The 256,617-nt window shown below is 49.0% G+C and overlaps 4 protein-coding genes, 1 long non-coding RNA gene and 1 pseudogene across 10 annotated transcripts; 2 read left to right on the top strand and 4 right to left on the bottom strand.

Moving 5' to 3' along the window:
• Window positions 1–23,276: 23,276 nt before the first annotated feature.
• TRIM71 (tripartite motif containing 71) lies at window positions 23,277–91,730 on the top strand. The gene is made up of 4 exons (XM_058729281.1): window positions 23,277–24,735; window positions 67,452–67,619; window positions 82,810–82,944; window positions 86,127–91,730. The coding sequence occupies exons 1-4, from the start codon at window positions 23,851–23,853 to the stop codon at window positions 87,576–87,578; spliced, it is 2,640 nt and encodes an 879-aa protein (XP_058585264.1). The 5' UTR covers window positions 23,277–23,850; the 3' UTR covers window positions 87,579–91,730.
• Window positions 91,731–116,512: 24,782 nt separating this feature from the next.
• On the top strand, window positions 116,513–137,707 carry CCR4 (C-C motif chemokine receptor 4). 3 transcript variants are annotated; one of them, XR_009261578.1, is made up of 3 exons: window positions 116,513–116,712; window positions 125,377–125,450; window positions 125,784–126,117. XR_009261578.1 is itself a non-coding variant. In XM_058729289.1 (2 exons), the coding sequence occupies exon 2, from the start codon at window positions 135,935–135,937 to the stop codon at window positions 137,015–137,017; it is 1,083 nt and encodes a 360-aa protein (XP_058585272.1). In that variant the 5' UTR covers window positions 116,650–116,712; window positions 135,861–135,934; the 3' UTR covers window positions 137,018–137,707. The 3 variants fall into 3 exon arrangements, 2 of the variants coding, with proteins under 2 accessions (XP_058585272.1, XP_058585271.1); XM_058729289.1 differs by lacking the exons at window positions 125,377–125,450; window positions 125,784–126,117 and adding an exon at window positions 135,861–137,707 and having other exon boundaries at window positions 116,650–116,712; XM_058729288.1 differs by lacking the exons at window positions 116,513–116,712; window positions 125,377–125,450; window positions 125,784–126,117 and adding exons at window positions 133,102–133,629; window positions 135,861–137,707.
• An 11,781-nt stretch (window positions 137,708–149,488) lies between these two features.
• On the bottom strand, window positions 149,489–151,444 carry LOC131513027 (E3 ubiquitin-protein ligase RNF138-like; annotated as a pseudogene).
• On the bottom strand, window positions 151,354–255,971 carry GLB1 (galactosidase beta 1). Of its 3 annotated transcripts, XM_058729285.1 has the most exons (17): window positions 255,838–255,971; window positions 231,774–231,943; window positions 228,724–228,874; window positions 228,125–228,185; window positions 226,970–227,064; window positions 223,216–223,396; window positions 219,972–220,030; window positions 218,590–218,711; window positions 218,464–218,504; window positions 213,452–213,564; window positions 196,866–196,940; window positions 194,367–194,456; window positions 190,585–190,698; window positions 188,612–188,743; window positions 186,696–186,950; window positions 167,760–167,863; window positions 151,354–151,872 (listed from the first exon to the last, which is right to left on the bottom strand). In XM_058729285.1, the coding sequence occupies exons 1-16, from the start codon at window positions 255,913–255,915 to the stop codon at window positions 167,771–167,773; spliced, it is 1,830 nt and encodes a 609-aa protein (XP_058585268.1). In that variant the 5' UTR covers window positions 255,916–255,971; the 3' UTR covers window positions 151,354–151,872; window positions 167,760–167,770. The 3 variants fall into 3 exon arrangements, with proteins under 3 accessions (XP_058585268.1, XP_058585265.1, XP_058585266.1); XM_058729282.1 differs by lacking the exons at window positions 151,354–151,872; window positions 167,760–167,863 and adding an exon at window positions 169,191–169,764; XM_058729283.1 differs by lacking the exons at window positions 151,354–151,872; window positions 167,760–167,863 and adding an exon at window positions 169,808–170,731.
• Window positions 200,205–204,704, bottom strand: LOC131511559 (uncharacterized). The gene is made up of 2 exons (XR_009261579.1): window positions 204,406–204,704; window positions 200,205–203,712 (listed from the first exon to the last, which is right to left on the bottom strand). It is a non-coding gene; the product is annotated as an uncharacterized LOC131511559 (long non-coding RNA).
• TMPPE (transmembrane protein with metallophosphoesterase domain) lies at window positions 252,312–255,967 on the bottom strand. Of its 2 annotated transcripts, none has more exons than XM_058729286.1 (2): window positions 255,838–255,967; window positions 252,312–253,816 (listed from the first exon to the last, which is right to left on the bottom strand). In XM_058729286.1, the coding sequence occupies exon 2, from the start codon at window positions 253,705–253,707 to the stop codon at window positions 252,364–252,366; it is 1,344 nt and encodes a 447-aa protein (XP_058585269.1). In that variant the 5' UTR covers window positions 253,708–253,816; window positions 255,838–255,967; the 3' UTR covers window positions 252,312–252,363. The 2 variants fall into 2 exon arrangements, with proteins under 2 accessions (XP_058585269.1, XP_058585270.1); XM_058729287.1 differs by lacking the exon at window positions 255,838–255,967 and adding an exon at window positions 255,254–255,818.
• Window positions 255,972–256,617: the final 646 nt, after the last annotated feature.

The following is a 256,617-nucleotide window of genomic DNA, read 5'->3' as shown; positions in this document are numbered from 1 at the left end:
CACCCTCAGGCAGAGGCCCTGCTTCTGGAGGCTGTCAGCAGGGAGCCCCAGGTTCATGGCTAAGCCCCATGCAGGTGCAAACGAAAAGTTAAAAAATTGCATCTTTCTGGGGCGCCTGGCTGGCTCAGTCGTAGAGCATGTGACTCTTGATCTCGGGTTATAAGTTTGACCCCTATGTTGGGTGTAGACATTACTTAAAAGAATAATTTTTTAGGGGCGCCTGGGTGGCGCAGTCGGTTAAGCGTCCGACTTCAGCCAGGTCACGATCTCGCGGTCCGTGGGTTCGAGCCCCGCGTCGGGCTCTGGGCCGATGGCTCGGAGCCTGGAGCCTGTTTCCGATTCTGTGTCTCCCTCTCTCTCTGACCCTCCCCCGTTCATGCTCTGTCTCTCTCTGTCCCAAAAATTAAAAAAAAAAAAGAATAATTTAAAAAAAAAAAGTTTTTTAATGTTTACTTTTGAGAGCAAGAGAGAGAGTGTGAGTGGGGAAGGGGCAGGGAGAGAGGGGGAGACACAATCCAAAGCAGGCTCCAGGCTCTGAGCTGTCAGTACAGAGCCCGACGCGGGGCTCAAACCCACAGACTGTGAGAACATGACCTGAGCCTAAGTCAGACGCTCAACTGACCGAGCCACCCAGGTGCCCCGAAAGAATAATTTTTTTAAAAATTGCATCTTTTCAAGAGACAGGTATATGCTATGGGATTGACATGACCAAAATTTGTCCATAAGGTCAACACATTAACTTTGGGATAAAAAAGCCGTAATACAGACTTGTTTAGAAAAATTGGGTGAGGAGCACCTGGCTGGCTCAGTCAAAGGAGCATGCAACTCTTCATCCTTAGCGTTGTGAGTTCAAGTCCCACATTGGGTGTGAAGGTTACTTAAAATCTTTAAAAAAAAAAAAAAAAAAAAAAAAAAAACTGGGTGACCTTCTGGTTGAGACCGTGTTTCGTAGGTTCATCCAAGCTTGCTTTTAGAAGTGTCCCTTGCTGTCTACACCTCTTCAGTTCCCCAGTTTGGAGACCACGTTCAGACAGGGAAGTATGACACCCCAGCTGATCTCTGTACTTCCCCATTTTCACACCTGGAGAGGAAAGTGTTTGGATAACAGCACATCATTTACTCAACACTTGATGTGACTTACTCTGTTGCTGAACTCACTTCAGATAGGGATATCTACCAGAACAAGGTATTTGTGGAGGTAACTAGACATTGCCCACAAAGGACTCAGAGCGGGGGGGGGGGGGGGGGGGGTCTTTCTCCACTTTTTATGTTCATTATTTGGGGCAGAGAGAATCCCAAGCAGACTCCGTGCTGTCAGCCCCAGATCAGCAGCAGCTCTGGGGGACCCACTCGTGCTGCAGGAGGGTGGCGGAACTGTTAGGCCTGGGCATTTCTGGAGAGTGAGTCCACAGAACTTATAAATTGGTAAACTGTAGAGGATCATGGTTGTGTGAAATGGGAAGAGGCCTGTTCATTGTACTTGAGGACAATACATCTTTGCATAAATCTCAAGAAATGAGAACTTTCCTTGCTTGCCGCTTGGTTTGTGGGAAAGCAGGAACAGCTGTGAGCAGGTGAGGCCCCATATTGCTGTGTTAAGTAGAGAATACATTGGGCTGTTAGTACACAATAGGTTAATATTTTTTTTTAATTTTTTTTCTACATTTATTTATTTTTGAGAGACAGAGACAGCGTGAGCAGGAGAGAGGGGCAGAGAGAGAGGGAGTCAGAATCCGAAGCAGGCTCCAGGCCCTGAGCCGTCAGCACAGAGCCCGACGCGGGGCTCGAACCCACGAACCGTGAGATCATGACCTGAGGCGAAGTCGAACGCGCAACCGATGGAGCCGCCCAGGCGCCCCAATAGGCTAATAATTTCAACAAAGCCTTTTTCTCTCGCTTGAGAAGTGGATACATAGGCAGCTGTCGGCCTTGGTTCTAGTGCTCAGTGATGCCCTCGGGGACTCCGCTCCAGTTTTCCCTGCCGTTGGCCTTAGCATCTGGGCTTTTGTCCCCGGTCACAAGATGTTCCATCATTATGTCTGCGTTGAAGGCAAGAAGAGGAGGGCTAAGGCAACCTGTCCTCACAGGAGACTCTCAGGAACACACTTTCCCAGAATCCCCCAGTAGACCTCAGTTTCACATCTCCTTTGTCCGGTCAAGTCAGGTAGCCACCTTAGCTGCAGGGAAGGCCGGGAAAGAGATCCCATTGTCGTTGCCAGGATCTCCCTGCACACCCTAAGGCCTGCACACCCTAAGGGGAGGCCAGGTCGGTGAGTTTCCAGCCTGAGCACTCTTCCTGACGCCTTGTCGGCCCAGCCGTGCCTTCCAGAGTCCACCCTGCGCAGATGCCAGCACATTCCACAGAAGCTCTTAGCTTGCGTGGCTGGCTGTACTTGCGTGGCTGTTGGCGTCAGCCAGGAAGCCCTCCAGATCCTTCCTGTCCCAGTTTGTGACCGCCACCTTTCTTACGTGAGGTAATCCTAATACGCTAAAAGATTTTAAATGCCATTTCCCTGAAGTCTGTCCTAGGTGTCCCCGGTTTCTTCCCCCTTTGGCTCTCTTGTGACACGTACCTCTTCTTCTGTGGCATATGGTTTTCTGTAAGCAGATATGGGTGTTGTAGGCATCAATCTTAAGCCTTACTTCCGAGGGTTGTGACTTTTTTTTAAGATCTTATTTTTGGGGCGCCTGGGTGGCTCAGTCGGTTAAGCGTCCGACTTCGGCTCGGGTCATGACCTCACAGTTCGTGAGTTCGAGCCCCGCATCGGGCTCTGTGCTGACAGCTCAGAGCCTGGAGCCTGCTTCGGATTCTGTGTCTCCCTTTCTCTCTGCCCCCTTCCCTGCTCGTGCTGTGTCTCTCTCAGTCTCAAAAATAAATACACATTTAAAAAAAAAAAAAAAAAAGATCTTATTTTTAAGTAATCTCTCCACCCAACGCGGGGCTCGAACTCACAGCCCCAGGGTCAAGAATCGCAGGCTCGACTGACTGAGCCAGCCGGGCGCCCCTGAGGTGAATGCTGAGAAGAGGCTCGTTAGCTTCTCTTCAGGCTCCGCTACCTACTCGGCTTTGAAAAGGGCAAACAGACCGGCGAGAACGGGAACGCCAGTGTCCCCGAGCCGTAAGGTGTGAACCCTCAGAAGGGCTGGCACCGTCGTCCGTTACACCCCCGGCCCTCGCATCCGAGGCTGGCTCCCCGCAAGCCCCACTCCGCGGAGTCCCCCCCCCCCCCCCCGGCGTCCTGGCCCGCCACCTGCCTGCGCGGGGACACCACTCACCCTCCGCCAGCGTGTCCTGTCGTGACCGCGCACCCTGACGTGTCCGGCACGCGTGTGCCACTCTCTGACCGCTCATTCAGCCCGAGCGGCCGGGCGGATGACTTCCTCTCTCTCTCGGGTTCTTACCCGCTTGGCCGAACGAGGGTGCCTTTCCCCAGGATCCGGCGACGATTCAAACGGGGCGAAGAACGCAAAGCGCGGCCGGCTGGCGGGCATCCACCATCAGGGAGTTCACTTGCCCCTCCTCTGAGCCTCCGACCCGCTCGGCCCAGGCCTTGTCCACACTTCCTTCGCCTGAGTGTTCCCTCTCTCAGCCTCCAGTCCGTTCCCCTCGGGGAGGGGAGGCCTTGGGGAGAAAAGTGACCGATGCCTTCGTGGACTGGCTTCGTGGGGCGTGTGAGCCGGAGCAAGTCCTGCTGCTTCGCCCCTCAGTTTCTCCATCTGTAAAATGAGGGCGCTAATAGTCACCTCCCCGCTGGGTTGGCCCTCGTTGTAGCTGGAAGTGCCTGGGCCCCGAATGGGAACGCCACCGTCTTCACGGGGTGACCTAAAGGATATCAGAGCAGAGACCGCTTCCTGCTTCGTTAGGGAAACGGCACACGTTGAGGCAGGCCCACAGACGGGTGGTAGGAGCAGGGGCTCCGTAGGTAAACTACCTTCTTTCTTCACTTCGGATGTGTCCAATGTTAAAAGATAAACTGAGGCGTATCAAAAAGTTGAAGAGTTTGAGCAGAAACCGATTCCAATCGGGCAGCATTCAGTCTAACGGAAAGGGGCTCTGAGGACCTGTACAAAATAATAGACAGGGGGCGCCAGGGTGGCTCCGTCGGTTAAGCATCTGACTTTAGCTCAGGTCATGATCCTGCAGTTCATGAGTTCGAGCCCCGAGTGGGGCTCTGTGCTCACGGCTCGGAGCCTGGATCCTTGGCTTCAGATTCTGTCTCCCCCTCTCTCTGCCTCTCCCCTGCCTGTGCTCTGTCTCTCTCAAAACTAAACATTAAGAAAGAAGAAGGAAGGAAGGAAGGAAGGAAGCAAGAAAAAAGAAAGATGGCAGAAGGGAATGGAAGATGGAAGTTACGCTGGCCAAGAGGGTTGGTTACTGCAGAGTTACCCACAGGTGGCAGGGCTATCAGGCAGATGCCCTCACTGGTGCTGATCTGATGGACTGGATTCAGATTCCGTTTCTGGGAGACCCCACACTGTAAGTTGAGGCTCAGTTTGGCGAGGAGGGGCTCAGCATCAGCGGTTCTATTTGGAGCCTCGTGTTTTTCATACCAGGATCGGGGGCCTAGTAGTTGCTCAGTAAACACTGGCCTCCTGTGTTCTCATCCCATTCTACCCACCCCGCCCAGGTCCTCACCTTCTGTGACGCCAGGTCACAAGTCTCCCTGCCTCGACCCCACAGGTCACTGCCTACAGCACAGTGCTGAATCCGCCCAGGGGTTCCTTCCGGAAGGCCTGAAGGCGCTCTTCATGGTACCTCCTCCGCTCCACTGAGCCTCCATTGACCCCTCCTTTATGTCCCACGCGTTACCCAAACTGGGTTCCCTGCCATCTCCCCAAAGGAGTCGGCACTTCCCACCTCCCGGGCTCTGCTGTCCTTCCACGCCCTAGAAATCTCTCTCCTCCGGTTCCAACATCCCAACATCCAAGCCATCCCACACTGCCTCTCGGTGGCCCTAACCCCCGAGGAGATTCATTTCTCTTAAACTCCCAAGTCTTCATTGACTCCAGACATGCTCACCACGGGTATGTTCTGGGCTGGTGAGCTTTGTCGTTGAGCCCCACCGTGGAACTTGGCACGTCTTCAGGCACGGTCTATGTTGTCTCTTGTCAGCTGTTGTCTTCCCCCTCTGGGGTTGCAAGTACTTTGAAGACATCGTTCTAGACCTACAAGGTCCACTGAGCGGAATTTTGGGTGACTTTTTTTTCTTTCTAGGCCTGGCAGTGTCCCAGGACCCACTTCTTTCCAGGTGGAGGCGGCCTATTAACTTAACACAAGGTTTGCCGGGCCTCCGCATCCTTGACCTCCTGAGCCTTATCAAGTGAGTTAAATAGTGGCCCGGGATGGATGGGTTACTGGTCCAACTCGGCTGGTCCAGCCTGAAGTAACGAAACCCGGATACACACAAAGCAAGCAATTGACACATTCAGCCTCTTTCTCCCTGGGAAGAAGAAGGCAGAGGCGCAGGCTCCGAGGTAGGAGTGGGGGTGCCACGGGGGGGGCGGGGGGGGGAGGCAGCCGAGTTCATTAGCCCCCTCATTTGGGGCAAAGGGGATCCGTGTGGTGACAAACAATTGTCCTGGGGGATTTAGGAGGATTTGGCCAAGTGTCCCTGTGGGCCCCAAGCCTCCTCCTAATCCCGTCCACATTTCAGACTACTTAGGATCGCATTAAATGTCAAAGCCGGCGTTTAGGGAAATATCTACATTTCGTATGCATCGCTCGGGTCAAAAGAAAAGCTGAAACGAACCTTCGAGCATTTGGCGCGAGAGGCTCTCTGTGTGGTCCGGAGTGTGAATGCGGAGGGGGGCCGGCGCCCTCGCGGCCTCCCCGCCCAGGAATGCGGGCTTTTCACATATAGAAAATGCTAATTCTTTGTTCCAGCCTGGCCTCCCGGAGGCGCGGAGGCGCCCGGCCGGATTGTCACAGCTGCATTTGCATGTGAGCGGCCCCTGGTCCCCATCCCCACCCCCACCCCCACCCCCACCCTCACCCTCCCCCCGCACGGCGGGCCGAGGACTTCTGGGACTTCTGGAAAGGCCGCTTGCAAACGTCCTCTGCCATCACTGAATCCCCGGGAAAGCCACAGGTAGCTACTCTGGAACTTTCTGAACGGATATCGTTTCCCTTTGTGCCACTGGGCAGCTTCTTCCCCGCCCCCCGCCTCCAACCCCCACTTTATTTAGCGCCTTCAATTATTTTATATAAAACAACTCGTTCCATCGAGGAGGAGGAGGAGGAAGGCATTGGGTGACCCACTCGCATCTGTGCCCTGGCGGCAGGAACCCCGAGCTCCACGTGACGCTTTGCAGGCGCTCAGAGCGAGCAGCCGCGGGTGTGCGCGCGGGTGTGCGTGTGCGCGTGTGCGCGTGCGCTTCTACCGAAGGGGACACAGCCCTCAGGTTGTAGAGTCGCCCGAGGTCCCGCAGCAAAGGCGCACCGAGCGCGCACGCCGCCCCGAGGCCCCGGCCGCGCCAGGCCGACTGGATGCTCAGGGCCCAGGGCGCCACCTGTCGGCGGCGAGCGAGCCCCGCGGGGCGCGGGCGCAGCCGAGGGGACCCCGCGTTTCCCAGGCCGGAGCTTTAGCTCTGGGCGACGCCGGGGGCCTGCCTAACCGTCTCCTTCCATGATTACGATGGTTTCCTGATTCACTTCATGCGTTTCATCTTGTTTCTTCTTCCTGTTTGTTTTTGTCATTTAGTTTTTTTTTATTGAGTTGTATTTATTTTACCTTTTATTTCTTTTCTCTTATTTCGTGTGTTCTGTTTCCTTACTTTGTTTGGCTTATTGTTTCATGCATGTTCATTTCACGTGGCCAAGTTCATTTCATTAATTAATTTCGTTTATTTTATTTAAACGTCTCTAGTCCGTTATTTAATTTCATTTCAATACCCTCTTATACGTCTTATGTCGTTTAACCTCATTGGTTTCGCTTTTCTTTTACTTTATTTGTGGGTGAACGGAAGAGGCGGATACCTTCTTCACCCTATGCTGAGGCTCATGTATTCTGCCTCGGAGTTTGGAAAAATAGAAAAACAAATCGTACCTTAGCTCCTCTCCGCAAGCGAATCTGAAACACCTAAAAGTGGGAGGCAAGGTTTGATATCACAGTCTGTCCAGGAAACTGTGGTCAGTGACTGAAAGTCATTCATAGATCAGTCTCCACTTGACACGGTGTAAAACACCCCCGCCCTGGCAATCAGATCTGTACCCTCCGAGGCACACTGCCCAAGTTGAGTTCGGAGCACGCGGCCTGAGCCTCCAGAGGCCCAAGCCAAATTGAGGGCCGAGACAAGGACCCAAGAATTCAAAGAAGGCTTCCTGGAGGAAGGCTCATTTCAGGTGGGCCGGACAGAGAGGGGCTGGGGACTGCTGCAGGTCACCGGGCCATCGGGGGCACATTGCAGACAAAAAAAAACCGGGAAAGGTCTCTGTCACACTGCAGTGTCTGCTGCTGGGGGGACAGCGGTTTGAAACCGGAGGCAAAGGGTCGTTTGTCAGGGACGCGTCTCAGTTCTCAGACCCTGTGATTCTGGGGGGGGCATAGAGGGCCTCAGGGCCTGTGACTCCCCTGAAAGACCGTGGACATCAGGGTGTGTGTCCTGTGTTATTTCGGGGAAGGAGAGAATAAGTCACTACTTGCTGTTGGTTCTCTGGAAGGTTCTATGAATTGCATTTTGGAATTTTCACCTGTCTTCCTCCCTTTTGAGAAAGATGAAATATTTATGTTGAAAAAAGTGCAAAAGTGTAATCAACTTTTTTTTTTTTTTTTAATTTTTTTCAACATTTTTTATTTATTTTTGGGACAGAGAGACAGAGCATGAACGGGGGAGGGGCAGAGAGAGAGGGAGACACAGAATCGGAAACAGGCTCCAGGCTCCGAGCCATCAGCCCAGAGCCTGACGCGGGGCTCAAACTCACGGACTGCAAGATCGTGACCTGGCTGAAGTCGGACGCCTAACCGACTGCGCCACCCAGGCGCCCCGTAATCAACTTTTACTAGTGAACACCTTTATGTCCTAGATCCACCTGTTAACACTTTACTAACATTTGCTTCAGCCTGCCTCTCTCTCTCCTACACGCACACACCCCTGCGTTCACTTATTTACTCAACTAGCTAGTGAACTTTTAATTTTTTTTTTTTCAACGTTTTTAATTTATTTTTGGGACAGAGAGAGACAGAGCATGAACGGGGGAGGGTCAGAGAGAGAGGGAGACACAGAATTGGAAACAGGCTCCAGGCTCCGAGCCATCAGCCCAGAGCCCGACGCGGGGCTCGAACTCACGGACCGCGAGATCGTGACCTGGCTGAAGTCGGACGCTTAACCGACTGCGCCACCCAGGCGCCCCGAGTGAACTTTTGAGAGTAAGATGCTGGACACAACGATACTGTATCTCTCAGAACAGGGCCATTGTCTACGTAAGCAAACGCAATTATAGCTCCCAAGACGTTTATAATTTTATTTAGCAGGACACAATCCACATTTAGATTTTCTCAGTTGCCCCCACCGTGCCCTCTTCCGTCATTTTACCCCTTCGTCCAGAGTCCGCTTCAGGATCCTGCGGAGCATTTGGATGTCGTGGGCCCTCTTTAATTCAGAACATTCCGCAAGCCTTTATGGTCACTCAGGACATTGATAGTTTTCAGGACTCCAGGCCAGTGGTCTTGGAGAGGTTTCCTCTACCTGGATTTATCCGATTATTATTACTTTTTGTTTCTTTTAATGTTTATTTTTGAGAGAGACAGACAGACCAAGTGCCAGCGGGGGAGGGACAGAGAGAGAGCACAGGAGGGGAGGGGCAGAGAGAGAGGGAGACACAGAATCCGAAACAGGCTCCAGGCTCCGAGCTGTCAGCACAGAGCCCCAGGCGGGGCTCGAACTCACAGACTGCGAAATCATGACCTGAGCCCAAGTCGGATGCTCAACAGACGGATCCCCCAGGTGCCCCTCTCTGATTATTCCTTATGATTGGACACACATTTTTATGAGTTGGAGGCTCATTGTTTTCATTCCTGACACCCCTTTCCCAAGCTGATGTACCCCCAGAAGCCAGAACTGTGGTTTCTGACAAGGCTTTCAGCTCTTCCTTTCCTGTCTGTTTAGATTCCAACATCCCAATTTCCACATCATGCTCAAAACAACCAATAGGAAAGCACCAAGACATGCAAATTTCCCTGCCTTAAACTGGCACATCTTCCAGGTTGAGAAACTCAATTTTTTTCTTTCCTTTCTCTTTTCTTTTCCTTTCTTTTCTTTTTTCTTTTCTTCCCTTTTTTCTTTCTTCTCTTGTTTTCTTTTCTTCTCTTTTCTTTTTTCTTGTCTTTTTTTTTCTTTTTTCTTCTCTTTTCCTTTTCTTTTTTCTTTTCGTTTTTCTCTCTTTTCTTTCCTTTTTTAATTTCTTTTCTCTCTTCTTTTCTTTTCTTTTCCTTTTTTTTTTTTTTTTCTAAGTAGGCTTCACACCCAGCACAGAGCCCAACATGGGGCTTGAACTCAGAACCATGAAATCAAGACCTGAGCTGAGATCAAGATTAGGCCACTGAACCAACTGAGCCACCTGGTAGCCCTCGTAGCCCCAGGAAACTCTGTTTTCTGCTGCCATGTAATTACTGTGGCTTTCTTTAGCAGCAAACACAGGCCAGGGAAAGACCTGGGAGATCTGGGGAGCAGACCCAGGCAGTGGCCAAAATGTTGGTTGGAGGAGACCTGCTAGGATCAGAGAAGGGCCACAGAGGTGAGAGACGACTGGCCCGTAGCGGTTCATGCTTGACCCACATCTGGTGAGATGCAGGGTGGATAGGAGTTTTGAGTTGGGGTTGTCCCATGTGCAGTTGAGGGGAGATCTCGGGGAGCTCCTAACTCATCTCAGGGCTAAATGAATCTGCAGATGGGCAGGGATGGGAGGGGATACAAAGATAGAAGCCTCCTCCCAATTCTTGGACCCCATGGCTCCTGTTGCCACAGTCATCAGTAGGACCGAGGAGCCTGTTGGACAAGATTCCTGCTGTCCCCGTGGAGAGGGCTCCCCGGGGAGGGCGGGGTTGGCGAAGGGCCCAGTGAAGACACTGCCCAGGCATGACACCCAATGAAACTCTCAAACTGGGCAAAAGATGGGTTTCCTTTGGGAAGAGACCCACTTTGCTTTCTTTCTAGTTTGTTGGTGATGCATCCACTTGGATGCCCTCTCTTCCTGGAGCTGGCTTCAGGGAAGGTGGGAAACACACAGACTCTAGAGCCTAATCGCCTGGGTGCGAGTCTCAGGGGCACTCCTTCCTGTGTGACCTCGGGCAACTTACCTCTCTTGCTAGAGTTTCCTCATCTGCAGAATGGGAGTGTAATACTATGAACCTCGGAGGCCTGTTATGAAGCTTCTATGAGGTCATATTTGTAAAGCTCTGGTAACAGTGCCTGGCTCTTATTAAGTACCAGATCGGTGAAGATTAAATAAGTAAAAGAGAGAGAGAATCCCCAGCAGGCTCTGCACTGACAGTGCAGAACCTGATTCGGTGCTCAAACTCCTAAACCGGGAGATCAAGACCTACCTCTCAAGAGACAGAGTAAGGCGCTCAACTGACTGAGCCACCCAGCTGCCCCAAAGGTTTTTTCTTTTTCTAATGTTTACCCATTTTTAGAGAGAGACGAGACAGAGCGTGAGCGGGGGAGGGGCAGAGAGAGAGGGAGACACAGAATCAGAAGCAGGCTCCAGGCTCTGAGCCATCCACACAGAGCCTGACACGGGGCTCGAACTCGTAGACCTTGAAATCATGACCTGAGCTGAAGTCGGATGCTTAACTGAGCCACCCAGGCACGCCTCCCCAAAGGTTTTTTAAAATCAAAATGAAAAGGTTTTGTTTGTTTATTGTAAATGAGAATAGAGTTCTGAAAGGGTCAGGACAAATGGGGGAACATGAAGGTAACCCGAGGGTGACCTGGGCCACAGGAGCCATTTAGGCCTATACCTCCCCCCCCCCCCCCCCACCAGAGGGTACCTGGATGATGCTGGAGAATGCTACGGGGCGGGGGGGGGGGGGGCGGCTTTCCTTTCATAGCCCATTGGGCTTTCCTTTCCCAGAAGGAAAAGGGGATTCTTTTCTTTTTCAATTTTTGTTTATATTTATTCATTTTTGAAAGATAGAGACAGAGCACAAGCAGGGGAGGGGCGGAGAGAAAGAGGGACACAGAATCCGAAACAGGCTCCAGGCTCTGAGCTGTCAGCACCAGAGCCCGATGCAGGGCTCGAACTCACGAACAGCAAGATCATGACCTGAGCCGAAGTCGGATGCTCAACCAACTGAGCCACCCAGGCGCCCCTGGGATTCTTTTCATTACAACCCAAAGTAGAGGTGAGTTTAGGTGGCTGCATGCCTGGATTTTCCACCCTTCAGACATCCCAGTCTGCTGGAGAAGGTCTTAATTAGGTCTCGTGGCCTTAACTAGAGCCGCAAAGCCCGCGTTTCTTTTTTTAGAGGGTGATCCCACCGAATTAAAATTCAATTAATCCAACTTTAGGGGCAAGAAAAACTATTCGCGAAAAATCATTAAACGGCACGTAAAACCCTTTGAGGAGCAGCAAAGACCAGGACAACCTGGCTTTTGTTAAGGTCCTTTGGGCCCAAAGAGTTCACTTTTTTAAGGAATTTTAACAAGATAGTGGTCACATTGGAATTTGTTCATGTCGCTTATTTAAGGTTTTACGAGGCCCTGAAAAGAGCCCCCCTCCCCTGGGTCTGCACGACAAGATTTGGTAACAGCAGCACGGTGAGAGGTAAAATCCTGGGGGGTGTTTGAACCCTGGGAGGGGACAAGTTGCCTGGATGCTTCAACAGTGTCACAAAGGGGGGGGGGGGGTTCCGTGCCAGGTTAAAGGGGACAGGAGACGCAGGGCCCTGGGAAGGCAAAACCAGACATAGCCAGAAAGGACATTATTAGGACAGTCTGCGGATTAGATAACGGCATTGTATCAATGTGACATGTCCGGATTTCGGTAAGCGTACTTGGGTTCTGTAAAATAACGTTTGTATTCTTAGGAAATGCACAAGGAACTGATTACAAGTAGAAAGGTATCATATCTCCTTCCAAATGGTTCAGAAAAACAATTAGATACATAAAGTTATATGTGACGCGTGGGTGGCTCAGTTGGTTAAGCGTCCGACTTGGGCTCAGGTCATGAACCTGTGGTTCATGGGTTCAAGCCCTGTGTCAGGCTCTGTGCTGACAGCTCAGAGCCTGGAGCCTGTTTCAGATTCTGTGTCTCCCTCTCTCTCTCTGCCCCTCCCCTGTTCATGCTCTGTCTCTCTCAAAAATAAATAAACGTTAAAAAAAGTTTTTTTAAGAAAAAATTTAAAAAACATAGATTATGTACTTTTATAATAGTATCAAAACTTGTGAAGAATTTTGTATTCTTTTTTCTTCATAAATGCTTTATCACAAGTGGTCTTCCATATTTTCACATAGAATTCATTTACATTGCTTTTAGTTGACTACGTAACATTTCTTTTAACTGAGTATCCCATACTTAACAATTTCACCATTGTTGGGGAACATCTATTGGGATTGTTTTTCTTCTTCTGTTACCAAGTATATTTGCCTTTGTTTACTCTAGATTACTTTAATGGTTTAAAACTGGGTCCCTGGGTGGCTCAGCTGGTTGGGCGTCCAACTTCAGCTCGGGTCATGATCTCACGGTTTGTGGGTTCGAGCCCCGCGTCAGGCTGCGTGCTGAAGGCTCAGGGCCTGCAGCCTGCTTCTGATTCTGTGTCTCCCTCTTTCTCTGTCCCTCCCGCGCTCATGCTCTGTCTCTCTCTGTTTCAAAAATAAAAAAGTTTTTTAAAGTTATATTTATAGAATTATGTACACACACACACACACACACACGGCCCTTGAACACCAGGAGTTTGAACGGCACTGGCTCCACTCATGTGCGGATTTTTTTCCATTAATTCAGTACAGTTCTGCACATGTATTTTCTCAGTAACGTTTCCTTTTCTCTAGCTTCCTTTATGGTAAGAATGCAGTTTATAATCCATGTAACATACAAAATATGTGTTAATTGACTGTTGATGTTATTGGTAAGGCTTCCGGTCATCGTTTTGGGGGAGTCAAATGTTATCCACGGATTTTCAACGTCACGGGGGTCGGTGCCCCTAACCCCATGGTGTTCAAGGCTAACTGTGTATAATACATCCATTTGTACATGGAATACATATGTATTAATGTGTAATCATATTACAGGCATAACGGGCACCTGACGGGTTAAGTGGGTGCAGCACGTGACTTTTGATCTTGGGGCTGTGAGTTCCAATCCCATGGTGGCACTTGGAGTTTCCTTAAAAAAATAATAGGAGGGGTGCTTGGGTGGTTCAGTCAGTTAAATGTCCAACTCTTGATCTTGGCTCGGGTCACGATCTCAGCTCAGGTCTGTGCTGACGTCATGGAACCTGCTTGGGATTTTCTCTCTCTACCCTTCCCCCCATTCTTGTGCTCCCTCTCTCTCTCTCTCTCTCTCTCTCTCTCTCCCTCTCCTCCCCCCAGCCCCTTCCCCTTGCTTGCACGTGTGCACACATGCGCTCTCTCCCAACATAAAAAAATCAAATGATTTCAAAATACAACGTAAACAAAAATAAAAACGAGAAAAACTAAATAAGCCTAAGAAGAGACAAACGCTAACAAAAAAGAAAGAGAGAAAGGAGGTGCCGTGGGGGGAGGTGAACAGCATGCTCACGTCTGACGACCACACTTCCTGGGTTCCTCCTGCCTGATAACACCCTCAGGTGGGTTCCAGCAGACCGCTCGAGGGGTCCCCCTAAGACGCTCGTAACCAGACGGGGAGACCTAAGGCCCTTGCCTGCGGTCGTCGGAAACCCGGGGCCATCGTGCGACGAAGAGTCACGGAGGGTCACTGGTGCCCGCGGCGCGCGACTGGCCCCCACCTCCGGGGAGCCGGCGGTTTGGAACGGGGGACGAGCACGGACGACGGATCCGCGGGGTGTGGTCCGGTCCGGCAGAACCCGAGTGGCAGCAGCGACGCGGGCGTTCGGGCCCGGGTCTGGGGAGGGAACCCGCCGGAAGCGCCCCCCGCGCCGGCCGGGACCGCGGAAGCAGGAGGTTTCGAAGGCCGAGGAGAAGCCTCCCAGGAAAACGGGGTGAGCGCTGAGCGGGACGGCGGGCCCGGCCCGGCCCGGAGGTGGGACGCGGTCGGCGCGGCCGCGATCCTCGGCAGGGGCACGTCGGGCAAAGGCGGCGGGCTGGGCGGCCGAGGCGCCGCCGAGCGGCTTCGGGGAGGCTGCGTGCGGCTCGGGGCCGGGCCCTGAAGGGGGAGCCCGCGCGCGGCGCGAAAAGCCCTCCACGCGGGCGGCGGGCGCGTCTGGCCCGGAAGCGCGGCGGTCGGAGCGGGCGAAGCCCGAGGTGAGCGCCCGGGGCCCGTGGGGCCGCCCGGGGCGGGTCGCGCGCGGTGTCTGTCTGCTTCCCAGCCGGGCCCGCGAGCCCCCTCGCGGGGCCGAGCCGGGAGGACAGGACGACCCGACGTGTTGGTAACAGCCGGAGTCGAGGGGACGGATTTGGCGGAAGACGCGGTGCCGGAGCCGCGGAAGAGAGGCGGCCGCCGCGCGACAGCAGCCGGGCCGCCCCGGGCGGAGAGGGACGACGGGGGCAAGGGCCCGGTGCCTCCCTCCTCCCCACGTCCCCGTCCGCCGGCCGGACCCCTTCGGAAGCCGACCGACCCCGGAACCCGGGCCGTGCCGGTGCCAGGCCGCCTCTGGGAGCCGGGACCGAGCAGGGCAGGGCGGGGAACGGGGGCTGGGGGCACACGGGCCCCCGAGGAGCGCCGGCACGATCTCCCCGGGCACCGCGTTGGTCCTTCCCGGGAACCGCACGATCCGTTTGGTATTGATTCCGCCATAAACCCGCTCGAGCTCCCAGTGTCACCATTTATCCAACCGCTCAGGCCAAAAACCTTGGAGTCACCCCCTCTTCTGCTTCCTGACTTCAGTCTTTCTATTTTCTATTTTCTTTTCCTTTCCTTTCCTTTCCTTTCCTTTCCTTTCCTTTCCTTTCCTTTCCTTTCCATCCTTTCTTTTCCTTTCCATCCTTTCCTTTTTTCTGTCTTTTCGTTTTTCTTTCCTTTCCTTTCCATCTTTTCTTTTCCTTTCCATCCTTTTTTCTGTTCTCTTTTCTTTCTCTTTTCTCTTTTCTTTTTCTTTCTCTTTTCTCTCTTTTCTTTTCCTTTCCTTTCCATCTTTTCCTTTCCTGTCCTTTTTTCTTTTCTGTCCTCTTTTCTTTTTTCTTTTCTTTTCTGTCCTCTTTTCCTTTCCTCCTTTCCATCCTTTCCTTTTTTCTTTTCTGTCCTCTTTTCTTTCCTTTCCTTTCCATCCTTTTCCTTTCCATCCTTTCCTTTTTTCCTTTCTGTCCTCTTTTCTTTTTTTCTGTTCTCTTTTTCTTTCACTTTTTTCTTTTTCTTTCTCTTCTCTCTTTTCCTTTCCTTTCCATCTTTTCCTTTCCTTTCCTGTCCTTTTTTCTTTTCTTTTCTGTCCTCTTTTCTTTTCCTTTCCATCCTTTCTTTTCCTTTCCATTCCTTTTTTCTTTTTCTTTTCTGTTCTCTTCTTTTTCTTTCTCTTTTCTCTCATCTTTTTTCTTTCTCTTTTCTCTTTCCTTTTCTTTTTTCTTTTCTTTTCTCTTTTCTTTTCTTTTCTTTCTTTTCGAGAGAGAATCCCAAGCAGGCCCTGCACAGGTCAGTGCAGAGGCCAACATGGGGCTCAAGCTCAGGAATCCTGAGATCATGACCTGAGGTGAAATCAAGAGTCAGATGCTTAACCCACCGAGCCACCCAGGTGCCCGTCTTTCTCTCATTCAACCCATTAGGAAATCCACACCCTTTCATCTCAGTTCCGACCCGGCTGGGACTTGCACTCCACATTCCACATTCGTTCATGTGTACACCATCTGTCTCCTCCTTCACGGTGAATTCCCAAAGTCTGGCACATAGTAGGTGCTCAGGAAACACTCGTCGAGTGACGTCACCTATTGCCTCATTGTCTCACTGCATTGACTTGGGTAAGTCCCCCCCTCCCATCAGTTGGCAGGTAGGCTGGAGGCTGGCTGTCCTGCACAGCCTCATTCACATGTGTGTTAGTTGGCCAGGCATCGGGGTGGGGAGAAGGTGTACCTGGGCTCCGTGTCTCTCATCCTCCCAACAGGTTGGCCCAGGCGATCACAGGGGTTCAAGAGCAACAAGAGGGCTGAGCTTCATTTTTTAAAAATATTTATTTATTTTTGAGAGAGAGCGCGCGTGCGAGAAGGGGAGGGGCAGAGAGAGAGGGAGACACAGAATCCGAAGTAGGCTCCGGGCTCTGAGCCGTCAGCACAGAGCTCGACGCGGGGCTCGAACCCACAAACCACGAGATCGTGACCTGAGCCGAAGTCGGAAGCTTAACCAGCTTAACCGACTGAGCCACCGTGGTGCCGCAGAGGGCTGAGCGTCACTCAAAGACTTGCAGGTTTCTGCTTTTGTCACATTTACTACCGTCCCATTAATCAAAGCAAATCACATGGCTATGCCAGGGCCCTTGTGAGAGGACACTACTAAAAACCGAGGACACAGGGAAGCATGAACAACTTGGGGATCACAGTTCCTACAAACTCCTCCCACAGGCAAACGTGGCAGATTTCACAACGGAGGTAACCGCTGACGTGCAGTGAGGGTGGGAGGGGAGGGAGGAGAAAGGACTTCAGACGCTGGGTTGTGAGTCAGGATGGGTGGGTTTAGATGGATGAGGTGGAGGGTAATGACATTGCAGGTGCTACAGCATCAAAGTGCCTGGGGCAGGGGGGGGGGAGTGTAATTAGTAATAATAATAGCATACATCACCATCGTTTTCTGAGCTTTCCCATGTACCCGGTTCTGAGCTGAATACTTTAAAGCATTATCTCATTTAATCCTCATAATCATCCAGAAAGCCAGGATCTCTCTATCTTTATCCCAATTTTACAGAAGAGGAAAACAAGGCCTAGAGGAGGATTTTTTAGATCATCAAAGCACAACCCATAAAAGAATAAATCAATAAATTGAATAAGTTGGACTTCATCAAAATTTTAAAAAGTTTTTTTATGTTTATTTTTGAGAGACAGAGGGCAGAGTGTGAGCAGGGGAGGGGCAGAGAGAGAGGGAGACACAGAACATGAAGCGGGTTCTAAGCTCTGAGCTGTCAGCACAGAGCCCAACGTGGGCCTCGAACTCACAAACCGTGAGATCATGACCCGAGCCAAAGTCGGACACTTAACCGACTAAGCCACCCAGGCACCCCTCAAAATTTTAAGTTAACACAAAAGAGAATGCAAACATAAGCAATAGTCTGGGAGAAAAATCTTTGCAAAGCAGGCATCTGATAAAGGATTTATATCCAAAAATATATAAAGAACTCTCAAATAATAATAAAACAGTCAATAATAAAAGAACCCCCTCAAAAGAGGCTGAAGCTGTGAACGCTTCCATCATTTACAAATAAACACACGAAAAGCAGCTCAATATCATTAGATATTAGGGAAATGCAAATAAAATCACAATGAGGGCCCCTGGGTGACTAGGTCAAGCGTCCGACTTCGGCTCAGGTCGTGATCTTTCGGTTCGTGGGTTCGAGCCCCGCGTCGGGCTCTGTGCTGACAGCTCAGGGCCTGGAGCTGCTTCGGATTCTGTGTCTCCCTCTCTCTCTGCCCCTCCCTCCCTCTCCTTCTCTCTCTCTCCCAAAATAAATGCATTAAACCTCACAATAAAAAAAAAAAAAAGATTGGGCTCAGAAGAGGCATAGCGTCACTCCTGCCATATTCCGTTGGCCCAAGCCAGACTCTAGGAGAGAGGCAATAGACCGCAGCTTTCAGTAAAAGCTCTGGAAGTCCGGGAGACACAGAGTGAGAACAGCCGGGGCAGAAAACAGACAGTGAGTCTGAAGCAGTGTTAGCTGTCCATTGATAGGTGTTGGAAAGGGGCTTACGTGGAAGGGTGGTGGAAAGGGAGGTCTGGGACAGAGCACAGAGATCTTTGGCCATCAGGCTAAGCAATTTGAGTTAACTTTTAGGTAAGAGGGACCACTTGAAATCGGGAGCAGGTGGAATGAGTGAGGGTCAGGGTTGCGCTGAAAAAAGGAAAACTTAAATGGCATAGAGACCTTCAGCTACAAAATCAGAGAGCGTTTGCAATGAGAAGCTGCACAGGCTTAACAGTATGTACTGATTTATACGTATTTTGATTTTCTGCTATATTTGTCTTTAAAACAACCTTTGTCGTTCTTTGCCCCCTTATGAAAGGTACACATTTCATTTTAGAAAATCTAGGCTGGGAGCTCAGCTTAAAAACGGCGGGCCACAGTGGGCGCCGGAGGGGAGAGTGACAGGAGGAGAGATGGCCACTGTGTTAGAGGGGAAGGAGGACGCAATTGGTTGTATGAGACGTGGAGGGCCAGCGGAAGGTAGTGATGAAGCAATGATAGATTTAAGTGGCAGGCACTCACCGAATAATGATGATAAAAAGCTAATGTTCAAGGGGCGCCTGGGTTGCTCAGTCGGTTGAGCACCAACTTTGGCTCAGGTCACGATCTCACGGTCTGCGAGTTCGAGCCCGGCATCGGGCTCTGTGCTGACCGCTTGGAGCCCGCTTCGGATTCTGTGTCTCCCTGTCTCTCTGCCCCTCTGCCATTCATGCTCTGTCTCTCTCCATCTCTCCATCTCTCCATCTCTGAAAAATGAATAAAGCTTTAGAAAATAAACATTAAAAAAAAAAAAAGCTATTATTTAAATATGTGCTTGGGCATTTATGTGTCATTGGTGCTATACTAAAAATCGTACACTTAGTAGCTCACTTATCCCTGACGAGCTACGTGTTTGCACCAGTCGCATTACAAGCATGAGAAATCTGAGACAGGGAGGTTAACTAACTTGGTCAAAGTCATACAGCAGAGTGGTGGAGATGGGAGGTAAGCCTAGCTGAGTTCTGAACTACTTTGAACTACTAAAGCTACCTAGCGATTTTTACTTTTCCTGTGTACGATTCAAGTGTCTCTACCATAGTCTCGTCAATTTCTGGGTAACTAGAGTTTATATCCCCTCCCTTGCTGCTATTCTGAACTCAGGGTTGTTGAGAGCAGCTGATGCGCTTCTGCCAAATGATCTCAAGGCCAGAGTCAGGGTGTGGAGTCAAGACTTGGCCAGGTGTGCAGAGCTCCCCCCGCCACCTCAACTGGCAGGAGGCAGGCAATGAATGACTCAACAGCTGTCTGTTAAGCTGGTACACCCCCCCCCCCCCCAGCATGGCTCAAAATAGTAATTGTGATGTAATATTTGTTTAATGTCTGAAAAGAATACTCTGGTGATTTATGTACTTCAAAATTATGTAAATGTACCCTCAGGATGCTGAGTGAAAGGTGCAATTTTGACATCAGAACCGGCGGATGCATCAAATATTTAATTAAAGGACCAGATGAAAAAAGCAGATGATGGAAATGTGGTCTCGCCACTCCCCCCGCCCCCGGGTCTGAGACAGCAGCAAGGTCCTGTGTCACCCTTGAAAACAAAACAGGACTACAGATGAATTCGAGAAAAAATGCACATTTACCATCTACCTATTTTTAGGGCGGGTTTCTTTTTAAAAGCGGCTGTTAAAATACAAACGATGTATTTTCAGGACTCAGGAAAGAACATGTACTCCCTTTCTGATGTTAACCAGTGGAGGGAAAGCTGGAAGGCTGCTTGCTTAGGAAGGGTGTTTATTAGCTAGGATGGCAGTGAAAAATTTAATACTCGTTTATAGCAGGGGACCGTCTTGGGCCCTTCGTCTGGGTACGTGGCTCTCCTTCCTCTCATGAGTAAGCAATAGCCTTAGGAAGTCTCGTCCCAATTTGTCCTTTATCGCTATACCGTATTTCAAAACCTCAACTGTATTTCCATAGCAGTGGGGTTAATTACTTGCTGCAAAGATTCCCCGATTTCCTACAAGTTGTCTTAAGGGAAACTCGGAATGTGCTGCATGAACCATTTACACCGCAGCCCTGTTTCCTGGCAGTGTCCTGCCAATTCAAGAAAGGAAAGAAAGGGAAGGTACTTCACCATAAGGAAGCAAGACCTTTTTTCTCCCTGCTTGCTTTCTCCTTTCTTTTCTTTTTGGTTTATTGTGGGGAATCGTCTCCAGGAAACTAGCCCGCCAACCGCGGTCAGGTGTGATTCCTGTTCCTGGAGTTACACCTTCCTCTTCCACCGGGGTGTCTCAACTGGCTTTTCGTCTGGGCCATCCGCTAGCAAACTGGCTCAGAGCCGTAGGACCTGGAGGACAGATGAGTCTTTCCCCCTTGGCATCTTTTTCTTTTTTTTTTTTTTTTAAACTTTTTAGCTGCTTGAGGGTGAGGCTATCCAACAGGGCGTCCAGGGGGCTGGTGGCCCATCCCTTTTCTGACCCTCTGGGGCCATCTTCCTTCTGGCAGTTCTCTTCCCCCATCTGTTTTCCTCTTGTTTTTGTTTAAAACAAAACCAAAAAAAAAAAAAAAAAAGGAATTAAAAACAACCAGAGAAAGGAAAAGAAACAAACCCAGAAATACACACAACACGTCTGGAGCAAGGCCAGCATGGCAGAAAATTCTGTAGCAGTGTGGAGATTCATGTGTGAGCATGTACATGTTTACACGTACGTCTCAAATTATGAAAGAAACTCAGATTGGCAGTAGATGGGACCAAGAGGGGCCCCTCCCTCATCTTTAAAGTATAAAATGTTTACTTCTATTTCATGGTAAAAAAAAAAAGGCGGGGCTCTGTTTTGTTGTTTTCCAGTTTATTGACATACAACGAACATATGTTATGGTTTCCTCTGATGATGATTTTTCCACTCCTCACACATCCCAGTGAGTGTGCACTGAGCCCGGATTCACTCCAGGGGCTGAGGTGAGCGCTCCTAAGAGCAGCTGAGGACCCGGGCCTTTCCTGTGGGGCTGTGAGGCTCTTCTACCTTGAAGCTCCTTCCATCTCAGGACAGTACTTGGGCCGCAGGAAGAATCTGTCCTGTAAGTACGGAGCTGTTTCTGCAGCCTGAGGCCTTCAAGCACATTTGTTCAGCTGGGATGATTGGAGAGCTCTTTCCAGGTTGATTTTTCCCTGGAAAACTACCTGAATTCTGATGAACCAACTCAGAGGAGCTGGGGATGTTTACATAGTTGTGTTTTTTTTTTTTCCTTCATCGTTTTGGTTATTGAGGCTGAACACCAAGTTATTTTTTTCCTTCTTATTGAAGTACAATTTACAAACAGTGAAATCTTGAACAGATCTTAAATGGCAGACTGACAAGTTTGGACCAATGTATACACCAGTATATTTCTATTTCCTTACTGCAGAAGGTTCCATCCTCCCCCTTTCCCAGTCCAAATCCCTTACCCCCAAGGGTACTGGTCCTATCCCCACGGCTTAGTTTTGCACGTTCTAGAATTTCCTGTGAATGGACTCGCACAGTATGAACTCTTTTGTGTTTGGCTTCCTTCTCCTAACATGATGTTTTCGAGATTCATCCAGGTAGTTGTCCATACCGGTAGGGCCCAAGATGTCACTAACGTGACGTGTTAAGATGGGGACAGTTGTTCACCCGTTGGCCTTCAGACCAGACGCCCTCTAGACCCTGGTATGTGGCCTTCTGTGCTCTTCTAAGCCAGCCTCTCTCCAGGGCCGGGCAAGTTCCTCTCCCAGAACTGCCCAGGCAGCCGGAGGAACCACCCAGATGGCCGCGGGGCCGTCCCCGGGCAGCCTCCCCTGAACCGCTGCCCTCTGCCCCCCACCCCCCATTAAACTCAAAGGAAACTGGCTCGTCTGCAGATCAGAATTCAAGATTCGTTAAATTCCACGCATCCAGTAGTACACACAAGTGTGTGTTTGGGGATCATACGCAGAGTCCTTGAGAAAACGTAAAAGGAAAAAAAAAAAAAAAGTGTGTGTGTGTGTGTGTGTGTGTGTGTGTGTGTGTGTGTGTGTGTGTGTGTCTCGGGGCGGGCGGGCGGGGGAGAACCCAGACCTCGCTGGCAGTGGATCTCGGCCTCGGTAGAACCAGGATTCAAAATGAAATCTTTTCTTTTTTAAATAAACGGAAGAGTCGCTCTCCGCTCCTCGCTCGGAAGGTTTCAAAGGTCGTCACACCGAAGCCCGGGGGCGTTCATCTCCCCAGCGGCCTGGAGAAGGGAGGAGGTCGGAGGGAGGAGGGAGGGAGCACACAAAAGCGAGCCGTGCCGAGAGGGCTAATGTTTCCTGTTTGCCTGGAACCCCCTCCCCTGTGTCCCCTCCCCCAGCCCCCTCCCAGCACTCGGGCGGAAGTGAGTTTGCTCCTTTGGAGATTAAAAGGATTCCGAATTCCGATCAGTCCCAATAACCGGCGTACCGAGAGCGGAGGAGAAGGAGGAGGAAGAGGCGGCAAAGCAGAGAAAGGGGGCACGCGCGCGCGTGCACGCACTCAGGCCGAATTGGGGAGGGGAGTTGTGCACAGCCCCGGGAGGCCAGGGCGCACGGCGCGAGCAAGGGCCAGTAGGCGCGGCGCGGCCGAGGCCACCCGAGTCCCGCTCGGGGACTCCGAGAGAAGATGACGCGGGCCGGCGGCGTGGGCCACGCGGCTCCCGAGCTCACCGCGCCGGGCTGCTGCCGGCTCCACTGATTCCTGCGCGCCCCGGAGGAAGCTGCGTCCCCGCGGCTCGAGATCGGAGGGGGGACCAAGGCGAGGGCGAAATGGCCCGATGACAAAGGAAATGTGATCCCCCTTCGCTGCCAAGGTTTCAGAGAGGACGGACGTGAGGAGGAGGGGCGCGGGGCGCGCGCGGAGCTCGGATAGCATTGCACGACGGCTCGCGCGGAGCGGGCAGCGGGTACATCTAATATCTTCCTGCCGATGAATAATTCAGGCCGGCCCGCGGGGACCTGCGGCCCCGCGCTGCAGCGCGGCTAACCCGGAGGGGAAGGAGCGCGCGCGGGAGGCGCCAAGGCCCGGCGAGGCGAGGGCCCCGGGCCGCGTGGGGCGCGCGTGCGTGTTAAGCGCCGGCAGCCGCGGCCGGGCCAGGCGGGCGCGCGGGAGAACCGAGGCGCGTGGGGCGCGCGTGCGTACTACCCGCGTGCGGCCGCGGCCGGGCCCCCACTAGCTGCAGCTGCGGCGGGGCCGACCGCCCGGCAGGGGAGGCCGCGCCCGGCCGTGCGCCGGCCCCGAGCGCCGCACGCCGGGCCACCCAGGAGCCCCGGGCCGCCGCGTCATGCGGCGGGGCGGCCGGCGTCGCGCGGGGGCACACGGGCTGGCCGTCGCGCCGCTGCCGCCTTGGCTAGGGTGGGGGGCTTTCCTCTCCCGGGAAGAGACGAACTAAATCTGTTGGAGGAAAAGCAACGCACCAAACGCTCGCGGAGCCGAACGCCGCTTCACCCCGTCGGGACCCGGATTGCACAGCGGACTCCACCTTGGGGGGGGGGGCCTCTCCCCGGGGCTGGCGAGAACCGCGCTTCGGCTGCTCCAGCGAGCCCTCTGACCTCCCCGCCCCCGCTCGCCCCTCGCGTGTCGGGACTTGTTCGGCGCTCCCGCTCCTGAAGGCAACGCAGCCTCGCGTCCTCCGGCAGGAATCCGTGTCGCCTCCGGGCAGCGGCATTTGATGCCCGCAGCGTCGGGGCCGGCGGCGCGCGGGCGGGACGCGGCGAAGCGGGGCGCGCCGAGCCGCCCCGGGGCCGGCTCCTGGCTCGCAGGCCCGCTCGATGCGTGTTTCTGAGTGAGTCGGCGGCTCCCCCCCCACCCGCCTCGGCGGTGCTCTCCTCCCCTCCTCCTCCTCCTCCTCTTCCTCTCCGGCCTCCTCCCGCCTCCGAGCCGGCCTGCAAATGGCTTCGTTCCCCGAGACCGACTTCCAGATCTGCCTACTGTGCAAGGAGATGTGCGGCTCGCCGGCGCCGCTCTCCTCCGGCTCGTCCGCGTCGTCGTCGTCCTCGCAGACGTCCACGTCGTCGGGCGGCGGCGGCGGGGGCCCGGGGGCCGCGGCGCGCCGCCTGCACGTCCTGCCCTGCCTGCACGCCTTCTGCCGCCCGTGCCTCGAGGCGCACCGGCTGCCGGCGGCCGGCGGCGGCGGCGGCGGCGGCGCGCCCGGGGAGCCCCTCAAGCTGCGCTGCCCGGTGTGCGACCAGAAAGTCGTGCTGGCCGAGGCGGCGGGCATGGACGCGCTGCCCTCGTCCGCCTTCCTCCTCAGCAACCTGCTCGACGCCGTGGTGGCCACGGCCGACGAGCCGCAGCCCAAGAACGGGCGCGCCGGGGCCCCGGCGGGTGCGGGCGGCCACAGCAACCACCGGCACCACGCGCACCACGCGCATCCGCGCGCGCCCGCCTCGGCCCCGCCGCCGCTCCCGCCCGCGCCGCCGCCGCCCGCGCCGCCCCGCGCCGCGCCCGGCGCCCCGGCCGCCTCCCCGTCCGCGCTGCTGCTGCGCCGGCCGCACGGCTGCAGCTCGTGCGACGAGGGCAACGCGGCCTCGTCGCGCTGCCTGGACTGCCAGGAGCACCTGTGCGACAACTGCGTCCGCGCGCACCAGCGCGTGCGCCTCACCAAGGACCACTACATCGAGCGCGGCCCGCCGGGTCCCGCCGCCGCCGCCGCCGCCGCCGCCGCCGCTGCCGCGCAGCAGCTCGGGCTCGGGCCGCCCTTCCCCGGCGCGCCCTTCTCCATCCTGTCCGTGTTTCCGGAGCGCCTGGGCTTCTGCCAGCACCACGACGACGAGGTGAGTGCGCGGGGGGCGGCGGCGGGGGGGGGGCGGGGGCTCGCGCCCCCCCCCAGGACCTCCGCCCCCGGTCCCCACGCGAAGGGAGCGGGGTGGGGGTGGGGGTCCTCTCCGGCTCCCGTGTCTTTCCCCTGACGACGCGGCGGTCGTCGGCGCCGAGGAGGTCGTTCCCCGGGAAGCGTGTGTGGCGAGGTCTGGCCTCGGCGTGCTTGCTGCGAGGGACCCCGGAGGGCGCGGAGTCCCCTCTTCTCCGTGTCTCGTTTCGTGCAGTGGCAGGTCGTAGCCGCCGTAGCCTCCGTGTGTGTGTGTGTGTGTGTGTGTGTGTGTGTGCGCGCGCGCGTGTATACAGCTGGCTTGCGTGTGCGAACCCCCCCCCCCCCCGCCCCCTTACCTGTATGGTCCCCGAGGTTTGAGAACACTCCCCCCTTAGGGGCTTTGATTTCCTCTTTTCTGTTTGACAACACGTGTGTGCTGTTAAGACGCGGGATGGAAGGTGTGTGTGTGTGTGACTGTGTAGACGCGGTCTCTGGTGCAGGCACAGCACAGCACCCCCCCGGGTCGTGAGGCCCCTCCGTCAGCGCGTTTTCGCGTCCCTGCTTGTCGGACTCGCAGACTGGCCTTGGACTGGGGTGTGAGCCCGGACACGCACGGCTGTGAGTTGGCAGCGCGTGTGCCCGCGGGGACCCGGTTTGCACGTGCGCGCCTGTGAGTGGGGGGAGTCGGGGGGCCTTGCCCGCGGGCCTCACCGAGCTGGCACGACAGCCCCTCGGGCCGCCCCCGCCTGCCCCGACCGCGATCCGTGTGGGAATTGGTTTCCCGGAGGGGGGAGGCGCCCCCACCCCGCTGCGCCGCGGGCTGGACTTCCCTTCGAGAAAAACCGGAGCCCTCCGCCGCTCGGCGCAGAGTCCGAGGGCTGCGGTGCAGGCTTTGGGTTTGATTTCGCTCGTTTGGCCGTCGACTAAACCTCGCTCGCTTACTTTCCGCACCGTGTGAGGCCTTCCGCTTACACCTTGGCCCGTCAGAGGAAGGGACTAAAGTCTTTGAGGAGCGGGCCCCGCCAGGAGGGTCGGTAACTTAAGCCGCCGTCCGCCCGCAAACCCGTGAGATGTGGTGTGTGCGGTGGCGAGGGTCCTGCCTGGCAGGGGAAGCAAGCGGGAGATGGCGGAGGCTTTGGAGACCGGGAGCGCGTGTGCCGGGACCGAGCGGGGCCGAGGCTTGCGCAGTGTGCCGCCTCCTCCACTCCTAACCTGTTATTTGGGGACGAGGGCGGAGCTATTGCTTGATGGCCTTAAGCCGGCGTCTCCTATTGGAAAAAAGCCGAAATTCTAATCTACTGGTTGTAGGCGCCGCATTTTAAGTTTCCTTCCAGATATTAAGCTAGGGGGCATTCTTTTCCTTCATTTTTGAGCCTCGGGGAGGCACCTTAGAAGTTTGCACATTCGGGGAATGCTCTTCCACTTTTAGAAAAATGAATGGTTGAGCTAAATACCGATCTTGAAGCCCAGGAATGAAAAGATGGAGTCAAATCACTTGAAGATTAGGGTCAATGGGGGGGGGGGGGGAGTGAAGGGAGGGAAAGAGCGTCTCGAATCTGCCACAGTCTCCCTCCTGGGGGTTGGGGGGCGCTGGTTGAATTCTGCCTCCCAGCAGCTGAGTTCAGACGTCAGGTTTTGTTTATGTTCCCAGTTAAAGATCTACACTCGTTTTACTTAGGCCAAGGCAGAAAGATGCTCCGTGTGGGCAGACTTGTAAAAGGTTTATACACTTTTAAAATTATACCACTGTTCAAACGGTGTGGGCGGGTGTGAGGTGTCCCCTCGCCCTGGTGGTTCTCCGGGATGCCCTGAAGATTCGCTCTATAAGTTGTGCAACTCTAGGCTCAAGTTTGGCAAAGCATTAATGGATTCCCTCGTCAAACTGCTCTTCAGAAGCAGGAAGCTTTCTCCGTTTGGGGAGTTGTGTCCCCTCCGGTTTCATTTAGAGAAGGTATCTTGGACAGGAATGCTTAGAACTTCGGTCGTGGTCGTCTCTGCGTTTAGGATGCTGGGAAGTGTGGGTTTAAAGGTGACACACCAGTGCTGTGAACGGCGGGCCAGAGTGTTAGGAGAGAAAGCACCAGGCTCGTGCAGGGGTCTGACCCTCGAGTTCTTGCCCATTGCCCTCTGTGTCAGGCCCGGTCAAACAGTCCAGGGAGCCCCCTGCCTTCCAGTGGTGCTGCCTGGCCTCGGGAAGGAGGCTGGGACCCCGGCCTCTCCCGGCTTTAATATCCGGGAAGGTGCTTTGGGCGCCCGGGGACGTGGAGGCGGCCAGTAGGGTCTGGCCCGCGGGGCTTTCCTTAAGCACCCTCCACTCCACCCCCCTCCAGGGTACCCTCCTTAGGGTAGGCAAGGTTTCCAGAACTTGGCTTAAAATGTGCCTGTAAAACCTCAAAGAAGATAATTGGATTTAACAACAAGACGATAAAGGAATTGTGGCTCCTTTAACACCGTAGCTTGGTGTCCCAGTGGTGAGTTCAGAGGCCTGCAGGCGCCAGGCCCACGGGGCGGCGGCCAGGCCCGGCCGAGAGGTCAGCACGGCGGGAGCCCTGGAGGCGGCGGCGCAGCGGCCGCTTCTCTCCCCGCGGGCACCGAGAAGGCGGCCTGGAGAGTCGGGGCGCGCGCATTTTGGGCACAGCGTGTAGGAGTCGGGCGCGCCCCGCGGTTGCCCTGGTCGTGGTGCTGTCGTGTGGGAGATGAGCCCTTGGCGGCTGCAGGCCACGCGGGCGGCTCTGAGCTCGGGGGCGGGGGCGGCGGCGGCGGCGGCTGGGGCGCGTCGGCACCCGGTAACTGGCGGGAAGCAGCGTGGGATCCGAGCGTGTTCGTCCCCAGGAGAGGCCCTGTCACTGGCGGGGTGGGGACGTGGCGGGGACGCGGTTGCCATCTTGAGCCACGGGAGGCATTGCAGCTCAGCCAACCGACCAGGGCAGTGTTGTTCCCAGTTAGGCCGGGCGGGTGGGTGTCGATCTTCCTGTCTCCGGCATGGAAGATGGGGTGCAGGTGCTGATACAGTTGGCCTTGGCCCTAAAACAGCCAAGCGAACAACAACGACAAAAAACCCCGACAGCTTCCTATCAGTATAAATTCTAGAATTCCAATCCAATAGGATCCTGTATGGGGACCCATCCATCCTAGGCTGGGGGAGCTCTTTTTCTCCCCAGGAAACTACTCTCCAGAAGTCAGCCTCATTCCACTTTGAGGAAGATGGCTGCCTCAAATAACTGGTTGAGGAATGAATTCTTGTCTTGTATCTTACTTTGACTGAGTCATGGTGAACGGGGATATTACCAGTGCTGGTCCCAATATACCCTGCATTCCCGGAGCCTAAGCTCCTTCAGGCATGCATCCCTGAAACTGTATGTGCGAGCTGTGTAAGTGATGAAATGTATATCTGGGACACTTTGTTCAGGGCAGGAGGAAAACCGCGAAAAGAAATGTGCATTCTAGTGTTTGTGCACCCATCTTCCACCTGCTCTGCGGGATTTGGTGGATGTGTGTCTGCTTAATGCACGAATCTCCCCCATTTGCCAAAACAACCTAGCTTTCCATACATTCCCTGGAAATGATTGGAACTTGCCAGTTTGAATCCAGTTCACCAGGTAGATTCCTGAAGGTTGAGGTCTCTCGAATTAAACAGACAAACAGAAAAATGCTTGACGAAAATATATGGGCGAGAAATGCTCATTATTGATCTCTTAATTCCTTAGCCTCGAATGTAACCTTGGGCTTTTTAAAAAGTCACAGGACGAATGGAGCCGAGGAATGTGCCGGGCCTTCCATCAAAGTGCCTGGGGATGGATTTTAGCAACTTGGATCCCGGGGACCTGGGCCATGGCTGGTTTGGCAAGCCTGTGCTCCTGAGATGGCCTTACAGGCATAGCCTCGTGTCAAGTGTACCAGTAATCGTGGAGGCTGTGATGGCATGGGCAGTCTAGAGGTCTTCTGTGACTGACTTTTCTTCCTACGGAGCAAACGACACTGGGTTTAGGGTGACAGGCTTGTTTCGGTCTGCAAAACTTTTCCTTCCAATGCTAGGAAATACGTATTTTGGAAGCCTGGAGATGCTTGAGGAGGAAGACGAGCTCTCTGCCTCCCTGCAGTTCTCAAGTGGATGCTAGTAAACACTCTTTGCTTCAGTTGTTTCCCAGTTAATTACTAAGGACGTGGAATAAAGAAATGTGGAGAGTGTTGGAGGCGTAGAATTTCCCTTTTTCCACCCTGATTCTCCCTCCTGTTTTAGCTACTTATAAATGCTCTTTTTAGGGAGCTCTGTTAAATTGGAGGACACTAAAACCAACATGGATGCGCAGTGCCTCAAAGCACTCCTTAAAATGGGAACCACTCTGTCCTCGCATGTCAAGTTTTGAGCATTTTTTTTGGCTTTTTGTTTTTTTATTTTATCAACATCGTACATACAGACGTGAGATGGCTGAAGTGCTTTTGTTGGTTGAGGTACTTTGCCAGGAGAGAAAAGGATTCGTAAGTTCCTGATTGAAGCGAAATTTGACAGTTCTGATCCTCTAAAATGTCACCCTTCCCTCCCCAATTTGCCTTCCTCTGGTGCCACCTCTGCTTAGTCTTGCCATGTCCCTATCTCTGTTCCTCACGCAGGGCGGGGTTTGTTTCAGATGTATTCATTCGTGGTGAATAAAGGACCATTTTGGTGTCCTTCTTCGTGACAGGCAAAGGTTGGGAAGTGTCCTGCCATGCAGGCGGTTTAGTGTTCCCTCCCCCCAAACACTAACAAAGAGCTAGAGGCTTGGCCCAGCCAGGGACGCGGTCGCTGCCAGCCTTCTCCCACTTGGGAAGAAGGCAAGATACTGGTGGAGAATTTCAGTTGCTGAGAGGGAGCAAGATGGCCGCCCAGCGCAGGCCCCCGTCCCCCTTCGCCTGACCTGTCACGCACCGTGATTTGCAAGAGGAAGCTTGGTCCATCTTTCCTCTTCAGTCCGTGTGACCTCATGCTTGTTCAGTACTAAATTACTCCTTTCCCTTTGAGGTCTTGTCTATACCCACAAACTGAGCTGACTGAAACCAGATTGACTATTTTGACTGACGAGACTCCGGAAAAATCAGGAGGGATGGGGGGTTGAATGCCCGTGGCTGTTTACGTCGGAAACTGTTTGACTCAAACCTTGTTCCACTGTAATTCCTTCCTTCATATACCATCCCCAGCTTCCCTCATTTAAAAAAAATTTTTTTAATGTTTTTATTTACTTTTGAGACAGAGAGAGACAGAGCATGAACGGGGGAGGGTCAAAGAGAGAGGGAGACACAGAATCCGAAGCGGGCTCCAGGCTCTGAGCTGTCAGCACAGAGCCCCACGCGGGGCTCGAACCCATGAACCGTGAGATCGTGACCTGAGCCGAAGTCGGACGCTTAACCGATTGAGCCACCCAGGCGCCCCGCTTCCCTCATTTTTTTAAAAAAAGTTTTGATGTATGTTGAGAGAGCGAGCGAGTAGGGGAGGGGCAGAGAGAGGGGGAGACCCAGAATCCGAAGCGGGCTCCAGGCTCTGGGCTGTCAGCCCAGAGCCTGACGCAGGACTTGAACTCAGACCACGATATTGGGACCCGAGTGGAAGCCGGACGCTGTAACCATCTGAGCCGCCCAGGCACCCGCCCCCACTCCCCTCTACGCGTCACATAGTTTGCTTGTCGTTGGGTCTGAAGGCAGAGTGAAATGCTTGAAGACCCCAACTCCTGGGTTTCCTTTCCCATTCTAACCTGGGTGCGATTTGGGGAGATCCATGTGTAATCTGCAGACTTCTGGCCGGTATTTTACTTTGTCCTCCAAAATGTGGAGTTTCTACTGATCTCCGTTCCTTACCAGAACGTCAGATCCTACCACATGAGTTCTTTTTTAAATAAATCTGTGTCGTGACCTGGCTGAAGTCGGCCGCTTAACCGACTGCGCCACCCAGGCGCCCCTATGAGTTCTTTTTTAAATAAATCTGTGTCATCCCAGTTTAATGACCAACAGGCCCCAACATTGGCAGCCAGTCGTAATTTGTTCAGAAACATTTTTTCTTCCGCACAGATGCCCTAAGGAGGTGTGGTAGTCTTTGGCGATAAAGTTATTGCTCGCAGTGGTAGATTAACAAATGAAGTTCTAAATCCTGGGCTTGGTCACGAAAAAGGGGATGGTTCTCGACTGTGATTTCTCCAGACACGCTTCTGCAGAGTAGCATACACTGTCAACGTTAATGGAATATGAACGAAGCAGAGCCGTGCACACACGAGAGAGTAAGCGGGCCGGGGTCAGTTGTGAAGCCTGAAGGCGTTGTCTTGTGGCTCCGATACCTTGCGAAGTTTGAGGGGCCCCAAGCTGGTGAGAAACCCAGGGAACGAGACAGACGCTCCCTTGCCTTCCCGAACCTGGGTCCGCAACTGTATCCTTTAGTTGTTACTTCGGGGAAGTTAAGTTTGGCCAGCCTTTTCCTTGTGGACTGAACCATTTGCAGTTAAAAAAGTTTTTCTTGAAATGTCCGTGGGTTGGGGGAACTTCTTTCGTACTCTTTGACCAATTAGGATAATTATGAAAACGGTGTGTATTGAAAAGTTGACATGGGGCGGCTGGGTGGCTCAGGTCGTGATCTCACGGTTCTGTGACTTCTAGCCCCACGTCGGGCTCAATGCTGTCAGCACAGAGTCCGCTTCAGATCCTCTGTCCCCCTCTCTCTGCCCTTCTCCCACTCATTCATCATCATCTCTCTGTCTCTCAACATAAAATAAAATTAAAAACATTAAAAAAAAATGGACACACCTAGGGGGCGCTAGGCTGACTCAGGAGCATGTGACTAAAGGATTGTGAGCTTGAGCCCCACGTTGGGTGTGGAGATTACTTTAAAATCCTTATTTTTTGAAACTTCATTTAGGTAATCTCTGTACCTAACTTGGGACTCAACTCATGACACAAAGATCAAGAGCCTCAAAAGTAGAAGGAAAACTCTCCGCGCTCAGATTTTGCGGCTCAGGATGCTTCTGACGCCTGCTTCACAGGTGTAGACAGGTGGCAACAGCAGTCCGCATTCAGACCCTCCACACGCTTGGGTCTGGGCCCTCTGCCTCTTTGGGAGATACTTGTCTCTTAGGATCATCTGTGGCCTGCAGCCACGAGAACGTGTGGACAAGTGTGGAGCAAAAACACGGACGTCTTAGTCGTAGGTCCCCACGGGGGGGTGGGGGGGGGGTCTTTCGGGCCGGGATGGTTGGTGCGGCTGTTCCCTCCACTGTTACGAAACTGCAGGCTGGAGGGGGCGCCTGGGTGGCTCGGTCGGTTGAGCGCCCGACTTCGGCTCAGGTCACGATCTCGCGTGATCTCGCGTGAGTTCGAGCCCCGCGTCGGGCTCTGTGCTGACCGCTCAGAGCCTGGAGCCTGTTTCGGATTCTGTGTCTCCCTCTCTCTGACCCTCCCCCGTTCATGCTCTGTCTCTCTCTGTCTCAAAAATAAATAAACGTTAAAAAAAATTTTTTTTTTAATAAAAAAAAAAAAAAAAGAAACTGCAGGCGGTGGGAGGTGCTGCTCCGGTGCCTTCTGGGGCCAAGAAGTCCAAAGTCTGACGCTGTTAACCAGAAGCAGACAGTCCCGTCCTTTCTCCCTCGGTTTCCCCCGTTGTCGGAGTCCCGCCGGGACCCAGGTGTGGTTTGCTCAGTCCCCCCCGCTTCCCTCCTCGCCCCAAAAGTCACGGCGGGGGGGGGGGCACCCGGAGTTTGGTGTGAGGCCGGAGACAACAGCGACTCAGCCGGAAAGCTGGCATCCCACGCGGGCCGTGGCCTGTGGTGGCTGCAGCCGACTGCTTCCGTTGAAACCTTCCTTGAAAGTCCGGGGCGGCCCTGTGCTGGTGAGAACCAGAATGGGCTCCAGGTTAGCTGCTGTCCTGCGGGGAGTGTTCTGTCCACCCAGCCGCTGACTCCCGCCAGCAGGCGGCCCCCGCCCGGCCGGCCTCCGGCTCTCCCACTGGTGTTGTGCCCGTCAGGAGACACTGCTGGTGTTGCTCCCACACCCGGACGGGCCGTCGCACTCGGTGTCATCGCACAGCTTAAATAGAAGTGAAATGCGCGCAGAGAACTTCTGTGATTTGGGAAGGTAGGAGGCCCTGGAGAAGCAGCAAAATAGCCCCCAGTCCCCTTCCTCACGGGGTTGATGGCAGCTAGTTTGGCAATGAGGGATTCCCGGCCTTCCCCCGGGGCCTTGCCTTGGTTCTGGCCCCAAAGTGGGGCTGCTCCTGGTACACAGACAGGGCACCCGTGGATGGCTCCTGGGTGTCTCCCCAGTGTGAACCAGACTACTCAGCCCATCGCGGTGATTGATTGATTGATTGATTGATTGGCTTTTTAGCCCGTCGCGGTTATAATCTTGACCGAGGGGGGAGGCTCAGTACAGGCTGTGGGAAGGATCTCCCCCTTTCCCGGAGCCTCCTCCCTGTCCTCAGCCTTCAAGATGTCCTTCCACCCCCCCCCCCCCCCCCCCCTTTGTCTGCAGTTCACGCCGAATCTGTGCAGAGTTTGTGCCCGGTCACCTTTGAGTGAAGGCAAAGGAAGGAACGCCTCACTTCTAGGCTGGTGATTTTCTGGTTATGTTTTTCGGTATTTGTTTTTGTTCACTGACATCATTCACATATTGCAGAATTCACCTTTTGTTGGTGTACATTTCTTTCCCATTTTGATGATGATGTAGCGTGTAAACATTAGGAAGAAAAAAACGATTACACAGTGTGTGAAAACTACCACAGTCAACATACAGAATGGTTTCATCACTTCCAGAATGCCTCCTCCCTCCAGCCTCAGACGACACAGGCCCGTGGTTTTGTCTCTCTTGTCAGAAAACAGAGTGACGCGGAGTCGAAGACTTTCTCCAGCACGCCGTTTGCACTTGGCACAGTGCGGACTGTCCACGTGCTGCGGTTCCCCGGGTTCCTCCCTCTTTATGGCTGAGCACTTTTCCCCTGTAGGGTAGCAGGCGCACTGCATGCTGTCCAGCCGAGGGGCTCTCGGTTTCCTGTTTTCGGACATTTCCTGCCTGGAACACGTGCGGCGCTACCTTGACTGGTGGAGGTCCATCTGGCCCTGGTCTCCCGTTGTTGTTGTTGTTGTTGTTTTGGGTTAAAATTTTTCGTAATGTTTATTTATTCTTAAGAGACAGAGCGTGAGTGGGGGAGGGGCAGAAAGAGACCGGGAGACCCAGAATCCAGAGCAGGTTCCAGGCTCTGAGCTGTCGGCACGGAGCCCGACATGGGCTCGAACCCACCAGCTGTGAGATGGGGACCTGAGCCCAGCCGACTGAGCCACCCACCCAGTGCCCCTTCTGATCCAGCCGGTTTGTCAGTGACCTTGGGTGCCTTCGAGCCTCAGTTTCCCCATTGCTCTGCAGGGCTGGTGACTTAGGGCTGACCTCTTTGAGAATCAAATGAAGTATCTTCTGGTGAAAAATCAGAGTGTGGGGGCGCCTGGGTGGCGCAGTCGGTTAAGCGTCCGACTTCAGCCAGGTCACGATCTCGCGGTCCGTGAGTTCGAGCCCCGCGTCGGGCTCTGGGCTGGTGGCTCAGAGCCTGGAGCCTGTTTCCGACTCTGTGTCTCCCTCTCTCTCTGCCCCTCCCCCGTTCATGCTCTGTCTCTCTCTGTCCCAAAAATAAAAATTAAAAAAAAATTAAAAAAAAAAAAAAAAAAAAAAAAAAAAAAAAAAAAAAAAAAGAAAAATCAGAGTGTGGCTTGAACATACAAGGTGAAGATGTTTGGAAGCATAAGTACAGTGGGCACAACGTTCCGTGAGTTTCAGGAGGACAGCATAGCAATTGGACGTGTGTGCGTCCTCGTGCTCCTGGAAAGTGTAGCTGCCGTCTGGCACCACGGGACACGGCCACGTACCACGGGCTGAGCTCTGGTGCTGTACCCTCCCTCCCCGTGATGGCCTTCATCCCACAACTGGAAGCCAGTACTCCCGTCCCCCCTGGTTTTTATTTCCTGTGGTTTTCGTTGGCTTTATCAGAGCTTTCGGGGATTCAGAGGAATACTCTAAAAGGAACATTTATTTTACCAATGTAATTGGAATGTTTTAAGAAGCCACATGGGAGCAAATAAGAAAATCCTAGCTCTAGTCGGCTATGAACCAACTTCAGTATCCGGAGCTTTGAGGGAATCTTGGGGCGAATCCCCATGTCGTATGGAAGAAGTAAGTTTTAGGAATCCCCACTTTCAAACTGAAGGTTAGTTAGGGGGAAAAAGGGTTTTTTGTGTTAGGGTTTATTCTTGTTGGTAACTGGAAACCAATCCTGAAGGGACAACAATATCTGTCTTAACAAGAGATGGTGCTTAATTCTAGACAACGTTTGGGACTTGCCACGACAGCTACTGATTTGTGACGGTTCGTCCCTAAGTGTTACAGCGCGATAAATACACGGGGCGCTTCTGTGCTTTACTGTTGGTTGTTTGCTAACTAAGGCAATTGTACATTAACATTGCGAATTATATATGTCAGTGTTGGAAACCTACAAATACGTGGGAAGAAAGGCAGTACGAATATTTGGGCATGTCAGCCTGAACGTTCCGCTTCAGGTTTGAAGTTTGAAAGCAGGATTCCTCTCAAGGAAGGGTGGCGTTCATATTTGCTGTTTCTAGCCTTCCTGTCGGTGCTGAACCCACTGTCGACTGTGTAAGATCTGCTGCAAAACCAAGCAGAAAATTTGAATTTAGTGACAGTCTGCCCAGTTCATCGGGCCTGTTGGTTCCAGCCCCATGGAGTTTGTTTTCAAGGGTGTGTGTGTGTGTGTGTGTGAGTGACAGGATGCAAAACCAGTTCTCCCCCCCCACCAAAAGTATGAAAAGCAACAAATAAATAAGTGGGAATAAACTTAAGAAACCATGTGCAAAGATCCAATTATGAAGATGGGGGGGCGGATGTTCGACCCTGGTTTGGGAAGAGATTGGGTTTCAGGCTCTTGGGTCCCCATTGGGGGCCTGTGACAGTTTTCTCCTGTGCCTCACGGTGGAGAGGAGAGGGGTGTTGTGTGTGGGGTCCCAGGATGTCTGAGGTAAAGCCCTGGGGGGGGGTGGGCAGCAGATTAAGAAAACAAAAGTCTACAAAGCCAGCCTGTAGGTCCCTGTCCTGCCCGCCAGGCCCTTCTCAGTTCAGTTCCAGGCAGTGCTGGAAGGGTCCTCACTGCGTGAGCTCCTCCCCAGCTCCTGGTGCTGGCGGCAGACCCGGTTTGCCCCCAGTGAACGAAAACCAGGAACCAAGTGAACGCGTGCGTATTAATAAAAACCGTGGAACATTTGCAGACCCTTGATGGGTTACAAGGGAAGAGGGGAGATAACAGGTTTTTTAAAATTTGTTTTTTTTTTTTTAAACAACATTGACTTTTTTAAAATTTAAAAACCAATGTGTTTTAAATGCTTTATGTATATTTGAGAGAGCAGGAGCGGGGGAGGGGCGGGGGGGGGACGGAAGATCCTAAGTGTGGGCTCTGGGCTGACAGCAGGGAGCCTGACTCCAGGACTCCAACTCACAAACCCGTGAGATCGTGACCTGAGACGAAGCCGGACGCTTAACCCACGGGGTTAAGGCACTGGGTTTCAGGCACCCCTGAAAAACAAAATTTGTTTTTTGGTTTTTTGAGTTTTTTTTTTTAACTTCACAGCACTTGTCACTTGAGGCTGTAATTTTTCCGAATATGGATATGCCTGTGAGACTGTATGTGACCTTTTCATTCCTTCCTCCTTTACCATCCACAGCTTGTAGTTGCTGGATGAATGGAAAATTGAGATTTGAAGTTTTCCTCGGGGCTACCTTGTATTCTGTTCCCAGGAACAGTCTGGACTGGTCAACTCTAATTCTGATATAACTGTAGAAGAACATAAATACCTTTGTGATTTATGTGTAAAAATTGTTTTAGGTGTGTGCCCACTCCTACTTCTTAAGTGTATGACCTGGATTTCTGTGCATTTTCTTCCAAACTTTTGAACACACACACACACACACACACACGCCTATAGGAATGTAGTCTTAAAAAACTTGTGCACGTTTTCCTGTACTGACTAGCGGTCATCAGTGCTCTGAACTTGGTGTTCATGGTGTGGAACTTATGTAGCTGTCCTCTTACTTGGATTTTTCTCTACATTTGGCCATTGCATTCAACGGGAACATCCTCCAGTCCCTGTGGCTTCTAAAGGGAAGACCCCCTCCGCCCCCTGCCTAGGAATTGCTCCCACCACGAGAGGTGTATTTGAAATGTTAATATGCTCCTGAGATCCTGCCTCCCACCAGTCCCATTTCCTTCCCACCCCACCGTCCAAGGCCATCAATCTAACGGGAGAGAAATGGCCCCTCCTCATGTACTTTGCATTTCCGCGATTACCGAGAGGCGAGCGGCTTTTCATATGCTTATTGGCCATTTGTGTTTCCTCTTTGGATTGCCTTGGGTCCGGGGCCTATCTCTCCTGGGTTTCAAGAAAATCAATTTGTTGGCATTTTGGATAAATACTGAGTATTAGCTGTATGCAGAGGATTTCTCCGAGTCCCTGAGTCCCTGTTTATTTAGCTCGGTAGACATTTTACATTTTTGTGTGGTTGGGGATAGTCTTTTACTTTGTTTGCATTTGGTGTCTCTAATCTCACTCTAGGACGCATTCTTGGTGTATCCTATGAGGTGGGATCTACACCCATGAGCTTCATATCCTGTTAGCAAATGGTCTTATGTCCCATTTCTTTTGCGAACCTCACATTTGTGGAAAACCTTTCTGAGAGTAGCTGTTGGCTAAGTGGGAAGAGGGTATCCGAAGGCCGTTGCCCTGTGAAAGCCAACTGGCTCGCAGTTTGTATTGGTTGAGTGGTGGTGCTTTGGGCTCCTATACCGGTGATCTCTTCAAGATGTCTTTAATGGACTCTGTTGTTCCTCCTAAGTGGCTAAAAAAAATATAACTTGTTAATTCCACCCCTCAGATGTCCCTGCTGCTTAACACTTTGGATTGTATCACTGGTTGCATCATGCCTGTGCAGCATTATCTTTAGGACTCTATCATTTAGTTAACAGAATCACACAAATGATGCAGGTGTTTTGAGGTGTCATTTATTTGTATACTGTAGTTATGGTTCCACATTCTGCTTTGGTTTTTATGTCTAATAGTAAACCCGACATGTCCTTGTAGAACAAACACAGTACAAGTCATTTACTCCTCTTCACTGAGGTACAGTTTAGGCACAAACGCATTCATTGTCAGCACACGTTTTGATGAGTCTTGACAGATTTATATACCCCACCACCACCACCATTAAGATAGAACATTTCTACCGTCCCAGAAAGTTCCCCTGCTGCAGTAGCTTTCAGTGCTAATCTTTGGACAATTTGGCCTGCTACTTTGGTCATGGATGTTGATGATTTACCGAAACTAGAGGAAGGCATAGGACTTTGGATGTGAATGAATCTCCAGGGATGGAAGGTTGCAGTGTCTGATGCCCTGCCCTATTGCTGATGCCCGATAGCCGCAAAACTCCCTAAAATCCTCACCCTGAAGCATTTTAGCCTCCGAAGGCCCATAGTCCCTCCTTTTCTCTTTCAAACCTTTGCTGTTTCAGGGCCACAATGCAAATGGTCAGGGCACATTGTTTTCCAAGGAGCAGATGCCTGCTGGGAGGCAGATTCCTCAAGGATTGCTTGGAAAATGTGGAAGTGAATTCCATCCAATCAGCACATTTCTCTTTGAGCGGCTGCCATGTGCCTGGCTCTCTCCGGGTGTTTGAGGACACAAAGGACCAGAACAGAGGTTGCCTTCTGGGGACCCTTACATTACTATAAAGGGAGGTAGAATTGCTGGGGACTCGGGGTATCATGGTGAATAAGGTACATGGTAAAAGTGCTCAAGTGTTTTTGGTTAGGTGTTGTGCTTGAAAAGTTTTTTTTATTCGATTTGATTTTTAAACTCAGGGACTCCAAAAGGGTATGCAGTGGAGTGAATTCTTAATGACACAGCGGCGGCTTCCTGTGTTCTTCCAGAGGGGGTGGTTATGGGGGGATGACTGCTGTCTTGTCCTTGGAGTCTAGGCCCTTGGTAGTGAACACTTCCAGAAAGTTCATGGCTTTTCCAGGGCCTGCCAGGTCAGTTGGAGGTTGACAGTTGCTGGCTTCCATTCCCAAAGACTCTTCCTTTGAGGAAAAAAAATTGGTTTTGAGCTTCCTGGAAAATTTAATTTTACAGGGCAGTTCATGGACCCGTTGTAAATACCATTCAGAACTGCCTTTCGCTGGAGGACATGTTCTCCAAAAGCTTGGCGGTAGGTTTTAGGCAGTTTCCTTTGTGCAGAGTTATTCAGTCTTCAGTTTAGAAAGCTGATTATTTGCGCTTTGTACCGGGGAGGGGTCCCTAATGGCCTGACCCCATCCCACGTTCCTCTACTTGTCGTGTCTAGCTCACACACCTGCATGGTCTCTGGTGGCCCCCAGTGAGAACTGGGTCTGTGGAAGGAGGTAGTTTTGATCTGGAGTTGAACTGAGTAAGGGCTGGATACCGGGAAGACGGGTGGCAAGGCCGCAAGGCGTGAAAGCACACTGCCCCTCCCCACCGTGGGCTTGGGGGGGTTTCGGGTGGGCGGTCCCCAGGTACAGGAGGGCCGCTTCAGGAAGAAAGACCCAGGGGCCTTTGAGGAGTGAGGTGGGCGTTTGGAAAGCTTGGAAGCACTTTGCTGAGGAATCCATTGGTGATTAGAACTTTATCTGCAAAGCAAATGTTCAACCAGTGTTTACCAGAGTTCGTTCAGACAGGCTCCAGGGAGCTGCAGGGCCCCATTTAAAACCTGCGGTTGGGATGGTGAAAGGGGACTTTCATGGGAACACAGTCACCCTTGGAACCACCTCTACCCTTAGAGCGAAAGAGAATCTTCAGTTGTCTCAGGCTCTCCCAGAGCTGCTCTGAAAGCCCCATCGAGGCCATCGGGAGGTCCTGTCCACCGTGCCTCTAGAAGTGGGTGCATCAGCGTGCAGAGGGAGGAGAGGCTGCTCCCCTCTGGTCCTGTTCCCCACGTGCTCTGTGCTGGGGACCCCTGATTGGAATCTGCCTGGAATCCTCATCTATGGTGAGGCCGGAGCTGTAGTTTAAGAAACAAGCCAACAAAACCCGCCTCCTGTGTTTTGAAGGACGGTAAACTGTTTGCATTGGTTACAGTAAAACGCCAGTGTGGAGCACGAATACAAAGACCCTGAAGATAAAGTTAATGATTACATTCGGAGGTTTCGGCCTGTTTCCTTTAGAGATTTCTCTCTCTTGACCTTTACTCCATCGTGGCTCAAGACTCAGCCCCCAAATCGCATTCCCTGTTTTTATAGGGTCCAGTCTTAATACTTGCCCCGCAGCTTTTACTTGGGCCTTATCTCTGGCAGGAGTGGGCTTCCTAGAGCCCCTTGCTGGGGGCGCTTTTCTCTTCCCAGGTTTGTTTGGATACCACCCCACCCCCCAGGCTGGGGCAGCCGGAATTCTTCCCGGTTCTTTGTTCCTCCTGAAGGGCGGGAATGGCCGCCTCCTGGAATGTGGATCGCCCAGGCTTGAGTGGAGTGCCATCGAAGCCTTGTGTGTCTGCTCCTGGGGACTTCTCTGGGGTCAAGTGGGCGTGGGGACAGGGGAGCACCTCCTGGTTCAGTCACCCCTGGTTGATTAAACGAACCAGTTTTTGTCCTAACCGTAAACTGAAGAATCCCCCTCACCCCCATTAAAACAACAAAACAAAACCCCACGCGAAGCCAATGAGAAACTCCCAGCGAAGCTCCCAGCTCCAGGTTTGCCCCATCTCACCGGGACCCTCAGGACTCACCGGGAAGCCTCCTGACCCGGATTGCCAGCTTTAGCTCTGGCCCAGCCCCCCAGAATGCCCAATTCGTAAACAGTAAATAAAATTTTAGTATGAGTCTATCCCATGCGATACTTGGAACATACTTACACTAAATATTGCTGTCTGTCTGAAATTAAGTGAGCAGTGCTGTATTTTACACGGCAGCTCGACTTCTGACAACCCTTTGAAAGCTGTCGGGAAGGACTGAAAGGCTCATACAGGATCCCTTCCTCTCTGCGCTTGGGTCCTTATAAATCCTTGTCACAGGGTTCCTCCTAGGTGACAGCAGCTTGTCGCAGGCACACACACAACACCCAGAACAGAATCTCTGATTCCCGCACCCCCAATCCCTGTAGGTCCTAGCCCAGAAGGGGGTGGGGAGATGAATGCCAAGTCTCATCAGTGGAAACCACATGCCAGCCCTGGAGACGGGAGGAAGCTCTTCCTTTCTACTGACGCAAACACTGAGGTCTCAGTGCCCCCCATAGGCCGGTGTGTTGGTGAGGGTTCACAGTGAGATGCCTCCCAACCCCAGCTCCCCATTACCATCCTCAGGGGGTTGGGCAACAATAGAGGAAGAGTGGTTCCTTGGTTTTCTAGAAGAGGAGTTTTGGGTACAGTTTTGGGGAATTTGGCCACACACAGACACCATGGAGACCTCTGACTTCGTTGTGGGCACCTGTGTCTATGTACTTTGCTCCAGCACAAGAAGGAAGGATTTTCAGTGATTTCCACAGCTCGGGAAGAAGGGAAGGTCGGAGAGCAGGTTCTGTGTGTTGGTAGCTCTTTACTTGGGGCTGCCGGGGAGGGGAGAATTTATAGGTTCCTCTACTGTGTCTGGATTTGCTGCCAGGAATGTTGTTGGCCCTCTCAAACTGATGGCTGGACAATGACATAATTGCATAGTGTTGCTCATTTTGCTTTGACTGCCAGGAAGCTCAGAGCCAAACTCCATCCAGGAAGTCTCATTGACATGCTTCTCCCTTCTTGACCTAAACTTGTTTCTGCATGTTATTGGCTTTCTTTGCAAGCTACTCTTCTTAGATCTGGGTAAGAGTTGCTGAAATGAATTTCAGTATAAATTTTGAGTGACTGATGAGGGGGTTGTAAAGTGCCCAGGGTAGGGACAGTGTTTGATTCAATAAATCTCGCTGATGAGTATGTAAAAGAATTAAGCCATTGTATCAGTATAGTACTTGTCAGACAAACACATAATCCTCGTGCGTGCCCTGTCCCTCCCTGGACAGAGTTCAGACCCGTGCCCAGGAGTTGAGAGGCTTGCACAGCTAGGATGTGCCTGAGAGCTGCTGGGGCAGCAGGATGACAAAGCCCTCATCTGTAAAAATCAAAGCAATTTGAGAAACCCCAGAGTTAGTCCTGTCACCGGGCAGAGGCCATGGCTGGGTGTAGGGTCTTCTGACCCAAGTCTCCGTCCCCGCCGCCCCCCACCCCCAATCACTCGCAATTTGGTAGAGCTTGAAACCCCTTCTAGAGGGGGCAGGAGGAAGTGGTTAATCCCCACTTCCTTCCCTGGGAGTTTTATGGGCCTCTGGGAGCCTGCCTTCCTCTGGCCTTAATGGTCACAAATGACCCTCTCCCAGGGCAGGGGCCAGGCCCCTATGAATCTTTACCCAGATTCTAGGCATTTGGGTGGTTAATAAATGCTTTTTGAAGGTGATGCCTTGGTCTTCTGTAATTGGGAGGTGGGGCGGGAAGTTGTGTGGGATTGCTGGGCTGTGGTGGCTTAAGTTAGGCATTGTGAATAAGCACGCAGTCCTGGGTGCTGGAGCTGGGTTGGACTGAGGGGCCTAGAGGGCAGGGCCTCACTCTCCTTGAGGCACTCTAGCTGCTGTGTGCGCCCCCCAGATCTGGCCTGCCCCAGGATGGGGGTAGGGAGAGGTGTGCTGCTGACCCTCTTTGAGGGCCGAGTGATGTCGCCCTACCCTGTTTCCTGTGTTTCATTCACCAGAGTCTTTGCATAGCGGTAAGCTTAATTTTTATTTCGTTGGCTTAATTTTTGATGAAGAGCAACAACAAAAAAACATCTGAGGTTGCCCAGCCCTTGGGATGGGCTTGCAGAGTGGCCTTTAAGTAAGGAATACTGGGGTGCCCGTCAGCATGGAAGGGAGGCTGGGGTATACAGCGCATTTAGTCCTGATTGGCTGCAAAACAGCTCCGGGAAGGAAATCTCTGGGCAGGCATCACCTCTCCTGCTAGCAGGCCCCTCTTTTCCCTTCCCTCCTAATCCCCTGCCTCCCGTTCTGCAGGGTTTTAATTAACTGTGTTTAATCTTCCCCGGGAAGCTTCCCGCCTGCCTGCTTGTCCCCGTTACCTGCTGGGTTTTCTGTTCCAGTCCAGCCTAGGACAAGGAGTGTTCCGAGAAGGGCTCTTCTTGGCCCAAGGGCCACTGGAACCTCCCTGAACTCTCTCTCTCTGCTGTCTTGCTTGCTAGGACGTTGCAGAGCCAACCCGGAAATCAACTAGAAGGCAACCAGGACTTAGGCAGGGGTTAACCTGGGCCCTCCTGCCCGTGAAACACAGCACTGGCCCTCCTTTGTGGAGGGTCTCCATAAATCCACCTAGATTTAATGGTACACAGATAATTGCAGATAATGCACTTTTTCTGTTAAGAACTCAAGGTGCCTGGAAGCAAAATAAGGAAAAAACAAAACAAACATCTATTAGAGTCCCGGTGTTTTTTTTGAAGTATTTCATGCAAAAAGCATTTTTAGTCAAGGCCCACTGCTCGTTTTATTTCTTCGTTTCATTCTCTGTTTTGTGTTTAAATCAGCCTTTCGCTATTTAACGGTGACAGAGGAGTTGCTTAACCCTGGGGCTCCCTACCCCATAGAGATTCTGATTATTTAAAACTAGGGCGGGGCTCGGATTTGCATTTTAAACCAGTGCCTCAGGGTTCTAATGCTGGTGGCCCCTTGGAGAAAAAGGTTTAAAAGACGGCCCAGGAGAGGGAATTTAAGGTCACGGGAGTCCCTGAGCACACTGTTTTGTGTTTGTATCGGCACTGGAATCCTCAGTTGTCAATCATAAATTATGTGATTGGGGCATGTGGGTGGCTCGGTGGGCTAAGCGTCCGACTTCATCTCAGGTCTTGATCTCTCGGCTCCTGAGTTCGAGCCCCACATCGGGCTCTGTGCTGAGCTCTCAGAGCCTAGAGCCTGCTTCAGATTCTGCGTCTCCCTCTCTCCGCCCCTCCCCTGCTTGTACTCTGTCGCTGTCTCTCTCTCTCAAAAATAAATAAACATTAAAAATCTTTTTTTAAAGGAGGCATATGATGAGGGGCACCTGGGTGGCTCAGTCAGTTAAATATACAACTTTGGCTCAGGTCATGATCTTGTAGTCTGTGCGATTGAGCCCCACATCGGGCTCTGTGCTGGCTGCTCAGAGCCCGAAGCCTGCTTCGGATTCTGTGTCTCCCTCTCTCTGCCCTTCCTCTCCCCTCCGCCTCTCAAAAATAAACATCAGAATTAAAAAAAATAAAGTGGCCCTTGATTGTAGTGACGCTTTAACTTCGTATTTGGTGTATATTCAACTTCAGGCCGTAGTATCACCCCTTCCTCTGAGCTGCCTTTGTAAAAGAGCGTCAAGGAGAACATTCTAAGAAGTGACTTTATATTTCCAGAGTTCTCCAGTCTCCATGACATTGGGGAGAAAATCCAGCTTAGACGCATTGATGAAGACAGTGACTTTGGGGGGGCCTGAGTTGGAGTGGAACCCCCACAGTCCTCGCGTAGGGAAACTGTCGCCACAGACAAAGCTGCTGGAACTAGGTTAGCCGCTCTGGGACCGGATCCGGCACCACATCCCGGTGTCCACACAGCTGACGAGTGTCAGGCTCCGTCCCTGGCCAGGTCTTGGGTGCTGGTCCTGCTGCCAGTTGGCATGTCCTCCGTGTAGAGAGCCCTGCGGGAGCCGCCTGGGGACTCTCCAGGCACCTGTGTGCAGAGCCCGGGCGCACCGGGCCTGCTCGGGCACTTAAGGGGCTGCTGGGAGGCCATGGGGGTCTCGGGGCGGCTCCGAGGAGAGAGGAAGGGTGCCTTCTCTCTGCCGAGGCGGAAATGACTGTCCCCCTTCCGAGAAAGCAGCCCGGCCTTCCTCTCGCTGTGTGGCTAAGTGTAGATGCCGCGCACGCCCAGGTCTCATTTGGGGTTCGGAAATAATCCTTCCGGAGCTACACTGTCCTTTTTAAAAACATCAGCCACTTTTGGTAAGTGTTTATTTTTGAGAGAGAGAGAGAGTGCGCAAGCAGTGGAGGGGCCGAGGGAGAAGGGGGAACAGAGCAGCGCTGACAGCAGAGAGCCTGTGCGGGGCTCAATTACGTCCTCAGCCGAAGTCGGACGCTTAACCGCTGAGCCACCCAGGGGCCCCCAGAGATACGCTGTTGTCTTTTTTTCTCTCTCCCTTGGAAAATTGATCTTGTGAATATCGTGCTGTATTTGTTTCTCATCTCCGTGTTTCTTTGATAGACTGAGTCTGTACATAAGGTCCCTCCCCCTGAAGTCCAGTGGTTTCATACGAATGCTTTACCGTGGCAAAGGCCGTCTTGAATCAATCTACTTCCCCTCCCCCACAGCCGCCTTTGACAAGTGCAGGGAGGTAGGTTCACATGGGACACATCTTTCCCCAGCGTCCCCTTTTCATTTGACGACCATAGTAAAACAGCTGCCACCGGGCTGCGGAGGGGGAACACGGCAACGCTAAGATCAAGCTGGGATGTTGGGCTCGCGGCTGCTTCCCGAGACCCAGCCAGCCAGGGCTGCTCTCCACCGCCCAGGGCGAATTCTGTTTGGGTAGAGACGCGGCAGGCCAGACCCCCAAAAGCCCTGCAAAGATGTGGGGAAGCTGGTTCTGTGCTGTCCCCACCTCCTCCTGCTACCACACTGGGGTGCCCGCTTTCCCCCCACCTCCCTCCTTTCTTTTTAAGTAAGTCTTGCCCGCAAAGCAGTTAGCTCTCTCACCAGTCAGCATTTGTGGCTTTGGCCTTTTCTTCACGAGGGTGTAGGGGAGTCGTTCAGGGCTACTCACGGGGACAAACCTTTCCTTACAGCAGTGGGCGTTCTGTGAGGTCATACGCCGGTTGGGTGGACCGTGAGGGAACAAAGCACCTCGGGGTCTTTCCGTGAGGTTTCTGGGTCTGTCGCCCGCCAGCCGTGGGACCTCCGCGCAACCTCGGCCTTCACCGTCTGTAAAATGAAGGTGGGACTGTGGCTCGATGAGTTGTGCTTTTGACACGTGGTGATCCGGGGATGCCCTGGGCCCGGTGCCCGACTCGCTGTATCCGTGCATTTGGCAAGCGTGCACCGAGGCTCCGACGTGAGCCCCGCGCGGCCCCTTCCTCCTGTGACAAATGAGAGTGCTGACAACCAAACAGATTTGCTTGGGGTCTGCCCCCTCCCACACTGGCCTCTGAGTCTCTCAGGCTCAGGTTGCTCTCTGTATGGGCTCTGTCTTTCCCTTCGCACTCGTGATAGGACGCATCGCAGAGGTGTTTGGGTGTACGCACGAGTGGCAGAGAGCAAGGTGCCGCTCACTTGATTCTGTGACCCTGAGCACGCTGGTCCGTCTGTGCGTTGGCTTCCCTCTTTGCCGAACAGTGACAGCGGTGATAGGTTCCTGGGTGCACAGATCTGAGATGCCGGAGTTCTGACAGACGGGCGCCTCAGGGTGGGGTGCCCTCGGGGTGGGGTGCGGTCCTCTGCCCTCTTGGCTCTAAGGACGCAGGAATCCTGCCAAGGGAGTTCTGTCAGGTCAGGCCCATAAACTTTATCATCCTTCCTCCAGAAGTCAGCTGGTCTGCTCACTTCTGTCCCTGATAACCACTCCTCTTCCCTGGAGGGATGGGGGCCAGAGGCTTGGGGGAGGGCGTCTCCAAAGAAACTAGGAGATGTTTTTTGCTGATTCCTTGCCCCTTCTTCATCACTGCGTATTTTTAAATAATTTGCTTCTTTCATCGCTCCTTTTGGGAAGGGAGGCTCCAGAATTACACTTGACTTCATCCGTGAGCAGGAGCCCAGGGTCACTTTTCCCTTGCCGGGCAGTTTCTTAAATACCGGTATCCGCCTCCTTTCTGCCCCTTAGTCCTGGTAGGCGGAATGAAGCCTTGGGGCCCTGGCCAGACCGAGGTGTGCGGTGGAGGAAAAGCTGGGACTCAAGGCTGCAGGAAAACCCAGAGCCAGCTTGCCGCCCTGCCCCTGCTGGCTATACCAAGCCCCGCTGGAGCTGCCGGGGCCCTGCTTAACCTAGGATGCACAAGCCCGTCTCCAGTCAGCAAGCTCCCCCTCCAGCTACAGTCTGGGTTTGGGGAAGGGTTAAGATGCTTTTTACAATTTTTCGAGCGGAGGTGGGGGCACCTGGGTGGCTCAGTCTGTTGTGCATCCGACTTCGGGCTCAGGTTATGATCTCGCGGTTTGTAGGTTTGAACCCCACGTCAGACTCATTGCTGTCAGCGCTAAGTCCCCTTCGGATCCTCTGTCCCCGGCTCTTTGCCCCTGCCCCACTTGTGTGCTCTCTCTCTCTCTCTCTCTCAAATAGAACCTTAAAAAAATGTTTTTTCAAGGTGGCGCCTGGGTGGCTCAGTCATTGAGCGTGAATTTAAAAAAAAAAAAAAAATCTAAAAGTTTTCGAGAACTCCTGTTTTAGGAATTGGTATTCTGGTGATCCTGGCCCAGGGAGGTCAGAGGGGCCTTATGCAGAGAGCTGGGGCAGGAAGGGAGGGAGGATGAGCCTTCTGTGTGCATTTATTTATTTTTTTAACATTTATTTATTTTTTTGAGGGAGACAGAGCATGAACGGGGGAGGGTCAGAGAGGGAGGGAGACACAGAATCCGAAGCAGGCTCCAGGCTCTGAGCGGTCAGCACAGAGCCCGACGCGGGGCCCGAACTCACGCGAGATCACGCGAGATCACGCGAGATCATGACCTGAGCCGAAGTGGGCCGCTTAACCGACTGAGCCACCCAGGCACTCCGTATGTGCATTTACATTTAAAAGCTATCCACTAGAAAATGAACCTCAGTTTGGATAGACGAGGTCAAAAGAACCAGATCTTGTGGGGCTGCCGCAAAGTCTTGATGGTTAAACCTGTTTTTATAGGGAAGGCAGAGGGGACTCAGTCCTCTTCCCTGTCTTAGATTGTAAACTTGGCATTGTGATCTCCTTCCCCTCCACCACTGATTTGTAAACAGCGTGGTTAGAGGCAGGAGCCTGGAGAGATCTGGAGAGCCGAGTCCTAACCCTTTTTCCTCCATTAAACCTGTGCCTGTTTTAGCTAGATAAGCAGACGTCCTCCTCCCCTTTTTGCCTGCTGGAATTAGCAGTTCAGTGTATTGCCTGCCGATTCTTTACCTTTTTTTTTTTTTTTTTTTAAGAAGTTAGAGATTCCTTTGAGAATCTGACGTGTTCACCTTCTTCCCAGAAAGATGTGCACATTCAGTTTTGCAACAAATTGAGGGTTGCTCCCATCTAGTTAAGATTTTGTGGCTCAAAACATCTGGGGGGATGTCTCCAGTGCCTTTCAAAAGCAAGATAGTCTATCTGCTATTACGAATTTTAAAAAACAGAGCAAGACCACCCCTAGCATGGATGGTTTGAGAATTGAGTCCCTGTGGCCCTGAGGCCTGTGGTGGTGAAGCTGTTCTACTCTGTATTTGTGCTGCTCTGGGGGGGGTGAGGTACATAATGGGGCAGAAAGGTGTTGAGGCAGTTCTGAGCTTGTTTAAAATGCCAACCCTGTGGCAGGTGGGGGGGGGGGGCGGGGATTGTGTAGTACAAAGCGATGAGTATAGAGGGAAATTTGTATCATTGATTAGGAATGCAAATTTTTGCACGTAATTCTCTGAAAGCAAGTAGGCATTGGGAAGGAGAAAAGCTAAGAGGAAAATTGTCTCCCAGAGGATTTTTGTAAGGCATTTCTCTTCCCCCTCCTCTTGTGTTTGACCTATTTATGTACTTTCAGAGTGTTGATGTCATAGCATTTCAAAGGGATATTGTATGTCTTGAGTGGTAACTTCTTTTAAGTAGGCCTAAAATATCCCCTTCTCCATTAATGATCAGCATGGTTCCCTGTAGTAATGGAAATTGTCATAGAATGTACTACTCATCCAGATGCCTGGGGTCATTCCCTCCCCCCTCCCCTGCCTTGCACTCACTCGCGCTGGCTCGCGCGCGCTCTCGCTCTCTCTCTCTCTCTCTCTCTCTCTCTCTCTCTCTCAGTTCTGGGTCCCCTTTGGCAATAACTGCAGTGTAGCCAGCAAATAAAAATAACCTCTAAAGAAAACTAGCTTGTGTAGCTTTTCTTTGGAGTTTTAAAAGGATGTGTTTTAGCAGGAGATACTGAGTACATACATGTTGGGAGAAAACTTTGCTAACCAGAGTATCTTTTGACCTGTTTATAAGGATTTTGTAGGGAAGCCAGTCCCTGTTTCTCTTGTGGGATTAATCATTTCCTTTTGACCTTGTGCTCTGCCCCTAACATGTTGCATTGATCAAATCCCGAAATCTCAAGTTCTTTTCTCCACCCCCCACCCACGGCCCCATTTGGGTCAGAAAAACCTGAGGTGCAGGAAACGTTATTTATCCATTTCAAATTATTTTCAAAAACAGTTGCCTCCACTTTCCTGTTTTGTTTTTTCTTTAATAGGACTTTTGTGAAACAGACCTTTAAACTCCCCAAATTGTGATTGGAAATGTCACTAGTTCAGCTCAATACATTTGAAAACCTTTGATTGACAGTGTTTCTTGGGGGCAACAGGAAAAAGTTCTTTTGGATTCCGTTTGTTTCATTTCCCTCCCCACCCCATTCCAACTCGGAATGGGACACAGTTGATAATAGAGTTGATGCAGTTAGCAAAAGAGCTGAGTCAGTAACAAACATGTGCAGAATTGACTTTGTAGGTCTTCCTCCTCAACTGAAGTCCCTCAGCTACAGCATAAAGTTGTTGGAAGCCTCTTAGCCGGTTGTCATCCACACCTTTTCTTCTGGTTAGTTTTACTAATGATAATAGAGCTGGCTGGTTTGGGAACGATGGAGTTTAAAGTAATACCTCTTGTGCGCCAGTTACAGAAAATTTATTTTTTGGAATTTAAGGATTACAGGATAGCAACATTGGTATGTGGTTGTGTGCACGTGAGAGAGACGGGGAGGGAGGGGGAGAGAAGAGTGTATGAAAGTTGCAAACAAGAGAAAGGAAGGCTCATTTGACCGTCATCCACAGCTGATTTGTTTGGGAGTGGGTGAGGAATATTCTGCCCACTTCCCCACTTGCAAGAAGCTATTCAGCAGGAGAGAGGATGCCTGGAACCTTCCTGCTGGAGTGTGCCTGAGGGACCTGTAACAACAAAGCCTCTGTATTGGACCAGCTGCCATCTTGGACCCGGTTCTTTGACAATTGGCCCTCACTCTTGGACTAAATTGATCACAGATCCCCTGGGGGTAGCCTTTGGATTGTGGGGCCATGAGTGAAATTAGGGACAGGGACAGTGTTGTGGCCTACACTGGAGCCCCTGGGGGCACATCCTGGAGAAGGACACCGAGAGCTGTGTTCCTTCCCTCTGAGGGGGGGCAGGAGGGGGAGTTGGGAGATAAATAGGTTTTCTCCAGCCTTGCCAAGTGTCCACTTCTGGGTTATGCCTGGTGGGGTTGTACAGAAATGCGAGGTATTAGGGGCCAGGAAGAATGGTTGGAATAAATGCAGTGAAGAGGGTAAGAGTTTCCATAAGAGCCAGGAGGAGGGTGGAGCCCTCAGAGGTGAGCACTTAGGAGCATTTGGCTAGAGGGTTCAACATACTAGGTTCATCTTCGGGTCCCTTGGGAATTGCTATAAAGTCCAGTATGTTAAACTTGAGGGATTTATTCTTGACTCTCAGGCAATGGGGAGCCACTGAGGGTCGTTGAGTTAGGGAGTCATGAAAAAAATCAATTAAAGGATTGATTTTTTTGGCAGTGGTTGTTGGCACACAGATAAAAATCCCCATGCCGTATGCTTATGAGACCCCAGCAGTCTAGGTGGAAGTTGATAGAGGTGAGCTTTTCAAAACAATAGGGGAGGGAGTGTTGTTACTGTTGACAGAGGCAGCAAGCACAGAGCCCTGCTGGTTTCTACCTTGGCTCTGAAGCCAGGCTCTCTCACTTTCTGCTTGTGTTCTTGGGCAGGTTACTAACTACGCCTTCGTTTCTTCATCTGGAAAAAGAGGCTGATGACATAGCTACCCCATGTGTTCAGGACAAATTAATGTATGTAAAGCACCTGTCATAGGGCCGGACGCTAATGCACAGCTAGGAAAACATTTGCCATTATTAACTCTGGGTCCGACAAAGCTTGGGTAAATGAACCTCAGGGGAGGGAGCCCTCTGCTTCGTTGAAGCCTCCTATATATGCCCTGTGTGGAGACTTCGAACATATAGAGAATTGCTAGTCATCCTAATCCAGAGATAACTATCAACATGTTAATATATGTCATTCTTGTTAATATGGCTCAAAAGAAAAGTCCGCGCGTGCCTTCATTTTCCATTAAGATCATACTGGTCTACGGCCACACCACCTTGAACGCGCCCAATCTCGTCCATTGAGCTCATACTGTGAATATTGACTTGTATTCTGTCTGTTCTTTTCCATTTCACATTATACTATGTAAATATAGGGTAGTATTTGTTACTAACATAAGTAGTAAACTAAATCTGTAGCTTGTCTTAGCAATTAGTTTAGGGATGTGAGGGGAATGGCAAAAAGTACTTCGATTTCATTGAGTCTAAGTAGCTACCCAAACATGCTGCAGTCTGGCGTGGGATGAAAAATACACAGTAGTATTCAGTGATGTCCAGGCACATTCAGGCACTCCTCACTACAGATTCGATTAGCAAGGAATACTCGCACCTAGTTTTCTTCCTTTAGACAAAGAGTACAGTACTATGTATGTTACTCCTTCCTTATTTTTTCTGTAGCTTTAGAGGTCATTCCGTGGGTGTAGAGCATCTCATTCTTTTTCGTGGTTGCCCAGTAATCAATCTGCTTAACAATTCTTTAACCAGTCTTAGTGATGGACATTTAGTTTGTTTCCCATCTCAAAGATGGTGCCATAAATCATCTGTCTTTTTTTCTTTTTTAATGTTTGTTTATTTTTGAAACAATGTGAGAGACAGAGTGCAAGCGGTAGAGGGGGGCAGAGAGAGGGAGACACAATCTGAAGCAGGCTCCAGGCTCTGAGCTGTCAGCACAGACCCGACGTGGGGCTCGAACTCACACACCGTGAGATCATGACCTGAGCTGAAGTCGGACACTCAACCAACCGACTGAGCCACCCAGGCGCCCCAGGCATCCGTCTTTTCAAAGAAATGTCTCATTCCTAGCTGGATGGCTTGAACATAGAAAGATACAGCTTAGACCTTGTGAAGGTTCTTATTTACTGGAGAAGAGATCCCTCGCCCCCCCCCCCCTGCTCCTCCTCCCCCCCCCCCCCCCCACCCCCCAAGAAATGGAGGTTAAAGCTTTTCCTGAGATCACATTGGGCCAGTGGTGAGAAATAAGATGATACGCTCTGGACCACAAGCACGTCAGGTCTGGAGTTTTGCTTTGTTTCTTTTAAGGGTTTTTTAAGTGTATTGATTTATTTTTGAGAGGGGGTTTCAGCTAGAGAATCCCAAGCAAGCTCCGTACTACAAGAGCAGAGCCTGAGGCGAGTTCGAACTCCCGTAACCATGAGATCACATGACCTGAGCTGAAATCAGGAGTTCAGACAGTTAACTGATCGAGCCACCCAGGAGCCCCTGGAGTTCTGTCAAAAGTGTAGGAGAGGCTTTGGGCTTAGGGAGGACCCAGGGAAAGATGTCTGAGCTTTGGCCCCTTTGGAAACCTACTGGAGGTTTTGCATTCTCCCCTTCCCATTTTAATGGTTTTATTTTCCACCACATTCTCCTGGATAGTTACTTCTGGAGGACCGCCGGGTTCAGAGACACCGTCTCTGACATGGAAAAATGCTTCTGGACGTGCTTGCTTCATTGAGGCCCTGAGAGACTGTGACTAGCTCTTGGGGTTTGGGGAATCCTCATTTTTATTTAGCTCTCCCTGTGTGGCTGCTGCCTGACCATGACTTTGCTATGGAACCCGTGGATTCAATTTTGATGGAATCAGCTATGGGCAGAGTGAGGAAGGAAAGTTGAATGTCCTATTATTCAATCCCCTAGGCCTTAGTCAAGGAGGAAAGAAGGTATTGAGTAGCTGAAGGTATTGAAGTAACTGTCTAGCCATCAGCTCTTAACTAATTGAAAAGTTGTCTCATCTTTGTTAATAGATAGAATAAAAATGGTGTTTTGATGGGACACCTGGGTGGCTCAGTCGGATAAGTGTCATGATCCCGGGGGTTCGTGGGTTCGAGCCCCACGTCGGGCTCTGCGCTGACAGCTCGGAGCCTGGAGCCTGCTTCGGATTCCGTGTTTCCCTATGTCTCTACACCTCCCCCACTTGTGCATGGGCTCTCTCTCGCTCTCAAAAATAAACATCAAAAAAAAATTTTTAATGGTATTTTGATGATCGGTTGTTCCTCACTGTTCTGTAGGTACTGTACTCTGTGGAGCAAGTCTTTTCATCCTATTTGTCACTGGAGGTTGGCTAGCCAAGGTGGCTTGCTCACCGGTGGTGATCCAGTGGGGGTTGTCAGCCAAAGGGCCTGCGCTTCTCACAGTGCGGCTGCTGGTTCTGAGGGGGTGTTCTAGGCCCTTGGAAACATCGGCTCTTCTCCCCTCCCCGCCGCTCCCCTCCCCGTTTCATAGCCTGACTTGGCAATAGCACAGGTTCAGCCCAGACTCAAGCCAGAGGGGAAACAGACTCCATATTTTCATGAGAAAAATAGCAAACTGAGGGGTAGGCAGGGGTGGGGTGAGGGCATCGTTCTCAGGCAGAGGCATAGCTTGTGTCCGAGGAGCGCGGAGGAGTCTGGAGGATGGCCCCGCCAGACGCGGTGGGTGAGGGGAGCTCCTACAGGGCTTCACAGAGGGGCGGCTGTGATCGTCTCTGACTTTTATGAAAGGTGCTCCCTGCCTGGGGAGAAACCCGTTTCAAGCCTGCTGGTTACTCGGGAAAGTGGCGGCAGGCCACGCGCAGGAAAATCTGCGAGAAAGGATTCTGCGGCAGGCCCTGTCCCAGAGTGAAGGTTCGGGTTCAGGGATGATGGTGTTGGGGAACACAGCAGAGAGGCCCCTGACGAGAGATTTACCAGGAGAGGGAAGGGATGCTGAGTGGCACGGGCCGGTCCAGTTGGGGCTCAGTGCTGACTTCTTGCCTTGGCATTAACCACCCCTCCCGCCGCGCAGTACAGGCTGCACACAGGTGGAGGACCCAAGTGTAAAGGTTGGGGTAACTGGCACTCCCTAGAGGCCCCGTCCCGGGCGGGGCCTGCAGTTCTTGGCTTTGGAAGGTAGAGTGAGAAGGTATCTCGCTTTCTCCTGTGATAGCATTCTTTGTCTGGAACTTTTCCCCCACCCATTCCTATTATTACACTTTTAGACTAAAGTCTCAGACTTCCCTTCCTTCAGGAAGTCTGCTGGGATTATATGCCAGGCCCAGTGTTTCCTGGTTTTCTTCCCCCAGTCCTGTCATTGCTGACCTCTTACTCACTCCCCCCTCCTACTGGACTGTAACCTCTTTGAGGACAAGGGCACAGTGCGAGGGCTGGGAGTTCACGTGAAATGTAGAATGACATCTGCTGATGGGGTTGAAAGAGGTTCATCTGACCGGCTGTCCGGCCTTGTGGCCAGGCCACAGGAAGTTGGGGATCTCTACAGGTCCCAGTTAATTGTCCAGAACACTTTTTTCCAGTCTCCAGTTCCAAGAGAATGGAATCTCTCACATTCTTTCCAGCAGGCAGAGATGTTTGAGTGGCTTTAAGGCATTAACAGCCCTGCCTTGCAAACCTGTTGCTGGAGTTTGATTTAACCTGCCCTGTCGCTTGCCAGGCCAGAACCCTTACACCGGGCTGCCTTCCCTGTCGTCTGTGTTACAACTTGTATCTCATGCACTTTCTCTTACGGGTTCTGAACCACCAGCTGTGAGATTGTGTGATCCCCATTTTGTGGGCAGAGGTAGAGCTCAGTGAGCCAGCTTAAAACCAAAAGAGTTGAAGAAGGAAGGACCACTTTGACATTTGAGCTCCTCGACATGAGGCCCTGGGCTCCTTCCGTGTCTGGATGGATGCCTGGACAGTCACCGTAGCCTGTGTCCCTGGCTCCCCGTCTCTTCCTCCTCTGACCCATGAGCCTCCAGCTAGCATTCCCCTCCCGTCTCCTCCGGACTCTTCCCTGGGTGCGGGCCAAGAGCAGCCGTGCTTCTTTGCTAAAGCTGTTCCTTTTCGTTGGATTTGTGAATCTTCTGTCTCTGTCCTCCTGTCCCGTTCTTTCCCAGAAGCCTTTTCAGGTGTACCTGCCCCACCTCCAAGGCCACGCAACCACAATAGATCCCGCGAAGGGAGTCATTTTGTACAACTTCTCTGGATGGCAGTTTTTCCAAACTGCCCCCCAAGTATCACGTAATCTCGTTAATTCCTTATTTGTTGTACTGATCCTTTCTAGTGGGTTTCCAAACTGAGCCACGTTGGAGATTTACAGGGGGTGCCTGGACACGTGCACGTTGGCCCCGCCCAGATTGGCCCAAGCAAGATTTGTAGGAGACTGGAAGCTTCTTCAGCTTTTTCCCTCTGTCTTAATCTCCCAAGGCTCTTAGCCCAGAGCCTTAAATCCAGTGTACATAGTAAAAAAGAGCAGTAAACACAGCACACATCATAAGGGTATTGTGGACTCAGACTTGAGTCTGCAGCCTGAGTGCAGGCTTCCTCTGGAGACCAGGAGGGAAGTGTTGGGAGACCAGGAGGCTCTCCGCAGCTGACAGGAAGGACAGTCCAGCCCGAGCGAGACTCCGGGCGGTGCCTCACGCAGAGTTTTCAGTGCGGTGGGGTTACTGTGGTAGAACAGAAAAGGAATAATAGCCCACCCGGGCCAGAACCTGACAGCACATCGCAGCCAGTTACAGTCAGCCCTTGCACAACACGAAACTGTACGGGCTCCCCCCCAGTAAATACAGTACAGTACTGTAAATATTTTCCCTTCCTTATGATTTTTTAAAAAAGGTTATTTATTTTGAGAGAGAGAGAGAAAGGGAGTGGGAGAGGGACAGAGAGAGAATCCCAAGCAGACCTCACTGTCCGTGTGGAGCCCGACGCAGGGCTCGAACCCACAGACTGTGAGATCACGACCTGAGCTGAAATCAAGAGTCAGATAGATGCTTAACTCACTGAGCCACCCAGGTTGCCCCTTCCTTACGATTTTCTCGATACCGATTTTTCCCTCTACCTTTGTTGTAAGAACACAGTATATAATACTTGTATGTACAAAATATGTGTTAATCCACTGGAAGGCTTCTGGTCAATAGTAGGCTATATTAATAGTTAAGCTTTTGGGGAGTCCGAAGTTAGAGGTGGATTTTCAACCGTGTGAGTCATCAGTGCCCCTGAGCCCCGTTATTGTTCAAGGGTCAACTGTTTTTAGATTTCTCCTGCCTCAAAGCTCACAGTTTCCCGGTGTAGGTGCTAGCCAGAATATGAGTGACTTTAAAGAACAACAACAAGAAAAAAGCAACCCAAAACGCAACAACACCAGGCCAGACAAGCGAGTCAGGAATTTCAGGACCCAAGTAGAGACCAATTGAAGGGCTACTCTTTCCTTTTATTTTCCTCCTGAAACTTTAGGTCACATAACCGATACCCCCTGGTGCTTTGTCTCAGTGTTAGAGCTTGCAGATTTTCTTTTTTCCCTTTTCCCTCATCCGTGCAGGCCTGGCTTTCCCCCATCTGCTGAACTCGAGAGTGTCTGCTTGGGCGGCGGGCCCGTCGGGGCGTTCTGTCTCTCACTACTGTGTAGGGCAGGAGGTGGGGGCCCCCCGATTGCGTTACCTGCCGAGTCAGGGTCGGCTCGCTGCCCAGAGGTTGTGCTAACAGCACACAGGTACAGCGTGAAGAGCTGCCTCATTCCCACAAGATTCCTTTATTGGAGTAAAGTGGGATTTCTGAGGGAGTTCCGTATTTGAGACTTGAGAAAATGATGGTAATGAGAAATTGTTCCATCAGGGGAAGGGACAAAACAAAAACACCAGGCTTCTAAAGCGGAGCTTGACTCCGGTGGTGTTCTTCCTAGTTAGTTGGTATTTCTCTGCCCCAGATCCTACTGGCCCAGTGGTTCCTTGACCAAGGATCCCCAAATCCTGCTGTGATGAGTGCTTCTTTAAGAGCACAGCTGTTGGAAGAGCTCTGCACACTTGTGGGAAAGAGGACTGGGTGATTTTCCAAGGGACTAGGGCTTTGTTGGTCTAGGGGCCGGTCCTGGTTTGGCAGCCGAAGCAGTCCTTAAGGTTTATCCCTGTCTGTCCTTGTGGTTCCAGCACAGGCTGGGCCCTTCTTACTCAAGATAGGAATCCGGCCTTCCTGTTCTTCTCCCTGTTGGACCAGTTTCTACTGGTTTGTCTAGGCTCCTGGTCCCACCCTTTGCTGCCTTTGGTTTCTGTTCCCCACACCCTTCTTTTATAAGGCCTTATATTTGTCAGTGGTCTCAATCGGAGATTTCTGCTTCACCTTGTTTCAGTAGCTCTCGTGCCCTACCCAGGGCCCCTACATCATTGATAGAAAGTCTCCAAGAGAAGGCCTGCCCTTTAAACTGGGAATCACAGAACCATCCCTGGTTCCTTGGGTGACTCCCAGCCCACATGGCAGGAGGCTGTCTATAGGGTTTTTTGTTTTGTTTTATTTTTAAATGTTTATTTTTGAGAGAGAGAGAGAGAGAGAGCACGGAGCTGGGGACAGGTCGGAGAAAGGATCCAAAGCTGGCTGTGGCCTGACCGCCGAGAGCCAGACGTGGGGCTCAAACTCATGAACCACAGGATCCGTGAGCCGAGCTGAAGTCAGACGGTCTCTCCCCAGAACCACCTAGGTGTCCTGGCAGGAGGCTCGTTAAAGTTGGTCTCCTAGCTTGGCCCGGCTCTGGCCAGCCCAGGGCCCCTTTGGCCTTTTGGGGGTGTCCTTGGGACCAAGTTTCCTATTGTTGGAGAAGAAGGAATGGATGGCTTAAATTAATTACCTAACAAACTGCTACCTTGAAAAGGGTTTAAAAAGGAAATCCAGGGGCGCCTGGGTGGCGCAGTCGGTTAAGCGTCCGACTTCAGCCAGGTCACGATCTCGCGGTCCGTGAGTTCGAGCCCCACGTCGGGCTCTGGGCTGATGGCTCGGAGCCTGGAGCCTGTTTCCGAGTCTGTGTCTCCCTCTCTCTCTGCCCCTCCCCCGTTCATCCTCTGTCTCTCTCTGTCCCAAAAATAAATAAAAAACGTTGAAAAAATAAAATAAAATAAAATAAAATAGACCTGACTTTAAAAAAAAAAAAAGGAAATCCATTTCCTGGCAAGACTAACCCTTCCCCCTTGCCCCCTGCTGTTCCACTAGAGACCTGGCTTGCACCCCCTCTGCTCATGCTCATGCTCTCTTTTTGCCTTTTACTCAGAGGAAACCGTGGAGAAAGGTTCTGGTGACTCCTGCGGTGGTGGGGGGAGAAGAGGTGCTGCGAGTTGTTGTCTGTTTTAACGGGGATGGTTTGGAGCACTGTGGAAAAGCCCACGCTTGTGCCTGGAGACACATCCCCATGCTTCACAGACATGCACACCTTAGCCACTGTTGCCCTGGGCACTTGCATTGACAATTCAGAAGCCATCGGCTGCCTTCTTCTTTGGTCTCTTCCCAATTTAGATGACACCTGCCTGCAAACAAGTCTGGATTAAAACGGAGTTTCTACAGTGATTAAATACTTGGTTAACCTTTCGATTTGGAGGCAGTGCCTGGTTAGCGAAACCCCGCTCTTAAAATTGTCAGTGATCTTGACCCTGTAACCTTGGGCCATCAGGAAAAGTGAGAGTTGGGCCTCTCTTACCCAGGGCAGAGTAATCAATGTGTTCGTCCAGCTACTCAGGAATATGGAACTTGATGGAATGGAGAGAGAATGGGAAATTTTTATTTTGTTGTGTTGGAGGGAGAAAATATGACTGGTAATATTTAAAAACCTTTTTTGTTATTATCTGAATCTTTATTTCTGCTTCCTTCCCTGGGATAATTTTCCCCAGCTGATGAGTGACTTTCCTGGCTTTAAATTCACCTGTCCACATGATCTCAGCCACAGAGGCAATTGAAACCCCTTCTGCTACTTGAGGGAGTGAAAAGGTTTCAGGTGCACAATGTTGCCCACTGTTTAAGAGGTGAGGACTGAGTTACATGACCACCTACAGAGTCTGGCCATTTTATTAAGTCGGCCTCCCAAGCACTACCTACTTGGGTCCAGAACACAACAGATTAAAATTGTGCCTTGCTTTTGTGACCTTGGAGGCAACCAAATCTATCTTTTCATGTCTGGTTTAAAAATCTATAATTTACGTGGGCAGTGATCTCAGTGTTGGCACAAATCTCTTTTATTTGCTGCTGGAAGCTGTGTGGGCCACTCATTAGTACATCAGAGGTCAGATGCATGCCGGGGCAGCAGCTGGGACACTGATGATTTCATATGGCTTTGCATGACCGCTGGCCGCCTGTGGTGCTGTAAATCGGGCTCAGAGTTCTAATTTTTTCAAAACCTCTGGGGGAGTTACTCCAACACTTGCCTCTTGCTAGATAGAACTTAAGAAAACAATACCTAACGGGAACATTGTGGGAAGAATGGTAGTAACCTATTAGAAGTCAATTTTGTGGGGGGCCATTGGAGTGCCTCATTGATGGGGCTGCACGAGATTTTGTTAGGTTCTCAGCTATGGGCACCTCACCACCAAGTCTAGGCTGCAAACCCCACCCCAGGGATACTAGGTGGTCAGTGGGAGGGTTCCCCCCCTTTTTTGGGGGGGGGGTGTAACTTACATAAAATGAACATAATTGTACATTGTGAATTTTGACAGTTCTATATCTATGTAACCACCCCTTTCCTCAAGATAATAGAACAACTTTCACCTGCAGCTTAGCTTCTCTTCTGGTTTTTTTGACCTTAGTTTTGCCTTGTATAAATGAAATTATGCAGTATATTCTTTCTATTTTTTAACACTTTTGATTTTATTAAAGTTTTAGAAACGTACTCGAACATTTCTAAATGCTTCATAAAACATTTCTAATGTCTTAAATGCTTAATAAACATTTTGAAAGCTTAATAAAAAGATCACCGAAATTCTCTGTATCACCCTCTTTCCCCCAAAAACGTGGTTTTATCTATAAATTTATTTTAATGTTTATTTTTGAGAGATAAAGTCGGGGGGGGGGGTGGGGGAGGCACAGAATCTGAAGCAGGCTCCAGGCTCTGAGCTGTCAGCACAGACCTCACTGTGAGGCTCAAATTCCGTGAACCGCAAGATCATGACCTGAGCTGAAGTTGGGTGCTCAACCGACTGAGCCTCCCAGGCACCCCATCACCCTTTAATACCTAGTTTGTCCCCCCCCTTTTTTTTTTTTCCTTAAGTGTGTTTTTTTCTTTCAAGTTTTTATTTTAACTCCAGTACTGTGAACATACAGTGTGTAATGTTAGTTTCAGGTGTGCAATTTGGTGATTTAACAATGCCATACAATGCCCTGTGCTCATCACAACAAGTGTATTCCTTAAATGATATGTACATTTTTTTATTTTGATTCTGGCGTGCTCTGAAGTGTTCCTCAGTGCCATGTCACGCAACTTGGATCTGTTGGAGGACCCCCCCCAAGCACAGGTGTGTCCCTTGGCAGTGTGAAGATACTCCTTGCCTGCGGGCCCTTGTTAAAGCCTTCGGGAAGTGTGGGAGACTGGGCTGTGGGCAGTGAAGCCTGTGGTCTTGGTGAGCATGGTCAGCCGGGAATGTGCCTCAGGCCGCATGGGTTGGGCAGAGATAACAAGGCTCCAGCCTGCCAGCCGGAGCCCGACCTGGAGACGTGTGTAGTCCAGGAGTGCAGGTTGGGTTCCCCAGGGGCGGACGCTGACGACTGAGTTTATGAGCAGCTCCCTGGGTAAGGAAGCAGGATGGAGGCAGGCCCAGCAAGGGCATGTCTGTCACTGGCACCTGAGGCAGAGCCTGACTATCTGTGTGCAGCATGAGGGATAGAGCCCGGAGAGGGAAGATACTCCAGGCAACAGAAGTGGGGCGAACAGAAGCACCGCCACATTCTCTCCTCATCCTCACCCCCAGAATTGCCGTGTATGTTTTCTCACACAGTGTGATATCACGATTAAACAATTGGGGGTGCCTGGCAGGCTCCGTCAGAAGAGCACGTGACTCTTGACATCGGGGTTGTGGGTTCGAGCCCCGCATCAGGGGTAGAGAGCACTTTAAAACAAATGGGGAAAGGAACCTTTATGTGGCTTGGGGGGTGGCGCAGAAAGCTCAGCTGAGCTGCACACGGCTCGTCCTGATCTTCAAACTAATTTGTGTGGTGGCACCAGCATCAGCATTGAGTCTGAAGCTGTTAGAGCCTGATGGCCTTCCTCTGTTTTCAGCGCTCCCTTTCCAAATTTGCCTTGTCCGCGGAGTTTACAAACTTTGGTCTGGAGCTGAGCAGGCCGCTCTGACCCCAGTTTGGGCTGTTCTTGGATACCTGCCCCACCACCAGGCATAGTCTTGACTCATTCTGTTGCTGATTTCACTTGGAAATGGATTTCATTCGCCTCGTTGGCCAGACAGGCACTAAAATGTGTCCAGATCGTGCACCCTAACCCGTGCGATCAGATGTGCCTCAACATTTAAAATTTCCGAGTTTAGAAAGTAAATATTGTACAACAACACAAGATAATGGGCATTCGCATTTCTCCAGCCAAGTGCTTCAACTCATACTAAATGGTACAGGTTAAAATCATAAATCATTTGCGTGCCTGTTTGGGCTTTGCTGACAAATAGCTTATGTAACAACAGTTTTGAGAGCCTGTTGGATTTTGGAATTGCAGGAAGGGCATCGTGGGTTTGTACGGGACCCCCAGTGTCTGTTTCACTGAGTGCTTGAATGATAACCCCTGAGACTACTGAGTGCCGTTTTTATTCCTAACGCCTCTCTGTCTGTACATCGCCCATCGCCCGAGACCCCTCACTGCCCCCCTCTAGAGGTGTCTCCAGCGAGCAGCCCCACTCCCCCCATCCATGCCCTTGTGTTTAGGACAATCTCCTTAGCAGCCGTTACTGAGGATGCAGAATTCTCTGGGCTTTTCAGTCTCAGTGTCCACTGAAGTCTTCCAGCCAAGCAGAAGTGGAATCTTAACTCCCAGTCCCAACACGGACCGTCTCATCTGGTGTTCCCCTGCTGGCTTTTTGTGTACGTTTGGTCTCATCGGGAACAGAAACTGGTACTCGACAGCCTTTCTCTCTTCACTTGACTTAACAGTTAGCAAGTTGGAGAATCCTTACTATCCACACTCGCAAGCACATTTGCCTTCCTGTACATCAAGTGATGTAGCAATTGTACGTATTACCAAATTGAAGAAATTGAGGTATATAAAGAACAAGAAAGTGCAACACTGAGTTGCTCGGGATTTTTTTTTTTTTTTTTTAAATCAGGAAATGGCTTTAAAATTGTATCAGCAGGTACTAATTGAATAAGCCTGTGGTATATCCACAGGCAACATACCATGCAGGCATTTATAAAATGGGCAGCCTGAGCCAGAACATTCTCCAACTTAATACAGCTTAAGAGAAAAAAAGCTAGCATAACATGCTTCTGTTTGTCTTTTAAAACAATTCACCTATGCACAGAATGTAACGTTTTTGGATGGTTACATAAAGTAGAAACATTGAGAAATGGGGGAGATTTAAAAAAATGATTTGCACTTGCATATTTTTTGCAGTAAAATGGCATATATGTTCCCTAAAATTTCTTCATGCTAGATTTTATTTTTAAGGAATCTCTACACCCATCGTGGGGCTCAAACTCAACCCAAGATCGAGAGTCACATGCTCTATGGACTGAGCCAGCCAGGAGACCCCCCCTCCCCCAGTTTTTTGTTTTTTGTTTTTTGTTGTTTTTTTTTTAAATGCTTCATGCCTCTCCTCCTCCCTCCCTCCCTGGCCACCTTAGCTTATCCTCAGCTGGGTTCTGCTGACCGGAGCTGGTAGTGATTGTGCATGAAAATCGGTCCAGATTCCTTTCTTTCCCCTCTTCCAGGGCCCCTGGGGCCCCCAGATTGCAGCACGCGGCCAGGGTGCAGGAGGGACTTCTTCCTCAGGTTTGGATTGTGGGTTTTGGAGCACTGGCATTCTGCATAATTTTCCCTGCATCAAGTAAAACTTGGTTCTGATGCTTCGTTTCAGAATAGCTGGACTCTGCTCCTTGAACTTGATTTAATGTTTTGCCTTTTTTTAATTGGCATGCACACACAGGTAAGGCTTGTGGGCCAGCCATCCTCCCCTTGATTTCTATGCTGGGAAACTTGGAAACCCTCATGGGTGGTTGGTGTGACCTCCTTTTGTCCAGGCCTGAGTTTGTGGGAGGCCAGAGGTCCCCAGTCGTTCTAAGGGATGTGAAAAAATCTCAGAAAACGTCAGCATACAGCAGTTCTGTATTTCGGTTGGGGCGTTTTGATGACATCCTTTCAGTTTCCATTCTTCAGTGATCTGGGTCGTTGCATTTTAAACTGGAATCTCCTTTCAGATGCGTGGTGCTCTAATAGGAGTCGCATGTGGGGGGTGTGTTTGTGTGTGTGTGTGTGTGTGTGTGTGTGTGTGTGTGTGTGTGTATGTTCGTCCCGTTCCTTCGTTTCTTGTTGGATCACACAGGTGATATAAAAAGTAGATTCTAGAAGTGCACACCCAGTCTTGTTCATTAACGCAGCACTTTATTTTAGTGCCGGCTAAGGCCGACCTGCCTACTGAGTATTTTTATTTATTTATTTTTTCCTTAACCTCTCTCCTTCCTCTCCCGCTGGGCCCACATTCCTAGGTCTTTGTCTCTGCCTGGTATTTTAGAAATTATGGGAGAGGAAGGCAGTGGGTGGGGCGTTCTGGAAGCTGGGGGCAGGGAAGAGGGTGGTCACTTGCAAGGTCAGAGGTCGAGCCTGCTCCATTCAGCTGGGGCAGCCAGATTGTCGCCATGCGAGGAGGGGGAGGGGTGGGAGGGGCCGAGGAGGGGGAGGGGTGGGAGGGGCCGTGTCGTACATCTGCCCGGGAAACCCCTAACAGGCAGCTCCAGGCCCTGGAATTCCTGCCGCCAGAGGACCACTCCTTCTCCCCCTCGTGGCCTCTGCCACTCTTCTGGTCCTTTGGAAGACGTGGGTTCCGGTTTATTCTTTTAAAACAATCTTCGAGCTGTCTCAGAGAGAATTGCACCCATGTGCACGCTTGCCTGTTGCTCCAAAATTGCGGGTTTTCGACCTTCGAAGCTTCTAAATGGAGCATGAAATCCTCCCAGAGTTTTATGCCGAACTTCAGCTAGACAGTTGATAAAAATCGACCAGATTTCCAGTTTTTGGATACCGTTCTTTGAAAAATCAATAGCTCATGAATTATAAGCACCAATGGAGCTAAGCTGTTCTACTGGCCCTTAGCTTTTTTTTTTTTTAATTTTTATTTTTTTTATTTATTTTTGGGACAGAGAGAGACAGAGCATGAACGGGGGAGGGGCAGAGAGAGAGGGAGACACAGAAGCGGAAACAGGCTCCAGGCTCCGAGCCGTCAGCCCAGAGCCTGACGCGGGGCTCGAACTCACGGACCGCGAGATCGTGACCTGGCTGAAGTCGGACGCTTCACCGACTGCGCCACCCAGGCGCCCCCTTAGCTTTTTTATTATCAACAAGCCGGGTGTCCCCCAGGGCCAGCCCCACCGCTGTGCTGGTCCTACGGTCCAGGACCGAAATCAGGTGTGTTCTGGGCACAGTCCCGGGGAACCGATGCCAGGCAGGATTGCATCAAGAGGGGCCCAGAGAATGCTTTAAAGCCTACCATTTGCAAGGTATCTCCTATACGCATTATCCAGGCTGTGGATTTAAATTTAATGTTTATTTATTTTGAGAGAGAGCGAGAGAGCCATTGAGCACGCCCTCACGTGCGCTCAGGCAAGCAGGGGAGGGGCAGAGAGAGAGAGAGACGAGAGAGAGAGAATCCCAAGCAGGTTCCGCACTGTCAGCACAGAGCCCAGCTTGGGGCTCCATCCCACAAACTGAGATCATGACCTGAGCTGAAACCAAGAGTCGGACGCTTAACGGACTGCAGGCTCTGGATTTAAAAAACCCGGAAGAACCACCTTGGTTTCTTGCAGTCACACAATTGGCACCTGGAGCCTGGCTTCCTTGCTCAGCCCAGAGTTACTTCAAAGGACTTTGGGTTTCTGGTGTTCAGTCCCTGAGGTAGGGTTCCCGGGATTTCAGGGATGGAAGCGGTCTCTGGAGGCACCTCGCCGGACTGCTTGTGTTTCACAGACGAGGCCAGCCTGGTCAGGTGACTGGATAGACGTCCACGGCCAGATGGTGCCGGGCTCGGGCTAACAGCCTCAGGTTCTTTCCTACTCACTGCGAGTGAAAGCCGTTCTGTTCACACAGCCTGAAGAAAGCCAGGGGACCCTGGTCAGTCCACACAGCTGTCCAGAGAAGGGGTGAAGGGGGCATTGCTTACTGTTTGGCAGGGGCACAGAGGACAGAAGGTTCAGAGACATGTCCCACTCGAATTTCAAAGGAGCCTACAGATGGAAGGTTTTCACACTTCGCACGAGCATAGGAGTGACCCCTTTATTCCCGTGACAAATGGAGGGAGCCAACTGGAAGGCAGGAGGTTGCGTTGTTGAAACGGGGTGGGGGAGGGTGCTTTAGCCCCACATCATAAAAAGAGACTGTCCAGGAATTTCCTCCAAGTTTATCCGCTTTGGCATCTTTTGGTTAGCATTTAAGGTCAGCTTGAAAATTTTAGCTTTATCAGATTAGACAGGTGATCATTTCTAAAATGGTGAACCCGCTTTAAAAAGCGATTGGTCTTGGAGGCAGATTACGGTCACCAAATTTCAGTCGCCCTCGGTCGCTGGGAAAGTACTGCACTGGCCCTCGTCTAGTCACAAAGCTGATCCCATTTCTCCCCTATAAAATGGGGCCCGTAAACTTACCACATCGGAACCATTTCTTAGAAATAAGAAGTGGGTGGCTCAGTCGGTTAAGCGTCTGACCTCGACTCAGGTCGCGATCTCGAGCCCCACATCGGGCTCTGCTGACAGCTCAGAGCCTGGAGGCTGCTTGAGATTCTGTCTTCCTCTCTCTGCCCCTCCCCCGCTCGTGCGCGTGCGTGCTCGCCGGCTGTCTGTCTGTCTGTCTCTGTCTCTCTCAAAAATAAATAAACATTAAAGAATTTTTTGGAAGAAAAAAAAAAAAAAGAAACATAATCTAAGCCTTTCCCCGGTTTCTGAGTCCAGCGGTCCCTAGAGAAGCAGCCTAAACCACGCAGGACCACCCGGCCCCCTTCTGACTGCCTGCACCCTCAGCAGAGTCGACCTGTTGCCCTGAGCTTGTCTGGGGACTCCCATCTCCCAGCGGATGTGCTCAGAGCAGCGTCTGGTTAGTTAACAAAACAACCTGAAGAGCAGACAGTCAGCATCCCTACTTTCGCCCGGGCTCCTTTCTGCGAGGGTCTTTCTCCTGGGAACGTCGCGGCCCTCCCTGCCCACCTGTGAGTCGGGTAACGCTCTGCCTGCTCTGGGCCGGGCTTCTGCGCAGAATCGCCCGGCCTCGGGTCTCCCACCCTGGACGCCACGAGACCTCGCAAGGTGCTCGGTGCTCTGGTGAAGAGCCAGCGTCTGGCGGGTCTTCCAGAAGGCTCGAGTTGGCCGCCCTGTTCTGCCCTTGCTTGCTGTGTGGCCCTAAGACGCCTCGACCTCTGGTCTTCATCTGGGGATTAAGCGTATCGTGTGCGGAAAAGCAGCCCTCGGACACCGCTTCCCTGCCTGTTGTGTGTCGGCTGGCTTTTCCCCAAGCCCAGGTATGCCGGCGGCGAATGGAAGCCCTGCTCTCAACAGCCATCCAGCAGATGTTGACAGAGAGCGTTGCGAAGTGCCCTGCTCCGTGGAAGGGTACAGCTCGACTGGCCCAGTTTCGGTGCCAAGGAGCTTCCGCTCTTGAGAGCTCCTCATTTATCAGCAGGTGAAGGTTGTGCCAAGCCGTGTCTCCCTCCCGGCAGGCTGGGCCCCAGGGAGATACAGACCATCACAAAGCAGTTCTGTCAGCGCAAGCTGCCTCTCGGGGTCAACTCCTTGGAACAACTTGGCAGGAAGAAGAAAGACAAGAAGCTGGCTGACCTTACCACTAGCTTTTGCCTTCGTTCCAGAAGCTTAAGCCCAGAGCTTGCCCGCGTGCCTGGGAGAACCATGCTTTGCACTTTGCGCTAATCTCCTTGATGCGGGGGGGGGGGGGGGGGGGGGGGACTGTGGCTGCGAGCTGCCCTGTGAGGGTGATTAATACTGGCTCCTAACTGTGCTTCACACACCCAGAGGGTGGGGTGGCAAGACACATTTTTCTGGTACATTCTTTCATTGGGCCACCAATCTCAGACCAGGGAGATACAGTCTTAGAACTTTTCTGGGCAATTAATCTGAGACCTAGGGAAAATCTCATGCCAGGAGGATTGTTTTGTGTCGTCTTTGCCTTTGGAGTCTCAGTTAAAGTTCTGAATGAAACCGGAGTGGAAAGAGGGAATTGGTTGTTTTCTCCTTGAGGGGGTAAGAAGGGAGGACACGCTGCCCGCGGTTGGCTGCGGGGGTGTGCTTGCTAAGTGGGAAGGGGGTGTCTGGGGTCTGGCATCCACAGAGCACCCCTGAGGCTGCCTCCCTCCCCGCTAGTCCCAAATCTCATTAATGCTTGTCCCCTCCCTGGTCCCCAGGTGCTGCACCTGTACTGTGACACCTGCTCGGTGCCCATCTGTCGCGAGTGCACGATGGGCCGGCACGGCGGCCACAGCTTCATCTACCTGCAGGAGGCGCTGCAGGACTCCAGGGCACTTACCATCCAGCTGCTGGCCGACGCACAGCAGGGCCGCCAGGCCATCCAGGTCAGTCCCCCCCTTTCCCTTGCTCTTTCTTGCACGTGAAACCGGTCCCACTCCCTTTCAGATGGCATGTGTAGGCTACCGGGCAGGCTCCAGGCTCCGGTGTGTGGGGGCCTGGGAACAATGACCCACCGAGCTCCTGTGACCTCCATGCAGCAGTAATCCCTTGGGGCGGGGGAGGGTTTGCCAAGAGGGATGTGGCCAAAGTTGACTAGCCAGTCAGGGCTTGTTGCACACACTTAAGCTCCCTCCCCTCCTCTGCCCTCCCCATCATCTGCCTGTTTCTCATGCAGCCCCCTCCCCAAGTACAAGTGGGCGTTAGCATACCTCAGCTGGGACTGCAGAAAGACTGGGCGCGTAATGCTTTCCAGGCAGATCTCTCCGCTGCTCAGATTTATTTATTTATAGGTGAGACAGAGGTGAGCAACAGAAGTTTAAGATAAGGTTCAGAATCTCAGAGTCTTTCCCAAGCAATAAAAAGTCACTTCCTGGTAACTGAGACCCTTGTGTCTGTTGAGTCCCCATCCCTTTGGGTTTAGGAAGGGACACATGTAACTTTGGGGCATAGAAAAGTTCTCTTACCATTGAGTGGTAGCCTACCTGAATTGACTTAAAATCTTATTGCCTGGTCCAGACGACAAGGTTTTAAGAAAAAATCATGAGATGTTTTCCTTGTAGGAAAAGCTTGAAAGTCAAGGAAACATTGCTAATCATTGAGCAGAAATTGAATGGAAAGTTCACATTCTTAGAGAATGTGAATAAGTGAATTGTGTAAAAAATAAGACCTTTTTTGGAAGTGGTAAGGAATTGATCATGTGCTGTAAAGAAAGGGCAGAAGGGGGCGCCTGCCTGGCTCAGTCGATTCAGCATCCAACTCTTGATTTCTGCTCAGGTCATGAGCTCGCTGTTTGGGAGTTCGAGCCCCACGTTGGGGCTCTGTGCTGACAGTGCAGAGCCTGCTTGGGATTTTCTGTCTCTCTCTCTCTCTCTCTCTCTCTCTCTCTCTCTGCTCCTCCCCTCCTGTTCACATTCATTCATTCATTCATATTCCCTCCCTCTCTCCCCCCCCCCCCCACCCCCTCAAAATAAATAAATAAAGTTAAAATCAGGAAGGGGCAGAAGGATAGTTCTGGGTTTTAATAAGTTTCTCAGCAGCTATCCTGTTCCTATGCATGATACTGAAGTGGTCTTTCTGAAGAGTCAGATTGTCTGTTATTCAAGCCCTGTGATTAGAGGTTTGAGCGTCTGTTTCTGCGGTGACTACTTCTGGCATATTCTAACGCCAGAGCGGGCTGCTTCCTTCTCTACGCCTTCAGAGTGGTTCTTGGTTGTCAGCATCCCCTTTAGCGCATAGTTGTATTTTATTTCTGTTCCGTTTTGGTGAGCTTGTGTCCCCGAGGATGCAGTGGTTGGTGGCTCCCCTTTTTACGGCAGTGGGGACTTCGTCCGTTGCCTTACCCCGCTGGTGTCTCCTGGACCTGGCTGCTGTCAGCGTCACCTGGGGAGCCCCAAGACCTGCTGCGTTTGGGTCCTGCCCCTCCCCCCCGACTGTGACTTCACCTTATTAACCCCTTTCTGTCCTTGGAGATTGAGAACACTCTGGGGTCCTTGAGACACGATTCACAGAATTGCTGGTGCCCTCCACTTTCTGGGATCAGCCACTCTGGAAAGAAAAATGAGTTGTCATGATTCGCTAGAGACGTAAAGAGAGATCTGCGATCTGTGGTTGCAATGATGAAATCTCAAGGAACTGGGAATTTGAGAATTTGACGGAGAGGAGAGAGAAGCAGTCGGACAGAAGATTTTGTCTGCCATGCTTAACTTCTGCAGCGAATACAGTCACTGTGAGCAGACAGTCTGCTGTGAGTAATAAGAAGAACCTAGGGGTGAGATTTAAATATCAGCAGTACTGCTGAGCTCAATGGGGCATTTTGGGGAGGAGCGAAGTGGCAGGAATGAGATGGGAAGCTCAGATTGTTAATCATCTGCATGGCCACATCCAGGTACACCTGCTGAACATCATCTGCATAGGTTGTGAATTGACTGCTTCAAGGTCCTGTGTAACTGGGAGTGGGGGGCGGGGAAGGCACCCTTCTGGGGGTCTTGGTTGCAATTCTTCAGAACCTACTCTCAGCCAGTGATCCAAAGATTGGGGTATGATTGGACAACCATTTCTGTCTGAGTGTTCTTATCAGGTTCTCAGTACATTGACTATTCCTAAAACTATCTCGTGGTCCTCTAATGAGAGTAGAGAGGTTCATACCTGCTAAGAAGTCTCCTGAGTGTTAGAAAACACGGCCCTTCTTTTCCCTCTGAGTTAACTCTGTGATGCTTTTGGGGGAGGGAGGGGGGACTGAGGTAAAGATGGAGAACAAGTTAGTTTTGCTCAAATCATTTGGTGAAGGGTCAGTTTGTTCCCATGTGAGCCTTAGAAACAAACCGTCTCCAAGGTCAGAAGACTGGTAGGGACCCACTCTTCATTGTGAACAAATGTTTTGCAAATGGGCTCCTTCTAGGAGGTCAGGACATCATTGAAACTGATTTAGTGAGAACAAGGAGGAGTTTGCTTTTAACTGAGCCCCTGCTTTTGTATTTAAGGAAGAACACAGTTCTGAAAGCTTCAGGTAGAGTTCCCGTCTCAGTGATGAATCTAAAAACCATTTATAAAGTACGCCTGGAAGACGGTGGAAAAATCCATCACTGGCTAGCACAGGGTAGGCTTTGGTTTATTTTCATAAAGACATAATTAAGACTTGTGTGCAAGTATACAAGTGTTTTTTCCTTTGTTGGTCACTAAGCAGTGGAAAGAATGTCGGATACTGAGAGGTTCCCCACAGGGTAAAGAAGCGACCTTGGAATGCCAGGAAAGAACACTACTTTGGGTGCATGGTGCTTCAGGCACTTGGTTTCTTGCCTTGGTCAATGTTCATGAAATAAATGGCCTCACCACATAATTCATACACTGCCATTTAATAGCGTTTCTATTAAAGAATACAGCAGATAGTATGAAGGCTGTTTTGTTTTGTTTTGTTGTTAAGTGGGAAGGGGCAGAGAGAAGTAGAGGGAGAATCCCAAGCAGGCTCTGTGCTGTCAGCTTGGAGCCCGATGCCGGTCTCACACTCAGGAATCATGACCTGAACTGAGATCAAGAGTTGGAACATAACCAACTGAGTCACCCAGATGCCCCTGACTTTTGTTATTAATATGAACACTGGAGAAGGACGGAGGAACATAATTAACATAAAATTTGGGGGGGAGCGGTAAGCTATTTTAAAATACACATCTAACTGGTGCCACACACACACCCTTTTATACATCCCTTAACTCCATTTAAACTAAAATACAGAATGATTCCGGTCACAGGGTAAGAGATTCTCATTTCTTTTGCAAGGACATTTAAATCGCAAGTTTGAGGGGCAACTGAGTGGCTTAGTTAAGTATCTGATTCCTCTCAGGTCATGATCTCACGATTTATGAGTTTGGGTCCATAAGGCTCATGAATGAACATAGGGCTCTCTGCTCTCAGCACAGAGCCTGCTTCAGATCCTCTGTCTCCCTCTCTGTCTGCCCCTCCCCTGCTCGTGCATGCACTCTCCCTCTCAAAAATAAACATTTAAAAAATAAAGAAGGGGGTGACTTGGGCCTAGATCATGATCTCCTGGTTCGTGAGTTCGAGCCCAACATCAGGCTCTGTGCTAAGAGCTCAGAGCCTGGAGCCTCTTCCGATTCTATGTCTCCCTCTGTCTACCCTACCCCACTTGTGCTCCGTCTCTCTCTCAAAAAGAAGTAAGTGTTTAAAATATTTTTTAAAATAAAAAAACAAATTAAGTTTCTAAGTTTGATTTGGACATCGTTGGTCTAAGAAACTGTCCTCAACTTGTTCATTTACCCTTCCTTTGTTCTTTTGTTGTTGTTCATTTACTCATGATATTATTGAATAAATGCATCATTTGGGAGCTTTTAAATACTTCTTGTGTGTACTGGCAAGTCAGGTTCAAGAAGCAGGAGATATTCTGGAAGTAGGCTTTATTTTTGCCAATAACTTAAGGCCTCAAACTGAGTAAGAAGTTGTAAGGAATAGTTGTAAGAGATTTAAATTATGACAGCAGACACCAAAATAAAATCCTAGTAAGGGTTATTACATGGAAACGAAGGGGACAAGTATTAAAAAAAAAAAAAAAAAGAAAACGCAAACTGGAGGTAGATATATTAGAAGTGATACGAGGAGGGTGCGTGAGTGGCTCAGTCGGTAAAGCGTCCAACTCTTGATTTCAGCTCAGGCTGTATCTGTCTCACGGTTCAAGATTGAGCCCTGTGCCCGGCTCTGCACTGATAGCATGGAGCCTGCTTGGGATTTTGTCTACCTCTCTCTGCCCCTGCCCTGCTGGCTGGCATTCTCTCTCTCTCTCTCTCTCTCTCTCTCTCTCACTCTCTCTCTCTCTCACTCTCAAAAATACACTTAAAAGAAGCAATACAAGAAACTTATGCATAATGTTAAAGTTTTTATTTTTTGTAAGTAATCTCTACACCCAACATGGGGCTTGAACTCACGACCCTGAGATCAAGAGTCACATGCTCTTCTGACTGAGCCAGCCAGGTGCCCCCAAAATGCATGCATGTTAATAGGAGAACAGCAAACTGGCAAATGGGGCAGAGAAATAGTTACTCTGAAAAGATCATAATCAGTAGGCACAACTTGTAGGAAGGAAGAGACAACACAGGTGAAGGAATGAAAGGGCTGCAGACACCTTGCAAAGACACAGTCTGACCACTTCATATAAAGTACAGAAGTGTATTCAGCCTGAGCAGCAGCCAGTTATAATGACACCGGAGCACTATTTTGGATAAGTGACGGAGTAAGTACACCACACGTGATCTTTGTGAGTGGGAGAGCATGTTTTGAGAAAATATCCAGAGCTTTAAATACAGAAGGAACTCCGTCCTCTTAATAGGAATCTCCAAGGCCGTGTCCTACATCCTGAAGGTGCAGCTTGTACCGGTAGGAAAGGTCAACAATAGGAATTAAGGTTTTTCAGCCCCTTACATTCATAGAGTTTGGGATCACATTATAATACAGTGTTAACTAAAACTAGGAAACCCTGGGGCACCTGGGTGGCGCAGTCGGTTGGGCGTCCGACTTCAGCCAGGTCACGATCTCGCGGTCCGTGGGTTCGAGCCCCGCGTCAGGCTCTGGGTTGATGGCTCAGAGCCTGGAGCCTGTTTCCGATTCTGTGTCTCCCTCTCTCTCTGCCCCTCCCCTGTTCATGCTCTGTCTCTCTCTGTCCCAAAAATAAATAAATGTTGAAAAAAAAAATTTAAAAAAAAAAATAAATAAATAAAACTAGGAAACCCTGAAATTGGTCCAGGAAAAATTATGCAAAACGAGTAAAGATGCATAAAAAAAATTATTATGGGAGGAAGTAGAAATAAGCCAAAATAAGAATAGTGGCGTTTTGCTGATTATGGTGGGACTGAGGCAGTTTTCTTTCCCCCAGTTTTATTGAGGGAAATGGATATTCAATGAACTGTACGTATTTAAAGCATATGAACACATATATATTCAACGTGTATTTCACCCTTGAAAACACAACTGTGTCAAGGTTAGGAACATGTTTATCACCGTCAAGTGTTTTCTTAAATTCTTGTGATAGTACCTGCTTTCCAGGTCCCAAGCAATTTATTCATCCCCATTCTGTCATAGTTTAGGATTTTGTTTGTTTTAATCTGGGAGGAAATGAATTTAGCCATGAGTAACAGGCCTTCACTCTGCTCCCAAATGTGGTAGCTTAAATATGCAAGGTGTTAATTTCTCCTGTTTCAAAAAGTTATTCTAGAGGTACAGATAGTCACTGGGGAGTCCTTCAGCTTTGCTTCGCCATGCCGAGGTGTTGACATTCATACCTTTGGCTACAAATGGCTGCTGGAACTCACGGTATAGCGTCTATATTCTGGACAATTGAAAGGAAACAGGCATGCTCCCGCCTTTTGTAGAGATTTCCTAGAAGGCTGCATGGCACTTCTCAATTGGTCAAAATCCAGTCTTTTGACTGCTTCATTCGCCAGGGCGTTTTTCCTTCCAGGTGTTTAAGTTCCAGTTAGTTAACATACAGTGTAATATTAGTTTCAGGTTTAGGATTTAGTGATTCGTCACTTAACATACAACATCCAGTGCTCATCACAAGTGCCCTTCTTAATACCCATCACCCATTTAATCTAGCCTCCCCCCCCAGCTTCCCCCCAGCAAACCTCAGTTCTCTATAATTCAGAGTCTGTTTTATGGTTGGCTTCTCTTTCCCCCCGCCACATGTTCACCTGTTTTGTTCCTTAAATTCCACACATGAGTGAAATCATATAGTATTTGCCTTTCTGTGACTTATTTCACTTAGCATAATAGACTCTACCTCCATCCATGGCAAGATTTCATTCTTTATGGCTGAGTACTATATGTATATGTATATATACTATATGTGTATATATGTGTGTGTGTGTGTATATATATATATATACACACACACACCCCACATCTTCTTTATTCGTTCATCGGTCGATGGACATTTGGACTCTTCATAGCTTGGCTATCATTGATAATGCTGCTACGTATAACAGCAGGGTGCATAGATTTCCTTGAATCAGTGTCTCTGTGTCCTTTGGGTAAATTCCTAGCAGTGCAATTGCTGGATCACAGGGTAGTTCTGTTTTTAATTTTTTTCAGGAACCTCCACACTTTCCAGAGCGGCTGCACCAGTTTGCGTTCCCACCAAACAGTGCAAGAGGGTTTCCCTTTCTCTGCATCCTTGCCAACATCTGTTATTTCCTGTGCTGTTAATTTTAGCCATTTGCAGGGGCGTTTTGATTCAAGTTCGCTAGAGCTTCTGTTACTCTTCATCTGATAACTAGTATTAGTGAGTAGTAGTGATAAGAGTAAAGTGGGTGTTGTGCACACTGGCTATCGTTGCCCTACCCTTTTCCTGACTTCCTTTATTGGACTTGAGTTGCCTACCTGGTTGAAAGGGTAAACGCTCTTCAGGTTAAACTACAGTGATAAATACCGCGCCATTTAGCACAAAAATTAGAAGGACTGAGCTTGATGACTAAGCATGACTTTCTTAAATTGCATAAGTGAAGATAAATGTAAGTTAATCCAGACTCTCTGGACTACCTTGGTTCCCTGACTTCTGTTTGTTTGATCACTTTAATAGACCATGCACCCTGCGGCATTGGAAAGTCTATCCCAAGGAATATCTGCCGCTGTGGAAAGTCTATCCCAAGGAATGCTGAGGGTGGCTACTGTTTTATGTGAATTTCTACAAACCAATGCAGAAAGTAGATGAAAGAAACATTTTTTCTGTTACAGATCTGGAAATGGAAGAACAAAATTTAGTCGTTATGCTTAAGATCCCAGATCTCCTCAGCCATAGGCCTTGTCTTTTCACCAGTAAGAATGAACAGTCCTGGGGCGCCTGGGTGGCTCAGTCGGTTAAGTGTTCGGCTTCAGCGCAGGTCATGATCTCATGGTTACTGAGTTCAAGCCCCGTGTCGGGCTCTGTGCTGACAGTTCAGAGCCTGGTGTTGGCTTACGATTCTGTGTCTCCCTGTCTCTGCCCCTCCCCAGCTTGCACTCTGTCTCTCTCAAAAACAAATAGACATTAAAAAAAACATTTCAAGTGAACCGTCCCTGTTTCCTGAGCTCTACTCTGTTTTAGGCACTGGAACAGGCACTTTCTCCAGTATGCGAGGTTTGGGTGTTCGTTCCATTTGGCAGAGAGAAAATTGTGCTTGAAAGCGACTAAGCAACCCCCCAGAAGTCCCACTGGCAATGAGTGGGGGGATTGCAGTTTGAGTCCAAAACTGATGGTCACCTCTCATTGGGGAGGCAGCTGTGCCCCCGCCTTCCCTTCTTGTGCGTATGCACACAGTGTACACAAATGTGAGGGACTCGAGTGCACCGTGACCTAATTGACATTTTTCCCAGGCGGTCTTCATGAGGATCCTTGGTTGCAGTTGAATGAAAGGAGAGGAATAGTCTCAAGGGACCGGGTAGAACACGGATGGATCGGGCTTCAGGTGTCCAGGGACTCAGACCTTGGTGCCAGCACTCGGTCTCTTAGCTCTGCCTCTCTCCATGGTGGCCTCGTTCTTGCTGTTGAACGTGGTGGCCATACACGGAGATGCCTTCCACTCTTGCAGTATTGCAGCAAGCTATCCTCAGGGGAAGAGTTTTCCTTTTCCTCTCTTCTCCCTGTTGGGGAGAGGTTGGAACCTCCATTTGTAAAATTGCAGGGAAGGGCCTTGATCGACCTGGCATCCTTCATTCCTCCTTGGGGACTGCACCTGGAGGCACTATGATTGGAAACTTCCTTTGGACTAAATGAATGAGCACGAACACATCCCATAAGTAAAGGATACTACAGCCAAATCTGCAGTCAGATTTAAGTTCTTACCAGCCTTACCTTTGCATGAGTATCCATGACCGTTCACAATATATCTGAACTCCGTACAACTTGGGACTTGTGTGTTTTCATTTCCTTCTTACCAGCTTTTGTTTATAAAAGACTTTTAAGAGCTCCATTTCCTTTCTTCAAACAGGCACATTTATCCATTATTAAATTACAAGTGTTGGATGTACAGTTGACTGAACCACGGTTCCTGAGATATAACTCTGAGAGACTCACTACTTGTTTTTATTTAGCTTGAGACACTTAGTTCCAGAAAAAAAAAAAAACAACACCCAGAAGCAAATCCTTCAATTAATTCTATTTAATCCTGTATAGAGAATTAACTCTGACAAAGGGTCTAGAGTTATCTACAATGAAGGAAGCATGAAAGATGGTCTGTAGTGTACCTCATCGATGTTTTAAGACTGATCACTCGATTTTTATGGCTTTTTAAAACCTTTTATTACTTCAACTTTGACTCTTCCTGGAAGTAAAACTTTTTGGTCACTTATGTAATTAGAGGATTTCATAAGGTGCACTGATTCCCCTGGGTTGGGAGAGATGTCTATAATCAGGATCAAGACACAAGTTGCTCTCGTAAAGGGAGCCTTGATTTTTCAATTAATGTATTTATCGCACTTAAGATGCCATTGGTTGTAATATGCACATTTATTTTAGATGTACCTCACAAAGGGAAAGCCCCACTGACAGTTTTAAGATGAGTCTTAGTTGTTTTTTTTTTTAACTTTAATTTTTTTTTTTTAACGTTTATTTATTTTTGGGACAGAGAGAGAGAGAGAGAGCATGAACGGGGGAGGGGCAGAGAGAGAGGGAGACACAGAATCGGAAGCAGGCTCCAGGCTCCGAGCCAACAGCCCAGAACCCGACGCGGGGCTCGAACTCACGGACTGCGAGATCGTGACCTGAGCTGAAGTCGGACACTTAACCGACTGAGCCACCCAGGCGCCCCAAGATGAGTCTTAGTTTCAAAGTATTAAATGTGATAAAATTACATTTTAGAGTGAACTACAGTATCTCCCATGTCCAGTTTTGTGCTCTGTGAGTTTGCAGGTGACATTGGCATTCTCTGGTATTCTTCTGCCTGTTGGGACACCAGTGATACCAGTCACCTGGCCACCCCTGTTTCCCCTAACAGATATCATTAATCGCTTTCTGTACTCTTCCCTCGGAAACCCAGTTGGCCTCCACACTGACTGACCAGCACTCGGCTGGCACACTGATTTGCCTACCCAGATGGAGACCCTCAGCTTTCAGATGTTAGACTGGACCTGCCAGCTCTAAATGACAACATTGGGGTGCCTGCGTGGCTCAGTCAGTTACACATCTGGCTCAGGTCCCATGAGATCAAGCCTGGTTGGGATTGTCTCTCCCTCTCTTTGCCCCTCCTTCGCTCACACATGGTTCTGAGCACTCATTCTCTCCCCCTCTGTCTGTCTCTCTCTCTCTCTCTCTCTCTCTCTCTCTCTCTCTGTCTCTCAAAATAAAGGTTTAAGAGATAACGAGGGGCACCTGGGCAGCTCTGTCAGTTGAGCATCCAACTTTGGCTTAGGTCGTTACTTCATCGTTCATTGGTTCGAGCCCTGCATTAGGCTCTGTGCTGACAGCTCAGTGCTTGAAGCCTACTTTGGATTCTGTGTCTCCTTCCCTGCCTCTCTCTCTCTCTCTCTCTCTCTCTGTCTCTCTGTCTCTCTGTCTCTCTCTCAAAAACGAATAAACATTTGAAAAAATTAAAAAGGATAACATTTTTCTGGGGTGCCTGGGTGGCTCGGCTGGTTGAGCGTGCAACTTCAGGTCAGGTCATGATCTCATGGTTGGTGAGTTTGAGCCCCACGTCAGGCTCTCTGCTGTCTGCTCAGAGCCTGCTTCAGATCCTCTGTCTCCCTCTCTCTGCCCCTCCCCTGCTTGTGCACGCGCTGTTCTCTTTCTTTCAAAAATAAATCGAAAAAAAAAAAAAGAAAAAAATAACATTCTTCTCTAGCTGCATGCTTGTTGGGTAATTTTTGTTTTCCCTTCTTTAATGTAAATTGAATGTTTCTGCTTTTGAAATTTACCTAGCCCTTTTACCCACTGTCATTTCCCCCCTCCCACCTGCTCCTTGTTTCCTTCAAATGCCCTGTTTAGATAATGGAAACTAGTTCAGCAGGTCCTGGTCTGCACATCTTGGAATGCAGTGCTTGACCGGACTTTATATGATTAGGAAAAGGACGCTATATTTTGTCTCTGCACGTAGGACTTTTATGACTCTCAACCCAGGGAATGAGCCTATCCTTGCGCACTTGGGGATCGCTCAAGTTACAGTAAGAGCTTTGTACCCCTTCTACCTGATTGAAAAATAGAAGAAACCATCCTCGTCATAGAAGGGAAATCGAGGGGCGCCTGGGTGGCGCAGTCGGTTAAGCGTCCGACTTCAGCCAGGTCACGATCTCGCGGTCCGTGAGTTCGAGCCCCGCGTCAGGCTCTGGGCTGATGGCTCGGAGCCTGGAGCCTGTTTCCGATTCTGTGTCTCCCTCTCTCTCTGCCCCTCCCCCGTTCATGCTCTGTCTCTCTCTGTCCCAAAAATAAAAAAAATAAAAAAATAAAAAAAAAAACGTTGAAAAAGAAGGGAAATCGAGACCCGAGGGCCTGCTAGGGACCTGGCAGGGAGCAGGCCTGGCTAGGAGACAGTAGGGAGAGAGGCAAATAGACACTCGTAGGCAAAGAGGGTGGTCCTTGCTCTGTCCTGCAGGAGGTTCTTGTCCTGTGGGAACGTAAGCCCGTTACTTCCATTTCCTGTGGTTTTCATGGAGAATCAGTCGGTATATGATACGGCGTTGGTGTACATAGCAGTTTGCCGCCTCTGCTTTCCGTTGAGGAAGCTAAGAAATCTATGGGCAAAGGCTTGGTTGCCTCCTCGGTCACGTATTGACTGGGACGCCAGCTAATGCATCTGAAAACAGGGTGTGTGGGTTACTAAGGTATACTCTGCACGGAATCTGACCCCTTCGCACTTGTGCCGCGTGGTGCTGGGCTGCGGCCCTGCAAACAGCGTGTCCGCAAGTCGGGAAAAGGGACTTCCTTCTTCCATTTGCCTTCCTGCTCGTAGCAGCATTTCTTCGCCCTGGCAGCAGAGGTTAGTTCAGTTTCCAGCTTTTGCCACTCCCAGAATGAGCTGGGCATGGCCCCTGGTCCCTGCTTGTAACCGCGTCTCTTCTCTGTGTCCTCCTGGCCCAAGGGTGGTGGCTGCTTACCTGTTACGGTCTGCCTCTCGGCCTCCATATGCCCTTTGCCCTGACAGTTCTCCACTTCCTGTTTAACCAGATTCTCACACTAAATCATCTCTGTTTAAAAAAGTCTGTTGAGGTTTCCCATTTTCTGAATCCATCCTGACCGCCTGAGACCTTTGAAATCGACCTCGCGCATTTAGGATACCTGTATATATGCATTCAGTGATTGATCGGTCTAAATTTTGATTGTTGGGTAATTTGGATATTTCCATCTGCTTCAGTTTGTTGGCTGCTGTTTCCTAGGGCTGCTATAAGAAATTACCATAAACTGGTGACTTAAAATAGGAATTTATTCGTGCGTGATTCTGGGGGCTAGGAGTCCGAAATCAAGGTGTCAACATGGCTGTGCTCTGAAGGCTTTAGGGAAGAACCACTCCTTGCCTTCTCCAAGCTTCTGGTAGTCACCAGCACTGCTTGGTTTTCCTTGGCTTGTACCTGCACGGCTCCTAATTCCTGTCCCTGTTGTCATGTGGTCTTTCTCTGCGTGTCTGTGTCTTTTAAATTTTTTTTTTTTTTCAAAGTTTTTTATTTTTATTTTTGGGACAGAGAGAGACAGAGCATGAACGGGGGAGGGGCAGAGAGAGAGGGAGACACAGAATCGGAAACAGGCTCCAGGCTCCGAGCCATCAGCCCAGAGCCTGACGCGGGGCTCGAACTCACGGACCGCGAGATCGTGACCTGGCTGAAGTCGGACGCTCAACCGACTGCGCCACCCAGGCGCCCCTGCGTGTCTGTGTCTTTACGTGGCCTTATGTGATGATCCCTCATTGGATTTGGGACTCCTTCTAGTCCAACATGACCACATCGTAACTCGTCAGCCTGAAATTAGGGGACGCAATATATTTTTTTAAATATTGATTTATATTTTTTAAACCTTTTTTGATCTTTCACATTTACTTATTATTGAGAGACAGAGAGACATAGAGTGTGAGCAGGAGAGGGACAGAGAGAGGGGGAGACACAGAATCTGAAGCAGGCTCCAGGCTCTGAGCTGTCAGCATAGATCCTCGAACTCAGGAGCCATGAAATTCATGACCTGAGCTGAAGTCAGCCTTAACCAACTCAGCCACCCGGGCTCCCTGAGAGAGAGGGAGGGAGGGAGGGAGGGAGGGAGGGAGGGAGGGAGGGAGGGAGGGAGGGAGAGAAAGAGAGGGAGAGAGCGAGCGAGCGAGCAGGGAAGGGGCAGAGAGAAAGGGAGACAGAGAATCCGAAGCAGGCTGCAGGCACAGAGCCGGACACGGGGCTCGAACTCACAAACTGCGAGGTCATGACCTGAGCCTAAGTCGGATCCTTAACCAACTGAGCTGCCCAGGCGCCCCTAATAGTGATTTATTTTTGAGAGCGAGAGAGAGCATGCAAGCAGGTGTGGGGCACAGGGGGTGGGGTAGAGGATCCAAGGTGGACTTCACACTGACAGCAGAGAGCCTGACCTCAGGCTTGAACTCACAAACCATGAGATCATGACCTGAGCCGAAGTTGGATGCTTAACCAACTGAGCGCCCAGGTGCCCCTGGGGGAGACAGTATTTAACCCAATATACTTACCTAGTGCTTTGTTAAAATAATGGCCATGGCCGTAGACATTAGCACGGGTAAAACATATCATGGACTGTGTAACTAGCCCCGCATTTCGTTTGATATGCAATGCAATGACACTTAGGTAGGAAAGGTGGAACAGAAACACGGGAAGGGGTCGTTCACTGCCAGTTTCAGGAAGGAAGTGGCATCTGAGCTGAGTTGTAAAATGTAGGCTGAATTTGGAAGAGACTGCATTCCAAGCCAGGGATAGTCACTGAGCATTCCAGATCTGCCCAAGTGCCACCTCTGATCAGCTCAGTGGATTGTTAGGCCTCACAGGGATTGGGGCAGAGGATGCCATGAGCAGTCAGCCACGTCAAGCAAGGGTGCTTTGGAGGCAGTTGTGACGTGAGTGTGACTTTCATGCCATTGCACGTCACCTAGACTGAGAGCATTAACGGGGGGATTCCCTGTTGTAAGCGACTGTTTAAAAGGAAGCATAGTCCTACAAATGAGGGTGCTCATATGTGTTGTTGGGTTCCATTTATGTGAACCATCCAGAAGAGACAGTGGTGTGGAGACAGAAGGGTATGGGCGCCGTGGGGAGAAGGGAGGTGGAAGACTGCCTAGTGGGTGTGGAAGTGTGCGGGGCTAGATGGCTGTGATGCTTACATAACTCATAAGGTGCTAAATACCACTGCATTTTATGGCCTACGTCTATTACCACAATTTAAAAACAAAATTGGGCAGGAAGTGTGCGTGGGCCTAGGTGCAGGACTGTGCCTGTAAGCCGGGAGGTCCATGGGATGAAGGGGAAGCATGCTTGAGGTTCCCCTGCAGGTGTTGATCTGCTGAGCGCTGTTGATAAGGTAAACACGATGTCCTACTCGGCCAGGTGCTGTGCTGAGCTCCCTCTGTGGATTATCCTGCCTTTCCCTCCCCTTCGCCCAGGCTGCAGAAGGCCTGGCCCTTGTCCGAGGCCTTGCAACTACTGGAACGTGGAACTGGGGTCTGAAACTGGGGTACCCGACTCCTAGGATGACTCCAGCCTGCTTTGCCCAAGACTGCCTCAGTTGTATCCTCCACGTGCTGGAAACCCTTGGTCCAGGGTGTGCCCGTGGTTGGTTCCTGAGCCCAGACCAGGCTCCAAACCCTTGGTGCTCCTCTAGGCCCCTCCTAATATGGGACACCCACCCTAGGACCTGTTGAGCACCGTCAGCGGTTTGGAATCCCTGATTTCATACCTCAGTATCTCAAAGAAATCCTTGTGGCTTTTCAAGACACATCATGTAATATTAATGAAAACACTGGGCCTTCTGTCTTGATTAATTTTTTATGAACAATAATACGTCTGATTAAACTGGCTGCTTTACTAGGGCTGCTGGTCCAGGGTGGGGCACACGGTGGTGAGGAGATGGTCTGGCGAGCTGGCTTGACCACAGGGCGCGCACGGTTTCTCTGGCAGAGCAGACGGTCCCCTGGGTCACTGGGGGCTGGTGCTGGCTGGAATGAGCTGAGCTGCTAATGCTTTGACAGCAACGGGAGGCCTGCAGCTCCCCCACACCTTCGCCTGAGGGCTGTGCCGGCCTGCGGGGTCTTCCCTGGTGGCCAGTAAGGCCAGAAAGTCTGTGGGGGAGTGGCACATTTCACATCCGATCCTCCTTCCCGGTTTGGGGCCGGGGCCCCGCTACCCTGGACTCCCGGTGTCAGAGTAGCTCTTAACGGGCCTGCTGTTCGCTGTGTAGGTGCCGTTTCCCAAACGAGGAAATCCGGCGCTTGCCCGCATGTCCCTCGGTTCCATGTCGGACAGGTGCACTCTCTCCCTGCGTGCCTGCTTTCTTTCCAGGGAAGCGGGCCAAGTGGTCCCGGGGCCCAGGCTGTGAGCTTTTCAGGTCTCTGACCTGCACGGAGCAGCGGAGGTCCTCCTAACGCCGTGAGCTTGTTCTTGGTTTTCCAGCTGAGCATCGAGCAGGCCCAGACGGTGGCAGAACAGGTGGAGATGAAGGCCAAGGTGGTACAGTCGGAGGTCAAAGCCGTGACTGCGCGGCACAAGAAGGCCCTGGAGGAACGGGAGTGTGAGCTGCTGTGGAAGGTAAGGGGAGCTCGTGCACCCCTGCCCCGGCCTCCGCGGCCGTTGGGTTTTCCGTGAGCTGCAGGGAACCCATGAGGACTTGAGCGTCTGCTCGCTTCCAGACCCCAGCTGGAAGCCGGGAGGTTCTCCATGAAGGTGGTTGGGTATCCTCAAAAGGGGACCGAGAGAAGGGGGCACGGTCGAGAATGTTACAAAAGCAAGCAGGTGGGAAGCATCCTTGATTTGGGTGTCCTGCCCGGTTGTCCCGACTGACCCCCCCGTTTCCCACTTGGGAGGGCAACACGCGTGTGCCCGCTCTTTAGATGGAATCAGCTGGAAGGAGCCGTCTCCCCACCGAACTCTTCATGCCCACATTTTTCTTCTCCTCGGAAGAGGAGAGAATCTGTTGCCTGTGAATGGGTCTGAACTTCAAGGCAGTTCAGCTGTAATCACGCTCTCTTAACACATGAATGAGACCATACACGTTGCTGAGTAAAAAGGGTGCACTTAGGTGTGTGCGTGCTCGTTTTAACCATCTAAACTATGTGAAGGGACAGATGGGATCTCAGTTTCTGAAAGTGATCCTCACCAATCACTATGCCCTAAAATGTTCTGGAAGGCTGCGTTGGAGTTGTGCATGGCATTTTCCGTTTAGTTAGCTCACAGCCAATTGCTTTCTTGCCTCTGCTGGCTTCTCAGGAAATAGGACTCAGTTGCCTTTTGAGGAGAAGTGAAGAATCCTTGGGCAGAAGAAGTCTCAAGATTTTATTCAGCACATATTTTGTGGAGGCACCTTTGTGGGCCTGACATGGTTTTCAGACACTCACGTGCCCCCATGGTCTGCCAGGCTCATGCCACCCACGACTGTTAATTATAACTGAAAGGGGCCCGCTTTGCGCAACCTGAGAGCTCTCTGGGGAACTCTGCCACAAACTCGCTCTTCAGGATTTGCTGATGAAAAGGCCTTTGTGCGAAAGAGTTTCTCTGCGCATCTCACCTTAGGTGCCCTCCCTCCTGTGAGGCCGACTCCTGCCCTCTCCCTCAAGGCAGTTCTCTTTCAGGGGGCTTGGAAAGCAAGTTTTTAGTCTTAGAGAAGCAAATTTGGAAGAAGGGTCAGTCTCTTTTTGCAATATACTTTGTTTCTACCTCATTTCTAAAAACTCATTCTCCGATAAGCTCTGAAACAAGCTCGCTCGTTCGGAACACAGGTACCTAAGTGCCATTTGTCTTTACTTTTTATTATTATGCCTCGCCCTCCAAATTTTGTGGGAGTCCCACTCTCGTACTAATTACTGCCTTTCCGCCCCTCCCAGCAAAGCTTCCCTGCCTGTCTCTGCTCGGATACTTCTTTGTTATACAACATCTAATTTTCTTGCATCACGCATTACTGAAGGGATTTGAGTGCCAGGTGACCCGGTTTTGTGTATCTAGATGTTTTTTCATGCCTGTGGCTTACACATTTCCAGGGGATTCGGCTACCTTGTGGGATTAGCTGCAGCCACCTCCTTGAGAGATCCAAACCAAAGGCCAGAGGTTTGGCCCAGCGCAAAAACAAAGGAGAAAGCTGCTCTTTGATCTGTTCCCACACGTGTCCTGCTCCCAGAGCCGACAGATGGAAAATCATGAATGGGTCAAAAATCACATCATTGCCCCCACCAAGGGAAGATCGGACTGAAATCCAGGCCCCCCCCCCCCCCCCAGCAGTAGACCCTTATTCTGAAATAGTCTTTCTGTGGTATTGTCATCAGCAGAGCTCTCAGAAGTCGTGATTCTGTCTGCAGAATGGCACGAGTCAGCTGGGTGGCACCTTTATTCCCATCACAGGGGAAATCACTTTAAATTGGAGGACTTTTACTGATCTGATGCAGAAACATGGAGGAGTGGCTCTCTTTCATTGGTCAGAGTGAACCCCACGCTCCCAAGTAGAGTGGCTTGAGACCCTCAGAAGCAGGGATTATTTGGGGCAGGTCTGATTTCAGGTTTGTAGATCACAGCAATTTAGATTTAAAGGGCTCCTTTGGAAATACAGGCCAGTGGTTTCCAAAGACTGATCTCCAAATTTGGGGTGTGTGGGGCCTTTCTGTGGAGGCAGAAAACCGTGGAGACGGGATGTGTGGCCGGGCAAGGGGGTACAGGCTGTAATCTTGAATTAGGTTCTCAACAAATCCCTTCACTCCCTCCACATACAGTCCTTCTTCCTCTCAGGGGCGGGGGCCGTAGAGAGAGGGAGAAATCTTTGAAGAGATTGCAGGCTCTGTGGCTGCACTGAAAATTCAGCCCTTCGGGAGTGCAAGACTGGCCTTGCGTCCACTGGGAGGTCCTGCTGCTGAGGACAAAGACCTTCCTCTCTGTTGGTCATTATGCACCCCCAGTGCCTGGCACAAAGCAGGTGCTCCGTAAGCATTTGTTTTGTGGCTCTTCTTCGCTTTTGATTTTGATTTTATTATTCCAGGAATAATGAGAGAACTCCATATGTCCTTTTCCCAGATTTACTGATCATTTTACATTTTGACCCGTTCTCGCCATTCTACGCGTGCACTCTGTATGTGCTTCGAGCGAGAGTCAGTTGGCACGTTGTGGACAGGATGCCTCTTTACCCTCAAACGCTTCTGTGTTTATTTCCTCTGAGCAAGGGCGTTCTCTTACATCATCACAGTTACTCAAATTCAGGAAGTTCAGCCTTGGAACCATGCTAATATCTGACCCCTCGGTCCCTGCTCCGTGTGCAGCAGCACTGTTCTGTGGGGTCTTTTCGTTTTTGTTTGAGAGAGAGAGCACATGGGTGGAGGAGGGGTGGAGGGAGCCGGGCGGGACAGGGGAAGGGAGCGAGGATCTCGAGCAGGCTCCATGCCTAGCCTGAGCCCTCAAGCCCCAGCTTGGTCCCACGACCCCTGAGATCACGGCCTGAGCCAAAATCGAGAGTCGGATGTTTAAGGGACTAAGCCACCCGGGTGCGTGCCCCCCCCCCCCCCCCCCCCCGGTCCAGGATCCTGCACTGCAAGCCGTAGTCCCGTTTTCAGTCCTCTCTCGTGATCTGGGACAGTTCCTCGGCCTCCCTCCGTCCTGGGAGTGTGGCCGTTTCTGAAGAGCACAGGCCGGCCGTCCTCGTGCGCCCACACGAGGTGTGGGTCTGAGTGACCGGTGCCGGGCCGTGCGTCGCTCCCTTGCCTGCCTCAAATGGCCTCCGTGCTCTGTCCCTGCAGGTGGAGAAGATCCGCCAGGTGAAAGCCAAGTCCCTGTACCTGCAGGTGGAGAAGCTGCGACAGAGCCTCAACAAGCTGGAGAGCACCATCAGCGCTGTGCAGCAGGTCCTGGAGGAGGGGCGGGCGCTGGACGTCCTGCTGGCCCGGGACCGCATGCTGGCCCAGGTGCAGGAGCTGAAGACCGTGCGTGGCTTCCTGCAGCCCCAGGAAGACGACCGGGTCATGTTCACACCCCCGGACCAGGCCCTGTACCTGGCCATCAAGTCCTTCGGCTTCGTCAGCAGCGGGGCCTTCGCGCCGCTCACCAAGGCCACGGGCGACGGCCTCAAGAGAGCGCTCCAGGGCAAGGTGGCCTCCTTCACCGTCGTCGGCTACGACCACGACGGGGAGCCTCGCCTCTCGGGGGGCGACCTGATGTCGGCGGTGGTCCTGGGCCCCGACGGCAACCTGTTCGGTGCCGAGGTGAGTGACCAGCAGAACGGGACGTACGTGGTGAGCTACCGGCCGCAGCTGGAGGGCGAGCACCTCGTGTCGGTCACCATGTGCAACCAGCACATCGAGAACAGCCCCTTCAAGGTGGTGGTCAAGTCGGGCCGCAGCTACGTGGGCATCGGGCTCCCGGGCCTGAGCTTCGGCAGCGAGGGCGACGGCGACGGCAAGCTGTGCCGCCCCTGGGGCGTGAGCGTGGACAAGGAGGGCTACATCGTCGTGGCCGACCGCAGCAACAACCGCATCCAGGTGTTCAAGCCGTGCGGGGCCTTCCACCACAAGTTCGGCACCCTGGGCTCCCGGCCCGGGCAGTTCGACCGGCCGGCTGGCGTGGCCTGCGACGCCTCCCGCAGGATCGTGGTGGCCGACAAGGACAATCATCGCATTCAGGTCTTCACGTTCGAGGGCCAGTTCCTGCTCAAGTTCGGCGAGAAGGGAACCAAAAACGGGCAGTTCAACTACCCTTGGGACGTGGCGGTGAACGCGGAGGGCAAGATCCTGGTCTCGGACACCCGGAACCACCGCATCCAGCTGTTCGGGCCCGACGGCGTCTTCCTGAATAAGTACGGCTTCGAGGGGGCTCTCTGGAAGCACTTTGACTCCCCCCGGGGCGTGGCCTTCAACCACGAGGGCCACTTGGTGGTGACCGACTTCAACAACCACCGGCTCCTGGTCATCCACCCCGACTGCCAGTCCGCGCGCTTCCTGGGCTCCGAGGGCACTGGCAACGGGCAGTTCCTGCGCCCGCAGGGTGTGGCCGTGGACCAGGAGGGGCGCATCATCGTGGCCGACTCCAGGAACCACCGGGTGCAGATGTTCGAGTCCAACGGCAGCTTCCTGTGCAAGTTTGGCGCCCAGGGCAGCGGCTTCGGGCAGATGGACCGCCCCTCCGGCATCGCCGTCACCCCCGACGGGATGATCGTGGTGGTGGACTTCGGCAACAATCGGATCCTCATCTTCTGATCCCGCTCTCTGGGCTTCTGTGTTGGGGTGTGCGCGTCTCCCTCTGTCTCCGTTGGAATTTCAAAGAAGAAACAGTCTCAGGGAAATTTCTTTTTTTCTTTTGTTGAAAGAGAACAAGAAGAGTACAACATTGCTTAAGTCCTACCTCATCTTTATTTTTTTTACAGATGAATGTACTTCTCTTTTCTGCAGGGATTGAGCCTGTGACGTGATAATTTCTATCTACCTCATGAATCTTTGCATTTCCTTCCCCAGCAGGCCCTCTGCCCTCCTCCCCACCCTCACTCAGTGGAGTTCACGTTTCCCTCTGACCCTCCGTGGGGCGTGATATGCACAAGCCTGGCGTCTCTGTGGCTGGGTGGGGGGCACTGGATGTGTGTGGTGGGGGTGTATTCTGTAGATTGAGCCAAGGAAACATGAAAAAACTAAGTAAAAAAAAAAGAAAAACTATAAAACGTGGAAAAATAAGATTTAAAAATGCTTAATTATAGAGTATTTGTGTTCTGGAGAATACTGTGTTTTGGGGATTAGATGGTGTTGTGTGATCTTGATCTTTTTGGGGAACTTTTTTTTTTGATTTTTTTTTTTTTTTTTTTTTTTTAAATGCTGCAACAGAGAACTTTTCTGTGTTCTCCTTTTATACCTCAGTGTGTTTATCATCCTGTTCAGCATCTTTTCTTATTCCTAGAAAATGTGGCTGTGTCTGTGGCTTGCTAGCCAAGAAAAGCAGACTGTCGTATTCATATTTTAGGATATGTGATCCTTGTTTCCTTTAAGGGACGTTGGGTACACCTGCGTGTTTGTGGGTCCGAGTCATCTTACACCAGAATAGTAAAGCTGCGGGTGATATACCACCACCCGAAGAAACTTTTCTTCTCACGCTTTGGTTTCTAAAAAATAGATGTAGCTTAGGATTTTGGATTAAAAGTATTCTCAAAAGTTAAGTACTCTTAGTTTGCTGTTGGTTATCAAGTTCAGTGGAAGGAAGAAGAAAATCAACCCCGTTCTCAGAAAAGAGGGTATCCGGCCTGCCGGACCGGCTGACTTGTGTGCGGGCGGGTGGGCGAGTGCCGAGGTAGTCCACGTAGAGCATGAGAAAGAAACAGGCTACCCCGGCACTCTGAGGGAGGGTGGAGGTCAGTCCCCGACCCCGGCTTGAATGTCGTTCTGTTAACGCTAGGTGTTTCTTTTCCTAAGAAGAGTAGGCAAAGAAACGACCTTTTACTTTAAAAGCACAATTTTTTTCCTGCTTTGGAAGTTCAGGGAAATAGAATGTTTGAAAGTCAGACGGGAACAGCTCACCCCCGCACCCTCTGCCCGGGTCGCTTTTGCAGAGCGGTCTGCTTCTGAGCCACGCAGTAGGACCTCGTGGTTCACGTGGATTTTTTTTCCCCCCCAAAGGCCTTTGAATGTAAAGGATTTGTAAACCAAATTGCCCCAACCCAACATGTAGGATGTAATGCCTTTTGTGAAACCTCTCTCTCGGTACCAAAGAATGAACACTTAAGCCAGGCTCCCGCTGCAGAACTGTGGGATGGCGTCCGTCACTTTACAGGGTTGGATTGTTGTCAGCCGGACTCGGGTACAGAGCCTTGTGCGTCTGGGCATTATCTGTCTTTCAGGTGGGAAGTAGGTATAGCTGACGTTCTGCTTGTGAGGACCTACGTGGGCCCCTGCATTCCCTCAAATACTGAGTAGGAACCGAATTCCAGAGTGGCGCACCTCGGGAGGAAGAGGTGGTCTCTGACGATGGGCTTACGGGGACACCTCTTGTCGAAACAGAAGGACTGACGGGTCAGTGTCTGTCCCTGTATGTACGAGAAAATTACCCTTGCAATATGGACGTAGTTCTAAACGAACAGGAAGAGCTAACGTGCAGAAATGTGTTTTCTTCCTCCCGGAGGAAGAAAGGGTGCCGGGGGCAGCGTAGCGAGCCAATCATTGGTCTCCTGGACATGTGCCACTTTCAGGGGACCCATGGTCTTCCCCGTCGCGTTAGAGCAGGGTTTCTGAATGACCAATGTGGGGAAAAACTCATAAAGGAGAACCGCATGCAATAAAGGATCCAAAAATTGGAAAGTAGCTTCCAACTGCTACCTCCCGGCTGCTGTGTTTCAGGGGGAGGAGGCGTCAGGAAATGCTGTTTTGGAAAACCGCCTTTTACTGAAGCATTTGGTATTGAGTCCTTCCCTAGTTCCTATTCAGTTGCCTCTTATTTGCCCCTAGGTTCTAAGTTCTTTGGTAAAGGGTTTGTATAATTAAACATTTTTGTTTTTTATTTTGGAATAACTTGGTGCTGACCCTCCTCCCTTCGCCCTCTCCCCCCAACCACCCAACAAACCACCCTTTAAACACCAAAGACAACTGGTTTTAAATGCTTACGAAACTTTATTTTGAAGAAATGGGTCTTGGAAATTCTTAGAAATGTTCTCGGAAACCTGGGATGAGTTACTTCAGGTAGTCACTACCTTTGAGTCTCCCATCTGTGTTCTGATCTGCCCTTCCCGGGGCACCCGTAAGTGGGGGGCTCGCGGGACCCGAGTGAGAACTTCTCTTGGTGAGTGGCGGTAACGTGAAACTGCTAAGTTAGCATTTCTCTGTGGATTTGGTTGTAAAGCCAGGGTTTCCACACGGGACCGAAATGATCGGGTCTTAGTTAATAGACTGACCAGTTTGCAGGCTCAAAGCTAGTAGGTCCCCCCTCCGGAATCAGTGTGGAGGTACGAGGTGCTGCCTCTTGCCCTCGGGGGCGGGACACCTCCTTACCTTCCTGCACCCCGAACTGGGCGTCGCTGCCATTTGAGAAGCATGGTCACACTTGGGAAGCTTTTGTTTCTAAAACACTGGCCATCTGTGGCTGCCCATGATTGACTCCTGACCCACAGGGATCAGTGCGAAGCACTTTGGAGTGTGTTTGTTGTACAAGGTGGAATGCTCCAAATCAAAGAGCGAGGAGAAGAGCCAACATTTGGAACTCTGGTGTGAGTGAGGCCGCTCAAAATAAGGGTTTTTAACTGGATATCTCCTACCCGTTTATGAGGTGATGCTAGGGTAGGTAGGAATTGGGTCGAGGAGAGGAGTCTTGAACTTGAACATGGTGAAAAGATAAGGTCGTGGGTGCTGCGAAGGAGGAAGGAGTATAAACTGTTTCTAATGAGTAAATGTGCTGTTCAGACAATAATCCCCATGTTTGTCTGATCTGGTCAGGTGGCAGGGTGGCATGGGGCGCAAGGTCGGTTTATGCTTGGACAAGATCCCAATTGCATTTGGGTATGTAAGTTTGGGTATCGAGATGGCTAAATAAACCGTGGATAAAAACCACTTTTGGTTGACAGAGTTGACATTTCAGAAGTGTTAGTCTTTTAAAAAAAAAAAAAAAAAAAAAGTCTTCTCTCTGTAAACTTGGTCACGAGAAGCAGTGCTGTCTGGAAAACCTGTGCTCTAGTGTGGCCGGCAGGTGGCAGGTGATTTCGCCGGAGCCGGTGGTCCCGGGTGGTCCCCAAGTGCACGCGAGCTCCTTGATTGACGGATGCCCTTAAGTCTAACTTATTTGGGGAAACACCTACAAGGGTACCATAAACAATCTAAATTGTGTGTTGGGCCAAAAGAGTCGCCAGATTTGAGGCACTTTGATGGAGTTCTGAGAGAATGGCTTGAGATCGGCCCGTCCGGTTTCGTTCTAGTTAAGCCAAAGTTTAATGATTTCAGGAGGGAAGTCTTTTTAGGCTTGAAGCAGCAGAATACTGTTTGTGTATGTGTTGTCTTCCCTTTTGGAAGATTCTACAATTGTTGTGTTCTGGTAGATAGCGAAAGATACGCCAAAGTTCTACACTTGTTTTTCTGTTTCAAGACAAAAATCCAGTGGTGCCAAAAAGTACTTAGGGTATTTATTGAAAACATCACTCTCCTTGATTTTCCCACAGTCTGGGGCTGTATAAAAGTCAAGCGCTCGTGCTCCGTGCGAGGATGCCCTAAAGCCAGGCCCTCCTGGAACTCGAGCTCTCTCTGGCTTCCTGCAGGCCAACGGCACGGGACGCGCATCCCCTTCCACACCACACCATTTGCTCGTGTTTAGTTTCTACCTCACTGTTGGCGAAAGTCATCTACCTCGTGTTCGCATCTAGCGGGTCTCTGAAAGGCACAGTGTTAGTCCCTGGGAGGGTGGGGGGAGGGGGAGGCGGTGGGAAGCTGCCTGAACCCAGATATTCCCGTGCTCAGGCCAACGTAGTCCTCAATCCCAAGTATTACTTAACGACCTGGCCTCTCCACCCCAGGAGAAAGTACGCACGCCATTACCTGCTCGCTCAGTATTATGAAGCTACTGGTTCGCCTGACCTGTGTGAGGACCTAACTACAAATAAAGACCTTGAGGTCTCTTTCTCTCTTCAAGAGAAAACCATTCTGCCTCTAGTTTGAATGTCTGCAAATGGACCCTTTTAGGAGCAATTCTAAGGATCTAGTTGTTGCAAACCTCAGATATTCGAAGGGAACGGGAATCCTTTAGCCTTCATGATTGTATGTGTACCTTTTCTGGACCCAGCACGGTGTTCATCACCATGACCTTGCGGCAGCCACTGCTTTACTGAACAGTGACTGGGTGAAGTGTGTGTCGCTCTTTTGTTTTGTGTTTAATGGTTTTTTTCCCCACCAAAGGTAACATGTTGACGGGTTGTTCTTCCCTTTGTTCTTTTTTTTGTTTATTAAATACTTGATGAAGTCGAAGCACACTACCATGATATGCTGTGTTGTGTCTCCACCTCTCTCCTGCCCCTAGTCCATTTTTGTTTTGGTTGGAAGAGAGGGTCCTAAGACCACTGTGATTGCTACGAATTGGGCTTAAAAATGTCATGGTGAAGAAATACCTCAGTGATGTCTATTTTTAAAACCGATCTTACGGGTTCACAAGCCAGCCTGGTGGGATGTTTTCCATCATCACTTAACCAGTAATGGTTCTAAAAGTTTTGTGTATCCACACGGTCTTAGACCTCCTTTTAATGATTGTATTAACTCCCAAGCTCAGGTAGTATTTTCCTTAAGGCTCTGTCTCGGAGCACACTGACTGAATGTTAACGTGTGTAGCAAAGCGTTTACTTTCTTTAAGTAACCAGCTCTGTCTCAGTCCTTTATGTGTCTAGCAGTCTGTGTAGTTGGTTTTCTTCAGAGGAAGGTTTTTCACGTTTCTGGGATGTTCTTGTTTCTAGGGTGGTAAGGTTTCTTTCCTCCCCCCGGCCCCCCATTCTTTTCCCTTAAAATCAATGCAGGTGAGAGGGTGGGCGGTGGGTACGGGACGTTGCTTTTAAACTAGCATGTTAGTTATAATTGGGTGGGTGGGAGGGTAGTGTTTTTTTGTTTTTTTTTTTAATGAATCTTGCTTAATACTGTCCATTAGCTGTCATGCCCAGTCAGCAAAATAAGTGTAGAACACGTGACTTTTTTTGGTTTTGTTTTGTTTTTTTGTGAAAAAGGTTGAATGCGGAATTGGAGACATTAATATGGGCGTGTTGCCAGATGTTAGAATGACTAAGTTAAAACCTTTTGATTTTTTTTTTTTTTTTTTTTTTTCCTTTTAATTTGTCCAAGGCAGACCTGATGAAAGGAATATTCCCCACCAGAAACCATCCTGCAAGCCTGTCTGGGGTGCTGCCTTTTGACACTTTCTTGAACGGGCGTGACAGGGGTGCTGCAGAACCCGTCAATTAAGTGAAGCGTGGGGAAGCCAAGGTTTCCCCCCAAACCTTTAAAGTGGGTTTTTGTTTGGGGTGGGTTTTTCCACCCTCTGAATTTTTACTTGTAAATCTTAGATGCTATCCTGCAGGCTGCAGGCATGACAGGCAATGAGCAGGCGAAGAGCCAATGGGAAAGTGTTCGAAAACTCGTGTGTTAGCTAACAAGGCTTCTGAATGTATCGCTGTGGTCCACAGAGAAGGCTGGAGAAGGTAGCAAGGAGATGCTGTATCAGCTACTACAGCCTTAAAACAAAGTTGGTGTCTCTTTGGACTTTAAAATTGTTCCTATGCAGCTTATTTTATTTTTGTTGAATCAAATAAACAAGAGGGTTTTTCCATGGAAACCTGTGTCTGTGTGATCTTTGCATCCAGAATAAATAAATAAGGGGGTGTGGGGGTGTGGCGCTCCACAGAAAGGAAATCTGTGAGGAGGGTGGCCCAGAGTTGCAGTCTGGCCAGATTGGGTCCAGGTAGGGATTTCAAAAGGGTGGATCCTAGCTTTTTTTTTTTTTTTTTTTTTTTTTTAAGGGACTGTGAGGTAGCCCAGATGTTTTCACAGCTGGACTTCTGCGTTCTGGGGGGATCTGGGGTCTGGGAGCCCCAGGTCTGCCTTCTCAAGAGCTGAGGAGCAGACCTCCCTATAGAGGGACAAGGGTTTTTTCCCAGTGACCACAGTTCCCCTTGTCCCCACACATGCCACTGCCCTGAGGGAGGGGGCGGCCTCCTCTGCCTGGGATGATGGGAACCAACTCTGGGGGCTAAGCTTCGCCCTGAGAAAAAAGTGAGCAGCTCACTGGAGTGGCCCGTCATCGGCAGAGGACCAGAGACCCCAGGTGGACAGAGACTTGTTGAGCTCAGTGTGTTTACAGCTCCCTTGGAACTAAGTGCTTCCCAATTTGACTCACCTGTTCAGTGTCTCTCCTCAAACAGCCCAGGTTTGGCCTTTGGATGGAGTTGAGCAGTGCGCTGTGATCCTCCGCGTTCCTCAGGATTCCTCCTGTCCTGTGTCCCTTTCCCGCCGTGGGAGAGTTCAGAGGCCCCGCTGCGGCTGGGTCTTCCCCTTGTTCGAGTGCCTGCCATAGGGAACCTCTGCTCTTCCCTTCACTTGACCTCATGTTAGCAGTGGCCATTGGAAGGTTTTTTTGCCGGTGGCTCAGTCGGTTGAGTGTCCAACTTCAGCTCTGGTCACGATATCACGGTTCGTGAGTCGGGCTCCGCGTCACGCTCCGCTGTCGGCTCAGAGCCAACTTCAGACCCTCGGTTCCCCCTACCCTGCCCTCTGCCCTTCCCCCACTCACTCTTGCGCTGTCTCAAAAATAAACATTTAAAAATATAAAAGAGGGGCGCCTGGGTGGCGCAGTCGGTTAAGCGTCCGACTTCAGCCAGGTCACGATCTCGCGGTCTGTGAGTTCGAGCCCCGCGTCGGGCTCTGGGCTGATGGCTCGGAGCCTGGAGCCTGTTTCCGATTCTGTGTCTCCCTCTCTCTCTGCCCCTCCCCCGTTCATGCTCTGTCTCTCTCTGTCCCAAAAATAAATAAAAAACGTAAAAATATAAAAGAGTGGGGGGTTTTGCCCCAGTGATCCCATCTTCGAAACTGACACCTCCCGGGTAGCAGCTTTCCTGAAGACTCCAGATGGAAATAGAATGTCGTGGAGCCTGAGTCCCAGCCCCTCTTCTCCATTTCCTTCTCCAGGTCCCTCACTTCTATCCTTTTACCTCTAGCCAAACACAATGGGAGACGCTCTTCAAATGTAAAAAGTTGGATGGGTGCACTTTTTTTTTTTTTTTTTTTTTTTTTTTTTTTTTTTTTAAAGGAAAGGAATCTCCTTAATCCTCTGGAGGATCTAGGAAAAGCTGCTGATAAAATGAGGCAGGACCCATTTCTGCGGGGAGTGCCGAGAAGGAAAGCACTAGAACAAATCACCTTCCCTTTAGCCCCCCCATGGCCTTCCGTCTCTTCCACTGAGTGAGGTGAGCTGGAGGGACCCAAACCTGAGGGTGACTATGCTCCTTTGCAGGCAGCTGGCCACTGAGGCTGCCCTTCTGGAATGTTAGCAGCCAGTTTACCATACCACATAGGAAGTCACTGGAACCCGCATTCGTTGCCGATGAGATGGTAAAGTGCTACAAACACTCTGGGACACACCTGGCGGTTCTGGGTGTTGAGCAGGACCCCTCGTGGGTGTGTGTCCGAGATAAGACCCGTCCACACAAAAACCAGGACGTGTGTGTTTATCGTCACGCGGTTCACGGTAGCCGGAAAGTGGAAGCAAGCCAAATGTGTCTCAATGACTGCGTCCACAGAATGCGTATTCTTACGACGGACTATTATTATTCAGCCGTAGAAAAGAATGAGGTACTGGTCCACGTCATTTTGTGGGTGGGCCTTGGAGATGTGACAGAAGCCAGCTGGACAGCATTTCCCCTACACGAACCAGCCAAAGCAGGCACCTTACAGAGACAAAGCAGGTTTCCAGTTGCTGGGTGCTGGGAGTTTGGGGGGAATTGGCAGTGACTGCTGTGGGTTGGTTTTTGTGAGACACTTATTAAAAAAGATTTTTAACCTTTTGTCTTTTCTTTAAGGTTTTATTTATTTTTGAGAGCCCGAGTGGGGAGGGACAGGGGGGTGGACAGGATCCGAAGTGGCCTCCACGCCGGATAGCGAGCTCGAACAATGAACCGCAAGATAACGACGTGAGCCCGTCAGACACGGATGGGCTGAGCCACCCAGCCGCCCCTTAAAGCTTTTATTTTTAAGTAATCTCTACACCCAACGTGGGGCTCGAACCCACGATCCCGAGATCAAAAGTCGCATGCTCTACTGAATGAGCCAGCCAGATGCCCATGTAAAACATTTTTTAAATGAGCCCAAGGTACAGACACTTCCTATATCCCCCGCGTACACAGCCTTCCTATATCATCAACATCCTCCTGGGGTTTCTTTTGGGGGTGATGGAAACGGTCCGGAATTAGATAATCGTGATGGTTCTCTAACAAAGTAGGTGGCTTTTATGATCCATGAATCTTCACATGAAAAGGCACAGGTAACCGGTAGAGAAGGCAATACGTGTGACTACGTCAAAAACCTCCGCTAAATGAAAAGTTCGGACCGCCTTTCCTGGCCTCCTTGTGTTGACAGTCCTGTGTGGATACCTGCCCCGCAGGCTGTGGGCTGCAGTCACAGACACGGTGCCACCTGCTGGCTAAAGTTATTTCATCGCAGGACTCTGGCCCCTCTCCCGTGGCCACAGGCAATACTGTGCCGAAAGGCAGCCAGAATCCGGGAGTGAGGCCGACCCAGGGTAGCACACCCAGCCAACCAGCCGGTACTTACGACCGAAGTCTGTACAGTCATTTTTGTAAATGTTTAAGAAACCTGCCCGGTGAACAGTATCAAAAAGTGAAAGAAAAAGAAGAGCCTCAGGGGGAAGGTGTGACAAACCAAAGAACTGATACCCAGCGTAAAGAACTACAAATCAATAAGGGAACGTAGCCTGGTTTTTATTTTTTATCATTTTTTTAAAGTTTTATCGAGGCTTTCTCTACACCCAGCATGGGCCTCAGACTCACGAGACCCCCAAGATCCAGAGTCGCATACTCTTCAACTGAGCCAGCCGGGTGCCCCAACATAACCTCCTTTTTACAAGCCGATAAAGGATGTGGCTAAATAATTTACAGCGCTCAACTCTACCAGGAGTCCGGGAAATACCGGCTCGAGCAGCAATAAGGTACAATTGTATGCCCTTCGACTTGATAAAAACGTAAGTCCATTTAGAGCAAGTGTTGGTTAGAAATCGGAGCTGCCCACGGCTGGTGGGAGTATAGCCCCTTCCCAGCGGAATTTGTCAGTATCTTCCAAAGCTGGAGATCGGGGGGTACACTTAGGTCCAGCCGTCTCACCTTCAGGAATCCGCCGTGGAGAGATTCTAGCACATCGGGACATACAGAGTGACCCTGTTGCTCGGAGGAGGTCACCCCAAGTGTCTTGTCAATGGTGGGAGACAAGAGTACATTTCGTCTGTTTACTCAATGGAAGTCACAATGAGTGACTGGGAGCCGTGTCGATGCATCTGAAAATCATAATATTGAGTGAAGAGAGCAAATTCCAGAACGACTGGACAGTGTGCCTTTTACGTAATTGAAGAAAAGCACAAAACAGGGCTAGGTATTTGTTACAAATTTTTGTTCGGGGAGCATTAAGCGCCTCGGCGGGCTGCAGGTTGGATTTTTTGCTAGTTTGTCTCAAAACTCACAGAAATGTGCACGAAAAACAGTTGCATTTGTTGGGTGTATTAAATGCTAGTACGTGGCACTGTCTAGGAGACATCAAATTCCTTTCTAAGCAAGCAAAAGCGTAGCACTACACGTTCGGGGAGAAAGAGTTGTCACAGGGAAGCAAAAACCAAACTTTTCAACGTGTCCGAGGAAAAGGGCGTGAAGGAGGGGTGAGGAGGGGTAAGTGCTTAGGTCTCTCGTGGAAAGGAAATCTCTTGAAGCCCTTCACCCCCACTTTGTACCACTCTACTCTTTCTAGAAAAGCAAGGTTCTGTCATCGTTCCTGTCTGTCTGTCTTCTGCTGTCGTGTTTCACGAAGTCAGAATCTTTCAGTTGAACTGAAAGTGATTCCTAGAAGTAGGCGGGCTCAGTGAGTTTCAACCTTCCTTACTATGTGCTTTGTTACTGTTCCAGCTCCTCGGTCCTCCTGGGCCTTTCCTTCCTTTCATACTTCTTTCGGCTTGATTAAAGATTTCGAAAAGTATTCTGTTTTGTCCCATTACCTCTGAAACTATACATTCCCTTTCTTCCTCCTGTAGTGGCCACTCGTGACAAACTTGTGGAGGCTGAACCCAGCACAACTCGCAAGGATCCAAGATGATGAGTACAATGGATGTAAAAGTGAATGTGGACAAAGGGGAAAGGAGTCACAACTAATTATAACTTTTAAAATGTGGATGAATACCACAGGTATCACAAAATTAAAGGGAGGGGCGCCTGGGTGGCTCAATTGGTTGAGCGTCCGACTTCCGCTCAGGTCCTGATCTCACTGTTCGTGAGTTCAAGTCCCACGTCAGGCCCTGTGCTGTCAGTGCACAGCCCGCTTCAGAGCCTCCGTCTCCCTCTCTCTCTGCTCCTGCCCTGCGCGTGCGCTCGCTCTCTCTCTCTCTCTCTCTCTCTCTCTCTCTCAAAAATAAGCATTTAAAAAAACAAAACAAAATTTAATGAAAACATTTATTATTAACTGCCAACACATCTCTGTAATACTTTCCCCCCATACATTTTTGTCCCCAGGCCCTTTAACTGCCTCTTCGTAGGGCAACGATATTTTATAATCTCATATATGAGATTATAAATATTATTCAGAGGGAAAAGAAAAACCCTCTGGAAGGATTGATTTAAATTTTATTTTTGATTACCGGTCATTTAGGGACATTTCTTTCAGCTTCATCGCTCATTGTCGTGACTGCCTCCTGTCCCTTGTTCAGTGTGTTTGGGGTGCTGAGGGGAGAGAGACAGACCCCGAGGGAACACGGGCACGCAAGCCTAGGTCCCCCTGCTCCTGGGATCCCTTGTCTGGCTGCACCCTCCCTACCCGGTCGTGGATGAGGGTCAATAACTCAAAGGCGGTCTTTGAGGGGGAAGATGCGGTCCACGCATCCTGCGGTCAGATGCGTGCCGTGCTCGCTCAGTGAGACCCGACGCGGGGTGTTGGTGGCTGAATAGAAACAGCGCTGGCCGACCTGGGCCTGCCTGCGGCTTCAGGACGCCATGCCGAGGCCAAGTTCCTTCTCGAAGGAGACAGAAGACAGACCTCATTAGCTTCGTGCCGGAACTGCTGAAACTGCCCCTGGGAAATTATCAGTTTGTTTGTTTGTCTGTTTGGTTTCCTTCCTTCCTTCCTTCCTTCCTTCCTTCCTTCCTTCCTTCCTTCCTTCCTTCCTTCCTTCCTTCCTTCCTTCCTTCCTTCTCTCTTTCGTTCTCTCTTTCTCTCTGTCTTCCTTCCTTCCTTCCTTCCTTCCTTCCTTCCTTCCTTCCTTCCTTCCTTCCTTCTCTCCCTCCCTCCCTTTCTCTCTGATAGACCTCATTAGCTTCGTGGTCAAACTGCCTCTGGTAAATTATCAGCTCTTTCTTTCTTTCTTTCTTTCTTTCTTTCTTTCTTTCTTTCTTTCTTTCTTTCTTTCTTTCTTTCTTTCTTTCTTTCTTTCTCTCTCTCTCTCTCTCTCCCCCCTCCCTCCCCCTCACTCTTTCTTTCCTTTCTTTCTTTTCTCCTTCCTCCCTTCCTTCCTTCCTCCCTCCCTCTCTCTTTCTCTCTCTCTTTTTAAAACTTTTTTTTTTTATGTTTATTTATTTTTGAGAGAGAGCGGGAGACTCTCTGAGGATCTGCGCTGACAGCCTAGAGCCCGACACGGGGCTCAAACTCACCTACCGTGAGATCATAACCCAAGCTGAAGTTGGAAGCTTAACTGACGGGAACCACCCAGGCGCCCCTCTTTCTTTCTTTTTGAAAGATCTCATTAGCTTCGTGGTCAAACTGCCTCTGGTAAATTATCAGTTTTTTCTTTCTTCCTTCCTCCCTCCCTTCCTTCATTCTTCCTTCTTTAGTGAGTTCTATGCCCAGTGTGGGGCTTGAACTCACCACCCTGAGATTAAGAGTTGGATGCTTTACTGAGCCAGTCAGGCGCTCCAGCCGGTATCTTTTTAAGTACTGATTCTGCCTCATTCCCTCTTCTGTCTCTAGGGTCTTATTGAACAAGTGTTAGGTCTTCTCGTGTATCATCCATATCTCTTACCTTTGCTTCTATATTTCCATCTTTTGTCTTTATTAGCTTTTTTTTCTTTAATTTATTTACTTATTTTTATTTTTCAATGTTTATGTATTAAAAAAATTTTTTTTTGATCATTTTTGAAGGAGAGAGAGACAGAGCATGAGGGGGGAGGGGCAGAGAGAGAGGGAGACACAGAATCCGAAGCAGGCTCCGGGCTCTGAGCTGATAGCACAGAGCCCAACAAGGGGCTCGAACCTGTAAACCACAAGATCATGACCTGAGCTGAAGTCAGAGGCTTAACCAACTGAGCCACCCAGGTGCCCCTCATCTTAACCATTTTCAAGTGTACAGTTCAGTAGTGTTAAGTGTATTCACATTATTTTTTTTAAGATGTTATTTTTAAGTAATCTCTACACCCAGTGTGGACCTTGTCCAACTCGCAACCTGGAGATAAGAGTCTCATGCCAGCTGAGCCAGCCAAGTCCCCTACATTCACATTATCGTACAATTGATCCTAGAACTTTTTTATCTTGTAAAACTGAAACTCCATATCCATTAAACACTAATCGTCCTGTCCTCTCCCCCAGCCCTTGGTAACCACTTTTCCATTTTCTGTTTCTACAATTTTGACTACTTAAGATATTTCATATGGGTGAGATCATACAGTATTTGTCTTTTTGTCACTGGCTTATTTCATTTAGCATAATATCCTTTAGCACGGGACAGGATTTCCTTTTTTATGGCTGTGTTATATTTCACGGTATGCATAAACCACACTTTCTTTTTTGGTTTTTTAATTTTTTAATGTTTATTTATTTTTGAGAGACAGACACAGCGCATGAGCAAGAGGGCAGAGAGAGAGAGGGAGACGCAGAATCCGAAGCAGGCTCCAGGCTCTGAGCTGTCAGCACAGAGCCCAATGCGGGGCTCGAACCCAGGAGCCATGAGATCATGACCTGAGCTGAAGTCAGACACTCAACCGACTGAGCCACCCAGGTGCCCCTAAACCACATTTTCTTTCTTTATTTATCCACTGATGAACATTTGGGTTGCTACCTCTTGGCTATTGCAAATAATGCTGAAAGGAACATAGGCACGCAAATATCTCTTTGAGGTCCTACTTTGAATTCTTTGGATATATACCCAGAATTGGGATTGCTTGATCATGTGGCAATTCTATTCTTAATTTTTTGAGGGCCCGCCATACTGTTTTCTGTAACACTTGTACCATTTTACAATCCTACCAACAGCGTTTTCCTCCTTCCCTTTACTTTTCTCTCCCCTTTTTCCTTCTCCTTTTTTTAAAAATTATTTAGAAATTATTTCAGATTTACAGAAAAATGGCAAAGATTGCACCGATGGTTCCTGTATACCCTTCGCCCAAATTCTGCTAATATTAACATACTGATCAAGCTGATAAATTAACATTGGTATAATACCATTAAACTACACACTTCTTTTGGATTTCATCAATTCGCCCACTAACGTACTTTTTCTGTCCTGGGACTAGTTCTAGTATTAGTCATCCTGTCTCCCTCATCTGCTCCGATCTGTAGCAGTTCATCAATTTTTCCTTGTTGCTCATGGCTTTTGCACTTCTGAGGAATATTGGGTCAGATATTCCTCACTCGGGATTTGCTCGGTTTCCTCATGAATAACTGGTGTTTCGAATTCTTCGGGAAGACGATCTCAGAGGTTAGATGCTCTTTTCATTGTCATTGCCATTGTTGCTAACAGGAGGCTCATGTTACCAACATGATTTATCAGCTAACCTTGATCATTGGGTCAAGATGGTGTCTATAAAGTTACTACTTTTTCCTTTCCATAATTTATTTGTTAGATTATTATAATTCCTATAATTAATATTTATTTTTTTAGAGGAAGACAGAGAGCAAGCAGGGGAGGGGCAGAGAGAGAGGGAGACAAAGAATTTGAAGCAGGCTCCAGGCTCCGAGCTGTCAGCACAGAGCCCGACGTGGGGCTCGAACCCACAAACCGTGAGATCATGACCTGAGCCCAAAGTTGGACGCTTGACTGGCTGAGCCACCCAGGTGCCCCAAGTATAAGTTTGCTTAAATAAAACTCTTGGCGCACCTGGGTGGCTCAATTGTTTAAGCGTGTGACTTCAGATTAGGTCTTGACCGTTCAGTGGGTTCGAGCCCCGCATCAGTCTCTGTGCTGACAGCTCGGAGCCCGGAGCCTGCTTCGGATTCTGTGTCTCCCTCTCTCTGCCCCTCCCCCACTCATGCTCTGTCTTTGTCTCTCAAAAATGAATAAACATTAAAAAAAATTTTTTTTAAAAACCTATTTTGTCTTGGCTCTACCCATAGGAACCCATGACATTCTCTTTGATACTGGGCAGTCTTGTTTTCCCTATGAATGTTCTTACTGGCTATGTCATCAAATTCTGAAATTCTCCATAAAAGACCTAAAAACTTACCAATATTTTAACATACTAGGACTTGCGATTTTCATTTTTGGGGGGAAATTGCCTCTAAATTTTAATTCGGAAGGTGGTTAGAATAATGCTTTAGAGAAAAATTGTATTAACATGACATTAGCAGTTGGTGCTTATGTTAAGAATCATACACAAATTATTTATGGTATTTGCACGCTGATCACCAAACAAACATCAGTAAAACCTGGCAAACAAAGTAAGGAAGGAAAAAATGTCGAAGTTTCTTCCCTTTATATCACACTGGCCAAAATAAATACGAGAACAACCCGGGGTGAGATGCCAGGGCCCGGTGGGCTGAAGTAGAGAATGATAGGACGGCCTTGGCTTTGGCCTGCGCAGCTCAGAAAAGGGGCCTCTCCTCATTGCCTCGCTCTTCGACATCAGCCATTTGCTCCCCCTCAGATGCACAAAATGCCATATCATTAATTGTAAAAAGTCAAAATTTTTTTAAGATTTTATTTTTGAGTAACCTCTGCACCCAAGCATGGGACTTGAACTCACAGCCGTGAGATCAAGAGCCACATGCTCTACCGACTGAGCCAGGCAGGCGCCCCTCCAACTTCTTTCTTATAGAAATTAGTAATTTTTTTCTTTTTGCCAAAACTGATTTTATTTATTTTTTTGACAAAATTTATTGTCAAATTGGTTTCCATACAACACCCAGTGCTCATCCCAGTCCTTTAAAAAGTATGACAGGGCCACTGGCTGGCTCAGTCGGCTAAGCATCGACTCTTGATTTTGGCTCGGGTCATGATCTCAAGGTTGAGCCCTGTGTTGGGCTCCACCTGGGTGTGGAGCATACTTGAGATTCTCTCTCTCCTTCTCCCTCTGCCCCTCCCCAGCTCACTCTCTCTCAAAAAAAAGTATGTTATTTTCTTGATTGTAAAGAGCCATCAAATAAGATTATCTTTCTTCAAGCTTAATGTCGTGTGTTCACTGAATTTCCATCTCCCCGAGGCCTTCTGTGGGCCATTTCCACAAAGGGACCTCCTCCTCTGTGGTTATGCCTCCTAGAAAAAAATATACTGTTGTCTTTTTGTATATAAATTTATGGGCTTCGTTTTCTCATTATGGACCTTCTATATCCTTTTTTTTATTATTATTCCAGTATAGTTAACATACAGTGTTATACTAGTTTCAGGTGTAAATACAGTGATTCGACAATTCGATACATTTACTCAGAGCTCATCATAAGTGTGCTCTTTAATCCCCATTACCTATTTCTCCCATCCCCCAAGTCCCCTCTGGTAACCATCAATTTGTTCTCTATAGTTAAGAGTCTGTTTCTTGGTTTGTCTTTTTCTTCCCCTTTGTTGATTTTGTTTCTTTAATTCCACATACGAATGAAATCGTATGGTATTTGTCTTTCTCTGACTAATGTATTTTGCTTAGCATTATACTCTCTAGCTCTATCCAAGTCATTGCAAAAGGCAAGATTCATTCTATTTTATGGCTGAGTAATATTCCATCGTATGTATATACCACCTCTTTTTTTTTTTTTTTACATTTTTATTTATTATTTAAGTAATCTCTACACCCAACATGGAGTTTGAACTCATGACCCTGAGGATCGAGAGTCTCATGCTCCACTGTCTGAGCCAGCCAGGCACCCCTATATCACATTTCTTTTATCCATTCATCATTCGATGGACACTTGGGCTGCTTCCAAAAGTTGGCTATTGTAAATAATGTTGCTATAAACCTAGGGATACATGTATTCTTTGAAATTAGTGTTTTTGTATTCTTTGTGTAAATACCCAGTAGTGTGATTACTGGATCATATGGTAGTTCTAATTTTTTGAGGAACCTCCATATTGTCTTCCACAGTGGCTGCACCAGTTTGCAGTCCCACCAACAGTGCACAAGGATTCCTCTTTCTCCACATTCTTACCAACACTTGTTTCTTGTGTTTTTGATTTTAGCCATTCTGACAGCTATGAGGTGATATCTCGTTGCGGTTTTGATCTGCATTTCCTGATGAGTGATGTTGAGCATTTTCTCATGTGTCTGTTGGCCATCTGGATATCTTCTTTGGAGATATGCCTATTCATGTCTTCTGCCCATTTTTAAATTGGATTATTTGAGGTTTTTTGATGTTGAGTTTTATAAGTTCTTTATATATTTTGGATACTAACTTAAAATTTTTTTAAATGTTTATTATTATTATTATTATTATTTTGAAAGAGAGAGAGAGAAAAAGAGAGCAAGCAGGCAGGGGAGGGGCAGAGGGAGAAGGAGACAGAATCCGAAGCAGGCTCCAGGCTCCAAGCTGTCAGCACAGAGCCTGACATGGGGCTCGAACTCACGAGCTGTGAGATCCTGACCTGAGCCGAAGTTGGACACTTAACCAACTGATTCACCCAGGCACCCCTGGATACTAACTCTTAATCAGATATGTCTTAATCAGATTTGCAATATCTTCTCCCATTTACTAGGTTGCCTTTTAGTTTTGTTGACCGTTTCCTTTGCTGTGCAGAAGTGTAGTCCGAATAGTTTAGTATTGCCTTTGTTTCCCTTGCCTCAGGAGATGTATCTAGAAAAATGTTGCTATAGCTGATGTCAGAGAGATTACTGCCTGTGCTCCCTCCTACGACTTTTATGCTTTGAGGTATCATATTTAGGTCCTTACTCCATTTTGAGTTTATGTTTGTGTATGGTATGAGAAAGTGGTCCAGTTTTATTCTTTTGCATGTTGCCCTACAGTGTTCCCAACACCATTTGTTGAAGAGACTATCTTTTTCCCATTGCATGTTCTTGCCATCTTTGTTGAAGATTAGTTGACCGTAGGATTGTTTATTTCTGGACTCTCTGTTCTGTTCTGTTGATCTTTGTGTCTATTTTTGTGCCAGTATCATACTGTTTTGAATACTACAGGTTTGTAGTATAACTTGAAATCTGGAATTGTGATACCTCCAGTTTTGTTTTTCTTTTGGAAGATTGTTTTGGCTATTTTAAGGCAGGGTTATGATTTACATTTACTCTTGACCCTCTGTGCCTAGCCTAGTACTAGAATGAAGGCACCTCTGGAAGAAATGAGGAGATTGAGAAGGTAGCCCTTTGGTGGAGAGGAAGATGTATGGACTTTGGAGCTGGGTTCGGGAACAAATACTTCCAGCAACGTTGAGAAATGTGAACGTGACCTTTTTAGTCCAAAGTCATACAGACACATCGTTTTGGCTGGTCGGGGGTGGGGTGGGGTGGTATTCGCACATTTATGCCCGGTGGGTTCTGTGATGTGAATGTACTTTCTGTTCAACCAAGCCCTTTTGGAGCCTGCTAGGACAGGTGACCTGACAACTTGGTTTTCTTGGGTGGGGTAATTTCCTTGTGTTTCACTCAGAAGATGTCAACTTTGATTTTAGTGATTGAGGCTCATCTTGGCAACTTTTACAGGCAGGCGTCCCCAACACGTTTTCAAATGGCTATATACATCCAGAGTTCCATTTATCGTCAAATGTGCTATGCTTGCTCCAGAAGGCTAAAGACACGGTGTTTTCTCTGACCTGTGCTAACTACCACTGACTCTGAAATTTGTAATTTCTCGCGTCGTGTTCTGGGCAGGGAGGAACCACCGGGCAGGGATTTCCACAGCAGCATGGACCACCTTCTGCCGGGTGAGTCACCGGTTGCCCGTCGGGGGCCGTCACGGGGACGAGCGCTTGGTCAGAACAGGGGGAGGACGGGGCCTCTCGGCTGGCCTGAGATCGTGCCGTCAGGTTCGGGAGCTCGGTTTAGGAATGTGCCCACAGTGTTCGGGTCTGTCATGGGAGCGAGGAGAGAAAGGCTGAGGGATCCACCCAGAACACACCGTCCCACGCCCCTCGTGCAAGGGCGGGGGGAGGGGGGCGAGCAGGCACCAGCACGTCAAGGTTCTCAGCCAATTCCAGCCGAATCCCTGAGAAACAGGCTCTGTCGGGATTCCAGCACCGCGTGGTGTTGCTACACCCTCCACAAAACCACAACGTAAACTCTCCGGAAAGATCTCCCTGCGGGACATTTTCCCTAAGGTGAGGCGGACCGAGAGGTAGGCAGAAGCCGACCTCGGAGGAGGAAATCGTGCGGGAGCCGGTGTGGGGCCCAGGGTGTGCCAGCGTGCCCCGTGGGGACGTGGGCCGCGTAGCACCCTCCAGCTTTGAAGAGCCACGCCCGCCTCATTTGGGTTCTTTCCTCCTCTGCTTGAAGCGTTTTTATTCTCGATCGCGCCGGATGTGCACGCGTCTGTGTATGTGGCTATGAACCTGAACGTTCACGTTTGCATTTACCAGTTCTCCAGGAATCTGTGTCACCAGCAAACTCAACACGTTGTGAAACTGAACCCGTGTTCTCTTTCCCGCCCATGCCTGCCGGGGGGACTTCCACTGCCACACTCTCAGGCCACGGGCTTTGGCCACGCCATTTTATTCATCCGTTGGTTCGCTCAATGGTCAAATATCCAAATATTTGTCGACTTTTCCTGTGTTTTCTTTTTCAACTTTTGTTGGCATTTATCATTAGCTTATTGATCAATAAGTTAGCTTATTGATTGATTGATTTGTTTTGTTTTGTTTTCATCTCCTCCCCCTTTGGGCTCATTCGCTGCCCTAGTCCCAGTGCCTGAAGTGTCCAGCGTGAAGTAAACACTCAGCACATAGTTGAAAAGTGAACGAACAAATCTGTGTAAGGTATTTAGAATTTTGTAGGCAAGGTAAGTTTCAACTAACTGTGTATTTGGTTTCTTCTGCCGTCACTTCACTCTATGCATTGCCTGCTCTAGAACACATTTTTCTCGAATGCCCCCATGAGCCGGGCACTGTTCGGCGTGCTGGGGAGGCCACAGTGAACAACGTGGATGTGGCAACATGCTTTCTTATCACCCCCCGCCACACAAACACACACACACACACACACACACACACACACACACGGCCAAGCTGAGCTGAGCTCCAGGCCGCTCCCCCTCCCTCAGAGCCCATCAGCCCTGCCCATAAGGAACCCCTGGTGGCTAGGTGGGTGGGTGATAAGGGAGCAGAGGTGGCCAAAGGTTGGGAGCCTGCTTCCTTTGGCAGGGGCAACAGGCCCGGGGGAGACAGGGGTAGGTGGGACAAGCTCGAGCTGAGACATCCCGAGGGGAAAACGTGCCAGTGGGGGTCTGGAAGCCTTGTTGGTGGAGGAGTCGGAGGCGGAGACATTCTGCCTCTCAGAGGATCAGCAACTTGCCCGAGGTCAGAGAGGAGCCCAAACCCTGGGAGGTCTGATCCAACCCGCGCTCAAAACCCCTCTCTGTTTTGGTGCTGGCGAATCCAGGGAAAGCTTTTCTCTGTCCTCTCCCAGATCTTGTCATCCGGCCTGCAGGAAGGACCTCCGTGGGCTGAGGCCCAGCAAACCCAGCTCTCCGAGGCCCTACCTCGTGGCAAGCCTTGCTGCCCCTTCACTAAGTGAAGTGGTCGCTTCCTGGGCTGTCCTTTCTCATCCACTCCATGCTAGGACACTGGACTTCCTGATGTCCCGAAAACCGTCTCCTGTCCTGTGTCTCGTCTCTCCTGGGTCTGCCACTTCCGAGCCAGTCAAGGCCCCGAGCGCTGCCCTGCCTTACCTCACGGGACTGCTGTGGGGCTCGAACGGCAGGAAGTGGCCTGAGGTGGCCACGCGCTGGCAGTCACGTGTTCCGGTCCTTCCCGCAGCTCAGTGAACCGCATCCCATCCGTAAGGAGGGGGAGGAGAGGCCCCGTCCAGCCGCTGGCCACGAAACCCTGGCATCGCCACTTGCTAGCTTATTAGAGACGTTGGGTGGGTTATTTCACCTCTCAGTCTGTGTCCTCACGGACAAAGTGGGAACTGTAGTCGCTGCTGTGCAGGGTCACTGTGAGAAAAAAGTAAAATAATGGATGGAAAGGGCTTTACTGAGAGTCTAAACCCCCGCTGCATGGGGAATGGGTATTGTCCCCCTCTGGTGTTGGCAGTGGGACAGCCGCTTTACCACTAGGAGGATTGTAGTTTGCTCACGTTCAGGAGGCGCCTCTTAAGGACAGTGTTGGTTTGATAGACTAGGGACCCATTTGGTGGCTGCATCACGGTTCACAAGGGCCCACTCACTGGTCACTTGAGATAAGAAGATAATCAGACTCCTATGGGCTTGGAGTTGACAGTCGGGACACGGCAGTCGCCCAGTCACCAAAGAAGATATTCAGATGGAAAATAAGCACATAAAGATATGCTCAGCGTCACGTGTCATTAGGGAAATGCAGCTTAAATTTTTTTTAACGTTTATTTATTTTTGAGACAGAGAGAGACAGAGCATGAACGGGGGAGGGGCAGAGAGAGAGGGAGCCACAGAATCCGAAGCAGGCTCCAGGCTCTGAGCCGTCAGCCCAGAGCCCGACGCGGGGCTCGAACTCACAGACCGCGAGATCGTGACCTGAGTGAAGTCGGCCGCTTCACCGACTGAGCCACCCAGGCGCCCCAGGAAATGCAGATTAAAACAACAGTGAGACACCATCACATACACCCATTCGAATGACTAAAATCCAAAGCACTGATCATGTCAAATGCTGGCAAGGATGTGGAACCATAGGAACCCTCATTCATCGTGAGTGGGAACGCAAAACAGTACGGCCACCCCAGAAGGCGGCTTGGTAGCTTCTTACAAAACTGAACACACTCTTGCCACATGATCCTGGCACAAACTCCAATGTCCTTACAAAAACCTGCATGCAAATGTTTATAGCAGCCCCTTTCTCTTCTTTCTTTTTTAAAAAAAATTTTAAACTTTTTAATTTATTTAGATGGGAGAAGAGAGGTGGGGGGGGGGGGAGAGAATCTCAAGCACGCTCGGCCCTGTCAGCACAGAGCCCGGTGCGGGGCCCGAACTCACTAACTGTGAGATCATGACCTGAGCCGAAATCGAGAGCCAGACGTTTAACTGACTGAGCCACCCAGGCACCCTGAGTAGCCCTCTTTTTTTCAAACTGCCAAAACATGACGACATTCAAGAGGTGACTAAAGGAACAAGCTGTGGTATGTCCAGACAGTGGACTATTACTCAGCAATAAAAAGAAATGAGTTATCAAGCCACAAATGGACACGGATAAACCTCAAATGCATACGCGCCGTGAAAAAAAGCCGGTCTGAGAAGCTTCATACTGTACGATTCCATTTGGAGGTCAGCGTCGGACGTAGGTTTGTAGGCCTGAAGTTTATTCAATTCGGGGGCCCTCTTTAAGACAAAAAAATACTGGGGCGCCTGGGTGGCTCAGTCGGTTAAGCAGCCGACTTCAGCTCAGGTCACGATCTCGCGGTCCGCGGGTTCGAGCCCCGCGTCGGGCTCTGGGCTGATGGCTCGGAGCCTGGAGCCTGCTTCCGATTCTGTGTTTCCCTCTCTCTCTGCCCCTCCCCCGTTCATGCTGTGTCTCTCTCTGTCTGAAAAATAAATAAACGTTAAAAAAAAAAAAAGAGAGAGAAAAAAATACAAAACTACAAGTACAAAATTAGGTTATAAGGAAATATTTCTTGCGGGGCCCGGCTGGCTCAGTTGGTTGAGCATCTGACTCTTCATTTTGGCTCAGGTCGTGATCGCATGGCTGTGAGATAGAGCCCCACGTCGGGCTCCGCACTGAGCTTGGAAGCCACTTGAAATTCTCTTCTCTCTCTCTCCCTCTCTCCTCCCCACCTTGTGCTCTCTTTCTCTCTCAAAAAAGAAATATTTCTTTAGCATGTTACAGGAAATCATAATAAATGATGAATTTGAAAAAGCTGAAAAATGCGACAAACGCCACAAAATCCTCAAAATACATCATTTGTATTGTTCGCAGTGTTTTTATAAAAACCCCTATGTTTTTTTGTTTTTTGTTTTTGCTGCATATACTCTGATTCCTTCTTCATTTAACAATGTTTAAAATGTTTTCTACAGAGAGAATAGAGAGGTAGTTCAATCCTCCTTCCAGCATGGTTGGTCAAAACTTTTTCCTTACTGATAATTTAGAAAAATTTCTTTCAGGGGCACCTGGGTGGCTCAGTCAGTAAAGCGTCCGACTTCAGCTCAGGTCATGGTCTCACGGCTTGTGGGTTCGAGCCCCGTGTCGGGTTCTGTGCTAACAGCTCAGAGCCTGGAGCCTGCTTCCAATCCTGTCTCCCTCTCTCTCTGCCCCTCCCCAGCTCACACTCTGTCTCTCTCCCAAAAATAAAGATTTAAAAAAAAGAAAAAAAATAAATTTCTTTCAGCACCACAGCTTATACCTTATAATGTGTCTTGCAAATACTCGAGATTTGTCGAATTGCTGTCAAATATGAAAAAAATAACAAAACAAAAACCCCTGTATCACACTTCTTTCATTTGAGGGGTAAGATCTGAGGATCTTAAATATTATTTAAGTTGGTGACAGTCGGTGGCAAATGGGTTGTTGATGTTGCCATGGAATATCCTGAATTCCGGGTTGGACCCTGCACCTTTGCTTCAGGGTAGGTAAGACTATTGCTGGAAGCCGTTCGTCTACCACGACAGTGATGAGGGACCACATACATATATCCTGCTAAATCCAATCTAAGTGTATCCCTACCTCAATATTCCCCGAGTTGGGTCCCCCAAAACCTCCGTGGCCACCCCTGAGCTTCTGACATGAGATGTGCCAACTCCAAGTGGGAAGAGAGCAGCCCTAACCAAGTGTAGTCAGGTATCTTACCGTCGTCTGTTTTATTAAATATGACTGTTATGTGTAGACGGCTATACCGGAGAGAAAAATCTGTGCTTCATAGAAAACCATTGCTCACAACATGTCTTTTGCATCGGCTGATTCTGATTGTACAGGAGCTACTTAACAAGGCTGAATTGTAGACAACTGATAGCAAGGCAAGATAATTTTTATATGTTGAAATGCAAACCAATCCTGCCCCGTGCGGGGACCTTTGTCTCCATGTGTACCTTCATTTCAGTATTTCTGATCTATAAATATGTCCGTTGTTTTTTCCTTTGAACCACATATAACATCTGCCTGGTTCCCCCATTACGCTTAAAATGAAATCTTTGATACGTTTACTGTATGTCTGTATGACAGTCATACTTAATCCTTTAATACTAAGGTCCTTCCCGGGGCCTTCCGAGTTGCCCATGCAAGTTGCAAGTGAGAGGCCACAGGATGAACTTTACGGGCTTCATGGTAAATCTTCCACTGGAACTAAAAATTCCGATACTGTGCGCAACATGAGAAGAAAAACAAGCACGGATGGACCCCCTTGAATAGGAAGGGTTGGAGAAGAAACCCCGGGTGGGAGGAAACCCAGGAGAGGTCAAGTGCCCTGGAGAGCAAAGGAGAACAGATTTTGGAGAATTAAATGATGGAAAACAGTGTAAAATGTCTTGGGTTCAAGGAAGGACCTAGAGGTGGAAATTTAATTTGAAAATTAGGAGACCGAGGCTCTTCTTAATAGCAATATTAGGACAAAAGTGAGGGAATAACCACAGCTAGAGGAGTGAATGGAGACGGAACAAGTGAGTACAGTGAGCATGGCCCTATTTCAAAGAACTTGGCATTGAAAGGAAGGACTGAGATACAGGAGTAGACACATGGAACTCAGAGGGACTGTTCTCCAGTGACATTCCATATCATCACTGATATTTTCAGTACCTGAGAACATCTAAAAAGAAGTTTTAAAGAAGAAAAATAGCTATAATTTGCAAGATTATCATTTAGTTTCTATATAGTATAGGTAAATGTGTATAATATATAAAAAATAAATGAGTCTGAGTTTATATATACATAAACAGGATACAAAATCAGAATCATACTATATACATAGTATAAGAACGTACTGATTACTTTGGAGAATGTTCTCATTTAAGAGCACTTCCAAATCAGCAGCTTAGAGACTGTAACATTCTATGTTCTGTTCCATAATTAATTGATTCATTCTTATATTATTCGGCCTGGCCTTTAAATTATTAATGATTTTTCACTGTTTCAATAATGCTGTGGGATGCCTGGGTAGTTCAGTCGGTTGAGAGACTGACTCTTGATTTCGGCTCAGGTTATGATCCCAGCCAGGGTCGTGGGATTGAGCTCCGTGTCGGGCCCTGCACTGAGTGTGGAGTCTGCTTGGGATTCTCTCTCCCTCTGCCCATCTCCCCTGCTCTCATTCTCTCTCTCTCTCTCTAAAATAAGAAGAAGAAGAAGAAGAAGAAGAAGAAGAAGAAGAAGAAGAAGAAGAAGAAGAAGGCGGCTGCCATGACTTTCCTTTACATTAATCTTAATGATTAGCTCTGATTCAGTCCAAAAGAAAAATTACTTTGAAGTAGAATTCTTGGGTCAAATGGTACATTTTCTGGCTTTTAATACATATCCTCAAATTTCCCTATAAATAGACTCACCTAGGCCTCCCACAAGTGTATGAGTGCCTATTTGCCTGCATCTTCTGTATCAATGACAATTTTCATATATTTTTTTTTTAATTTTTATTTATTTTTGGGACAGAGAGAGACAGAGCATGAACGGGGGAGGGGCAGAGAGAGAGGGAGAGACAGAATCGGAAACAGGCTCCAGGCTCCGAGCCATCGGCCCAGAGCCCGACGCGGGGCTCGAACTCACGGACCGCGAGATCGTGACCTGGCTGAAGTCGGACGCTTAACCGACTGCGCCACCCAGGCGCCCGACAATTTTCATATTTTAAGACTATTTGTGGGGCACCTGGGTGGCTCAGTCAGTTAAGCATTTTGACTCTTGATTGCGGCTAAGGTCATGATCTCACGGTCTTGAGATCGAGCCCTGTGTCGGGCTCCACGCTGCGTGTGACTCCCATACACTGCTTGGGTGGGATTTTCTCTCTGCCTTTCCCCTGTTTGTGCTCCCTCTCCCTCTCTCTCGCAAAAAAAGACTATTTGCCAATTTGTTAGGCAGATGTTACCCTACTTCAGTGTGTTTGATGGAACATTTGCCGTAAGTTTTTCTCTCATACTTCCCAGAAACTAAGATTTCATTGTACTTTCCAATTTTGCTGATCATGTTTTTACTTGTTTGGAAATCGGTTTTGTATTGGGGAAAATGGTGGTCCTTGGTGATTTACCCACGAACCGAATCTGTCAATTTGTAGAGATAAAGCCAGAACTGGATAAAGAGAGAATGGCAAGGGAGAACCACAAACACCGAGAGCTCTCCTGAAGAGTTTTGCTGTAAGGAAAGCAGAGGCACTGGTTGTAGTGGCAGGGGAGGATGGGTCAAGGAAAAGTTGTTTTTGTACACGGGAGTGATCTAGCAGAGAAGAGAGACAAAGCCGTTGTTGACCTTAGTAAGAGGGGAGGAGGGCCATGCGTTTTACGAGGACATGATGTGGATGCAGTGTCAGCGGGTTGGAAGATGTGGAAAGTTAGGTGGCTCTGTTCTATTTCTCAGTGAATCAAGAAAGGGTCAAGGGTGAACCGGGAGGGAGGCCGGAATTCTGATGTAAGAGAAGGTAGGAAATGGTGTTCAGAGAGTGGAGGAGTAAACTGATGGGAGAAACCTACTGAGACTGCTAGACATTGGCAAGTGCCCATGTAAGATTCGCAGTTAGCAACTAGATGTGGGATCAGTCTACACAGATCTAGTTGTTGTTTTCTTCTCCCACCACATTAAGCTGAGCAGACTCAGGTGACAGATAAGTAGAGTTAAATTGACTACGGTTGGGGTTCTCCCAAGTAAGAGGACTTAGGAGTTGATAAGGAGTTGATGATTACTGAAGTGAATTCTAGTGATGAGGCCACAGCATCATAACTAGGTAGAAGGGAGGCAGAGAAACGAAGGGTTCCAGGCAGCAAGGGTGGGGAACCACTCTCTTCTCCAGCCATCCCATATCCCAAAAGGAAAGAAGGTGGCCCTGTTGTGAAGAAGCAGGAGGCCAAGAAAGTGGTCCATCCCCTGCTTAAGAAAAAGACCAAGAATTTTAGCATTGGACAGGACATCCAGCCCAAAAGGGACCCCACCCTTTTGTCAAATGGCCCCGTTACATCAGGTTGCAGCAGCAAAGGGCTGTTCTCTATAAACGTCTAAAAGTGCCTCTGATGACTAACCAGTTCGCCCAGGCCTTAGGACCACCCCCCCTGCCCCGCCAAACAGCTACTCAACTGCTTAAGCTGACCCACAGACACAGACCAGAGACAAAGCAAGAGAAGAGACTTGGGCAGGGCTGAGAAGAAAGCTACCAGCAAAGGGGATGTCCCTGCTAAGAGGCTGCCTGTCCTTTGAGCTGGGTTAATACTGTCACCACCTTAGTGGAAAACTGGAAGGCTCAGCTGGTGGTGACTGCACATGATGTGGATCCCATGCAACTGGTGGCTTCCTGGCTGCCCTGTGTTGTAAGATGGGGTTCCCCGGGGCATCATCAAGGGGAAGGCCAGGCTGGGACATCGGGTCCGCGGGGAGACCTGCACCGCTGTGGCCTTCACGCAGGGTAGCCTGGGAGACAAAGGAGCTCTGGCTGAGCCGGTGGAACCCATCAGGACCAAGTCCAGTGACAGACATGAGGCGATCCCCTGTCCCTGGGGAGGCAGCGTGCTGGGTCCAAAGTCGGTGGCTTGCATCGCCGCTGGAAAGCTGGAAAAGGCCAAGGCTGGAGAACTGGCCACGAAACTGGGCTGAGTGGATGCTGTGGAATTTTCTGTACCTAGAAGTAATAGAAAGTTCTCTTTCAAAAAAGAAAAAAAATGACTGGCGGACAGAAGAGCTATTAAGACACGTGGCAGGAAAGTAGAAAGTGGTTTTTGGAGAACAGGATGCTTGAAATGGACGTGTGGGAGGTGGCAAAGTTAACAATGACCAGGCGAAATGCAGAAAGGATTGTTGAAAATGAGGCTGAGGAACCGGGTCCGAGGTACTGGAGGGAACATCGGCATTCACGGCCGAAAAGCCTGACGGACAGTAACGGGAGGAGAGCGAGGCTTAAGTCAGGTGAAGAGTCCTCCGTGAACGACCGTGGGTAGATGTGACGGCAACATAGGGGTGGCACAGTCCGACGGCTGCATTTCAGAGGACACGGACGTTGGAGGGAGGAGGACAGGGACATGACTGGGAAGGGGAAATGAGCAGCAAAGAAGGCCATCTTTTTCTCCTCTAAATCCTTTAGAACCAGGAGTGTTTGAAAAAGCACAGCCACTCTAGAGAAGAGAAAAGTCAATGTCCTGAGGGGGCAGCTGGATTTTAGTATTTAGTACTTAGTAGGTGGAAAGTGAAGGAAACACTGAGACAAATGGTAGGGGACAGACGGGTGGAGTGGGAGAAGGTGTTCCTGATGAAAGGTCATGAGGTCAAGGATGTGCAGGGCAAGGGTGTGGGAATGTTGGGCTTTCTTCCAAGGTTGAGCTGCCCTCCGTAACCCAGTTGCCCCCCTGAGAGGTCTAGCCCTGTTCTCTCATTTCAGACCCAAGAGGGCTCAGGGCCCAGAGGGGCAACTTGTTCCCTTCTTACTCGCAGGTTCTGAGTCTGGTTTAAAGTCTGAGGGGGTCTTGTTCAGCTCTACCTGGCAGAGGGCCCTCCTTCCTGCCGGCACCCTCCTGGTACGGGGACCTCACCCCTACCCAAGCCACTTTCTTCATGCTACGGAACACTCCCTGGGGCTTCCATCTGCAGGATCCAGTCCTGCCAAGGCCATCCTGAGCTGCCCCAAACCTGGAAGTGCCTGTTCCCAAAGGAGCCTGTAGGTAACAGAAGGTGCCATCAGTCCCCCTCCCACTCCTCAGCCCCTGAACTTCTCCCAGTCTTCAGGTCAGGGAAGTGATAAGAACCTGCGTTAGGCTTATCTGCCTCTTTACTTACAGTTCAATTTGTCCAACAACTCTAATGGAGGCATTTCCATCTTCCTCCCTTCTGCGGACGAGGAAACTGATCACAGAGGGGTCCATTCCCTTCCCTGAGGTCACACAGCATGGGGGTTGTGAAGCCCGGCGTGAATGAAGCTTGGCCTCGACCTCCAAAGTCCTCGCAAGTCGTTTCTGCGCAATCCTGCCTCCACTTCCTGGCTGTGTCACGAACTCCTAGTCTGATGGGAGAGGGCCCAAAGCAGGGCAGTCTCCATGCAGGACGACTACAGGTCAGATGCTCCCAGGCTGGTGGAGGTTTAGAGGAGAAGGTGGCACCGAGTTGGCCTTCGAACGAAGAACTGAGGTCGACTGGGAAGGAAAGCAAGAGGGCGTTTGTGGCCTCGGGACCTAGACATCCCCTGGCCCGTGATCCTGAGCCCTCCCCCGACCGGTGAGTGTCTGACGGTAGCTGGGGGCGGGCCGAAGGGTGGGGACAAGGCTGTTGGGGCCCAGGTTTCACGTGGCGCCGGGGGGGTTTATGGACGGGGCTGGGAGGACTAAGATCAATAATCAGCCATCGATCCCCTTTGCAGTGGTTGGATTTGCCCTTCGATGAATACTTTGGTCTTTTTTTTTTTTTTTCTTAAAAAAATGTTTTTTAAATGTTTATTTTTGAGAGAGAGCGAGCTGGCGGGGGGCTGGAGGGGAAGGGTTGCACAGAGAGAGATGGAGACAGAATCCAAAGCAGGCTCTGTGCTCACAGCGCAAAGCTCCACGTGGGGCTCGAACCCCACAACCCTGAGATCACGACCTGAGCCCACCCTGGTGCCCCACGTTGGCCTCTTCTTGACTAAACACTGATGCGTTTGTTCATAATTAGAAAATAATGCATATTTAGTTCTTCAGAGTGTGAGAAAAACTGTGTTGGCCCATGTATGGCCCCCTGGGTGCGAAGAGACGATTGGCTGGGGTCTCCCGTCCTCCCTTGATTGGAAGAGTTGTTCGGGTTCAGCTCCAGGAAGCAGCATTCTTGGAGGAAAAGGCCGACCGACCTTGGAGGCAGAAGAACACCATCAGGAGCTCAAAGGACAGCAAGGAGCCGGGAGTTGACCACCAACTAGAGCCCTAAGCGGGGCTGACTCCTCTTGGCCAGAGCCCGTGTGACGAAGAGAGAGTTCAGAGCTCCGGCCCTGGGCGTCGACCTCCCGTCACTTACCAGCTTCGAGATGTTGCCGCGGCTGCCCTTATGCTTGTATCTCGGTGTCTCTGCCAACGTCCGGGAGACGGTGAGACAACCCACCTCACGGAGCCATTGCGAGCATCGGAGCAGGCAGCAGATGTGCGCCCAGTAGGGTGTTTGCCGCCAAGCAAGCATTCGGTAGTTCATCGGCCAGAATTCTGGTTTTGTCCGTGGTCTTCATCTCCGGGCTGGATTAGGACTTTCCATTTCCGAAAAGGATACTGATGGCCAGTGATAACTTCAGCCTCTCGGTCGCCGTGGGTACCAGCCACCGCACGAAGCTTTTTACCGTCTCCCGACGATGTCTGGCCTCCCTCCACTCCTTGCCTCTGGCCTCACCGTTGCCTTTTCCTTGCGAAAGTCTTTATTTATGCACTCTTCATCGGGCACATATAGCCAGCAGACAGCAGCTGGTCTCAGAAGCCTTTGTTCCTTCCAACAAACAGCTCCTCTTGTAGAACAAGATTCTATCCACCTCTGTTTCGAATACCGTATTATTTCACCGTCTCTTTATCGCCCCCACTAACGTCTGAACTCTCATCCTGAGATGATAGTCCTCTTTAAATCCCATTGCCCAGCACACTGCCAATCACATAGAAGATGCTCAGTATAAGGTGTTGAATCAGTGAACGAAAATGAAGTCTTTAGGTAGGAGAATTGTCACCCCTTGGATTTCTGGGAAGAGATTTATATTTGAAAGCATAGGCACATTTTAAATTAGCAAATTGCCCTGTAGCAATATCACGACTTCTTTGTGGCTCTGTGATATTCCATCAAGTCGCTAGCGTTTAATTATATGGTGTGATCACCAAGTACAGCTTTATGGTGTGCTTTGTTTCATTACGTACATGAACATTTTCATTTACTACCACATAATCTTCAGAAACATAATTTTGTAAAAGATTTTTTAGTTTTGGCTAATCTTTGCACTCAACACGGGGCTCGAACTTACAGCCCCAAAGACGGAGATGTGTGCTCTACCACTGAACCAGCCAGGTGCCCCAGAAACATAATTTTAATCACTGAATACAGTTGTTGTTCCTCAGTTTAAGTGTTTCACTATTGTTAAAATTTCACTGTTCTAGCATTCCACGTCAAACTACAGTGATCGTGTAAACACATAAAATTGTTTCTCTTTGGATTGTTTTCTAACAAAAGATATGGGATTACTGGATCATTTTAGGACAGTTGATACATAGCATTAGCATGATTTTATTATCATTTAAAATATAGTGAATATGGTAAGCTAAAATGATATCTCAGACCACTTTTTACTTTGTCCACGGGATATAATATTGAAATTATTCTATCGTGATTTATTACTAATCATTTATTACTAATTGCATTTCCTTTTCTGTGAGTTATCTTTTTTTCACTTTGCCCAATATTGAAGTCTTAGTGTTTTCCTAATACCTTTATATATAAGCCATTTATATGGTAAAGATGTGCACTCAACATACAAGTTTGAGGTTCTGTATGTATGATGCTATTCTATGTGCTCGACGTATGGTATTTAACAATCAGGCAAACATTTTTGCGCTCATTTAGCTTATATTCAAGAGTGTGAGACAGGATGACTGGGTGGCTCAGTCGGTTAAGCGCCTGATTCTTGATTTCAGCTCAGGTCATGATCTCATGGTCCGTAAGTTCGAACCCCTCATGGGGCTCCATGCTGACAGTGTGAAGCCTGCTTGGGATTCTCTTTCTCTCTTTGCCCCCCACCCCACTTGTGCGCACATGCACTCTCTCTCTCTCTCTAAATTAATAAATAAAAACTTAAAAAAAAACTATGAGATATGGACGCCTGGGTGACTCAGTCTGACTCATCTGACTTTGGCTCAGGTCACAGTCTCTCAGTTTGTGGGTTCAAGCTCTCTGCTGTCAGAGCCTGGAGCCTGCTTAGGATTCCGTGTCTCCCTTTCTCTGTGTCTCTCCCCCATTCACACTCTCTCCCTCTCAAAAATAAATAAACATAAAAAAGTTTTTTTAAAAGTATGAGACGCAAAATAAGTAGGAAAATAGAATATTTAGTATTTGAAATATTAAGAAATGTCAAGGAGAAAAAAATCAGAGTGGAGATTGATAAAATCTTCTATAAGAGGGGGTTGAAATTTAACAATGGAAGGTCTCATCGGGAAAGTAATTTTTTGATAAAAACTTGAAGGGAATGAACATTTTATTATACAAATGTGAAAGAAGAATATTTGAAGCAGGAAACACCAAATGCAAAAGACCTGAGATAGGAACATGCTTGGCATCTTTGAGGCGAAGGCTAGTTTGGAGAGAGGAAGGGGGGGATAGTAGGAAACGAGGCTAGAATATTAAGGGTAGATCGTGTTATGTCTTAAAGTCATAATAAGGAAATGTATGTGTGTGTCTATTTTCCTTTATAGAGAAAAAATAATCAGGCAAGAGTCTTCAATACATGCTAAATCAGGGGCGCCTGGGTGGCTCAGTCGGTTGGGCGGCCGACTTCGGCTCAGGTCATGATCTCGTGATCCGTGGGTTCGAGCCCCGCGTCGGGCTCTGTGCTGACGGCTCAGAGCCTGGAGCCTGTTTCGGATTCTGTGTCTCCCTCTCTCTGACCCTCCCCTGTTCATGCTCTGTCTCTCCCTGTCTCAAAAATAAATAAAATGTTAAAAAAAAAAATAAAAAGCTCATCCATGACCTAATTTGTACTAGTATTTTATTCCTATTAGCTGAATAATATTCCATTGTGTAGATATACTACATTTTAATCTAGTCATCATTTCATGGACTTTTAGATTGTTTATACCTTTCTGGCTATGATGAATGATCTCCCTTCCTCCCTCCCTCCCTCCCTTCCTGGCTTCCCTCCTTCCCTGGCTCCGCACCCAGTGTGGGGCTTGAACTCAAAACCCTGAGATCAAGTGTCCGATGCACTAGCGACTGAGTCAGCCAGGCGCCCATGAATAATGCTTCTACGAACTTTCACGTACACATTTTTTTTTATTTATTTATTTATTTATTTATTTATTTTTTAATATATGAAATTTACTGTCAAATTGGTTTCCATACAACACCCAACACGTACACATTTTTGTGTGGATATGATTTTCTTTTTCTTGGCTGTATACCTAGGAGTGGAATTGCTGGACTGTATGGTAACTCTTTTTGTCTGGGGAGTTGCCAAACTGTTTTCCAAAGTGGCTGCACCATTGTACCTTCCCACTAGCGATATATTGAAGGTTCCAATTTCTTCACATCCTTGCCAACACTTCTTACTATTTGTCTTTTTGTTTATAACTAACCCAGTGGGTGTGAAGTTGTAAATCATTGCAGTTTTGATTTACATTCTCTGATGGCTAATGATGTTGAACATCTTTTCATGTGCTTGTTAGCTATTTGCATCTCTTACTTGGAGAAATGTGTATTAGCTCCTTTCTTCATTTCAAATTTGGTTCCTTGTCTTCTTAGTGAGTCATAAGCATTTCTGTATTCTGGATACAAGTCCCATATCAAATATATGAATTGCAATTTTTTTTCCATTCTGTGGGTTGTCTTTACTTTCATGATGGTATCCTTTGAAGCACAAAAGTTTTAATTTTTATGAAATCCAATTTACCTATTTTTCCTTGCTTGTGCTTTTGTGATATATCTGAGAAGCCTTCGCCTAACCCAAGATTACATGTGATTACTCACAATGTTGTCAATTGTGGCCAGGATTAATTTGAAGATGCTGCACTATACCCTGTGTTACCTTTTGACACAATTCATTACCGTAATACTACAGTTTTCAAAGTGTGGAATGTGGAAATCTGGGGGAACCAGAGATGTGTTTAGTATGCTTGGAAGTCTAAAACTATTTTTGTAATAATATAAAAATGTTATTTGTCTTTTTTACTCTGTTGACATTTGCCCTAGTGGTATAAAAGCATTGGCAGGGAAAACCACTGGCATCGTCATCACATCTGTGATAGTTCACTGTACACATTAAAAACAAATTTGTTTTAGGGGCGCCTGGGTGGCTTAGTCAGTTAAGCCTCTGACTTCAGCTCAGGTCATGATCTCACAGTTGGTGAGCTCAAGCCCCGAGTTGGGCTCTGCGCTGACAGCGCGGAGCCTGGAACCTACTTCAGATTCTGTGTCTTCCTCTCTCTCTCTCTCTGCCCCTCCCCCACTCTCTCTTGCCCTCTCTCTCTCTCTCTCAAAACCAAATAACCATTAAAAAAATTTTTTTTAGGGACACCTGCATGGCTCAGTCAGTGACACATTCAACTTCAGCTCAGGTCATGGTCTCGCGGTTCATGAGTTCAAGCCCCACATCGGGCTCTCAGCTGTCAGTGCAGAGCCTGCTTTGGATCCTCTGTCCACCACTGCCCCCTCCCCCGCCCACCCTGCTCTCTCTGCCTCTCCCCTGCACACGCTCTCTTTCTCTCAAAAGTAAACATTAAAAAAATTATTTTTAAATATTTTATTTTAAAGTAATCTCTACACCCAGCATGGGACTCGAACTGACAACCCTGACATTAAGAGTCACATGCTGCACTGACTGAGCCAGCCAGGTGCCCCTCACTGTACACTTTTGAATTTTTTTATTTTTAAATGTTTATTTTGAGAGAGAGAGAACAAGCAGGGGAGGGGCAGAGAGAGAGAGAGAGAGAGGGAGAGAGAGAATCCCAAGCAGACTCCATGTCCAGCACACAGAGCCTAACGCAGGGCTCAATCTCATGACAGTGAGATCATGACCTGAGCCAATATCAAGAGCTGGAAACTTAACTGACTGAGCCATCCACGCACCCCCTCAATGTACACTTTTTGGATAGAGAATAGTTAAAATTATTTAACTTAGTAGTATTACAAAAATACTGGATTCCTTGAAAGAATCTTAGATATTGGCCCAACCCAATATCAATATTTTATTTAGTTTTCATATATGACTTTCAGTTTATTTTTTTTAATGTTTATTTATTTATTTTGAGAGAGAGAAAGAGAGATCACAAGGGGGAAGGGACAGAGAGAGAATCCCGAGCAGGCTCTATGCTCAGCACTCAGCGCAGAGCCCAACGTGGGGCTTAATCTCACAACTGTGAGATGATGACCTGAGCCAAAATCAAGAGTCAGACACTTAACCAATTGAGCTACCCAGATGCCCCTCAGTTTACTTATGTTTTTAGTTTTGTTTTCTAAATGTTTATTTTTGAAAGAGAGAGCGTGAGCAGGGGAGAGGCAGAGAGGCGGGGGGGGGGTGGGGTGGGGGGACAGAGGATCCCATACAGGCTCTGCACTGGCAGCAGAGAGCCGGATGTGGGGTTTGAACTCAGGAACCATGAGATCATGACCTGAGCCAAAGTCTGGTGCTCAACCGACTGAGCCACCCAAGCGCCCCCAATTTATTTTAGATGAGTATACTCTATCTGGTTTTAACTTTTTAATTCTGAACTCAGTGCTGACAAGGCTACATATGCATATAATCAATTAGGCTGTGGCCCTTAAAATAACTGCCAAAATGAAGCATTCCATTTTAGCTTGGGGGCAATAACAGTAATAAAGATCTGCCATATGATGTGACAGCTGGTGTAATACCTTTATCATAAAACTAATTATGTGAATTTTTCTAGGTTTTAGCTTACAGTAAGATTTTCTCCCCAAATATTCCAGGGTCTGTCATACTAAACCATCACTGCTAAAGCATAAGCTGTGTGGGCATGATATTGTTGGTGATTATCTTGAGCACTCTCCTATGTAAGAATTTTGAAACTTAACTCTCAATTTCCTGAGAAGGAATATATTTTCATATGTAAATTTCCCACATATCTAAGAATGGTAATATCCTTTGGATCGTCCAAACTCAGTTTGAGCTTCTGAATCTAAATGTTAGGTAGAAAATAAGACTGAACTGAAACCTGGTTACATTACTTCCTAGCGCGTGACCCACGAGAGGCCCTAGTATGCAGATGAACGTGTGACAGTTTGGAGCGACAGTCATCTCTAGAGGCAATAGAAGCATCAAACAGAAACTCTTAGAGGAAAGAAGCATTTTATTATTTTTTTTATTTTATTTTATTTTATTTTATTTTTTAACGTTTTTTATTTTATTTTTGAGACAGAGAGAGACAGAGGAGGGGCAGAGAGAGAGGGAGACACAGAATCCGAAACGGGCTCCAGGCTCTGAGCTGTCAGCACAGAGCCCGACGCGGGGCTCGAACTCGCGGACCGTGAGATCATGACCTTGAGCCGAAGTCGGACGCTTAACCGACTGAGCCACCCAGGCGCCCCAAGAAGCATTTTAAAACAAGCATATTAGACAGGTGAGTTTTACTAGTATCACTCTAATGCGGTTATTCCTTTACTTGCAAAATTAGTTGTTGAGCCGATTTTGCTCATGAACAAATGATGTTATACTCAAAGTGGAAAATCCATTTCTTTGCTTCGTGATTCTAAAATCAGTTTGTATGTTAAAATGTGTTTAATGTAGCTTGAGCAACCAGTTCTACTTCTCGATTATATGCAGGAGTGATTCTTTTCCAGCACTCAGTTATTGATTGTAGAACCTTTCATTTTCTCCTTAAATAAACCAAGATATTCAAATACATCTTAGAACTGCTAACGGTGGCACTGCTGGGAATTGACCCAGGGGAGACAGGATGCTGAGGCCCAGGGGCACTTGCACCCCGATGTTTCTAGCAGCACTCACAACCATAGCCAAATGATGGAAAGAGCCTAAATGTCCATCAGCTGATGAATGGATAAAGAAATTGTGGAATTTCTTTATGGAATACTACATGGCAATGGAATGGAATACACAATGGACTACTACGTGGCAATGAGAAAGAACGAAATATGGCCCTTTGTAGCAACGTGGATGGAACTGGAGAGTGTGATGCTAAGTGAAATAAGCCATACAGAGAAAGACAGATACCATATGGTTTCACTCTTACGTGGATCCTGAGAAACTTAACAGAAGACCATGGGGGAGGGGAAGGAAAAGGAAAAAAAAAAAAAGTTAGAGAAGGAGAGAGCCCAACCATAAGAGACTCTTAAAAACTGAGAATAAACTGAGGGTTGATGGGGGGTGGGAGGGAGGGGAGGGTGGGTGGTGGGCATTGAAGAGGGCACCTGTTGGGATGAGCACTCGGTGTTGTATGGAAACCAATTTGATAATAAATTTCATATTAAAAAAAAAAACTGCTAATGATGTGTGGTTGTCTCATAAAGTGAAATGAGCCCAGTTTCAAAAAGGTATGAAGGAGCAGAGCTTTCGTGATCAAGACATACTGTTGTACCATGGATAGCTCTCGCTGTATTTGCTTATTATTAGTTCAGGCCATTGTGTAATCATTTTTGTGCCCAAAAGTATATGTATTCAGTCACGCACACACACATATAAGCTAACACACATGCACGCACACAAACACGCATCTTTGCTTGACAATAACTTCACTATCATTTTGTGTTATTAAAATTTAAATATTTTCAGAAAAAAGCAAAAGTTACTATTTTCTACATAACTTTTTTTCAAATATTTTAATTTTTTTTAAGTGATCTCTACATCCAATGTAGATCGAACTTGCAAACCCCAGATCAAGAGTCTACTGACTGCTATCCAGGCATGCCTCTACATAATGTTTTGAAGTACCATTAATAATATATGAGAAATAGTTTTTAAATGTATTTTTTAAAGTAATTTATTTATTTTGAGAGAGAGAGGCAGGGGAGGGCCAGAGAGAGAGGGAGAGACAGAGAGTCCCAAGTAGGCTTGGCACTGTCAGCAGAGCCCGACTCAGGGCTCGAACTCATGAACCGTGAGATGAACCTGAGCTGAAGTCAGGAGTCAGAAGCTTAACTGACCGAGCCACTCAGGCGCCCCTGAAAAATGCTTTTTGATTAAAAATGCACTTTGTTTTATATTAGGTTTCACTTCTTTGTCTCGGAATGTTCTCAGGTCTCCTGGCACAAGAGAACCACGGTGGCAACATGGATATGAGGTGAATGCTCAGCCATTGGTGTTTCATCCCACACTGTTCATTCTCCACATTGACTCTGGCCCTCAGGGAGGCGTAATACATCCCAACCGTTACCGTAGCCCCACAGTGCTCATAGTTAAGCAGATTCTGGGACTGCGTGTTGGTGCGGGAGTGTCAGGGAAATGGCAGGGCTGGAGGACGCTGGGTGAGAGTGAGGAAGGGGTCATTGTTCCTGAGGGATGGGGGAGACCGTGTTTGACATCTGGGAACAGTGAGGAGGGAGGGACCCTGAAGGAATATGGCCCAGGGTTTCTCCCACTGCTTCTCAACAGTCTCATTTTTCTCTGTTGAAAGGCCTGGGTTTTGCAGTTCAAGCCCCACTATCGGGGTCGTCGTGGTGCCATTATTTTCTGACAAGTTTTCTCCTTTTTCCCCTAGACCAAAAAAGATGGCAGCAACAGAGCACGGTGCCCTCAGCAACCTGTTTCCTAGTCTCCACAGCCACCTCCCGATTCCCGGGTCCCACCCGAGGATTGTCGGGACAGCAGGAATAGGATGTTTTTTTTCTCATTCCCTCCTCAAGGTGACTCTTCATGTCAGCCTCTCCAAGGCTGTAGTAACTGTGTGTCTGTTACTCTCTTTCACTTATCATCCCCCTCGTGTATAAAATGGGGACATTAACATTGTTTATACTTCTAAAATATACAAACCTGTGTTTGTATATTTTGTGTCCTCAATTGTGTGTAGCAAAGAAGGGATAGAACATTGAGCTCGGGAGGAAGAAGCTCAGCCAGGACTGACCGAAAGGTAGAAAGGGCACCTGGGTGGCTCGGCTGAGCATCCGACTGCGACTCAGGTCATGATCTCGAGGTTCATGAGTTCAAGCCTTGTGCTGGGCTCCGTGCTGACAGTGTGGAGCCTACTTGTGATTTTCTCTCTCTCCCTGTCTCTGTGTCCTTCCCCGCCTCATGTGCACTCACTCACCCTCTTTCAAAAATAAATGAATCGACTTAAAAAAAAGGTAGAAAGAAGACAATTGGTTATTCCAGAGACAGGATTTGGTGGTTTGTGTTTGTGTTGGGTGGGTGGGGTAGAAGGTGATGCAGAGAATGTGCCCTGAAGAATTGTAACCTCGGATGATGGAGTAGCTCTTCAGGCATTTGAAGAAGACAGCTCTCCTCTGGGCTTCAACCCGTTAGTCGTTTCTCTAGTTACATTGTTATGTTAGGGTTTTGCAGGTGAGGGCGGCTGATGTCACACATGGGCTTTCACACATAGGGTTTCTGGGGAGTATGACATTATTTGCATCTGTTTAGAAAGTGTTTATTTATTTTGAGAGAGAGAGCACGATCAGGGATCAGGGATCAGGGAGAGGAGTAGAGATGGAGGGAGAGAGAGAATCCCAAGCAGGCTCTACACTGTCAGGGTGGATCTCGACGGGGGGTGGGGGGCTCAAACCCAGAAACCATGAGATCATGGCCTGAGCCCAGACCAAGAGTCTGTCATTCAACCAGCTGAGCCACCCAGGTGCCCCAATGACTGTAGCTTTATAGTAAGTTTTTAAATCAGGAAGTGTGAGAACTCCAACTTCGTTCTTCTTTTTCAAGGTTGTTTGACCGTTTCAGGGTCCCTTCAGATTCCATATGAATTTTAGGATGGATTTTTCTCTTTCTGCAAAAAACCCTTTTGGGGTTTTGATAGGGATAGCCTTAACCTTGTAGGTTGGTTTGGGTAGTTCGACATCTTATTATTAAGTCTTCTAATCCATGAACATGGGGTGAGTTTCCGTTTACCTGTGTCGTCTTTAATTTCTTTCAGCAGTGCTTTACAGTTTTCAGTGTACAAGTCTTTCACCTCCTTGATTAAGTTTATTCCAGGTATTTTATTCTTTTTAATATTATTGTAAATGGAATTGTTTTCTTAACTTTTTTCCAGATTGTTCATTGTTAGTGTATAGAAATGCAACTGGTTTTTTGTATAATGATTTTGTATCCTGCAAATTTGTTGAATTCATTCTTTTATTTATTAAAAAAAAATTTTAATCTTTACTTATTTTTGAGAGAGAGAGACAGAGCGTGAGCAGGGGAGGAACAGAGAGAGAAGGAGACACAGAATCCGAAGCAGGCTTCAGACTCTGAGCTGTCAGCACAGAGTCTGACACGGGGCTCGGACCCACGAACCGCGAGATCATGACCTGAGCCCAGACCAAGAGTCTGTCATTCAACCGACTGAGCCCCCCAGGCGCCCCATCATTGTATCTTTTATTTTAAAATCTTATCCTTTTCTACAAGCTCTGATAGAACTGGTGCTGGTGGGCACTCTAGTCATGGTCCTGATTTTAAAAGGAATGGCTTTGGGACACGTGGGTGGCTCAGTCAGTTGAGCATCCCACTCTTGGTTTTGGCTCAGGTCATGATCGCGCAGTTCGTGGGATTGAGCCCCACATCGGGCTCTGTGCTGACAGCTGGGAGCCTGTTTGGGATTCTTCTCTCCCCTCTCTCTCTCTGCCCCTTCCCTGCTCGTGCTCTCTCTCTCTCTTTCTCTCTCTCAAAATAAGTTTAAAAACTTAAAAAAAATTTAAAAGGAATGGCTTTTGCTATTTACAGTTTATAAATTGCTACCTTTATCAATTTAAAGAAGTTCCCTTTTGTTCTTAATGTGCTAGTGCTCGTGTGTGTGTTTCAAATCATGAATATTCTTCTCGTTCAATATGCTCTGTGTCAGCGCTTTTCTCTTTTATTCTGCTAATGTGGTGAGTTGCATTAATAGATTCTATAATATCAAACCAACTTTGCATTCCTGAAATGAACTAAATTGGCCATTATGTACTTTTTCAACTTTAGTGTATTTGGTTTGTCAGTATTTTAGATAGGATATTTGCATCAGTATATTCATGAGTGAAACGGAGTAATTTTATTTTTTCATACAGTTTGGTTATGCTAACTTCATAAAATAAGGAGTATTCTTATTTTTGTAATTCCGGGGGGTGAGGGGAGACACATAAGAGTAGAATTATATGTACCTTGCATGTTTGCTAGAATTTGCCTGTAAAATCATCTGTCTTTAATATTTTTTTTTACTTTTTTGTGCTAAAGCATTTAAAGTGCTGATTCAATTTTTAAAAAGATGTCAGATTTTGCATTTATTTTTGAGCCAATTTTGGTAAATACGTTTTCTAGGAATTTATGCATCTTATCTAAGTTTTCAAATCCATTGTGGTAATATCATTCATAATGTTTCTTATCCTTCTAATCTCAGTATACCTCCCTTTATATTCTAAGATTGTTTCCTTTTTTTTCTTTACCTATCTTCCTAGAGGTTTGTCAGTTTTGTTGGTGTTTTCAAATACTGTAATGAGTTTTATTTTACTTTCAAATTTTGTTTAATTTCTGTTCTTACGTTTATTGTTTATTTCCTTATACCATTTTTGAATTTATTCTACAATTCCTTTTTCTACTATTTCTTTTTCCAGTTGAACAGTTCTCATTAATTTTCATCCTTTCTTCTCTTCTGGTGTAAATATTTAAAGACTAAATTTCCCTCTCGGGACGGCTTCAGCTGCCTACCATAATTTTGGATAAGTGATATTTTATTATTGTTCAATTACAAGTGTTTTCTATTTTCCATTATGATATATTCCAGGTTACATGAAAATGTGTTTTCTAATTTCCAAATGTGCAGGGATTTTTAGTTATCTCGTTAAAAATCACTTTGTAGTTGGGGCGCCTGAGTGGCTCAGTCGGTTAAGCATCTGATTTCAGCTCAGGTCGTGATCGCATGGTTTGTGAATTCAAGCCCCGTGTCAGGCTCTGTGCTGACAGCTCAGAGTCTGGAGCCTGCTTTGGATTCTGTGTCTCCCTCTCTCTCTATCCCTCCCCTGCTTATGCTCTGTCTCTCTCTCTCTCTCTCTCTCTCTCGGTCCCTCTCAAAAATAAGGGTAAAAATTAAAAAAAAATCACTTTGTAATTTAATTGTTTGCCATTTTCTCTTTCCTTACCAAAGTTTCGTCTGTGTATCCAGACCTCCCCTGTGAAACAGCTTGTTTGTTTAAGTGCTGTCTTGATCCGGTTTTGAGGCCCCGGCTAGAGGCCAACCAGTCCCCCTGTCTAAGCAGGCACCCCCTTTTCAGCACCTCTGCTCTGGGGCCACTGTTCACCGAACGCCCTCATCACCGGGGGACCGGGTACCAGACAACTAAGGACAGCCCAAGATCCCAAATTATCCAAGTTACCCAATCAACAGAGGACCCATGAAAACTCACTCTGCTTGTCAAACATAAGCTGCCCCCCCAGAGCCCCAGCTTGCTGTTACCATCCCTGGGTCCAGCGCCCCGTGTGGCCCTGCCTGGTAGCCTTCTCTCGTTTTAAAAGTGTGCAGCAGGTCTGACGCCGAATCTTCGATGCTTTACTGCCACTGCTGTGCAGCTGAGTCCCACGGAGCTCCTCCCGAAGGCCTTGGGAGCCGAGTCCAGTGTCAGATAAGCTGGTTCCTGTGGGTCGGCATGGTGTGCCTGGCCTGGGGAGTGTACTTTCCTGTGTCTGGGGTTGAAGTCAGGTTTGGTACACCAGAGGGCGCTGTCGTCTCGTGTCACCGAGTCCTTCTCGTTGGATGCCTGCGCCCCACCCTGCCCTGCGGGAGGGTTTGCCCTGCGTGCGTGCTGTTGGTCTGCGCCTCTGTGGTCAGGTTTCAGAAATTCGGCCCGGCGGGAGATGGTGTCTGCGAAAATGTCAGGAGTATAGGTGTCAGCCCCGACGCTGTCCCTGGCCGCGCTGCCCTGAGCGTCCCGCGTGCCCTCTCTGGGTTCCTGCTTCCCCATCTATGAGACAGGCTTTCCTGAGAACGTGATCCTTTTGGGGGTGGGGGTACTGTTTAGTTCTGAAACCGTTTCTGGAGGGGAAACCTACTTTGTGTTTCTCCAGGACAGTAATGGTATTACTTTGCAAACCTGAAGACTGACTTCCCCCAGGGCAACAGCCTCTGCAACGTGCACACCTGAAACCCGCTTTTCCCCCCGAACCCTCACGCAGGCACTGAATGTGGCCCACTGAGGCGAGACCCAAATATCTCCCGGATTCCTAGGTATGGCTACGGGCAACGTGCCAACCTCAGCCAGCTCATGAGAGAAAGCGGTTACTGTGCCTCTTATCCTCATTTTCACCACTGGTTCCTGTCTGTAGTAGGAACCGTGCGAAGTGCTTCACAAACATTGGCTCGTGAATCCTCTCGCAATTCTCACACAGTAACAGACCTTTCTACAGATGAGAAGGTTGAGCTTCACATAGCTGTCGAGGAGCGGCCCTGGGATCCACGCCCAACAGGGAGCTGCCGTTCCTCGCTCGGGGCTGGCATGCTCACCACGCAGGTGCAGTGGGGGAGCATCAGCGGGCTTTCAAGGGAGCCTCTGCAGACCCATCATGCCCGTGACCGCATACGACCATGTGTACCTGCAGACATCACATGTTCTAGGACCCTGACGCCCCAACGCTCCCCCCCCCCCGGGCCAGACCCTGGAGGCAGGGTGCTCAGATGGGCCCTTCCAGGGCTGTCTGAATTCACACACTGCGCCCCGGGCTTTCTGACTTGTCCCTCAGGGCCTGTGATTCCGTGATAGAAGCTTCCTCTGGCTCCACATTTCTAAAATTATGGGTTTTGTTTTGCTTTTGCGGCTCACGTCAACGAAAGGGAAACTTTCCTGAGGCCCCAGAGCCTTGGGGCCTGGGCAGGAGGCCGCCCTGCCGGCAGAGGAAGGACCAATGGAGGGCCCTCCTTTGACCTTCGCGGGGTGCAGGTTGTTGGTGTTGCGGCAGGTGAGAGCGCGGGGGTGCAGGCGAACAGAACCTCTGTGGCGGGTCGCCTTGCCCCAGTTGTATTTCCGGGCCAGGGCCAGCCCTGGCGGAGGGGAGGTGCAGGGATGCCACAGGTGCACAGGTGAAGCACCAAAGTGCAAGGTGGCCCCCTCCTGGTTACTGTAGGCTGAGAGGGTGAGGTCATCCTCTAGCCATCTGCTCGCAAAGACCCGAAGCTGCTGCTCAGGCGGGATGCCCTCCTTGTCTCGGACTTCGGTTTTTGATTCTCAGCGGTGTCGCTGGGCCCGACCTTGAGGGTGACAGTCTTGCCCACTAGGCTCTTCACAAAGACCCGTAATCTCTGCCACAAGGCGTCCACCAGCAAACCGCTGAAGAGAAAGAGGGTGACGGGACCCAAAACTGTGTTTATTCTACAAGTTACCCTGTATAATGGGCATAGACTCACCCATCAAATAGGTTAGGGACTGTTTTTTTTGTTTTTTTGTTTTTTTGTTTTTGTTTTTGTTTTTTTTTTACTCTATCTGCTTCCAGAGTTCACAAGATTGGCCTTGGAAAGCCCCCAAAAAGCATGCCAGTAAGGAACCGTGTTTCACCTGAACTCAAGCCCAGAGTTCCCCAATTCGGGCACGGATTGGTGCTCTCTCTCAGGGTCCGGGGACGCTGCCCTCGCTCCGCTCTCTCAGCCTCGGTACTGTTGGCATTGTGGCCAGGAGAGCTTCGCTGTGGAGGGCTGTCCTACGCCGTGTAGGATTTCAGCAGGGTTCCTGGCCTCTTCTTGTTAGGACCCAGGAAAAACTCCTCCGATCCTCAGAGAAGATGTCTCCAGATACTGGCCAGGTGCCCTGGGGGCAAAGAACCCCTGGGAAACCACTGGCTAACTCGTTCATTCTTAGTAAAAGCAGTATTGCCCTCAAGGAGGCAAAAATTGGTTCTTGGGGATGGAAATAAGCTTACTCTTTTTATATATAAAGCATTGATGTACACATACTACATAACGATATATAGTTGGGCTGTGGTATTAAAATTTCATGGGGAGATGATTAGGAAAAAAATACCTGAAAAGACTCTTTAGGAGGGGTAATAATGAAAGGGCAATAAAACACTGTTCTGGCTCAATATTTTAGTTCCTATTCATGCAAATTCCTTAGGAAAAATGACATTGTGGCTTTTTTTTAATTAAAAAATTTTTTTAATGCTTATTGATTTTTGAGAGAGAGAGAGAGACAGAGCACAAGTGGGGGAGAGGCAGAGAGAGAGGGAGACACAGAATCTGAAAGCAGGCTCCAGGCTCTGTCAGCACAGAGCCTGACATGGGGCTCGAACTTGGAAACGGTGAGATCGTGACCTGAGCCAAAGTCGGATGCTTAACCGACTGAGCCACCCAGAGCATGAGTGGGGGAGGGGTAGAGAGAGAGAGGGAGACACAGAACCCAGGCTCCAGATTCTGAGCTGTCAGCACAGAGCCCGACGCGGGGCTCGACCCCACGAATTGTGAGATCATGACCTGAGCCGAGGTCAGTCACTTAATCGACTGAGCCACCCAGGGGCCCTGACATTGTGGCTCTTTTAAGCCAGACCTAAGGGTTAAGCAACTGTAGACATACAGAGGGAAAGCACTGGAAGCTGGCAGAAGCTGAGGATATGATACTCAAAAGACTTAGGACTGATGTCAGCCCCTCGGCTGTGACTGCTACGCAAACCCAGAGGGACTCTGCTGAGATCACTGTCTGTGGAAGCTCTGCGATTTCTAGGTGGAGGGGCCTGGGGAGGGGTCCTCCTGCTGCAAAGGGGGCTTGAAGCTATGTTGGCCCTCACTCTACACAAGTTATTGAGCGGGGTTGACTAAAGCCCTCTGAGACACACGCATCTGGATACATGTTTCTCTGATGACCCTTCTTGCATGGATCTGGCCTCCCCCCACCCCGACCCCCTCAGGTCCCACCTGTTTGAGGATCGGCACATCACGGCCGCTTTGCCATCGCACACCCACCACGGGCAAATAACAAACAGCTCACCGATCCAGAACATAAAGATCATTTCTACGCAAGGAAATTCTTTACATTAAAAATCCAAGGAGTACACTTTTAAAAACGTAACAACGTTTCTCTTTTAAAAGAAAACTGACTTCATTTTCCTCTTTGATCTAGCAGACAGCAAACCTTCCTAGCTTTCAGTTTGGGGAAGTGACTGACTACGAGTCACTCACTTTCTGCTTCTCACTTCTATCAGAAAAAAAAAAAAAAAAACACTTGAACTCAGCGTAGATGGGTGAGGGACAGAGCTGACACAGGAAGCCACGCGCCTTCAAAGGCATCCTTCTTAGCGCTCAGCTTCTCGCACAAGCCTGGCACTGACTCACGGACCTTGCCCAGAACCACTGTCGGACAAGCAAGGTAAGTGGGGACGGGGCCGTTCTCGGGGCCTCAGGCCGCGCACTGCTTTCTAGAAGGCTGTGTGGACTTTGGAAGTGCTGAGAGCGGGCCAGCCGCTCACCCAGTGCTTCCAACTCGGGCTTCCCGGGCATCCTGGGGCTCGCTGCTGGCTCTCAGCTCAGAGCTCACATCCCATCTACTTACACCCCCCAAGCCCTCGCCTGATGGGCACTTACATATGCGGGGCTCTCTCCCTGCACACCTCTGGCCCGAATCCACACGCTCAGAAGACACAGATAATTTTTATCAAACACACAGTTTTTTCTGCTGCTTGCTTCTATCAGGACTCCCAGGTCAAGAAACACTAACAAATGAGGCCGACGGAATAATCCCCAACATCTACCAGCTGTGTTTACTTGTCTTGTTCTCCTGGCAATTTCCCAACTCCTCAGCCTCTTCTATTCCCTCCGTTTTCACTGGTAAAATGGTGGAGAGAGACCGGGATTGTCATTTATTGAACTAGAATCGATAGTCCTCGTACAACACTTTCTCCAAGATCCTTCAGATGCCCCTGCATCTGTTTGCAGAAGTAAACTCAAATCCCTCTCTTGAGAGACCAAATAGGTTGGAGTGTCTGGGTGTGTGGTGGTAAGGGTGGTGAAAAGGTAGGGAGTAGATGTGAGTTACTGAACAATGTGAAATGGCTGTGATCAGGAATATTGGGGGCGTTTAAGAAGGAGGCAAGAGGGGGTGCCTGGCTCAGTCCGTAGAGCGTGTGACTCTTGATCTCAGGGTCGGGAGTTCCGAGCCCCACATTGGGTGTAGAGATGACTTAAAAAAAAATAAAATAAAATCTTTACAAAAAAAAAAAAAAAAAAGGAAGCAAGAGGAATAGCCTTGAGTCAGAAAGCCCGTCATCCCTAAATTGCTCTGATCCGCATGTGAGCATGCATGTAACTTTAAGAAGGTCTCAACCTCTTCACCTGCCAATTCACATAGGAAAGGAGGGTGGTTGGGGAAGCAGAGATTTCATTTCTGGCCATGATGCGCCTTCTCGAGATCTGTCAGGCTGATTCCCACTGTGCTAGGATTCAGTGCGCGGGACTGATTTTTTGCGTGCAGCATTGACGAAAAGACCGACTCGCATTGCCGTCTGAGTACAGCGCAATGACCTGAGTGCTCCAGCATTCGCGGGGCCTTCTACACGCATCTGCTGCGTTAGCGTCCGACTGGCCCGGGAGCAGCTCGCCACCAGGCCCGGGAGGCCAGGCACGTTCCCATCTAAGATGGTGTTCTAGGATGACATGGGACTTGGGAGTGCGTACCAGAGCCGACTTGCACCAACTCCCAGGGGCTGGTAAAGACCGTTAGAGATTCAGGAATTTCGCGAGGCAGTTGGTGGCTGGGATTTCGCCCCGGTGCAAGTGTTTGCACGACAGACGCCAGCAAGCACCAGAAGTCAGAGCCCCCTCCTGACCTCCCGGACGTGGTGTGCCAGCACGTCACTGGGATCTGGGGACCAAAGAACGAGCTCTGCATGCAACTGTGTGGCCTTCAGAAGTCGCTTAACCTCTCTGAAGGTTTCGTGAGGCACCTGCACCGTGGCTCAGTACGCTTGCTTGGCTTGGCTTAGAGCACCCGACTTTGTTGGGAGTGCGGTAGGGGGCGGGCCGGAGCACGGGAGTGGGATTAAATGCACCATACCAGGGAGCACGCTTCGAAATGTATGTCAAGCTTGCAGGAGGAATTGGAATTTTTATACAAAATCCGAGCCACCCTTCTAGCCCAATGATTACCTAAGCAATTACTGAATTTTTGGAGTTCTAATGTGAAGGGGAAACATGCACAGATTTTTAATCTTCCTGTTTTGTTTTTGTTTTGCTTTTAAGTCACTAAGACGGCCATGGGTGTGGGGCTGTTGGGAATCTCAACTGTCCTGCAGACGATTCGGTGACCCCAGACTATCGTTTCGAAATGCATCCTTGAAAACGCCTCCTTGAGAAGGAGGTTTTACTGTCCCCATGTACAAGTGTGGGGATTCAAGCCCCCGCCCCAGAGCAGGAGGGGAGTGACAGAGCTAGGACTTGGAATCTGCTAACTCCAAACAGCAGGATTGTTTTATTTGGCTGCACTGCCCTGCGAGGAACCCTTCAACTTGGGAAGGCTGGGAAGGGGGTGTCATGAGCCGGGGCACAATACTCGGCGCTATGCTCTGTAGTCAGCACCTTTTCGATTTGCTTTTGTTCCTACAGAGATCGCGTCTGCTCTTCCCTCATTAGCTTCTTGTTGGGCTCAGACCTGCGTCGAGGAGCCTGGAGATTTGAAAATGAACCCCACGGACACAGCAGACACCACCATGGATGAAAGCATCTATCACAATTACTATCTCTATGAAAACATCCCCAAGCCTTGCACCAAAGAAGGCGTCAAGGCGTTCGGGGGGCTCTTCCTGCCCCCTCTCTACTCCTTGGTCTTTCTGTTCGGTCTCCTTGGCAATTCTGTGGTCGTTTTGGTCTTGTTCAAGTACAAGAGGCTCAAGTCCATGACTGACGTGTACCTGCTCAACCTCGCCATCTCAGACCTGCTCTTCGTGTTCTCCCTCCCTTTCTGGGGCTACTATGCCGCAGACCAGTGGGTTTTTGGACTGGGTCTCTGCAAGATTATTTCCTGGATGTACTTGGTGGGCTTTTACAGTGGCATCTTCTTCGTCATGCTCATGAGCATCGACAGATACCTGGCGATAGTGCACGCGGTGTTTTCCTTGAGAGCGAGGACCTTGACTTACGGGGTCATCACCAGCTTGGCCACGTGGTCCGTGGCCGTGCTGGCCTCTCTTCCAGGCTTCTTATTCAGCACCTGTTACACGGAGCGCAACCACACCTACTGCAAAACCAAGTACTCTCTCAACTCCACGAGGTGGAAGGTGCTGAGCTCCCTGGAGATCAACATTCTGGGGTTGGTGATCCCCTTGGGCACCATGCTGTTCTGCTACTCCATGATCATCAGGACCCTGCAGCACTGCAAAAACGAGAAGAAGAGCAAGGCAGTGAGGATGGTCTTTGCCGTGGTGGCCCTCTTCCTGGGTTTCTGGGCGCCTTACAACGTGGTGCTCTTCCTGGAGACCCTGGTGGAGCTGGAGGTCCTTCAGGACTGCACCTTTGAGAGGCACCTGGACTATGCCATTCAGGCCACGGAGACCCTGGCTTTCGTTCACTGCTGCCTCAACCCGGTCATCTACTTCTTCCTCGGGGAGAAGTTCCGCAAGTACCTCGTACAGCTCTTCAAAACCTGCCGGGGCCCCTTCGTGCCCTGTCAATACTGCAGGATCCTCCAGCTCTACTCCCCCGACACTCCCAGCTCGTCCTACACGCAGTCCACCGGGGACCACGATCTCCACGATGCCCTGTGAGCAGCGAAGAGGCACAACTCGGAGCGAAGCTTCCCAAAGGAAGAGCTTACTTAAACTTGTATTATAGTAAGAGTTCCTGAGCCAGTGGCGGGAGGACTTCCATCCGCTGCCGAGCGTGGGCCTCTCACCCCACGGTCAGCTCCTCCTCTTGCCATCTGCGAGTGTGGTGGGGCGAGAGCACACCCGGGCCCCCGCGTCCCCCCCCCCCACCCCGCCCAGGCTTGCCTGCAGGGCTGAGTAAGCAGAAGGAGGATTCTGACCCGCATCTCAACGAGGTTACACATGACACTGTGCGGGAAGGACCATTCGTTCCCCTCTAACCTGCACCGATGGAGCTCTCCAGGGGGACCCGCGCAGAACTGAATGGAGTCTGTCGCTACTTCTTGCTATGAAAAATGGGCCCTTTAATTACTTCCTAGCTTTTGTGGAACAATATAGAAAACTTTGACGCACCGTCCTAGAGTTTTTCTAATAATACAGCTGAAGGACAGTAGATCCCCTGGAGCCGGGTGTATGCAGAAGCAGATAGTGAAGCAACGAACCTCTGTCTTGATTCTTTTACCTTAAAGGATTATTTGGTAACGGAAGCCAAACTTCCGATGCTGATTCCAAGTGTGAGGATGTGATGCAAAGGCATTAGCAAGGTCTGATGTCCAAACGTGAAATACAAGGCATTAAAAAATCCAAACACAGTTGTGGAAACTCAAACGTACTTTCATATGCTTATGGGCACGTTTTGTGTTTGTGGTAACAGATGATATTCGGATTTCACATAATACATAGGTGCAGATACAGGCATTTGGGGGCTTTTACTTGTTTACAAACAGAGCCTTCGAAACTAAAAATAACAAGGGCTAATAAAGTATGATAGTGAAGTGCCTGCAGTCAAGGGAGGCAAGAATAAGCAACTGAAAGCTATTACTGATGTGGCATAAAGAGGAGTGTCAAGCGTCTACGAAGTTGTGAAAACCGTCATCCTCTCTTTTAAAATACTGGCCTCTTCTTAACTTTTGGACGACTCAAAATTTCACTGAGTCATTTCTCACAAGTCATTTTAATCATGTAGTTAATCGTTTGACACCGTTAAGTTAAATCTCTGTTCTTACAGACTTAATTAATCAGAATTAAGACTTTAATCAAGTTGGGAGAGACCTACAGTCCCCCACAAAACAAAAACCTGTCTTGCAAACGATTCACCGAGTCACCGGTTGCAAATGCTTCTGTAAGTTCACACCTTGTTACATGCTCTACCTGTATAAAGGGTGCATTTCCAAAAAGTGTGTTTTTAAAACAGGGATTTTAAAGGGGGTAAGTCGGGGCGCCTGGGTGGCTCGGTCGGTTAAGCGTCCGACTTCGGCTCAGGTCATGATCTCACAGCCCGTGAGTTCGAGCCCCGCGTCAGGCTCTGTGCTGAGAGCTCGGAGCCTGGAGCCTGCTTCGGATTCTGTGTCTCCCTCTCTCTCTGATCCTCCCCTGTTCATGCTCTGTCTCTCTCTGTCTCAAAAATACATAAACGTTAAAAAAAAAAAATTAAAGGGGGTAAGTCGATGTTGCCTTTATAGACGAAGATAAAATAAAGTTGTACATAGTCGGCCAGAGCCTTTTCTCCAGAGCCGGTTTGTGCTGGGTTTCCTGATGGGGGTGGGGACCCATGCTGCCGTGGGTGTGGAGGACCGGCCCGGCGGGGGGAGCCACGGGGCTCCCTGTGGGGCCGCTATGTGTGCACACGTGGGGTGAGGAAGGTGGCACTGGGATGCGGGGGTGGACAGCAGCGAGAGGCGGCCCACGTCCTGGGCGGCGTCCCCAGGAGACCTCCCTCCGCCTGGTGACGGCGGCCTGCAAATCTGGCCCTGCGTTCCCCTGTGAGCCTGAGCACATTCCTTTCCTCTTGGCCTCAGTTTCCTTTCCTCCGTGAAGCGAATACATTCCAGAAAGAAAGAGGAGGAGTATTTCCTGGTACAGCTTGTGACGCTATTCGTTTCATCGCAGTGAGACGGAAATTTTAGGGCACCGGAGGACAGACCGGTCACAGGGGTTTCGCTGCCCCTCGACTCCACGCACACGGGGGCAGACAGGGTGGGGTGCAGTCGACCCCCCGCTGCCATCCCTCCTCCTGAGCTCGGGGTCACCCGTGGGCCCGAGTCCGTCAGGCCTTCCTTCCCTGGGCCCAAGGCTGGGGAGTATCCCCTCGGGATGGGGGATTTGGAACACCTGGTGACACTCGAACTCACACGTGCCCCTCTCGGAACACCGCAAAGAAAGTTTCTTCCCATCCCGGGGACAGAAACACGAAAAACAAGCCAGCACGATTGGTGCGCAAAGGCAGGAACACAAAGGTGAGTCCAAGTACACGTTCTCCCCACCGGAGCCCGTCCCTTCCTCGTTGCAACACGCCCAGCTTCCGCGGAGCGGACTCGGTGCAGTTTGCACGGGGACAGTAGAAACAGGGTGACGTTTTGGGACGTCACACCACAGGCGTGGTGGCAGCACAGCCCCGGGGCCGTACTGACGGCCGCTGGACCGCGTGCTTCTGAAAGATTAGCTTTATACTGTGTGAATTTTACCCCAACAGCAAGAACGACAGGCAACCGCCCTGTCATATGTGACCTAGAGCAGGCACTCGGATCCTACTGAACAAATACATTTCACCTTCTTCCAATAAGAAGGGAAAACAGCGCGTTGGCAAAGGCTCTTCACACCTTTGGGGAGGTTCTCCTCGAGAAACCCTAACAGTTTGGAGCATCTGGCGCCATTAATTCCGACGTGGCGGACGTCTGTTTTGCGCCAGGCAGGATGCTAGGTTATGGGGAGGGGACTAGGATAAAGGAGGAAGTCCTGCGCTCGTGGGGTTTCTAATCTGATAAAGGGAACACACAGACGTCAGATCAACCGTAACGCAAGCCGGACACACACAACAGAACGTTTTGGGACCTTAGGGGAAGGAGAAATGGATTCAATTCCAAAGTTCACAACACAACGAGCCGTTGAAGCGGGCCTGTAGAAGGAGCATGATTTCGACGAACAGAAGGGAGGAAGGAAGGGCGCCTGGGTGGCTTCATCAGTTAAGCGTCCGACTGCGGCTCAGGTCACGATCTCGCAGTCTGTGAGTTCGAGCCCCGCGTCGGGCTCCGTGCTGACAGCTCGGAGCCTGGAGCCCACTTCGGTCTCTGTGTCTCCCTCTCTCTCAGCCCCTCCCCCACGCATGCTCTGAATCTCTCTCCTGAAAATAAACATTAAAAAAATTAAAAAAAAAAAAGACGTGAGGAAGGACATTCTAGGCCGATGAAAGGTAGGTGGGGTTACGGGCACTCCATGATCAGGGAGTGCTGAGAGGTCTGTGGAGTTTTTGTAGAGACCACGTAGGGGGGTGTGGGGGACAGCAGCAGAGAAGGGAAGAGGATACCGAAGGGAAAGTAGGGCCCTGAGGGGCAGCAGCCTTGAGCTGCCTCCCGCTGGGCTGGAGGGGCCTAGCCGGTGCCGTGGTGTGCCGTCTACACAGCCCCGTCCGCACAGCCCCGTCTACACAGCCCCGTCCACACAGCCCCGTCCACACAGCCCCGTCCACACAGCCCCGTCCGGGACTGACGCACTCGCCACACCAGCTGCCGGGAGCATTGACAGCCGACAGCTCTGAGCCAGTCTCCTCTCAGGACCGTCCTCCCTGGAGCAGCTCCTGCCCTCCTCCTACTGGATAACGCGCAGAAGCAAATGCTCGCTCTCCTGCCTTAACGTGGGAGGACTCTGAGCGGCCTCTCCCATTCCAGAGCCCCCCGCGAGGCCGGCGGGGCCTCTGATGCAACCGCGTTGCAGTTCAGTTTGTCCTGCTGTCCAGTCTTGCTTCCTTCATGCCCTCATAGGTGTTGCTCCCAAGACGACTCCCCATGAAAGCCCCTGTATGCGAATCTCAGAGTCTGTTTTCAGGAACCCCTGTCTCCGAGCAGGACTTTGGCATCAAATGGGGGCAAATGGGCCCCTAATACGAATGAAAATTGCCCCCGGGTGTGGGGAAATGAGAAGGCATAATCTTTGCCTCAGGGACGTCCTTCGTTCATCAGCCTCCGGCCACAGGCCCCGGGCCCCGCCTGACTCTTGGTCCCTACGCTTCCGTTTGTCAGTTGCACCTTTGCTCCCGTTATTCGTCTGCCGCCTCAGTCCCCGAGGCATCTCTCCCCGTACACTACTCTCTGTCAAGGTCACGGACCGTCTTTATCCTTGGCTGTGCTACAGCCACCTGACATCCTCTATTCTGTACCGGTCAGTGACTTCCTGGGCTCAGGTGAACCACACACAAGCTCCACCCATTTTTGTGTTCACAACACTTTACTCCTTAAACGTTTATAACGGCTCCAAATTCCCCTGGCAGAAGAGCCGAAATCCACCAGGTGCTTTCATATATCGAAACTCAATTCAGCGTCTTCGCAAAGTAGATAAGGTTGGGTTTTATTACCCCAAGAAACTGAGGTTAAGGGAACACAATATTCTAATCATGAATCAGACTAACTCCAGCAACAGTAACCCCCACCTAACTGCCTAGCACGATGCCTCGCACAAAGCAGTCGTTCCATTATTTTCTAATGAATGAGTGAACTTCCTTATCTCTTAATTAAGCTCTCTATATTGGCAATTCAAGTTTCTATTTCACTACACAAAGTTCGGCTGTCCTCTCTCCAAAATCCCCCCTATGTTTCTAATAAAACTGCGTGTGACAGAGTTCAAAGACTGATTGAATCGTCTCCTGGTTCCAGAAATCAGTGGGTGTTCTTTGGGCCAAAAATTACTTCGTTAAGACTTTTGCTATGAGCGTGGTTGCAGAAGTCTGCATTCTCGTCGTCTCTAGGAAGCCATAAAACAACAGCAAGAAGAATGAATTAAAAAGCAAACTCCATTTTCAACCAAACTTAGAGAGACACAGACTTTTCAGGTTTCACACCGAGGGCTACTAAATGCGGCCACCGTCGGGCAAGAATTACGTGGGAGCGAGTAAAGAGGAGGGCAGTCAGAGGGGCAGCGCGGGACAGACCTCAGATGGCCTGCAGACATGCGAGTCCTGAGGGCGGGACACGGCGTGAGTCAGAGCTGTGGATATGGACAGGACTTGAGGCAGAAACCCTCCTGGTCCCAGTCTGGTTCCGAGAAGCAGAGGAAGCAGAACTGCCAAATTTCCAAAGGTCAGGGGCGGAAACAAGAAGGGAGTCACTGGGTTGTGAAAACAGCCAGCCTGCAAAGTACCACACCCTCCCCGCCACCTTCCCCCCGCCCCAGGCACACACCCATACACACAAAACATGCTTAACGATTCCGAGGTAGACACTGAGAAAAGTAATATTGACTATAATCAGGATAGGAAGACTATACAAGTGTAGGAATATAATATTCTGTTACCATCATCAAATATATCTATCTCCGCTCAAAATGCGTACTGGGCAGTCCAGAGGTATTCCAGCTGAAAACCAAAGAAGAGAAGGAAGCCGGCTGTCCCTTCTACGAAACATCGCGCTGGATGCACTAGCTCCACGCTATAAGAGAAAGAAATTAGTGGTCTAAAAATTGGAAAAGAGGAAAATTCTCCAAAATACCTGACCAGTACCCTTCAAAGCTGAGCATCATCAAAAACAAGGAAAGTCTAAGAAATTGTCACAGCCAAGAGGAGCCTAAAGAGATAAGACAACTAGACGTAACTAGTTCTGGAATGGAAAAGAACATCAGCTAAAAACCAAGGAAATCTGAATAAAGTCTAAGCATTAGTTAATAATAATTTATCGATATTGGTTCATTAAACATAATATACCATGCTACTGTAAGATATTAATAATAAGGGAAATTGCAAGTAGGGTATATGGGAACCCTCTGTACTTTCTACATGATTTTTTATAAACCTAGTACTGTTGTGAAATATAAAGCTTATTTTTTAAATTGGAAAGGAAAAGACAAAGTATCTCTAGTTGTAATGATAGTATTGAATAACTGGAAAACTTAAAGGAGTCACCAGAAAAAATATTGTGAGTCACAAGATAATTGAGTCAACAGGTGAAAGCACTAATACATAAAACTCAATTACACTGATGTTTGCAAATAACCATTAGTTAGAAGATGTGAGGGAAAAACAGACCCGCATTTTGAAAGAGCATGGAAAACTCCTAATTAAGATACATATTATATATCTGAAATATATAGGATTTAGTGATTCATCACTTACATATAACATCCAGTGCTCATCCCAACAAGCGCCCCCCTTAATGCCTATGACCCATTTAGCCCACTCAAAATTCCTCCAGCAACCTTCAGTTTGTTCTCTGTATTTAAGAGTCTTTTATGGTTTGCCTCCCTCTCTTTTTATCTTATTTTCCCCTCCCTTCCTCTATGTTTATCTGGAAAAACCCTACTTAGAAAATGTTTACTTATTTTGAGATCGAGCACAAGAGGGGGAGAAGGGCAGAGAGAGGGAGGAGAGAGAGAATCCCAAGCAAGCTCCCGCTTGGGGCTCTATCCCTCTCTCTCTCAAAAAAAAAAAGGGGGTGGGGGAATTTAGTCTATATTAAAGATGGCTTTTTAAATCAAATGAGGGATACATTAAATTTCTTATTTAAGGAGTCAACCAAATGGACTGCCCTCTGGGGGAGAAAAATTAAACTTTGATTCTTATGTCACATCATACGTGGTTAAACTTCCAAAAGATTGGAATATAGATTCCAAAAGATAGGAATTCAGATTCGTATATTTAGGAGCGCTTGGGTGGCTCAGTTGGCTGAGGTTGATTTTGGCTTAGGTCATGATCTTCTGGTTCATGGTATACAAGTCCCACGTTGGGCTCTGGGCTGAGAGCGCAAAGCCTGCTTGGTCTGCTCTCTTCTTCTCTCTCTGCCTCTCTCTCTGTCTCTCTCTCTCTCTGTCTCTCAAAAATAAACATTTTTAAAAATGGGCAAAAGTTTTAAAAAAAAGATAAAGTGGGGCGCCTGGGTGGCGCAGTCGGTTAAGCTTCCGACTTCAGCCAGGTCACGATCTCGCGGTCCGTGAGTTCGAGCCCCGTGTCAGGCTCTGGGCTGATGGCTCGGAGCCTGGAGCCTGTTTCCGATTCTGTGTCTCCCTCTCTCTCTGCCCCTCCCCCGTTCATGCTCTGTCTCTCTCTGTCCCAAAAATAAATTAAAAACGTTGAAAAAAAAAATTAAAAAAAAAAAAAGATAAAGTATTTAAATGTAAAAATTGGAACCACAGAAGTTCTAATAGGAAACACAGGAGAATTTCTTCATGATTTGACATGGGCAATGCCTTTCTGAAAATTCAGAAGACCTAAACAGGTTAATAAATTCAGCTTTGTGAATATAAAAATGTGCACGACACAAACATCACCAAAAGAAAAATCAGAAGACAGACAACAAATAGGCGAAAATATTTATATGCAGTTAAACTCGTTCTCTCATAACTAAAGTGGCACATGGATTCTCAGTACTTTTCTATATGGTGGAAATATTTAATAATGGGAAGTTAATCAATTAATGGATATTCATACTATGGAACATGATGCTATTAAAAAGAACGCTTTTGGTGTCCTGGAAGTGAAGGGGCCATGTTGGTGGGTGACCCCGGGAAAGGTACCAGGTGAGAGGCGAATCGGGAGGAGTGGTAGCACGTGCAGTCCGCGGGTGAGAGATGGCAGGTTCTGGTGAGCGCAAAGGCAAGAAGGAAGACAATGGCATCGGCACGGCCATTGACTTTGTGCTCTCCAATGCCCGGCTGGTGCTGGGGGTGGGCGGAGCAGCCATGCTGGGCATCGCCACACTGGCAGGTAAGCAGGTGAGCCCATAGGAGAACTTGGCAAGTCTACTTCTAGGACTCCACTCTGAAGAAATAGGTGGCAATACAATTAAATCTATCCCAAAGTACGATGGGGCGATCGGTGCCCCTACCAGCCCCACCCGCCTGAGCCATTCAGGGAAATTCATATCTTTCAGTACTCACTCTAAACATCAATGGACTCGATGCTCCAGTCAAAAGACATGGGGTAACAGAATGGATAAGAAAACAAGATCCATCCACATGCTGTTTATAAGAGACCCACTTTAGACCTAAAGACACCTGCAGATTGAAAGTAAGGGGATGGAGAACCATCTATCATGCTAGTGGTCAACAAAAGAAAGCCAGAGTAGCCATACTTATGTCAGACAATCTAGACTTTAAAATAAACACTGCATCAAGAGATGCAGAAGGGCATTATACCATAATCAAGGGGTCTATAGACCAAGAAGACCTAACAATTGTAAACATTTATACACCAAATGTGGTAGCACCCAAATATACAAATCAATTAATCACAAACATCAAGAAACTCATCGATAGTAATACTGGAATAATAGGAGACTTCAACACCACACTCACAGCAACGGACAGATCATCTAATCAAAAAATCAACAAGGAAACAATGGCTTTGAATGACACACTGGACCAGATGGACTTAACAGATATATTCAGAACATTTCAACCTAAAGCAGCAGAATATATATTCTTCTCCAGTGCACATGGAACGTTCTCCAGAATAGACCATATACTGGGACACAAATCAGCCCTAAGTAAGTACAAAAAGATCGAGATCATACTGTGCATATTTTCAGACCACAATGCTATGAAACTCGAAATCAACCACAAGAAAAAATTTGGAAAGGTAACAAATACTTGGAGACTGAAGAACATCCTACTAAAGAATGAATGGGCTAACCAAACAGTTAAAGAGGAAATTAAAAAGTAGATGGAAGTCAATGAAAATGATAACACCAAAACCCAAAACCTCTGGGACGCAGCAAAGGTGGTCATAGGAGGAAAGTATATAGCAATCCAGGCCTTCCTAAACAAGGAAGAAAGATCTCAGATACACAACCTAACCTTACGCCTTAAAGAGCTGGAAAAAGAACACCAAATAAAACCCAAAAACAGCAGAAGACAGGAAATAATAAAGATTAGAGCAGAAATCAAAGTTATCAAAACCAAAAAAAAAAAAAAAAAAAGTAGAACAGATCAATGAAACCAGAAGCTGGTTCTTTGAAAGAATTAACAAAATTGATAAACCACTAGCCAGTTTGATCAAAAAGAAAAAGGAAAGGACCCAAATAAGCAAAATCAAGAATGAAAGAGGAGAGATCACAACCAACACAACAGAAATAAAAACAATAATAAGAGAATATTATGAGCCATTATATGTCAATAAAATGGGCAATCTGGAAGAAATGGACAAATTCCTAGAAACATATATACTACCAAAACTGAAACAGGAAGAAATAGAAAATTTGAACAGACCCATGACCAGTAAGGAAATCGAATTAGTAATCAAAAATCTCCCAAAAAACAAGAGTCCAGGGCCAGATGGCTTTCCTGGGGAATTCTACCAAACATTTAAGGAAGAGTTAATAGTTATTCTCTTGAAACTGTTCCATAAAATAGAAATGGAAGGAAAACTTCCAAACTCTTTCCATAAAGCCAGCATTACCTTGATTCCAAAACCAGACAGAGACCCCACTGAAAAGGAGAACTATAGACCAATTGCATCCTGATGAACATGGATGCAAAAATCCTCAACAAGATATTAGCCAACTGGATCCAACAATACATTAAAAAAATTATTCACCACGACCAAGCATCCGCAGGGCTGGTTCGATATCTGCAAAAACAATTAATGTGATTCCTCACATCAATAAAAGAAAGGACAAGAACCATATGATCCTCTCAATAGATGCAGAGAAAGCATTTGACAAAATACAGCGACTTTCTTCATAAAAACCCTCAAGAAAGTAGGGATAGAAGGAGCATACCTCGAGATCATAAAAGCCATATATGAACGACCCAACGCTAATATCATCCTCAATGGGGAAAATCTGAGAGCTTTCCCCCGCAGGTCAGGAACAAGACAGGGATGTCCACTCTCACCACTGTTATTCAACACAGTATCGGAAGTCTTAGCCTCTGCAATCAGACAACACAAAGAAATAAAAGGCATCCAAATTGGCCAGGAGGTGCTCGAACTTTCACTCTTCGCAGATGACATGATACTCTACATGGAAAACCCAAAAGATTCCACCAAAAAACTGCTAGAACTGATTCATGAATTCAGCAAAGTTGCAGGATATAAAATCAACACACAGAAATTGGTTGCATTCCTATACACCAACAATGAAGTGACAGAAAGAGAAATCAAAGAATCGATCCCATTTACAGTTGCACCAAAAGCCATAAAATACCTAGGAATAAATCTAACCAAAGAGGTGAAAAATCTATACACTGAAAACTATAGAAATCTTATAAAAGAAATTGAAGAAGACACAAAGAAATGGAAAAAGATTCCATGCTCCTGGATAGGAAGAACAAATATTGTTAAAATGTCAATACTACCCAAAGCAATCTACATATTCAATGCAATCCCTATCAAAGTAACACCAGCATTTTTCACAGAGCCAGAACAAATAACCCTAAAATTTGTATGGAACCAGAAAAGACCTCAAATAGCCAAAGCAATCTTGAAAAAGAAAACCAAAGCAGGAGGCATCACAATCCCAGACTTCAAGCTATACTACAAAGCTGTAATCATCAAGACAGTATGGTACTGGCACAAGAACAGACACTCAGATCAATGGAAAAGAATAGAGAACCCAGAAATGGACCCACAAACGTATGGCCAACTAATCTTTTTTTTTTTTTTTTAACTTTTTTTTTTTTTTTTTTTTTAATTTTATTTTTGGGACAGAGAGAGACAGAGCATGAACGGGGGAGGGGCAGAGAGAGAGGGAGACACAGAATCGGAAACAGGCTCCAGGCTCTGAGCCATCAGCCCAGAGCCTGACGCGGGGCTCGAACTCACGGACTGCAAGATCGTGACCTGGCTGAAGTCGGACGCTCAACCGACTGCGCCACCCAGGCGCCCCTGGCCAACTAATCTTTGACAAAGCAGGAAATAATATCCAATGGAATAAAGACAGTCTCTCCAACAAGTGGTTCTGGGAAAACTGGACAGCGACATGCAAAAGAATGAACCTGGACCTCTTTGTTACAGCATACACAAAAATAAACTTAAAATGGATGAAAGACCTCAATGTAAGAAAGGAAGCCATCAAAATCCTCAAGGAGAAAGCAGGCAAAACCTCTTTGATCTTGGCCGCAGCAACTTCTTACTCAACATGTCTTCAGAGGCAAGGGAAACCAAAGCAAAAATGGACTACTGGGACCTCATCAAAACAAAAAGCTTCTGCACAGCGAAGGAAACAATCAGCAGAACTAAAAGGCAACCCAGAGAATGGGAGAAGGTATTTGCAAATGACATATCAGATAAAGGGTTAGTATCCAAAATCTACAAAGAACTTATCAAACTCAACACCCAAAAAACAAGTAATCCAGTGAAGAAATGGGCAAAAGACAAGAATAGACACTTCTGCAAGGAAGACATCCAGATGGCCAACCGACACATGAAAAAATGCTCAGCATCAGTCATCATCGGGGAAATACACATCAAAACCACAATGAGATACCACCTCACACCTGTCAGAATGGCTAAAATGAACAACTCAGGAAACAACAGATGCTGGCGAGGATGCGGAGAAAGAGGACCTCTTTTGCATTGTTGGTGGAAATGCAAGCTGGTGCAGCCACTCTGGAAAACAGTATGGAGGTTCCTCAAAAAACTAAAAATAGAACTACCCTACAACCTAGCAATTACACTACTAGGTATTTATCCAGGGGATACAGGTGTGCTGTTTCGAAGGGACATGTGCATCCCCATGTTTATAGCAGCACTATCCACAACAGCCAAAGTATGGAAAGAGCCCAAACGTTCATCGATGAATGAATGGATAAAGAAGATGTGGTATATATATATGCAATGGAGTATTACTCGGCAATCAAAAAGAATGAAATCTCACCATTTGCAACTACGTGGATGGAACTGGAGGGTCTTATGCTAAGTGAAATCAGTCAGTCAGAGAAAGACAAAAATCATATGACTTCACTTATATGAGGACTTTAAGAGACAAAACAGATGAACATAAGGGAAGGGAAACAAAAATAATCTAAAAACAGGGAAGGGGACAAAACAGAAGGGACTCATAAATATGGAGAACAAACTGAGGGTTCCTGGAGGGGTTGTGGGAGGCGGGATGGGCTAAACGGGTCAGGGGCACTAAGGAATCTACCTCTGAAATCATTGTTACACCATATGCGAATTTGGATATAAATTATAAAAAATAAAAAAAATAAAGTTAAAAAAAAAGAATGCTTTTCAGCTACATACCTATTATCATGCAGAAATGTCCATGATATATTAATAATTAATAGCTTCTTATTTTATGTATTTATTTTTTAGACTGAATTACTTTTATTAATATATATATATATATATACACACACATCAAGTTATTGAAATGGTGACTCCATGTAGATGTAGTTTTCTCCTTAAAGATGGCACCCGCAGGTACAAAGATGCAGAGATGTCTAGAGCCTTCACCTGTTTACTTGAAAAGATTCTTCCCTCCCCCCCCCCCACCCCAGGGAGAGCGGGGGGAGGGGGCAGAGGCAGAGGAAGAGAGTATCCCAACCAGGCCCCACACTCAGCTTGGAGCCCAACGCAGGGCTTGATCCCATGACCCTGGGATCATGACCCGAGCCGAGATCAAGAGTCAGACGCTCAACTGACTGAGCCACCCAGGTGCCCAGAAAAGATTGGGTTTCCTCATCTGGCTGAAGATTCACAAATTCTCCATAATCAAACATGTCTTTGATTTAGATGACTAACGAAATTTCTAGTAACCTGGCTGGGATCTCCCCAAGGAAGAGATACACAAATAGGACACAGCACAGGAACTGTCTGAAATAGGGGATTACTGGTACAATGATCCCGTAAACGCCGTCTGGTAAAATCTGATTCTTGACACAAGGGACACTTAAAGGTGGGAGGCCCAGAGGGACTTGTACTCTCTCGATAAGTTTCTGTGTTATCAGATGCAGACGTTTCACTCCTATTACTGTTCCCTACTGAATCTTGAGAGCTCTGAAAGTTTGGAATGACAGAGGAAACACCGTATTCAGCTTGGTATTTCTTACCATATGTAACGATGTCTCATGTCTCAGAATTTAATCTGGTTGGCACAGTATCTGCAGCTGCTGGAAAACTTCCTCATGACAATTTGAAGGTCTGTGGCCCATTCAGGACAAGCAGTCTCTCTCTCTCTCTCTCTTCCAGTCACACTTCCACGACAGAGGGGACAATGTGTTCTGCTTTCTCTCACTGCAGTCAGGAAACATTTTCTACAGAAAACTTGCTGACCGGCCGGGTCCTTGCGGGTGTTTTGTGCACCTGCTGACCAACGGGGCAGTGGAAATCATCCTCAGTGTAGGACGTGGCCGCCGAGAGCTCCTCAGCCACGGAGGGGGATGGGGGGCCAAGGCAATGGCAGTCCCCGACTCTCTACACGAACTATTAACAGCATGTTTAAAACCTGGAAGGATAAACCTCGAACTTAGCCCCCAAATCGTTAGCCATTAAAAAAAAATTCTCCCCAGATTTATCGAGCTATTATTGATGTTAGTCATTTCATAGAAGGAAGAATTACACTTTATACTTTCTAGGCTTCTTTATTTCTTTAAACAAACATGCATCACTTTCATAATCTGCCAGAACAATAGAAATATTTCCATTTTAGAAAATAAAAGGAGATCTTTGCGGTTATGGGAAGCTAAGGAACCGCAGAGAGAGATTCTAAAAAAGAGGGCTCACGGATGAGGTGAGCAGGGGGACGCTCAGCCTGACATGACACCTGCCCACAGAGGTCTCGGTGCTTTGCCGACGATGCTGACGTCAGTGCTGGGAATGGGCATTAGGGTTCACAGTGAGCGGTGTGTGCAAGTTGGCATTAGAAGCCTGCAGAACGTTTTTTTTTTGATCACACAGGAGATAAACGAGACTATAATTGGAGCCCAGCGAGGCAGGAGAACGATCTCCATCGCAAGTGCACTGTGCAGCCTCCTCTCCGTGGTTGCCTTGGTTGGAGGGAGGGATTCTTCCTAATTTTGATGACATCACCATGAAAACATCACATGCAAATAAAGCGAACAGTGGTTCAGGTGATGCGCTTGGTGGTCCAGCTGGGCTCTTCTCGGGGGGATAACTGAGGAGGAGTCAGACGGGGCTCACGCAGTGGACAAGGAGGGAACTTACGAGGGAATGCGTTTGAACTGTGCATTCTTGGGGTCACAGAATTGCTGAGCGGTTCACTGGAAGCCTTCTAATTAAGGTGCAGCAAACATTCACAGTTTGGGGGTCCTCCTGTTTTCCAAAGCTTACCGAGACGACAGATAACATGCAACAAGAGAGATTCAAAAGATGGTTTTGGAGGTGCCTGGGTGGCTCAGTCGGTTGAGTGTCTGACTTCGGCTCAGGTCATGATCTCATGGTTCGTGGGTTCGAGCCCCGTGTCGGGCTCTGTGCCGACAGCGCGGAGTCTGGAGCCTGCTTCGGATTCTGTGTCTCCCTCTCTCTCTGCTCCTCCCCAGCTTGTGTTCTCTCTTTCTCTCAAAAATAAACAAACATTAAAAAATTGAAAAAAAAAAAAAGATGGTTCCATACAAGAGCTACTTTGGGAAAACAAACTGACCCTTATTTGAAAGTTGAACATATACCCACCGTGCAATCCAGGGAGTCTAGACCTAGGTATTTCCTCAAGTGAAATGAAGATCTCAGTAGATCTCAGTCTATAAATAGCTCTATTCTAGAATGTTCATACCATCATACTTCATGGTGAAGGACTGAATGCCTTCTCCTTCAGAAGATCAGGAACAAGACAAGTATGTCTGCTGTTGCCACTTCCATTCATGTTGTACCTGAGGTGCTTGGCAGGGAAACAAAGGCAAGAAAAAGAAACAAAATGCACCCAGATTGCAAAGGAAGAAGTAAAACTCTGCCTATAAAGTGACATAATCTGAGGAATCTGTAAGAAAGCATTAGAGCGAACAGATAAATTCAGCAGACTATAGGATACAGTGGCAATATGCAAAAATCAATTACGTTTCTATCTACTGGCGATGAGCAATCCAAACACGAAATGAGAAAACAATCCCACGTACAAGGACATAGATAAATTTAACAAAAAAGTGCAAAATATGTGCACTGAAAGCTAGAAACCATCACGGAAGTAAATAAGAGGTGCACTAAGTCAATGGAAGGACAGTCCGTGCTCATCGACTGGAAGATTTGGTAGCTTAAAGATATTTTTAAAATGTCAACACTTTCTCTTTTTAAAGTTTATTTATTTATTTTGCAAGAGAGAGAGAGAGAGAGAGAGAGAGAGAAAGTGGATGAGGGGACAGAGAGAGAGGGAGAGAAAGAATCCCAAGCAGGCTCCGTACTGTCAGCGCACAGCCTGACACGGGGCTCGATCCCACGAACTGTGAGATCATGACCTGAGCCGAAGTCAGACACTCAACCGACTGAGCCACCCAGGGGCCCCAAAAGGTCAGTACTTTCTAAATTGATTTCTAGTTTCACTAAAATCCCCATCACACCCCCAGCTGGCTTAAAACGTTGTGTGTGTGTGTGTGTGTGTGTGTGTGTGTGTGTGTGGAAACTGACAAGCTGATTCTGTAGAGCAATGAAGGGGATCCAGAAGAGCTAAAACAACTTTTAATGAAAATGAAGTTGGAGCACCCCGACTTTCCAATTTCAAAGTCTACCACAAAGCTACTATGATTAAGACAACGTGGCACAGCATAAGGACAGACATGAAGATCAAGGGAATAGGCTTGAGCGTCCAGAAATAAACCCTCATGCTTATGGCTCACTGATTGTTTAACACGGGTGTCAAGACGATCCAGTGGGGGGAAAGAGTGGTTTCTTTCAACAACTAGTGTTCAAACAACTAGACATTCACATGCAAAAGAACGAAGCTGGACCACTACCCCACTCCATACACACAAAAAATTAAAATAGATCCCAGATCTAAATATAAGAGCTAAAACTGTAAAGTTCTTAGAAGAAAATAGTTATAAATCTTTATGACCTTCAGTCAGGCAAATTTATAGAGACAAAAAGCGAGGAGTGGTTGCCTAGGACTGGGAGAAGAGGGACATGGGTTTCTTTTTGCGGTGATGAAAAGCTTTGACACGTAGATTGTAGTGACAGTTGCACAACTCTGTGAATATACTAAACATCGTTGAATTGTGTATTTTGTTTTTTGTTTTGTTTTTATTTATTTTTAAAGAAAGACAGAGAGTGCACATGAGCAGGGCAGAGGTGGGGGGAGAGAGAGAATCCCAAGCAGGCTCCACACTCATGCAGGGCCTGATACGGGGCTCAGTCCCACGACCCAGGGATTATGACCGGAGCCGAAATCAGGAGCTAGATGCTCAACCGACTAAGCCACCCAGGTGCCCTCAATGGTGCATTTTCAACGGGTAAATTTATATTATATGAATTATATCTCAATGAAAATATTTCATAAAAGAATGTGTATAATGGCTTTATTCATAATAGCCAAGGGGCTCAGTCAGTTAAGCATCTGACTTCAGCTCAGGTCATGATCTTGTGGTTGGTGAGTTCAAGCCCCACGTCAGCCTCTGTGCTGATGGCTCAGAGCCTGGAGCCTGCTTCAGATTCTGTGTCTCCCTCTCTGCCCCTCCCTGGCTCGCACTCTGTCTCTCTCTCAAAAATAAACAAACAATAAAAAAAAAATTCATAATAGCCCAACACTGGAAATAATCCAATTGTTCACTAGCAAGAGAATGGATAAACAAGCTTGGTATATTCATGAAATAGTACACTACTTAGTAATGTAAGTGAAGGAATCATCATATATGCAACAACATCGATATGCCTCGGACACATTATTGTTGAGCAAAAGAACCCAGACGCAAAAGGCACGTATCGTATGATTCTATACAGATGAAGTTTTAGAACAGGCAAAATTCATCTATGGAGAGGGACGCCTGGGTGGCTCAGTGGGTTAAGCACCACCTCTTACTTTCGGCTCAGGTCATGATCTCACAGTTTGTGTGTTTGAGCCCTGTGTTGGGCTCTGTGCTGACAGCTCGGAGCCTGCTTAGGATTCTCTCTCTCCCTCTCTCTCAGAATAAATAAGTTTAAAAAACCCTCATCTGTGGAGGAAAATAAATGATAACAGCTGCCTTTGGGGGTGTAGTATCTGCTGCAAAAGAGGACAGAGGAATAAACTGCGTGATGGAGATTTCCTAGATCTTACTGGGTGTGGGCGACCTGGGTAGATACATTTGTCAAAATTTACTGTACTGTACCCTTAAAAATATGCATGTTTTATGGCACGCAAATTGTACATCAATAAAAAAATACTGCCGCCGTGCCTGGCTGGCTCTGTCAGTGGAACGTGCAACCCTTGATCTCAGGGCTGTGAATTCGAGTCCCATGTTGGGTGTGGAGGTTACTTAAAAGAATAATAAAATCTTAAAAAAATACGCTGCAGAAAAATTACAGGCTCAAGCATCTCGGGGGACCAGAAGTGGGAAATGAAAGAAAGCGGTGAGCAAACGTTGAGACCTCAGGTCCGTCGGATCCTGGACCCTAAAGCTGGCAGGATCTGCCAGCAGTTCTGATCCCGTGGGCCAACTCTGCTCTTTTGATATGGGGGGCTTGAAGCCAGAGGCTACATCGGGCCAGGGCGACCTCACCCCTGAAAGAAGACGAAAGAATTGCTTGTTGGCAGCTGCAGGCCTCGTAAGCCAGAGGATGAACACCAGCTCACAACTAAGACTTGAACTAAGCCCCAGGCACGGGGCTCCGTGACCCGATCTGCGGAACCCCCAGAACTACAGGGCCTGAGATCCGAACCACCGACATAAGGCCTGGCTGTAGACTGTAACTCTAACCTACTGACTGGAAGGAGTGTTAAGCTGAAGTCTCTAGAAGCAGAGTCTGAGACGGGGGGTCCAGTGCAAGTGGTGTACTAGGGGCTGTTCTGTGGAGAAGGGAGGAAACGATGTAGGATAGGGCAGGGGAAGAAGGTAAGTGAGGGTGCGTTCTGTATTAGGGTTCTCCAGAGAAACAGAACCAATAGGAGATTATCTATCTATCTATCTACCTATCTATCCATCCATCCATCCATCCATCCACCCACCCACCCACCCACCCATGTGTCATCTATCTAGAGACTTTTCTAAAGAACTGGTTCATGTGGTTATGGAGGCTGACAAGGCCCAAGATCTGCAGGGTGCGTCTGCAAACTGGAGAGCCGGAAGAACTAATGGTATAGTTCCAGTCGGAGGCCTTGAACCCCAGCGAGAGCCAGTGCTTCAGTTTGAGTCCGAAGGCAGGGCCAAAACCAATGTCCTCCCTTGAAAGCACTCAGGCAGAAGGAATTTGCCTCTTTTACTTGCGGGAGGGTCAGCCTCTTTGTGATATTCAGGTCTCCACCTGATGGGGTGAGGCTCACCCACACTAGGGAGGACAATCTGCTTTTCTCAACCTAGCGATTCAAATGTTAATCTCAACCAGAACCCTTCACCCAGAACAACGGCTGACCAAATGTCTGGATACCCCGTGGCCTAGTCAAGTTGACACGTTAAAATCAACCGTCCCAAGTTCCCTGCATTGGCCTGATCCCACAGGGCCTCTCAGACGTGAATTGTACCACAGAATTAATCCCACTTTGAGGCACAGGGTCTGGTCTCTTGTGTCCCCATGTCAGTGAGGCATCCCTGACAAGTTAAGCCAAGAGTAGTTCTCTGGGGAAGGGAGCGACCAACGCTCACAGCAGACAGAGGAGGGGTGCGCCAGCAGGCAGAGGCTTCTGGGTAGGGCACCCACAACATCCTGTACAGAAGCAACCTCGAGATTCCTATATAGGGATGAGGAGCACAGACAGACAGACACACAGACAGAAACAAATCTTTATAAGCAAACTAACAGAAAATCTCCGGTGAAAATGAGCATGCAAACCCAAATCCCACAGTCCAAGGAAAAACTATACTTCTAGAACAATGAACAAGATCAATAATCAAAACAGGAGCTCACTTGAGATGAACTCAGTGTAACAGAACAGTGCAGGAAATGCTTTCAAATAAACATGCTGATCTGTCTTGAGGAAGTCATAATGCCCAGTACAGTGACAAAAGATTCTACATTCACCGACACCAGGATGGGCTGATCCTACCAGAGGTGTTAAAAGACACACATGTGGGTGTCAAAAGTAAACTCCCTTCTAGAACTGAACTTAATTTCTATTTTGAGATCCCAGTCCTACCGGAGGGAAAGACCCAATCTCAGTCAATTCAGTGTCTTACCTGCTCCCCTCTTCCTCAGTACCATGCGGTGTTGCCATTTTGGGAAAGGGACTCTGGTCTTGGTCACCTGTTGACGTCACTACCTGCTGAGCAGCACCCCGTCCTGTCTGGGCCTCAAACATCAATCCATGAGGTGACCTGCTGAGCTGACCCGCCCTCGCGTCCGGGACTTCCCCAGGCGACGTATCAGATCCTCTGGTGACACAGGACACGCTCCATGTTTTCCCGTTTTACTCTGTGGCCTCGGGAGGCCTAGTGAGGCTGTCTGGGGCCTCTGCTACTTCATGCTGCTCTAGCCGGCACCGGAGACCTTCCTCTTGCCCCCCACTCCGTGTCTGGCTCATGGGAACCCTTGAAGGCTGTGTTGGTCCACGTGTAGACACCCATATGCTGGGCTGTCTCCACACCTGCCCCGCGACGGGGATCTCGGGGATCGTGCTTCCTCCCCACGCTTGGTCCTGGGGACGATGGCTCATAAATCCCCGTTTGCTCAGGTATCAGAACCTCGGCGGGGATTCTATCAACGCGGCCCAACCCCAAGGGCTTGGTCACGAGAGGTGGCAGGGCAAGGACCCTTCTCAGGGACTCGGGGACACTTACCACCATCTGCCTGTTTTGTTTTCCTTCTGACTCCTCTGCTACTACTCTCTTTCAGCCCATCGAGGCCGCTTGCCTCCAGGGCCCCTTGCAAAGAAGTTGGCCTTGGGGGGCAAAGGTGAGGATGTGTCACTTCAGGAACACAGATGGGACGTGTTTAATTTAAAAATTATGATAAATTCAGATGTGCGAGTAGACAAAGAAGAGGAGGGAAGTGGAGATGAAAGGATGGGCACACAATTTGGAGGATGGGAGAATGTCTTCTGAAAACTGGCGTATCTAGGGGCGCCTGCTGGCTCAGTCAGAAGAGCACGCGACCCTTGATCTCAGGTTTGTGAGTTCGAGCCCCACGTTGGGTGTAGAGATTACTTAAAATCGTTTTTAAAAAACTGGAATATCTAATATTCAAAACTCCTAAACTTGTGCTGTTGAAATACAGACCGCCCCTTGCCCCCAATCTCTTTAAAGCCTCTGTAGAGTTCTAAAGATAAAACGGCCTGATGTGGGTGAGGTTTTTGTGAAACTCAAGGGACTCAGCTCCACATTTGAGTCAAGACACTGCAAACGAGTGTGTGGGATGATCGTTCACGAACTGAACTAATTCAGTGGAAGCAGAGGCAGAATGTCTAGCCAGAGGAAATGATGAGAAAGTAAGCCCTCCAGGGGTTCACAGAAACATGGGAAGGTTTTGAAGACAGATCTTATCTAGATCCTTAAAGAGAAGGACACCTGGCCTCACATGTGCATTAGACACGTCGGAAGGGATGTTGGAGACACGTGGGCCCCCTCTTAATCTGTGGACACAGTCACAGAAGAACTCACTCACCCATGAGGCACTGACGGAGAACCTTCGAGGGGCTAGACGTGCTGGGTACCAAGGATACGAGAATGAAAATCACATGGAACTTGTCATGAAGGCTCTCTCAGTCCGTGGTAAACAAACACGCACAATGAGATGAGCTACGGGCCGTAGAGAGGGATGTAACCAGAGAAGGAATGAATAGCCCCTGCACCAACGAACTGCAGGGGAACTCAGCTCTTGGAGAACATGTGGGGGCTTCCTTTGTGCCCCACGCATTGCCTCTTCTGCCCCCCGAGGCTCCCAGAACGGTCTGCCAACGTGGTCCTAATCCACGAGTCTGCATTTCTGCCACAGGGCGCTGGATATTTATGTATGTGTCCTTTGCCTAATTAAAAGTGGGAAGTTTCTCTTTGTTGATTTCTGTGATCGTCATGAACTACTGCTTCCTGAGCACAGGGAAGGACCTGCTCCAGGAGGACCGCTCCCTGACACCACAGCTAAGCTTGTGGGAGAGCGCAGGGAAAGCATTGAGAACAAGTGTCATCAAAACAGGAAGGTGCCCGTCATGTCAAACACCTCTGGGTGAGATAACTGCCTTAGTGTCCAGAGTCGGCCCGGAGAACAACAGACTCTTTCTGGAGAGGGACCTTTGTCCCAAAGAGACTGGGAGAGACTCGTGGCACATTGCCTTTTCGGGGGCAGGTCGTTCTTTCTCAAGTGGGTGTTAAAGGCAATTCTCCTCCATTTTCCATACGCGCAGCCATCAAAATAAAACAAATTCCGTAAGTTTCAAGAGCTGAGGACGGAAAGAAGCTCCTGTACTGCCTGAGGGTCTTCCAACAGAGGAACGCACGGGATTCTGACACAATAGGAAATTTGTAACAAAAATTCCTGCACGAAGTCCAAGCTTTCCTTTCTTTTAATGGATGAACAAACCCAAGGCAAAATAGTCTTTGGGGTAACCCAGAGAAAGAGGCAGAGCTGCGAGGTGGAGGCCTTGCCTGGCCCACTGGGGTGACTTGGGAAGGGAGGGGAGCGGGGGGAGGGGAGGGCGGGGAGACTCAGCCTGAGCCCTGGTCTTCTCTGCGCTGCTGACCGGCTGTGACCTTGAGTCTCTGTTTCCCTTCTTGGGACTCCAAGTTCTCTGCCTTCAGGATACAGACTAAAATTGGATTATTTTGTAGTTCCCGAAGTTCTACTTAGTTCTTTTCCAAATCCGTGATGTGTCATCATAGTTTCCTATCCCCTGCAGATCTTTTCAATTTCGTTTATTGGTTTGTAAATCTTGTATTTATTTTAAAATATGTCTCACGCTTTCAGTATCTAAAGCCTGCATGGGTCTGCTTCTGCTGGTTCTAGGATATACCGCTTCGTTTCTGCGCGTGTATCTGGTCATATTTGACTGTGACTGCTCATTGACCCTGAAGATTCTTTGGGGGGATTTCCCAAGATGTGGGGTGAAGCTGCCCCTATTCCAAAGGTGATTTTGAGTTTGCTTCTGTCAGACACAAAGGGGCACTATCGGGTTTGGACAATACTTCAGCTCACACCCCGACGTTTATCGGACCGCCTCAGTGAGGCAAGTTTAGACCCCAGGTCCACACAAGGGCTGGCCTGTGCTCACAGCCTCAGGGAGGGCTCAGAGCAGTGACTCCTGTCTTGCCGCACATCAAGCAATCGTCCCTAAACCCCTGGGATTCAGCGAGGGAAAGGAGGTTTCCATTTGCCCCACTCGTACCCTAAGGATTGTAGCCGCCCGGGGGGACGCGGGGCTGGCTCCTATTAGACTTCCCGACCTGGAACACCCCTGAGCCCGTCCCTCGGGAAGCCACCCCAAGACAGTTCCCAGCCTCTCCGTCAGTTTACTCTGGATCACCAGATGCAAAAATGTCACTGAATGATCTATCGCTTTCTCATTATCCTGTCAGCTTTTCAGGGCTCTGTGATAAAGGATTGTTCGTTGCTCCTTAGAGCTTTGCCATTTCTCTCTCTCTCTCTCTCTCTCTCTCTCTCTCACTATATATAAATTTTTATATAAATATAAAAAATAAAAATAAAAAATATATAAATATTTATACAAAATATAAATATACAAAATATATTTAAAACATATTCATATATATTTTATATGATATATAAAATATAAATATGTATATATTTTTTAAGATTTTATTTTGGGGGCTGCCTGGGTGGCTAGTTGGTTGAGCGTCCGACTTCAGCTCAGGTCGTGATCTCACGGTTTGTGAGTCTGAGCCCTGCATGGAGCTCTGTGCTGACAGCTTGGAGCCTGGGGCCTGCTTCAGACTCTGTGTCTCCCTCTCTCTCTGCCCCTCCCTGACTCATGCTCTGTCTCTCTCTCTCAAAAATGAATAAACATTAAAAAAATTTAAAGATTTTATTTTTTTAAAGTAATTTCTACACCCAACACGGGGCTTGAACTTGCAACCCCAAGACCTAGAGTCGCATGTTCCTCTGACTGAGCCAGCTGGGTGCCCCTCTTCATGTGTGTTATGCATACGTGTTTAGAATTGATATATCTTCTTGATGAATAGCAGTTTCATCATTTTGGGGGTGGCTTTCTATTCCTAGAGATATTTTCAAAATTAAAGTCTGCTTTTTGCCGTTGTTGTTTGGCGGGGCTATCACTTCCGAGCGTGAACTTTAAGAGCCAAGGAGTCATTTTCCACAGTCCCTGTTTCACACTTCGGTAAGCTGTGGGAGGAACGTTCCAGGTGGCGGCTGTTCTGTCAGCCTGGGTCCTAGTGTGAAAACAACTGGGAACTGAGACCCCTAAGTGACTGGCAAAGGACGTGTAGCAAGAGAAATAATCTTGTTTTAAACTACTAAGATTTGGGTGTTGTTTGTTATGTAACATAACTCATCCTGTACTGACTGATACAGAAATATCGGGCTAATGCCTCGAAAATGTTATCTTTGTTAGACAATCATATGAGACACTTGGCATCGGGTCCCCTGTCACCTCTGCACCCCCAGATGTTCTCAACACTGCCCGTCCCCATCACTCACCTGTCAGGGACTGACCTTGCTCTCTTGTGGCCTTGCTCCCATATACGGTTAACTTCACCCAGAACACTTCCCCCGCCCTTCACGCGGCTAAAACTTGTCTTTTTTTTTTTTTTTTAATGTTTATTTATTTTGAGACAGCGAGCGAGCTGGTAAGGGCGGACCGAGAGGGAGAGAAAGAATCCCAAGCAGACACCACACTCAGCGCAGAGCCTGACACAGGCTCGATCTCATGACCGCGAGGTCATGACCTGACCCAGAATCAAGAGTTGGACGTCTAACTGACCGGGCCGCCAGGCGCCCCAAAACCTCATCCTTCAGGTCTCGTTTAAGAGGTCTCTCTAGTGACCCAGGGCAGATGCAAAGGACGCTTTGCCCAAATCTCTGTTACGGACTAGTGTCCCCAGTGTCCGGCTTCTGTGAGGACTGGTCCAGCCTCACAGATGCCCTCGTCTCTTGACTTTGGCTACCCGCCGTGAGCATAGCCAGTTCCTCTCCTCCTGTGGCAACCTGCGGCCAACGGCTGGCCTCCGTGGGGTTGGGTAGTAAGCCCGCCCCCCCCCCTCCCCCGACTCAAGGCGAGGCCAACTCTGTGGTACAAAGAGTACGTGTGTTTCTCTGGAACCGGCAGCCTCAGCTGACCGACCGACCGACCTCAGACACGAGTGCGCCCCGCCGACATCAGCAGAGTCTGGTCCAGACTGGAACGGCCCAGCAGAACCGTGAGCTTAGGAAACAGCTGTTGTTTTCAGCTGAAGTTAGTCTCCCTGCTTATCCTTATTCCCCCGCCCCCTGTTCTTCCCTACTCCCTCTCTCCTCAGGGCATGCCCTCTATAAACCGCATGTGCCAAAGCCCTTGTCTTAGGTCCTGCAGGATGACAGGGTCCCCGACTGCCTGTTCCTGGGCCGTGAACCCGTCCTGCACCGCCCCTCCACTGTCCCGGACGTGGTTTCATTCATTCAGCGACCATGCCTCGAGCCTGTCTGGTTACTTACCTCTCCTACTAACTACAAACTTCTTGAAGGCACAGGCTTTGTTTTTATTATTACTGCTATTGACAGTAGCTCTATGCTCTTAAAAAAAAAAAAGATGGAGAGGGGCGCCTGGGTGGCGTAGTCGGTTAAGCGTCCGACTTCAGCCAGGTCACGATCTCGCGGTCCGTGAGTTCGAGCCCCGCATCAGGCTCTGGGCTGATGGCTCGGAGCCTGGAGCCTGTTTCCGATTCTGTGTCTCCCTCTCTCTGCCCCTCCCCTGTTCATGCTCTGTCTCTCTCTGTCCCAAAAATAAATAAAAAAACGTTGAAAAAAAAAAAAATTAAAAAAAAAAAAAAAAAAAAAAAAAAAGATGGAGAGAGGGGTGGTAAAGTGGTTACCATTTTGTCTTCAATGCCCGGCACGCATTAGGTACTCACTGATAGTTGAATGAACGAGGGAATGAATGAACGAATGAATGGCTGTCCGGGACTAAGCAGAGAGATGCAGGCTGTAAGCACTTCTGTGAGCTTGGAGATGAACGGCATTTCCATAAAGAATGGATCTTGGAGACTTTTCGGGTTCAAAGACCAAGGACTTCAGCGATACAATTTCTCCGCCGAAGAAGGGCTAGATCCAGCGTAGAAAAACACGGGAGCAGAAAATGGCTGAATTTTGCTACGAACAGAAAGAGGAGCATGTGGGACCGAGGCGACGTTGAACGGTCCTACTCAGTGAGGAGGGGCTCCGGGCCGGGTGCTCCCGCGGCCCGGTGCACACACTTTACACGTGTTATATGTTGCCGCACACGCACGGCTGAGGAGGTGGTTGTTCCCGAAAGCATCGCTCTCTTTGAGTGCCTGTGATGGGAGACTCCTTCCTAGCTGGAAAGAGGTGAAATGCTGGTGTTCAGAGTTGGGAAAAAAAATCAGATGATCATCTCAGGCTCCTTTCTCCGCCCTCCACCTCCGTCCTCCTGAACAGTCAGAATCCCGTCCACAACCACGTTGGTTTCTGTAGAGTCTGTAATAAGACGAACGTGAACCTGCAAACCTCGGCACAGGGCCTGGAAGGCCAATGTGTTCTAGTGAACACTGCCTTTCAGCTCCGCTCCTGGGGGAGTCTGCTGAGGATCAAAGGGCCAATGAAGGGCCAGACTCTGCAACGGTGGGTTTTGTCGGGGATGGAGGCCTGGTGGGGACGATCCCTCACTTTCTGACCTGCGTCCACCGGGGTCCCACCTGCGCAGGCCGTTCTGCTCTCCCCGCGCACGCGCACGACCAAGGGGCATTCGCCAAAACCTGGGGCCACAGGTCACGCCTGGCCTGATGGCAGCCAGGCAGCATGGCTGAAACAGTGTTTTGTGTTTTGCGTTTTCTCCAAGGGAATACAAAACTGTGTCCTTGCAGCCTAACCGGCCAAGGCAACCTGTCTATGGGGAAAGAGTGTGGGATTTGTAGGCAAGAGACTGGAGTTTCAGTTTCGGCCCCCACAAGTGGGGTAAATCACAACGTCTCCTACTTCTCCGTTTTCCTAAACTACAAACTGGGCTGCATATCCCTTGACTTATTCCTTCAAAACGTTCTAATAAAGATTCAAAGAGTCACTGGATGCAACATAAAACATTCAAAGGACTTTGCACGGATTTGTTATTATTGTCATTGTTTTATGACCATTGCTAAAACGCCATCAGAGTCTAGGACAGGAACCTAGAAACTTCAGAGGTTAACAGACGTGTGGACACTAAATTCAGGACACTACCAACCGGGTGGAGAGAGCTCCAATCCCCGCATCTCTCTGCACTCCAAACTCTGGTCAGACTGAGCTGCACGGCATCAGCTTCTGGAATTCTCCACCCTCCCTCCAGACCCTGGACCTCTGCAGGCACTGCTTCCCTCCCTGCAGCATCGTCTGTTGCCTTCCCTGCTGCCCCTTCTCCTTCTTCTTACTCCCCATCTGGCTCAGCTCTGGGAAGCTAGCCCCGAGCGACCCCGACTCCACACCAAGTCTGCAAATAGATCCCCGTGTCACAGCACCCTTGGTCTCGCCCGGGGCCCCGTGTTCCCAGCACAATGTCGCGTTGTCCGTTTACAATTCTCTGTGCTCCCTGAGAGGCAGGAACATGTCTTACTCAGTAGCAGGGGGTTTGGACTAAGGACCAAATAAACACTGAGTAAATGGAAAAAGACAGAAAGAAAGAAAAAAACCCAGTCTGAGAGCTACAGCTGAGAAGCACACTCAGCACACTGAAAGTGGACCCGAAACCCTGGGGACCCCTCGCTGGCATGTCTCGGGACACATCATGATTTCTAAGGCCGCAGAAAAGAGGACAGGTGTGTGGAGCAGCCCGTGCGTGTGGTGAGAAGATCCCACTGCTTGGTGAAAGTTAGAGCAAAGCGGAGGTCAACTGGACACCTCTTGCTCAGAAATGTCAATCAAAACATGTCAGCCAAGACAATACAGGCGGGACCCAGCCTGGGCTCCAAGGGCCGTGCCCGTCACCTGTTGCCACCACGTGCCGTGGCTGCTGGCTGGCTCACAGCGGGCGTTTCTAGTCCGTGTTCAGCGTCATGATTCCCCTTGAGTTAATACTCGGCAGGACCACCGGGGGCCAGGTTACCTGCAAAAGAGACAGCGGAAGTCCATTCTTTCAACGCGGGCTGAACCTACCTACTGTGGGCCAAGCAAGCGCTCCGCTTTGCCCAGGAGGGGCTCGGGCCGGGGCCGAATAGGCCTCCGTTCACGCTCCGGGGGCCCTCGGGCGTTCGGTGGGCTGATGGAAACGCACACAACTCACCGGGCTACAACCCAGCACGACGTGTACATGGGAGTTGCTTTTTTACTTAATGGCCACAAATCCTTTGCCATTCCTCCCATCAGGTGGTAGGATCTAAGGTCCCTCCCCTTGAATCTGGGTGTGCCTCCTGAGTCTGGGTCTTCAAGGGCCAGGCAGCTGGCACCGGGTTCTGCTAGAAAGCTTACGCTCTCAGAACCTGCCGCCACGCCGAAGGAGCCAGAGCGGCCACACGCAGGTGCTTCAGGGACAGTCCCGCCTGAGCTCAGACTCCAAGTCATCCCAGCCGGACACGAGGGAAGGAAAGTCCCGATGGTTCCGTACCCGGCAGAGGCCCCACGTATCACAGAACAAAGACAGGCCATCCTCCCGTGCCCTTCCGGACTCCCAACCTGTAGAATCACGTCCAACACGAAATGGCCGCTCTGTGCCATTTACACAAACTCACTGACATGCCTCATACACAACTACAGACGACAACGAAAACAGCCCACGATGAGACACGCCCTTCGGGCCAGGAACAAGATATCCTTCCTCTGTAAAGGCTTTACCGCGCACAGGGCTGGAGGACGGGCCCAGTGTTCCTTGGCGGCCTTGGAAGCTTTCCCACTGGTGGCTGGGGCCCTGCTCAGCTTTTCTCACTTCCTCCTGGTGTGGAGGTGAGTCTCACCCTTTCCGTGAAGAGCTGAGGGTCCACTTGTCCTGGGAGACCCAGAGCTGCTCATGCAGGACAGAGGTGCACGCCCCTGAATCACATCCCACGCGAACCTGGTGTGCTCGGTGAGGTGCCGTGGGCAGCTGTGTGTCGCTTGCTCACGTTCCCGGTCACCTTGTGGCCCTCGTCACGCCCCGTGGCCACCGGGTAGCGCGGAGCTGCGGCCGCTGCTCTTCGATGGCTGCTGTGGCGGAAGGGGCCCTACTCGGGTTTTGGGAACAAGAGTCTTTTCCATAGGCTGGTGTGGCTTTCCAGGCACTGCCCCTCTCTCCACCCCCCCTCCCCCAGGGTCATGTTAACACTGGAGGGTCTTGGGGCGCCTGGGTGGCCCAGTGGGTTAAGCATCTGACTTTGACTCAGGTCATGATCTCATGGTTCATGAGTTTGAGCCTCACATCGGGCCCTCTGCTGTCGGCAAAGACCCTGCTTCAGATTCCCTGTCCCCCTCTCTCTGCCCCTTTCCTGCTTGCTCTCTCTCTCAAAACTAAATCAACACTAAAAAAAATGAAAAAAAAGTATTAAAAAAATGCTGGAGGGTCTTGACAGATGATGCACCTCACGCTTTCTGTGGAACCTCCTCGTGCCCCTCGAATCTGTGTCCACGCCTTATCCTAGACTGTCTCCTCCCCTTTGCGCCCTTCAGCCCAGCACAGTGGTTGGTCAGGAGAACCAGGCTGTTGAACTGAACTCAAGGGGACACAGGGAATGGATGGCATGTCCCAGGTGGCATTTCTTCTCCCCTTGTCCCTCAGGTCTCCAGACGACGGCTTACCAGTTCCTGCGGGGGAATGTCACAGGGAAGAATCCAACCAGCGTCGGAATCCAACCCACTTACTAGATGGCAAGTCCCGCCTGAGGAGCTTTTAGGTTACTGGATTGGATTTGAAGCCCGTGAGGATTTGAAACCCCACACGCTTCGGAGGTGGGGAAGTTGGAGCTTCTCAGTGAGTCACGTGAGCTCATGCCAGTGCTAAGTGACAGAGCGGGAGCAGGACCCTGCATTTCTGTCGCAGCGCCTGTCCTGTCTCCCCCGGGGACGCAGCGCCTCTGGTTTGGGAGTTCAGAAGACTGAGGCGGGTGGGGGGCCTCCTCGCGTGTGGGAAAGCCCCTCCAGATGAAGGCAGAGCCGCTGTCTGGAGGGAAATCTGTTCTGACTCTTCCTGGGGCGTTTACAAGGCTGCTGGGCGTCCAGCTGACCAGCATCATTGCCGGGAGGCTGGAGGCCAAGGGACAGCCCAGAAAGCACTGCTCGGTCAGACCGAGAGCAGGGCCGGGGCTCAAACCCAGAGCCGCCTCCCTCCTGTTGTCGGGATGTTGACTGGACTTTCCTCACAGCCCACGGGTTACTGGTTCACAGCAGCCATTTGTTCTACCACAGACCAGACAGAATCCCTCACGTTGACTAAAAAAGTGGTTTCAGAAAATGACTTTTGGGGCCCCTGGCTGGCTCGGTCAGAAGAGCATGCCAGTCTTGATCTTGGGGTCGTGAGTTCGAGCCCCACTTTGGGGGCAGAGATGACTTAAACAGATAAATAAACTTAAAAAAAAAAAAAAGAAAGGAAATAACTTTTTTTTTTTTTTTCCTCCTCAGGCAAGGAACAAAGACCACACAAGATCATTTCCTAGCTGTGTCATCTGACAGAAGATACACAGCTTGCTGGGGAAACAAGGGAAAAAACCCAAACTCAGATGAGCGCCAAACAATTTCATCCTCAAGAAGCTGGATTTGCTGAGAAATACAGACTGACAGAGACAAAAAGAGAGACACTGAAGAGGGGTGGAGCCAGATGAAGAGGGAGGACAGAGGAAGGGCTGCCAACTCCAGAAAGGACAGCACTCTTCTGCTTCTTCCTTTTTTGCTAGCCTCAAAGACGTCTGAAATTGTCTGGGGTTTCTTAAAAAGTTAAACATGTGACTAAACGTGTAGCAGTTAAACACGTTACCACGTGACTAAACAATTCTACTCGGGGGAAGTGAAAACCTATGACCACGCAAAGAATCGTACAGGGATGTTTACACCATCAGTATTCCTGATAGCCCCAAACCAGAAACATTTCAAATGCTCAACCACTGGAATGCCTGTGTGGCTCAGTCGGTTAAGCATTCGACTTCGGCTCAGGTCGTGATCTCACGGTTCGTGGGTTCAAGTCCCGCATCGGGCTCTGTGCCGACAGCTCGGAGCCCGGAGCCTGCTTCGGATTCTGTGTCTCCCTCTCTCTGTGCCCCTCCCCCACTCATGCTCTGTCTCCCTCTTTCTCAAAAATAAATGAACATTAAAAAAAAATGGCATCGCAGAAGGTGAAATGAATACCTCCCCAAGGTAGTATGGAGAGCTGGAGGGGTGTGCAGAGTCATGGGTGGTACAGTTTATGTATCGAATTCTGGTTTTCTGGAACACGACGTCCTGGACGAGGGATGTCACAGTGCTGTGGGAGAGATTCCGTCACACTGACAAGACAGAAAGAACACTGGCTTTGGACAGAGACAGACGAGATCGGAATGTGACTCCGCCTCCTGCTTAAGCCTCCAACGTTTTCACGTGTCAGGCGGGCTTACCGCTGCCTACCTGAGCGTGGCTCAGAAGACGGGGCGAACAGAATGGAAGCACACGCTCCCGCGAGGCGATCCCACTCCACTGCCTGAGCCTTCTGGAGCCTCGACAGGTAGTACCTGCAACACTGGAGGTGCGACTTACCAACATCCATAATGCTTCACAAGGAACCGTCTCACATTTCTTCCCGAAGCTCGTAAGTGGGCACGGTTCTGGAGTCTCATTTTCTAAGTTGTCGGTGACGAGCAGTGAAAGATAAAGAAATGATGACCTAAGTCTACGCAGCACCTCCTTCGCCCCATGGTGTCCCTCAAACATCAAATGCAGGACATCTACACAAAGGTACTGCAGAAAACAATCCTAAAGAAAGTTCTAGGTTCTGTTAGTCTCAACCCAGAGACGCCTCCTGCCAGCTGACTCAGCCGGAGCTGTGATTCTCCCTGTTGAATCCCACATTCCTCACTGGTGTCCACGAGAAGGGTAAAGGACACGATCATGGAGATGTACTGCAGATTAGCATCACAAGTCTTTCCTTTCTTCCTCCCTTAGCAGATGGCGCATCTTTTCTGTAAAGGATTTAAAACTCGGGTGGGCAAAAGGAAAAAGCGAACTCTTTCTCAAACGCTTACCACCCCGGTATGATCGATGAACATTTTGGTTCATGCTGTCCCGATTCTTTCCCGGGGGAACATGAGCATGCGTTGGTGTGGGACGTGTGCAGAGGGCGCCTAGAAGCTGGCACCGGGCTACGTGGCTTCAGATCCTGTCTCTACGACCACTTACAGCTGTGTGGCTGGGCAAACCGGGGAAGGCGATGGCACATTCCTTGGTCCTTGTGAGGGACGAGCGCATTAAATATGCTCAGAACCAGACATGGGATAGGTCAAGGGCTCAACCCATGAGAGCTACTGCCCCGCGGCAGGACACGCCTGTTCTGTAAGGCCGTGATCTGTGTACGTACACAGCACGCACGCTCATGCGTATGTGTGTCTGTGATGTGTGTCCAGGCCTGTGTTGTGTGCGTATGTGCAATTCTTTTGTCTAAACACACAGAATGGGACCAAACTTAAGGTAATCTGCTTTCTTCACCCACCACACCATGAGAGCGTTTTCATATACGGACCTACGTCCCATTTTCGTGGCTACGTGATATCCTACTGCGCAGAGGTGCCCTACTATGTACCCTCTCCAGCTGCTGAGGCTTCAGGTCGTTCGCACAATGGTTTTGAGCTGCATTTATGGGCTACCTCGTTGACATCACAGAAACACAAAAGGAAGTCAAATGAGGATCAGAGAAGCAGCAGTCCAGTAGATCAAACCAAGACTATTTTCCATTCCTTTGAACCGCAAGTTAGTGAAGTGGCTTATTCGACCCACTCAAGTCTAGTTATGATTTAAATCAGAACCTATAATTTAATACCTGCTCAACATTAAAAACAGTTAACGTCATTTGAATAAAATTTTATTTAACAAAAAGACAACATGATTCTTTCAAAATAAAAATCAGGAACACCTTTGAAGCTTCCATTTCGACTGTGCGGACTCATTGTGCATGACCGTGTGGCCACCCTCATCACGCGTCCCCTGTGGCCCCTGCCAGCCACCGCGAGGCTGCCCGGAAAACCCCAGGAGAAAACACCCGCACTAAATCTATTTTCCAATAGGACTTTCCAGGGAATATTGGCATTACGCGAGGGATACGTGAGGTATGTGCAAGGCTGAAACTCCAAAGGGTCACAGTGTTTAGCCATCAGACACGGCCCAATCCTGAGTCTCGATCAGACAGGTCTGGCAGGGGATGACTGGAGGTGGGAGTAGCACCGATGAGCGGCCTGTCCACAAACTCCACGGTGCACAGTTCCGGGCCGTTGTCATCACAGGGCGCGCGCTCCAGTTCCAGCACCATGATGGTGTTTGGGGCTGATGTTACCAGGATGTGCCGTGGCACAAACAAAGTCACCTGGGGGCCCCGCCCTGGCCAATATCGACCAAGGTTAAAGCCATTAATCCACACCTGACCCTGCAGAGACAGAAATATAAGAAAAGTGGTGTAAGAAAGTGGTCCAGGTTCATTTTTCTGCGTGTCGCTGTCCAGTTTTCCCAGCACCGTTTGCTGAAGAGACTGTCTTTATTCCATTGGATATTCTTTCCTGCTTTGTCAAAGATTCGTTGGCCATACGCTTGCGGGTCCATTTCTGGCTTCTCTATCCTGTTCCATTGGTCGGACTGTCTGTTCTTGTGCCTGTACCATACTGTCTTGATGGTTACAGTTTTGTAATAAGCGTCCGACTCTTGATTTTGGCTCAGGTCATGATCTCACGGTTTTGTGAGTTTGAGCCCCATATCGGGCTCTGTGTTGACCCTGCAGAACCTGCTGGGGATTCTTTCTCTCTCTGCCCCTCCCCTGTTCGCACTCAAAATAAATCAACTTAAAAAAATTATTAAAAAAAAAAAAAAAGAAGAGGGGCATTTGGGTGTGTCTACAGAGACCCCCTGCATGGGCTAGGGTTTGCTCATAGAGTAGGACTTAACAGTTGGCCGAATAAATGGAACATTCTATCACAGAGGAAGAGAGAGAGGGAAAGAGGGGAGAGCAAGAGAGGGAGAGAGAGGGAGAATGAATGTATGGGAGATGAAGGAGCCACCCTGGAGGAGGTACGGCCGTGGCGTCACCTGCTGAGCCCCGACCCCCCACATGCTGTGGCTGCTCACCTCAAATTACTCCGTTGCCCACTTTGGGGAATTTTCAGCCTCCAGGTGTCCCCTTTATCCTCCCTCTGTCTGAATTTCCTACCCGGGTTCAAATCTCAGTCCTGCTCCTTCCTGGCTGCCCGAGCTCGGGCAGGCGCCGCTCACGCTGGTGACCGGGGACAGTGGGAGGCAGCAGGCGCTGTCTGGCGGTCAGCACGGCGGCTGGCGCCGGGGCCGAGCCCAGGGAGGGACGGCGCTCCTCCCGCTACCGTAAAAAGATCTTGGCTTTCACATGCCTGCAAAAGGAGGCCAGTGATTGAAAACCACCCGTCTGTTGGGTTAAGTCATTTAGAGAAAGGATGACAGTTTTACAGTTCTCAGAATATTTTACTCTTGTTTTCACCGCAGGACGCGCTATCTCGATCCTTCCTACAAGGCATACGCAACGACAGCTTTATCGGATTTTTATCAGGGTAAGATCTGCCGGTGCCTTGTTTTTGCAGTAGTAGAGAAGAGCAGCACTTTACTTTCGAGGCCGAGGAGGAGACGGGTTCAAGGGCAGAGCGGTGGGAGGGCGGTGAGAGCACACGGGCGTCACAATGGGTCCCGGCAGAGGCCACGCCAGCTCCCGGCTGAGTGACGAGGTGGACGACTGGAGGTCCGGTCCATTCTCCCACCCACGGTTTCCTTTCCTGAGAATCCAAGGGACCGCCCCTCACGTCTCTGGTGCCGGACGGGCGTGTCTGCCTGAAAGCCGGGAAGGGTTTCCCTGGATGCCCTTTGCCAGCAGGTTCTGGGCTAAAGCTGAGGCTGGGCACGTGGAAGGGACCGCTCCTGGGGTGCGATGTCACAGAGACACCGGACTGACGGAACCAGGGGCGCCTGCGGGTGAGCCTGTCCCGTGCCCAGCTCGTCTTCCTAAATGCTGCCCCACAGACCAATAGTGCAGTGGCCTCACCGGGCAACAGTCCCTAAGACCTGCTTGGGAGCTCCCCACAGCACCACTCGGGCAGCAAGACTTGCTCCCGAGAGCCTGGAGGTGCCGGCCTGACCAGGGGGCAGGGCTGCTCAGTGTGTCTGCCCGTGACTCCCCGGCCCTTCCCCCGACTTCCGCTTTCCTGGCTCATCCCACGCGGGGGTGAGGTCCCGCTCCTCCTAGGAAATAGTGGCCCCACAGACTACAGAGCCTACAGATTCCTGTAGGCTCCTCACAGGGCCCCCTACTCCCTTTATTAACTCTAGAACCCATGCTCTGCACCACAGCAGAGCGAAAGCCAGAAATCAGACGCTTTTTGCGTGTTCTTGCCTCTGACCTTGACCCACGGCCCCCAGACAGCCTCCTGCCTGCTTCCTCCCCGCCCTGTCTGTGCCACTCACACCCGCACGGGACTCTTCTCCATCACTCGGACACGCCAAGCCGGTACCCCCAGTGCGGCCACTGTTCTGGCTGCCTGAAAGCTGTTCCCCCAGGCCCCCAACTTTCGGACCACAGAGATCTCAACCCCATCGTCACCTCCTCAGGGAGAAGAGCCGTGGCCACCCATGATACCGGGCCTTCCAGTCCGGGTCACCTACTGCCCCTCGGTCTCTTCTTTTTATTCTAGTCATTGTCATTATTTGACATGGGTACCATTTGTTTGATTATCGGCTTATCAGCTATTTCCAGCATACATTCTACGAAGGGAAGAAACTTCGTTCGTCTTGTTCGGAGCGAGACTGTCAGCACTCAGCGGTGATACTCAGTATATACCTAGCAGCACTCATTAGGGGAGACTGGCTGATAATTCTGCCTGAGACCAGATTCAACAACGAGGTGACACGAAGTCCTACTGAAAGGATATTCCATGCCCCTCTGCTCCCAGCTCAAGAGTTTTAGAGACTCTTGGTCACTGGAAGAGAGAGAAAATATTTGCATTTGTTTCTCCTCGATCAGCACTGTGATTTGTTACTCAAAAATTACTCTAAAAGCATCAAATTTTTAAAAATTCTATGAAAAACCACATGCACTCTGATTACTGTTTTTCTTTAAAAAGTTATGCTGAAATTATTAGGGGCGGGGGGAGAGTACGCACATGTTAGTAAACGTGATGGTAAAAGCAGGCTCATTCTTTTTTTTTTTTTTTAAATGTTTGTTTAAACAGAGACAGAGTGTGAGCAGGGGAGGGGCAGAGACAGAGGGAGTCACAGAACCTGTGCTGAGCTGTCAGCACAGAGCCCGACGCGCGGCTCAAACTCATGAACCGTGAGCTCGTGACCTGAGCCAAAGATGCTTGCCTAAGCGACTGAGCCACCAGGTGCCCCAAAAGTAGACTCATTCTTCATACGGCGAGCCCCATCAGGGCCCAGCATTTGCAGAGCGAACCCCAGTGGCTTCTGGGGCTTTCTGGGGCTGTCCCAGCTAAAAGAGTTCCATGACAAAGTCTTTCTCTGACCATGGCTTGACCTCTGCTGGACTCCCCCCTCTGCTATTGTCACCAAGGTGATAATCGTTCCCATGAATGTTAGGTTTCCGGAAACGTGTGACCTGCTTCTCTGTTAATCAGACAGATGTGTGTCTGTTTTAAATCCTCTAGACAGACACCATCCTCTCCTAAGAACTTCAAGCAAAATGTCAATGCTGTTTTAAGTCACAGTTTCACATTTTTCGAACTTGCTTGGGAGTTCCTTCGAAATCAGCAAGCTCTGGTTGGACGCTGACTTTGTCCGACTCTGAGAGAAGTTTCTCAAGCTTAGAGGGCTGTCATGACACACAATTAACGAGCGGTTGTGATGCCAACACGGTAGAAAAGAAAGAGAATTTTTTGAAAAACGGTAAAAGAGTGAGGGGCTTGCTTAGATAAGATGGGAAAGAGACCTCGCACCGCACTTCACGAGGGAAAATTAATGCTCTGTTTCCTTCAGAGCCAAAGGGGTCAGAGCTGATGCAAATCACACCCCCTCACTTCCTCCGCAGTCTTGGGGTAACAAATAACTCTATGGTCTCCGTATTTTATGACAGATCCAACTAGAACTATAAATTAGCAGAAAAGATGAATCACTTCCTCCTTTTATCCACCCCAGACATGAATTCCTTCCCTTCTCAGCCCCTGAAGTTCCACCATCGCCTGTACCCGACAGTGGGCACCGTGCTCCGTCGCATACCTGGACCAGAGCTAAGAACCGGCGTGCAAAAACTGCCTCCCGGCAGCCATCCCACGCACGGCAAACTGCAGGAGACCCCCTTCAAGTCAGAGCGCATTTACTCCTGTGTACACGTAATTCTCACAAGTTTGTCACTACATTTGAATTTAAATTTTATGTATTTATATTTTAAAGTAAGCTCTATGCCTGGGGCGCCTGGGTGGCTCAGTTGGTTAAGCGTCCGACTTTGGCTCAGGTCATGATCTCACGGTTCATGCGTTCGAACCCCACATCGGGCTCTGTGCTGACAGTTCAGTGCCTGGAGCCTGCTTTGGATTCTGTATCCCTCTCTCTCAAAAATAAATAAACAGTAAAAAAAAAAAAAAAAAAAAAAAAAAAAAAGTAAAAATAAAATAAAGTAAGCTCTAGGTCCAACATGGGGCTTGAACTCATGACCCCAAGACCAAGAGCTGCATGTGCTCTATGGACTGATAAGCCAGCCGGGTGTCTCATTTTGTTGCTAAATTAATATATATCGTTTCCAAGCTCACAGGACTTGTGACTAGGAAGCAATGAATTAGGTGGAAACACTACTTTGTAGGGGGTAAAAACAACTGAAAATCAGGCCAAGAGTTAAAAAGCTTATCAGATTCAGAATGAAAGGAGAGTCAAGAGTGCTGAGACCTGTGGCAGGTTGCAGAAATGGTCACAGTTCTGTGCACCTCCCCCTGTCGAGAGCCAGAATCTGTTCCTTCATTCCTCGAATCCAGCTGGTCTAGTGAATGCCCGGCCAAAGAACATGGAAGAAGTGACTTGTGAATCCTGACTTGGGCCTTAGGAAGCCTTGCACACTGGAACCAGAAAAGACCCCGAATAGCCAAAGCAATCTTGGCGTCACAATCCTGGACTTCAAGCTGTATTACAAAGCTGTAACCATCAAGACAGTATGGTACTGGCACAAGAACAGACACTCAGATCAATGGAACAGAATAGAGAACCCAGAAATGGACCCACAAATGTATGGCCAACGAATCTTTGACAAAGCAGGAAAGAATATCCAATGGAATAAAGACAGTCTCTTCAGCAAGTGGTGCTGGGAAAACTGGACAGCGACATGCAGAAAAATGAACCTGGACCACTTTCTTACATCATACAGAAAAATAAACTCAAAATGGATGAAAGACCTCAACGTAAGAAAGGAAGCCATCAAAATCCTCGAGGAGAAAGCAGGCAAAAACCTCTCTGATCTTGGCCGCAGCAACTTCTTACTCAACACGTCTCCGGAGGCAAGGGAAACCAAAGCAAAAATGAACTACTGGGACCTCATCAAAACAAAAAGCTTCTGCACAGCGAAGCAAACAATCAGCAGAACTAAAAGGCAACCCAGAGAATGGGAGAAGATATTTGCAAACGACATATCAGATAAAGGGTTAGTATCCAAAATCTACAAAGAACTTATCAAACTCAACACCCAAAAAATAATCCAGTGAAGAAATGGGCAAAAGACAAGAACAGACACTTCTGCAAGGAAGACATCCAGATGGCCAACCGACACATGAAAAAATGCTCAACATCACTCATCATCAGGGAAATACACATCAAAACCACAATGAGATACCACCTCACACCTGTCAGAATGGCTAACATGAACAACTCAGGCAACAACAGATGTTGGTGAGGATGCAGAGAAAGAGGCTCTCTTTTGCACTGCTGGTGGGAATGCAAACCGGGGCAGTCACTCTGGAAAATAGTCTGGAGCTTCCTCAAAAAACTAAAAACTACCCTACAACCCAGCAACTGCACTACTAGGCATTTATCCAAAGGATACAGGTGTGCTGTTTCGAAGGGACACGTGCACCCCCATGTTTATAGCAGCACTATCGACAACAGCCAAAGTATGGAAGGAGCCCAAGTGTCCATCGATGGATGAATGGAGAAAGAAGATGGGGTATATATATATATATATACACACACAATGGAGTATTACTCGGCAATCAAAAACAATGAAATCTTGCCATTTGCAACTACGCGGATGGAACTGGAGGGTATTACGCTAAGTGAAATTAGTCACAGAAAGACAAATATCATATGACTTCACTCATATGAGGGCTAAGGGAAGGGAAGCAAAAATAATATAAAAACAAGGAGGGGGACAAAACAGAAGAGACTCTTAAATATGGAGAACAAACAGAGGGTTACTGAGCGGTTGTGGGAGGGGGGGATGGGCTGAATGGGTCAGGGGCACTAAAGAATCTACTCCTGAAATCACTGTTGCACTATATGCTAGCCAACTTGGATGAAAATTAAAAAAATAAATTAAATTAAATGGCAAAAAAGAAGAAGAAGAAGCCTTGCACACCGGCGTTCTTTCTGGGAACCCTGCCGGTCACTGTATGAACAAGCCTGGAATAGCTTGCCGGACGATGAGAGGGACGTGGCCCGATCTCCTGTCACCTCAGTGGACAGGCCGCCAATGTCCAGGAGCACGGCCTCCTCGCTGACCGGAAGGGCGTGCAGCCGTGAGCAGAACCGCCCAGCCTGCCCGCGCTCCAAAGGGCGAGCTGGAGGAACGGGCTGCTGTCTCAGAGCACTAAGACCCGACGGCTCGTTGCGGCAGGTGCTGCCCACGCGTTGAGACCCTTCAGTAAAGGAAACGGTGCTTACAAACCCGACGTAAAGACGGTGGGTGGATTCCTGCTCGGGCGTTGGGTTCCTCTCACTGACCAGCCGCCGGATGCCGTCAGGGCCGCCTGGTGGTGTCTGTGCCCCGCTGGGCGTCGTTGGACAGACACGGCTAAGGGGGAGGACGCACGGGAGCCCCGGGCACAGTGACACGCGGTGAGCTCGATCGGGCGGCCGCCGGTGTGACTTCCCGCGCCCCCCCCCCGCCCCCCGCCCCCCCCCCCCCCCCATCCCCAGTGCTACCCGAACGCCCGAGCCTCATTCTTTCTCCCTGGACCACTTCTCCTTTTCTGGCAGAAGAGCAGACATCAGGGCTGCTGAGGAGGAAGAGGCCTGTTTTGCCTCACGCAGCTCCAGCGCAGGCCACACTGGCGTCCGGACGTGGCTCTCTGGGTCCCCACAAATGCTGAGTGGGACCCGGGAACCTGGGTGTCGCCGGCACACGTGTGAGGACAACGCCCTCTGGCAGTGTCCAAAGGGGACCCGGGATCAGGTCCTGAGGACTGCAGCCTAGAAGCTGAAAGAGAAGCCCCGGGAAGAACAGACGGGGGAAGGAAACGGCGGAGGGCTTTCGGTGCAGAAGTCAGGGGAAGGGTTTCCAGGGAGGGAGTGGTTCCTCATGTCAGACGTCACCGGCCAGGACGGTAAGACAGACAGGTCCTGAGAAGCATCGGGGGGACATTGCAACGTGGGGGTGCTGCTGGTGTTGGCAAGGACAGCTACAGAGGAGTGTGGGGGCAGAAGGTGGTTCCTCCCCGTGGGGCTCCACTCTGGAGTTCGTTCTACCGACCGGGTCCTCTTCCCCACAGCTCCAAACCTGGGACAGGTACCTCACCCCTGCACTCCCACTACAGGCACTGAATACATACCTTTAACTTGCATTGCAACCCACTTCCGGATTTGCACGGATTTCTGCGTATAGACTCAAGACCGACAGGCCCTCTATAGGATGGCCATTAGGTCTAGAAACATGGAGACCAGTATTCGCACCGAATATAGCTTAGTTGGCTGCTTGGTTGCTTTATTTACTTGCGTACTTACTTACTTACTTGTTTTTACTATGTTCCAGACTTGATGGGCCACTTCCTCTTGGGATGAGGAGACAGGAGCTACTAGAGGCTGAATATGTCCAAACCAGAGCTTCTGATCCCCGCCCGCCTCCACGCCGCCCTGCTCCAGCCTCCCCACCCCACAGCGTCCCCTCTAACTGTCAGAAATTAGCCACGCCCACCCCTCCCACTGCGCAGGCCTGACTCTGGCATCCTCCTTGACTCCTTTCTCTGGAGCACCATGCCCGATCCTTCAGCAAACCTTGCCTTTTCTTTTCGGTACAAATCTTGCACTTCTCTGCCCCACCACCCAAGCTCACAGTTACTCGCAGGACTGCGATAATAGCTTAGCTTCCCATCAGGAATTTCTGCATAAGCTTTGCCCTCCTATAAGCCAGTCTCACAGAGACATGAGCTTATAAACCAGGCCCATTCTTTCACTCTCTGCTTAACAGCCACCACTGGAATGAGGAGAAGCCAAATTCACCACCCCCTGACTAGGGGCCACACTCTTCCCCCACACTCTCCCCTGGCTCACAGGATCTTTTTCTCTGGGCCTTTGCACTCGCTGCTCCCTAGCTCTGGAACATTCCTCCTCTGGCTCTTCACATGGATAACTCGTTCTCAGCCTTCAGGTCTCACCCAATGGCCACCTCCTCCTAGAGGCACCTTTCACCACTCCTTACGTGGTGGTTGAAATATATGTCCATATATATATATTTTTTTCTTTTTTTCTTTCTTTTTTTTTTTTTTTCAACGTTTTTTATTTATTTTTGGGACAGAGAGAGACAGAGCATGAACGGGGGAGGGGCAGAGAGAGAGGGAGACACAGAATCGGAAACAGGCTCCAGGCTCCGAGCCATCAGCCCAGAGCCTGACACGGGGCTCGAACTCACAGACCGCGAGATCGTGACCTGGCTGAAGTCAGACGCTTAACCGACTGCGCCACCCAGGCGCCCCTATATATTTTTCTTTTTATTGAGAGAGAGACAGACAGACAGAGGGAGTGCAATTGGGGGAGGAGCAGAGAGAAGGAGTGAGAGAGAATCCCAAGCAGACTCCACACCCTCAGCATGGAACCCGACCAGGGCTTGAACTCACGAACTGTGAGATGGTGACCTGAGCCGAAATCGAGTTGGTTGCTTAACTAAGCCACCCAGGTGCCCATGTCCATACATTCTTAACACTTCTCCCTTCAAAAGGCAGAATCTAATTCCTACCCTCCAATCACGGACTGGACTCAATGACTCTCTTTTCACCAATGGAATGTGATGAAGGCAATGCTATGTGACTTCCAAGGCTAGGTTATAAAAAGGGTAGTTTCTGCCTGGCTCTCTCCCTCTGGGGAAAGCCAGTGCCATGTCATAAGGACACTCCAGCAACCTACAGAGAGGCCTGTGTGGGGAAGAACTAAGGCCTCCTGCCAACGGCCAACATCAACCTGGCAGCCGTGCAAGCCAGCCACCGTGGAAGGGTCCTTCTCAGCCAGTGAGGCCTTCAGGTGACGTGGCCCCGGCTGACAGCTCGACTATAACTTCGTCAGAGACCCTGATCCAAAACCACCAGGCTGAGCCAGTCCCAAATTCCTGACCCACAGAAACTGGGAGAATAATACACGCGGACCACTGTTTAAGCCACTCAATGTTAGGGTAGAATTTGTTACGTGGCAATAGGTAACTCTTATGCCATATAAGATAGCAACGTCTTTACTCCCATGCCTTACTTTCCGTCACATCATCATGTTTATTCTCTTCCCAATTGTTACCACTATCTGAAACGATGGCATTTATTTCTTAATTGCCCCTATTTCTACAAAGGTCTCAAGGTGATACCCAAATTCCTTGACACACGAGGCCATGAAACCACCTTTCCAAATGTGCTTCCGACCACTGCCCTCCTGGCTCCTTCTGGGATGGTTTCGACGACGCCAACCAGTTCTCCAGTTCTCTGGATGCCAGATGCTTGTGCAACAACTCAATTATGACACCGTCTACCTAGAGCTGGGTCAGATCCCGCAAGTTCAAAGGGCTCAGACCCACAAGACTGCCTTCACTTCAGAAAGCAGTTCCAAGTCTGGGGTCACCCATACTTCTGAACTACCAGCTCCAAATTGGGGGTCCCCATGACCTCCTCCTCCTCAGGTTCAAGAATTTGCCAGAGTGGTGCACAGAACTCAGGAAAGCAGTTTCCTCACGTCTGCCCTCTCCAGGAGCACTTTCTAGCACCTGAATGGGTCCACCAGCCCAGAAGTTCTAGAGTTTTTACAGAGCTCCAGCTCCCAACCCCCACCCCAGAAGTCAGAGGTTGGGGTGTGGAACTCAAAGTTCCAGTCCTTCAATCATTTGGTCTTCCTGGTGACTACGCCCCACCGGTACCAGAAAGACCAAATGATGAGGGTGCTGGAAATTTCAAAAGCAAGATGCAGAAATAATTGAAACCTACGAAGGGATTTTTGTCAGCCCTTTGCTAGAAATTCTTGGACTTTGTGATTTTTTTCTTTTTTTACGTCTTGAGAAAGGGTACATTGGCCTCCAAAAAATAAAAAAGTTACTTTTAGTCAGTATCCTACTTTGATTCTTAGCTTTCAAAGCATAGTTCTGGTTGAGGAAAGCGGGACATTATCCCCACCCTTCTCATCATCGTGCTGTTATGCACCCGGCCTCCCGCGAGTGGCTGAACCGCGCAGGAAGGCTGCAGCGGGTGTCGGTAGGAGACTCGTGCACACCATAGGAAGGGGAGACCGACTACCCGGATCCAGTGCGCTGGCAGAACATGGCACCGGGATGGCACACGGTGACACGGCCGAGGCGCTGAAGAGCACTGCCCATCGGAGGGAGCCTGTGGTCAGATAAGAGTTCTGTGCAGACAAAACACTGGCCTGAGTCTCTCGGGCGCAGCAAAACACGCCTGACTGCTTCCCACTGAAATCCCAGTTTGATGCTTGGGCACTTAACCAGAAAGCCACATCCAAATCAGAAGTGAGTTTCTGAATCTCGTGAATCAGCCTTATCAGTGACTTCGTTCACTAAATCAAGGCAGTTTCTTTACAGCAACCGAAGAGCACAGGCCCAGAGGCCGAACAGGGCCTCTCCAGTGGGGGAGGGTCCAGGAGAGCTAGTGTATCCAGAGGCAGGGGCTTAGGAGTGGCTCGGGCTCCAGGTGTCATTCGGCTCCCCTCCCCCACCCTCACATCTGCCCATCCTCCCCCAAGTCAGACCTCAGTGCCCCATGGGGGGGTGGGCTCTGTTTGTTCCGCATCGCGGATCGCTCAGAACCTCAGGGGCTGGCCTGGGAGCGTCCTCAGTAACAGGGGCCACTGCGCACGCCGGGAAGTATCAGAAAGCAGCATGCTCTGTTTTATGGGCATGTCCTCTGACCGTCGGACCCACACAACCCAGGTCCCCAATCCTGTGGATGGACCTTCTTGCCCGCTTCACCGAGATGTCCCTCACATACAATCCACTCACGTCGACTGCACAGCTTGGCGGCTGTGCGACCATCCCCACAGTCAACGTTAGAGTATTTTCATCCCTCCAAAAGGAAACCCCGTACTCTTTAGCATCACTGCCCATCCCTCCCCCCACCCCCACCCCGGCCTCTCCCTCTCCCTCCTCTAGGCAACCACGGATTCTCTGTCTGCACACCTGCCTATTCTGGACGTGCCACATAAATGGAATCTGTCATATGCATGGTTTGCGATTGGCGTCTTCCATTTAACACGCCTTCAGGGTCCATCCGCGTTGTAACATACACGACTGCTTCATTTCTTTTTCCTGTCGGATAATCTTCCACTGTTCCATATGTAACAAACATCTCGTCTATTCATTCATCAGTGGATGGACATCTGGGCTTTCCCACCTTCTGGTCAATTCTGGATAATTCTGGAGGGTGCTGCTGTGAACAGCTGTGTACTCGTTTTTGAGAGGACGTGTGCATTAGATGGGCTTGTGGGGTTCCAAACCTTCTGACGCATTTGTAAATACTGTATGTATATACACCTTCCAAACACGAAGGTGTAGAACATCCACACGTGAAGAGCCCACGTGTACATGCTCAGCACAAGCTCCTCACAGCCCTTCCAGATCCTGTACAACGCCACCTGCCTTTCCATGCGGGCCTGCGAGTCAGACCTGGGGCTCAGGGAGCTGTTCCGTCACCTACTTGTGCTCCTCGCGCAAGATCCTTAGCTCTCCTGACCTGCTCGTCTACAAGTTAGAGGTAATGACAGGACATCCCACCACACCTGCTCTTTTTCTTTTTTTAACGTTTTTAATTTTTTTCAGAGAGAGAGAGAGAGAGAGAGAGAGAGAGAGAGAGAGAGAGAGTAAGTGGGGGAGGGGCAGAGAGCGAGCGGGACAGAGGCTCTGAAGCAGGCTCTGTGCTGACAGCAGAGAGCCCAGTGTGGGGCTCGAACTCACAAACCATGAGATCGTGACCTGAGCCGAAGCCGGACGCCTAACCGACTGAGCCCCCCAGGCGCCCCTACACCTGCTCTTGACGATTACATAGGCAGTGCCTCTAAAATGTTGAGCTCAACGCCTGGGTCAGGCACTCTTGGGTGTGACACCTTCATGACCTGGCCAAAGTGAACCCCCTCTGCCCACCAAAACGCTCTCATGCTTTTCCATTTCTTTGCCTTTGCATCTACCATGCTCCCGCTTGAAATCTCCCCCTCCGCCACCCCAACAGAACTCCCTCTGGCTCTGGCGACGTGCCATCCATCTGTCGGATCAGCCTCCACCCGAGCCACCCAGCCCTTCTGAACATTCCTGTAAACGGACACATTCTCTTTCTGCTAAGCACCTCCCGGAAGTTCTTTCTCTTAAAGCACTAAACTGGTGAGCAATGGTGTGCTTCTCATCTGCCTTGGCCCAGTACCCACGGCGCCCCGCCAAGCCCCCCATCGCCAACATGGCTGCCTGAGGGCCTACACTGTTCCCGTCTGCTCTCTTCCCAGGGGGCTCAGCAACACGGGCACCTGTGTACCCTTTTACCTGAGGGCACTTACAGAGCAAGCAGGCCCCGGGAGGTGGGCAGGATGGTGAATAAGCTGAGCACCTTTTACAAAACGCCCCTCCTGAAGCTTGTGACCCTGTGGGTGAAACCGAGGTGCCAGCCTCAGTGTGACGAGTCTGGGTGGGGCACAAGGAGGGGGCTCAGAGGAGGGCGGGGCTGGTCCTTTCCTGGACTAAGGGTCTAAGAAGCTTTCTCAGAGGGGTTAATGCCAGTCTTGACAGATGAATATGTGATGGCAGGGTGGGCCGTGCGAGGGAGTGAAAAAGCCTAAACAAAGGAGATATATGACACGTCAGGACACTGAGAGGGAGAAGGGGACAAGGAAGGAGGGAGAAAAGGAGGGAGCAAGGGAGGACGAACAAGCCTACTGGCTAAAGTGGGACGATCCAGGGAGGGTTTTACTTTGTGTTTGGGTCCTAGAGCCTCCAGGTGTCACTTCTTGGCCACAACCTGGAAGGTGACAGAGAGACCGAAAGGCTGACAAAATGCAGTATGAGGAGGTATGAGAACAGGATCCTGGTCTGGAGGAAGAAGGTAGGGGGGGGATTCAGAGCTTAGACTTCCTCCTAGGGCCACCAGGCAGGAAGTGAGGGTAGAGGCAGAGAGATAAGTCTGACAGGAAGCTGAGGGAACAAAGGAGTTACACCTGATAACAGACGAGGAGGGTGAGTGGGTGGGGGAGGAGGAAGGTAGCTTAGGGGAGAAGTGAAGGTTAGAAAGACCAGCTGGGGAAGGGGGAACAGAGACCAAAGACTGCTGGGCAACGGGGGGCCTCCGGAGGCTGGAGAGAATGTGGGGATCCGGGGCCCTGATGAACGTGCTGGAGAGAACCCCCAGCAGTGCTCAGTCACTGGTGAACGAGCAAAGGTCAATGGTGGACCCACTCAGAGTGGAGGATGAACAAGGAGATGGAGTGGAAGGTCAAGGGGGCCAGTGATTGATGGCTTTAAAAAAAAGGATAGTGGTGATATCTAGGCTGGATAGGGAAGAACTGTGGCCTTAATGGCGGAGAGTTTCAGGTCATCAAGAAGACCCAAGAGCAGGCTGGGGAGGCTTGAGAGTTTGGAGGACAGAAACACGTAGCAAGAGAGAGGATATCAAAGCTTAAAATTCTGGAGTGTGTTCCCCACGATATACCATATGCCGGGTCATGAAACAAGTCTCAATGAATTTAAGAAGATTGTGAAACCCTCACTACAATTTAATTTGGGAACATTTCCATCACCCCAAAAAGAAACCCAATGTCTACCTGCAGTCACTCTCCATTCCCACCACCATTCCCTGCAGGCAACTAGCAACCTACTTTTGGTCTCTATGGATGTGCCTTTTCTGAACTTTCCATATAAACTGAATCCTACAATAGATGGTCTTTTATACCTGGCTTCTTTTACTTAGCATAATGTTTTTCAGATCCACCCACACTGTAGCTTGTATCAGTAGTCTGTTCTTTTCTACTGTCGAGCACTATTCCTTTGAATGGATATACCACGTTTTATTTACCCATTCACCAGTTGAGGGACACTTGAATTTCCAGTTTGGGCTTATTACGAATTATGCTGCTCTGAATATTTTCATATAAGTCTTTGGGTAGACATAGGCTTTCATTTCTCTTGGGCACATACCTAGAAGTGGAACTCCTCAGTCCTATGGTAATTCTGCACAGGGGAGGGGCAGGGAGAGAGAATCCCAAGAAGGCTCCGCGCTGTTAGCGTAGGGCCCGACATGGGGCTCAGTCTCACAACCGTGAGATCGTGACCTGAGCCAATATCAAGAGTCAGATGCTTCACCAACCGAACCATCCAGGTGCCCCTGATTTGTACTTTTCTCATGATTAATGGTGTTGAGCATTATGCATCTTTTCATGTACTTATCAACCATTTGTATAGCTCCTTTGGCGAAATTTTCAGTTTGTGACTGGGCTGTGTATCTTCTTATTACTGAGTTGTAAGAAGTCTTGATGTGTTCTAGATACGAGTCCTTTGCTAGATACATGATTTGAAAATATTTTCTCCTAGTCTGTAGCTTGGATTTTCATTTCCTTAATGATATCTTTTGAAGAGCAAACATTTTTAATTTTAATGAAATCCAATTTATCCGTTTCCCCCTTTAAGGATCACGCTTTAGGCGTCAAATCTAAAAAAAGTCTTTGTCTAATCCAAGGTCATAAAGACTTTTCTCCATCTTCTAGAAATTTTATAGAGGAATTAAATTAGAAATCCATAAAAATAAGACATACTAAAAAAAAAAAAAACCCACAAACAAAACATACGGGAATTAAATAACACATTTCTACATAATCTACCAGTCCAAGAAGAGACAATTAGGTAAATTAGAAAATATTTTAAACAGAATGATGTATTTCCATAAACGTTTAAAAAGCAAAACATATAAGAGGGCATTTCTTAAATGTTGCGCGTATCATTTGCCCTCTTCTCTTTCAGCTATTTACATACTTTTCTTCTCCAGAGTCAAAACTCTCAGCAAGAACGTTTATATTCAAGTATCCAAATTTACACTCAGGTGTTCGTTTCTTTGCCTTACGCTCCTCAGTAGCATGCGATGCAGCCCGTGGAGGCTTTGCTCCACTGGCGTATACTTCCTGGGGGTCCCACTGAGCTCCTCGTGGCTCAATCCAGCAGAAGAAGAGCTTCTGTCTTCCTCTTACTTGTCCCCTCGGCAACACAAATGCCAGCTCTCCTCCTCACTCTCTGCCCGCCATGTTTGTGCCTCTCTGCTTCCTTCTCCACCCCTTCCCCTTAGAGGACCTCCTCCATCCCACGTCTTCAATGGCCATCCACACGCAGATGATCTCATGCATACATTCCCAGCCCAGGTCCCTCCTCTGACTTCACCCACAGGGCCCACAGTCCTCCGCCTGCACCTTCGCTCGGCTGTTCTCAAAGGCCTCTGCAACTCAATCTGTCCAAATCCAAACTCATGATCTCCCTCTCCCCACCCAAGTTTTCTTTGGAAATCTTTTCTTTCAATAGATGGTACCATCTGCCCAGCCACCAGCCTGGAACCTAAGAGGCATCCAGGGTATATCCAATCCATCATTACATCTCATTGATTTACTTTCACATATCTCTCAGATAGTTGATATCCTCTCCATCTTAGCTAACAGCGTCCCTGTCTCTCCCTGGGACTACGGTCCAGCCACCTAGATAGCTTCCCCCAAATCCACAGGCACCCTCACTCAACCTGGGGTCAGAGAGGCTCGTCGTATCACAATCATGTCATGGCACTCTCCTGCTTCAAAGGCTCTCATCATAACGACGAGACATTAATGTGGTGTAACTGGCCTATTCCAATTTCATCTCTACCCACTTTCTAGTCTCTTCTCTTAACCACACTCCACCCCCAAACCATGTATTTGGGTCCTTTACTGGTTCCTTGCGCCCCTTATTTCCCCTCTAACCAACCACATGGCCTTTGCACATGCTATCTCTTCTGCCTGCAACACGTTTCCCTCCCCCTTTTGCCATGGCAATTCCCATTTATCCTCCATATCTCTGTCACGCATCACTCCTACAGGGAAGGCTTCCCTGACCTCCCTGACAAGGTCAAACACTCCAGTTATTACCAAGTCCCATGTTTCTTTTTAGCACCCACTGCAGCTGCTATCTTGCCATCTCATTTGGGTGACTGTATGATTTGGGTCTGTCTCCCCAATTAGAGTGTAAGTTCCATGAGGGCAAGTCCCACAGTTGGTTTTGTTCGTTGTTGCACCCTTAGTGCCCGGCACGAAGCTTGGGCACATAGCAGCCGCTGAAAAATACTTGTTGAATGCATAACTGAGTCATGGTAAGGTCATCCAGGGTGAAAATGGGACTGAAATGAAGAAGACAACGGTGAAGGAAGACATGTGGATGGCTTCAAAGAATAAAGGTGGGGGGTGACCAGTCAGGAAAGTGGCCAAGGAAGAGGTGAAGATCACAGAGACAACGGTGGGCGCCCCCAGGGTGCAAGGCTGTATGAAAGTGGAGTGTTGTGGGGGTACAGAAGTAGGCATGGACAAAAGAAAAACAAGTTCTCCCAGAGACCCACCCCCTGCCTGGGCCAAATTTTCTTCAAGAGAAACAGAAAGTGTCCCTCATAATCAGTATCCGAAGGGCTACGGTTTTTCTTAGGGGAAGCCAGAAAGCCATCACTTGCTAAAGGAAGTTGCCAGTCAGTGACAATGGGGCACACGGTACACATTCCGGCTGGCCATCGAGTCCCCGAAGGTCTGCCAAGGTGCCACTACGGAGGACTGGGTAAACGAACACAGAAAGCTCTCTACTCCCAAAGTGTCACACGGCGTCTCATCAGCAGCTCTTTTTGATTCTTTATCAGAGGCCGAAAAGCAGATCTTTGAGGCTCAAACTAAAATACTTTCCATGAAGACACGTACCTTGGTCCATCCAGAAAACTGGATAAAGGTGTCCTGGGGCAAGTCTGGGATCCCGCTGGGAATAGAGAAGTTCCCCGTGTAAAAGGCCGGGAGTGTGTAGTTGGACGAGTGGTGGGCAAAGGCTTTCTCCTGACGGCCATGGTTGCGGCCATGCCAGCCTCCCAGACGGCTGCGCACCGCATCCTCGGTGTCCAGCGGGAAGACCATCCAGTCCGTGAGGACACTGGAGCCGAGGGTCAGGTTAGAAATAAGACCCTGTAAAGGAGAAACAGTAATGAGCTGGGGTGGGAAGAAAAAGGCGTCGAGTGTCTCTGTGTCCCTACCCTGAATTCTTAGGGAAAGCAAACTGGGATATGAAACGCCAACAGTAAATGAGACTCAAATGAGGTGCACGCCAAAGTGGCATGTTGCTTGAGGCCAGAGCTTTCGACCCCGTGCCCGTCATGTTGAGTGCTTGGTTCAAAGTCATCGCTGAATGGAAGGGATGATGGAATCTATGGAATGGGAGAATGCATGGAGTCAGGAATGCAGAAGGTGTAGTGGGGGAGGGGGGCAGACCCCGCCCCTTCATACAACCAGGAGCAAGTCTTGGCATTGAGCCCCTCAGCAGCACTCTGGGATGATCCCACCGAGTCCGTTCACCTGCTGTGGAACTCAGTGAGGCGGCGTAAACGAGAATACTTTGATATCTGGGAAAGGCTAGACACGGAGTGACGATAATGGTGACCCTCAGACCGGCATGCTGGAGTTGCTCTATTTGTCCAGCGGCTTAGCGGGCTGGGGCGTCCCTGGCCCCATCGAGGCCTATGCTCACGGCTTGCCTAGCTTCCTCTTCCCTGCCTTTTATGTGGCGAACTTCTCCACTCCCAGTCAGGTCCCAAATTTCTCCCAGGCCACCTCTCGATACCCAGCCTCCACTGCCCACTTAGTAAATCCAATAAACACTGGCCAGGCAGCCGTGTGCCAGGCTCTTTGCTGGGCACTATGGCCAGAGACTACACAAGGATGCCTGTCACTGCAGGGGCCAACGTGGCCTGTGACAGCCAAGCAGGAAGGCCACTAGCCACAGCCTGAGCACAAGGACTTTAACCGGGACATCTCTACTGGAGACAAAGGTGGCCCCTGCACGATCATTCCCTAGGAGTGTAACTGCCCTGCCTCTGAGCCGCATCAACGGGGTCAGGAAACAGTCCCACACACCTGTTCTGGCCTAGGCCGAGTGATGCCATAAATCGTTCCATGGGGGCCTGCTGTCCTCTAGCAGATGAGGAACTATCTGCAGGGAAGCCTGTATCTCCACATCCCTGCAGCTCGCGGAGCCTCGTGCAGAGCATGAGCCTAACAAATGTTTGCCGAATCACGCTCTGAAAATATTTTCCAAGGAAAAACGTTTGGGTCGGGGCTAGCCACCCGGACACAGAGGAACCAGCAGGGGTGAGAGGCCACACACCGAGGGAAAAGGCTTCCTACGCCTCAAGGCTTCATCACGGACGGTCCACACCCAGCAAACGGGGCCGACCAAAGGCTAAGCTGGCTTGGCTGGCCACGCAGCCCCTTTTGAGAGCTAGGTGGGCTTTTTTAAGCAAAGGAAAAGCTTGGTGGAGAGGCTTCCTCCTTCTTTCTACAGGATGGCCGAACCCGAACATGAGGGAAGGGTTCTCTTTGCAAAGCTCAACCTTCTCATCCTGCAGAGGAGGGCAGGTCCTCAAATACACGAGCTTTGAAGTTGCAAAACAAATCATGGCAGGTTCAATCACCAAACTTGGCAAAGTGTGTGTGTTTTTAAAAACCGCTTCTACGTGAACAGGGCTGGAGGAGAAGAATGTATGTGTGAGAGTTTTTAAATGGCTTTACAAAGACTTCCTCGGGTGGCACAGACACAGTCCTATCGACCTCGACAGCGAGGCTGGTCCTACCTTGAAATCATTGATGTATCTGCCATAGTTCACACGCCCCATGTTCTCCACCAGAAGGTCCAGAGTGGCTCCGGCTTGCCCTGTTATGTTCAGAGTGATCACGTAACTTCGCTCCAGGACTCCCTGGGGCACCTGTGGGGTCAGAGTCCGGTAGGAATTAACTGAGGTGAGAAGGGCAACAGAGCTCGGCTGGCTCAGCCGTCACACTCATTTTCCTGCCTTGAGGTGTCACCAGACTCAGGAGACAGTGCTCTGCCGGCCCCTTTGCCCAAGCCACCGGCCAGGTGGCCAAGTTCCTCCAAACACTGCTTCCAAAACAGGCAACCCACCAGGCACAGCTCAGAGCAAGGGAAGGTCTAGGCTGGCTTCCTTTGCTCTGGGATGTTTGCTGCACGTCTTTTTTCTTTTAATTTTTTTTAATTACCTTTATTTATTTTTGAGAAACAGAGTGAGACAAAGCATGAGCGGGGGAGGGGCAGAGAGAGAAGGAGACACAGAATCCGAAGCAGGCTCCAGGCTCTGAGCAAGCGGTCAGCACAGAGCCCGAGGCGGGGCTCGAACCCACAAACTGTGAGATCACGACCTGAGCCGAAGTCGGACGCTCAACCGACCGAGCCACCCAGGCGTCCCTACTGCACGTCTACTTTTAATAGAAAGGGAACGGACCCGACAACTCCAGGGGGGGATTCCTACTACGGGAGCCCCTCCGTGTTCTCACAGCACAAAAGGCAGTCATAAAAAGTGGCTTCTACACAACGTGGAGAGATGAGACCAAAAATCAGATAAATGAGATAAAAATCAGAGAGTTAGGTGGAGCAGTCTCACCTCAAAATACCTGATAGGATGCATTAACCACGAAAATTATATAATAGAATGAGAACAAACAACTGAAGTTATACTGACTAGAATTCACGAAGACGACCCACCCCTAAACTGGAATTCAACACACAACGGCTGTCAGTACATACACGGGCAACACACACATGGTGTCCTAGAAACGTGCTCCCATAGAATGAGAACAAACAACTGAAGTTATACTGACTAGAATTCACGAAGACGACCCACCCCTAAACTGGAATTCAACACACAACGGCTGTCAGTACATACACGGGCAACACACACATGGTGTCCTAGAAACGTGCTCCCGCTGAAATGAAAGCCTTTGATCACAGCAGAATGGAAACATTTTAATTTAAAAATTTCTGAATTGGGGCGCCTGGGTGGCGCAGTCGGTTAAGCGTCCGACTTCAGCCAGGTCACGATCTCGCGGTCCGTGAGTTCGAGCCCCGCGTCAGGCTCTGGGCTGATGGCTCGGAGCCTGGAGCCTGTTTCGGATTCTGTGTCTCCCTCTCTCTCTGCCCCTCCCCCGTTCATGCTCTGTCTCTCTCTGTCCCAAAAATAAATAAAAAATGTTAAAAAAAAAAAAAAAAAAAAATTTCTGAACAAATTTCCAAGGTTAGAAAAATCTCTTCATGTGCTTTTTCACATGATTACTCCAGTGGAAGGAATGGAAATCCTCTAATGTTTCTTCCCTGCGCTGTGAAACAAAGTTCTTTGTGTATTGTGGCTATGATTACCATGAACAATCCTTCTGCATAGAATTTCTCACGCAGGATAAAGGCACAGAGCTAAACGAATCGCGGCTCCCGCGTGTTCAAAATGGGGCCTGTCCTCCAGGAGCAAAGGAGACATGGGTGACATCCTGTGGTTGGTCAGAGAGGACGGCCTGGGCTGGGGAGACCAGGAAGGTTTCCACAAAGGGGGCTGGCTTGAGCACACCCTTCCAGGTGCAGGCAGAGGGAGCATGGGTGAGGCCACATCAGCAAGCAAGGGCCACAGCTAAGGGACATCGAGAGGAGGGGCAGAGCCGGAGTGTAGAAAGGTGCGCAATGGCCTCGAATGCCCCATTTCCAAGCACAGACCACACATCCCCCCGTTGGGGCAGACACACACAGCTCAGAGACAATTCTTACCCCGTCCACGGCGACATAGGCGCGGTCACGGACTCCATTGAGGGGTGATGACAGGGGTGTGGGGTTGCTGCAGTCTTGAGGAAGCGTTGTTCGGTATAGCACGAAACCAAAATACTGGTGACAAAAAGAAGGAAGGAAAATACATCACTCTTTCAAAAAAGATAGCCTGGCCACCTCGATCGGTGTGAAAGTGCTGTTTCTAGAATCATAAGGAATAAAGTGTTCCTCTAGCCTCCAGCAAAAATTCAGTCTGAAAGAACTGGCTTAAATTTTTAGATCATACACTCTCGTAGCAGTCGCAGCAAGGAATCCAGAAGAGCATTTTATCAGACATCCCTTTCCCACACAAGGAAATTTGCCCAGAATCACTCAGGGGGATCCTATCATACATATCAGGAGGTTATTTACATTACCTCAAAACACAACATAACACAACAAAAAAAGGCAAACAGGGTGCCTGACCGGCTCAATTGGTAGAGCATGTGACTTTTTAAAAATTTTAAAAATGTTTTTAATATTTGTTTATTTTTGAAAGAGAGAGAGACAGGGTGTGACTGGAAGAGGGACAGAAAGAGAGGGAGACACAGAATCCGAAGCAGGCTCCAGGCTCCGACCTGTCAGCACAGAGCCCGATGCGGGGCTCGAACCCACGAACCGCGAGATAATGACCTGAGCAGAAGTTGGACAGTTAACCGACTGAGCTATCCAGGCGCCCCTCAGTAGAGCATGTGACTCTTGATCTCCGGGTCATGAGTTCAAGCCCCACATTGGGTGTAGAGATTATTTTGAAATAAAATCTTAGGGGCGCCTGGGTGGCTCAGTTGGTTAAGTGTCCGACTTCTGCTCAGGTCATGATCTCACAGCTTGTGGGTTCGAGCCCCGCATCGGGCTCCTGTGCCGACAACTTGGAGCCTGGAGCCTGCTTTGGATTTTGTGTCTCCCTCTCTCTCTGCCCCTCCCCTGTTTGTGCTGTCTTTCTCTCAAAAATAAATAAACATTGAAAAAAAAAATCTTGAAAAAAAAAAGACAACAACGAAGCCAACAATGTTGGTGAAACATTTTCCAGGTTCTTGGGCTAAATGTGCTCTAACATACAAAACAAGAGTCAATCAGAAACTGTTTAAAGTGGAGGGACGGGGGTGGCGGGAACAGAGACAGTGAGAGATGAGGTGTAACCGGTGGCTAAGTCAGAAGCCAGAGATGCTGGAATCCTTGGTCCGAAAGGAAGGCCCCAGACTATCAGCCGCAGCAACAAAGAGCACCCTTGGCCTCAGCTGGTGACTTTCCTGCTCTGGATGTTAGGCAGGGTGAGTGGAACCAAACCTTGTCATCCAGGGGGATCCCACAGACATCCAGTGTGGGACAGAGAAAAAGTTCCTCACGTCTAGAGCCCAGAAAGCAAGGGAGTGTATGTCAGCAAATGTGAAGGGGATTTAGACGAGGTGAAAAAAGAAACACGTTAACCCACGTTCTTGTGTTGCAGGAAAGGGCTGAACTCAAGAAATGTCACTGGGGCCACCACCCAAGGCTTCATGCACAAGGGTGCCCTCCCTCCCAGACCCCAAATCTCCACCTTTTTCTTGTTTGTTTGTTTTTTTCTTTTCAAAGTAACTGAAGTGGTAAGTCCTAGCTCAGAGGCTGAGGAACACTGAGGAAGGGCTCCCAGGAGGGAGCAGAAGTCACAGTGCTCCCTGCAAAGCTGGCTGCGGCCGCCGGGGTGGGGGTGGGAGTGGGGGTGGGGGTGAGGATGGGGTGGGGGCAGAGGAGCAGGGCTGCATCCCACTCCCTGCACCTGCGCTCTCCAGGGTTTCGCTGGAAATAAACACTCAGTGGGCTGGCCCCAGACCTGAAACAGCCAGGGCCCAGGGAGTGCCCCCAGTCCTAGAGCACTGCCTCGGCCAGAGATCACAGAGCAGAAGGGTCTGGCAAAGAACAGTGAGTGCAGATGTCGCTGCATCAACCTGGAATTCACTTCCCAGGTTCCAGGTGCTCTAGTGACCTGACCGTGTCTTGGCCGAGACGCTCCCCTGCTTGGTGAAAAAGGCGGGTTGTATTTTCTCGAGGAAGAGGCGACACAGCAGGTGTTGGCTGGAACGGGAGCAAGGCTTCTATCCAGTGTTACTGAAAGGAGGGCTTAATTACTCATTGTATCGATCCAACAGAGTGGTTAGAACAAAATCACAAGTGTAAACAGAGTAACCAGAGGCAAAATACACTAAGATTAGATACGCCACTGTCTTATTACCTTATGGTTCAGACACCTTCCAGAAGGGGATCTCCACAGAGAGTCATCAGGGGGATCCAGATAAGTTTCCATTTCGAAAAATGGGGCTGAGATCCTAACTAGGTGTTCAAACTTAACATCACAACAAGGGGACAAAGTGACCTCATGGACATCTTGACATGGCGCTCTGAGGACACAGCCCCTTCGTCACGTTCATGCCAAAAATGTTTTACTGAATCTAGTCAGTGAGGGGAAGTCTACAAGACAACTGGCCCGAACTCAGAAATGTCCATGTCACGAGAAAGAGAGAGAGGGAAAACAAGACTTAGGAATAGTGACAGAGGAAAGAAGAAAAAAGGGACATTATAACTAAATGCGATGTGTGATCATGGATCGGAAGCTGGATTGAAAAAAAGTTAAGGGGTGGCTGGGTGGCTCAGTCGGCTACGCATCTGACTCGGGCTCGGGGCATGACCTCATGGTTCGTGAGTTCAAATCCCACATCGGGCTTGCTGCTGTCAGCGTGGAGCCTGCTTCTGATCCTCTGTGTAGCCTCTCTCTCTGCCCCTCCCCCACTCCTCTCCCTCAAAAATAAACAAACATTTAAAAAAAAAAAAGGTAAGCTATATAGGACATTATTGGATACTTGACTATAGAGTGCATATTAAATAAGATTATATCAACGTTAAATTTCTTAAGTGTGATCATCATCATATCGTGTTCATATAGGAAGATGTCCTTTTTCTTAAAAGATATATGCTGTAATATTTAGGGGTGACGTGTCAGGATACTGACCACAAACTCAAATGGTTAAAAAAGGGCAGTTGACTGCAGATACACACACAGACCCAACTGGCAACATTTAGTGAATCCAGGTGAAAGCTACAGGGGTGTAAATTACACTTTTCTTGCAACATTTTTAGATTTGAAGATTTCCAAAATAAAAAGCTGGGAAAAAATTTTTAAATAAATACGAGGGGCAGGCACCTGGCTGGCTCAGTCGGCCAAGTGTGCAACTCTTGGTCTCAGGGTCATGAGTTTGAGCCCCATGTCAGGCATGGAGCCCATTTAAAATAAATAAATAATAAATAAAATTCATATGAGGCAGTGCCTGGGTTAACCACATACACGCGGGCATGCATGTATGCACTGACAGGCATTCTGCTCCCTTCAAAAGCAGGAAAAATCTCTAAGAACCTAACCTATTGAGAACACGGTCCCTACACCTTTGAGCTAACTAAGGACAAATAATTAAATGATCTTTTTGCGCATTAAGATGGTGGTTTTCCTCTAGTAATCAAGACTAAGATCAGAAATACAGTCAGAGTTATGTTGAATCAGGTTGAGCTACGTCTATTCAAGGCATGAGAAGAACGGGGTGGGGGGAATCTAGGAAGGACCACCATGTGGTACTTAAAGCTACAGAGAGCCTGGAAATCGGTGGCGAATTTACACGGGACCTGATTTATCTGCCTACCACTTTAGCCCCTGGAGGGCAGTGCAGAAAGTACCTTTTTGTCAGTAGAAGAAGGGTGAAGCATTACCTCTGAAGGCCTACCTGTTTCACCTGGATAAACGTCAACGGATAAAGGCTTTTTATGGGCCCAGCAGGACACAGAACGTTCAGAGCGTCCTCCACCGTCTTTAACTGAAAAGAAACAAGACCAGCATTCACTCACTGTCACCTGGTCATCAGAGTGGAGGCTAATGCCATTTGCAAATTATCAAAGACATTACTGGATTGGACCAAATCCCTAAACAGACCTAAACTGTTAAAATTCCGCTCAATGCTGACCCCCAGTTGCCTTCAATCATCGCTATCCATTCCCTAACTCTCGATGAAAAATAACTCACGGTGGTCGTAAAGCGTGTCAAGCACATCTATTCGCAAATACAACCTCTATATAAAAGGCCCTTCAGGGACGCCTGGGTGGCTCAGTCGGTTGGGCGGCCGACTTCGGCTCAGGTCATGATCTCGCGGTCCGTGAGTTCGAGCCCCGCATCGGGCTCTGTGCTGACAGCTCAGAGCCTGGAGCCTGTTTCAGATTCTGTGTCTCCCTCTCACTGACCCTCCCCTGTTCATGCTCTGTCTCTCTCTGTCTCAAAAATAAATAAAACGTTAAAAAAATTAAAAAAAAAAAAATTAAAAGGCCCTTCAAATGAATGAAAACCAAGGCTCGGAGGCTGCCTCCTCTCTAAAGCCTTCCCCAGCATCCCGGAGGGAAGTAACCAGGACTGCACCTTCCTCTGAACTTGACTGTGGCCTATTTTCCACGCCTGCATCACGTACCGGCCGCTTACCTTTGCCGTCCTTGCCGTTGTGTCAGCTTCTTAAGGGCAGAGTCTGTGTGGTGCTCACCCGATACCCAGCACATAGTAGACACTCAATAAATGCTTACTACATTTAGTCCAGACGATCGTGTACTCTCACAACCCAGGAGGCTTACTCCGAGGTAGTAACAAGGATGATGGCAGCTACCGATCGCTGAGCGCCTACCGAAGCCCAGGTGAGCGTACCTCGCATGCACACCCCAGTGAATCCTTACAACCGCCGGGTGGGGCAGCCATCACTGTCCCCAGGTTAGGGATGAGGAAACAGGTTCTCAGAGAGCCTCACGGGAGCAACGGCAGAGCCAAGGTCTGCAGTTAGGTTTGGCTCTGAACCTAGGACTTCCCACGACTGACACTGGTTAGAAATTTTATGGACACTTTTGCAGGGATACCTTGCTGATGTGTAACATAAGGGAAAACAAAACCTTAAGTACAATTCCATCAGTTCAGCTACTCACATGGATGCTTTTCTATGTGGACAACTAAAGAAATTCCACTCACGGTAAACGGTTTATTCCATAAACCATGTCCTACATCAACTGAATTCAGTTGCGTGCTAATTTGCTATCTTAAACTGTAAACATTTAGTTCATAAGGAAAAGCTATTTCTACTCACACAATTCTCCTTCATGGTAAATAGAATGTATTTTTGGTACTATGCTAGTTTTGTTTTGTTTTGTTTTAGCAATGTTGCTGTATTAAATATGTGTACCTATTTTCTGTTGCATAAAAATACATTTCTCGCAGCTCCAAAACAAATCAACCTCCTCAAGTAGCCAGCAGCAAGGAGAAAAATAGAAGATACTCCGTTTACAAGTGTGATTCAAGTCTGATCAAAACTAAAGAAAGATTCCTATCACGCAGAGAGACCACATTCTTTGTAGAATGTAACACACTTATCTGACGCTAGGTGGAAAATGTCACAGGAGCTCAACCAATCATAGTATCAAAGGGCTTCACGAACGGAAAAATTATACAATCGTGTTTGGCATTTTGGTTAAAGATAAAAACTTACACTATTTTAGAATGTCAAGATTCTTAAGAAATGTGTAACTGCTTGTGGTTTTTTTTTTTCTCTTGTGAGTTAACAGATGTAGGAGTTAGGGATTATAAAAGGGGAAATCCTGAAGACACAGATGGTCAAAACAAATTGATTTTGGCTTACGTCACTCCCGACAATGAAATGAAATCTCCCTTCTTTTTCTCTTTCCTAGAATAAAACGTCTTCAACTCCTTTTTATGATTAATTTCTAGCCATTTCCCTCTTGCTGTCCCATTTACCAAATAAACCAGAGCACAAAAATCAGTACATGATTTTGAGATGGAGGGAAGCACACTACATGTGCAAAGATCTATGACAATGCCTGTGGCTTTGGAGAACTCCCTAAAAAAACGTAAATTATGGAAAAAGAACCTCACCAAGCATAACAAGGTGGCATGTTATTCCCACAAAGGTCCTGAAGCTGCTTTGGATGACTGGTAATTGAACCAAAATGACCTGAATGATGTACAAACGTCCACCCACTCCTGCTCATGCCCTATGTGCTCACCCCGTCAATGTGACACACGCACGTCCCCATTTTCCCAGAAACATCACCTACCCCATCAGTCTCACAGAAAACCAATTCACAGAAAGATAGAACCAATTCCCCAGCGTGACACTTTCACTCACAACTGCTAAATTCCACCCCCTCACTCCCAACAGTTCTGTTATTTTCTTTCTTACCTTTTGCAGAGCAACTTTTCCATATGCAAACTTGGGTGTAGATGGAGGGATAAAACCTTCTGGTACTTTTTCAAACTAGAAACCAGAGTGGAGAAAGAAAAAAAAAAGAAAAAAGAAAAGCTGTTAAACCTTCAGAAATGTAGCTATACAATTCAGTTTTCAAAAGGAGGCTCAAAGACTCGAACAATAGTGCGGGTGATTTTCGGAAAGGCAAAGGAACAAAAGGTTTCCCCCACCAGACAGGGTTTGGTAAAGCTTTTACTTCCGTGTGTGTGTGCGTGTCTGTGTATGTCTGCATTGTAAACTCCAGGAATCATTCAAATAATTATAAAGAAAAGACTTCAAAACAGCAAAAACAAGGAGAGAGAATGAGGTGATGGCAAAAGGCTGGAGTTGGGGGGAGAAAAGGAAAAAGGCCCAGGGCCAAACAGAATCTTGAAGGGAGGTAGCTGTAAGTAAGGAAAAGTATTACTCGCAGGTTGAATCTTAGTGATAGATTAAAGTTTGATATCAGTGTTAAATTTCCTGTGGTTATGTAAGAGCATATTCCTACCTCTTATGAAACACACACTGAAGTATTTAGGGGTAAAGGTAAAGTATTTAAAGGTTACTGCATGTAACCCTCCAGTGGTTGAGAAAACCCAAGGGGGCAGTGAGGGGAAAATGATGAAGCACAGAGAGTGAAATGTTGACCTGGGTGAATCTGGGTGTGGAATACTCGAGCGCTCGATGTACTACTTTTATTCTTGAAACTTCTCTGTAAGTTTGAAATTTTTCTTAAATAAAAGCCAAAAACTAAAATAAAAATAGAACCTTACTATACACTAAACACACACACACACACACACACACACACACACACACACACACACATTTAAATTAGAGTTAGAAGATATAAGTGCCAAGTCTTAGAAGTCTGTGTCCACCTCCAAGTAGATTGCATTATGATCTCGCAGGCTCCCCACATTTCTTTCCTCCTCCATTCTTCTCTTCCTCCCTTCCTTTCCTTCGGTTTCCATCTTTTAAAATTATTTTTATTATGTTTTTTAATTTTTAAGGTTTATTTTTGAGAGAGAGACAGAGTGCCAGTGGGGGAGGGGCAGAGAGAGAGGGATACACAGAATCCGAAGCGGGCTCCAGGCTCCGACCTGTCAGCACAGAGCCCGACGAGGGGCTCAAACCCACGAACCGCGAGATCATGACCTGAGCCGAGGTCAGACGCTTAACTGACTGAGCCACCCAGGCGCTCCTCGGTTTCCATTTTTTAAAGTACTTAAAAAGGAAGACGACAGACTGCTGTAATGAAAAGCAATAGTTTCCTGACTATTCTCTTTGTGCTATTCTTCAGAGGAAACCATTTTAAATCCATTTAATTTTTCCATTTTTACATCTTTTAGTTTCTATATTTATACTTATCTGCTATTTCTTACTTCATCCCTTGAACACATTATTGATTTCTTTAATATATGAGAATTTAGCCCACGTGTACTGTTCTGGCTATCTCTCTTTCTTGCCAACATGGTTATATCAACATTTCTCTACTGGTTACCTTTGTAGCTTGAAATACTATACCTCTATTTCTTAGTTCCATCAATTAAGATGATCTTTTGTGTCCATACTTTTTAAGATAAGTCTATTTGCACCCTTTCCTGAGCTCTCTTCCCTACTCCCACCCCCAAATTATCAGTTATACTTTTACACTGTCAAGGTTAAAAAGTCTGTCCTGTACCCATACACCTTCCCACCACCTGTATACTGACTCTAAATTCAAAATCAATCAACAGTGTTCACATGATTATAATTATATAAATGTTACTCTCTGCAAAGCTAAGTAGTATGTATCATGGTGAATGTTCTGTGTTCTTCAGCTTTTTGTGTTCTTCTCCTCCCCTGGGGTTTCTAATTGCCTTTCTCTTTTCCTGTTTGCCTTTAGGTTAACTCCTCTTTAGCTGTTCTAAATTTCCAAAGATGGTGGCCAAGTTTCTCCAAACACTCTTTCCTCCCCCTAGTAAACTTCCTGTTGGAACTCTCGAGTCTTCTTGCTCCAAGGGAGTGACTCTCCTCTGGCCTTGATATTCTGGCACTTTTCTTCATTATTCTCCTGGTTTTAGCTTCTGTTTCTAGGATCTCGTAACTACCTCCTTTCGCTGGAGCAATCTCAAGTAACTTCCCAAGAAGTGGTATGTGGAAGGGAAATTTTTTGAATTTCTGAATGTCTGCAAATGGCATATGAAGTCGATAATTTGGATGAGTACAGAATTCTATACTGAAAATCATCTTCCCTTAGAAGGCAAGATTTGCAGCCCCCTTATCATCCGGTGTGAGTCACCGGATGATTCTTGTTCTTTCAAAGGTGACTGGCTTTTTCTCTCTAGAAGCTTGTAAGTGCTTTATTCTCTATGTTTTCATTTTTTTCCAAGGATGTGTTTGCGTTTGTGTGTTTTTTACATTTATTATTCTGGGCAACTCAAATATCTTTTTTGGTTTTAGAAGAAAATTCTGTGTTTTTTTAATATTTTCTTTTCTTCATCTTTTTCCCTTAAAAGTAAGTTAGACGTCCTAGATTGTTCCTCTGTATCTCTCATCTTTTCTCTATTTCAATCTGTCTTCTGGTTCTAATTTCTAGGAGATTATTTTTTATTTTGGGGAAGACTTCTTTGTTCTTTAATTGCTCCTTTTTCAAAATATCCTATTTTTATAGTGTGAAAGCAACATCTTTCCAAATGTCTCTAAAAGATATAAATTTGAGAGGGTCTGCTCGGCTTTGCTTAAGATCTCTCACTTCTGTCCTGAATTATCTGTTGCCTTTAGGTTATTTTTCTATTTATTTCACTTTGGTCTTTCTCTTTTCCTGTACAGGTTTTATGGATGTCTTCAAACATCCGGCCACCCTTGGCCATCTATTCTTATTTAATGGTAATGCAAATGAATGCACCAGCATTCACATAACCATCTTCTCTAAGCCAATCCTGCTCTGTGTACAAGAGCAAGGTTTGTTCAGTGGGGAACTGTTTTAGGGTGATTTGGGAGGGAGTCAGACATAATATGTAAGGTTTTTGCTCTCAGGCTGCACACTTTTTTTTTTAATTCTAATTTTCTGACTATTAAAAAGATGCTTCCCTGACGGACAGTTCATTTGAAAGAGGGGTGGCAAAGTGGAGGACCTGATGGGAAATATGCAGTTCCATTAGCCTTCCCATTTTCAGCTGTTTCATTCTGTTTTTTGTCACATCTGCGTTTCCAGGACCCTGGTTCTATAGGGTTCTTTAAGAGTAATCTACTCCCTGTTAACCTGTTTCTTTAAAAAAAAATTTTTTTAATGTTTATTTATTTTTGAGAGAGAGACAGAGCATGAGTGGAGGAGGGGCAGACAGAGAGGGAGACACAGAATCCGAAGCAGGCTCCAGGCTCCGAGCCGTCAGCACAGAGCCCAGCGTGGGGCTTGAACTCACGAACCGCGAGATCGTGACCTGAGCTGAAGCCGGATGCTTAACTGACAGAGCCACCCAGGCACCCCTGTTAACCTGTTTCAATAATCCCCTTTCACACTCCCTGGGGACCTAGATTTCCTCGTGCTACTTCCTTAGTCACCTATATCTATTTTTTGTTACCCGGAAATTTTTTGAAATCTCTCATGCATGGATAGTGCCCCTCTTGATGGCTTCATTTAAAAAAATACCATTTTTAATCATTTAATAACATTTTGAAAGGCAGAAGAGATAAGTATGTGGTCAGCCATCCATCTTGAACTGTATTTCTAGTATTCAATGAATTGATAGTTCTGTGACATTTTTATTTATTTTTTATTTTTTATTTAAAAAAAATTTTTTTTTTTTAACGTTTATTTATTTTTGAGACAGAGAGAGACAGAGCATGAATGGGGGAGGGTCAGAGAGAGGGAGACACAGAATCCGAAACAGGCTCCAGGCTCTGAGCTGTCAGCCCAGAGACTGACGCGGGGCTCGAACTCACAGACCGTGAGATTGTGACCTGAGCCGAAGTCGGACGCTTAACCGACTGAGCCACCCAGGCGCCCCTGTGACATTTTTAAAGATTAAAAATTTTTTCTTAATGTTTATTTATTTTTGAGAGAGGGAGAGTGTGAGCAGGGAAGGGGAAGAGAGAGAGGGGGACAGAGGATGTGAAGCGGGCTCTGTGCTGACAGCAGTAAGCCTGATGTGGGGCTCGAACTCACGAACCATGAGATCATGGCCTGAGCCAAAGTCAGACGCTCGACAGACTGGGCCACCCAGGCACCCCTCTGTGACATTTTTAAAAGAGCACACTAAAGGGGTGCCTGGGTGGCTCAGTCGGTTGAGCATCCGACTCTTGATTTCACCTCAGGACATGATCCCAGGGTCACGGGATCAAGCCCCGCATCAAGGCTCTGCGCTGAGCATGGAGGCTGCTTAAGATTCTCTCTCTCCCTCCCCCTGCCCCTCTTCCCAGCGGGTTCTCTCTCTCTCTCTCTCTCTCTCTCTCTCTCTCCCTCTCTCAAATAAATACAATGAGGGGCACCTGGGTGGCTCAGTCAGTTAAGTATCTGACTTCAATGAATTTGAGTCCCACATCACCTGAGCCCTGCTTCGGGTGAGTTCCGCTTCCCTCACTCCCTTTTCTCTCTGCCCCTCGCTCACTTGCGCCCTCTCTCTCTCTCCCTTAAAATAAAATAAAATAAAATAAGCACATTAAAACGATCTTCATGATTCACATTAAAATGAATGTGAGGCCAAGTAGTTGTATCTGTGGATCTCAGACAGACAAGATGGGAAATCTCTCTTCCCAGCCTCCCTGACAGTCCTAAACCACACTCATTGTCCTGTGGCAGTCTCCCTGCCTCATCCTCCAGCCCACACTCTGGCCAACAGAAGCAGCAAACACAAATCCACAGAGGGGAACTGAGAGTCGTCTAATTTGTTTGCTGAGGTCCCCTATTCACCTGCACATAGTAGTGACCATGTCGTATCTAACTCCGAAAGTCAAGGTGGAGTCCGGCGTCCAGTGTGAGTAGGGCTGCAATCTCCTCTATCACACTGGAAGAGAAAATCGCGGCACAGGCAGCGTTCCTTAACCTACACTGAGCTCACAGGGATGGAATGCTTCTGTACTAGCTTGGTCGTCTCCCTTGCTATGCACAAAGGCCCTTACAGTCCGTCATTGTATTTCCTTTTTAGAGGTGAGACTGGTGAACTTGCTCAAGAGAATCACAGGGCAAAGGAATGAGCTGGGATCTTGACCCCAAGGCAAGTGTTGTTTCTATCGTTCCACCTCACCTCCTTTATTGTACAACAGTACAAGAGACAGTGTCTCCTATTAATTAAACATAATTCCAGAGACAAAAACACCCCATGATACCTTTTCTCTTCCAGTTTTTCTTTTGGACCCTCTCCTTATGCACATATGCCATGAAAGATTAGAGACGGTTTTGTAATTTGCTACTTACCCAAAGTACTTCTGGCCTAAATACGGACAATAATTTTACTTATTGCATAATATATTCAATGTTTATTTTTCAGAGACAGAGAGAGAGAGACAGAGAGAGAGACAGAGTGTGAGTGGGGGAAGGGCAGAGAGAGAGGGAGACACAGAATCGGAAGCAGGCTCCAGGCTCTGAGCTGTCAGCACTGAGCCCGAAGCGGGGCTCGAACTCACAAACCGCGAGATCGTGACCTGAGCCTGAGTTGGACACTTAACCGACGGAGCCACCCGGATGCCCCTACTGCATATTACATCCAAATGGATACGACCATCCTTTCAGTATTAGGATTTAGATAATTTCCAATTCTTGATATTACAGATAGTGTTACAATGAACAACTGTATGTCTATAGCATCACCTTGGTTAAAAAAAAAATCTTTTCAATAAAGCACCAAGTGAAGAGTTACTAGGCCAAATGATATAAGCATTTTATATGAGTCTTAATAGAGCGTATGCCGAAGTTTTCACCAAATGTCTATACGTGTTTACATCTTCCACCCAGTTGTCGATCTGGATGTTGGTTTTTTTAAATCAGTGGTAAGAGCTCATCATAATGTTGATATTAAGTCTCCATCTGTCTATCCCATTTGCCCCAATCTTCTGTCTTTTCTTTTCAACAAGCTTAGTGATTTTTCACTGATTATCTTATAGTAAAATCCTCATCTTGTATCAAACGAATTTAATGTTCCAGAAAAGGGTAAATATTCCAAAACACTATTTCAGAACCTTAATTTATTTTTCTGTCATAATCTGTGCTTTAATCAGAGTTTTCATACCGGTCATAAATGGTGCTTCTTATCCTGTCTATTTAGCTGGACAAATTTAACATCAGAAGCTGCTCTTGTCCCAGTCAAATCAAATAGATTCAATGGCGACCAACCTCTCTTTCCCCAAGATCTCTAACGTTTTCATTCGTTCTTCTAACAAATTCTTATTAAGAAAGGACTTTGTGTCAGGTCCTACGCTTGGCCCTGGGGACATAAACAGCCTAATGCAGACTGTGAAAAATGTGTGTAAACAAATGGTAGCAATGCACTACGGGAAGTAGCATGTTCAAGATGTCCACACTGCAAGGCGGTAGAAGAAGTTAAAACGCGCCTAACTGCAGAGCCAGGTCAAAGACAATGTCCCAGAGAAGGTAACTGAAGTGTGTTCTCATTTTCCAGATGGGTGAAGGCGAGGGAACCTTATGTGCAGAGGCTGGGAGATATCAACAGTAGTGTCCTATTCACGGAATCTTATGCACCTTCGTTTTCAGGCCGGAGGGTCATGTACAACAAGGGGAGAATTGCAAAATGAGGCTTGAGGAAAACAGGAGGCCAAGTCATGGAAGGCATCTTGACCAGATCAGCGTTTTAGAGAAATCACTCTGAAAGACAAACCAGAAAAGCCAACTCTGCAGGAAAGGAAAACACTAGAACCACAACAGTGCAGGCAATGCTTTAGAAGTCTAACATTTGTTAAGAAATAGTCACTTCGTTAGCCCTAATTATCAGACATAAAACACTGTTTCCACCAGCACCGTGGATCCACAAGAGACAGCTTGTGTCTACCCACTGAGCTAATGTCATTCCATCCATAAACCAAGAAGAACAATCAATCAGCCGGTGTAGACTGGTCCTCAGTCAAGTTTCAGACTTCATTAAGCTCTGAAATAGTAAAAGTCACCTTGGCCATTTTCACATCCCCGGTCCCCACCCAGCCCCAGCGTCCACCTCAGGGAATCCTAATATTTGCTCCAATTGTCAAGGTCCTCAATGTACAACTTGATTAATTTCTGTAATAATGACCCATCACCAAAAAGCCAGTTGGACTTTTATCTTTGATAGAATCCTTAGGAAGAACTGTAACAAGACTAGAAAATGGGTCTTAAATTCATTCAAAAGCGCACAAAAATAAACTCACCACTGCCCCTCTCAGGAATTGGTAGGGAGGAGGAGGGCGCTGCCCTACAGTCTTATGGTTCATACTCGAGGTCAAAGTGTTAACCATGTCTGGTTGAGTTTTACCCACAGCAAAGAGAGTATTTTAGAAAATGCAAATGTCATGAGCTTTGTCATACCTTGAAGAGTCACATGCCAAAGGCCACCTGGAGCCTTCATCATTGAGCACAGGCTTCTGCAGCCTGATGGGAAATTATCCACCCTGGGCATCCACATCAGTGAAAGATATTGTCCGTCGACACCCAGCTTACTCTTGAAATGGATTAAAGAAGAGACCCATTCCACCTTTTAAGTCTTTGGTGAAGGAAGAGGCAGCTCTAGTGGGCGTTTTTATGATCCCATTCTTTTCCTCAGTGCAAGCAAACCAGGTGACTGAAAGTCTACAAAGTCTCGTAAGACAGATCTCACTTTTATTTTATTTTTATTTTTATTTAAAAAAAAATTTTTTTTTAACGTTTATTTATTTTTGAGACAGAGAGAGACAGAGCATGAAAGGGGAGGGTCAGAGAGAGGGAGACACAGAATCTGAAACAGGCTCCAGGCTCTGAGCGGTCTGCACAGAGCCGACGTGGGGCTCGAACTCACGGACCGCGAGATCATGACCTGAGCCTAAGCTGGCCGCTTAACCGACTGAGCCACCCAGGCGCCCCAGACAGATCTCACTTTTAAAGCAGTTCTTTTCTCTTTTCCAAACCTGAAATACCGAAAAGAAGAAAACGGAAAAAAGGACCACGTGGTAAGCTATGATCTATCATAAGCTATTGAATTATACTAATTTCTGGAGACTGTCTCCTTCACGGGTTCATCTTACTGTGCCCTCTGGTGAAACGCTGGGACCCCCCGGGTTTGTCTCCGCTTGGCCCACTGCCCTTCTCGCCCAGCTCTCCATCGGCAATCTCAGCCTCCCCTGCACTTTAGCCTCCCCTTCCACCGATGACCTGTCCTAATGACCGCTTCTTGGAGCTTCTCCCTCTTAAGTGAGGCACTTGCTGGATAGACACCTCCACTCGGATGTCCCCAAAGGCATCTGGAGCTGAACAAACCCAGCGCAGAGCTTTCTTCCCCCTTCCCCTTCCTGGCCCGTGCCTTCCCTGCAGTCCTCCATGGTTGTTGCTGACCACAACACCCATCCGGTTATCCGACCGAAAGCTGTAAACCGAGACAAATCAGTGCCTCCTCACGCTTCCTCACACCTGCACGCGGGCAGTCACCGAATCCGACCGATTTTACCCCCGAAACATTTTTCAAATCTATTGCTTCCTCTCCATGCCCCGCCGCCCCCACGACCATCTCATTTCTAGGTTATGTCAGCAGCCTCCTAGCTCATTTCCTGCATCCGGAAATGTCCCCAGGGAGGGTCCCAGCAGTGCATTCACATGGTCACGGGTTTTTGTAAAATTTGCAGAAGTCATCTAATTTAACCGCCACAGGCTAAGACCCTTGTCTCTTTCTGCGCCAGCTTCCTTGTGTCACAAGTCAGGAGGCTTTGGAGTTCGCCACAGGCATCTCTGGGATGCACCCCAGGGAGGGCTGAGGCGGGGTTTGTTTAATTTGGGTGTTGGATACATCTACATAGTTCGTTGTCACTTCCGTGGCTGGATACACTATCACTAACAGATCATTCCCCACACCCAACAGGCTGACTCACGTGCACATCACTGGAAGGTGCTCTGAGGCATCCAGCCTCAGAAGTATGGGGTTGTAGAAGAGACACAGGGTTTCAAATGTCTGGGGCCAGGTCCTGGCTGTAGAAATTTCTCCAAATTCTCAAGCTCATATGTGAAAGAACTGGAGAGAGATTGCCTCAATTTTGATAATAATCTTAAATATGTATATAACTTTATCAGAAACAAAATGTGAAACTTTTTGTTTTCTAAACTCTCAGTATGTGGGAATGCAAACTGGTGCAGCCACTCTGGAAAACGGTATGGAGGTTCCTCAAAAAGCTAAAAATAGAACTCCCCTACGACCCAGCAATTGCACTACTAGGCATTTATTCAAGGGATCCAGGTGTGCTGTTTCGAAGGGACACATGCACCCCCATGTTGATAGCAGCACTATCAACAATAGCCAAAGTATGGAAAGAGCCCACATGTCCATCGAGGGATGAATGGATACAGAAGATGTGGTATATATATATATATACAGTGGAGTATTACTCGGCAATCAAAAAGAATGAAATCTTGCCATTTGCAACTACATGGATGGAATTGGAGGGTATCATGCTAAGTGAAATTAGTCACAGAAGACAAAAATCAAATGAATTCATTCATATGAGGACTTTAAGAGACAAAACAGATAAACATAAGGGAAGAGAAAAAAAATATATAAACACAGGGAGGGGGACAAAACAGAAGAGACTCATATGGAGAACAAACTGAGGGTTCCTGGAGGGGTTGTGGGAGGAGGGATGGGCTCAATGGGTAAGGGGCACTAAGGAATCTACTCCTGAAATCATTGTTGCACTGTATGCTAACTTGGATGTAAATTTTAAAAAATAAAAAAATAAGATAAAAAAAAAAGCTCAGTACATTCTAAAAAACAAATTTCAATAAGCCACGCTAAAGAGAAAGATTTCCATTCTCTCTCTAGAGAAAAAGAGTACAAACAAAACAGAGACAAAAACCAGAAGGATAGCAGGTGTGTTTCAGTTAATAAATTCAAAGTATGCTTTGGAATTTTGTGACGTTTGCGATTATTTTAATCCTTAAAATTCTTAAATTTGTCATGATTTTTTTTTTTTTACTCATTTAAATACACTTTTGGGGCACCTGGCTGGCTCGGTTGGGGGAGCACATGACTCTTGATCTTGGGGTTGTGAGTTTGAGCCCCATGTCAGGTGTAGAGATTACTAAAAAATAATAAATTTTAAAAAATACACATTCATTTTTGTTGCCTTATCCAATACCCTTTGTGACATTCGTATCTGACTATATCGCTTTCTTCACATTCCTTAAGAGGGCATGGGCAATAGCATTAATGTTCTTGGTGATAATATCACCTGTCCATTAAGGAGAGACTGTAGTAGCGATAGCTTACAATGGAGAGAGATCAGGGAGCCAAAAGGGAACTGGAGATTGTTAAAAGTCCAGTTGACTGGAACACAGGTCCCCTTCCAGCCAGGCCACTGAAATGCACGGTGCATGTTTGCAAAGTGCCAGAGTATGACAGTCAGAATGGTCCTAGCCGTCCTGGCCAGGTGGTCTGTAGATTAGGGGCCCTTGAACTGCAGCAGAGAGGGGACTGGCGGGTGATGGTGAACAGCTCTAGCGACCATCAATCAGAAGAGCCAGGGAGAGTCAGGAAAAGTGTGGGGGGAGCATTGCCGGGGTGGAGGGAGGGGCAGAAAGAGGAAGCTAGAAATATAGGAGAATAAAAATGTGAGATCAAATATAAGGTGATGTTTTACATAAAAAAGCACAGTAAATATGTTTTAATATTCGACGATAAGGCATCAAGGGCTCACTATTTCGGAAAGAAAACTATTCTAAAAGTAAACCCACCAGCAACGCCACTGCTGGGTAAATAACCGAAGGAACGGAAAGCAGACTTGAGCAGATACCAGTGCCCTGATGCCCCAGGTAGTATTATTCAAAACAGCCAAAAGATGGGGCGCCTGGGTGGCTCAGTCGATTACGCATCCGACTCTCGGTTTCAGCTCAGGTCATGATATCTCACAGTTCCTGAGTTCGAGCCCTGCATCGGGCTCTGCACTGACAGTGGAGCTTGCTTGGGAGTCTCTCTCTCCTCAGCGCCCCTCCCCTACTCGTGCCCACGCATGCGCATGCGCACTCTCTCTCCTTCGCTCTCAAAATAAATAAACTTTAAAACAAAACAGCCAAAAAAAAGAGGGGGGGCGCCTGGGTGGCTCAGTCAGTTGGGCGTCTGACTTTGGCTCAGGTCATGATCTTGCGGTCTGTGAGTCTGAGCCCGCATCAGGCTCTGTGCTATCAGCTCAGAGCCTGGAGCCTGCTTTGGATTCTGTGTCTCCCTCTCTCTCTGCCCCTCCCCTGCTCACACTCTGTCTCTGTCTGTCTGTCTGTCTGTCTGTCTCTCTCTCAAAAATAAATAAATAAATGAATAAATAAATAAATAAATAAATAGATACCAAAAGATGGAAAACAACCCACGTATCCAGCAAGAGACAAATGAGATGAACAGTTAAACAACATGTGGTCTATCCATGCATGGAATATTACTTAGCCAGAAAAAGGAGTGAAGTTCTGATACATGTTACAACATGGAGGAACCATGAAAAAATTATGGTAAGTGAAATAAGTCAGACACAAAAGGAAAATATTGTATGGTTCCATTTCTATGAAATATCGAGGACAGGCAACCTTAGAGAGGCTAAAAGTAAAGTAGAGGTTACAGCAGCTGCGAGGAGAGGACACTGGCGAGTCCTTCCTTTTTTTTTGTTTTTTAATTTTTTAATGTTTATTTTTGAGAGACAGAGCGTGAGTGGGGGAGGGGCAGAGAGAGCCCATTTGAGGCAGGCTCCAGACTCTGAGCTGTCGGCACAGAGCCCGACACAGGGCTTGAACTCGCAAGCTGGGAGATCACGACCTGAGCCGAAGTTGGATGCCCAACCGAGCCACCCAGGCGCCCCTCTTATTTCTTAATAGTTACCGAGTTTCTGTTTGGGGTGATGAAAAGATTTTGAAAATAGACAGTGGTGATGGTTACACAACATTATGAATGTAATTAAAGCCACTGGATCGATCATACACTTAAAAATGGTTAAAATGGCAAACTTTATGTTCTATATACTTTATCATAATTTTAAAAAGTTAATAATGTAAGATCCCAAAAAACCACTGAATTGTGGACTTTATGTATTTATTTTTTTAAGTGTATTTATTTTGACAGAGAGAGAGAGAGAATGAATGGATGCGGGGGAGGGGCAGAGAGATAACCTGGGTTAAATCTAGGTACTGGGTACATGGGTGTTTGCAACATTATTTTATACACTTAAAATTGTTGCGAGTATTTCATATTTTAAAGACAAATATATCTAATAACTATATTAAGAAATGAAAGACTCATTTTACGAGCATCTAAAATTTGGGAATAAGCATATTAAGGAATGGACAAGGATTATCTTAAGAAAATTTAAAACAAGATGGACATCAGAAAAGACCTGAAGAGAGGGAGAAGGAACTTTTCTTGGCTAAGACTCCATGTCATAAATTTCACCCCTAATTTGATACACAAATTTAATACAAAATGAATCAAAATATCAATAGGTTTCCTGGGGTTTTGTTTTGTTTTTTGAAGTTGATAAAATAATACCAAAGCGTATGTGGAAGATAAACTTACAGAGTAGCCTGGGAAATTTTGAAAGACTAAACATGGAAGACAAGTCCTCCCAGGTGATAATAAAACATAGTACAAATAACAATTAAAGCAGTTTGGTGTTGGGAAAGGAGAAAAAAAATTCAGTAACATAAAAGAATCTGAAAACAGACCCAAATACTTTAACCGGCTGGTAACTTAAGAGATGAATAAAGCTGAATCCCAACCTCACTCCCAACAGCAAAAGTAGCAATTCCACGTACATCGATATTTGAACATAAAACGTGAAGTCATAAAAACTGTAAACACCCCACAGGAATTTATTTCTACTACCAGGCTAGGGAAGCAGCCATGAGGGGCGCCTGGTTGGCTCGGTCGGTTGAGTGTCCAATTTCAGCTCAGGTCATGATCTCAGTTTGTGGGTTCGAGCCCCGCGTCGGACTCTGTGCTGACAGCTCAGAGCCTGGAGCCTGCTTTGGATTCTGTGTCTCCCTCTCCCTCCACCCCCCCCCCGCCCCTCCCCCACTCACCACTCACACACTCTCTCTCCTTTAAAAATAAATATTAAAGAAAAATTAAAAAAAAGAGAGAGAGAGAGAGAGAAGTGAAACATTTGACTATATAATAACTCAGGACTGTTTTTTGCAGGAAAAAAAAAAACACTGAAGAAACCCCCCAAACTGGTAAAAATGCCACAATAGAACTCTTGCAAATTACACAGAAAACAAATAGGCAGAGAAACGGGGAAGGAACCCACACAGGTAGTACACAGAAGAAACACAGGTACAATTTGTACATGAAATGCCATGCACATGGCCACCTTTTCACTGGTGACATTCCGTTCGCATGCTGTCACCCCAGATGTCCCACATGGCTGTCCTATCACCTTGAAGTCTTCACTCCAACTTTACCTTCTCAAGGAAGCCTTATATATACCAAACAGCTAAAACCATACCTGGCATATAGAGGGAATTGCCAAACATTTGAGGAATTACTTGTGAATAAACAAACAATGTGGGTCAAGTCAAATAGTGTCTAATACAATTACAATGCCTCATGGGATTTTTTAAAAGAAAGGATGAAAATACATCAACTCTAAACCTAAGGGCACTAAAAAACATGGCGTTAATAAAACATGTAAGTCACAAGGGATGTAACTGGGCTTGATGTGAGACACAGTGCCGGGTGGCTCAGTCGGTTGAGCGACTGGCTTCGGCTCAGGTCATGATCTCGTGGTGTGTGAATTTGAGCCCCGCGTCGGGCTCTGTGCCGACAGCTCAGAGCCTGGAGCCCGCTTCGGATTCTGTCTTCCTCACTCTCTGCGCCTCTCTTGCTTGCGCTCTGTCTCCCTCTGTCCTCAAAAATAAACATTAAAAATTCTTAAAAAAAACAAAGGTGAACAAATAGATTACTGTCAAGTAAGACAGTTGAAAATAATCAATGTATATCAAGAATCATAATGAATGAGCATAAATGAATGTACCAATTAGAAGACAAAAAAATGTTTAAACTAGATTTTTCAACAATCCAGTTATATCTTGTTACCGAGGGACATGTTAAAAAAAAGATATTCAAAGGTTGAAATTAAAGTATTGTGAAAGATATAGCAGTAAATATTAACCAAAAAAATGCATTAGTATCAGACAAAAAAAAAACTTGAAGGTAAAAAGCATTATTAGAGATACAGGGCTACGTACATGATGATACTAAATAAATGATACTGAAAGATTTCATTCTCAATTTGCATTCCTAATTCTAATACGCAATTACAAAGAGAAACACAATCCTTTAACAAGTAATAGAATACATGGATAAAAAGCCAGGAAGGATATCAAAGATATCAGCAGCACCATTAATAGGCTTAATCTAAGGAACACGTATATAGATGATATCCAACAATTATAAAACATATAGTCTTGAGCCGCCTGGGTGGCTCAGTCGGTTAAGCGTCTGACTTCGGCTCAGGTCATGATCTCATGGTTCATGAGTTCAAGCCCTGAGTCAGGCCCTGTGCAGACAGCTCAGAGCCTGGAGCCTGCTTCAGATTCTGTGTCTCCCCCTCTCTCTGCCCCTCTCCTGCTCACATTCTGTCTCTCTCTCTCTTTAATATAAACATTAAAAATTTTTTAAAAACATAGTCTTTTTTTAAAAAAATTTTTTATTCTTTTATTTTAGAAAGAGAGCATGCGAGCAGGGGAAAGGGACAGAGGGAGAGACAGAGAGAATCCTAAGCAGGTTCCATGCTCAGTGTGGAGCCCAACATGGCCCTCAATCCACGACCCTGGGATCATGACCTGAGCAGAAATCAAGAGTTGCTCGAACGACTGAGCCAGCCAGGCGTCCCCTAAACATACAGTCTTTTCAAGAACACATGGAACATTGACTCATATTGATACATGCCAGGCTCCAGGACTCGGTTTGACATTATTTCAAGGGATTCACATCATACAGACCATGTTCTCTACCCAGAATGCAAATATGTTATAAACCAACAAATTATAAAAATAATTATGTTAATAATTGCTACTTCTGAATGACTTCTGAACATTTCTACGGCCAAAGAGAAATCCAAACAGGCATTATTAGAAGCAAACTATAGTAAGTATGTTACATATCAACACTTAGAAGAAGGAGCTATAGAGGAAACTGAAGGAAATACATAACCTTGAATATTTATATTAGGAAAGAAGAAAGGCTGAATTACAAAGCTAAGTTTCAAATAAAGGAAGGAAATGCCAACGAGAGGCACAAGGAGCTTTGAAACAGAACGAACATACAAGAGAGAACTGGGGAGTCATCGCTATGAACTCTGCGAAGATGAAACTCATAGTAAAAAGTAGCGAGCACAACCTTTCAACCGTAAATCTGAAAATTCAGGCGAAGTGGGCAAATTCTTAGAGGAGTTAAGTATTGATCACATTTTTCAATGTGCTTAACGTACTTCACAAGATGAATTTGTACACGTAGGCTTAAATTGAGACTAAGGCATCCTTAAACCAAAAAAAGGTCCATACCATTTATAGGCAGAAAACCTTTTGTTTTTTAACTTCAAAACTCAGGTGACTGAGCAGAAAAATTGTGGTTTTGTTTTTTTTTTTTTTTACACCCACAGCAGAGACAGGAAACCCCACCTGGGTGCTTTAGATGCCTCAAAAGGTCACAACTGTTAGCAGGACTGAGCGTTCAGCTGGCAGGCCAAACGGAAGTGGCACTTACTTGCCCCAGATGAAGAGCGGAGGCGCTGTTGATAGCTCACCTTTGCACCATGCTTCACAAAGCCTGCGGATTTTCTCTCCTACGTGCTTCAGCCACTTACGTGGACACACATCTTCTTCCCTTCAGCACAAACAGTTGGAACGGCCACCAGTTGTCGGACAACACACGTGCCAGGCCTATACCGGATGCCTTATGGATGGTCTTTTTTGTTTTTTACTGTTTATTTATTTTTGAGAGAGAGCGCAAGCAGGGGAGAAGAGAGAGAGGCGGGGGGACAGAGGATTCCAAGCAGGCTCCGCGCTGACAGCAGCAGGCTCGAACTCACGAACCTCAAGAACGTGACCTGAGCCGGAGTCGGCCACTCGACAGACTGAGCCGCCCAGGGGCCCCACAGACGTCCTTTTCGATCCTTATGATGCAATGAGGTGCTGTTGTCCCAGTTTCACAAAGAATAGACGAGTGAAGTAACGTGCTCACAGGCTCGCTCTTAATCAGGTGGGGGTCAAGACCCAAGGCCAACCAAATCCACCTGAGGCCTCCCCTCCATACACCCTTTTAAGCACAAGGGCTCCAGGGACTCATCTACAGAGCACAACGCATCCAAAGCAGCCTGTATCCAAGCCCCACTCACCGCGGCCCGGACCAGGCACCCACCTTCCGGATAACGTCCCGCAGAGCAAAATACTTGTCAGTGAGGTCCCCTGCCTCGCTCAGTGGGGCGTCATAGTCGTAGCTGGTGGGCTGTGGTTGGTAGGGGATGTTGGCCCCTGGAAGACAAAAACATGCCACCATTAACTACTGAGGGCCCTCCCCCCCGGGACAAGTTCTTTGGGATTTCTGGGCTCAGGGTTGTTGTCGGGGGAGAACATAAAGGGCACATTAGAACCCACTGTCAAATGACACAGAGGTGGCCCTGAGGAGGCAAGGTTTAGAGAAACGCGTTTCTTCCAGCAGGTGGCCCTTCCCTTCACAAGCATCTTAGAGCCTATAAGGCACCGTCCCCGCCCATTCGCCCAGCAAGAGCCCTCAGCGGGGACCCCAGCAGATGTCACCACCACTGAACCAGCAGGGAGCTGAAGCTCCCACAAAATGAGGTCAGTGTCTCAAAGGAGTCACGGCAGGCTTCTGGCATGACCCACGTCTGCGATCGTTCCCATGCCCTCGGACACAACACGGGAGATGACTGCAGACACACGTTACCCCACGGAGTCAAGCGTAACCATGAGGCCTCTAACGCCTGTGTGGTCAGAGGACCTGCGGTGTCTTCTCCCGGCCCCTTCAGGAGCAAGTCACGCCCTCACTCCCCCAGCTCCCGGGACGGCTGGCTGCTGACAGCTCTCAGATGCGCCCTCTGCTCTCGGGCCTCTGTTGGGCCACCCTGCCAAGGTTCTGGCCCTCGGGGGACAGCCCACGTGCAACGAGTGACCACGAGGGCTCAAAAACCCAGCCCCTGGTGTCCCAGCTCCAGAGCTCTCTCTAGAACCAGCCGAGCCACTCCAGAATTCCCTCCCGGCTCAACTTCTTCCTCTGCCCAGGGCCACCACCCACACCCTCTGAAGGTGCTGCTCCTGGAACGTGCCCCAAGGACCTCCCCGCTGGGGAATCACAGTCCGTTTCCCAGGGAACGAAACCCGCCACAGAGACCAATGAACACTGATCATACTGTGTACGCAAAGACTAGAAAGGTAAAGGGCCTTGCAAGTATTGTTCCAGGGGTACGGTCTGGACCAGTGGGCCCCAGCCTTGTCACAGATGATGTTCACAGGCAGGAGACTGGGTGCGCTAGTGGGTAGCGGGCCTGTGCCACTACGTAGAAAACGTACCCATGCAACATGGAGAGCCTGTTGAGATTCCTAAGCCCCACCGCACCGGGGATTCTGAGTCAGCAGGTCTTGGGTGGGACCTGAGACTCTGCCTTCCTTTAAAAATTTTTTTTTAACGTTTATTTATTTTTGAGAGAGAGAGAGAGAGAGAGAGAGCGCGCGCGTGCACACACAAGTGGGGGAGGGGCAGAGATGGCGGAGACACAGAATCGGAAGCAGGCTCCAGGCTCCGAGCCGTCAGCACAGAGCCCAGTGCAGGGCTCAAACTCACGAACTGTGAGACGAAGTCAGACGCTCAACCGACTAAGCCGGGGTCTCTAACAGGCTCCCAGGTGATGCTGATGCTGGTGCCTGTGGACTAGTAAGGCTCTGTGCCAGGCCTTTCTCTTCTACTCCTGAGAGCATTTTGCAGCAAAGGGTGTGAGAATAAAGCTGCTTTAGGATCATCTCATACCATATCTAACCGTTAAGCAAAGGAGGCACAAAGTCTGACAGTTCACCTGTGACTTAGTAAGAACTCCTTGGTCTGATCCCACAGCCCGTGAATGATGGCACCACCTTGGGGGATCCTACTGGACCTTGGGGGATCCTACTGGACCTTGGGGGATCCTACTGGACCTTGGGGGATCCTACTGGTGGGGGAGCTGACAGATGAGCTGGGCCGAGGATCAGGTCACCCCCCAACACCGTTTCATTAGTTCTCTCTGCACAAGATCTACATGTCTGAGGGACTGGGACCACTTAAGCAACTGAACTGACCCAGTCCTTCCTTTACCTCGCTTTTTCTTGACTGGAGGCAGTGGCCTGCCCACAGATCCACCTGCCTGTGGGGATACATACATTAAAGCACATCCTTTGCTGTGAGATGCAAAGAAACATAAAACCACATCCCTTGTTGCAAGGAGCTCATCTCCTTTGTGGCCCCTCTCCTACCTCTAATGTGGCAGTCACCTTGCCCACCTTCCTATTTATATGAGTGGCACCACACCAGGTGCCTGCCCCTCGAGCTTACGCTTCAGAGCTCACTCCCACAGCTGAGCTCAATCAGTGGTCACCAAGTTGAACCGAACAAATGTGACTCCCAGAGACAAAATCACAGGCCAAGGGAAGCCAGGCACGGAAGCTGGCCAGTGGGTCAAAGGATGGACTGAAAAACAAAGCCTTTGCTCTGGTTTCACCCACAGAATCTTTCTCTGGATGCCCTCAGACCACCCCAGGGCAGGGTCGGGGACAAAGCATGCTAACTCAAGCGTCCTCTGCCCGTGGTAGGGAGCGCAAGGTGGGAAGGCAAACGAAACGGCAAGGCTCACCGCTCCGCAACTCTGCACGTCGCGTGAGAAGTCCAGGATGGCCTGGGTCCCGCAGGAGGCCTCACAGATGGGGATGCACGCAGGCAGAGTGGGGTGCACACCCGTGCACGGACAGGTGCATCCCCCGTGGGCAGGACGGGCAGTGAGCTCCCTGCCAGGGGCCTTCCCTCTCACGGCGCTCCTCTGGGATCTGGCCTGAGGAGCGGCCACAAAGAAGCACACACTGGCCCTCCCCCACGTCCCCAAGGAGACCAAGCACTAGGGCAGGTCAGAGAGGCCCACACAAACACGGGAGGGGCTGGTTTGGGAGCTGGTGCAAGGGCTTTGGGATGCAAGAGGTGGTCCAAAGGGCAGTGGCCAGCTTTCCAAGGCCCAAGTTCGAGTCCTATCCCCTGCCAGCTGAACGGGAAACCTGTGGACTTTTTTTTGCACCCTGCTTTTCTGATCTGTAAAATGGGTCCATAATCTCTGGCCTAGATGAGACTGCTATGAGAACTGAGAAAACAGAGGCAGAAGAGAGACTTGTTATTTATTATAGGGTCAGGAGCAAGGCAAGGGATTGAAGACAACTTCCATTTTCTGAGTGGTCGTTTTTATAGATCTAAATTTTCAAAAAAGAAGAATGTATCATTTTATGTAAAATAGTACAAGATAAAAAAAATTGTATCGTGAGCTACAAAGTTCCCCCCAAATATCAGTCTTCATTCTTGGACTGGATGCTTGGAACCATTCCACGAATGGAAAGCAGGTGGAATCCTTATCTACTGAATGAAAAAGGCGCCACAAAATCTTAACTGTTTCTAGTGAGAAGATGGGCACACAGACATGATCTAAAACTTCAATTGGCATACGGTGATCTTTTAAGAAGTGACAACTGAGTTTTGTAGTATCTCCCTTCTTGCCTCTAATAACAGTGATGATATTAGTAACACTAATGATGTTAGTTACTAGTAACAGTAACACTTGTAGGCAAGGCCTTCCAGCCCATCCCACCTCGCACAGAAGAGAGCTGTTCATTAGGGACAGATCCTGGGAGGTTCAGGCCAAATTAAGCTTCCAAAACTCAGCACTGGGGGGCATCCTCAATGATTCAGAGAGAAACGGCAGCTGCGGAGAGGGGTGAGGAAAGAGCCTGAGAAAAAGGCTAATATAGCATGACTTGCCTGCAAAAATCAATGGCAGTGAAGAGAATTTTTCATAGTTTTTCCTGATAAAAAGGGAGAGACCATCCAGGAATGGGAAAGGGTACAGCCACTTTGAAAACAGTATAGCAGCTCCTCAAACTCTGATCTTAAAAGTTAGTTACCCTATTATCCAGCAAACGCCCTCTTAGGTACACGCCCAAAAGACTGAAACGGGGATTCAAATGAATACTTACATGTTAACGTTCATAGCAACATTATTTATAATGGCCAGAATGTGGTAACAACTCAAATACCCATCAATTTGACATCTGGATAAACAAGATGTTGTATATCCGGGCAACAGAATATTATTTATCAGTAAAAAAACTAAAGTACGGATCCTACAACATGGATGGACCTTGAAAAGATCCATCTTTTCAACCTGCCTAAAGGGCAGAAGTGAAACACAAAGCCGCCCACATATCATATGATTCTATTTATAAGCAACGCCCAGAATAGGCAAATTCACAACGACAAAGAGTATAGACTCATGGTTGCTAAGGGCCGGGAGGAGAGAGAGTGGGGAGTTTCTCCGATAAGGGGTTTCTTTTTGGGGTAGTGAAAATGTTTTGGAACTAGGTGGTGGTAATGGGTATGCAACTTTGTGATATGCGAAGCACCACTAAACTGTGACTCATAAAATTGTGAGTTTTATGGTATGTGAATTATATCTCAACAAAACAAAATGTTTAAAAAAAAATAAAAAAAGAAAAGAAAATAGATCACAGCAGAATACATGAACGAGTAAGCTATACCCAGAGACTATGGGACCTACCCAGCTACCTTGTTTAAAACAATAAGGTTTCTGGGGGGCACCTTGGGGCGCAGTCAGTTCAGCATCCGATTCGGCTTAGGTCACGATCTCGCAGTTTGTGAGTTCAAGCCCCGCATCAGGCTCTGTGCTGTCAGCTTGGAGCCTGGAGCCCACTTCAGATTCTGTGCCTCTCTCTCTGCCCCTTCCCTGCTTGTTCTCTGTCTCTCTCAAAAATAAATAAACATTAAAAAAAAATTTTTTTTTAAACAATAAGATTTCTGGGGCATCTGTCTGGCTTGGTCGGAAGAGCATGCGTCTCTTGATCTTGGGGCTGTGAGTTGGAGCCCCATTACTAAAAAAAAAAAATAAGTAAACTTGAAAATAAATAAATAAACAATAGGCTTTCTAAGCGGACAAGTTCTGTTCCTTAAGAAAAAATTATCGTGATTTTAAAAATTATGTAGGCAGTTCTTATATATTAGGAAATTGCTATATATTAGAAAATAAAAGTTGTCTGTAGGCACTCCGTACCCCCAAATCAAGCCCCAGAAACATTCTAGCATAAGCTTCCATGAACACATTAAATTGCTCTTACCATTCCAATAAGCGAAATTGGTCCCACCTATAAACATGTACCTGCAAGGAAACAAGAGAACAGACATACTTAACTACGAGCCCATAGCTATGGAGGGTGCCCTCCCTTCCAGAAATTACCACTCACAAGTTCACATTCGCCCCATGGGCAAGTACGTCATGGAGGGAGGAAGCTACCACTTCAGTCCTCACTGTTGAGTGAGGCTGGCCCCAGTGGTCTAACCAGCCAGTATAGAATTCAGAATTCACCTAAAAAGAGGAAAGGACAGGGAGCTCAGGACAGACTCATGACCTTCAGACGTTGGCACTTCTCTAGAACTATCACCCTATCTACCCCACCGAGCGATGGGTAGAGCGGGCCGTGTACGTGTACTGCTTAGCCCAGAGCTGGGGGACCAATGAGGGTCACTGCCCAAACTCAGTTTTTAGGTGCCAACAATACAGGTATCCCTGAAAAGTTGTACCCGCAACAAAATTTTGTTAGCCAGCCCCCAGTTTGAACAAGGCAGGAAATTTTGGTGGGCAAAAGAATCCGATGGCAAAATATTTTCACCAAACTGTCAGATCTAAGTTCACCCGTTGTGTCCATCTGGATTTTCAGATCACGGGTTGACTTAAGCTGAGGCGGACCTGCCCCAGTATTCTGCGAAGCAAACCCCAGGCACTTCACGGCTCTCTAGAGCACGCCCCTGCCACGCCCTTCCTTCTGGAGAAGGAAGAAGAAACCTGGACGTGTTCTGGGGCCGCCTGTGTCAGGGCTTGGGAAACAGCTCCATCCAGTCTGTGAACACAGGTTCTGCACTGCTCAGAGACCGTGTTCAGGAAAGGCTGTGTGCACGGGTGGGGGGCAGCCTGGCCGGCTGCACAGAAGGCACAGGACCCCAGCCCTCAAACTGTGCCGAGAAACAAGGGTGACGACTACGGACAAGGGAGAAGCTGAAGGGCTGTGCGGACCTGCCCGGACGTTCCTGTCGCCTCCTCCTCCTGGCTGCCTCTGCGGCATGCCAGAAAGCCCCCGAACTCAGCCTGTGCTCCCCAGGATGCCTGTCGGAAATGCCGACGCTCGGGCCCCACGCGGGCCCTGCGTCTTACCCAGATTCCTCCGCGACTCACACGCACACTAAAGACGGAGAAGCTCTGTCGCAAAGAGCTCTCAAGAAACACAGACCTGAACTCAGACGCTGGCCCTGGCCCTCGCTAGCTGTACGGCCCCGGCTAAGCGACGTGTTCCCTGAGCCTCGGCGAGAATGGAGAAAACGACACCCCCTGTGAGAGGGGCCATCAGTGCCGAGCGGGAGGGAGCACGAACGAGCGCAGAGCCCGAGTCATGGCAGGGCAGGCACATCTGTCCCCACTGTGTTCCACGCCACTGCTGTCACTGCGCCCAGAGGGCCACGGGCCCCCGGTCCCATTCAGCTGCGGACCCCGCAGCCGGAAAAGGCAAGGACCTACCCCCTTAGTTACTGCAAGCAACCTCGCCTCAACCCACAGCTCACCCCCAGTTCTTACCAACGGTCCTCTGGGCTCGCTCTTTCTCTGGATCTGGAAAGCAGCGGTGATGTTGGCATCTGGCAGTTACGAGACGGAGAAGAAAGGTCAGTCGTGGGAATGACAAGTCAAGTAAACGGAGTCCTGCACAGACCTTCAGCCTGAGGCCCTGCCTGCCCTTGGCCCGCAGGGGGCCTGGAACATCCCCCAGCCAGCTTTAGGCTGGACTCACACCATCCATCCGAAGGATGTGTGGGGATCACGGAACGTGACTTCTTCTCAGAGCAGGTCCCTATGGTCTTTCCTGACCGCCTTGTCTCAGGAGATCACGTCACAGGCTCGTCTTCTCCACCTGGGTTTCCCCGCACGTTTTGCGTCCTTCTCTCTCCACAGAGAGGCCCATCTGCTTGACCGAGATGCTCCCTACAGGATGGGGCTTGCTTTGAAGACACCTCCTTGCAGCCTCCACGGCACCCCCCACACACATGATAATGCCACAGCTACGTGCCAGGCCATTAACAAAGCAAAGGGAGAGATGTGGTCTCATTGTCTTTTTATGCCTGAGCCACGGCGCATACGCTGATTTTGAATCTGTACATCGTCAGCCACTCCAGGCCACTTGCTCTTAAGTTCTCCTTCTAAAATACTCCATTAAGACGCCCGTGTGTGGGCTTGCTCCCTCTGTCTCCTTTCCCCCTCTGAACGGGACGAACCTCTCCCCACGGAGGCCGTGGGCTGCCTTCCTGCAGTGAACGAACAAGCACGAACCGTATTTCTCTAACCGGAGCAGAGGGTACGCCGGCCCCGAACTTCACGATCCACTTCCCACGGCAGGTACCCGGCGTGGAAATGACACCAGCCAAGACCTCGAAATAACCCCTTGCCCCCTGTAAGGCCAGGCCTCAGGAGAGGACGTGCTGGTCAAGAGTGGAATCTCATTTACTCGTGGCTCTAAATGTCCCACCATTAAGCACCGGTGGCATTCAGATCTTTCAGTTCTGTTCTCGTGAGCCTCGTCCTGTGACCTCACCCTGGGCGCTGCCCCGTCCCACACACGTGAATGAAGCGGCCACAAGCCCCACCTGCCCCACATACACTGGCCTCACGTTGGTCTGTCTTCGACCCACAGGCGGAGCCACTGTGCTGTCACCCCACATGCACATCACCTTACAGCAAAGTCAGAATAACCTTCAAACTGTTTCTCCCAACACAAGGATGCCGTGCTTTTCATCACTGTGATGGGAAGTGTGCCAGAGCAGGAGGAAACCAGAGTGCCGCTTCCTGTGCAGCTCTTTGTAGACAAGTTATTTCATCACCAAACACTCTGAGCAACGCCTCATGTTTCTAGAAACACTTCATTCACTTAAAACCAGCTCTTTTCAGGGGCGCCTGGGTGGCACAGTCGGTTAAGCGTCCGACTTCAGCCAGGTCACGATCTCGCGGTCCGTGAGTTCGAGCCCCGCGTCGGGCTCTGGGCTGATGGCTCGGAGCCTGGAGCCTGTTTCCGATTCTGTGTCTCCCTCTCTCTCTGCCCCTCCCCCGTTCATGCTCTGTCTCTCTCTGTCCCAAAAATAAATAAAAAACGTTGAAAAAAAAATTAAAAAAAAACAAACACCAGCTCTTTTCTGCGAATGTAGAAGGAGCTCTTTAAAAATGCAACTTCAGGGGCGCCCGGGGGGGCTCAGTCGCTGGGGCGTTCGACTCTCGATTTCGGCTCAGGTCACGGTCTCACGGTTTGTGGGATCGAGCCCTGCGTCGGGCTCTGCGCTGACAGCACGGAACCTGCTTGGGATTCTCTCTCTCTGCCCCTCCCCCGGCTCGCGCTCGTTCTCTCAAAATACGTAAAATAAACTTTAATTTTTTTTTTCAACGTTTTTAATTTATTTTTGGGACAGAGAGAGACAGAGCATGAACGGGGGAGGGGCAGAGAGAGAGGGAGACACAGAATCGGAAACAGGCTCCAGGCTCCGAGCCGTCAGCCCAGAGCCTGACGCGGGGCTCGAACTCACGGACCGCGAGATCGTGACCTAGCTGAAGTCGGACGCTTAGCCGACTGCGCCACCCAGGCACCCCCGTAAAATAAACTTTAAAAATTATTTTAAAAATAATACATAAAAAAGGCAACTTCAGCCTTCCATACATCCTTCTCAAGAGAAAGTCAGTGCTGGTCGTGCCATGGGGGTGGAGCCTCTTACACTGTCAGGAAGGCAGCGGGGCCTTCATGCTGCTTGAAGGGCAGGTCTTTTGTGGGGGGGTGGGGGGGAGGAGGTTGACATTTATTTTGAAATAATTTCAACCTTAGGCAAGAGTTGTGAGAAGAGAACAAAGAACCCGAATTCCCAAAGGACCGAGATTCCTCAGTCGTTAACATTTTGCCACATTTGTTTTATCAGTTTGTCTCTCTCTCTCTCTCTCTCTCTCTCTCTCTCTCTCTCTCTCAGTACAGTTACTTTTCTCTGAACCATTTGTGAATAAGTTGCAGGCATGATGGCCCTTTACCCCTAAATACTTCAGGGTACATTCCCGGAAGAGCATGAGCATTCTTCAAATAGACACAACACGATTATTTAAAAAACGGGGGAGGTTAACATGCAAACAATCCTGTTATCTAATCTACAGATTTGATTCAAAAAATGCAACTGTCCGGGTATGGCCTTCTTAGCACAGATAGACGGAAAGCGGGCAAATCCGGTCCTGGGTCCCCTTCAGGAGCATACACTGCCTGTGGGTGTCCTGTCCTTCATGACAGCTGCTCCCTTAACGCTTGTCACCGCCGGGAGCCTGCGGGCCGCGCCGGCCGCCCCGGAATTGCACTCGCTGGGCCTCCTGCAGCTGACACGGCCCTAACCGGTGAGGCAAGGCCTTTTTGCAGCATCTCCCCGACCGCCCGCGGCCCGCAAGGGTCACGATGTTGAGTTCCACGGAAAGACCACGCTCGTGTAGGGAGGCTCCCCGCATTCCAGGGCGGGGCCACACCACCCACCCGGTAGCCGACCTGGAGGACGAGCGCCGGGGGGCGGAGCTCCTAGCAGCTCCCGCCCTAAGGGCCCAGCGGCCTCACTCAAATAACTAATGCGAGCCACAGGGGGGCGCTTCACTACTGACTCCGTTTGATCCGTCGGGAGCACTTGGGAAATGTCACTCAACGTACCCACTGCAAACGCAGGGCCCGGGGTGCCGGCCGGCGCCCACCGCCCACCGCCCACCGCCCACCGCCCGAGCCCGCGCGGCCTGGGCGCGGTTCTCTGCCACGGCGAACACCGACCTGGGCCGAAGTCCACGGTGGCGTAGATGCCCTGCAGCGCCCCGCACTGCAGGAACTTCTCGTGCGCCCCGTCGGTGGTGAACAGAAGCACGTCACCGCCCAGGTGGTCGCGGAAGCGCCGCTGCAGGAAGCGCAGGTAGTCGTAGTCACAGGTGAAGTAGCTGCCGTATTCGTTTTCAACCTGCAAGTTAACAAAGGGGCGGGGCGGGGTCAGGAGATCCCGACCGAGTCCTTCGAGGCAGGCTTGAGCCCCTGCCCAACCACTGCCAAAGCTCGACCGTTGCCCAAAATATCTCCTAGCTCAGTCCTCAAAAGGCATCTTCCAAAGGGCAACTCCGCACGAAAACTTACCGCCCCTACCTCCCGCTCCGCCAAAATAAGAAAGACAAAACCACCGTGTCAGATTTTGGACTGTAGTGCTCTACCCTATACTGGGTAATAGATCCTTCAAACGTGACATAAACAACACCTTCCCACGGTAGAAATATTAGACAATGTGGGGAAATGCAAAGAAACTAGAAAAACCGTGTGTTAATCCCATTACTCAGAGATAACTGCTATGGGCATTCTGGCTCAGCCTTCCAGATTCACACACACGCACACCCTAGATATACGGAATAAAGCACAGTGACTTCTGTTCTTAAAACTGGTATAATGCATGCACCAGCTATAACACTGACTTCCCACCTTCAACACACTATGCGAAATGTCCGTGGAGGCGACAAGGGCAAGTGCCGGATGAGGATGTACCGCCGTTCGCTCCACCTACTGCCAAACTTTCAGGGCGTTTCTCGTTTTCGTTCCTAGTAACCAATTGGCTCAGTCTGCGTTCAACAGCATCAGTGGTTTTCAACCAGGAGTTATTTTGCCCCCCAGGGAACATTTCACAAGGTCTGCAGATGCTTTGGGTTGTCACATCTGGAGGGGGAGAGCGTGCGGCTGGCACCCGGTGGGTGGAGGCCAAGGGATGCTACCAGGCCCGCTGCTTGTGAGCCTCCACAACGAAGGATTTTCAGGTGCAGTGGCACTTGTGCCGAGGGTGGGAAATGCTGCCCTGGGGCACGCGTTCTCCCATTCTCCACGGGGACGCACCCATCAACAGGGCATGCCCCAGAAGGTAAAAATGGATTCTTACAGGAGAAAAGAACACCTTACTCTTTTTTTATATGTAAAGCACAGATATATATACACACACACTTCTACAGTAGATCAGAGGTATTAAAATTTCGTGGGCAGGAAATTAGAAAAAAATGTCTACAGGGGCGCCGGGGTGGCTCAGTTGGTTAAGTGTCTGACTTCGGCTCGAGTCATGATCTCACGGTTTGTGGGTTCGAGCCCCGCATCGGGCTCTGCGCCGACAGCTCAGAGCCTGGAGCCTGCTCAGGATTCTGTGTGTGTGTCTCTCTCTCTCTCTCTGCCCTTCCCCTGCCCGTGCTGTCTCTCTCTCTCAAGAAAAAAAAAAAAATAAACGTTAAAAACTTTTTAATTAAAAAGATGTCTAAAAAGGCTTTTTAGGGGCAATAACGAAAAAGAAGTTAAGAAACATTGCTCTAAGGCCATAAAATGAATGACCTTCAGCTCCACCCAATATATCAAAGAATCTTAGAGGCATGACACTGAGTGAAAGGCACACCCCACTGAGAAATACAGACAGCTGTTACAGAAACTTTTGCGTGCCCAAGTTCTGTCAACCAATGCCAACTTCCTTCTTTTCTAACCCTTGGGCTTCGGTTCCATTCCAGAACCACTTGGGGGGGGGGGGCATGTGAGGTGTACCCACGTGTGGTACGACCTCAGACACGTGGGGAGAAGAGAACGGAGACACAAGTGGTCAGGGAGGAAAGTGGACAAAGTGTGAGGAGGGCCTCACAAACGGAGGCACTAACAGGGGTTCTGAGAGTCACATGGACGCCAACAAGCCAACTGGGAAGGCCTCCAGGCAGAGGAGGGCCTACGTGGACAAGAGGCCACCATGAATTTGGTGGCCAGTGCGAAGAATTGTTAATGATATGAAAAAAGGCTTATGACCGTAGGCTCAAGCAAGAAGAGTCAGGTAAGACACTGGGCAGTTTACACTGACTCTGTAAAAAGAAATGTTTTAAAGGCATGGAAAAAAAAAAACCAAGGAAATCTCCCCAGAACGTAAAGAGCTTTGCTTCTGACTCCAGAAGCAAATTATGGTTTCTCTGTTTTCTTACATTCTTCCACGCTTCCCCACGCTTACTTATTTAGTAATCAAGGGGAAAAGGATTATGGAATTCAAGCGGGGGGAGGTGCGAAGGGCAGAGGCAGAGGAGGCGGCGGCTGGCAGGACCCTGGCAGGACCCACAGTCAAGTTCAGGTCGTCCAAGGGATGCACACAAGAAATGCCCCTCACGCAGCCAATTTTGCTCTCCTCTGCGGAATCCATATCCGATTACACTCCTTGCGGCATGTCGACGACCAAAAGGTACAGGAAAGTTGTGAGCGAAGCTTGAAAGTGACTTGGGAAGAAGCAGAGATTTAAAAACGACAAAGGAAGAAAACCCATTCGTGCGAAGCCTTGACATCTTCATGTGGGAAAACGGGCTCCTATAAGCTTCACCAGTGCAGACTCAAGACGGGTGGAGGGGCGTTCAGCGCTCCGGGAGCAGTGAGCTGGCCTCTCTCCCCCATGCAGGGTCAGAATGGCCACTGTGGCCAGGTCGGCCTTCTCACCGCCTCATTCGCCCTACACCTGAAGGGCAAGAGGGTGGCCACGCTCCCTTCCCACAGGGACCGTTCCTACAACGGCCCATAGTATTGTTCCTAAGAAGGAAATCCTGCCCACACTTCTCTGGGAGTTGCACTGCACCCCCTTGCCGTTTCAGGATGCAGCCCCTTTTACATTTGTTCCTTGGCAGATGACTAATGAACATGGTTTTATGTGTTATTGTTGCTGTTTTTAAGCTTATTTATTGAGAGAGAGAGAACATGAGCAGGGCCGGGGCAGAGAGAAAGGGCTGAGAGAATCTGACAGCACGGAGCCCGATGCGGGGCTCGAGACTCACAAACTATGAGATAGTGACCGGAGCTGAAAGCAAAAGTCGGACGCTTAACTGACTGGGCCACCCAGGTGCCCCGGTTTTACGTTTCACCTAAGTAATTTTGCAAACATCACAAATTGTTGCAGGTCAAGTGCCCCAATTTTTCACATGGAAAATACTTGGCACATGATGTACCCGCGATATACCGATCCTTGCAGAGCAAAGAACACATGGAAGGAGGAGAGTGGGGGCAGGAAGCAGGAGAGAAAGCAGAATGGCCCCAGTTCACCACATCCTCTTTCAAACCAGCATGAACTGACTGCCTAAGCAGGGCAGACACCAAATCATTTTAATCCGTGTTGCACCCCCTCAGCCACAGGCAACGTGGCACTAGAGAAGGAGGCAGGCCACGGGATCAGTGGGCCTAGGATGCAATCCTGACTCTGCCACCTGCCCACTGGGCGACCTGGGCCAAGTCACCTCACCCCTTTGGAGTTCTTCTTTTCAAAGAGACATCGGTTGGAATAATTGCATGGCGTCTGGAGGGCAGTCAGCTCAGGGTCCGGTATACGGCAGCCGTGAACGACAATGCCTCCCCAAAGTGTGACTTATATAAAATCACCAGCTGTGGCACTGCCTTGCAGAGAAACAGACTTGTGAGGCTCACCTCTGCATCACTCCCGGGTACGATGCGGCCGGATGAAAGCCTTCCCCGCCCCCCACCTGCCCGTGCTCATCTCTGAGGTTACCTGCACGGTTATAATGGGCCCTCCATTCTGATAGAGGAGAGGCTTCATCTTGGGCAGAAGGACTCCCAACCACTTGTCCACGGCTGCAAGGTAATCTGGAAAAGAGGACAGGTTTAACACCGTTCCACACCTTTTAGTGCAAACACACACTGACGCCCTGTCACCCTGGGGCTCGCAGCCGAGATCGGGATATGCCGGACCCAGCGAGACTGAGATGGGGTAGCTGCACGCACTGATGTGATAACAGCTGTCCCACAAGGAGCCATCTGCTCAGCGGGTTCCCAGTGGAAAGGAGCACATGCATGGTATCTGCCCCACCACGGGGACACCAGGCCTGGAGCGCAGGAGGCTGGTCCAGCCCATGTTTGTTGAATGAAGGAAAGAGTGCCTGAAGGGGGTGTCTTTCTCTCTGTCACAGTAGGATGGGTGTTTTTTTTCTTTCTAAAATGAAGCTTTAATAAATTAAATACTGACACTGGCAAATGGAGATAACAGAGCGCACCCTTTGTAAAGAGGCCGTGAGGACGAAATGAGGTAATACAGGTAAAAACATGAATAATGTGCTGGGACTGCAAACCGGGAGGGTAATGCACTAAGAAGGATGTACACGTACAGCACAGGACACCAGCCTTTCGCACAGCAGATTCAATCAATGTTAGCTGCTCTTCTGACCGTCCCGAGACCAGCATCTTCAGGAGGCAGAAATGCAGCTACTGGGACCTTCTGCCTCATCAGGGTTTACAGCGAAAATAATTTCTAGTTGTTGAAAAAGGCCAGAAAAAGACTATCGTTTTCCAGATCGCTCTGTAAAGGTCAACAAACGAACTGTCATTTTGATTAGCCAGATGCTATCACTGGGCATGTCATTATTGAGAAAGTGGGAAGAGAAAGCATTAAAGTCAGTCGGTCAACCGCAAACAGGGCCCAGTGCCAGTTCAAAGTCACCAGTTTATCAGCAAGATCTGGTCAAACAGTTCAAGACAGCCTTATTTCCTACACATTCAAAGTCTGCAGTGGGCAGTGACTAACACGCTTCCACTAAGCCTTCCAAAGTGTCTGTGCAGAAGAACCCCAGCCTTCAAAATACCTGCGGCTTTTGGTATAAAATGTCACGAAAGACATCATCAGTCTCTCAGGACACCCGTAACAACTTACCTGGATCAGAAGAACGGAGAATAATCGACTCTTTTAATAACAGCCAAGCCGGCAATCCTCCCTAGGATGGGGGGTGGGGCAAAAGGAGGGAGAAGCCATTAGGAGGTCTCAAGGCAGAGAGAAATTACTCTTAGCAGTGAGGGAAAAGAAGACTTTCAGGGAAGAAGGGGTAGTCGAGGTGGGCTTTGTGGTGTAGAACTTTCAGGGACGGCAGTAATGATAACTTCCTTTTACTAGTAAGATGACATCACATGAATGGAGTGTTTGGAGAATAATCAAAGCTTTTATATGGCTCATCCCACTTAATTGTACAACAACCCTGTGAGGTAGACGGAGCCCGTACCGTTAACCGATGGGGAAACTGAGTTATGTGAGCACCAAGGGGAGGACGCACGCCTTCGGACCCTTCCCTGTTCCTCTCTGCCTAGACACCTCCTGAGGTAAAAGATCCCTATGCCGGCTGTAGTCACAGACTCACTGTCATCTGGAATGGGAAACCTATTTAAACTGCTTTAACTCACTTTGCCCCAGATCCCTGCCAGTCAGCCCGCCCCTGTCACGCGCACCAGCCGGGCAGAGCCAGGTCTGGCCCCACTCACCATGTCCCACTCTGCACAGATGTAGGGTCCGGGCCTCAGGATAACCAGCAGTCCCAGCTCATGGGCCAGCTTGAGAAAATATTCCACATCATGTTCCCCAGAAAACTGGTACTGTCCTGGCTGGGGCTCGTGAAAGTTCCAGGGCACGTACCTGCCAAGAAACACACAGCCCCTTCCTGGAAATAGCTCAAAAATCCAGTTGTCCTATGTGACTTTCTGACTTTCTTTCTTTCTTTCTTTCTTTCTTTCTTTCTTTCTTTCTTTCTTTCTTTCTTTCTTTCTCACTTTCTCTCTTTCTTCCTTCCTTTCTTTCTTTTTTAAATGTTTATATATTTTTGAGAGAGAGCATGAGCTGGGGAAGGGCAGAGAGAAGGGGGCAGAGGATCTGAAGCAGGCTCCGCACTTACAGCAGAGAGCCTGATGTGGGGCTTGAACTCAAGAAGCACGAAATCATGACCTCAACCGACTAAGCCACCCGGGCGCCCCCTCATGTGAATTTCTAAACCGTCAGCAGAACTGTAAACCCTCGGGACACTCACATAGCTCCCCTCGGCAGCCTCTTGGGAAAGAGGCCTTGTCTTGAGTTTTCAGAGCAGTTACGCAAGTGAACCAAACTTGGTGGGGGACACATTTAAGTTTATGACCCACAAAGAATGCCCATTCCTATTTAACAACTTAAAAAAAACCACAGAATTACACAAACATTAATTACTACTATGTAGAAATTATATATACCTGTGGAAGGCTTAGGGAAAATGAAAATATCTATGCTAAGGTAATAAGAGATACTTATTTTTTGAAAATGCTTTTTAACAAAAATAAAAATTAAGAAAACCCCTCTAAGGCAAGGGAAACCAAAGCAAAAATGAACTATTGGGACCTCATCAAGATAAAAAGCTTCTGCACAGCAAAGGAAACAATCAGCAGAACTAAAAGGCAACCAACGGAATGGGAAAGATATTTGCAAATGACATTATCAGACAAAGGGCTAGTATCCAAAATCTATAAAGAGCTCACCAAACTCAACACCCCAAAAACAAATAATCCAGTGAAGAAATGGGCAAAAGACATGAATAGACACTTCTCCAAAGAAGACATCCAGGTGACCAACCGACACATGAAAAAATGCTCAGCATCACTCATCATCAGGGAAATGCAAAGCAAAACCACAATGAGATACCGCCTCACACCTGTCAGAATGGGTAACATTAACGACACAGGAGACAACAGATGTTGGCGAGGATGCGGAGACAGAGGATGTCTTTTGCACTGCTGGTGGCAATGCAAGCTGGTGCAGCTACTCTGCAAAACAGTATGGCGGTTCCTCAAAAACTAAAAACAGAACTACCCTACGACCCAGCAATTGCACTCCTAGGCTTTTATCCACGGGATACAGGTGTGCTGTTTCAAAGGGGCACATGCACCCCCATGTTTACAGCAGCACTATCCACAACAGCCAAAGTATGGAAAGAGCCCAAATGTCTATCAATGGATGAACGGATAAAGAAGATGTGGTATATATACACAATGGAGTATTACTCGGCAATCAAAAAGAATGAAATCTTGCCATTGGCAACTACGTGGATGGAACTGGAGGGTATTACGCTAAGTGAAATTAGTCACAGAAAGACAAATATCACATGACTTCATTCATATGAATACTCTAAGATACAAAACAGAAAGGGGCGCCTGAGTGGCTCAGTCGGTTGAGCGTCCGACTTGGGCTCAGGTCAGGATCTCACGGTTTGTGAGTTCGAGTCCCGTGTTGGGCTCGGTGCTGACAGCTCGGAGCCTGGAGCCTGCTTTGGATTCTGTGTCTCCCTCTCTCTCTGCCCCTCCTCTGGGTCGTGCTCTGTCTCTCTCTCTCAAAAATAAACATTAAAAAACAAAAAAAAGATACAAACAGATGAACGGAAGGGAAGGAAAGCAAAAATAATATAAAAACAGGGAGGGGGACAAAACATAAGAGACTCTTAAATATAGAGAACAAACAGAGGGTTGCTGGAAGGGTGGTGGGAGGGGGGATGGGCTACACGGGCATTAAGGAATCTACTCCTGAAACCACTGTTGCACCATATGCTAACTTGGATGTAAATTAAAAAATAAATAAATTATTACAATAAGAAAAAACCCCTCCAACCCTTGTGTCCTCCTACAAGAGATTTTGTCAGGAGCAGCACGCAGGAAGTGACAAAAACATGGGACACAAACTGGAATACGGAGCCACCCACTGCCATCGCAGAGGTCTCTCGGATGACTCCTGGCTTATGGCCTCTTCCCACAATCCCATGGCTTTAGGGCTCCATGGGACAGACAGCCCCGGTCCCCCAGAACTTAAGTATTAAACTACAGGGAGGAAATGGATGCCCCAGGCCTCTGCCTCTGCATTTTCTCACCCTTTATCTTGAAGAGGCTATCAGCAATCCTCATCAGTAGTGCAAAAACCAGAGTGGCCAGCCAACCCAGCTTTTCTCCCAATTAGTCACCTTGCAACAGCAGAAGAGACGAGAAGAGATAGTTATTGGGATAATTCTCTATCTGGAGTTAGAGAAGTACCCCAGCAGAACCACAAAGAAAAACTGGGATTCAGGAACCTACCTAACCTGGCACACTCCCCCAAGAACTGAGAGCAGCTGTGGCCGCCTATAAACATTGCTACCTTCAAGTTCTAGGGAGACCTCTGGCCAAAAATAGGCACTTGGGCAAATTTCGGTCTCACCAGCCATAAAGGGGGGGTGAAGGGACGGAGTCCTTTGTGTAAAGGGCCCTGCGCGCGGCAAACACTCAATCACTGTTACTTCCCTTTCCTTTCAAAGCTGATATTCATTTCACGATTTCCATTGACAAGGTTCACGATCGGAAGAAGTGGTTAATTATCTGAAGACGGGCCAGTCGAGCTGAGGACAAGCCCCTCCCAGAACACCAGGTTATGCTGTTTCCCGTTCTGAGCAATGAAACCGCTCGCCGCGCGGAGACACGCAGCTGGCGGCAGCCCGTCTCCAGGCGCGGGTGTCTGGGCCCAGGCGAGCGCCCAGTGCCCTCCTACTTACGTCTGGATGGCGTTCAGCCCGGCCATCTTCATTTTCAGGAGCCGGTCCTTCCAGTAGAAGCGGGGCACCCGGAAGTAGTGAATGCTCCCCGAGATGTAGCGGAACGGCTGGCCATCCTTGAGGAAGCGGTTGTGGCTGTAGTCGATCTTGAACGTCCTCTGGGAAGCATTCTACGGGGCAGGGATGGGGCCCCGTGAGAACTTCCACCTTCCCCATTTCGGGAGCAGAAACTCTCAGTGGCAGGCGGCCTCCTGCCTGTTTCATTTGTGGAATCTGCTGATCGAGTCAGTGCGTGGCTTCTGGGCCCAAAAGCAAACCGCTGCCCAGACGGTGGCTACTGCACTCAGGCAACAGAAATCATCGGGAAGGACCCCTGTGCAGGATTCCCAAGGGCTTACTTTTCCAGAGGCCAGCACTGATCTGGTAAAGACCTTGCTGGAGCTGACTCTTTCCTTGATCGAGCAAAGCCCAATGTGCTGGGAGTGGAAGACACAATCACACCCTCCCTCCCTGTGGCGGTCACTCACTGGAGCACTGGATGCACCTCGACAGTAATGTCACCCGGGTGCAGGCAAGACACGAGAGGTCTAGAGTCCTGGCTGGTGCTCTAAGTCTGGCAGTGACCAGGTGAACTCTCTCGAACCCACATCTCCACTGCCATAAACATGCAGGATGTCTGACGAGACGAACTTCAAGCCAATCTGTTTCCAGTTAGGGGCTGCAATCCCATTGGTGAATCATGACCCCAGTTTGGGCGACGACTGGCACTTAAAAAATTTTTTTTTTGATTGACACTTTTTCAGTAATAAAATATCAGCGTACTACACATAGTTAAGACAAGTATTAGTTTAGGAAACGGTTGTTATGTATACAGATGCAGAGTTGCATCAGATGTAAATCTGCACGGGGTTGCAACGGAAGGCGTGTTTCTAGCAAAATCAAAAAACCTAGGCAAATCAAATTTCGAGAAAGACTGTTTGGAGATCACTTCAGAAGCTGAAATGCTAGAATTTGAAAGGGAAGGCTTCAAAGGGGAGGCAGAAGAGAACACTGCCCTCTGGTGGATGGAAGAAGGCAGTGATGGGTCATGGGTGCCAACAGGACCACAGCCATAAGAAACCAATTAAGTGCCGCCCCCCACTCTTGGTAAGATTTCCTGCGCAGCTTTAGGAATTTTTTTTTAATGTTTTATTTATTTTGAGAGACAGACAGAGTACAAGTGGGGGAGGGGCAGAGAGACAGGGAGACACAGAATCCGAAGCAGGCTCCGGGCTCTGAGCTGTCAGCACAGAACCCGATGTGGGGTTTGAACTCGTGAGCCACAAAAGCATGACCTGAACCGAAGTCAGACGCTTTACCGACTGAGACACCCAGGTGCCCCTAGGCTTTTTTTTTTAAAACTTTTTTTTTTTTTTTTTTCCATAGCAGCACCACAGTCCATGACAGTTTTGGAGGTCTCCCTTGAAGTAACTGTGACAGCATGAGTCTTAGATCACATCTGGCCTGAAATCCAACTTAGGGAGTTAAAGCACCGTGATGGAAAGTTAAACAACTCAGAGTAGATCGTTTAGGGGCGAATGGACAGCTTTACTGTAGGTGAGTTCACCTCAATAGACCTAACCAAAAATACACAAATAAATCATGGGGCGCCTGGGTGGCTCAGTCGGTTAAGCGTCCAACTTCGGCTCAGGTCACGATCTCACAGTCCGTGAGTTCGAGCCCCGCGTCGGGCTCTGTGCTGACAGCTCAGAGCCTGGAGCCTGCTTCGGATTCTGCGTCTCCCTCTCTCTCTGACCCTCCCCCATTCATGCTCTGTCTCTCTCTGTCTCAAAAATAAATAAACATTAAAAAAAATTTTTTTTTAAACAAATAAATCATTTAAGAATCATTTTTTATTTTAATTTTATTTTTAAGGTTTTTTTGTTTATTTAGAGAGAGACAGCACAATTGGGGGAAGGGCAGAGAACAAGGGAGAGAGAATCCCAAACAGGCTCTAAGCTGCCAACGTAGAGCCTGACACGGAGCTCGAACTCATGAAACCGTGAGATCACGACCTGAGCCAAAATCCAGAGTCGGACGATTAGCGACCGAGGCTCCCCAAGAATCTTTTTTTTTTTTTAAAGGCCAGAGTGTCAGTTTAATATTACTTTGTTCTTTTTTTTTTTTTTTTTTAATTTTTTTTTTCAACGTTTTTAATTTATTTTTGGGACAGAGAGAGACAGAGCATGAACGGGGGAGGGGCAGAGAGAGAGGGAGACACAGAATCGGAAACAGGCTCCAGGCTCCGAGCCATCAGCCCAGAGCCTGACGCGGGGCTCGAACTCACAGACCGTGAGATCGTGACCTGGCTGAAGTCGGACGCTTAACCGACTGCGCCACCCAGGCGCCCCACTTTGTTCTTCTAGTAAACAAGGCTTTAGCTGCCTTTCAAAGGCAACAAACTCCTAAAGAAACTCACAAAAAATATAAAAGCTACTTCTTTTACCAGGTGCCCAACAGATGGGTTTGAAGACATTTTCACGGCATGTATGTGACCAGGTGGCAAACAAGGGTTTCCCACACATTCCGTGAGTTCAGAAGCGGCGCGTGAGGTGGGGAAATTCTGGGGACGGGTAGCAAAGGATAAGCGACCGGGAGAAGGACAGGCTGTTTGAAGCCCTCTTGTCTAGGGCAAGGGGCTCGGAGGAACAGAAGATGTGGTGGGTGAGAAATGTCCAGCAGAAACGGACTCAGGTCTCTGTCCCACTCGGTGCAGCAACGTCCCTGCATCGAAATAACCCCTGAATCCAGCCCCAATATCTCCCTCCCATCCATTTCATAAGTATGGCCAACCCCCTACTATGTGCTGAGGAGTAACAGAGGGAGCCACACAGATGTGGCCACAGCCTGCACGGAGCTTCCCTGTGGCCCGGGACAGACCCAGGGGTCAACGCGGTGAGGCCCAGGGGGTTAGAGCAAGGATAAAACCTTCACGTCGCACAGCTTAACCCACAGTGTTAGCCGTCGACTATGTCTCGATAAAGCTGGGGTCAGGATTAGAGCAGAATGCTGCGGAGGTAATAAATGGCATGTAACGCACGTGTGGGACACAAGGACAAGCTTCCCAGAGGAAGGAGCCCTGGCTCTCAACTTGGGCCACACATCAGAATCACCTGCGCCAACTTTTTTTTTTTTTTTTTTTTTTAATTTTTTTTTCAACATTTTTTATTTATTTTTGGGACAGAGAGAGACAGAGCATGAACGGGGGAGGGGCAGAGAGAGAGGGAGACACAGAATCGGAAACAGGCTCCAGGCTCCGAGCCATCAGCCCAGAGCCTGACGCGGGGCTCGAACTCACGGACCGCGAGATCGTGACCTGGCTGAAGTCGGACGCTTAACCGACTGCGCCACCCAGGCGCCCCCTGCGCCAACTTTTAAAAACCGCCAAGTCAGGCCTCACCCCCAGACATCAGAGTTTAATTGATCTTGGGTGGTGCCCGGGCACTGGTGTTTCCTAAAACTGCCCAGACGACGATGCACTGTACGGCCAGGGCTGGGAACTACTGGCCTGGGCTGAGCCCCAGGATGAGGTGGAGTGAGGCAAGGGGAAGGACACAGGCAGAGGACACGGTGTGGGGGAAGCGGAGAGGGAGGCCTGGGACCTCGGGACGGTGCAGTCAGGAGCTGAAGATGGGCAGGGACCAGACCAAATGTGCCCCAACATCCAGTCACGGGCCCGGGCTTCAGGCCAAGGGCCACGGACAGCGACTTACGCAGAAGAGTGCCTGAAAACACGGTTTTCACATGTTTGGCACTCTGGCAGCAAAAAGGAAGCAGAGTCAGGGACTGTGGTGACGGCAGCGCGTGGGCAGTGGACAGGAGGTGTAAGTGGCAGAGCCGGGGTGGGTGGTTAGATGCAGGACACAGGGGTTGACCTGAAGAGGCTCCCACTGGCCTCAGGTGGAAACACCGGGGGCATTTAAAAGAAGAGACACTTAAAAGACATATCATCGGGGGGAAATAAAGACCGCATAGATATTAACACCTGGGGGTTACACCTACATGAGTCCTCTGCTCAACCTCAGCCTCTTAAAAAGGGAACAAGCAGGGGCGCCTGGGTGGCGCAGTCGGTTAAGCGTCCGACTTCAGCCAGGTCACGATCTCGCGGTCCGTGAGTTCGAGCCCCGCGTCAGGCTCTGGGCTGATGGCTCGGAGCCTGGAGCCTGTTTCCGATTCTGTGTCTCCCTCTCTCTCTGCCCCTCCCCCGTTCATGCTCTGTCTCTCTCTGTCCCAAAAATAAATAAAAAATGTTGAAAAAAAAATTTAAAAAAAAAAATAAAAAAAAAAATAAAAATAAAAAGGGAACAAGCAGACATTGTGTCCCTCATGTTGTCGCTCAACAGGAGGTACACAGCCCCACCTAAAGCAGTCCTCATTACTGAACTTGAATCTCGGATGAGCCGTAATCTAATGATAACACAAGGACGCAAAATGCGCCAAAGGCAAAATGAGGGACATTCTAGAAGCCCGATGATAGAGCTGCTCCAGCAGATTGATGGTATTAACATCAAACAAGATAGGGACACCTGGGGGGCTCAGTCAGTAAGCGTCCCACTTCGGCTCAGGTCACGATCTCGCGGTTCGTGAGTTTGAGCCCCGCGTCGGGCTCCGTGCTGACGGCTCAGAGCCTGGAACCTGCTTCGGATTCTGTGTCTCCCTCTCTCTCTGCCCCTCCCCCGTTCATGCTCTGTGTCTCTCTCAAAGATAAATAAACATTTTAAAAAATTAAAAAAAAATCAAACAAGATATTGTTAGAAAACAAAAGAGAACTTAAGAGCCACAATAACCTAATGCAACATGGGATGCTGATTCTAATGAACTGCCAAAAAAACCCCCAATGTTACGACAGGGAAAACTGAATACAGACCAGGCATTGGGTGGAATTAAAACTGTTCATTCTAGGGGCGCCTGGGTGGCTCAGTCGGTTGAGCGGCCGACTTCGGCTCAGGTCATGATCTCGTGGTCCGTGAGTTCAAGCCCCGCGTCGGGCTCTGTGCTGACAGCTCAGAGCCTGGAGCCTGTTTCAGATTCTGTGTCTCCCTCTCTCTGACCCTCCCCTGTTCATGCTCTGTCTCTCTCTGTCTCAAAAATAAATAAACATTAAAAAAAAAATTTTTTTTTAAAAAACTGTTCATTCTGTTGGCTATAATGATGGCATGGTGACCTCACCAAAAAAAAAAAAAAAAAAAAAAAGTTCTCATCAGAGATACATCCAGAAGTATTTTTAAAAAAATCTTTTTGCATGTCATGTTTATTTATTTTTGAGAGAGACAGAGCACAAGCAGGGGAGGTGCAGAGAGAGACAGGGAGACACAGGATTCGAAGCAGGCTCCAGGCTCCGAGCTGTCAGCACAGAGCCTGATGTGGGGCTGGAACTCAGACTGTGAGATCATGACCTGAGCCAAAGTCAACGTCTAACCGCCTGAGCTACCCAGGCACCCCCTAGATACATCCAGAAGTATTTCTGGGTGGAATGACAACCCCTGAGGTCACTACAGATGGAAAAGAAAAAGAGCAAACAAAAAAAGCAGAGGGCACATAGAACAAAGCTGATCATCAAGGAAGCTAGGTATGGATACATGGGTATTCTCTTTGTCCCTTTGTGTGTCTGTTTTTAATTGCAACACTGTTTAAACCAAATGCAGCTTAGAGGCTCCGGGGTGGCTCATCTGGTTAAGCGTCTGACTCTTGGTTTCGGATCAGGTGATGATCTCAAGGTTCATGGGTTCAAGCCCCACGTCGGGCTCTGCGCTGACAATGCAGAGCCTGCTTGGGATTCTGTCTCTCTCCCTCTCTGCCCCTCCCTGCTTACAATCTGTCTCTCAAAATAAATAAATTTTTAAAAAAATGCACTTCAAAATAAAGGCTTTTTCTCGGTTATGAGAAAAACAAAAGCATGGTTCATGAAAAGACTTGTAACAAATGTTCACAGCAGATTTATCCATCATTGTCCAACACTGGAAGGAAGTGAATATCCATCAACAGAGCTATTGGGGCTTCCGGGAACACGGATACATCTCAAAAATGTCATGCTGAGCGAAAGAAGCCCTACACAAAAGGTTCCCACCGGAGGAGCCCATTCAGGTGAAGCTCTAGAACAGGCAAATCTAATCTATGGTGGGAAAAAAGTCAGAGGAGTCGCTGCCTTTGGGAGAGGGACGCAGGCATTGCGTGGGAAGGAACACGAGCGAACGTCCTGGGGTAACTGTAATCTAGCTGAATGAGGGATGTGGACTATACAGGTGTGTGCATTTGTCATGTTCCCCGAATGGTACCCTTAAGGTTTGTATACGTCACTGTATGTAAAGTTCACCTTAAAAGGGGGAAAAAACAGCGATAAACAAATACTGATCCCTAGTTAATGATACAGGACCTGCTAAAGTACTCAGAGTGGGGAGTACATGAATGCCTGCAGCTTACTTTGGAACACATCCAAAAGACGGGGTGCATTGATGAGTACAGGGACGGCCACCATATGTTAATGGTAGGATCTGGATGGTGAGCATAAAATTCTTTCAACTCTACGTGTGAAAATTTGTCCTAGTAAAACATTGACACAAATAAGAAAGCCAGCGGGGGGCGGGGGGGGGGGCGGGAATTGGAGAAAGGTGGTCAAAAGGTCCAAACTTCCGGTTAAAAGATTAAAGAAACACTAAAGATATGATGTACCGCATGATGGCTGTAGTTCACACTGCTGTGTGATACACGGGGAAGTTGGGAAGAGAGAAACTCCTACGAGTTCTTATGGCATGGAGAAAACTGTTTTCCCTTCTTTTCTTCCTTTCCTTTCCGTTGTATCTATATGGGAAGACTGATGTCAGCTGAGCATACTGTGGTGATCATTTCACGATATACGTAAATCAAACAATTATGCTGTATGCCTTAAACTTATACAGTGATGGGCGTTTGTCAGTAAAACTGGAAAAATAAATATAAATAAATAAAATTAAAAAGTGGACTGATGAACTGAGTTACGGCTTCTAGGCTAAGGGCATTGTGCATGAGTGTACGTACCCCCCCACACACACACACGATTAAGTATTAGGCAGCCCCTGAGACGAAGGGCATGCTCTTGCCCTTGCAGGAACAGCTTGGATACGTAAAGAGTTAAAAGAAGGTTGAGAGTTGTTTTTAAAGCATACCCATGTCAGCTGCAGCCCTCGTGGACGGTCCTCTGTGAGCTCAGTACACTCTATGCTGACAGTGTCTCAGCCCAGACCCACACCTTGGGACTCGGTGCCTTCCTGCCTCACATGGGAACCTGCTCTCCCAGGGATCCAGGGGGTTCCCGTGCCCCTCTGGAAAACCCTCAACCAACGGGGGTGGATCACCGCATTCTCGTCTTTCGGGCAGACAATTCTGGAGACCTCCTATGGCTGGCAGGATCCCGGCCCTACTGCCCAGAGTGAGAACCATGATACGTCCTTAAACAGACTTCTTCTTTTCACCTGCCCCTCCTCCCTGCAACTCTCGGCTCACTTCTCAGATCACCTGCACTCAAGCCTTTATTTCGTGTGTTACTTCTAGAGGAACCCACTCTGAGACAGTGGGTGCCAGGGTTAGCCTAAACAGCAGATCCTCAGGATGTGAGCCTGTACCTGGATTTCTCATATGTATCGAACGGCAACAAGAACCCTACAGCTGGTGCTAAGTGGGCGTGTAAATACAAGTTCTGAGGTCCTCGCCTGTGCGGGACTGGGAGGAGGTATGGGCCGAAGGACAGCTGGAATCTGCCGTAGCTCTACCCTTGGAATGGGGCGGGGGGATGGTAGGTGCCGGTAGTTACAAGGATTATTGAAGTTGGCTGATTTTTTATTAACAGATTTGGAAGCTTTGAAGAAAGACCGCTCGAGGGGCTCAAGTCAGCCATTCTGTGATGCCAAAAGCTCCCGCGGCAGTATTTAAAGACTGACGTCTCCGGCCAGAAATGTAAGGCTCAGGACTTAACCACGCGGGCACGTGGGACAGGATCTCGAGGCGCAGAATGGGAGGCTGGAGAGAGGGGAGTTTACTGACACGGTGCCCTCTCCCATGACCTCTGAGTTACCATCTTGATGAAAGTACCTTAACCCAGTTGCTATGCTTTTGGAAGCCAGCTCTCCGAACCTGGACAGGATACTGGCCTGTAGGAAACGAGGCAGAGACGCCAGGATGGGCTTGGCATCCTGAGGAACGTGTGAGACGTCTCAGGGAGATGGGAATGCAAAAACGGTGACCAAACAGGCCACCGTCTGACTACATCCCCCAAGACAGGACAGAGAACGCTGCCTTCAGGAAGGAACGCTCCACCGAGCAGGGCCCTGGCATCCTCGAGAAGCCCAGCGAGGCTGCCGAGCCCTCGAGGCTGGAGCAGAAAATGCTGCTGCGGCACTGAGGATGACGACACTCTCCGGAAGGTCCCGGCGAGGGACAACATAATTACCACAACGATCGGCGAGGCCAGGGTGTGCTGACCAGTGGCAATCTCGGGCAGTGGCTCATCAACCACAACATCTCCAGAGGGTGGGATGATTGGGTAACCAGCAAGGATGCTGCCTGACCCGTCTAACAAGAAAAAGGTAATCAAAAACTCGTGAGCAAAAGGCTGATGTCAGCCACCGCAATGGACAATTGTGATTCCTTCCTCCAGTTCCTGGCTCTGGGCCAGCTCTCCAACAAACAGCCAACTGACCGAATGGAGGGTTGGATGGATCCCTTGAGGAAGAACTCTGTGATGCCACTCCAGGACGCCCAATGAATATTCTCCTAATCCTTCCCCAGTAGGACTCGGGTACCTGTGTCCTCAGGAAAATGGTCCTCCAGACCTTGTGGGGATGGCTGGATACACTTGAGCTGACATACCAGGGTATCTGACATGCCATCACACCCCCTTATCACTCTTTAGGAAATCAGGGAGAAAGGGGTGCCATGGCCAGGGTCCTTCTACCGTGGATCCAACAAGTCAGAGGGCCTACCCTCCGGCGATTTCCCCGGTCCTGAGTGCATATTGGGGTGGTTTTCCTTAACAGCCCCCAGAACCCTTACCGTAAGTCAGAGGCATCGTGGACGGAAGAGCCAGGTGGAAATCGTGGAAGTGCCCACTCCCCCAACTCAACCCAAGACCAATCTGAAGACTACAATTCCTCCTGGAACGGCAGGTCCTAGTGCCCCCTCCGCAGAGACTCACAGAACGTTCTCTTCAGATCCCCATTCATATCACATGTGAGCCCCTGCAGAGCAGACAGATCATGGTGGATGACAGCGGACTGCTAACTGAACCACGCAGCAGCCCGAGTGGCACCTGCTGTGTGGGTGTAGTGTTGTCACTGGAGCAGTCAATGCAGCCTCTGGCATTGGGTCTGTGGCTAATGTTCTGTTCTTTTCAAAACTATCAGTAAAAAGGATCAAAAGCCATTTGTAAGTGGGCAGGATAGCAGTACACATTCTGTCTGGTCCCAGGTCCCCTTAACTGCCCCACTCTCTCCCATGAGAGACCCTGGTCATCAGCACATCCCCTGGGCTGTCACGCTGTCTGCTATATAAACAACATCATGTTATTTGGACCTAGGGAGCAGTGACAGGTCTCTGAAGCTTGGAAAAGCAGCAGAGTGACAGGGACAGCTACAGAAGCAGCATCACCTAAGGGACAGCTTCTTCTTCTTCGTTTTTTTTTTTTTAAGTTTATTTTGAGAGAGAAAGCATGAGTGGGGTGGGGGAGAGGACAGAGAGAGAGAGGGAGAGAGAGAATCCCAACTAGGCTCCGCACTATCAGCCCAGAGCCCGACGTGGGGCTTGAACTCATGAACCGTGAGATCATGACCTGAGCCAAAGTCAGACTTAACCGACTGAGTCACCCCTAAGGGACAGCTTCTAAATGGTGACGGTCATGGTCAAGGTAAATAGGGAAAATCTGCTTCGTGGCTCCAGAGTGACTCCCCTCAACATCTAAGGACCTGAGAGGATCCAGCCTAAAAGAGCCAGCCTCCTTAATATCTCGGAGCTGTGGTACCTCTGACAGAAGTAAGGCCACCGAGAAATGTAGGGGGAGAAGGGAAGAGGGAATCTGCCTTCAGAGCTGACCCCCCCCCCCCACCCACATACAAATACCATAAAATTTGACCTCTGTGCAGATTTCACCCCCTTCTACATTAACTGGCACGGGCACAGAATACTGAACAGCATGGTTTTATTTCACATGTGCAGGGCTGTGAGCGTCAGTGTTTCCAATGCATGAGGTCACAAAACACTTAGAAAAAGCAATTCCAAGCCAGGCAAAGCACACACCTTCCCAAGACCCCCGTGTACATAATGCATATGGTAACACTGGAGAAAAATGACAGCAGTACAAACAAAATACCCTTGAACCAATTACACATCAGGGACTCATACTGTCCAAAACAACATTTTTAAAAGTTATTGACTCCATTCAGATTATTTCAGTGGTAAATAGGCGTTTCTTAAAAATGTTAAACATAGGGGCGCCTGGGTGGCGCAGTCGGTTAGGCGTCCGACTTCAGCCAGGTCACGATCTCGCGGTCCGTGAGTTCGAGCCCCGCGTCAGGCTCTGGGCTGACGGCTCGGAGCCTGGAGCCTGTTTCCGATTCTGTGTCTCCCTCTCTCTCTGCCCCTCCCCCGTTCGTGCTGTCTCTCTCTGTCCCAAAAATAAATAAAAAAACGTTGGAAAAAAAATTTAAAAAAAAAAAAAAGAAAGAAAAGCTCGGTGACACCACAGGTTGGGAGGCATGTTGACCACGGGAAGACAGTACGTCTTCAAGCCCTTCAGTATAACTCTGGTAAAGCACCCATTCAATGGATTTGCATCCCCAGCACACTATATACCCTTTCACTCCAGGCCCAAAAGCCTGGAGAATTCCTGACGTGAGCTGCTCAGCTCCAGAGTGGCAGAGACCCAACCCTCCTAAGGCCGCTAGCGCCCTAGGGTTGAGGGACAAGTTAAGGGGAGTGGAGGAGATCAGAATGGAAGAGAGTTGGTACACATGGGCTTCCCAGATCCCTCAGCTCACAGAACAAAGAGACGGAGAAGGACTATTTCAGATGACTCCACAACAAACTTTGGGCCAGAGCTAAGAGCCTTTCAAACATCCAGTGTTATGGAAGCACCAGGACATCAGCCACACGTCTGAAGCAAAAGAGCCACAGGGAATGGGGACAATCCATACGGATGTGGAAGAATTTGTGGATGAACTGCTATGGCCTATGCATTCTATTTTCATCAAGTTGGTTCATTTATTTATGTCTCTCTTGTTCCACAAAGATTTCCGTCCAGCATTCCTAAAGATGGCGGATAGAGAGCGTGAATGACAGTGGAAGAGGCAGGAAAATGGCAGAACGGAGGAGAAAATGGCAGAAACACAGTGTGGGGCCAGCTCCTAATCCTCCAGGACTCGCAGGCAGTTACAGATTTAATTTTGCCCCCTCATCTCAGAGAAGAGGTGAAGCACACAGTCTAAAAAGACCAAAAAACGAGTCTTAAAATTATAAAACAATTCTTAAAAGTTGAAAACAGACCTAACTTTCCACACAGGAAAGGACAATTTCAAGTGAATTTGAAATAATATTTTGACGGTATTTAGCCTAAGGACAAAAATACATCTTACGCTGCATTTCAGGTAAAACAAACGAACAAACAAAACTGCATCCCGCAGATTTCACCCTAGTAATATTTTATTGCTATTTTGAATCCATAATATACAGAAGTAGGATATAGTAAATAAGAAATGACACTGGTCATTAGCAACCAACATTTTCAGAAATAAAGTCAGAGAAAGTGAGGTAAAAACCCTGTAATCAGGGCTATGTGGGAAACTCTCTACCTTCCACTCAATTTTGCTGTGAACATAAAACTGCTCTAAAAAATAAAGTTTATTTAAAAAAAAAAAAAAAAAAAGCCCATGGGGCGCCTGGGTGGCTCAGTCGGTTAAGCGTCTGACTTCAGCTCAGGTCATGATCTCGTGGTTCGTGAGTTCGAGCCCCGCGTCGGGCTCTGTGCTGTCGGCTCAGAGCCTGGAGCCTGTTTCGGATTCTGTGTCTCCCTCTCTCTCTGCCCCTCCCTCACTTGCGCTCTGTCACTCTCTGTCTCTCAAAAATAAATAAACACTTCAAAAACAAAAACAAAAAATAAATAAATAAAAATTTTTTAAAAGCCCATAATCTGCCATTTGAATTGGAAATACTAATATAACTTATTTTTTCTCTTCCTAGAAAAAATATTCATTTCCTAGCAATAGCCACTGAAACAGCTTAGAAATGACACTAGCGAGCAGCACTTAACTCCTCTAACACTTAAACCACAGCCTCTAAATATTTCCCACTAAAAGGAACCCAGAACTCCTTCCAGAAATTACTTAGTCCAAATCCGGGGCAAAACACGTACAAAATAAGCCCAAAACTGTCAACAACTATTAGGGTCACAACAAAATGCCACAGAAGCAATCTGGCTCCAACTGGCCAAGGACAGGAGATTGTGAGCATCAAGAGATTTATCACTTCAACGGACTGAAACACATCAGATATATGAAAAGAGTCAAATTCATGATACTCCCTCCCAACCCAAAGAAAAGTATGGGTTCATCTTTGCAGTTTGCTGGGGAATCAACTCTTCCTTCTGGAAACCAACGAATAGAGGGAAAGAGTCTAGCATCTATCTTGCCTTCGTTATAGACTTTTTCAGAGCAATCAGTTGATGAAGAGAATTCTCTGTAGAAGAACCACAGTTAGTAAATACAGAAGAAATGATGAAATGAAAAATCACCACTTTGGGGGCTGATGGCATGATTAGATTTTCTGAGTGTTCCAAAAAATCCTTTAGAATTCAGAGCAGAGGTAAAAGAAATTTCCATTGTCTCTTGAATATAGAAAAGCTAAGTAACCAACTAGTCCTAGGAAGCCTATTCAGTACTCTGGCCTACTAAATTCTGTATTAAATACACCAAACTTAAAAAAAAAAAATCATTTTGAAACCCCTAGTGGAACAGTGACTTTAGGTAATAACCATCAATGACTGCTGAAACAGTCATAGAGGAGAAGATGATGAGGAACTTTCTAGTTCCTCTAGTGGAGGGGTCAAGCTGGCAACACCTGGGTCAGTCTTAGCATCACTGAAAGCAGTGAAGTCCTCCTGCCAAAAAAGAAAAAAGTTGAACGTGATTCTATCCAGCCTCTAGCTGTAACTTTTACAGATCTCTAGCTCTACAAGTTCACAGAAAATGAGGGATAGTACAACACAGTAAACATTACCACAAATCCAAAATGTAGGAAATACGAAGAAATAATATCCAGATAACTTGACCAAGTAAACGACACAAAGAAGGGAAGATGTTTTACAGACTTAGATTTAAGAAATATATCACATACGGTATATGGACCTTGTTTTTATTTTTTATTTTTTAGGTTTGCTTATTTATTTATTTTCGAGAGAGACGGAGAGTGGGGGAGAGGGGGAGAACCCCAAGTGGGCTCTGTGGAGCTCAATCCCACAAACTGTGAGATCACGACCAGAGCCAAAATCAAGAGTCGGATGCCCAACCAACTGAGCCACCCAGGTGCCCCTGGACCTTGTTTCTAGATTATGATTCTAACAAAAGAACTGTAAAAAGACGTAATTCCTGAAGAAGCCAAATAAACTAAACCAAAAGCTAACAGAAAGGAAATAATAAAAATCAGAGCAGAGATAAATGAGAGAATAGAAAAACAGCAGAAAAAAAAAAAAATCAATGAAACGGAGTTTTTTTTTTAAATCAACAAAATTTACAAACCTTTAGCTAGATTAACTAAGAGAGAGAGAAAACTCAAATAACTAAATCAGAAATAAAAGAGGAGATGTTACAACTGATGCCACAGAAATAAAAAAAGATCGTAAGGTGCTACTATGAATGATAATATGCCAACAAGCTGGGTAATCTAGAACAAATGAAAAAACTCCTAGAAATATACAACCTACCAAGACTGAATCACAAAGAAATAGAAAATCTGAGGAGACCAATAATTAGAAAGAAAATTGAGTCACTAACTGAAAATCTCAAAGAAAAATCCAGGACCAGATGGCTTCACCAGAGAATTCTACCAAACATTTAAAGAAGAATCAACACCAATTTTCTTGAAACTCTTGCAAAAAATCAAAGTGGAGAAAATATTTCTAAAGCTCATTCTATAAGGCCAACATTATTCTAATACCTAAGCCAGACAAGACATAACAAGAAAACTACAGACAAATATTTCTTTTTTTTAATAATTTTTTTTAAGTTTTTATTTATTTTTGACAGAGAGAGAGAGCGCGAGCGTGAGCTGGGGAGGGGCAGAGAGAGAGAGGGAGACACAGGCTCCAGGCTCTGAGCGGTCAGCACAGAGTCCGACGTGGGGCTCGAACTCATGAACCATGAGATCATGACCTGGGATGAAGTCGGACGCTTAACCGACTGAGCCACCCAGGTGCCCCTACAGATGAATATTTCTGATGAATATTGATACAAATATCCTTAATAAAATACCAGCAAAGTGAATTCAACAACTTGGTATTATATACTATGACCAAGTAAGATTTATTCCTGAAATGCAAAGATGATTCAACATATGAAAATCAATCGCCATGTTAACAGAATAAAGGACAAAAACCACATGATCATTTTAACTGAGGCAGAAAGAGTTTTGACAAGCTTCAACACCATTTTAATGACAGAACACTCAACAAACGTGGAATAGGTGAAAATCACCTCAACATATTAAAGGCCACATATGAAAGCCCACAGCAACACCATACTCAGTGGTGAAAACTGTAAGCTTTTCCTCTATGATCAGGAACAAGGCAAGAATGCCTGCTCTCACCACTTCTATTCAACAGAGTACTGGAAGTCCTAGCCAGAGAAACAAGGCAAGAAAAACAAATGAAAAGTTTCATATACCAAAGAGAGAGAGAGAGAGAGAGAAACTGTTACAACTAATGAAAAATTTTCGGCAAAAAAGCAGAATACAAAATCAACATATAAAAATCAGTTGCATTTCTATACGCTGACAATGAACAATCCGAAAAGGAAATTAAGAAAACAACTTCATTTACAACAGCATTTAAAAAAATCCTTAATAAACTTAAACAAGGAGGTGCGACTCATACACGGAAAACTACAAAACATTGCTTAAAGAAATGAAGGAAAGGATTAGAGGAACAAACATTAAGATGTCCATTCTACCCAATGGGATACACAGATTCAACACAATCTCTATCAAAGTCCCACCCCATTTTTTGCAGAAATTCATCCTAAATTTCATATGGAATTTCAAGGAACCCCAAGTAGCCAAAAACAATTTTGAAAAAGGAGGACAAAGTTGGAAGACTCACACTTCCTGATACCAAAAGATATTACAAAGCTACAGTAATCAACAGTGTGATACCGGCATAAGAACACAAACAGACCAATGGAATAGGCTAGAGAGGCCAGAAATAAACCCTCACATATATGCTCAGACGGTCTTCACAAGGACTCTCAGATCACTTGACAGGGAATGGACAGTCTCCTCAGAAAACGGTGTTGGGAGAGGCACCCGGGTGGCTCAGTTAAGCATCCAACGTCAGCTCAGGTCATAATCTCACAGTCCATGAGTTTGAGCCCCACATTGGGCACTTCTGACAGCTGAGCCTGGAGCCTGCTTTGGATATTCTCTCTCTCTGTCTGCCCCTGCCCTGCTTGTTCTCTCTCTCTCTCTCTCTCTCTCTTTCAAAAGTAAACTAAAAAAAGAAAAAAAAAAAAAAAAGATGTGGTGTTGGGAAAACTGGATATCCACATACAAAAAAATGAAATTGGACTCTTACCTTATACCATATACAAAAATTAACTCAAAATGGCCCAAAGACCTAAATATTAGACCCAAAACCATAAAACTCCTAGAAGGAATCAAAGGGGAAAATCTTCAACACTGGATTTGGTTAATTATTTTGGGGATATGACACCAAAGCACAGGCACAAAAACAAAGACAGACAAATAGGACATCAAACTTAAAAACTTTTGCCTGTCAAGGGGCACAACCAATAGAGTGAAAAGTCAGTCTTTGGAATGAGAGAAAATATTTGCAAATCATTTATCTGATAAGGGGTAATATTGAGAATATATAAAGACCTCCTATAATAAAAACAAAAATTGAATAACCTGATTTGAAAAAGAGGCGAACGGCTTGAATGGACATTTCTCCAAAGATGATGGACCAGTAGCTAATATGCACAGAGAAAGATGCTCAACATCACTAATCATCAGAGAAATGCAAATCCAAACCACAATATCACCTCACTCCATTATCAAAAAAAGGAGCAAGCGGGGACGTAGACATGTGGCGAAACTGGAGCCCTTGTACATCGTGGTGGGAACGTAAAATCGTGGAACTGCTACAGAAAACAGTAGTGAGCTTCCGCAAAAAAATGAAAAACAGAACTAACATATGATCCGACAGTCCCACTCCTGGGTGTGCATCCAAAAGAACAGAAAGCGGGGCCTCGAAGAGATGTTTGCACACCCGTGTTCGTCACAGCACCATTCGCAACAGACGAGAGGTGGAAATGACCCAGATGTCCACTGATGGGTGAACGGATAAACAAAATGTAGTATGTACCTACAAGGGAATATTATGCAGCCTTAAAAAGGAATGGAGTCTTCAACAACGGAAATACACTTAACACTCCTGAATGGCACACCTAAAAATCATTTGGATGATCAATTTTACACTAGGTGTTTTTAATCACGATGAAAAAAAGACACCTGAGATAATCAGGAAAAACTGAACACAAATTCTCTACACAGTTAATTGCATTTAATCCTGTGCTCACCTGTCACAGATACAACTACTTAACCCTGAAACGGTGGGAGACGAAAACACCTTTATTGAGAGGTAGAAGGCCTGGCTTCCAGCCCCAGATCTCCTACCTAGGTATTAAATGATTTTAAAGAATCTCTATTACCAGGGCACCTGGCTGGCTCAGTCACTAAAACATGCGACTCTTGATCGGGGGATTATGAATTCGAGCCCCACGTTGGGTGTAGAGATTACTTAAAAACCAAGACTTACTATTGCTTTTATTGGATACAATGGCATTATGGATATGCTTTTTGTAAAGTATTTTTGGGTGAAGTTATGCTGTCTTAGACTTGCTTCAACATATTCCAGCCAAAAAAGAAAGAGTATGAGGCAGCAGTACCTGAGAAAGAACAGCAGGATGGTCTTAACTGTTGAAGCTGCATGATGAGTAAGTACCCGGGGATTCGCGATGCTACCCTCTCTACTTTGTGAATGTTTTTACATTTCACGATAAGAAAGTTTAAAACAAAATAAAGGGAGAAAAGGGTGCTTGGATGTTTGGAAAGGACGGAATAGCATGAATTTATCACACACCATTGTTCATTTTTAAAAAGCATTACATTTCGGGGCGCCTGGGCGGCTCAGTTGGTTGAACGTCTGACTTCGGCTCAGGTCGTGATCTCACAGCTCGTGAGTTCGAACCCCGCGTCGGGCTCTGGGCTGACAGCTCAGTGCTTCAGATTCTGTGTCTCCCTCTCCCTCTGCCCCTAACCCACTCACATTCTGTCTCTGTCCCTCTCAAAAGTAAATGAACATTAAAAAATAAATAAAGCATTACATCTAACTTGTGTTTAACAAATTAAAAAAAAAAAAAGGAAACTAAAAGAAAATTGAAAGAATTTTCAAGCTTCAAGTAAATGTTCCTCACCACCTCCCCCAGCCCAAACCCAACAAAACAAAGAAGGCAAGTAAACAAGGAGGAATGGGAACAGAGGTGCAAAGGGTGCCGTGGGGGGTGGCCCGCCAGTTTCTGCCGGGAACAATTCCACGTCGTGGAATACAAAGCAGGCGTGAGAAGGTACGGAGTACTCCCAAGGCACACAGGATGGCCCTGCCTGATGGCATCCAAGAGAAAAAAGACACAGAGTGCAAGATAAAACGTAAGGAAGCTGAAGGAAGCTAACATCGCAAAGCTCAGGACACGGGGTGAGAAAGAGCCACACTGAAGAAAGCGGCAAAATAACCGGGCAGGCAAGTTGACCACCACCAGGTGCGCCGGAAGGTGCCAGAAAAACGGCATCAGGCAGCGTGGTCTGGTGAAATCCACACAAAACAGAACTGGAAAGGCAACTAGAATGATCCACAAAACAGGGTCAGGTCCCGAGGCAGAGGGAGGGTTTGGAAGTACCGTCATCCCGAGGCCAGGACGGGGTGGCGAGCTAGGAGTGGCACCGTGGAGAAGGGGGTCAGAACCTGGGAGCTGGCCTGCCACCCCGCGCCAGGCCACCTCTCCTGTGATCCCGCCATCTATCAGCGGTATGAAAAGAAAGGCCGGGGTCGTGCTCTCCAACCTTGCTCCCGGCCGCAAGGACGACGAAACACAAGGGGATACAAAACGAGGAACCCACTGCAATCTCGACTCGAAGACACATGTGAAACTTGCCTGGCGGGCTCGCCCTCAGCATCTGCGCTGCCTGCCGACAGGAGAGGTGGCCCCCAGCATCCCCGGGGACTCTGTCTGTCCCCGGCAAGGCAAGGCAAGGCAAGGCAAGGCAAGGAGGAGGCTGAAGAAACCCCCTGAGGCAGAACGCGCGCCAGACCCAGCAGCACAGGCAAGGAGAGCAAACCCTCGCAGTTGCCGCCTTGACCCTGATCGCTGGCCCCTGGCAGCGGGTTACCCACTCGCACTCCCCGCTTTACTGCTCCGGAACAGGTGCCTCCGGGCGCCCGTGCCTGACGCGGTTGGCATGCCCACGTGATGTTTAAATACTGACACCACCCGGTGCCTCCTGAGTGACTGTGCCCCGCGCACCTGACGCCACGCCCTAATACTCTCCCCGTGAAACCATCCTGAGGTAGCTAAGTTATCCTCATTTTCAGGTGAGGGAAACCGCGGCTCAGTGAGGTCAAGTCACGTGCGGGCCGCTACCTGACCCAGGAGCAGCGGGTGAGCCTCTCCAGGCAGGGCGGTGGAGAAAGACTCTCAATCACAAAAGGGCCACCGCTGAGCCGAGGTCGCCAAGCTTCTCGGTGCAACTTTTTCTAAGAGGAGACCTTACTGACCTCGGCCTCAGGGACAAAGGGTATCTGGCCTCTGGCCCAAGAGGCTTGGCCGGCAGGGTGGGGTCACTCCAGAGGGTCGAGAGCCCGGCCGCATGGCACCGTGGTCCTAAGGCCAGAGCCCCAGGATAACGCTGACCGGGTGGGGGATGGAGGGCTGGGTGTGGGAGCAGAGGCCACCCAGCAGGGAAGACAGTCCCAGCCACCCACAGCCGGGGCCCAGGGGAAGGGAAGGCCTGGAGGCCCCGACAGAGCACGAAGCCCTGCCGCTCCCCACGCAGCTCCCAACTTCCCCCGTGGAGAGCAAACCTCGGTGCCTCACAAGACACAGACCCGAACCCGGGGTGAGGGGTGGGGGTGGGGCGCCGGGGAGGGGCACGCAGCCTCCTGACTCTTCTTCCGGGGTAACAGACACCCTACACTGAAACCGGCCAACCTCCTTCCGGGCTCTGGCCCGAGTAATCGTGGATAAATGGAAACCAGCCTCAAGCAAACCACTCTGAAAGACCAGCAGGCTCCAAGCCCTCGTGCGTTCTCTTTGCACTGTCAGATGTGTCTGCATCCTGCACTCGCTTGTAACAGATACAACTACTTACCCACGGGACAGCGGAAGAGGAGGCAGGGGACCCAGCTTCTAGCCAACAATCTCCTACATCCCCTGTCATTCTGCCGATGCCCTACTTCCCTCGGCCTCAGTCTCCTCACCTTCAAACAGGGAAAAGTAGCCTGTCCTTCATCACCTCCCCCGAGCGGTGCATAAAGGGAGCCAAGGGAGGGAAGCCCCCTCTGAGCTCCTCAGCAGCGGAACCCTTAGCATCCCATCGCCTACCACCGTGCTCCTGTGTCTTTCCAGCCCACCCCCAATCCCAAAGGCCCAGGAGCACAGGCAGTAAAAGCATCACTCAAGGCCCGGGACGGCACGAGCCCTGTGTCCCCGCGGGTTTGGCTGATGCCCTCAGTAAAGGTGACTCTGCCAGAGCCAGCGGGGAAAAGAAACCACTCTTCTCCAGTGGCCAGAGGGGCCTCCCTCTTGCCTGTTCTGGCTTACCTAGCCACCCCGCCCCTTCCCCAGAAAGCTCTGGACCAGTGATGCTGAAAACTGCCCAAGTCCTAACACCGCCAGTGTTCCTCTCTGTTCTGCTTTTAGAGGTGTCCCTTTCAGGCAACCCCGTTTCGGTGCGGCCCTGTGAGCTCTGCGGACAAGGAGGGCTCACTCCACATCACCTGGAAAAGGGACGCTTGTTCTGACATATGGGACGTCAGTGGCCTCGCAGTTACACATAAATAAGCACCTGGCCATCTGCGGAGGAAACCAGCCCATGCTCGCCAGGCAGCCCCAGCGCAAGTCACTGCTCAAGCCAGGCTTGTGGCCGAGCGTGCGTGGGCAGGGCTGGGCAGCAGAGGCTGCAGGGGGTGAAGCAGGCCACCCGCTCGGAAGAGGGACGGAGGGTGAAGGGCGAGGACCCTGAAGGGGCGCACAGGGCAGGGCCAGGTTCAAGGAGCCCGCTGCAGGATGAGCTCGGTAACCTCTGCCCTGGTGCCCAGTGTCATGGGGATCCCATAGTAGGCGGTGCCCGGGCTGACGTACACAAACGTGGTCTGGGCCACCTGGTAGAGGCCGGCGAAGAAGGGGTTCAGGAGATAGGCTGCCACGTTCAAGGGGAAGATCTGCCCGGCATGCGTGTGCCCAGAAAGAATGAGGCTAATATCCGGCCGAGCCTGCAGGGCTCTCTTGGCAGCCAGGGGCTGGTGAGCCAGCAAGATGGTGGGGCGGTCCGGGCGGCAGCCCCCCAGGGCCTTGACCAGGTCCACGCCGTGGCCGTAGTAGCGCAGGATGTCCGCCTCGATGTCATCCACCCCGGCCAAGCAGATCCAGTCGTCGTCCTCAGCGCCCCCGGGTTGGGCCCCCGTGGCGGAAACCCTCACGTTCTCGTTGTGAAGGGGCCTGACGTTCAGGGATTCCAGCAGCGCGAACCAGTTGCTGACGTCCGACGTGTAGTACCCGCGATTCCCCGTGACGAAGTAGGCGCCGAGGCGCGAGCGAGGCTGGTCCAGAGGAGCGACCGCCGTCCGCAGGGTGGAGGCTTCCGACTCACAGAGGTCCCCCACGATCACTGTGACGTCTGGCTGCAGCACGTTCACCATCCGCACGAACATCTCCATCTTGGTCCTGCCCACGGCGGGGCCCAAGTGCATGTCGGAGAGGAGCGCGATCTTGAGGCCGTCCATCGAGGGAGGCAGCCGGCGGACGGGCACCTGCGCGGTCTTCACGGCCGGGGGCTGGGCGGCGTTCAGAAGCCCAGCCACACTGAGCGCAGCGGTCACTGCCACCGCCAGGGCCGGCCTGACCGCCACCCTCCTTGTCTTGTCGAGGCCGCCCACGACCCTGCCGCCGCGCCAGGCCACGAGCTGATAGGCCTGCTCCATGCCACTGAGGGTGCAGAGGAAGAAGACCATGATGATGCACGCCCCGAGGCAGGAGTAGGCTGCCAAGGAGAAGAGATAGGGCTCCTCGGCCACTAAAAAGAGCATGGTGAAGAAGCTGGAAGGGGCCAGGGCCAGAAACGCCACAACCGCCATCTTCCAGAGCTGGAAACAGGCGGACTCGGCGCCCGGGCAGTGGCTGAGGTTGCCGACTGTGCTCCGCCAGATGTAGAGGGAGCCAATGAGCATGAGCGAGTTGGCAAACAGGGCGAGCTGCAGGCGGAACAGCCAACGCCAGGCCCGGAGCTCAAGGCTCCCCGCCAGACACGAGCGGGACACAATCATGGACACGAAGACAGTGCCGGCGGCCAGGGCAGCCTTTGCACGCAGGGACAGCTGCCTGAAGATCGCCATTTTCTCTGCTCCTAAGAGGGTCCCCTGCCAGTTCTGGGCGGGCGGGCTCTGGAAGGTGAGCTCCTTAGAAAGGACAGTGGCCAAGGGGAGGTTTCCAGGTCAGCTCCGCCTGCAACCAGGAACCCGCGTCAGCTTTGTGGGATATTAGAGCTTCCTTGTCCCCATTCAAAACCTGAAGGCCACTCACATCTACCCAACCCGCCTGGAATCCAAGCCACTCAAATCCGGCGGTTGCTACCCTTGATTATTAAAATACAAACACAGCGGACTGTAACGTGATGGGCAGTTCTCATTTTCTTACTTACAGTGTTCTGAAAATATGTAAAAGTGTTTCCATAAAGCATAGGAACTTTTTTGTTTTGATAATAAGAAAAACATTATCCTAAATTTGCAGTTTGCAAAGTGTGGTCTGGGGCGAGCCTCGCGGGAGCATCATGTGGTCAAAACGATTTCCACGATAACCCTAGGCTGTACCCGCCTTTTCCATTCTCATTCTCTCATGAGTGCATAGTGGACCCCTCGTGAGGCTCTGTGACGTGTGACCTGGCAAGGACTTGACAGACGTGAAAGAGATTTGCAAAAATGTAAAACGGTGCCACTCTTCCTCCTAAGCTCTGGGGAGAAATATTGTTATTTTTCAAAATATATGTGTGTGTGCATATATATACAGTTAATATATAGTTATATATATAAATACAGTTTGTGAACCTATAACGATTATTTCTGAAATAAGTTAATAAATAGTTTTAAATTTTCTGTTTTAATTTCTAAGGTAAAGTTAGCCCAGGGGGCTGCCCTGTCCACAAGCTTATCCATAAATGCCCATCTCTCCCTTCCCCCAACCCTCCCAAGTACGGGTTAAAATCTACCCTCCTCCTCTCTCTCTGCCAATGTTCCCGGGAACTGCTCCCCAGTGCCCCCTGGCCAGTGGTTCTCAAAGCTGCGTAGCTCTCACTCAAGGGCTCCTTCAGGCCTTTTAGACAACAAAAACAAAACAAAAACAAAAACGGAGCGTGGAAACCACAGACCAGAGATGGAAGTTAGCAAGAACTCGATTTTAGTGATCTTTCCCCAAGAACCCCATGTTCCACTGTTTTCAGCAGGTGTTTTTCAACTACTTAAAATTTTCACTCTTGGTTTGAAAGTATGACCTCTCTCTGCCTAGGCAAGTTATTGAAAGCCTTTTAGCCAGCGGTGCAATTTACAAGTCAATGGGCCCAAATTCCACCACCTTCTACTGAAAACACGCCCCAGCCTCGGCCCACCCAAACTTTCGGAGGAACCACAGCCGGTTCGCTAACGTGCAGGGAGACAGGTGCCCATTTCGATTGCCTGCCCGCCCCCCACCCGCCAACCTTTCCGCGGCTGTGATGCTGGCCTCCCCAGGCGGCGGTCTGGAGGCCCCTAGGCCCCCGCTTTAGCTCTGACAAGTGAACTGGGGCTGTCCATCTCCCCCGCCAATCTCGCCCGCCCCACCAACTCACCTACTTGCTCCGCCAGACCCCCCCCCCCCTCCCAGCAACGCGGGCCACCACCTGCAGCCTACCTCTGGCCCACCCTTGGCCTGCACCGCCAGACCCTGAAGATCCGGGAAACCCAAGCCAAAAGTAGGCAGCAGGGAGTGCCGAGAAGGGGACGAGATGTTTGAAAAGACAACACTTCGAAGGAAATCAATCCAACGCTTCCATCGCGCGGGCCTCTCCTGACCCCATTTTTCTCCTTCCGGAGCGCTCAGCAGCTCCCGAAATGGGCAAGGGAGGGCGCCTCACGCCAGAGCCCACGGCGCCTCCAATACTGCGCGCTCCGGAAACCTGCAAGGCTGCAAGGGTCTGGGCGCACCTCGTCTCGCCCCGTCCTTGCACCGACGGGGAAGTGGGTCCAAACGAAAGGGGAAACGCGGGCAGAGCACGCAAGCCGCAGAGCTACCGGGAAGGACGCGCGCCCCGCCCGGCCCGCCCCCGACGGGAGGGCCGGCCCACTGCCTGCGCCCCGTCGGCTGCCTGCCGGCCTGCCTGCCTGCCTGCCTGCCGGGGCGCACTCGGGAGCCCCGGGCCCACGGCCCGCAGGACCCCCGCTGGCCGCCGCCGCAGCCCGGACCCCGCCAGCCTGCCCCCTCTCCTGCGGACTTACGCGCAGGCCGCGCGCAGGGCCCAGCAGCAGCGGCACCAGCAGCAGAGAGAGAAGGCGAGCAGCCCCGGGGAAGTCCATCCTCCGGCCTCTCCGCTCCGCAGTCAGCGCGCCGGCCAGCCGCCCCGCGTCGCTCGGCCGAGGACCCGCGGCCTGGCGCCGCCCCTCGTCGGCCCTGCGGCCCGCCCCGCGCCAACCCCGCCCCTGCCCCGCCCTCGCCCCGCCCCTCTCCGGCCCTGCAGCCAGCCGCGCGCCGGCTCCGCTCCCGTCCCCGCCCCCGCTCCGCCCCTGCTCCGCCCCTCGTCGGCCCTGCGGCCAGCCCCGCGCCGGCTCCGCCCCGCGACCTTGAAGCCGTGGCCCGCGGCAGGGAGGGGCGCGGAGGAGCCCCGGGGGCGCGGGCGGGCGCGTGACCCCAGGGTGGCTCTATCTGGATTTTGCTAGTGGCTGCGGGTGGGAGGGTCCCTTTGGACGGGCAATCGGGAGGCCCGACTGTCAGCAGCTTGATAAGGCGTCCCGGGGTTGGACTTCAACCAGGGTCTCCTTGCTCCCTGGCTGCCTGGAGAGGACCGAAGGGGAAGCTGAGAGCCGACACACCTAAGGGGACGACGTGCGCGGGGGTTCGCGACGGGTGGTGCCTGCACCCACCTGGTACTTGTCATAAATGCAAATTCCAGGCCATCGTCCCAGAAGCTCTCAGTCAGAAACTCTAGGAGTGGGGTCCAGAAATCTGCATTTTTGCAAGTGTTCCACGTTACTCCAGCGTATGCAGAAATTTGAGAACCA

Source organism: Neofelis nebulosa, chromosome 5, assembly GCF_028018385.1.
Source record: "Neofelis nebulosa isolate mNeoNeb1 chromosome 5, mNeoNeb1.pri, whole genome shotgun sequence".
Taxonomy (NCBI): domain Eukaryota; kingdom Metazoa; phylum Chordata; class Mammalia; order Carnivora; family Felidae; genus Neofelis; species Neofelis nebulosa.
The sequence above is the reverse complement of the archived record's forward strand: the minus strand, read 5'-3'. Positions and strand labels throughout refer to the sequence as shown.

What these genes read in the sequence shown, in the direction of transcription:
- TRIM71 (XM_058729281.1), top strand. Translation starts at nt 23,851, where the DNA reads ATGGCTTCGTTCCCCGAGACCGACTTCCAGATCTGCCTACTGTGCAAG. An exon ending in GCCAGCACCACGACGACGAG is followed by an intron (nt 24,736 to 67,451) that starts GTGAGTGCGCGG and finishes CCTGGTCCCCAG; the next exon opens with GTGCTGCACCTGTACTGTGA. An exon ending in AGTGTGAGCTGCTGTGGAAG is followed by an intron (nt 82,945 to 86,126) that starts GTAAGGGGAGCT and finishes CTGTCCCTGCAG; the next exon opens with GTGGAGAAGATCCGCCAGGT.
- TMPPE (XM_058729286.1), bottom strand. Translation starts at nt 253,707, where the DNA reads ATGGCGATCTTCAGGCAGCTGTCCCTGCGTGCAAAGGCTGCCCTGGCC.
- GLB1 (XM_058729282.1), bottom strand. Translation starts at nt 255,915, where the DNA reads ATGGACTTCCCCGGGGCTGCTCGCCTTCTCTCTCTGCTGCTGGTGCCG. An exon ending in CAATTTCGCTTATTGGAATG is followed by an intron (nt 213,565 to 218,463) that starts GTAAGAGCAATT and finishes TTTGTCTTCCAG; the next exon opens with GGGCCAACATCCCCTACCAA. An exon ending in TGCGGGACGTTATCCGGAAG is followed by an intron (nt 196,941 to 213,451) that starts GTGGGTGCCTGG and finishes TCTGGTTTCTAG; the next exon opens with TTTGAAAAAGTACCAGAAGG.
- CCR4 (XM_058729289.1), top strand. Translation starts at nt 135,935, where the DNA reads ATGAACCCCACGGACACAGCAGACACCACCATGGATGAAAGCATCTAT.